Consider the following 272,651-nt stretch of genomic DNA (forward strand, 5'->3'; position numbering starts at 1 on the left):
CAAGTGTTGGATCCTTAGATGACCCCATATTGTTTTGATGCCGATCGATAGAGTTGATCCTTGTGTGTCCTTTGAAAATGCGGCCTGAAATGCCCGAGATATAACCTATTTTCAATAAAGGACATTTGTTTTTTAGACATTACTCTGCGAAATCCTTCAGGATCTTGTAAGGACATCTTGTTTTGTAATCAGAATAAAGTGTACAATCGATTGGCATTGATGGATATTTATGTTATTACAAAAAAATATGACTGAAATTTTTTCAAGGGGTAGGTATAGAAAAAATGTCAAATTTTCTGAATATCCGCCGTATCTCAGCCATTTGAAGGACGATCGTGATATCCTAACAGCCAAGTTACAAGGACATTTTGAAATACAGAAAATAGCTTATATCTCGGCCATATCCTGTCCGATCCTTGCGAGTCCTGTGTCAAACGAGAAATATTGATGAGGCCTATCACCCCACCAAAGGACATTCCAATCGTCCTTGTAGTTCTCGAGATATCCTGCAATTGGCAAATTTTTCGTTTTTCTCATAAGCCCGCGGACCAAAAAATTACAAGTGTTGGATCCTTAGATGACCCCATATTTTTCGGATGCCAATCGGTAGAGCTGGTCCTTGCGATTCCAGCAATATGTGTCCTTTGAAAATCCGGCAGGATATGCCCGAGATATAGCTTGTTTTCGAAAAAAGACCCTTGGCGCGACCTTAAAGTATGCTATACAACATTATTTTGTTTGAGCGCCAATTTCAAAATTTAAAATGCAAAATAAAACAAAAATGCACATTGTAAGGATGATCGTGATGTTCTTTGCCACAAAGAATAAATACAAACCGTTTGACATACTAGCAAGGACAAATATCCTGTGAGAAGCCACATTAAAAGGCTTTTTGTATTCAACAAATAGCTTATAAATATATCGCCCATATCATGGGTTTTCACATGATTCATGTTTAATTATGTGGGTATATTATGTTTTTCAGTCATCAACGTTTATGTATTTGCATTTCTGCAATTGCAATTTAATTAAAACAATCATACAAAATGTTTTCAGGTGCATACTTTTGAATGCATTAAGAACCAAAAACAATGGAATACTTTTAGGCAGACTCAAAAAAACCTTCTATTAGCGTTTCCTACCAACACAGGCTAAGGCATACTTTTAGGACGTATATAATAATGGAAACTTAGCGGAGACACAAACTTTTTCATAAACAAAATTGTAAAAATTTCCTCAGCATACTTTTATGCTGTTAATTTTTCCTCATTAAATGTTGGGGCCTGCCAAAATATTACAAGTGTTGGATCCTTAGATGACCCCATATTGTTTTGATGCCGATCGATAGAGTTGATCCTTGTGATCCTAGCAATATGTGTCCTTTGAAAATGCGGCCTGAAATGCCCGAGATATAGCCTATTTTCGAAAAGGACATTTGTTTTTTAGACATTAGTCTGCGAAATATTTAAGGATATGACAAGGACATCTTCTTTTATAGTCAGAGAAAAACGTACAATCGATTGGCATTCAAGGATCTTTGTGTTATTACAAAAAAAATTGATCGAAATTTTTTCAAGGGGTAGGTATAGAAAAAATGCCCAATTTTCAAAATATCCGCCGTATCTTAGCCATTTGAAGGACGATCGCGATGTCCTTTGGCACAAGGATAGCTCATATCAATACAAATCGATTGACATACTAAAAAGGACGAATGTCCTGCAAGCAGCCAAGTTAAAAGGACATTTTTAAATACAGAAAATAGCTTATATCTCGGCCATATCCTGTCTGATCCTTGCGAGTCCTGTGTCAAACGAAAATTATTCATGAGGCCTATCATCCCACCAAAGGACATTCCAATCGTCCTTGTAGTTCTCGAGATATCCTGCACTTGGCAAATTTTTCGTTTTTCTCATGAGCCGCGGGCCAAAAAATTTCAAGTGTTGGATCCTTAGACGACCCCATATTTTTCAGATGCCAATCGGTAGAGCTGATACTTGTGATCCTAGCAATATGGGTCCTTTGAAAATCCGGCAGGATATGGCCGAGATAAAGCTTGTTTTCGTACAAAATACCCTTGGCGCAACCTTAAAGTATGCTGTAAAAAATTATTTTTTTGAGCGGCAATTTCAAACTCGAAATAAAATTAAAAATTTTAAAAAATCCGTCATAAATCTACCATTTTTAAGATGACCGTGATGTCCTTTGGCACAAGGATAGCTCTAATAAATACAAACCGACTATACTTACCATTATAAGGACATAACGTATCCTTTTTGATACTTACCACAGCAAAAAGGTTTCTGATTTTAGATTGGTAGGTTTTAAATTTATTTTATTGTTCTAACATTCTTTAATTTTTTTCTCTCTCTCTCTCTCTCTCTCTATTTTCTCTGTTTTATCATGACTTGACATTGCAATTATTACACGTAATTAATTTGTCTATAACAAATGCACAGAATATTGTTGTTATTATTAGTTGTGAATATTGGCTGTTGTTTTGTTTATGATTTATCACTAAATACTCAAATAAAATGAATTACAATTATTGTATTCTTATATTATAAATATATCTGAACACAATCACAATAATGTATTTATTTTAAAATTATTGGAATGCAAAATAGAATGAAGCCATTTCTGAGGTGGCCGATATCGAAAAGAGTTCTTTCGCTAGCCGCTCAGATGTTGGCTATTTCTCTGCCGCTCTTGCAAAAGCCGAAGAGAGCGCAATCACAACAACAGAATCCGGTAAAAGAGGGCGAGGGCCAGGCTACCTGGCACACTCACTCTGCAGTAGAGGCTTCTTCTTCAGTCTCGATGACTACACGAGTGCGAGATAATCGAGTCGCGGCGTGTGCGCATCAATGAAAACGACCTGCTACAAGTTAATTGCAACAAATAAGTGGAAATTTGATTCAATTTGAATGATTTCAAAGTTAAACTATGCTTTTTGTTAAGTGAACAAATCGGCTGTGTTGAGTTAAAAACCAAGATATCTTTGCAAAGTGCTAGGTAATTATTTTCCAGACTCTTTTTTTTAGTTTGTGGCGTGGGTTTTTGTGTGTTGGCTCAGCATTTTCAGCAGAAACCGGTTCTGCGCTCTTTGGCCACGCTCCCAAAACGAAACGATTCGATCTGAGCGGAACGTGGAAGTGAAAACATAAACAAAACAGAGAAAAATATTTGCACACATTCACTTGAAACAAAATAAACAAAACCAAACGAAGCTGAAAAAGATACTCGTACAACAACAATGAGTACACGTGCACCACACAGTGATCCAGCTTTGGCTGGACTTCCTCAACTAATTGAGGACCTGCAACGATTGTGCGAAGATCAGGACAGTGCCGATGTCGTTTTTATATGTGGCCGTGATGATGAGAAAATCTACGCACACCGAAGCATCCTTATGGCACGGTAAGTTAATTATCCCAAAACCCGATTGGACCTCTTGTCCATTTATGGTGTCAACTCGCACCTGCCGTTGGCATTTGTGGCATCAGCACGTGCTGCTCATTTGTTGCGATTGAGCACTTAATTAGAGATTGATTTAATTCTAGTTGCAAGAGCTTTAAGACTGCTAAACGTGGTGAAGTCTGTCGGATACCCATTCCCGGCTGCACAGTTTCACCTGCAGCACCTGGAACTGGGACACCTACTGCGATTCGTTTGCCACATGTTAATGCTGAACTATTTCGCCAATTCATACTATATGTCTATACCGCAAAAGTAAGTTAATAACATTGATAAATTGCGTATAGAGTGTTATTCATTAATTTGTACATTTACAGCTGATGTTGCAAGATTTTCGAGTTTTCGAGATGTTAACACTAGCTCAAGATATGGGTGTTTTTGAATTGCGCGCCGCTTGTGAAGATCATGTTATTTCCACGTTATCTGTGGATAATGCTTGCACATTTTTGACAGCTGTTATGGATATTCATGAAAAAGCTGGTAAGTTAATTCAAGAACCATTGCACGTATTCGTTTTAACAATAAAAATTAAGAAATATTAAGTTAAGTTGAATTCTATATTTATGTGAATTTTAAGCAATCAATTTAAATTTCGCGCCTTTTCGATATATTTATAGCAATACTTTTGCCATTCAGCTGTTCGCGAGACAGCGCGTGCGATATTATAACTATCGATAGAGTTGCCACTCGGGATTTTTAATATCACGTACCATTTTTGGTATTTTAAACTACACATTGAACGAAATCGTTTTGGTATATTTTAATCTGCAATAACATTGTTATCGGTAGATTATTTATCGTTTTTGCACGTTTTTATCAAGCAAAACGACAATTATGTATGAAAAATTTGTTTTAAATGATTTATTTTTTAACAAGTAGAACTAAGTAGTACTAACTACAACGATTAGTCAAAATACGCCACTTTCAGCCTAATTCACAAGTGGCAGTGTAGAATGTAGCTCACATTTTCGATTGTTCGCGTTGCAACCTCTGGCCATAGGTTCTGGAGATAAGATTCCACGAATCCATAAAACGATCCATGCACAAGGATACGCATTTCTATCCACGAAAAGCAAGTGTTTATCATATATTAAACTTCCGAAATGCACTAGACAGTTGTTGATTAAGCTCACCTGCTCTGAGGCATCCAGTGAAGTTCCGGGTTTGCCAACACACTTTTTAAAACATTTTGTGGTCATTTGTGTGAGCAATTCCTGGGCGTTTGCAACAGCAATCTGCTGCTTCACCTGGTCCATCAATTCACCTTTATCAACGGTGCCGTGCGACATGATGATTTGTTTATGTTGAGAAGGAAATGTAAATTCTCGTACTTCTGACGCAACCGGTCGGTAGTGAACTTTCGATAACGACGAATATAATCGATAGCATTGTTAGCTATCAGCGTGACCAGGCTAGTTTTAGTATATTTTACAATGTAAAATAGTTTATTTTTAAAAAACAGTCTGCGGTCACATTAGAGGCGGCCGGCGTCAGAAAAAAACAGAAACGTTTTCGCAAATTAAAAATAAAATCAACGAAAGACAAATTCAATTGAAAAAAGACCAGCAAAATGTCTTTCAAGGGCAACCCTAAGGTGCAAAAGGTGATGGTACAGCCCATCAACCTGATCTTCCGTTACCTGCAAAGTCGCTCCCGCGTTCAAGTCTGGCTATATGAGAACATCTCGCTGCGCATCGAGGGCCACATTGTGGGGTTCGACGAGTACATGAACCTGGTGCTGGATGATGCTGAGGAAGTGTATGTGAAGACGCGTCAACGCAAGAATCTAGGCCGCATCATGCTTAAGGGCGACAACATCACACTCATACAGAATGTCAGCCCCTCCAAGGATTAAAAACAACACTCCACAGCAAACTGCCTCTACTTATTATTAAGGGATTACTTGTAAATCGTACCGAAAGCTTATCCACAATAAAATGCAACAAATTTTATATGAAACCATCGACTTTCAATGGGCACAGTGCAATGCAGCTTTTACTCTTGGTAAATTCCCTCTCTTGTTATTGCAGGTGCCAAGTGCGCGGCTTCGTTTATGGAACGCTGCATCATCTATATCGGCGAGAATGCTGGGGAATGTGTAAAAACTAACTCATTTCTTACGCTCACCAAGGATGCATTGATTAAGATCATATCATCGGATTATGTAAAGCATTCATAACAGTAATTCCGTCTAGTATTTCTTATAATCTTTGTTTTGTGTCAACTCAGTTCTGCTTGGAGGAGGAAGAAGTCTGGCGTTGTGTTTTAGCCTGGGCCAAGTACCAGGCGGGAGTCACCCAGCCAACCGCTCACTGGACGGAGGAGGAGCGTGCAAGGGTCTGTCAGCACTTAAGTGGAGTCATGGGTCATGTGCGCTTGCTGCTTATCGATAGCCAAGTGTTCGCCGAGGAGGTAGAGCCAACTGGGGCTGTGCCCATGGAGCTATCCTTGGAACGCTATCGCTATGCTGCCCTGCATCCCAATAAGCTGGTGGACAACGACAAGCGACTGCAACCACGACTCACCGTCAATATGTTTCCGGGCTCACAAATCCTGCGCAACGATAAGCTCGCTTTGCAAAGCGTGCTCAATGGCTGGTTTGGTGTGCCCAAGCAGAGCTGGCGTCTCGTCTACCGAGCCTCAACACATGGCCATGGATCGAGCTCATTTCATCGCTATTGCGATGGTGTGGCACCCTGCATGGTAATCGGTGTGGGAGCACATGGAGAGATCAGCGGCGGCTACACAGATGTGGCCTGGGCAAAGACCAGTCGCAAGGGTGGCTATTTGCACTCGGAGCGTGCGTTTCTCTTCATGCTGAATCCCCCAAATGGCGAGCAACCGGTCAAATTTGATATTGTTAAGAAGCCTTATGCGATTTGTTATCATCCAGAGTAAGTATAGAAACAATGTTTGTCAAAGCCCATATTAATCACAATTTGCATATCTAACGACAGCTGCGGTCCCATATTTGGTGCTGGCGCCGATCTGCTGATATCGAGCAACTGTAATGTGAACACGGACTCGTACTCGAACTTGCCGCACTCCTACGATGGCCCCAGTGCCGCACATCTGACGCTCTTTGGCGATTACAACTTTACGATCAGTGATTACGAGGTGTACACTCTGGCAGCCACCCACAGTCACAATCAAAGCCAAAGCCTGGCCGGAAATGGAAATGGACAACCACCGGGTGTGCCCAGCAAGACAAAGTATGATAGATACTAAGATACCCGTTAAACTTCTAAGATAGCATTTAGAGATACTCACACTCGTATTCCAATTAAAATCACTTCCTTAAACACAACGCACATTGTAATCCCTGTTCTTAGAACGCCACGAATGGAATTGAGCGTCGACATCTCACACCAAGGTAATACAACACAACCTGAAATGGAAAGGTAATTAATGATCGCTATAGAAATGAAAATTTTGGTTGGCAAGAACCAAAATAATTAACTCGTTGCCATGTTTCTCAGTAAAGCTGCGAGAGTGTATTGGGCGGTGACTTCCCAGGGTTGCTTCAATAGTTGCTCGACACACATCGGAAACTATTTGTAGAATATAAATATAGATCATGAATATTTTTGTAGTTTATTCCTCATTGATCGCATCATAGCATACGATATTCGAAATCTTAGATTTATTTGGAAATACTTGAGAGTTCAATAGTTTTTTGTTAAACTTCTCTTTGAACTATTCTCACTTGAACTGCCTTATATAGTAGTTGTGATTGTAAATAAGGAACAATGCGAGTGGTGTGTGCACTTGAACCTGGGTGTTGGGTTCCACACCTCGTATAATGGACCACAGACAATTGACAAAGAAAAACAAATGCGTAAAAGGCAATTTGAATTGAGTTCGGTTCGCGGTTCAGCAACAACAATAACAACAGCAACAACGACAACAGCAATAATAGGTCCGTAATAATAATGACAATAGCTGAGTTATAGTGGAGTAAAAAGGCCAGAGCAGCAACCGCACCCCTCTCTCAACACCTGTGACTCCCCCGTCTATACTCTATCCGTCTGTCTGTTTGTGCACATGGCGCTGAAGTTGATCTCAACTGGTTTTCAACTACTTTTCAAAATGCTTCTGATAAATTGGTCCACGCTCTAAATTGGTTCTAATTAAAGCGATTTTTTTTTTCTTATGCTGATCGAATCGATCAACGACTATGGCATCCATGAGCTGATCGTATTGAAGTATATTAGAGTATTATTTCACTACTTAGTATTGTCATTTCAGTTCAGGAATCTGAATTTGTTAAGGAATTGAAATGCGAGCTATGTGATGTTGTGTATAGAGAGACAATGGCATCAAACAACAAACACTTGATGTTTGGCGTTTTACTTTACTCGTATTTAATTTGATTTGATTTTATATTTTATTGTGACTGCACAAAAGATTGGCAGTTAAATTTTGTTAACGACTTAAGGCCAATGCTTGAGAGCACATTTCGATAAAGCAGATTTATTTGTTGTGTTTATTGTTTTTGTACTTGTATTTAAATTTTTTGACAGGCGACGTTTTTTCATTTTTTTTTCCCCCTCTGTGTTTTTGCCAATGTTGATCAGTTGAACTGTCAGCCCGTCTGTCCGTCCATCTGCCAGTCTGTCGATCAGTCCAATCGATCGATCGATCGATCGCTTGTTTGTTTGTTGAGCAAGCTGCAAAGGCCTGAGGGCGCCCAAGTCGCGGCAGGCGCTAGAAGAATGTCATTTAAAGATTATTTGTGTGTGATATTCGTCCGTTGATTTCGTTAATTGTCGAGTGGATTAGATAAGTTCAGACAATTGCCAAGAAGTGTTTCATAAAAAGTAAAAGGCAAATAAAAAAAAAAAAATCCAAAGACCAACCACTTGATTGGCGCTTGTTGCTTTTGTCACTTTTGTGTTCTCGCTCTTGATCTTGATCTGTGGACGTGGATATAGATTTCGATGTTGTTGTTGTTGTTGCTGTTGTTGGGGTAAACTATGTGTTCGAGTAGCCGCAGCTAAACTAGTTCTTGTGATTCGACTGTATGCAAAAATTAAAAAAACATAAGTACAACACACTGCATAGAAGTAGTATTGTAGGGTTGCAGAATAACAAACAATCAGCAGTTTAGTCATCCGACTCCTTAATAGCCATGAAACTATAAAAAACTAAAATGCGAAATAAAAAACGACAACTTGTACTTCACGAATGATGAGTAAGCTGAAGTTCGGAATGCGATCATAAAAAGATGCTTCAAAACGAATTAAATGAATTGAATTAATTGTTATAAGCCACACAGCAAATGGCTGGCAGCTGGCGACTGGCGACTGCTGACCATTGAAATGGATCATGAACCAACCCTGGTTGCAACAAATGTGCGATATTTGTTGGGCTTGGTCAGCAGCGTTGTCCGTCCGTCCGTCCGTCTGTCTGTCTGTCATAAAACAAAAGCCTGCTCGCTATATATCGATGTGGCGATATGGCCATGGCGTGGTCTGGTCAACTGGACAGCTGGCCAACCCATTTGCTACAGTTTAGGTTATTTACATATATATGTTATATATGTATATATAGTAGTTGGCATACCCTTGTAGGTGGCATGCAGATACCTTTCTAAACGGAAAGCGCTGACATTCCAACACTGTGTTGTACATATTGTTGAAATCAATCAACACATATTAAATGAGCAGATTTTCCGACTTGCATAAATCATGGCGAGTGAATCACAAAACAGGAGCTATAGGGCGTATTTCCCTGACACATTCATGTGCAAAGATCTCAATCACCATCAGAAGCACGTCGTCAGCTGTTGCAATATCCGTTTCCGTAAACGACTGAAATCGAATGCGAATGCGAATGCGAATACGCACGAAACTGTCTCGATTCGCAACAAGTTGAGCTCGCCCCGACAGCTAGAGCTGCAAATGGGAAGGGGTAACAGGGGAACAGGGGAGGGGGAGCAATGATCCAGTTAAGAGGTGCTAATATGCAAAGTGAACCCAAAACGAGCTGCTTTTAGCTGCTTGTGACGTAGATAGCGACGCAATCGCAATCGTAGCGCATTCGCAGCATCAGTCTACGCCCTCATCTAGAGATGATCATCATCATTATTATCAGCGAAGCGATCATCATTAGCGACACAATAGCTCATCGCCAAATGCACTCGGCATTACAGCGACATTACTGTGAAATCACAGCAGCATCCCCTCCATCCCCTCCACAGCACCCCTCTGAAGAATGTGTAATGACTAGCACCCAACTTTAAAGTTCTCAAAAGAGAGCAGCGGAAAAAAGAGCATGCCTGGTACAACGCTCTCGCTTACTCTCTGTTTTGTCTCTTAAGCGGATCGCAAGTGTAACTCAGACTGCTCTTCACAACCTGTTTTTAAAGCCCACTTTAAAAATACTTTTGCTTTTCATTGCCTTCAAGACGACGACGACGATTTTGTTTGGTGATTAATATGCGCTTTTCGAAAATGAAACAAACAAGTCGCCAAATGGAACAGAAACTGCAGCGTCGAGTCGACCCATCCATTGACCTAGGTCATAAATGCTCTCTTTAAGCAAGAGCAGCCCTTAAACTTGTCCAAACTTCAGTTGAAGAGAATAAATTCTAATTGAAATTTATTACTAACTATAGAATCATTTTCAGTTGTTGAATAACAAGTTTAAGAACTCAATTTAAATAATTAACTTTAAGAACATTTTAACTGGAAGAGCATGCAAAGTTCGTATTGATTAATGTGCATATTTTTCCGGTTTTGTTTTATTTTTCGATTTACCATTCAAAAAAACTTACGCTGAACTGAACTTAACTGAGTGCCGCTCACTCTTTGAGCGTCAGCAGCAGCAGCAGCAGCAGCTGGGAGCAACAGCAACTGTTGTTTTATTTTTTTTGTGTTTTATATACTCGCATGTGTTTTTTTTTTACTCAAGTCAGTTTTGAGTATTGAGGCTTGTTGAAACATTTTTCCCATTAAGTTTTTTAAAGGCGCACGCCGAGAACGGCTCAGTCTCGATTGTCAGCTTGTCGTGAATGGTTTTTTAGCACAAGAGTCGCGGAGTCCGAGTTGTGCCAACTGCCGTGCAAAGTTATTAACACGATACAGCACACGGCACTCTCAACTACATACGACTAAAGGCAGCAACAACCACAACAACCACAACAACAACAACAGCAGTGAAGATAACTTTATAATAACAACAACATTTGCACATATTTATTGTATACTACATAACTCGCAAGAGACGTTCGATTTGATTTCGTGTCGTGTGTGTGTGCTAAAGTGTGTGTGCGAGTGCGAGTGTGTGCGATTGAAATTGTGCTATTGTCGCCGTCGCCGTCGTCGTCGTCGTCGCTGCTACTAATTTGCTTTTGCATAAATCATTTTAAGCGCGCGCGCTCCACAAAACGCCTCAAAATCACGTAAACTCATCAGCTCAGACTCAGACTCCGACTCCGGTTCTAGTTCTAAAATCAATACCAATTCTAGTTCTAATTCTGGTTCTAGTTCAAGTTCTTGTTCTAATTTGTTGTCGATTTATGGCAGCTTCGAAAAATTGCTGTTCAATATTGATATGCAGCAAGTTTGTTGCCTAAGTCTTTTGTATCATGCACTGACGAAATACTTCAATTAACTTTACGTAATCAAACTCGACTCTGGTCTCACCTCGTCGCATCTCGTCACTTGACTCACATTTCCGTTCACACATTCGGGCATGGCTTTGGCCAACTTCTCGCTTCCGTTTGGAGCCCTCGCCCAGCCATGGGGCGCCACTCTGGCCCCGTTGCATCCGATCCATCAGCTGGCCAGTAATACGAATAACTTGCTCTACTCACCCGCGGATCATCAGCAGCCGCAATCGCCCGCTGATGCGGCGCCCGACTACTACAAGAACAATCCCTACGCTGCCCCAGCACTGCATCAGCAACAGCAACAGCAGCAGCAGCAGGAACAACAGCAACAGTCACAGCAGGGTTATCCTTATGGCAGACGCAAGCAGAACAACGCTTACTTGCCACCAAGTGGCGCCACTCGCAACTCCGTGTATCACATTCAGCAGCAGCAGACGCAGCAGAGCCAACAGCAGCACACACAGCAGACGCAGGTGGAGACCAACGAGAATACGGTTTCGTTTCACAGCTCCAGTGCCAGCAGCAGTTCTGGCCAGACGCAGAGCACGCTACAGCTGACACAATCGGCTGGACGGGGTCCTGCCGAGGGCTCCTACACTCGATATCCTGGCCAGGCGCCAGCGCTTCCGGTGAAGCAGCAGAAGCAATACTACAATGCCCACGGCACGGCGAGTGCCACAGCAACCACAACGTTCACCAAGAACAGCGGCAGCTTTAGTATTACGGGCTATGGCAGCAGACAGCAGCAGCCATCGCATCCACAACAGCAACCAGCACAGCTGCAGCCACCGCATCAGCAACAGCAGCCGCCGCCTCTGCCACCGCAACGTGGCAGGCAAGCAGGCGGAGCTGGAGCTGGAGCTGGAGCAGGAAGTAAGACGGAGACGCCAGCCTCCACTTATGGCGTTGCTCCTCCCGACAATTATCCAGAGCGTGCTCCTGGCTTCACCCGCGTTCAGGCGGGTCAAGGCTCCAGGACTCAAGTGCACGCCGTGCTCGACTACGATGTGGAAGAGGGCGAGGAGGAGGACGAAGAGGATGACGGCGAGTACTACGATGCCGAGGGTCACAATAAAGGTAAGCATGAATAACTTATTTTGGCATAGTGTTGAATAAAATTCGAAACTGAAAAGTTGACTTTAATTAGCTGTATTTAAAGGAGTTAGAAAAATTAGCAGCTTGTTTTTAAAGGGCAATAAAATATAAGATTGTCTTTTGATTTAATTTTTATAGTATTTATTTAATGTGCAAACTAATTTAAAGTAAAACTTTGAAGCTCTTGATTTATAATACATACTCAGAGTAACTTTCGGTTCAAATAAAACAATTAGCAATATTGCTTAAACTTGTTAAATTTCTAGAGAACTTCAATAAAATGGAATGCAGCTTTAAATATACTAACAAAGATATAAAAATTATCATTATTCTTGACAAAGTTATCTACAAATAAATAGATTCGATTTATATTAAAAGCCAATGGTATTTAGCATGGTCAAGTTCAAATACTCTAAGAGGAAATTGTGTTTCAGTTAAGCCAATTTTCTAAATTTTTAAATAAATACTTTAACACTGACCTAATGATAAATAATGATAGATTAACTACGAATATATAAAAGAAAAACAATAGAAGATATCTAGCTTATTAGCTCAACTAATAGTAATACGTATACGTATTCTGCGTATACGCAATATTGCGATACTCACTCTATCATCAATTCCTATTTGAAATCCCAAAGTCATGGTATAACTGATTGTTGTCGATGTTGTAGTTGTTGTTGTTGCCGTTGTTATGGCACCTTCCTCTTGCTATTGCTTGTGTGTTGTTTGCATGTTGTTTACTGCGTGTTTTCTGTGTATCTTTCCAATTGAGAGCAACTTCTGCACATTGCTGTTTAGCGCCAACAACAACAACTGCAACAACAATGGTAACAACAGTGAGAGCGATAGTATAGAAATAACTACAAATACTACTACTAGAGACGGAGCAAGGTCAAAGGTCTACAAACCTGGCGACAAGGTCGCCTATGGCCAGTAGAGACAGTAATGGCCAGTGTTTGACTTTTATAGCTGTCTCTGACTAACACGCAACACGATTTATGTATCAGTTGTTGCTGCTGTTGTTGTTGTTGTTGTCGCTGTCGTTCCTCGTCTTCTAATAAACAGCAACAACAACATCAACAGCAATAGCAACTCGAAAAGTAACACAAGCCACGAAACGTTAGCGATAGCGACAGTTCCTGCCCTCGTCCAAGACACAAAACTGTCAGCGCATTTGATAATTCACTTTTTGGCTCTGTGGCTCGACTTTGGCTTTGGCTTTGTTCGTTTCGCGTGGCGCCTCTTTGTTTCACTTCATCTCCAACTCATCTTAACTCATCTCAGCGGCGCTCATCTCATCGCATCTCATCTCAATTGTAGCAACCTGCCAAGTCCGACTTCAAGTCTCAAGTGCTAGCACAAGGGGTTGGGGGCGATTGCAGGGGCGTAGGACTAGAGGAGTACTTGGACAGCAAGGGGGAGGTGTTGTGTTGGTGTGTGTGTGCGTGTATGTGTGTGGGTTTATATATACATATAGTAAGCAAGCTACATATAGTATTATGCAAGAAGTCGGGCCCCATTCAACCACTTGCGTTTAAATGCCGCCGAAGTCGCAGCCACAGACGAAGTCGAAGAAGACGTGCACCACACTGAGAGCACACGCACACACACACACACACACACATACGAACAGTAATATATATAAGATCAAGTACATATGATCGCATTGTTCAAGTCTTTTGGTTTCACCTCTGTGTGCATGTGTGAGCACAACACCAAGTGAAGACGTGAGCTTAAAACGAGTCCATCATGTAATGTAACTGAAACAGTTACGAAGTGCGCAGTCTCGTTCAACGCGGACAGACAGAAGACAGACACGAACTCAGACTCAGACTCAAACTTAAACTTAACGAAACTTAACTGAACGATGTAACTCAATAAACAAAACTGAACGACTCTCACAAATTCTATGCAACTGTTCCCATTGACAAATCCTGTCGCATTTCAATTGCATTCCGCAAAAAAGGGAAAGGGAAAGTTGACAAGATCATCTCAGACCTCTTTACATGCAAATCCAGTTCAGTTCAGTTCCGTTAAGTTCAGATCCGGGCATTACAAATGCCAAGCATGCATTTCATTTCATGAAATTGATATGTCAACTGCACTTCGATTTTGTATGCAGAATTGCAATTTTTGCATTTTATTTATTTCTTTTGAGTTTGCTTGGGTTTAACCCAATTGATTAATGCCCACACTAATCAGACTCTGCACGTTATCCTGTCCTTGTCTCGCCATGAATCATTCACATACATAGCTCCAGTTTTCAATTTGCATATTTTGCTTATCTTGTTTCTGTTTCTGTTTTTTTTTTTTCATTTTGCAGACAAGTCAAAGAGTCCGATGCCCACTGTAACTCCAATACAGGGTCCCATCTATCTGAAGAACGGCAGTGTGCCGGTGGTGCCTTTGTTTTCCTATCCAAAATCGAATAATGGCTCGTTCTTGCAGATTCCGGTAAGTACTCCCCCGACTCACTCGGGCACGCGTGTGTTTACTTTAACTCCGCCTCCCCCCTCCACTTCACGTCATAAGCGATTACGGGTATATCGAGTATATCGATCGAGCGATCGATCGAGTTTGCTCATTTGCGGAAATAACTTTGACGATCTCTTCTGTCTGTGTGTGTGTGTGTGTGCGTGTTTGTGTTGTGCGTGTGTTTCTCTTCTTGCGGCTGTGGTTGTTGTTGTTGACTTTTTGGCTGGCTCACGAAGGTCGTGCGAGTTCGTTTCGTTAAGAGGTGTGATGATGATCATCATCATACTCAGCTGCTAAGAGACTACAACGCAAAGCATACCAACCAGCTCAAGGGGGAGGGAGGTGTAGAACAGTGTGCTGGTCGTCGCTCCGTTGCGAGTTGTTTTGGTTTTTTCTTCTTCTCCATTTTATGTCTTACTTTGAGTCATTTTCACACCCTGCTATAAATTGTTATGGGCGCCATTCCAATGCTAATACCAATTATCTCTCCCACTCTATCTCTTTCCCTGTTTCTCTCTCTTTCTCTCTCTCTCACTTCTTCAGATCTGGTGGACGGCGCTGTCGGTGGCTCTCGGCCTGGACGTGAGAGGCGATGTGATCAAGGGCGTGCCCTGCATCAAGCGATATCATCAGCTGTTCTGTCCCACGGCCGGCAATAGTTATCCCATGTGAGTATCGTATTCATTTTATGAATCCCCTTAGCTAGTTGGCTGTCAGCTGTCCTTCGTGTTTAGAAGCGGTAGTTTGTGGGATTTCTGAAAAGCCATAACATTTTATGGTGAAATCTGATTCATATGTGGGCAAAGTGGAGTTTCGCAATTTCACAACTGGAACAAAATGACTTGCTTATTCTTAATTAGAGCGGAATGTTTTAATAACTTAATTCGCGATAATAAATTTACAGCTGATTGCCTCAGTGATAACCGCAGCATTAGTCAGATATATGTATGTTACTTTGAAAGAGAGAACAAAAAACTCTGTCTAGTTTATGATACATATAATTATATTGGAATGCAAATTATATTAGTTGATATTGGTTATTGATAAATCTGAGATTTTTCTATCTAGTTTAAACGTGCTTCTCTATTATGTGTTTATTAGTTATTAGAAATCAATTTAAATGTGTATCTACATTGATGAATAATTTAAACAAAATTGAAGAATGGCAGTTGACATTTGTAGAAATTTGAAAATGGATAATAATAATCAATTTAACTGAGGGACAAAATTTAAATTAAATTTATGAGTAAATGAGAATTGAAGATTTTAAAATTAAGGGAAAAAGTATTTAAGAAAGAAGTGTTTATATAATAATTTTAAAATCCAATAAAGAAAAATATTTAAGATTTAAAAACTTAATTGCTGATTTGGTAAACCCAATTAAATTTATAAAATAATAATATGAGTATTACTTACATGTGTACAAATGTTTATAACGAACATCTCATTTTCTATTTGCAGTGACAAGATCGAAAGATTCATAGACGACAATAAGGCGCTGATGCGACGCATGTATGGAGACTTTGAGATGAACATGGAAGGCGGCGGTGGCGGAGGAGGAGGAGGAGGAGGTGGCGGACAGGCGAAGGTGCGAAAGCGTCGCTTTATTGACGAGCCGGACATCTTCATACCACCCGGAGCGTATGCAGCCACAGCGGGCGAAGCAGGGGACAGTTACTTCGGGGAGCTGCGAAAGAAGCGTCAGGCAGCCGCCGGTGGGGCAAGCAATCGGAATAGGGGCAGCGTCAGAGGTGGCGGCACAAGCAGAGCAAGCAATAATGCCCCGCCGGGTAATGCGAATGCCAATTCTGGCACAGGACGACTCGATGCTTGTGAGTCGAAAATCGAAATTGTAACTCCCTACTGGGCATCGAATTCAGCTGGCAAGATCCGGGCGATTGTCAACACGCAGCACTTTGAGCAGGCAATTCATCAGGAGGTTTGCAGGTGAGTAAATCTTCTCCAATTGATTGTCAGATAATAATTGATGAAATTCCGCCTTTTAGCAATACTCAAACTTCACGCTGCGAGGGCGAATGTGGCTGCGAACAGAAGTATAAATGGCATCGATTACTCGCCTATGATCCCGATAACGATTGCAAAGGCATTTTCATGGATTGGTTCCTGTTTCCTTCGTGCTGTGTTTGTAGATGTAATCCCTAGGCATTTGGCCAATGATTGACCCGAATGCGAATGCGAACATAAGGGAGGAGAAAAAGAATTCGAATTAAAAACGATATTGATAGCGATAACGATAACGATAAAGATTTCTAGCGAAAAGTACGTTGAATGCCACTGAATGTATTTTAGTTGTTCTTAAGGTAGACATAACCATTAACCATTACTCATAGCTCGTAGCTCAGCTCTAGTTAAGCCCCAAATTTAAGTTGTAACTTTTATGCGAGCCATATCCCATCTACCCACATCGTATGCTATATTTTCAACCTTCATTTGTTGTTGTATTGTAATTGTATTCGTATTTGTAACTGTAATTGTAATTGTAAAGCGATTCAACTGAATAAAGATTATAATAAAAATGTGCAAAACAAAGTCATTTCGATAATAACTCGTCAAGGTTAATTGCTAAAGCTAAGTTAACGACTTAATTGACACGCCCATAACTTTATTATGGACTTGCATAAGCCATCAAAATTTTGGCAAGATCCATGAGAGCTACATTCTATAACTTTGTTTATGGCACCTAATTTTGTGCTTGACGAATAATAATGAAAGCAACATATTTAAATTATATAGTATTTATGAAAGTCAAGTGTAAGATCAATTAATACAATTAATTGCTTACCTGATTTAATTTACATCCCATTGAGAAGACAATTTATAATTTATCCGGGAAACGAACCTCGAACAAGCACTGCAGTGCTTCAATGCAAAACTCACCGTTTACCTTGGATTCAGCAAGCTTCAGCAAACCTTTGTAGCAGCGAGCTTTTGTTGGGCAAACAGACAGCTTCCGTCTTCAACTGAAAGCTTTCGCGCGCAATGAGATGAAGTTATCTCGCTACGGCTGCGTCGCATCCTAATTCGTTGGTTTTGCACTGAGGGAAAAATCAAAAAAGTTTAAAATGTATTCATATTATTAATTCACAGTGTTGCAATAAGTTTCGATAGATTAATTAGGGCAATAGGTACGCTGATTTAGTAGCAATCGATAATGTGATCTACTGCTAGTAATCTAATCTGAAAGTATCGATAAGTTCCTTGTAATTCTGAGCTTTCTTCGGAACTGCGCAGTTAGCGTGCAACAGGAATAGTTGGGATCCCCTTAGAAACTTGTTTGCCATTAAAAAATGAATAATCCTGAAGGTGTGAATACCAGTCACTTGGCTGAAAGTGATTTTTTTGATTCGGCTTCTGGTCCGTCGGACAAGTTAGAGCTTACTGATATCCATCGTCAGATTGTGCAAAGCCTCTCGAACTTTACCACCACAATCACCGAGCAACAAAAACTGCTGAAGGAAAACCTCGACAATGCCACAGCCACCATACTTTCTATAGAAGACAAGGCGAATAAGTTGTGCCTCGTGGAGCGCAGTTTTTTGTACTATGAGCGCCTGCAGGAGATGGTCATTACGGAGCTAAGGAACTGGCGTCGTCAACAGGCGCTGGCGGCAAATGGAGCACAGTTCAATGAAGATAATCTGGATGAGATACAACGTTGCTTCGAGTTGCTGGAAAACTTCATCAATCAATTACTGGCTGCTATTGAGGGCATTCCAAAAGAAGATGAAGAAGTCGCTGAGCTTCGCGAGCGAATGCAGCTGGCACAAAAGTATTTGCTAGGATCAGCATTGATTGTGGTCAAACAGCCGCCACAAGTGATGATGACAAACACACGCTTTGCAGTCTCAGTGCGATGGCTTCTGGGCTCCCAACCGGCTATGAGCCTGAATCCGCTCACAATCGAGTGTAATATTTTTTCTGAGTGGCAGGCAAAACATTTTGTGGACTGTCAAGACCCCCAGTTAGATGTGATCGAGTGGCGTTTAAGCCAATTGGGGTCAGGAGAGCTGCAGAACAGTTCAAGCATCATGGAATATCAACCGACAAAGCAAATATTCTGCGCCAACTTTAATAATATGCTGCTCAAGAAGATCAGGCGATCAAAGGTCGATAAGAAGATCACCAACAGTGTTATGGACGAAAAGTTCACGCTGTTCTTCTATGCAACGTATAAATTGAATGGCAACTATGTTTGCACCTGGGCATACTCACTGCCCGTGGTGGTGATTGTGCATAGCAGTCAGGAGCCAAAATCTTGGGCTACCATCATATGGGACAATGCATTTGCGAATGTTGTGCGCGATCCCTTTGTGGTCAGCCACTATGCCACCTGGTTGGAGTTATCTGCTGTGCTCAACATGAAATTTACAGCCTGCACACAGCGTCATTTAACCGCAGACAACTTGACGTTTCTACATGAAAAACTCATGGGTCGACGCTTCGCATACATAACATGGAATGAGTTCTGCAAGAATCCGTTGCCGGAACGCCCATTCACCTTCTGGGAGTGGTTCTACTCTGCTATGAAACTCATCAAGGACCATCTGATGCCCTTGTGGAAGGCAAATCTTATCACGGGCTTCATCACCAAGCACAGGACTGAGTTTGAGTTGCTTTGCGCTGAACCTGGAACATTCCTGTTGCGCTTCTCCGAGAGCAAATTAGGTGGCATCTCCATTGCCTATGTGAATGAGCAGCAATCCGTAACGATGCTCTCGCCATGGACTGCCCACGATTTGCGCATCATCAAACTCGCCGATCGCATACGTGATCTGCCAATGCTACGCTTCCTGTTTCGGATCGACAGCAAGGGAAAGAGTTTGGATCGTGATGATGCCTTTGGTCAGTTTTATTCGAAGACAGCTAAGACATCAGCTCGCACAAACGGTTATGTGCCCAGCACAATCCATGTGGACGTGCCTGGCAATAAGAAAAATCTTCCTCCTAAAACAGACGAACAGGATCTGTTCGATGCGATCTTGAAAATTTAGATAAGTCAGAAATCTTTAAGCTTAACTTAATATAAAATACTAATTTACAAATAACAATGAAAGAAATAATATTAAGTTCTTTAGACCTCGTTAAACACATGGTTACAGATATATAAATAACGTGAACTTTCTTTCAACTAGTGGAAGAAATTGTTTTTATGAACATAACTCGACACTTCCCACTTTGACAACGAAGTGAAGATTTTTTTTTGTAAAGATTTGAGTTGAAGAATATGTTACAAGAATTATGACAAGATAAAACTATGGATAATAATGTTAATATATAAAAATATTAAAGGAAGAAAAATGTTGAGTTAATTGATAAAAAAAAACTTAACTGAAAACGCTCAAAACTTGCGATCAAGTATTTTTGAAATTTAATTGAAGTGAATTTTAATTTTAATTTGTATACATAATTGCTACTACTTTTGAACATTCGTATTTGATTTAGAATTTGACAAGAATATTGTTAATTTAATTTGTTTAAGACCTGCATTTAATGAATTTTTGAAGTATGCGTTTGATTTACATTTTCTTTAATTACACAATCCGTAATTATGTTAAACAGCTGTTTTTTTTTATTTCCATATCGACTAACTAATGAATGTACTCCAGAGAAATAAGAATAAAGCATCTTATCATATCTTATGATATCTTGTGAAGGTGAAGCTTTCGCGCGCAATGAGATGAAGTTGTCTCGCTACGGCTGCGTCGCATCCTAATTAGTTGGTTTTGCACTGAGGGAAAAATAAAAAAAAGTTTAAAATGTATTCATATTATACCTATTGCCCTAATTAATCTATCGAAATAAGTTTCGATAGGTACACTGATTTAGTAGCAATCGATATTGTGATCTACTGCTAGTAATCTAAACTGAAAGTATCGATAAGTTCCTTGTAATTCTTGAGCTTTCTTCGGAACTGCGCAGTTAGCGTGCAAAAGAAATATTTGGATCTCCGTAGAAACTTGTTTGCTATTAAAAAATGAATAATTCTGAAGGTGTGAATACCAGTCACATGGCTGAAAGTGATTTTTTTTATTCGGCTTCTGGTCCGTGGGACAAGTTAGAGCTTACTGATATCCATCGTCAGATTGTGCAAAGCCTCTCGAACTTTACCACCACAATCACCGACCAACAAAAATTGCTGAAGGAAAACCTCGACAATGCCACAGCCACCACACTTTCTATAGAAGACAAGGCGAATAAGTTGTGCCTCGTGGAGCGCAGTTTTTTGTACTATGAGCGCCTGCAGGAGATGGTCATCACGGAGCTAAGGAACTGGCGTCGTCAACAGGCGCTGGCGGCAAATGGAGCACAGTTCAATGAAGATAATCTGGATGAGATACAACGTTGCTTCGAGTTGCTGGAAAACTTCATCAATCAATTACTGGCTGCTATTGAGCGCATTCCAAAAGAAGATGAAGTAGTCGCTGAGCTTCGCGAGCGAATGCAGCTGGCACAAAAGTATTTGCTAGGATCAGCATTGATTGTGGTCAAACAGCCGCCACAAGTGATGATGACAAACACACGCTTTGCAGTCTCAGTGCGATGGCTTCTAGGCTCCCAACTGGCCATGAGCCTGTATCCGCCCACAATCGAGTGTAATATTTTTTCTGAGTGGCAGGCAAAACGTTTTGTGGACTGTCAAAATCCCCACTTGGATGTGATCAAGTGCCGTTTAAGCCAAATGGGGTCGGGAGAGCTGCAGAACAGTTCAAGCATCATGGAATATCAACCGACAACGCAAATATTCTGCGCCAACTTTAATAATATGCTGCTCAAGAAGATCAGGCGATCGAAGGTCGATAAGAAGATCACCAACAGTGTTATGGACGAAAAGTTTACGCTGTTCTTCTATGCAACGTATAAATTGAATGGCAACTATGTTTGCACCTGGGCATACTCACTGCCCGTGGTGGTGATTGTGCATAGCAGTCAGGAGCCAAAATCTTGGGCTACCATCATATGGGACAATGCATTTGCGAATGTTGTGCGCGATCCCTTTGTGGTCAGCCACTATGCCACCTGGTTGGAGTTATCTGCTGTGCTCAACATGAAATTTACAGCCTGCACACAGCGTCATTTAACCGCAGACAACTTGACGTTTCTAAATGAAAAACTCATGGGTCGACGCTTGGCATACATAACATGGAATGAGTTCTGCAAAAACCCGTTGCCGGAACGCTCATTCACCTTCTGGGAGTGGTTCTACTCTGCTATGAAACTCATCAAGGACCATCTGATGCCCTTGTGGAAGGCAAATCTTATCACGGGCTTCATCACCAAGCACAGGACTGAGTTTGAGTTGCTTTGCGCTGAACCTGGAACATTCCTGTTGCGCTTCTCCGAGAGCAAATTAGGTGGCATCTCCATTGCCTATGTGAATGAGCAGCAATCCGTAACGATGCTCTCGCCATGGACTGCCCACGATTTGCGCATCATCAAACTCGCCGATCGCATACGTGATCTGCCAATGCTACGCTTCCTGTTTCGGATCGACAGCAAGGGAGAGAGTTTGGATCGTGATGATGCCTTTGGTCAGTTTTATTCGAAGTCAGCTAAGACATCAGCTCGCACAAACGGTTATGTGCCCAGCACAATCCATGTGGACGTGCCTGGCAATAAGAACCTGCGCTCTACTAAAAATCGTCCTAAAACAGACGAACAGGAACTGTTTGATGCGATCTTGAAAATCTAGATAACTCAGAAAACTTTAAGCTTAACTTAATATAAAATACTAATTTACAAATAACAATGAAAGAAATAATATTAAGTTCTTTAGACTTCGTTAAACACATGGTTACAGATATATAAATAACGTGAACTTTCTTTCAACTAGTGGAAGAAATTGTTTTTATGAACATAACTCGACACTTCCCACTTTGACAACGAAGTAAAGATTTGAGTTAAAGAATATGTTACAAGAATTATGACAAGATAAAACTATGGATAATAATGTTAATATATAAAAATATTAAAGGAAGAAAAATGTTGAGTTAATTGATAAAAAAAAAACTTAACTGAAAACGCTCAAAACTTGCGATCAAGTATTTTTGAAATTTAATTGAAGTGAATTTTAATTTTAATTTGTATGCATAATTGCTACTACTTTTGAACATTCGTATTTGATTTAGAATTTGACAAGAATATTGTTAATTTAATTTGTTTAAGAGCTGCATTTAATGAATTTTTGAAGTATGCGTTTGATTTACATTTTCTTTAATTACACAATTAATCCGTACATAATTATAATACTATATGTTATACAACTATTTTTTTTATTTCCATAGCTATCGACTAACTAATGAATGTACTCCAGAGAAATAAGAATAAAGCAGCGCAAGGACATACTTAATATTTCTGTATCTTATGATATCTTGTGAAGGTTTATGGCTTTGTTTTGAAGCTGCTTCATAAAGCGTTTATTCGACTGCGCTTTGAAATGAATTCATTCGTACGCATAACCCAGATGCTTACACATCTCCGACTCCAACTTTGTCTATGACTCTTGTCTCAGTATCTGTCTCTATATCAGTCTCAGTCGCAGTCTCTATCTCGTATCAATGTTTCTGTTTCTGGGTTCGATGTGCGACTGTCAGTCGTATATGGTTATAAAAAAACCCTTGACTTGGAGTTGCTATGCACGACACGTATTCAATCACAGCAATGGCCACACAAAAGTGCGCTATATCAAAAATTTGGGGGCTTTTGGTCGTGCGCGGTATACAAATGGTTCCATTTGCAGGCAACAAACATGGGAAGAGCGTAAAGACATGAGAGCCAGCAGCTTGTTGGCCAGTTGGTTAGTTAGTGAACTGGAACTAGAGATACATTATTGACGCCCGGCAATGTCAACAACTTGTGCAGCCATGACGACAACGACAACGAGAACGAGAGTGTTACCAACAACAACAACAACAACAGCAAGAAGAACAAGAACATGAACAAGCTACTAAAAGTTAACCATGAAATTTGCTAAGCGAAAACATTTCACCAGATTCTATTGGGGCGTGCCAGAATGACGCCCACAGCACAGACAACACACACACGCACACACACTCGCATACTCACTTTTATACACTCGAAGAATGTGTGTTAGTATTATGACAATGATATGGCAGTTGTTGTGGTTATTGTTGTTGCTGTTGCTGTTGCTTTCGGTTTTGCTGTTGTCGCCTCTGCGCGCGCATAATGTGAAATGTGAAGGAATTCTTTGGGGCATTGCCGACTGCTCCAGCCTCAAGGCTGAGTAAAGACTGATACGTAGAGCATCTGCTGGACGTCATATGGCCAGCCCTCTCATCTCTCCTCTACATATATCCTTTGCTCTGTACTATGTGTTCTGTGTTCTGTGTCATCACGGCCAAAGTGCCACTAAAATCTCGACCGATGCTTTGGCTTTTTGGCTATAAATACAAATGTCTGCACGCAGCTTTGCTTAAAGCTACATTGTTATCCTGGTCCAGCACATCGCACCAGCTCAGCTCGGCGCACACAAAAAAAATAAAATAAAATAAAAACAGCAAGCAAGAAAAAAAGTGCAAAATAATACAACGAAAAAAATTAGATAATAATAAGTGGAGAGAATCGTGACGCAGTTAAAAGCTAAAACCCAACCCAATTCAGCGACTACAACTAATTCCGTGTACACTCCGTTTTTATTGCCAGTGAGTGAGTCAGCATCCGTGTGAAAGAGGCTGGAGGCAGGATTGCAACACCAACACACAGCAAACTGACCCCCGCCTCTGTCCCCCCTTAAAAAAGTCGCGTCAACACGTAATCCTCAGTTGTAAAACCACTTTGCATTAATATTGTTTATGTGCCATTAGCAAATTACTAATTAATTGAATTACCTTTTCCAACTATTTACGAGTTTTAAAGCTAAGCCACCTCTTCAGGCAGAACTCTTTCTATCACAGTCTATATGCGCTATAGTGAAAATTGTTTAGTATTATGCAGATTTGTGATTCATATTAGATAGTGGGATGATAATATGTTTGGGAGGAGTTCTTGTTACGTGATGGTGAAATATTTTAGAATGTGCTTTAAAGAAGTTTTTCTTGAAATTTGTTAATGTCTTTTAGAGTTCAAATCATTAATTTAAGAAATATATTCAATATATTAATAATACAATATTTAATTTTATATAATAAAGTTTATCAGTTTACATTATATATTATATTATATATTAGTAGTCATTATAAATTCTATTCAAAACTTCAAGTTTTATTTAAAAATAACAAAAATAATAAAGGGTTATATACTAAGTAACATAATAAAGATTTTCGCTATTAAAAATGGATAGTAAAAGTAGAACTAAGTCTCTTCAATATATTCTAAAAGTTGATAATAGTAATAATAAATATAATAATTCCAAAAGTTGTAAAAGAACATGAATAGCTTAAAAAGATACTTCATTTTTATATAATATTCCAAACCCAAAATATTAAATTGACCGTGTTTAATAATGAGCAGTCTTAACAATACCTTTTAGTCGGGTTGTACTGTACTTTTCTCGACACACTCGTGATGGCGTACTTGCAGTTCTCTTAAGTCATTTAAAAGTTCACACACTTTCTTATATGATTGCAGGCAATAAAAAGCCGCCAGCAGCACCTGTGACCCAAGCAAGCAGCAGCAGCAGCGCAACGTCACACCACAGCAACCACAACAGCAAACAAAAACAACAACAACACCAACAACTAAAGGCAGAATGACAAGCAGCAGGAATCAGAGTTTGGCTCAGAGCACAGAAACGCAGGCAAGACACAGGTTGCAGTTGCCCCAGACGCTGCAGTTGCCGCTGCCAATGCTGTTGCTGCTGCTGATGGTGCTGCTCCTGGTGGCGACGCCGCTGCAGCCTTGCGAGAGTCGATACCTGCCCACAAGGTCGCATGGCGATGAATTGGATAAGTTGCGTGAGCTCATGCTGCAGGTAAGTCGAAGAAGAAGTCGAAGATGTAGTCGAAGATGAAGTCGAAGACGAAGTCAATGGGGTCTTCTCCCAACCCTCCTCACGACTTCCCCTCGACGTTCTTCAGTAAGTGGATAGCCTGTTGAAAGACCATTACCCACATATCATATCTCGAAGTCTGTAGATGTCGATGTGTGTGTGCCCTCAACGTTTTTGGTGCGTTATTTTTGCGATATAATTAACTAAATGAAAAGAGGCAAAGCGTGGTATTAAGTTGCAATTATGTCGCCAATTATTGAGGTTTTATTTTTCAACGTGTTTTTGTTTTGCTCACTCAGTTGTTGTTGTTGTTGTCGACGTTTTGCCGAGAGTTACGTCATGGTCCATCAATGGCAGGCCAATGAGCATTGCTATGGCTATATGGCTATAGGGTTACTTACTCCAATACCTGACCAATATCAAGACAAGTCTTCCTTAGTCTTCTGACCACATTACTTGCAATTGTTGCTGTTGTCGCTTTGTTGCTGTTGAGGTTGCGCGTCTGCAACCGTTTCAAAAATATTTTACATATTTCGCAAGTTTTGGTTTTTTTTTTTGCTTGCTTGCACTTTTGCCTTCTTTTCTGGCCGGTCTTAACGGTCGCATCGGCGTCATCCGAGGTCTGCACAACATGGAATTTGCAACCTGCAACCTGTAAACTGCAACTGCAACCACGCTGCTGCTGCTGCTGCTGCTCAGAGCCTGCTCGGCTACAATCCAATCCATTGCAATGACCAACCTGCTGCCAAGCTTCAAGCTCTCATCTTTGCACAATTTTATTATGCTCATACTTATACTTACTTCTTTTTTTGGTACGTATTATTATGTTTTTTTTTCCCCTCTTCTTCTTTTTTTGTTGCACTATGCGGTGTTTCCTGTTCTTTTTCGCAACTAAAAGACAAAAATGCTGCTTAACCAGGGGGGCAATTTAATGGATGTTGGATGTGGATGTTCAATGTGGATGTTGGATGTGGATATTTCGATGGTGCCGCGCTTCATATTATTTTGCCACTCGATTTTAGACGCAGCTGCAACTGCAACTGCAATCGCAATTGCAACTGCCACCATTTGCTACACACTGTTATGAGTTGCACACAGTCTGAAGCCTTGTCTCTGGTCTCTGAATCTACAACTACAAAAACTAAACAAATATTGTCATTAATTTGTTGCCAAGTCTGCTAAATCCAAATCTACGTCTACATCTAACAGTTAAAGTCTGCTTCTGCTTCTGGTTCGATGAATCTTTCAGCGAGATTGTCTTTTTGAGTTGGACACTCAGTTTGTCCTTGGTTCTGACGCTGCTTCTATAACTAGTTCTATGACAAGTTGCGGAGTATCTTTCACTTTGTCGTTGGCTACCTCAATTTCAAATGTTGTGAGACAGCTCTAGGTCTTCTTTCCACGATTGTAGAACGTATTTCTATGGTTCAAATAATGAAGAAAATTTAAACTAAAATGCTCCTGAATTTATTGTTTAATTACCGTGTCTAAGTCGACCTCTTCTTCAGCGTATAACTTAATGTATTCGCTGACCTTTGCCTTAACCTTTAGTTCAGACTCTTTGTCTCTTGCTTCTCATAGTCTGTCGCTGTCTCTGCACATTTTACAATTGCATTTACATACTATATACTTTTTTACCTTCATCTCTGATTCAATCTTTACTTATAACTATCTGCATCTCAACCTCTGATTTTTTGCCATCTCTCGCACTTCGCTTGAGTCCAAGTTGAAGTCTAAATTTGAATCTGAGTCATGTTATGGCACTTGGAAATCGATAAACCTCTGACGTGCGACTTGCGACGTCCACAAAAGATGCTTTTGGCCAAAAGAGAGACAACACAGGCAACAGCGACGCAAGTGGCATTGGCAGAAAAAGAAAAAGAAAAGAAGCGGATAAAAAAGAAAGGAAAAGAAAAACGAAAAGCAATATCAAACAAATGTGCTGCATAGGGGGAGGGAAAATCAAATGTCAAAATAGCAAACGATGACGGCGAAGTTGCTGCTGTTGTTTCTGCTGTTGTTGCTGCTGTTGTTGTTGTTACTGCTGCTGCGGTGAACGTTGTTCGCGTTGAAGTTGACTTCGACGTCGACGTTGGCGTTGGCGTTGCTGCTGATGCTGATGCTGACGTCGACGTCGACCGCTGACGAAGGTTGACTTTGACTTGGCGACGTCACGCAGAAAAATAATACGAAAATTCCACTTGTCAGTTTGATAGTAATAATGCATTGAACCTGAGATCATGACTCGGCAAACAGCACAGCTTATTGTTAATTAGCCAGGGGATGTCACATGACTTCACTTCACTTCACTTCGTTTAGTGACGGGGAAAACAATTTTCCCGGCGCCAGTCACGAAGCGCCAAAGTAGGATGAGAACTTTCCGCCGGGGAAATGCTTTCGAGTAAGGTCACAGGTTTCTATAAATACAAAATTTAATAACTTAATTGAAAAGTTTGTGCAAAAGAAAAAATATAAATAATAAATAAATACATTTGCTAATGATAATTATAAAAAAAATTTAATTTCTCAATTCAAAGTCAGTTTTTTCTAAAGACAAAAATAATAATCAATTAAACGAAATTAAAATTACAAAAAAATATAATTTCTTAATACCAATTTTATATTTGCAAAATAAAAATAAATAATTGAGAAATAATTCACAGCAAAATTAATTTCTTTAAATATTATAATTAATGCGAAATTGAATACGTCGATTCAAAGCGTTTCTCCCAGATAACAATCAATTGTGAATAATAAAAAATTGAATTTGTTAATTCAAAGTCAGTGTTTGTAGATGAAAATTGATAATTCAGATAAAAAATAAATAAATACATCTAAATTTGATGTAGGCCCAATTGCAATGATCATAATTTGGGCAAAAATGCTCATGGTAGCAATCAAAAATCAAATTAACATGGCTAAAAATAACTCCACAAGCTCAACAAACATAAGCCAGACAAAAAAGTAATACAAATCTGAGGTCAGACAGTTAGCGAAAAAAATGAGAAAAAAAAAATGAAACTACTATACGCTTAATTTTCCCAAATTGTGCCACGATGATTCGATGGAATTTCATACAGCTTCACGGTGAATTTATTAATAAATTGAATAAAGCATTTCGCACACATACACTCAACGATATTCATTGGTGTCTGACCTTAGCATTACAATATTATTATTATTGATGGCATCCCAGCCGATTAGCCGGAGTCAATGATGCCCTTATACAATATTGATACGTAATTGTTTATGCGCACATAGTTGAGAGAGTGTTTATGGCCAGACGTGTGGCAAGTGGCAAGTGGCAAGTGTGGCAAGTGCGGCAAGCAACCCTCGTTAAATCATTCACTACCCCCCAAACGTCCGTTGCCCATCCACAAAACAATTCACACAAATAATAAAAAGACCCTTCCTTGTACAATCACATAACTTTGCACTTAGCGCCAACTCTCAAATTAAACTGTCCAAATTTGTGAGGACGCTTGCCACATCGCTGTCTCGGGGTGGCAGTGGCAGTGGCAGCAACAGCCAGAGGGGGAAGTGCGGCAAGAAGGGAGACATTTAGCCCTCCTAACCAGATGTCATGCGATAACAGCATCGCTTGTTTCCTTGTGTCTGAACGTTTAAATGCAATCCAAAATATCTGCAGTCTGCAGTAAAAAAAGTTATTAATAACTAAACAACTGGAGATGACAACGAGCTGAAGCGAGATGGATAGCTGGATAAATAAACAAAGCAAACGAAAAGCAAAGCAAGGCAAAGCAAAGCAACAATCTTTTAAATTAGCAATAATATAATTACTTGGCGCGAAATTGTTTTAGGTTTTTCTTGCGTTCACACATCGTTCGCCAAAAAACAAAAGAGTCCGAGAGGGAGTAGACCTCCCCAAAAGGGAGAGACAGAGTGGGAGACCAACAGGGGAAGGGGATGGGGGGACAGGCGACTAGCGTCTGATAATTACACGACAATACCCCCCATTAACACATTTTCAGTCATCATCAACACACAGCTCACAGCAGCAACTAGTTTCATATGCGATGCGATGCGATGTATGAAGACAGCCTCCAACAACAGCAACAGCAACTTCAACTCCAAGACGAAGTCGAGGTTTAGCTTGAGCCTCAGACAACGTTACAGATCTGAGAGCTCTGAGAGTAAAGTTCATTCGATTTAATGATCCGCCAAAAAAAGCTGTGACCAAACTTCCCACACGTCGCAGTTGTTGCTGCTGCTGCTGATGGTGATGGTGTTAATGTTGCTGGCGTTGGTTGCTGGTGTTGGGGGCGTCTGGTTGCGCTGTATAAATATACGAGTCAAGATTTCAACAGATTTTTGAAATAACTAACAAACTCACAATCTCAGAGATCCGTTACGCTTGATGTAAACAACAATAATAACGCTGTGATGATAATAATAATAACAACCATAACAACAATAACAATTGCAAGTTTAACTCTCTTCTTTTTTTTTTTTTTTGTTGTTTGTTTGCAGATTTTGGAGTTGAGCAATGAGGATCCACAAAACCAACAACAGCAGCAGCAACAGCAGCAACCGCTACAGCAACACCAAATGCGTCTGCACAACGAGGCCAACAATCCGTTGAACGGTCAGCAGCGTGCCTCAAATGCCGCCTGGCTCCAGAAATTGGGGGCAATGGGCGCTCTAGATACCGAGGGTGCCTACGGACGCTACTAAAGACCCCCAACAACGGAACCAAACGAAACGAAACGAAACGGAACCCGAACCCAAACTACGTGACGACCCCCAAACAAGAAAGCCAAAGACAGGAATGCTGAAAACCCATTTCGATATGCAGTCACATTCATTCATAAACTCGGGTTGCTTACTAATCCGAACTTTTAAAGATGCTAACAACTTTAAAGTATTCCTCAATTTTGAATGGATTTGCTTGCATTTCTTCAAGAACGATATAGAACTCAACGGTTTTTAATGCGCTTTGCAACACTGAACTTAAAGGACTTAACGGTTCCTATATTAGAACAATAATTTTTAACTTTTACGATTATATTCGAACAAAAAGTAGAACAAAAAAAACAAACAAAAAAATCAAAAAGAAAATGCAAAAAATTGAATCAAATTATGATATATGTATGTAGCTCCCAGTTTATTCCTATTAACGATGTAAAATAATCGAGATATCTTTTCTTTTTTTTTGTTGATACCCTGTACCCAAATTTAAGTATGTGAAAGAGTAAACAAATGAAAAGCTAAGCAAATATTTATATAGTAAACGAAAAGGGAGATCTAGGAATACAATTGAAATTGAACTTGAACTTGGACTGTAAGGACTTGGGTACAGGGTTACACAGGGTCGCGTAGACTCGGTCGCAATGTTCTGACTTCCCTTGTGTTGTTGTCAACTTTTTGTTGCACTTTGTTGTACTATATGAAGTATATATATAAATGTGGTAGTCTTTCGTGTTATGGTCTCTGTGTATTGTGGCTGCCGTGCTTCTTGTGTTGCCATGGTTTAAAACAAAAAGTCAATTGTAAATATGTAAACCCCGTCCCTGAAAGCATAAAACTGGAGTTTTAATGGGCCCCAAGGCTGGGCAAATAAATATAAATTACGAGTATATTACTTACTCACCAACTACCACAAATTAAAATGCCGACCGACGGCGGCGCTTCTGCTGCTGCTGCTTCTTCTTCTTCCGCTACAAGTACAACAACAACAAGTACAACTACAACTACAAACTACAACCACAACAACAACATGAGGCTGGAGGGAAGAAGCAGTGGAACAATATAATTTGGTTTTGGCCTCCACGCAGCGCAAGTTTTGTCTGTTTTTCATTTAGCTATATACGATATATACACACAAATATATATACACATACCTATAGATATATATAGAGAGATATATACATTTTTGGGATAACGATGCAGCCCCGTTTATATTCGCGATACAACTACAAAATGTACATTTAATTGTTGTTAACTTACGTTATCTTTATCGTTATTACTTCTGATCAAAAACAATAAAAAATCATTTTCAATGCAATGCCAACAATTGTATATACTACTTACCTTTATTTATTTTTTTTTTGGCTTTTTTTCGGGTCTCCTCTTGTTAATTAGATCTTCGGCTCTTGATACGCCTGAAAGAAAGAAAGAGAGAGAGAGAGTGAGAGAGAGGGGAGTTACAAAAAGCAACGGGGAGGAAAAGTCTTATGTAATGCACACATGTAATGGCATTTTACATCATCATCATCACACACACACACACATCTACACAGAGAGATATAAATGCGAGCATGTGTATCTGTGAGATACGCAGCTACAATGCTGAGTAGAAGCAGATACAGGTCACAATGCTTCCCAAGACTCAATTTACTTTCTTCACTCCACACGGCGACGTCTTCAAGTGCAACTCTTGACAAATTAAAACTAACAAGTGGCGATTGCCAACGCACCCACCTCACAACCGACATCAGACGAGACAAGACGAGACGAGCCCATTAGCATCCAGATACAGATACAGATACAGATACAGTATCTGTATCTGCAGCTCAGCTCGGCTGTCACTGTATCTGAATTTACTTACACAAGTACCTTCCACTCTCTTCAACGGTCCCAAAACTCCAAAAGTTCCGTTGCCTTCGGCCGCTTCTTCATTATTTTTGTTTTTTTTTTTGTTGTGTGTAAACGCATTTTAATTGTTTTTTATTTTTTATGTAAATACGATATTATTTAAATGGTTTCGCGGCTCTGTTGCTGTTGCTTTTGGTGTTGCTGTTGCTTTTGCTGTTTGTTACATAAAGCCCATGAAAGATACTTAATAATAATTAGTATCTGCGCTTGCCAAGGTGTCGAACCAAATGATGTTGCTTCTGCAATGGGAGAAAGCAGAAAGATTCAACGCCATGAAAAAGATGAGAAATGGTTTTCGGGAACGCGTCGCGACGCAAGCTGAGGATTACTTTGAGTGAATCAAAAGATAATTGCTAAATACTTAAATGAAATGTGATTAAAGATATGATTAAAATGAATATGTGGTTATAAATTAATTATCGATTATGTTATTATGAAAATACTATAGTTATCACTCAATTAATAAACATATTTTTAATAGCCATTTATTAATTTTTCATATGTAATGACTTTATTTATACCGTATTTAAAAATATTGTCAATAAAATAGGAATAATTTAACTATCTATTTATTTTATTTATATTTCTTGATCAGTTTATTATATTTGCTATACTTGAGTCTCTATTAATTCATCAAATAAATGTGTATAATTGAAGTATCTTTTTGTTTATGTTTTGATATGCATGTAATTATGATGTCTTTATTTTTATCTACATCTAAAAATATACTTATGTGTCTCCATTAATGTTTAACCATGTTCGGATGCTCGTACTAATATTTCAATAACCATATCCGTCTCATCAATTATGTTAGCTTGCAGCTTGCAACGTGTTTGTGGCACTTGCGGCTTGCGGGTTGTGGCAGCAGAGCCTGCAGCTGCTTGGGAGTATTCAAGAGGCGGGGGAATTGCCCCGCCTGACCTAGGAACAATCAACATATTTTATACCTATACCTAACCAAAGCATCTTCATTCGCTATGCTGCTGTTGCTGATGTTGTGGCTGCTGCTGCTGATGATGATGATGATGAGGATTTCGAGAGTTGGAAATTGAGGAAATGCGAAACGCGCGCGCGCCGCAGATGAACAACAAAATCAACAAGCAACATCACAACTGAAATAAACATGGCCAAAACACTTGCCATTTGGCTAACGGCATTATAAATGATGCCATCGAGGAAAAGTGACGGTTGCCACTTGCTGTTGCATGTGGCAACCTGCACGTTACCACAGTTGCAAGTTGCAAGTTGCAAGTTCCAGTTGCAGTGTCGTCCTCGTTTCCCGCCTCAAGCCAAAATGCAAAATGCTGATTTCATTAAATTCCGGCTGGCAACCGCCTTTTGTCCCCCTCCCAATTTCAGGAGTGGCTACCAAATCGATCGATTGCATTTTATCGATTATGTGCATATCGAAATGGATAACGCCTTGGGGGCGAAAGACGTCTGCCAAAATCCAAGGTAGTTCCCATGCAGTCAATAGACCGATCGTGACAGCAAACAAAAATACAACAACTAACTACTACTAACAACAAAAAAAGAAAAAAATGAGTGAGAGAAAGAAAAGCCACTCAACGACAAAAAGCAAATAAACAAAAGTTACTTTTGGCCAATCATATTTTTTGAAAGGAGGGGAAGCAGGAAGGGAGTACGAGTCGAAATAATGTCATTGCCGGGCTCCAAATTATTGAATAAGCCAAACAATAACAACAACAAAGCAAGGCATACAAAACTAAATTAAAGAAATTCATAGCCAACTATTGCATTATGTCAAAAAATGGAAATGAAGATGGAAATGACGATGACGATGACGATGGCGATGGTATCCCAACAAGACCGTGAAGCTCATTATTAGCTAGCTTGCACAAACCAAAGCGAGTGAAAGAGTGACAGGGGGAGAGAGAGAGAGTGACAGAAAGAGAGGGAATAACAAAAGATTGGAGTGCATGAAGAAATGAAATAATAGCAACAACAGTCCAGTTACAGTCGAGACGAGTCGAGTCGAGTCCAGTTGCCCCCCTTTCCAGAGTGTGAATCCACAATAAAGAGCAACACCAACATCCACATGAACAAGTAAAGATACAAAACGACTCCGACGTCCACATTCATTGAAATTGAAAGTGAATCGTGCCACACGATCCGAACAGTCAGTCCGACGATGATGCGATCCTCCAAAAACCAAATGATCAAAATACTTGCTCGTAATAATACTATATAACAAATACAAATACAATACCACAAGTAAAATCAAAACAAAGACAGAAACCAAAGAGCGAGAAGTACATCTAAATGGTGTAATCATCAAGCAGCTTTCAAGATACTCTTGAATTTTGCAAGACAACTTGGGATGAACACTTCCTGGTGAATGTAAAAAATACTTGCACTTGTAACAACTCTTTTTACATTACTCAGTAACTCAGTAAAATATTATATGAAAGCATGCCAATAAAAATTCGCAGTTAACAAATTGATCTACTAAACTATTGACCCACATAAAGCAAGGCTTAGTTTATATTGAAGTGTAATTAATATATGTATATCGAAGATGCCTCTTTCTAATCACAATTGAGTCTATGACGAGTAGAGCAAGGGTATCGAATCAGTTAAAATTGAAAAGGAAAAAACAAAACGAAGAAGAAACGGTCAGTTGATGTTGCTGTCGCAGTCGCAGTCGACGTCTCTGTCACTGCTGCTGCTGCTGCAGCTGTTGGCGTCGCAGTCGCAGCTAGGAGCAGCGCCAACGTGATCTTCAGCTTCAGTTTCGGCTTCGTCTTTTGCTGTGACTTCGTCTTCGTATTCGTCTTCAGCTTCGTCTTCGGCTTGAGCTTCAGTTTCCCCCAAGACCCAGATGACTTGCCAGCTGCTCTTTTGCGTGTGTTTTTGTTATTGTTATTGTTGCGGTGGCTGAGCTGCTGCCGCGGTTGCTGTTGCTGCTGTTTTGTTGTTGTTTGCTGCTGTTGCTGCTGCTTTTGCTGCTTGTGCTCTTGTTGTTTTACGCTGTTTGTTATTGTTGCAGAGTTGGGCTTGTTGTTATTGCTGCTGCCGTTTTATACATTTCAATTTCTTCATGGTTATGCGCTCTTTACCAACTGCTTGCTGCGCTGCTTCGTCGTCTGCTTGCGCTGCGGCTGTCGCCGGCGTCGCTGCTGAATTTTACTTAATTTTTATTTCTCGCCACAGAGCGGCGGCGCGTATAAAAGAAACTGCAACAATCGTTGTGGCATGCAGTAAGAGTAAGAGGTTCCGCGTCGAACGAACGAACTCCCAACATTAAACGGATATACAATATATAGATATATATACTTATACTCGATCTATCACTAAGCATTATGCAGTCCAGTTGTGTGGTATGTTCTGTGTGTTTTGTGCTTCTCCCTCGTGACTCTGTGATATATAGTATGATGTTATATTGTTCTGTTCTTGTCTGTTCTGATGCAGATCGTGCTCGTCTTGGCCAGCGCAGCGTTGGTTGCCGCTCGCCCCGAACCACCCCGTGACACTTACAGCGCTCCTCCCTCGAGCAGCTATCAGCCAAGTGGACCAAGCGGCGGCTACGGTGCCCCAGCACCCCAATATGGACCGCCTCAGCAGCCGCCAGTGGTGCACAAGCACGTCTATGTGCATGTGCCACCACCAGAGCCAGAGTACCAGGCTCCCAGGTGAGACAAGCGATCCCAATTAACCTCGAGTGTAGCTCGAAACTATCGTAGAAGCGATCTTTGCACAATTATATAACATTTTGGGAGTTTTTTTTAATTATAACCACTATTTATATAATCCTCATTTAGACACAGTTTTTGGGGAATTTAGATTTCTCACTTAAAACATTTTGCAAAGTAAATTCTTTATATCCCATTCAAAGATTCGACTTAAAAAATGTTGAAATTCCATAACATTTATTAAACTTGCTTTTATAATAATTTTTCAAAAGAAGCGAAGGATAAATATTCAATTTTTATTTAAAAACTCGCCAGTCTTTAAAATTCTTTGACTTATATGGAACATTCCATAGTATTTTTAAATACAACCTCTTTAAAAGAAGCGAATATTTTTGGCAAACTATTTTTTCAAATTCCAATGCAAATATTTTATTTTATCTTGCAACATCTCTAGAGCATCATTTACCTCATCAATTTCAATAATCCTTCATTATCTGCAATTTATTTTTTAATTTCCTATATATTACCTCACAACATTTATGAAGTCTTAAATTTATGCAATTCATCCATAGAATGAAAAGAGTTTTTTGTTTATAATTTCTCACCTTTGGCAAGTCTTTAATTATGTTTGTGCCATTTTAATAATAGATGTACCGCTTCTGCATAATGATAATCTGCAAGATAACTAGTTATCCAAATAATCCACTTCGCTTTAATAACGATGCCACTCATTTCGCTTGGTTTACCATTATATAGTATGTTATTCCAAAATGAGTTGTCGTGTTGCGAAAATCCCACAATTCATGGGGTTCGTTGCTGTGACACAGATGGAGTTTTTTTCTGTTTTTTGTGTGTTTGAATACATACATAAGTAGTTAGTACTTTGTTAATATCTCAGTTGCAAAACACCCAACTTTAATCATCTAATCTGGCTCAGGGCCCCATCCACAACCAGATGATTGCCACATTGCGTTTTTTGCATTATCATTTGCGGACAGACAAACTTCCAGTGAAGGGGTTTTACTATTTGAATTTCAATTTCAATTACAAATGTAATTTCCATTTCGATTCCAAATTTAATGTGCGGTATTTGTCAGGCGGGCACTTCGTAAATTATTTAATACCCCGCAGTTGTCTCTGTTGCACTCACGTGTTTAACGCTGTATTTAATAGTAGTCACTTGCTTAGTTTTGTCATTTGTGTAGCGTCTTCGTCTTTCTTTTTCTTCTTCAGCAAGGGAGAGTCGGGTGAGTGAGAGTCGGGTAATCTTAATTACCAGTGGAAAGATATGGTGATGAAGACAGCTAAAGCGTGACTACAATGTTACCTAAGTTTACTTTACTTTACTTTACTTTACTTTATTCGAGGCATTTCCAAAGCTAATTATTGCACTCGTGCACTGTGCAGGCGGCTTTAACTTTAGCTTCGCTTCGGGGACAGGAACACACAATTACCATAGAGAGTACACACCACTTTATATAAGAGTCTAGAGGGATTTTTGCGCTTGTGGTAATCGTTGTTAGAGCGCTGTGGGCGGTAATTGTGACAGGTCGTTATTAGCCAGCCGATAAACAAGTTTTCTATGGGTCGGGCCTTTGGTCTTGGCCATAAGCACTTTGTTTTTTTTTGCATATGTTATATAAAACCCTTCTCCTTTCTCTCTATCCCCGATTATGATGATAGGAAACCTCTGTATGTGCCGCCACCACAGAAGCATTACAAGATTGTGTTCATCAAGGCGCCGTCGCCACCTGCACCAACTGCACCCATAATTCCTCAGTTCCCCCAGAACGAGGAGAAGACTTTGGTCTATGTGCTGGTCAAGAAACCAGAGGAGCAGCCCGAGATTGTCATCCCAACGCCAGCGCCCACGCAGCCCAGCAAACCGGAGGTCTACTTCATTCGCTACAAGACCCAGAAGGAGGAGACTGGCCCATATCCCAACAGCATTGCTCCTCCCTCGGAATACGGTGCTCCTGCCGCTCCGCCAGCTCCCTCGGCGCCCAGCAGCTCGTATGGTGCGCCTTCCCACTAAGTTGGGCGTTGGACTTGTGGAATCCTCCTCAGCCAGTCCATATATCATGGTTATTCCCATTGAAAAACAAGCTACACATCATGGTTTTTGTTCATCTCTTTTATTTTTGTTTTTGGTTTCATTTCAACAAGTAGAAAGAAAAAAAAACGATTTAACGTGTGACAAAGTTTACGATCTACGAACATTATCCCCCCAAACATTACTCCCCACAAAACACCCCTCATTATTGTTGTTGTTTCTTATGTAATTTTTACCTCTAAACATTCTCCAATAGGCTGTTTGTTTCAATTTGTTTGTGTAATCTTAAGTACATAGTTGTTTAAGCACATGCGTTATATACCAAGATTTATCGACTATATATCTCACATATTCGACTATATATATATATATATGATACTATATATACTCGTACACACGATACATTCATCGCAAATGCATTTCAACTAGGCAAATACCTAACGAACTACTTTCAGTACATTTTTGTTGTTGTTGAGCACGAGGATAATTGTGTGCAAATAATGCAAACACACGAAAAACAAACAAAAAAATTTACAAAACGAAACAAAAAAGAAGAATGATACTCAAGTATATATTGTATATGTGTATAAAATGAATGGAAAAAGTGAAATAAAAAGTTTAACAACTTAACATAAATATTAGCTGTCTGACTGTCCTTACATAACCTCAAATACTTTCAAAATTCAAAGCGTTGCCATACGGTGTACAAAAATAACGGAATTTCCTACAGTTAACAGTGCTTGCCAAACTGTGAAATACGCAATACGAAGCTATCATAAAATATTTGATGATGTGGTGAGATTATCAAATATAAGCATAATAAAATTGTAATGATGATGATGTATTTAAAAGCAGTTTATAGGACACAGACATTTAAGTGTTTTGCAGAGTTTTGGACATTTAGGAAAAACACTTTGAAGTGCAGTTAAGAGCAGGCTTCAGTTGCGCAACTTTAATTGAGACATATTGTCAGACTCGGCAGCAATAACAACACTTTTAACTGCTTTAGGACTCCCCTTATTGCTTCCTGTTCAAAGCCCACCCTAATCCCCGCCGTCCCTTCTCCCCCCCCTTCGACCATTTCTATCCACTCGCAGATAGATGCTTTTAAATACACACACTCAACGGACTCTACTCGGCTGTCAAATGTAAGCGAACTTAAAACACGTCGTTTGCATTTTGGGGCCTCTGCCTCCCGCTACCCGTTGCCCATGCGGCACTTAAGTGACGCTTCAGCTTCTCAACTATCGTCAGTGAGTGTCTGTGTGCGTGCTTTTTGCTCCTCTTTCCCCAATGTGTGTGTGAGTCGGTGTGTGTGTGTTTTTTTTAGCATTTTGATGTCTACAATATAAACATCATTTGCGTTGTTCCTTTTGTTTTAGCCTCGCTGATTTTGTTTACCTGCGCTTTCTAACGGCACTAGGCAGTATGGAAGAGAGCGCACAGCGGCCGTCTGTTCTGGCTTGCACTTGCTCCGTCTGCTCTCTTAGCAGCCCAAAAGCGAAAGTCCAACCCCAACAATGCCACAGCACTGCCAGCATAAACTAAAGCAAGTGGGCGCTCTCACTCTTTCGTTCTCTCACTTTGAGTTGCGCATGCGACGTGTGTGACAGCAAAGAGCAAATGTTCAACGTTCTCTTTCGAATGGGAAGTTTGGTGTTGGGCGCCGCGCTGCGTTTCAGTTGCGATTGTAATGCCAACGTTGACGGCACGCGTCGAATGGCGTTCGGCGTTCGCGTCGCGAGTTGTTGTGCTTTGAGAACAAAATGAAATTGTGTGTGTTTTTTGTCGTTCAAGCGCAGGCTGAATTTTGAAGAATCGTAAATCGAGCACACTGAATGAAATATATAAATCATGAATAAGCAAATCGAAGAAGAAGCCAAAGCGTCGCAGCCAAAGATGAAATCAACAACAACCAGAAATTGCCAGTCATAAAAAAAGGGTTTGTTGTGTGTCTTACGCTCTCTATACAAGTGTGTGTCTGTGTGTGTGTATGTTCGTTCTTGTGTTGTGCTAATATTGTTGCCCATACAATGCCATGGCATTCTCCCCCCCCAACCACCTCTTCCTTTCCCTTCCCCACCCTTGCACACACCACATCATTCAGTTCGCCATCGTTGTTGTTGCCGTTGCGTACAATTAGAAGGCATTGCCAATCGATTTGTGTGAAAAGCCAAAGCTCAAAAGGTGGACGCCAAGGAAGTTGGTGGCATGTGGCATGTGGCAGGTGCGCGCAGTCTGAAAAATGAAGTTCAACTTAAGCCTGAAGTTGCCAGTCATGCAGTGTCGTTGTCGTCCTAGACGTGCCACCCAAAAAAAGGGACAATATTAATGAAAAGACGTTGCAAAAAATGTCACGTTCCCCCATTTGAATGATGATCAAGTCGCAAGGTCCCCCAAGAAGACCCGAGAAGAAAGAAAGGTCTCCATTCCCCACATAAATAATAAATTTCTCATCTCTCACTTAAAACTAATTGGCAAATAAAGCATTAAAATATAATCTTCAAAATATACTCAACAAACAACTTGAAAATTACGCCAATATGCTGAATTGAAATTCTAACTAAAATTTATCTCAAACATAAATAATAAATTTGTCATCTCTTACTTAAAACTAATTGGTCAATAAACCATCTTCAAATAAACTCAACGATATGTTGAAGCTAACTCAAAAGTGCGAAATTGAAATTCGTATTTATTTCTTTCCTATATTAATAACACATTTGTCAACTGTCACTTAAAACTAACTGGAAAATAAACCTTTTAAAAAGAACTGAAAAATAATTTAAAATCATCTCGAAAATAACTCAAATATGCGAAAATGAAACACAAACTAAAGAAAACTGAACTGAAAGCAAATTGCCGCATTTAATGGACGATGCTACAAGTGAATAAAAGTACTCAGACTCAGTGAATCATATGAGTGTGTGATGATAGTGAATGGTGAATGGTGAATAGTGCATGGCTGAAGCATATGCCCAATAAACAGATGGTAATAACCATAAAGAGAAAGTGTTATAGCCCCTCCTTGGCTTGCCAACAGCTTCGTCCTTTTGCATCCTTTTGCCTTGCCGTCCTTTTGCCAAAAATCACAATTTATGACAGCCACTGCGAATGCTGACCATAAAATCCTTGGCAAACGAGCATAAAACATACAAAGTGGAGAAGATGTTTATGTTCTTCTCATAAGGATTGAGGATTTATACTCACTCTGTCTTTGTCTTCTGTCATCTCGCCAGGATAGTAAAGGAACCCAAAGTGCTTCCATCATAGAAACAAACTCCATAACCATGGACACCGATAACCGCGGACGACATCCAGCCATGAACACCAACATCAACAACAGCAGCAGTGGCGCCACCAACAGCATACCTCGTAATGGAGGCTTCTGTGGTGCACTGCAGCGTACCCCTCCCCCAATGCCCCCTGGCCTGGCCCGACGCCTCGCCAGTCGCGAATGCTACGGCGTGGGCAAAGTGAAAGTCATGCTACGGGTCGCGGACAAGGCGTCCTCCATCTCCAACTCCATCACGAACTCGGGGGGAACCCCATTTTATGGCCCTGGACAAGAAGAAGCGCCAGGTGACCCTCACAGATCCCAAGAACGTCTGCGTTCCACAAGCCCAGGAAAGGGCTCCCATGGTTGCCGCACCCAAGATGTTTGCATTCGATAATTTGTTCAGTGCAGAGGATAAACAGGTAAGAGCGAGCTGCAAGCATAGAAAGAAGAGAGTTAGATAGGAAATATTTATAGGAATACAAAACAGTAGAGCTTCTAAAATATTCCTAACGATAATATGGGGTAGTTGAAATTACTATTACGGAACAATACAGTTTAACAGATTCCAATGAAAGTTAAGAAATAAATTAATATTGTGAGTCGAGATGAAAATATAAGAAATTGGATATTAGGTGGTTAAGATTATTAAGACTTTTCCCAATTTGATGAAGTTGGGTAGTAAAAAAATCTAAAAGAAAATAATTTAAATGCCTTGTTAGATCTCTTTATGAAACTACGTTGCTCAGAAAACCTTCTCCAAATTAGACGTCATGATTGATCGACAAAAATTAAGCCTAAACTCTTATAACAGGAATATAATAGCCTATTTCCACTGCTTTCAGTTTTTTTACGTTTCGAACCAACTTTTTTTCTTATGGGTTTTTACATAGGGCGAAATTAAAATTCGACATGAACGGAAAAAAAACCGAAAAACCCGAGGTTTTTTGGTGCAGTGGAAATGGGTTATAATACATCATAAGTTACATTTGATCTTTAGTAAAAAACGAAAATCAAGCTTCTCTATAAGCACTATATATCCTATGTATATACAATTTCTTTCCCTACAGTCGGACGTGTGTGCGGCAGCTTTGAGCGAGGTTATACCTGCGGTACTCGAGGGCTCCGATGGCTGTCTGCTGGCCATGGGCTACCCGGGGGACTGGGCAACCGCAGACGGTGCTGGGCGATCTGGGATCTTCATCTTCGGGGATGTGCGCTTTAGGGGCAGCGCCGTGTGCCATCGCCTGGCTGTACAAGGGCATCCAGGAGCGACGACAGAAGAGCGGAGCACGCTTCTCGGTGCGTGTGAGTGCCGTTGGCGTTAGCGCGACCAAACCGGATGCTCTCTCCACGGATTTGCTCATCTCGCATGCCGCTGGTAAGCATTAAGGAAGCAAGCGCCACCTGTTTGCTGCCTGAGGGGCAAGTAGAGCGAGGGGGCGTTGCCAGGGTTATAAAAATGTGGGCGTGGGTCCCGTGTAATGTTGCCCCTGGGCCAGCTGATGATGGCGCTGCACAGCGATGTTGATGATGATGATGAGCATGGCGATGAGGCTGATGATAGTCAGGGGCTGCGACCCCCAATTTGAATAAAGTTAACCTGCTGGCTCCATGCTCCAAGGCTGAATGTTGCCCGCTGCCTTCTGCTTGCTGCCTGCTCCAATGGCTGCTAACTACATAGAGTGGCATTTATTCGCACATAAAACCTAATGCCCTTTTCATTCACTCCATGACGCCGACACAGAATCTGACGACTCCCCGGGGATTTATTTGCGTGACGACTTCCTTGGTGGCCCAACGGAACTACGTGCACCCACCGCCGAGCGTGCGGCCCTCTTCCTCGACTCGGCCCTCGCCGGACGCTTAAAAAAGTTCCGGCAACTCCGCTGCCACTGCCGCTGCCTCCAGCTCCAACTCTACAACCAATTCCAACTCCGCAACGAGCTCGAGCTCATCGACGGCGCTGGAGTCCGCCCTCATCTTTACGCTGCACGTCTACCAATACAGCTTGTCCCGCAAGGGGGGTGGTAAGTCATAGCTTCCTTTACTCCTGCTCCTTTCTCTCTATTCTACATCACGTCTCACTCCCTTTAACAATGTCAATTGCACACAGAGAGAAAAAAAGTATATACAATTTAATGATTTTCTTTGTTTAGATTTTACTTTAATATATTTCCCCGATTTGTTTTCAAAAGAAGATAAATTAGTCATTATTAAAATGAATAACGTATCTCACATTTATTTTTCTATTGATATAACTTTTGAATTATTTTGTTTTTCTTTTAAATGAAATATATGAAATTGTATCGGACGTAATCTCATGCTATCCTACTATTAATAAAGAAATTCGATCTGAATTTTACATTTGAAATTTAAGCAACACAAAATTCTTCTATTTATTCTTATTAAGTTTTGTTTGTCAGTTTGCTTTTTAGCCCTTTTAATTTTCATTCCCAACTTTTCTCTCAGTGTAATCATAGTCGCAGTTCTGTACATTGTTGTTGCCACTCAAGTGGCACGCTAAATGTTTCACTAGACGCCAGGCCATTAAAGTGTCGCATTTCTCTCCCCTTTCTCCCATTTTACTTCCCCCTCACACACTCTTGACACTCTCGACACTCACTCCCCACTCACTCCACTCACACACTCTTGTAGTTGCTGGCGGTCGCAGCCGTTTACATATCATCGACTTGGGCGGCTGTGCCAATCGCAACGGGGGTCTGCCGCTCTCGGGAATTGGCAACATACTGCTGGCCATATTGAGTGGCCAGAGGCATCCGCCACACAAGGACCACCCGCTGACGCCGTTGCTGAAGGATTGCCTGGCGCCCATTACCTGCCATGTGGCAATTGTCGCACATGTGCTGCACGCGCAAAGCTATCAGGATGCACTCTCCACCATCCAGATTGCCTCGCGCATCCATCGCCTACGGCGTCGCAAACATCGTGTTCCCATGCCCCTTGCTGTGGGTCTCGCTCAGGGCATGAATCCGGGAGCGGGTGGCTCGTCAGCCGGTTCAGGGGCGGATCCATCAAGCTCGGAGATCTCAGCAGACACAGTCATATACATGGGACCCCATGACGATGCCACCGACGGCGAACATCCGCCTGTCTATTTGCCATCGTTGAGTGCCGGCGACAATCGCGGATTGCTGAGCAAGGCGCTCAAGGGCAGCGGGGCAGAGAAGCCACCAGTTCAGGCACAACCCAAATCCAACTGTGCCAGTCCATTGATGAAGAAGGCTGCCCTCGAAAAGGGTAAGTACAACCAACAACAACAACAACATCATCAACGCACTCCCCCCAATTCATTAACCCGAGACTCAGCACAGCACAGCAGAGGAAAAAACGCAAAAGACAAAAGAAAAGGACAACGGAAAAGACAGAAAACAGTGAAGCTGGCAAGATGAAAAGCAGAACATGCGATTGATGGGAATTGCTTATGAGATTTTAATTGAAATTCCTGAACTCATTAGGTCTATGCACCGCAGGGTATTCTTCACACAGTCCTTGCCAGCTGCACAAGGACAACAACATGCGAATGCGATCGATTCATTGAGGAATACGCTTCACAGCTCGCTTGCCTTGTCTTTAACCAGACATTGTCTACGCTTCACTAGTCTATCGAACACCCAAGTTGCAAAGGCTTTTTGTTGAATGAGTGGAAGCCAACGTGGTTTCAGAGCAGTACAATACACTATCAAAGACATAGCTATTATTTACACTTCTCTTAACTATCTCAATTTTCTTACAAATTATTGTATGCAATAGTTATCCAATTTGTTTGGCTTTGACACATTTATTGCCTTTATCAAAAGAACATAATTTATAACAAATTTCATCAAGATAACTTCAAGGCTGTGGAAATGGTAATAATAGAGTAGCAGGACACACAGTTAGCCTAGATTGTTCATACTTTATGGGTTATTTTTATAAGGGTATGCTTGAAAACTATCTGATGAGTTATTCTTTTCAATGAGGAATATAATAACATTAAGTACAGCCTCCCTTGCACCTTAAGGACTAACTACACTAATAAAAACCCTTTTAAAACGATATAATAATAATCGACTTCCGCCTAGACTGAACTTCCACCCTTCTTCCTAAGGGTTTAGTTTTCATCACATTGCTGACTAAACGAACTGACTAAAACCTTCTAGAGGAATCATACAATAATCATAACTAAACATATTTCTACCCACATTTCACCCCAATCATAGGTACATTCTCTTACCTGCCTTCGCATTCCTCTCCAGCCAAAAAACAACAAGCCACGCTGAGCTCCACTGGCAGCCTAAAGCGACATAATAATTCTGGCAATGCTGCCACCAGCTCCGCCATGGCAGCACACAGTAGTTTGGTACATGAACAGGTGCCACCAGGTTCGCCTCTGCCACGTCACATGTGCTCCAAGTCATCCAATATGCCCACGCCAAAGGGATCGCCACTGCGGCGTCCACACGGCTCGACGCCAGGTGCAGCACTGGAACAGCTCGAGGCGGGCATGCGAAAGATTACCGAGGAACAGTGGATCGATGGACCGCGTGTCTCGCGCGCCAAGGTGGCGGAAGCGAGACATCTGATGCGTGAGGTGAACCACGTGAAGCAGTGTGAGACCTGGGTGGATGGCCCGAAGTCATCTCAGTCGTGTCGTTCACTCACTGCGGGCAATCTGCCGACGGCCAACCAGACACAGGGCTATGGCTTCATGGATGCGCACAAGAAGACCATGATACGTCAGTGGGTGGAGAATCAGACCACGCAAGTCTTCCAGAACACAGCGTCCGCCAGCAATTCGCCAACGGCACTGCACTTGAAGCTATCGCAACTAAAGCAAAAATCACTCGATTTGCCAGCGGAGCGAACTGCTTTTCAAGCGGAAGCGGAGTTTGATAGTCTGCCGCTGCTCATGGGTAGCCAGGATGTGCCACAGGATGGCGATGATCAGGATAGCGGACCGTCAGAAGTGCCGCCAGCGTTGCCGTTGCTCGATGATCCATTGGTGGGCTCCAGGGACATTTCCCACGACAGTCTGCATCGCATGCTGTCGCGTCATGTGTCGCGTGAACAGCTGCAGGAGGCGGAGTTGGCTGCTAGTCGGAGCAGCTCGCAGCATCCGTCGCAACGCAGCATTGACTGTGGACTGCAGGTGACGGAGGAGGAAATTGCACGCACAATGGCTAGGGAAAGGGAGCGGGACAAGGAGAAGGAACAAGCGCATCCCTTGGCGACGTTGAGTCACTGCGACAACTTGAGCTTTGTGTCCAGCTTCAACATGGCCTGTGAGTCCTTCAGCGAGTGTGGCGAACGCGCGAGGTAAGCAACCAAATAAGTGCCTAAATAAAGAACGAACGTACTCTGATTGCAAACCACTAAGGGAATAATTCAGCCAAACACACTTTATTTAATATTTCTAAAAGTAGAAGTATTCTATGGGGTAGAATGGTATTATAACTTTGTGCCGGCAGGAAATGTATGTAACAGGTAGAACGAGGCATCTCCGACCCTATAAAGTATATATATTCTTGATCAGCGTCAACAGCCTAGACGATCTAGCCATGTCCGTCTGTCTGTCTACCCGTCTGTGTGTATGTCCGTCTGTCCGTATGAAACACTGGATCTCAGAGACTATAAGAGATAGAGCTATCATTTTTTATATATTATATTTATTTATATTTTTTGACAGCATTTGTTATGTTTGCACGCAGATCAAGTTTGTTTCAATTTTTTGCCACGCCCACTTCCGCCCCCGCAAATCAAAAAAAATCGATTAACAAGCGTAATTTTGGTATATACAATAATTGTTATAATAGTTATGATTCCTGAAAATTTGGTTGCGATCAAATAATAATTGTAGAAGTTATTAAAGAAATATGGGCAAAAACGCCTACTTACTAGGGGTCTGAGTTGCTTTGGCCGACAATCTGGTACATTGTGGCGTCTATCGTATATTTTGAATGCGGTACTATATCAACATACCAAATATTCCATTTGGTATATTTTTAGTATTTTTGCACTGTATTCGGTATATTGTATCAAAGCTGAAATATTGTTTCTAGAATTTGGTAAAGAAACTTAAAAATCTAAATTGTTTCTTAAAATTAATTTTTCTGGAAACTAACGTTATCTGTATGTTTTTCCTCTCTTCTCTTTGGCAGACATCAATTCGATCAGCTGGCGCGTCTACACGAGATCTTCACCTCCCAGCTGGCCATGGCCGAGGTGACGCCCTCGGCGGCACTCTATCGCACCGATGTCGGGAGCGTGTTCAGTGAGCCCGCCTTTCGCTTCAACGTCGGACAGAGCAGCGTCTGCAGTGAGCCCGCCTATCGCCTCACGCCCAGTCCGCCCAAGCAGCCGTCGCACAGTCCCAGTCAGGGATCGCTGCCCAGCTTGAATGGCATTATGGAGATTGCGGGCATGGATGACTATGCGTTGCTGCGTCAACCGGACGGTGCCTCGGATCCCAGTTTGCCCAAGAGCGAGAAACGCTTTGCGCCGCAGCACGATGACATCAGTGAGCTGGAGGAGAAGTCGATGGCAACGGCGGGCGGTAGACGTAACTCCCTCGAGGATGCACAGCACAAGCTCAACGAGATCACCAACATCTTGCCACTATCGGCACAATCGCGACTGCCGCTGCTGCCGTTGAACACTAGCTCCGAGGCCTATGACAGTGGCCACGATTCTTCGACGCCGCGCACCTCGAAGCATTCGGGGATCTCGAGGCGAGCGGAGAGCGGTTATCACAGTGTGGCGACAGTGCGCGACTCGGATGAGAGCAGCTTTGCCTCGGGCATGTCGAAGAATCAGCGACATCGCATCACCATATCGGGTGGCAGCCAAGGTGGCAACTATCAGAGGCAGGGCAAGAAGCGAACGCGTCACGATGGCAGCGGCGGTGGCAACAAAGGACTCTGCAATTGGCTGCTCAATCCCTTCTCCTGCACGTATCCCGAGACTGAGGGCGAGATCAGTGATTTCTAAGTTTGGCAGCGAGATGACGAAGTTCGCACCCACCAAAAGATAGAGAGAGGAAGAGTAACTAGAGCTAGTCCAGCATTCAAATGGCCAAAGAGATTTACAAACACAAACACACACAGACACACATCATGATGACATATGGAGAACACACTTGCTTTGGTGGATCTCAACTATACACATACATATATATTGACAGCGACTGATTAACTTTTACTTGGCGCCGGCAGCCACAAAAACAAAAATCAATTTTAAATCGATTCGCAAAAGGCGAAGAATCGGTAATCGAATCTAATCTAACCCAACTACCTAATTATACCTTATATACATACCTATGCTATCAATGAGACGCCATTCACAACACTCATTCACTCAATCACTCAATCACTCACTCATTCACTCACTAATACACGCATAAGTTCAAACGGGGCTTTAAGCATCTTAAGTTGCCAGCTAGCATAATGAGAAATACAATTTTATGAGGGGGGCACTCAAGTGACGAACTCAAGTTTTTAACACTGATATCAATTCGTAACAATTAAGAGCGGCAGAATTTAATGATGCACACGAGTGCCCCCATTGTATCTATATACATATATATACATAAATATTTAAATCATATTCCAACTTAATCAGGCCACAATCACTATGTCTTTACAAGCGAGAAAATATGATAAACAAAATGGAAGTTAAAAGGAGAAGAGATGCATTATATACATATATATATCATATATACATACATACATCTATATATACATGCATATATATACATTAATATTACAACAACAACAGCAAAAAAGAAGCTATTTATTGTTTATTTTGGGTTATTCGAGAAAGAGAACGAAAACGAAATCAAGAGAATAGGAGAAGATGGAAAATTGTATGCTAAATGTTAAATGTTTGCTTATTCAAACACTTTATTGCCAATTATAAGTTACAAAATGTTTAAATTAATTGTTAGTTAGCTAAAGTTATACATCTACTAAAACAAACACACAAATACACACACAAACACAAAAAACGAAGGGACAACTGCAAGAAGAGCATGAAGAACAAGAACCACTGACTATAAACGGTTTTTTCGATGTAGACAAATGTTAAACATACAATTTTGTTGCCATTTTTGCCTAATAAAACTATGTTACCAAAACAAACGAACGAAACGTAAAAAATTCAACAAAAAAATACAAAAAAAACAAAAACAACAAGAAAACGATATATATATTATATGTATATTTATCAGAGAGATATTGTCTAAGGAGCAGATGCAAATTTTATGAAGCTAAACTAAACTAATGAATAAACTAATACACACGCATTACGAGTACTTATATATATATATACATATACATATATTAAATACATACGCATTATGTATTCTTATTATTATGCATACATACAGCAAATACAAATACAAATTATGCATACGCCGCGTATTGCCAGACGACAGACGCCTCAAGGTATGCAACAGTTTTTTGCGCGTTTCTCTCATACAATAATAGCTAAATTTTTGCATCAATCAGCGAGTTATCATTATTATTATTATTATCATTGCCATTTTCAATTGTTTTCTCATTTAATAATAATAATAATAATACATTCCTTCATTGCCTTTTTAGTCGCATTCATCACACATAAGAAAACAAAACATAAAACATAAATGAATATTAAATTAAACCACAATGAAAATGAAAAAAAAAAATGAAATGAAAAAGCGAAAGCAACAAAAAAAAAAAAAAGATGAGAATGAAAAATCAACACTAATTGTATTGCATTATTATGTATTTCGTATTATTCCAATTATCAAGCGTAGTAATCACCAAGGCTATACTTTAATCACAAACCGCTACCCGCTACCCCCTCTCTACACCCAGCCCCCCGTTTACGCCCTCAATTCTTTCAACAACAAAGATACAACATAACAACACACACACACACACACACTCATATACATACATACATACAATATCATATATGTGTATGATGATGATGATTCGTCGACTTCGACGCTGAAATACAGACTAATTATTTTTTATAATATAAACAAATTGACAGCTGGTTTTATTGCAACATTCTCTGTATGTGTGTGTGTGTGCTCTAGGTGTGGGAGTTGCGCATGTGTGCGTGTGTGTGTAAGGAGTGTGCATCAGTTGGCCAAATAAAGTTGACGTTTTATAGATAGAGACATGTGCGATGCCAGGACATATATCTCAAAGTGCCTACAACCCCCTGGACTGCTCGTAAGTGGAAGTGGAACAACAGTGGGAGGAGAAGACGAAAGTTCAACAATAAAACAGGCTAGAAAAACTGCCAGCTTCTTTTTGTGTTGAAACATCGAAGCACCAAATACTCTAGAGTCAAGTTTTAATCGAGTTGATTTTATGACTTGAAGGTGAATTACTTTTATGACTGCAATCCGACTTAAAAAGGATAAGTATTCAAAACAAACCAAACTTAACTTATAAACAGTTTTTATAGAAATGGACATAACGAAACTACAAAGATTTTCTTTTTTAATGCTCAACTTTGCTTATAATCACATAAACAGAAATAAGATTGTACAAAATTTGAATAATTCTTGAGACGAAATGGTAAAAAGTGTGATTGCAAATCTTGATTTAAGATTTAAGCGATATTAAAAAATAAAAAATATAAATATGTATGAGTATATTGATATTTTATTTTTAAAGAGTGCAAACATCGAGATTTGCAATCTACTTTTTAATCTAGAATGAAACATACTTGAATCAAGATTTCAATCTAAAAATAAAAGTTTTGTATTCTTAAAAATCAAAATTAAGCATAAAAATCTTGATTTAAGATTTCTTTAACATAAAAATCTTATTTCAAGATTGTAATTTTAAAGATAGAAAAAAATCTTAATTCGATTTTCTAAAATTTTTCTCTCTGTGTGAGAGAAATATTTACCCAATAAATACAAAACACATTTAAAATTGTTGCTCGTTAACAGTTTGCAATATAAACAAATAATTCGTAAACATAAATTTTCGCAGCAATTAAATAAAATCAGATCGGATTTCATAGTTATTTTTGGCTTAATCAGCACGAGTAATTGTAAGTCACTTAAAACAGCAGCAGCAGCAGCAGCTTTCATTTAGTAATGAACACTAACAATAAATATTGTCAGCATTTAATTTATGGCTAAGTAGTTAATCCAATTGCAACGCCCTTCCAATTCCAATTGCGTCTAGTCAAACGCGATGCGATAGTTGTGTTGGCCACGTGGTGAGAGTATGGAGCAATAAAATGTGTTGGCACCTTCTGGCGAATGCCGCGCTATGGTATAGTACAATGCGAATACTCGTATAAGTAGAGCTTACTCCCACCCTCCTCCTAGGCACACCCCTTCCTTCCATGCCCAGGCTCGCCACCCCGCAGCGATTTTTCTTGTTTGCTGGCTTCGTCTTTTGTCTGCCGCCCTTTTCGTGTACTACGTGAAAAGAAAAACGTCGTCGTCGCCGTCGTCGTCGTCGTTGCTGTCGTTTCTTTTTGTGCTTTTACAACCCTCTTATCAGGAAAACTTTAAATTTTCGCATTTTCGCAATTCGCAGTTGCCAGTTGGCAGTTGGCAGTCACAAATGCAAATGCTGCCCCGCCCCTACGCCCCCAAACGTCGACGACGACGACAAAGTAAAGACTTCTTGCCTTCATTTTCTGTTCAGCTACGGCAGCGTCGCCATATGTTGCCAATTGAGGCGAAAATCGAAAACGCGTCTAAGCGGATTGTTTATGACCCTTTTCCCGTTCCTCCCTTCCCCTCCCCTTCCTCTTCTTACCCATTACTTTCTCAGCCCGGATAACTGGGAGTAGGATAACGCTAGAAAGGATAACTGTTTCGAGGCACGAGGACAGCACTGTCACCTTTTAATTATGGCTCGCAAATTATTTTCGAATTTTTCATCAAGTTGCGGAAATAAATGCTGACTGCAATTTCCCTCAAAACAGGATGGCAAAAGGATTCGAACCATATTTCTTTTGCACCCGCCCAACTTCTCGCTCGCTCGCTTAATTTTCCCATTTTTTCTTCGTTTTTTCCCCCATTTGTGTTTGTTTTCGTTTTTGGTTTTTTTTTATCCATTTTCATTCACCAGGTACCGTCCAGCTTTGGCATGACCTAAAAAAAAAAATATTCACACTCACTTCACTTGTCAAGTTGAATAAAGCAAACGACAAGGGGGAAGGGGGTAGAGGGGGGCACCCTGCAGCGTCGGGAACGTGTCACAAAATATTATATATGCACATACATAAATGTATATAGGTTGCAGCACATATCTACCACATACATATATACACATATCTATGTGTGTACTCATTAAAATATATGTTCCACTTGCAATTAGAGTTTGTCATTTGACAGCGGCGGTTAATTCAAACATATATTGTTAACAAGCCCGCATTCCCGAGATATATAACTACAACTATATATATTTGTCTACTTCACATTTGTCTATACCTTTTCCAGCCAGACGCTGCTTTAATTAGTGCAACACACAAATTGACACTTTTGGGCAGCATCCTTTTGCGGACTCCAATTGCCACTTCACTCCTTTCACATGTAAATGTTGTTTACTCGAAAATACCCTAGACCCAGAAAAGCTTCTTATAACCGACATTTGAATATATTATTTACATTGCAAGTGCACTCTTCATAGACATTTCTTCCAGGGTATTTTATTTGCTCAGAGCATGCACTGGAGAGAAATACAAAACTGTCAATAATTAGTTAAACATTGCAAGTTTAATTTACGGTCTTGAGCCACTTAAAGTGAAGTTCAGAGTTGCCCGGGTTTATGTAGATTTTGAAAATACATTGATAGCAATAAGTTGAGCAGTTTGTTAAACTGAAAAGCGAAATAAATTGCCTCTACTTTAGCATAGTTAAGCACAACTTATTTGCCACAGATAAATTGAATACACACGATATATAATAAATCATTCGAGAGAATATATTTTAAATTTGATATATGTTTCCTATGTTTCTCAATATGCGCAAAATTTAAGGAACAGAACTAATTGATAATATTATTAAAATAAGTTTTTCTACTCGCAACTCATTGAGTAGAAGACTATTTGGTATAGTTTGCACTTTATAGTATATTTTAGTACAATATCACCACACCTAAAATAGTTGTTGGTATATTTTAAATATTATACTGCACTATTTTGATTTTATTCAAAATGTGTAGCGCGTATCTCAAAGACGAACTTTCTCAATGCTTCACTTGTACAATTTGAATCATAATTTATATATTTATGTGCTTAAACTTAACGTCCAAATATGAAAACTATAAAAACTTGAATCTTTTATTAATAATGCTTCACTTCTTTATTCAATTCGAATCATAATTTCTATACTTATAACCATAAATGTAGCTTCCAAATAATTAAAAAGACTCGATAATTTGTAAAAGAATTTTGGAATTAATTTGGAATTTGTCTCCCTAAAAAAACACGCAAATTGTTTCAAAATTAGCTGGAATTGCAGCTGAAATTTCTGCTATGGTAATCACTATGACACACCAGCCAGAAAGCCAAACAAGTGCAGCAAGGGGACCAGAAACCAGGGACCAGGTCAAGGACTGGAGAGTGAGAAGAGGAGCGAAGTTGGCAGCTGATTAAGGGCGATGGCAATTACGAAAACATGAACAGCAATTGACTTGCAAGGCGTCTAATGAAACCCAATACGAAACCGGTGAGTTCGGGGAATTGAAATGACTGGTCGAAGCCTTAAAGCCACCTTTTGAAGTAGGAGTAGAAGTAGGAGTAGGAGGCGGGTTAACCACAAGACATGAGCACGATTTAATCGGCAGTCAAGACGTCTGCACGGCCAAGAAAATAGAAGAACAATGCACTGCCATAGACCAGCATATCCTCGCCCGTATTGTCATGGATGTTGTCAAGCACAACTGGCGTATACTTGATCACCACCATGGTGAAGGCCATGCGCATGTAGAGCGAACTCGACTCTCTCACAGCCAGATAGCCGAGTGACACAATGTTGCCCAGCAGCAGCAGATCACGCAGCGTCTCGGCGAGCCAACAATTCTTGCGTTCCTTCACCACGGAGCAGTGCAGATCGATCAGCAGCGGGAGCACAAAGATGCCATGACCGATGACCAAAGGTCCCACGCCCAGTCGTATTGTATACAACTCCATGTTGACCAACGGCAGCGGCACCAGCTCCAGAACACCGTGACTCACGTCGCGCAGCATTTGGAACTGTTCCGGATCACGATCGTTGCCATAGAAGCCACGCAGCAGGCCGAGCACAGCGACTGCTCCACCCACAACACAGGCACCAAAGGCAAAGGGATGCTTCAGCATCGACAGCTTTCTGGCCGTCAATCCCGAAGTGAGCAACAGCAGACTGTTGTAGATGATGCGAAGTCCAGAGCTTGACAACGGTTCGCTCATAACGAAGCCGTTTCACGAATTTTGACTTTTCGAATTGATTAAGTTCTAAAAGTAAGTCAGATTTAACAGTATTCAAAGCATTTCAAATAGAGCTAAACTTTTCTCCTACTTTGCCCATTAAATAATACTCATAAATCAAGGCAAAAGCTATATGCATATTAGCTAAAGTTTTAGCGTGAAACTGCAATTCGTTTTGCATTTGTAAATTAGTGTTGTTAAAAGTTCAGTTTTATCTTAAGTGTTATTTTGTATGAAACGTTTACAATACTTTTTCTAATGTATAAATAACTTTAAGTCGGTAAAAGAAAGTATGAATAACTTTAAAATAGATCTAAAATATTTGACGACTACTTTTATAGCCGTTAAATCATTCATAATTGCTATTGATCTTAAGGAATAAGCACATATAATAAATCCTCAGATTGTTTATTATATTTTAAAGAAATTCAATAAGTAATTTTATTCATTATTATAATCAAATAATAATAATAACTTCAAGAAAATTGTATTAAACCTATAATTTAAATTAATATCTTCATCAAAAAATGCCCAACTTGCTTGAATATTTCGGAAAAGAAATTATTGTGCACAGCAAAACAAAGAACACGAAACTTAAAATTAAATTAAAGAAACAAGGGTCAAATTAAATTACAGCAGTTAAAGATTTTCACGTTCAACTACAATTATGAATCTCATAAATCTCATAAGAAATTCAGAGATTGGCACAGCTTAAAAATTGAGAAAAGAATTGTTGAGTAACAAAGTTGAAAATGAAAAGTAAATCCCAAAGTTTAACACCTTTATAAGGTCGCCAGACTAATAAGCTGTTAAAGCCCTTAAGACCCGCTCAACCCTTTAACAAAGCCAACGCAAAAAAAAAAGATGCGTTGTTTGTATTTGCTTTCCCTAAATAATTCCTTGGAAATTGCAGTGCTCGCTTTAAATAAAAACATAAAAGTAAGTGAACCTTTTCTAATCCTTGAATAACCCACACACACACACACACACACACACACACACACAAACTTCTCCTCACTCTCACTTTTTGCTTGCCGCTTTGCTGTAAATATTAAGGAATTCATAAAAGAAAAAATGGTGAAGCACCTTTGTAAATAGTATTGGCATTTAGTGAACAGAGTTGGGGAAGCGTCTTTCTTTTTTTTTGAATTGGACAGAATTGGGGTTTAGGTTGGGTGCGTTTAATCGAAAACCTAGATTCCTTAAGAGCTTTTCGTGTCATTCCAGTGGCTGGCGTGGAATGGCGCTTCCATGGATAACGATGCGGATATGCAATGGATGTGGCTGAAGCTCTGGCAATGGCAACACTTGAGCATGCCGAGCACGCACTTCCATCCACCCCACACTCTGGGCATAAAGAAAAATAATAATTCAACTTTATTTGTGCCACATACCTAGGCAAGCATGTGTGTGTGTCTTGGTGTGTGTGTATGGAAGGAAGGAGGGGATGTGGCAAGTCAGCAGACATCGCAGCAGCAGCAGCTACGGGCAGCTGTTCCTTGTCAACACCCAAGAAGAACAACAAACAGCCATGGCAAATTTAATCGAAAGCGTGTAATTGACCTCAGCAAATGGCGTCGATGTTAGCGAGAGATGAGCAAAAAGGAAGAGGGCTTTGTCGAAAGCTTAGCCAGCTGCCATCAAATCATTATCAGTTAAATAAACGACAGCGCCAAGTTAAAAAGATAACGAAGTCGTTGCTGTTGTTGTTGTTGTTGCTGCTGCTGTTGTTGGTGTCGCCACACGGCAGCAGCCACAGAAGCAGCAATAGAAACTGTAGTTGTAACTCTGTAGCAGCAACAGATGATATCTGGGCAAAGCAATGCGGCAGTTGACTCCACGCTCAATCCCCCGCGCACAATAGACAGACGTAAGCCGCCTCGTTTTATGCTAATTCAAATGGAAATGGAGCCAGTCAGCAGCTGCCACTGGCGAGGCAAGTAAAGAGGAAGGAGAGGCGACATCAGAATCAGAGAACGAGGCAAATGGAGATGTAGTCTCAGCATTGTGGAAGAGGAGGAGAAGGGAAATGTGAAGCTGGCAGCTGGGTGCGAACTGTGCGAACATTCGTTTCATTATATGCTGCGACTTGGCGGTGGCGGTGGCGGTGTGGCATGGGCGTGGCATCCTCGCCCAGCCCTGTGACTGTGTCGCCTTGATCGGGCCGCACAGATAGCGAAATACTCGTAGCCTGTAGCCTGGCATAAGTTTAAGTCGCAGTCGCAGTTATACACGAGAGTCGAGTATGCAGATATGTAGTGTACAACTCTGTGTGTGAAAGGACCTCGCCATCCTTATTCCTTATTCCTTGTCGTTGTCGTTGTCCTCGTCCATGTCCTGGCTGGCATTCCTTCGCTTGCAAGAGAGGCAAATTCGCCATGATTTTCATATAATTTCCGCATCATAAAGCTGCGAAAGTAATTTTCCACTTGAAAGCACAGCCACAGAGGCCCACGAATAACACCCAACACACACACACACATACACATATACAGTGCATGGCACACACACACACAGACAGGACACACACACACAAGCGAAGGCGGCCAGAGCTTGAGCTCAAGCCTCAGCCAAAAGTGTGAAGCGAGCATTGGCTGCAATTTGGCTTGGGCAAATAAAAAGGGGGCGGGGCTGGAGGCAATGGACCACGCGAGCAGCCAAAAGTCTCAACTTTGTGCTGTTGCCACATTGAACATTTTGTGTTGTCACCTTTTAGGCGCAGCGCATGCAAATAAGACAAGACAAGACGAGAGGGCGGAAGCTGAGATTTCTCAGCACATTAAATCGACACGGGGCATCATCATCTCTTTAAGGCGGCCACACATAAGATTAAGCTAAGCAGCTGGGCACACACACACACACACACACACACACACACATACAGAGAATTGGGAGTGGCCGTCAGAGCAAATTTCATTATGCTGCTCACGTGCGAGACAACCAAATTCACTGCGAAATAAAGAAAAACGACAACGAAAGCAACGAACAAACGGACGAATGGGGAACAAAAAACGTGAACCAAAAAAAAAAAGAAAATGTTGTAAAGGAAAAGCGAGAGGCATGCAACAACAGCAACAGCAGCAACAATACAAAGAATATCGGAAGGAAGCGGCAATAGAAAACGTACAAAAGCGAAACACGCACAAAACTGCTCCGACGGAGGCGCCACATCCACATGCCACATCCAGTGGCACATCCACAGCGACAGTGCCACTGCCACTGCCACTGCCACATCCACATTGCCATCCAGCGGAAGGAAGTCAGTCAATGCCCGCAGCAAAAAGGCCAACAACAAACGACAAAGTAAACACAAAAACAAAACAAGCCCAAAACTCTCGACTCGATTCTCGACTCGCCTCTCGAAGCTCGAAGCTCTCCCTGGCACTACCAACAATAGAGGCTAGAGATAGAGACAGCGGCAGACAGAGAGCGAGAGCGAGAGAGAGAGAGAGAGGGAATTTACAAATGCCCTGCTGCCCAAATCTCAGCTAATTTAACAGGTGAAAAAAACAAAACGAAAACACAAAAATGAAATCAAAAGAAATCAAACTACAAATGAGCAAAGCATTGTGATAAGAAAAAGAAAAGCCTTGCACTACATTATCTCAATCTTCGAGACACTGCACTTCTTAACTGAAAGCTATCTTTGCAGTCCCTCCTCCGCTTTGAAGTACTTAATAAACTCTAATTAATTAATGAATTAGCTACTTAAATTGTTGCCTTAAAGTTGCCAAACTTTGTTGTTAGCTAATGAATTAACCGAATGAATATGATACATTTAAAAGTCAACGCAAAGCGTTGGAAATTCTTAAAGATATTTCGCAATTTCTTCAAAGCTCCACATAATATTATCTTACAATTGGTTTCGGCTGCTCATAATCTTATCAATTCTATCCAAATTAGCACATTCATTGCAGTATCTCAAAAAGATAAAATGGTTTATCTGCTGTAGTAAAATAATGGGCAAGATATTGTGCAAGCAAACCCCAAAATTAGTAAATTGTTTTCGTTTTAAATATGTTAACTTTTTTGAGAATTAACTCTGTAATAATTGGATAGAGTTTTAAGACTTCTCTTTTACAAAAAATATATAAGTAACTACTTTTTATCACATGTAGTGTTCATTTAAATTTGTCAACTTCTCTTAAAAATAAACGTCAGAGCAACTCGCTAAATTTTAAAGGGACATTCCTATCTCGCGCCCTGATTAAAATACCTTTCCAAATACCTCAGACATTTAACAGGAGTTTTAATGAGTTCAAATAATCTCTGCCATCGTCGCAGTGGTTACACACAAAGTCGGGCAGCTGATGTGCCTCGTTAGCTACTCTGCTTGCAGAGCATAGCTGGAGGGTATGTGGCTGAAAAAGAATTTAAATATATCGAAGATACGAGTAGAAGGAGCCAAAAAAAAAGTCCCTGAGACAGTGCACAATTCGTTGGGGATTTATAAGTATAAAAAATAAAGTAGAAGAAAAAGAATGAGAACGAGAACGAGAACGAGAAGGAGGAGAAAAACAAAAATAAATAAAAGCAGAGGCCCAAAAAAACTTTCTTTATGCACGTTGTACGATGCCAAGTTGAGTTAACTCCTGAGCAACTTGGGTATTTAGCGTCAATCGATTTTTGTTGATTTGGCATCCATGCCCAACTCCATGCTCCGTACTCCGTCCGTAGCTCAAACCCAATTCTGTGCCCAAGCTCAAACCGAAACCCAAACCCAAACCCAAAAAGCACAATTCGTCTAAGGAAGATGCTTGCTGTGTGTCGTGCCTGACCTTTCAACCTTTTGCACAGGCGGCACGTGGCGCTGGCTTTCAGTGTTCAGCGTTCAGGCATCATCATCAGGCTGAATCTCTTCTGGTTTGGCAGACAAGCGACGAGGCAACTCATCATCATCATCATTGTAGTCTGCAAAGTTTATTTAGGCAAGGAGCAGAGCAGCGGCTACACTCTTCAATTTTATAGCAACAAATTTGCATCGTAAAAGATACTTGCAGGCGGGCCAAATACGTTCCCCACACTCCCATGCACTACTTGCTTCCCCCGCGCTGCTCCCCGATCCCAGCCCAAATGCTGTCATATCATACGGTGTGGAACCCGAAACCCCCGCAAAACGAGACGATAAAAATACAAAACGTTTGTTTAGGCAGGCCTCAATGACTGCCCCCTCAGTTGCCTCGCCCCGGTCCGCCCCGCCCCTCGCTCAGCTCTATCCCATGCCATCACATCCATCCACATCCCAGAGTCATAAACTAAGGACAAAATCGTAAAAAGTGAGCAGTTCATTTAAATTTTTAATATTTCGGCTCCGGAACCGACATCGTCGTCTCTCACTTTTGGTTTTTTATGCTCCCCCCAACTCCCCCAACACATCTCATCTATGGAAGGGAGGGAGCATTTGAATTTATGCCTTTAATTAAATACAATCTACCTAGCAAACTTGGAATATGCACTTAATAATGCCCATCAAATAGAGCTCTACTTATTTCTAGCCAATAATTCTGAATTTTTTTTTCGTCCCGTATCTTGTTGTTATTATTATTGTTGTGACTGCTGCTGCTATTTATTCAGCATCCTTCACTGAGCATCCGAACACGCACTCAGGATTTATTTTCACATTTATATGTATGCGGGCGGTAGGCAACCAAGTCGAGGGGGCGGGGTGGGGAACAGTTGCGGGAGCTCGCGGGTATGTAAATTTTTCAGTAAAAATTCACTTCGTGATAATGGATTTTCCATGTCGCATACGTCGCATCGCAGTTGCTGTCGCCGACGACGACGACGTCGCTGCCAACACGACAACGATTCCCCAACATTCCTCCCTGCCCCCTCCCCATCCCCTCAATCATGTACCCCCAAAAACACAGCAGCCCCCAACCTCCCTCCGACAGCGACAATTACCTCCCCGAGTCCATAAGCTTGGGGCCATGATAGATGGCAAGTCTCAGTAGGTGTAGCTTTCAAGTTTTTCCGGGGGGGAAAAGGGCTCCCAACATGTTTTCAAATGTAAATTTTGCTCCCCAACAAAAAAACATTTTCAACCTACATACCTCAAAAGTGTGTGCCCATATGTGTGTGTGTCCTTAGGTGTATCAAACTGTGTGTGTGTATGTGTGTGCGCTCAAGTGTCAAAAATTTTGACAAATACTTGTACTCAGATTTCAGATTTATTTTAGCCAGCTTTGACTTTTGGCTTCTACTGCTAGAGCAAGTCCTAGGTCTCAATTAAGGACGCCTTAGCTCCTTCAGGTTGAGCTGTGTGCGCTCTCACGCTCGCCCACTCACTGGCAATCCCTTCAGGCGCTCTCTGAACTCTTGCAGCATTGCCAACATCGAATATGAGGCACTTTCGCAGAGAGCGCGCAACAATCGCCAGCTCTCTTAAGGGCCGCGCTCTCTTTAAGCCATGTTCTCTTCGTCTGCAAGTTTTTATCGTTTGTTGTTGCTGTCGCTGTCGTTGTCTTTTGTCATTTGCCAGCTTCCTGTTTACACGCATTCACCGTTGTTTGTGTTTGTTTTTTTTTCCTTTTTATTATTATTAAAGTTACATATGAACTTAATTTATAATCAGGGCTGTGCCTGTATTCACTTTCACCTCGAAATTTAAAAAATGTGAACTTTGTTTGTTAAATGGTTGTTTTCTTTTCATCGTTTTTTTTTTAATTACGTTTGCAAAAAGCATTCATATGAAATTTGATGGTTTGAAAGCAAAAGTGAAGACAGGAACATTCTCTGAATGAATTTACTTTTTTTTTGTTTTGTTTTCTTTTTTTTGTATAATTTTTTAAATAATTTTTTTTTTTTTAATTGTAATCAGTAATATTAAATTTCTTTTTGTTTGTATTCCTTAATAATTTTTTTTATTTTATTTGAATCGCTGAACCCGCCCAGCTGTCCCCGCTATCATCTCCTTCTCTCTGTTCTCCGTTCTGTTTCTGTTCCGCTCTGTCCCCCGCGATGTTTGCTTTGATGTTCTTGTCCTCCTACTAAAGTCCTCTGTCTGTCCATTGTACGTCAATGACAAAAAAACGTGTGCCTAACCCACATCCCGGCTTGGCTCGGCTCCGTTGCTGGACTCGACTCCATTCGGTTGGGTTCCGTGTTTCGTTCTATACTCCATTCCAATTCTATTTATTCCACCATCCTTCCATATCCATCCATCATATTTTTCTGGCTTTTGCTGCTCGCGACGCTTAGTTCGTTATTTTATAAATTAACAAATTTAGCTAAGTAGTTGTAGTTGGTTGTTGTGTTTTGTTGTTGCTTGCTTGGTTGGTTGGTTGGTAGGTTTGATTGGATTGTATTATCCGCCCCGCTCTTCTCCCTCTGCTGCTGCTCTTCTGCTTCTGCCTGCTACTGCTGCTCCTTCTAATCCCGCTTCTGCTCTTCACACTCGGCACCCCCCGTTGCGCGTCTTTCGACCCACGTTCAACAACATTCAATGCATTTACAATTTTCGCGCAGAAGAATTTTGTTATCTTTTTTCATTCATATTTCTGTTTCTGTTTTTTGTTTAGTTTTGTTTTTTTCTTTGTGGCAACTGCAGCTGCTTCTCAATTGTACAACACAAAATGCATCGAAATTGTTACAGGTTATTGTTTTTTTTTTGTTTTTTTTTTATGTATTTTTTTGCTGTTTTGCGTTTTGTTTATATTTTTTCTGTTGTTGTTATAATGCGATGTAATATGTGTGTGTATAAATGTTTAAGCTGCACGTGTGCCGAGAGCAAACAGCTTAAAGGAAATAATCTGGTGTTCTTCGCGTGACGTGGGGCTCTCCGCGTCGCGGTGCTGGGTCAAATTGTAGGCTGCAAGTGGCACAGATAGCAAAAAGTGCAAGAGAGAGAGAATGCATTGATTAGCATTGTTATCAATAAAATACAATGAGTGTGAATCATTGCATATGGAATACTTACAATGAAAATTTAAGTGAATCATCCAGTTCCATGAGAGCCGCTTGATTACCACATCTGTAGCAATAATTTGGCGCTGAGAATATTGTGACAACATTGCGATCATGACACCAGTTGTAGCCTTCCATCACCAGCTGATGTGCACGCGAGACCAAAGTCAAGCCGTTTGTGTTGTTAAACGTTTCTGATATATCCTGTCAAACAAAATGCATTGCATATTAGAACTGGGCATTATAAATTCGAAATGTCAGCTTACCTGTCCAAAGGTGTAGCCAGCTCCGCGTGGGGAAATGCCCCAGCCACCCCTGTCATCAGGATCGGACCACAGCAGATCGCACATGGGTCCCTCGTGGGGCACCTCCTGCAAGCGATCCAATGCACGTATATGATCCAAGCTATCAATCGAAGGACTCAATCCTCCGTGTAGGCAAAAGATTTGGCCATCCACCAGCGCCGTTAACGGCAAGTAGTCAAACAAATCGGTAAAATACTTCCACACATTCGCGTTGCCATACTTTCGCAGGCACTCATCATAGAACCCATAGACCTGTGTGATCTGACGGGATTCGTGATTGCCACGCAGGATGGTGATGCGCTCCCGATAGCGCACTTTGAGCGACACCAGCAGCGTGACCGTCTCCACCGAATAGTAGCCACGATCAACATAATCGCCCATGAACAAATAATTTGTATCGGGCGACTTGCCGCCTATCCGGAACAGTTCCATCAAATCGTGAAACTGGCCGTGCACATCGCCGCAAACTGTGACGGGGCATTTCACCTCCTGCACATTGGATTCCTTCGAGAGAATTTCCTTTGCCTAAAATGAAGAAAATTTACGAAATATATGCATTAATTTATTTTGTAAACAAACCACATAAATCTGCTCGATAAATCGATTATGCTAATTATCGAACCTAAAGTAGCGAAGTATCGAGAAAGAAAAAACACAATAGATGGCGGCACTAAAACAAGAGATTTTTTCTGGTTTTTGCAAAATACATATTTAGAAAACTAATTCACAATTATCGTTTATAGCATAATTGTATGAAGGCGACATGACAGACGGACAAACAAACTTCCGGGTCCGGATTGAAGACAACAACGATTTATATGAGCCAATTTAATTTTTTTTTTGTTTTCAACTTTTACCTTGTCTCGATGGCGTCTGCGGCCGTTTCCGCCAGACAATCCTATATAGCTATAGTTTTTGGCATCAAGAAGAAATTTCTCCCCCTTTTTTCCCGTCACCCTTGGGTTTCATTAAGGCAGACGGAATAGAACTTATTGGGCACAACAAAATATTTGGGTGACGCAAACATAACCCCACTTCTATATAGGCACCGCAATCAATGAGCAAAAAAGCGGCCACAATAACGGCGAAATCAGCAAATTGAAAATAATTGATATCGATGCGCTTTGGTGTGAAATATCTATACGCGTGAGCTTTTCGTTAATTTGTTTAATTGAATCCAATATTGTTGGAAAGAAGAAAAAACACAAACACACGCACACACATACATATGCACTCCTCTCCGACATACACACACAAACACATACGCACAAGTGTATTTGGGCACGGTGCATACATAGATACATATTCTAAGCACACACCAACACACAAAACCATTAAGTAATATTTACTTAGCAAAGAAAATACGACGTATGACGCAGGGTGGGACAGACGAGACATAGCAAGGTTGTTGCAATTTTGATTTCAACGAGAACAACAATGCACGTTTGCCATTATCAATAAACAAACAAAACTCTATAGAAAATAAAATTTACACATAAAAAAACGAAACGAAAATTATCTTTTGCCTAGGCATCGAGCGCAAGCATCCAGTAGTTGTCTCATTCACGCGCTCACGCAATGCTTATTGGCATCTCACTTGCACAGACGGCGGGCATAGCGGCGCTTGGCTGTTGGAATTTACCAATATTCCAATATGGCGACGCCATAGCCGCTACTGCGAGTAAGCAAAAGCAGCGCATCATGATTCATGAGCTAAAGCTGAGGCCTAATGAGAGTGAGCGAGAGCATATAGCACGCAACCATTTGCAAAATTATAGTGCCCAAGCAGAGCCGAGAGACACACACAAGCGCGATGATGATGGAAATTATTTTTAAATCTTATTTTATGGGGAATAGGGCGAAGCTGGCGACTCCTTACCTTATCGCAGAGGGTGCGAACTTGTGTTTCTGTCAATTGATTGCATTCGTTCAACTGCTCAATCCATTGATCTAGATCTTTTGTTGTTGCTTTATCCTCCATAGCAGTTGTGGAAGGAAAAGTCTCGTCAATCTTTGTCGACTCAATTTTGACGGCTTTTGTATACGACGGGGGTACAAAAAAATAAGTTGCAGTGAGTTGCTAGCTATGTGTTGCACTATTTTCTTGAAATTTTGCTCAAAATACTGAAGCAAAATCTCGTTGCTTTTACAACTTTTCTCGTATTTTTTTGTTCACAAAAGCGACGACGACACGAAGTAAAATACGAAGGAAAGACTAAAATGTAGAGATGGGTACAGTGTGACCGTAAGTCGATTTTTAAAATATTCCACTACATGACAAAAATACGCGATGTATACTATATCCACACAAATACGAAATAACTGGTCAGATTTTATTACTAATAGGAAATTTTCCAAAATACAAAGCCATTTTATTTTGTGTTGTTTGTTTTTAATTTGAGTCACCTTAGACAATAATTTTAATCATGGGAGGGAATAACCTGCTATTTGTAAAATAACCTACCTAACTTCTTTCCGCGAATATAGAAATAACATGAAATGGTCACAACGTTTCTTTCCCTACGCAAATTAGTATTGATTCTATAAAATATGAATAATAAATAATCGCGTTAATATTTGTAATAGCATAATGAGCAGGCATATTTAAATAGCGGCAATATTTTTATTGGGGCAACCCTACCCAATACATCGTTGAACAACTATCAATATTACCTATGGTTGAATTGACGAAAAATCGAAAAGTATCAAAAATCTATCGCCCAACCGCCACAGTAAGCCGTGAGACAGCTACAGCTAGAAATTTAATCAAGTCATCCTAACAACCAGCAAAAGTAAAATAAATAAAACTATTTGAAAATGGAAACTCTTCTTGGTATTAAGGGACCTGATTTTGTTATGCTAGCAGCAGACACAACTCACGCAAATTCTGTAATAGTGATGAAAGAAGGTAAATGTGTGAAATCTGACTTAGACCGGGTTCAACAGAGTAACTTAGCATTTTTCCTCTAACTGTTTTAGATGAGAACAAGATCCATAAGGTTGCGGATAACTTGTTGATTTCAACAGTTGGCGAATCCGGCGACACTGAACAATTCACCGAGTTCATTGCCAAGAACATTGCACTGTACAAGATGCGCAATGGTTACGACCTAAGTCCTCGTTCTGCGGCACATTTTACGCGCAAGAATTTGGCCGAAAGTCTTCGCAGTCGCACAAGATACCAAGTGTTTATGTTTGTCGCTGGGTAAGTAATTATAACCACAAGTCGCAAAAGACAATTGTTTTGATTTATACACCTCTAGTTACGATCCTGTCGAAGGCCCCGAGCTGACTTTCATTGATTATCTGGCGTCTGCTCAGTCCCTAAATTATGCCGGTCATGGTTACGGCAGCATGTTCTGCTCCAGCATATTCGATCGCTATTGGCATCCGAATATCTCACAGGAGGAGGCATATGATGTGCTGAAGAAGTGTGTTTTGGAAATTCAGAAGCGCTTGATTGTAAACTTGAAGAACTTCAGTGTTGCGGTCGTCGATAGCTCCGGCGTGCGCCAATTGGATCCAATCAGCGCCAAGAGTTTGGCTGATTATAATGCCGCTAGTTAAGTGTTTAACCATGGATCTAATTTTATAGCATTTTAAATGCAGCATTGCGATGAAATAAAACTAAATATATGGATTTTTGGTATAACAAAATATTGAAATAATTATTTCAAATTGTGCTGGTGTATTTAAAGTACTAATTTTGGGTAGAACTATTGATGCAGTAACAATCGACTCTTATATGGTTTTTAAGGTCAAATGCGAAGAATATTGAATAAGTTGTTAAACCAAATGAGTTTTGTATTAGCAATAAACTTCTGTTGCATGTGACCGTAAGCATAATTTTGAAAAGATACATTTTAACGCCTAAGCACATTTTTGATTGGAATATTTTAAATACGGTTGTGAAAATGCGCGTAATTTTAAACAGTAAAATATTGTTTTTTACAAAATGTGACGCTCCCAAAAATTTTTATTATTTGCAAAGAATGTAGAGCCACATACAAATTTTTGCAAATACGTTCATTAAAGGAATTGAATTAAAATGATTTTCATAATCGATATTTGCGATAGATAATCGATCAATGTCTCCGAATGCCAGTCGAGTGCCATTCACTAAATACTCTGACGCATATCGGACGTCTTATCAGCGCAATTGTTGATTTGCACTTATTGTTTTGGATTTCACAACGTGAATTTAAAATACACAAAATAAACATGGAAGCGCCACCACCAGAGCACTGTCCCGGTGTGGAGAGCGAACAGGCCGGTCGGGTCAGCGCCTGCGCTGGCTGCCCCAACCAGAGTATATGCAGTGATCCGAACAAGAAACTCGAGGATCCAGGCAAAGCTTTGGTTGCAGCCGCCATGAAGGATGTAAAGCACAAGCTGCTGATACTGTCCGGCAAGGGAGGTGTAGGCAAGAGCACAGTGACCACGCTGTTGACACGCTACCTGGCCCGTAGTTGTCCAGACAACAATTTCGGTGTGCTGGACATTGATATTTGTGGACCATCGCAACCACGTCTGCTGGGCGCGCTAGGCGAAAATGTACATCAATCGGGCTCCGGTTGGTCGCCGGTGGGTATCGATGACAACGTCTGCCTTATGTCCATTGGCTTTCTGCTTGGCTCTGTGGACGATGCCATCATTTGGCGTGGTCCCAAAAAGAATGGCATGATTCGTCAATTCCTGAGTGAGGTGGACTGGGGTAACTTGGATCTGCTGCTCCTGGACACTCCCCCAGGTACATCGGATGAGCATTTGTCCGTGGTCAGCTATCTACGAGATGATGATGCTCCGGAATCGCTGAGTGCCATCATTGTAACGACGCCACAAGAGGTTGCATTGCTGGATGTGCGCAAAGAGATAAATTTCTGCAAGAAGCAACGTATTCCCATTCTGGGTGTGGTCGAGAATATGGCTAGCTTTCGCTGTGGCCACTGTGGCAACAGCTCCGACATCTTTCCGGCTAAAACTGGAGGCGCTGCAGCGATGTGCGCTGAGATGGAGGTGCCACTTCTGGGCTCATTGCCTCTAGATCCAATGGTGACGCGAGCTTGCGACTCAGGCGAGGATATCACGGCCATGCGTAATGAGACGACGGAGGCATTGGCTAACATTTGCAGTAAAATCATGTCTAGCTTTTAGGTTTTATTATTATTATTATTATTGTTAAAGTTTATTATGGAATTTTGTACTATTAAAAGTAAATTTGTATTTCAATGACGATCGAGAGTCGCTTTAAGACGAGACATTCATAGCTGGCGAGCGAGGCGGACTCTGCAAACTGGCTCTGTTGGTCGCATCGTTGCCGGCTGCATTTAAAATTTGAGAGAACACCGTGCTCTCGAGTGCCGGGGCGAATGTTGTCTCTCTGCCGCACAGTCTCGAGATCTCTGTGAGCAATTCCTGCCGCACTAGCGTTTGATTCTCTCCTCCGTTGATGGTAATGCGCACAGTGTCTTCATGCTGTGGCTGTGTTATCTGCGATGCTGGCGGCAGCGGTTTGGGTGGACGATTCTTCAGGGTAACCGAATCCGTGCAGTCATCCACCTTGTAGATGCCCACCAAATAGTTGGATAACTCAAACATGTTGACACGCAGCGACACAATAATAAACTGAGCGTTCTTGGTGCGTTCCTGCAAAGAAAAGTCAAAGGTTGAAGCATGTTTTAGTTTATATTCATTTAAGAGCGCAAAGTCGTCTCTTACCTTGATGTAATGGCCGACAATGGATACGTTCTTAAAGTCCAGCGCCGCATCAATCTCATCCATAAAGTACAAAGGCGATGGCTTGTAATAATGCAAGGCAAAGACCAAAGCCAGCGACGAGAGAGTCTTCTCGCCGCCCGACAAATTCGAGATGTATTTCCAGCTCTTCTTCGGCGGACGCACTGTGAACTGCACGCCCTCGGTGAAGGGATCCATAGAGTCCACAAGCTCAAGATCTGCATCGCCGCCCAATGTAATCATGCGATACATTTCCTTCAGCTTGCGTGTGATGATGTTGAATCCCTCCATGAATTCAGTGTAGCGACGTTTGCGCACCTCTTCGTACTTGTCACGCATCTCGTTACGCTTCGATGTGATGTCCTCGAGGACACGCACGCGATCCAAGTACACCAGACGCTTGTCCGTGAACTCCTTGATAAAGCCCAAATTCGGTTTCTTCTTCAGCTGCTCCTCGAGCAGAGTTTGCTTATACTGCATATCCTCCAAGCTCTCTGCCTCCAACTCCTCCTCGCTCAGTGTTTTGAGCGGTGCCGGCGGCTCTGTGTCGCCTGGAATCTCGTTGAGCTTGAGCGGTTTCAGCTGCTGCTGCCAACGCGGTATATCGGACTTGACTTCGTTCATTTTGGCTGCGGCTGCCTGCATTTTGGTATCCAATTCGATGCGCTCCATGTTGCGTTGATTCTCCTGCTTGTTCAACTGATCGATCTCCTTTTTAATGTCGGACGATTGAGACTTGGCACTGCCAATGGCCTCCTCGGCTTCGGCCACCTGCTTCTCGAGCTCCTCCTTGCGCTCCTGCCATTGTGTACGCTCCTCGCTCAGTGAACGCAACTTATCCTCGGCCTGTTTGATATTCTCCTGCAGATTGCCATTGTTCTTCTCCAGCCGCTCGATACTGCGCTGAGCCGTGGTCAAGGCTACAGTTAGCGTACGTATGTTGGCTGCCAGCTTCTCATACTGATTCTTTGTCTTCTTGAGCTGTGCCTCCAGTGGTTTCACATTATCCGAACGCAACGCATCGTATTCGTCCTGTACTTTCTTAATCTTGTCACTCATTGCCTTCTCCTTCTCCTCGGATTCACTCAGCTCTTGCTTCGCCTGTTCAATGTGGGACTCATGTTCCTTGACAGCGGCTTCATCGGTTGTGGTGGCCAGCATCTTCTTGCGCTGCGCCTCCACTTGCTTTACGTTGCTGGCCATTTGTTGTTCCAGCGATTTGATGCTCACAGCAAGACGCTTTTGCTCCGACTCGCCACGTTCTAGATTCTTTTGCAGCATTTGCTGCTCGCGCTCCAAGCGTCCCTGCTGCTCCTGGCAATAGTTAATGCGAGACTGAAGCTCCTCCGCCTGCTGTTGCATATCCTCCAAATCCTTTTGTGAGCAGTGTGAATTGTCTGCAGATTGAGCTGTCTTAGTGCGCACTTCGGTGCCCATTTTGCCGCGTATCGGACGATTGCCACCGCCCGACATTGTGCCCGTCTGTTCAATGATTTCGCCACGCAGCGTCACGACACGAAAGCGTTCTCGGCCATAGGCAATGCGAGTGCCCTGCTCCAGATCGTCGGCAACCAGCGTGTTGCGCAAGGCCATATAGAAAGCGGTCTTCACGCGCTCATCCTCCACGCGGACCAAGTCATAAAGACGCGGCACGTTGCCAGGACTGCAAGAGAACCATAATTGATTAATTGATTACTTTTAAAAGCAGCAATCGTTGCTTACGTTTGTATGGGATACGCCTTGTTGCGCCAGTGCTCCATGCGATTCAAGGGTATAAAGTTGGCGCGTCCCACATTGTGCTGCTTCAGCGCTTTGATGGCTGCTGTTGCCGTATCGTAGTTGTCGGTCACAATGTTGTCGAGGCGACCACATGCTGTCGAAATGGCAATGTCATACTTAGCATCAATGCCACCCAAGTCACCCAGGCGTCCCAGGATACCCGGTATTTTGCCCTCTGCCTTCATACGCATCAGAAAATTGAGCACAGCATCATTGGAGCGTTGTGCTTGCATATTGGAGGAGCGTTCATTGATCTACCACAGAAATTAAGTATAAATACATGTGCTTCTTTAGGGGGTTAAGTTGATTACCTCATCACGTAGTTTGCGACACTGCAGCGCCATGTTGCGCTCCTCTTTGCAGAGCTTATCGATCTCACCCGCCTTGGTCGCCATCTCCTTCTGTATCTCCGGCATATTGACTTGCAATTCTTCTAATTTGCCGCGCATATCCGCAAGATTTCTCTCAGATTCCTCGAATGAGCTCTTAAGCGTCTCAAATTTACGCGCCTCTGTCGTCTCCACCTGCTTGAGTATCTTCAGCTGCGATTCATGCAGCGTCAGCTTCTCCTTGGCCACATTGACCGCCTCTTTAAGGCCAATCAGCTCATCGCTGTACTTCAGACGCTGCTCTGTTAAAGGCTCTGAGAGCTCTTTGAGTTCGGCCAACTTCTGTTCCAGCTGCTCGCTGGCCTTCTGTTTATCCTGATCCAAACGTTCCATTTTACGTTCCGAGTCTTTGATCTCCTGCTGATTCTTCTCTGGCAGTTTGTGCAGCTCGTCAAGCTCCTGTTGATTCTTCTCGATTTGTGTTTTATCCTTTTTGCGCTGCTTGTTCGTATTCTCCATGGCGCTCTGGACTTCGGTGTAGCTGCGCTCCGAGGCCACCAGTTGCTTCTTGATGTCTTCACGCTGTTTCACGAGTGCTTCATAAGCTCTGAAACAAATTGTTAGCCAGAGCAAAGAGATAATCTATTGCGTACTTACTCAATCTCCTTGCGTATTATCAACTCTTTCTCGCCACGTTCCTTTTTGAGTGCTTCGGTGCCTTCATCGTGCACCTTTAGCTCCTCGGAGCAGGTCTCGTGCTCCTTGGTGTACTGCTCCAGCTTCTGTTTCTTAATGCTAATGTATTTCTGGGTCACCCAGTTCTTGGTGCGCATCAAATCGTTCTCCTTGCGCAAATACTCTACGGCTTCGTTGTACGGCTGCTCTAGATCCTTCATCTCTCGCTCGGCGAGCTTGCAACGATTGTGCTTCTCAGTACGATCATCGGTCAACTGATCCACACGCTGATTGATCTGCTGCAGCGGACGGATGTAGCGTTGTGTGCCAATAATGTCCTCCAGATACTCGAGCATCCCAGTTTCGTTTTCGGTCAGTCCTTTAGGCTTCATCATGGCAATGGACTCCACCTCGCCTTGGAGTATAAGGAAACGATTGTGTTCGAGGTCGACGTGATGCTTCTTCAGCAACTTGGCCACATCTTTCAGTTGTGCCCGCTGTTTATCAATCTGATAGTATGAAGAGTTATCCGACATCGCTGTGCGCTGCACAATAAACTGCGAGTTTGGCACAACTACGGCGGAACCATCAGACTTGTCCTCGACCAGTTCAAAGTGTACAGCAACCGCGCAGCTGTTGAGATTGGGATGATTCTTGGAATTGTGAATGAGCGTCGAGAGTTTCTTGCAACGAATGCGATTCGCACGACAGCCAAAGACGAACATCATGGAGTCGATGACATTGCTCTTGCCGCTGCCATTGGGTCCAATGATGGCGGTGAACGAGTGATGAAATGGACCTAAATCCACTTCGCCAGCATAGCTCTTGAAATTGTAGTTGACAATACGTTTGATAATCAGCCGCGGACCAACGCTCTCCATGGAGCAGTGCGGTGGCACGGGGGGCGGTATGTAGATGTCGCCAATGCGTGTGCCGCCCTCCTCATCGTCGAAAATCAGAGCCTCGTCCAAGGCATCCAAAGCGGCGGCGTCGGCGGCCTCTTGTTGAGCCTTTTGCATCTGGAGCTGTGTCATTTGACCGCCGGGCACTTTGCGTGCAACGCCACGCGATTGTGGTGTTCCCAGACTGGGGCGCATCTCCACAACAAGATGGAAACTGCTATTTCACAAGTGTATATTTAAAATCCTTAAAACAGCTCTTGGTTTCCTGGCGCTAAAATAAAATATGACGCTTGTGCACGGTTGCATGCGCTGGTACGCGCTACTGGCGGAGCGCGTTGGTACTAAAACTCGCCTAGTTTTCAACAAGTTGGCAGCGCTAATTTATGAAAAACCGTTGCAGGTCTCAAATTTAAAAGCTAAATTCAAATATACAGCAGAGCATTGAAGTCATTCAACGAGTCAAAAAATAATACTAAACATATTATTTGTTGTTTGCTGGTAACTTTGTTTTTAAACGTAAATATGAAATTACGTTGCCTATTTTGTGAAAATACTATATTAATTGCTTGAGTCGGTGCGAGGGGCAATCTAAAAGTTTGGAAATGTATTGAAATATTTGGTAAGGTTCTGAATAATAATTTGTGTTATTTATTAAATATATGTATGTATTATATTAAATATACTAATTAAAAATTGTTAAATTTAAAATTATTTTTGACGTATGTATTAGTATTGCAAATAATAATATTTTATATTCAACAAAATTATAATTGCATTGAAATGTACATATATAATTTATGGCGAGGTACCATGTTAATTTAGATAATTATTTATTTTTGAATAAATGAAATTATTAAATAAATACATACATCATTTGAAATGCATGTGTCTTGCTCGTTATTCTTCAAATTTATCGAAACTTTGAAGTTTTTGTTTTTATTAATAATATGTCTTAAGGTAATCACGGTTATTTTCAATATTATTATGCTACATGAATAGTAAACATTGTCTTTAAAGCATATATATAAATATATATATAAATTAAATACATATGTAAATTTAATGCACACGTTGTAGGTACTTAACATCAGGGGTTTTATTAATTTTTTATTTGAACGCAACTAGAAAATATAACAACTATATTTCAAAAATAGTAATATTATTAAAACCAATACATTACGTTTTATTTTAAATACTGTCATTGAGCTAAATGCAAAAGTTTTTATCTAATTAGCTACTCATTAATCAGAAATAAGAACACGTTTAATGCTTATTTATTTTTTGTTTATTAGTTGAAAGCAACTATTAAAAAAGAGCAATAAATGCAACAGTTTAGTCTGCTCTCATTGAGAGAGCTTTCTCCCTCGCTTGCCGGGCACAAGATATTCGCTTTATATTGCAGTATAAATGTCCAAGTCGGACGCTCCATTGACTTTAGTCTGGCTCCGTCTTCGGCAACGATCACTGCAAAAGTGCCACAACAAAACAAAACAAAAAAGAAGTAAAAAATCGTGTTCGCGCCGGTTATTTTTACAAGCAAACTGGAAATCAGTTGAAAATGTTTGGCTCCAGGGAAAATTCAAATGGCCAAACTAGTTTCACAGTCAAGGTCGTCGCTTCCGCCGCTGCCAGTGTTGCTGCAGAGGATTACAAACAATACCGTTATAGAGGCAGCTGCCACACATGGCTAAAGGCAATAGAGGCTAGTAGAAGACGCCCCCCATTGGCCCTGTTTGTTGTTGTTGCCATGTTGGCGACGCTAGTGATTATGTCGTCGTCGCTGTCAGATGCCACAAGCATTGGTAATTTCTCCTCGCTTTTGTTTGACACCCAATTTTACTACCTGACTTTTTTCGATTCGCTACGATCAAGTGTGTGTGTGGGTATGTGTGTGTGCGTGTCTTTGGTGTGCGCTTTGGGTGTGAAAGTTGTTGATCTGTTTGTTATATAATACCAAAAAACTAGCAAGGGGCCAAGCGACTGTGCATTGAACCCCAAACGACAGTTGCTGAAATTTTCCTGACCTCCCTTCAACACAGCTCCACAACATGCCACAAAGTTACTTTCTAAACGCTGCAGCTGCCACTCCAAATACACACACACAAACAAACAAACAAAAACACAGACGAGTGCAATGAAAAATCTTCGAGATCTCGATCGCATCTTGCATTTTACACGCACGCATTCGCTTGCCCAATCCAGAGAGTTACGAGTTTGATCTGCTCTAGAGTTTGCTACTACGACTGCGAAATCGTGTTGCAAACGCAATTGACTTGTCTGCCAGCCAAAGTGGCATGCCACCCAGAGGCGTAGACAGCATTTTCTGGGAGCAGCTTAAATGATATTTAAAAACTAATAGCGCGCGCCTGTCAATAGCTTCCCCCTTGAGGTGGCGTGGCGCCACTGCCACTGCCACTTGGACTGCGTGATCGAGGCAGGTGTTGCAACATCGAGCAGCCCAAAAAGTCAGCTTAGCTCAGACCAGTCCAGTGCTTGAACGTGAGCAGTCGTCGTCGTCATTTTTGGGTCAACGTATTAATTAGTATTGCCAGCAAATTACAGACATATGAATAAATGAACAAAACTGTCTCACGACCTGCATTGCAGACAATGCCACCAGGCAACAACAGTTGCAGGCGATCACAACTAGCAATCACACACACAGTCATCATCGTCAGCGTCGCTCCAGCTCAACGTCGGTGAATTGCATGCAAGACGCCCGCTTCTATCGCAATGCCCAACGTCCGGTGCACAAGATTTGGACAAACAGCGAGTGTGCCAAGTATTTCCTCTGCCTCGATGGCGAAGTCTTTGAATTCAAGTGCTCTGAGGGTTTGCTCTTCGATGTTGTGCGTCAGATTTGCGATTTCAAAAACAACGTGGACAATTGTGACATTACAGCCGAGACGCCAGCACCTAAGCCCCTGCTTGAAATGGCCGATTGTGCGGATCACACGCAGCTGGGTTGCGCCGATGGGACTTGTCTGCCACAGGATTACTTTTGCGATGGCTCTGTGGATTGCCCTGATGGCTCCGATGAGGGCTGGTGTGATATGCAGCATGATCCCAATGCAGCGGGCTCGTGTGATCCTCGCAAGTGCCAGTTGCCGCATTGCCACTGCTCCAAGGATGGCACGCAGATACCGGGCAATCTCCAGGCCCACACTGTGCCGCAGATGATACTTCTGACGTTCGATGATGCCATCAATCATGACAACTGGGAGCTGTTTTCCAAGGTGCTCTTCACGCCAAATCGTCGCAATCCCAATGGTTGTCCTATCAGGAGCACCTTCTATGTGTCGCATCCATTCACTAACTATCAATATGTGCAGAAATTGTGGAACGATGGTCATGAGATTGCCGTGCACTCGGTGACGTAGGTTTTACCCTCACAACTCTCATTGTATATTAAAATTGTTGACTTATTTTTATTAGACATCGCGGTCCGGAATTGTGGTGGTCAAAGAATGCCACCATTGAAGATTGGTTCGATGAGATGGTGGGCCAGGCGAACATAATCAACAAGTTTGCAGGCGTGCGGATGGAGGAGATACGTGGCATACGCGTTCCCTTCCTGCGCGTCGGTTGGAATCGCCAGTTTCTGATGATGAAGGAGTTTGGTTTTGTCTACGATGCTTCCATGGTGGCGCCACACTCGAATCCACCGCTATGGCCATACACCCTCGACTATAAGATGCCCCACAGTTGCCTGGGTGCCAATCAAAATTGCCCAACACGCAGTTATCCTGGCATCTGGGAGCTTGTCATGAATCAATTGGAGGCTGGGGAATACACTTGCAACATGGTTGACAGCTGTCCACCGCATTTAACGGGCGAGGACATCTATCGTATGCTGACATACAATTTCAAGCGTCATTATCTCAGCAATCGTGCACCATTTGGATTGTATTTCCACTCCACGTGGTTCAAGAAGACGGACTATCTGAATGCCTTTCTGGTGAGCAAAGAACGACAATTCTTCCGAGCTTGTGTATTAAATACTGCGTCTTTAGCGATTCTTGGATGACATGCAGAAGTTGCCGGATGTGTACTTTGTGACCAATCAACAGGCGATTCAATGGATGCGTCAACCGACACCCAGTAATCAGCTTCATCAATTCGAGCCGTGGCGTTGTCTGCCCAAGCAACTGGAGCCGCATGAACAGGTGTGTCAAATGCCTAATGTGTGCAAAGTGCGCAGTCGTGTGCTGCAGGAGGATCGCTATTTCTACACGTGTATGGAGTGCCCGGCACAGTATCCTTGGATACGCAATGAGTTTGGTCTAGAATAGCTACATAGTTTAGTTTTGTAAGTTCTATTTATATATTGTATTGTATTTTAATTAATATGCAAACCGAGTTCTCGAAATCTTTGTACCTTAACATAGGCGGGGGGCATCTCCACTTCCAACTCTATTGCGTTATAAACGGATTCGCAATGCTTTCGACGCCGTCCTGCGGACAAATTAATACCAAGGCAGTGCCGCGGCAAACAACAAGTCCCAGACTACGCGTCGAGTCTTCTGTCAGCTTGTAGGGTTCATCAGAGTCTCGCAAGTACTCCACAGTATTGTCCAGCACCAGATTAAGCAGCGCATCGTACCCTTTCAATATTCCAGATGCCTCGCGACCGCCTGCGAATTTGACGCGGATTTGTTTTTCCAGATATTTGGACAGATCCAGAATGGACTCTTTGCGGCGTTTCTCCTTGTTTCCATCATTGTTGCCACCTGTCTAGTTGAGGTTTTATAAGTGAACATGCGCCTAAATGAATTTAATATTCTTAAATTTACCTTTTTATCAGCCATTTTCACAATAACGATTTGCCGGTTTCACAAAACGACACACTGCACAATGCTTGATTATCGATAAGTCATGAAACTCTTTGCAGATAGTATCGCTTCGTAGTATCGTCTGCTCGCTGCCAAACGATAGGCTATCGATGACATGATAGATTGCATTCAGTGTGGCCGTTTGTCGCAATTATGGTATCTTTTTTCGGAATTTGACTTGTGGTCACGCTGCACACTCCATTTTGTTTTCTCACGATACCGACACGACGCTTGGAGAACTGTGTGTTATTTTTTTTTGCAAAAGAAAAGTTGTATTTTTATAGTTTTATATTGTACGCCCCGCTAAGTGCGTGTGCTTAAAACAAAGTTCAGACAATGGGTCGCAAAAAGAAGAAGGCATCGAAACCCTGGTGCTGGTATCCTTTTTAAACAAAACAAATGAAAAAACAAAAAAATTCTTTGCAGGCGCCGCCGCCGTCACCTTTGCGTGCGAGACTCATTACAATTTGTATCTACTCACGTTCACATAGTCACACACACATTTAAACACACCTACACACTTGTGCATTTATATAACGTTGAGTTTATGTGTGTGTGCGTGTATTTGTCGCATCTTTTGGTTCTTTCCTTAACCCAAAACGCAACTATTTAGGTACTGCAATCGAGAGTTCGATGATGAGAAAATTCTGGTGCAACATCAGAAGGCGAAACACTTCAAATGTCATATATGCCACAAGAAACTGTACACGGGACCCGGACTCTCTATTCATTGCATGCAGGTGCACAAAGAGACGGTGGACAAGGTGCCAAATTCGCTGCCCAACCGCTCCAACATTGAGATCGAAATCTTTGGCATGGATGGCATTCCAGCGGAGGACTTGCGAGATCATGAGCGGCAAAAGAATGGCGGCAAGTCCGATTCAGATGACGATGAGCCAGCGGCGAAGAAGAAAGTGGAATGTGAGCAACAAATTTCTCAAGTATTAGTGCAGCTTACTTATAATGCTTCCCATACAGATCCCATGTCAGTGCCGCCGCCCATGATGATGCCTCCCAACATGATGCCACCACACATGCTGGGTCAGTATGGCATGGGCATGATGCAGCATATGCCGCCCTTACCTCCATACCCAATGCCAATGATGCCTCACATGATGCCACCGCGTCCCATATTCCCAGCCATGGCCACCACATCAGCGGCCGCAGCTGCAGCCGCGGTGCATCAACATCAGCAACAACAGCAGCATGCCGCAGCCATGGCTCATCAGAAACCCACGTTTCCGGCTTATAGGTATGAAGATAATATACTTTACTATGAATGATTGTAATTAAATTTGTTTGCTTTGCAGCAACGCCACCATAAGTGCTCCACCCACAACCAATAATGCTGGTGTTGGCGGCGGTGCAACGTCAAATGCGACGCCGCTGTCTGCACCAGATCCTCATCAACAGGGACGGCTATCAAGTGCGGCGAATGCGAGCGGGAATTCGGCTGGCGGCAGCGGCGTAGTGGCAGCCGTTAGCACAAAGATTATGCATCCGGCCGAGGACGCAAGTTTAGAGGAATTGCGTGCCCGTCAACCCAAGTACCAAGCGCGTCTAGCGATCGCATTGGCAACGATCGCTGCAGGGCCCAAAACGAACAGTCCGCGGAGTAATAATGGTGGTGGAAATAATAATGCTGGTGGTGGTGGATCAGGCGGAGGAGGCAGTGCTGCCTCATCGATGCCATCGACACCGCCGCCGCCGTCGTTGTCGGGCATCTCGCCAACAGGCAGCGCTGCGGCCGCCGCTGCGAACGCAATCGCTGTGAGCACAGCGATCTCCAAGGCACAGGAAGTGAGTTCTTATCATAGTTATAGAAACCATAGTCAATATAAATGAGCAGACACATGACGACGCCAACGCACAGACACAGACACAGCAACTAACAACTGGACTTTTGACTTTCGACTTGTACAAAAAGACAAAAAAAAAACCTTACTCAATTGCACATACATAAATCTTATTATTCAGAATACAGACAAACACAACAACAATAACAAATACGCTGTTGCAGTTGCAAGAGCAGTAGTTGCTTGCAACTGCAAATTTATTATGATAACAATTCAGATTCAGAGATCTGCCAATTTTTTATACAGAGACTGTGTCGTGGTTTGCAACGCGCTGTTGTTTCGCATTTTTATGAATTCCATTTTTATCCACGCAATCAAAAAAAAGCTGGACATACTGTAGTTTTTATTTTTGAATATTACATTTTGTACCGAAGAGACTTTTGGTTCAATTATTTTTGCAATTTCGAAGAATGCGTGCACGCGACCACAAAACGGCCGACAAAATGGATTATTACGGAGTTATACAAAAAAAAAACAAAACAAAACAAAAAAAGAGATAATGAAAAACATATAAAACAAAAACATAAAAAAGATAAACCTTAGCATATAGTATGATATATGTCTGTACAATTTTTTAATTAAACAAACAAATTAATGGCAACAAAAACTGAACGACGGCTTTCAATTTATCACAAAACCATAAACTCTCACGAGTCATTTATGATTTTCAACAAACAGCAAAAACACAAAAGGTCACTTTGCTGCAGTTGCTTCGGCGAGTGCGCATTTCGAATTTGCAAAGATATTACAAACTGAATAGACTCCGTTTCACTTTTGTTTAAAAGTGAAGGGTCTACAATAAATGAGAGAGAGAGAGTGAGAGACTGCAACTACAGTCGACATTCCACATTCCTTCGAGAACCTTTTGTTTATATTTGCTATAAAGACAAAACACTACCCCAAACAATCAATCTATTTACAGACCGCCGCTCTGGTGGCCGTGGCGCAGGCGCACGCACAGGCTGCACAGGTGGCTCAAGTCCAAGCCGCGCATGCTCAACACATGCAGGCTCAAGTGCAGGCGGCTCAGGTGGCGCAAGTTGTTGCCGCCCAGCAGCAGCAGCAGGCACAAGTGCAGGCGGCACAGCAGCAGCAACAACAACAGCACCAGCAGCAACAACAGCAACAGCATGTGCAGCAGCAACAACAGCAGCAAGTGCAGCAGCAACAAGCCAAGCAACTGGAGGAGCTGAATCGTGCCGTGATGCTGCAACGCCTGCAGGCGGTGCGTCAGCCAGGCAATCCTGGTGCAGCTGCAGCGGCGGCTGCTGCCGCTGCCGCTGGCCTGGGCATGGTAAGTGTCTAACAGTGGCCACAGTGCTGCACAGCGTTCGCTGCCAACAACTCCCAACTACAACAACAACGACAACGACAATTTGTCTAAAATTCCTCAATGCTGAATCTCAATCAGAGTTTATCGAAATCGTTGGGTCAACACGTTAATGTGATAACGTGCCCAACTTTTATTATCAAAAAACCAAATCATTCAGAATGTTTTTGGGGCTAAATTTTAGGGGCTAGCATCCACATTAGTTATCTTTTTATATCCATAATCCCAGTGTAGATCTCATCTGTCTTAATTCATTCAATGATCATAAGCAAAAAAAATGTCATTCATTTGTAGATATCTAAACTTAGCTTAGAGCTTCTTTATCATCAATGAACGCGACTTAACAGCTGAGCGACAACAAAAAATAGTTGTAAATGTATTATATAGGGGGTAGATATATTTTCGGGGGCATCATTCATTAATTCACACTCCATAGTTTAATCTTAATTCCCATTTTACTTTCATTAACTATTTTGGGATCAATATTCGCAGCTGTTATCGGTCAGTTGTTTTTTTTTTTTTATCGTATGCAAACCATTTTAGGTACTTGGGGCTATTCTTTATTTTTGCCATCATTAAGGTTTTTAACTTCTTATTATCCATACACCATAAAAGATATAGACCAGCTCTAGCACAATGTCCCATCTACTATTTAATGTATATTCTAAGCAAAACAACAAAAAAATGAAACCAAATTGAATTGAATCTAATTTGTTGCAGTAACAAAATTAAAAGTTAACATTACAATTGCAGTGCAGTACAGTTGAGTGTTGATAAACAAGTTGCCAGTTGCAGGGCCGAGAAAACAGTTAAATACTACAGTATGTATTTTTGTACACTTCACTTTCCATATATCTATATAAAAAAAAAGACAACAACAAAACTAAAAAACCAAAAGTAGCCCAAATATGCAAGCGCAAATTACGAAAGATAAGTAAATGCCAAAATTTCATTATAATATTGATATGTATACAATACTCGTAATCGTAATCGTACTCGTACTACGTACAATTTACTGTACTCTTCTTACTATGCAAGTATTATTCGTAGTAGTCTAAGCAAGTTCCTCAAAACAAAACAAAAACAAAAAAAAGCCAACCACCAACAACACCACCCACCAAAAAACCATCCACAACATGCATTCTTATAATACATTTTACTAACCCAATTCATCCCATAATTCACCAGTCCCAATTTTTCCCATATCCCGTATTTCGTATCCCTCTGATCGCTGTGATCGATAATTGAATATATGCCATATATGAATAATAGTGATAATGGTAATGCAAACAACACACAAGAAAAACCAAAAAAAAAGAAAAGTTGCCATAGTTCGTACTTTGCCTTGCAAGCGCATTCACGCTTACGTCAAACGTAAGCGCGTTGACGTAACGTAATGTCGAGAGTTGTTAACTAATGCAAGCCATGTAAGTACATTTTGTATAATTAATTCTATTAAAATTACTTTGAACTTGTCGTAATGGTTGCTGCGTTGGTTGGTTAATGATTGATTGATTGATTGATTGGTTGGTTGATTGATTAATTCATATCCACACACGAAAACTACACCACTACAAAGCATTGACTACATACATATATAATAAATTTATATATATATATATCTCTATTTGTATATGACTATTAATATCTCTTAAAACCCACACACACACCCACATACAACAGAGACACCAACACACACATACACAAACTCAAATCTATCTTATCTAAATGTTCTCTACTATATCTGTAAATTGTACATCGTATTCCACAAATTACCTCAACTATAACTTATCATTTTATAAATACAAATTATATGTTTCATCCGAAGTTTCTGTGCTCGAGCATCCCTCTCTCGCTATACATACCATATCATACCTAACTATATAATACAACTACTTACGTGTTCTACTACCTCTATGGAAAGTCTTGACTAACATCTTAAGTTATTTTCTCTGAATATAACACATACAAACACACACATACACTCACACTTAATATCGATCTGGTATCATTACCAAGCAACAATGAAAAACACTAAAATTCCATTTGGTGGCGTGAGCTTTAGTCTATGGTACTTTACATACATATATTTGGGAATTATTAGCTCCATTCTTAGCGTGTTCGCCTCTTTCTAACTGTCGATAAATATAGAGCTGAAATACAATTGATTTCGATTGTCTTTTTTAGCTCTATTCTAATAGCACTACTAACCTTACCTCACAGCAATATATCTATCTATAATTATGATTAATATACGCACGCCTCTTGGCGACCACGCCCATCTTAATATAGCTAAGTATGAACCAAAAATTAAGTGATTCGAAATTTTGTGAAAGAATAATTGGAACTTTGCCTGCCCGGTTAGTAAACACATTTTTTTCCCCGAATTTTTGCCAAACTCAAGACAAGTAATAAGTATGTATTGAATTTCAATCTATCATTAATTAATAATTTGTTTTAAGTTGACTTTAATGAATTGCGCAAAATGCAAAACAAACACTTTAAGAACTTTTTTGCAAATAGTGTTTTAGAGGTCGAGATCGTGTATATTTTATCGATCTCCTCCGCAACTCTCCCCCATCCGTCGTCAGTTCAGTTTTCGAATTGTAAGTACGTTTCTTTTTAAACCAACAACAATTTAATTTCTCTACATAATATCTACATTTATTTACAATATTTATATTTATTTATTTCTTATGATAGTTTTGTAATTTAAATACCAAAAACCAAAAAAAAAAGCAAAATAAAAGAGATAAGTTGCTCTCTTTATACTATATGTCTCTCTATATATACTATATATATATTATATATACCTCTCTCATTGTAACATTGTAATGCGATGCAAAAGTTTCGACAACAATTAAACACAGACACACACACACACACACAAAACAGACACAACCAACAAGAACACAGTACATCAATTTATCCATTTAATGAAATAAGTACGCAAAACCAACTTATTATTAATATTCTTAATACCAACAAAGAAAAACCAAAAACAAAAAGATAAACATAATAACATATTAGCTAATTTTGTGTACAATGGCTTCGATATACACATTTGATATGATCTCCCTAAGTGCTACTAAAACGATTAATCCTTTGCTCTCTTCCATGCTCTCTCTTCTACATTTCTTTCTGAACGCCAATCCTCGATGCAGATGCCACTGCCCACGCCCATGCAGCTGATGCAACCCATGCAACCCATGCAACCGATGCAGCTGCGAACTGGCGCCGTAGCCATTGGACCACATGGCGCCCTCATCGGCAGCAACATGTTGCGTCCTGGCCCATTGCCCGGCATGCCGGCAGGTGAGTATTTCAAATTGAGTTGCAAGGAAACTTGTAATAATAAACTGGTATTTTACAGGCTTGCTGCCCATGCAGGCGATTGGACTGCCGGGATTGCATGCTGGAGCGATGCCAATGCCGGGGATGGGTGTGATGTTGCCTGGGCATCCGAATATGCTGCAGATGATGCAGCCGCGCTTCAGATGATGCCTGCCTGCCGCGCCGGGACTATTGCAGGCGCCCCCGCAGCAGACGCATCCACAGCCGCAACCACGAGCCACGTTTCAGCGGGCCACATTGACGGCACTGCCTCATCCGCATCCGCATCCTCAGACGCAGCCTTCGCTGGTGGGTCTGCCGTTGCCGCTGCTCTTTCACGATTGATAAAGAGAAAGAGAGTGAGAGACCACAGGCTGCTGCAATAAGCGTCGACAAATCAACACCAATCTAAATAAGAAAGGAAACTACTATAACAACAAGAACAACAGCATCCATTTGCAAGCAAAATGCAATCACAACAACAACTGCAAGCAAGTTTTCATACTCAAGCTACGCAATTCTCTAAAAGCTATTCTTTCAATGTATAACAGTTTTTGAGACACACACACACACACACACACACCAACCCACACTCACCGATCACACACACACACACAGGTCACACTCACTAACAGCGATGCGTAGTTATGTTAATCGAGTATATTTAAAGTTCATTTCAATATGCACCCAATCTTTGCTTTTGGTTTTATTTGACAGACAAAATCTTTACACTCTCCTCCTCCATCTTTCCCTTCGCGCTTTCTATAAATCTATATGTCTTTTATGTGTTTTGACTAACTTCAATCGACTCTCTTTTTTATACTTGTGTGTATTGTGCATTCTCTGCCTTCTTGCATAACACAGACACTGCTCTAATCATTACAATAACAAAGCATACGTACATCCTGTATGTATTGCTGCTAAGCGTCTCCCCCTCTTCCCCTCGCATCGCTTCTCATCTGGCGTTCTCTTTGCTCTGTAGCGTCTTATCTCGCCTTTTTCACTCCCTCTTTATCTATCTCAATACTATATACATATATATAAATATATTCCTAGATATATATCAGTAATTGTACAAAACTAGTAAAAATAATTCATAACTAACTAATATATACCGCAAATAATATTGTATTTTTGTTTACATTCTTTTTTCCATTACAATTTTTTGTTCATTATGTTTTTTTTTTTATTTTTTTAATTTTATTTAGAGCTCTGGGGCCAATCACTCACATTAAAGTACGCCCTGTCCATTTTCTAACCAAAGCAAAGCAAAACAACAACACGTACGTACGTTGTTCTACTCTCTCTCTCTCTCTATACCTTTCTACTCTTTCTCCAATTCGTCTTCAGTGTCAGAAAGAAATGATTACTATACGCTTTGGGTAAGAATCGGGCAACCACATATAAATATATATTAACTATATAGCATACATATATTGTATTATTATGTGAATTCGTATTTTATCTGTGCGTAGCTTTTTAGTCTTTCTTTTGTGTCCATTTTGCAATGCTCCACAAATTGTTAAACTGTTATACAATATACAATATGCATATATGTAGTCTATATAACAGCATCTATGTATGTGCGTTTTTCTCTCCTCCCAATGTTCTCCCTCAACGAATCAAAAAAACAAAAAAAAAAAGCGTCATATTTCACTTACTCGTTAATCGCTACTCGTTACTCGTTCGATCGTTGCCTACTCGTTCGTTCGTTATCAGCCCGACAAAAAAGCACACTCGTAAGTTAACTCAACATTTTATAAAATACAATTCTTTTGGTGTACGTTTTATTATCATTTTGATCAGCATCTGTCAATGCGAACACCCCGCAGTATCAGTATCAGGTATCTACATCATTTTCTTTTATTATTATACAAATCACATGTACTACATAATATTCAATTATTATTATTATTACTGTTAACTATCAATTTGGTTATGGTATTTCGTACTAAACTGAAAAGTAACTAGTTACACATAATAGACCTTTATAAATGAACGCTTTCAGTTGAGAGTATCGCACATGTTAGTAAGTACATAATTCCTTCTGATTGATACTTAAATATAAATTCATATATAGTTGATTCCTCCGTTAATGTAGCGCTCTTCCATTGGTTAACAAACTCAAAACAATCAGCTTCCTAGCAACAAAAATATAGAAAATCAAAAACAAAGTCTAACACAATTAGGCTCAGGCTTTGTTTGTTATTGGCTAATAGCTAGCCTACATACTTACATAGAACATATTTACCTAAAAATCTGTAGCTTAAGTTGTTTCACACCATAGTTTTGTTTGTATTGTAACCTGGCGAGGGTCTGAAGAGGACAAACCCAGTGTAGCCTATAGACTAGTCGAATTGTAGCACAACCCAAGCAACCAACGAACGATTTTCCGACCCAATTAACAAATCTAACAAAGCAACCACACACATACATATGTACATCACATACTTAACATACATATATATTGTCTTATATATATATATTTGTCTATCTACTCGTATCTATATGCCTAATACCTATCATGTATATTATATATAGTATTAATCGCAAGCAATGACAAGTGAAAGAACTGTGCCAGGTGTGAAGCCAAAGTTCAACGGCATCTCCTGCTCGGTTTAGCGCAAAATTGATGTTGGACTCTCGAGTCTGGCATATTCGCCGCATCCGTTCTTCGTCTGCGCCCTCGGCTCTGCTGATGGGCGTAATGGGATGTTATAACGGCGTGCTTCAGACGAGAGTACCTCAATGCAGGACAGACAGAACTTCGCTCATTTTTGTTTTTCTTTTGGTGGCTATAAACAATTTATACACGCATATAATACGTACTCATAATTCTACTAGTTAAGTGCGATTTTAACAATCGAATTGTGAAAGCTAACTGTAAATATATTCTACATTTCAATGGACACCATTTTGGTTTGCCTTCTTTTAGTACTCGTAGTTTAAATATACTTACTATATATAAATATTTAGTTAATTGACTTTCGATACACACACTCACAAAGTTCTTTGATCTACTATTCTTGGTGACGGTCCACACTTCATGCTGTATTGATTTGATTTTTGATCTATAACTGTTAAATTGTACCATACTTAACAATACAATATACAATAACTAATTAGTAAGTTGCACGCGTTGTTTTTGCAGAACGTAACGTATCGAAAGCCTAAATGGTTTCCATAGGTGTATTTTGATTTATTTATTTTATTTTTATATCTGTCGACTTGTCAAATAGCCACCAAAGTCTGTCCTTGCGCTGGGCGACACGCGAGTAGCTGGATCATGTGCGGATCTTGAACACTCATATGACACTCACACACACTCACACAACTGATACTCACAATTAGATTCATTGTATTCGTAAATGTCTGTCTCGTCCAGGCGAAAGCGTGTCACATTAATTTTGCTGAGCGAAAAGTTCCCTGCGTCCTGTCTTTCCCTCTCTCTCTCTATCTCTCAATACACCAATGTCGAATCGATGTGTATTTTACTCTACTTTGCATGTCCTTCTCTCCACCCGTTTCTTCCTGTCCCATCTTACGACGCAGGCGATGTGCTTACCCCAACCACCCCCCTTTAAGACATCACAACCCTCTGGCCAACCCCCGCTGCGAACGCCAACAAAAAAACAATAAGCACATCACAGTTGCCAACAACAACTGTTGGACTTTTCGGTCCTTGTCTTGCGCCCAATACAATAATTAACTCGTATCTATCGTATATCGACATACACACACAAACACACACACATGTCTATCTCTTTCTGTCTGATACACACACACACACACATATGTACACCCATTAACACATTACATTCATAGTTGCCGCACTGCAGGATTCGAAGAAGGCGACCACGCCCACAACAAAGTTAAGCATCGAAGACGCCTAAATCAAGAAGTTTGTTTTTTCCATTAATTTCCCTTCGAGTTGTGTTTAGTGTTAATTGTGAATTAAAACATTACATTTTTCGAATTTGTTTTGGTTTTTATCCCAGACATAATATTCGAAAAATATATATATTATAAATGCTTTAAGAGTCGACGGAGTGAGGTGAGTTCAATCAATCAATAAGTTTAGTATATCCTTTGCCAAAGATGATTATTGAACCCTCTCTTCAGTCGGACTCAAGGAATCGCTTTATTATAATACAAAAAGAAAAAAAATGAAATTAAGATAAATTTAATTGCTTTGATAGTTTTTCTCTATTTCTTTTGCGTTGCATTTACTAACTAAGAACTTTTCGAATTGTTTTATTCTTTCTTACTTTTTTTGCTAATACAATTAATTACACAAATACTTAGCTAATGCAAATTAATATTTAGTGCAAATGCATAAAATCAAAAACAAAACTTTAAGAAATGCATATGTTAAAAGTTTTTAATGTTGTAAAGTATATGAAAACCAAAATACTACAATTAGTGTTTATACAAGAAATGTTTCTACTGAAAAACCAAAAAAAAAAAATACATATAGAATTGAAAGCAAAGGAAATTATACACAAGACAACACACACACATAACACATTTTAAACCTAAACTACAAACAAACAAGTTATATAAGCAATTGTTTAAAATTCTTTTAAACGTAAAAAAAAAACAAAACCAAATCACATACTGATAATATTTCTAGTTTAATGTTTTGATTGTTCTCTTCATTTTAAATTAATTTATTGAATTTAAATAAATAAAATATACTATATAGAAATGTGTCAACGTGTTTAAGTTTATTTCTAAAGGAACAATCTAGCATCATATCTAGTCATTGAAGCTCTCTTTTAATAGATTTTACGCTCAGAATGACTGGCAGACTGGAATTCATAAATGAAATAAAATAACAAAAAACCCAAAACTTGATTGTTTATGACGCATGGGCTAGTCCGAAGAGTGAGTTGCCGCTACGTCAGAGAGTCTTTTCAATAGGCCTTTTTGCAGAGTGGAGTGTGGGTCTAAATTCAGGGGCTTGTCGATTGCAGGGCCGATATCTTTCAGCTTTCAACGACCCACCGCAGATACTATTACCATTAGTCTTTAAAACTGTGAGTTGGCGTGGGAGAACTATTACAAATTGCGATTTTAATGTGCGCTAAACCAGGTCTGTAATTCCCGGCGTTAAAAGAGAGCGGGGACGCTTTACAGCAATTATGATGGACTGACTAATTCAAGTTCAGTGGAATTATAAAGACAACGCTAACGCTCACGCTCCCCGCTCAATGCTCAGTGACATGCTCGAGCCACTGGAACTAGATTCAAAGATCGGTTTCGGGTACGTTCGGCTTTTAATGGTGAGCAATTTGCTGTGTTGACTTTTAGTTTCGTTTTGAGCCTCGCTGGCGACGGTTGTGTTTTGTTATTTTATTCGTGTTTTAAAGGTGCGTATCGACTTGAAAAGTGCTGACCAAGAAAACGAGTTAAGCAACAGTTCAATTTTTTGAAGTGAAGCAAATTCATAGCAAAATATTTGCTAGCAAAACAAAAGACTTAAGACACAAACTCGCCTACGTTTGCATAACATTCGAACTCGAACTCTGCCACGCCCCAAAATAACTGTAACTGTGCCGCAACTCTTGCGACGCCTTCACTTTCAATTGTCACCGTCACTAGCCAATGAACAGTTTTGCGCCGTTGAGCAGCAGCAGCCAATAAGGCCAACGAAATTGGTTAGGTAATTGGCCAAAAAAGTCGCCTGTGACTAATTGAAAGACAATCTAAAATGGATTCGCACAGCAACAACAGCAAAAAGCGAAAAGAACTTGGCCCATTACAAATAAATAAAAGCGGCTATCAACTTAATTAAAAGTAAAAGCCCAAAAGCAAAAACTTGAAATGTTCCCAGTAATAAATGAATACATTACCAAACAAACAAAAAAGGCCTGAAAAGGCGAAACACACCATAAAACAAGCGCAAAAACAGGCCTGTAATAAATTTGAAATGAAAGACGAAATAAAAATGTGTCCAGAACGTGCGGACGATAAATAAAAGAAATATTACGACGAGCAAATTGAAGTGCGGGCTTCATTTTGAGTTGAGTTGAGTTGAGTTGTTAATTCAAATACCCGCTGCCAGACACACTATATAACATATATATAACTTATTTCGATGCCAATGGCCCTGGCAATAGATGTGAGACAAGCGTTGAGATTTTTGAGTGACCTAACTGAAACAAAAAAACACACGTCTATATATTATACTTAGCCTACATTACGTGCAAAAGACCTTAGACGTCCACTATAGCTTAGCTATAGCTAAACTAATTGTGATACAGATCGTGATGGTGGCGACGATGATGATGATGATAAAAGACACTTAAGCATGTTATAATGTTTTATGGCCGGTAATTGTTAAAGCTGACAAGCTATTGAATAACTCACACACTATTCGCAATGCAGTGAATTAATAATCTATTTATATGAGTCGCTCACTCTTGTTTTTCGAGTGCTTTGTATTTGGCCAGCAGCCAGACAACTTTCAAAATGGAGGCGCGGTTTAAATTCGATTTGGTTTTATAGTTGAATCTTCAGTATCAAAATAGATTTTGTGTTTAGGATTGATCTATAGCTTGGCTTGTTTATGGTCATGTCAAGGTCGCAGCTCAACGGAAGCAGCTTACAGCCCACAGCTATTGCAAGACTAATCTTCTCATTTATTTGCAGCTAGACAAGAGAATTATAATGACAGCTGGCTGGGCTTTGGCTGCAGCACTTGTGCTCTGTGTGGGCCTCGTTGCCGGCAAAGATAATCTGCGTGTTGCCTACGGATGGCGGGAAATGGATTTCAAATACGATAGTCCCGAGCAGCGCTGGTCTGCCATTGAGAAAGGAGCTTTTAAGCCGGCCAATGTGCTGCCATTTGGCCTGGAGATTCATCGCAATCGAATGTTCGTAACGCTGCCCAGATGGCGCGAAGGTGTTCCCGCCTCATTGGCCTACTTTGATTTGAATGGTAAGTTGCATTCACAGTTAACCTTGGTGGCACGATTGCAATTTGAATATAATTGCAGTTTTGTTTATGCTGCGAACTCGACAGTTGCATTGTCATGTTTTGCACGTGGAATATGTCTATGTTGAATTCTCGTAGTCAGCTAGCTAGCGGGGTATCTAATAGCTTTGTGTATATGAATCTTAAATCCAAACAATTCAGTTTGGTTTCGTTCGCACTTGGCCGCTATTAATGCTAATATTTCCGCTCGCTTGCGTCATTAACAAGCTAAAGAACCAACCTCAAGAACATAATAAACAAACTGTGCACATTTCACACACAAGTTAAAGATTTATCGACAGATATATAGAGAAAGATACTAAGTAAGTCTAGTAGATATGCCCAGATTTCTGAGAATGTATCTAATACTTTTATTTTCTATGTTTTTAAATTGAATAACTAATTAAAATAAAAATGTTTACCTGGACTTGCATTTAATGACAGCTGTCTGGTTACAACACTTATAAAGTTGCAAGCTGATTGAACTCCAAATTTGTCAAACTTGTCCTATGATTCATCCAAAGCACCCAAGATTGAGATTCGTTTTGCCAATTAGCATCAGCTAATTAAGCGTTTGATTTAGCAGAGCACTCACCTTGATAGTCATTAAATTGTTTACACTTTTATCGTTCAATCCACAGACAACTCCACAACGATGCCCGTGTTGACGCCATTCCCCAGCTGGGTGGCCCACAGTCTGACTGAAGCGGATCCCGAGCTCGTCTCTCCCTTCCGAGTGCGTGGCGATCGCTGTGGCCGCCTTTGGGTGCTCGATTCACGCATTTCAGGTGTGCTGGAGAAGACCAAACTCTATGGTCCGGCTCAGCTGTCGGTCTACGATCTGCATAATGATAATCTGTTGCGTCGTCATGTGCTGCCTGAGGGGCAGACCAAGCAGAGCTCGTTCTTTGCCAATCTGGCTGTGGATGATGGTGATTGTGAGAATACGTTTGCCTACTTGGCTGATCTGGGAGCTCCTGGCCTAGTGGTCTATTCGTGGAAGGAGCGGGAATCTTGGCGTGTGCAACATCATTTCTTCCATCCGGATCCGATGTCGGGCAACTTTAGCATTCAAGGCATTGAGTTCCAGTGGGACGATGGCTTGTACGGACTCGCATTGTCTAAGCCACAAGCTAATGGCTTTGCCACTCTCTACTTCCATCCGCTTAGCTCTACGATGGAGTTCTCTGTCAGCACCTCGGTGCTGCGCAACAAGACGCTGGCCACTTCATCCGACATTTATCGTGAGTTTAAGGTGTTGGGTTCGCGTGGCCTCAATGCTCAGGCTGGTGCTCAGTGCTTGGACGCAGAGACGGGAGTTTTATTCTATGCACTGCCCAATCAAAATTCTGTCGGCTGCTGGCAAACATCGAACAGCTACAAGTCCCAAGATCGCGTTTATACGAGCAGCAATGACTTGGTCTTCCCTAGCGATGTCAAGGTGGACGATGAACGTCGTCTCTGGGTGTTGTCCAATCAGCTGCAGGTCTTCATCTACGATGAGTTGTATCCCGGCAGCATTAATTTCCGCATCCTGACGGCCAGCGTCAAAGATGCCATCGCTGGAACTTCCTGCAATGTAGTGGCCAGTAAACTGCCAGAGATCATCAGCCGAATAGATGACATCCTCAAGCCACTTCCTGGCCGGAAGGCATCCAAAAGCAGTGCGGGAGCTACAACATACAGTCTGGGTGTCATGCTGCTATCTTGCTGTCTTCTCTTGCGATCCAGGCTGCTCTAAGATCCGTCTCCACTCCATCTATTATTTAACTTAGTATTAGTTGCATAAGATCAACGCAAGAACTTTGACAAAATGCGGTTGAAGGGCGATAACCGATCGATTTATTTTCGCCGATCGATCTTGAGCTGTCGATAAGGTAACAGTCGACAGTTAATTGAAGAATTTGACAACACTTAATCAGCAGCTTTAATTAATGCGCAGTTTTGGCGGTTTCGTATCGTGCTGTGTTGAAAATTGGTTTTATTTTGTGTGCTTTTCATTTCGTGCCCGTAAATAATTAGTTATAGTTGCATAGTGCGTAATATTGAATAAATATAAGCAATTTATTTAGACACAGTGCGGCATTTCAATTTATTACTAATTGGCAAACCCAGCCAGCTGGCTGTCAATATTTGTTCAGCGTCTCCTTGTCCACAATATACACAGAATCTACGTCTAGCGTCTCATCACTGGACTGTGAATGCGCATCTTCAGAATTTTCAGCTTGGGCGCGTTTCTCGTTCTTCTGCTGCAGACGCTTGATGCAGTCGCCACAGAAGAACAGCATCAGCTGCAAAGATAAAAGTAATCGCAATGAAGAAGAGGAACAGATGTGTGAGTACTCGAAATCTCAGACTGTATTATAATTAGTCTATAAGTTAGCCCCTTTCCCGCAATATACTTACATGCTCCAATATGCCAATTAATCCCAGCACGGAGAGTCCCAGGAGAAAGCCCAATGAACCGCCAACATCGGCTATAAACTGTGTGGTATCATAGCTGGGACGTTCCTCAATCATCTGCTAGAACAGTGAAGGAAAAAAGTTGAGCAGTTAACTCCTTTTAGCATCTCTCTCTATAGGCATACCGATATCAACTTGGTTGTATAGTAAATGTAGATAAGGGTGCGTGGTTCAGGTTGGTCAAACGTCTTTCGACTTTGTATATAGGTCGTATAGATGCGAGACTCGCAGGGCTGCAAGCAATTGCAGTTATAATCATCGTCGCCTTCATAGACTCTGTAGATATAAAAAGCTAGACACTATACAATCGCGAGATTATTTGAAAAGCTCTTACGCTCTGTAATCCGAGATAAGAGTGCGCATGGAATCGCTGTTGTTGCAAGGTTCTTGCTCTATATCATGCATCCAAGGACCTGAGCAATTTACCTCATCTGTCAGATCTTTCCAAATGCAAATTTCGCCACACTGTAGATACATTTATTCACTATATGCTCTCACTACTGAAGAATACTTACCTTAAGATCACTGTAACCATCTTGCGTTGAACAGGCTTCATCGCGTTTCTCCACATTCGAGAAGATTTGACTCTGCAGCTTGACTTCGATCTCTTCTCTGATATTCACAAACACGTATTCCACACGTCCCGAGCCCTTCATATTGATCTCTATGAAAGTGTATACTTTATAATTGAACTAAGTTTTAGCGATTTTTTACACACCCGTAAAATTCTCTCGTTTGTCATGTATGAAAACGTGCCAGCCTGCACCGGAGATCAAATCTACGTCACTCAGCGATTGGAATAGATTGTGCTCCAGCACTATGGAGTATCCCACCTGCTTGCTGACCCTTTTCATGGCTATCTTTGGTCGCAAAGTGTAACATCTGCCCATGTAAAAGTGCAAGCTGCTATCGATATCCACATCTAAGTTTAAGGGATTAAAGTTTTTATACACTTGCTGTCAATTTCAGGAGTTAGGCTTACTAATTGGATCACCGTTTAGTCCATATGAATAGAAGGTTTGATCCTGTTCGAAGGTGCTGTTCATGAAAAATTCTTCAAGCGGCAGCTCATCATATGGATAATTCATCCAGCAGGTTGCATATTTAGGATGTGGACAGCCACCTTTCGACAAATTCTATAAACATTCACATATAACTTAGATCACAATTGAGAAATCACATTGAAACACACAACTCACAGTCAAAGTATCCTCCTTATAGGGCGGTTCACGACAGATCGTAATCGCAGGCATTTCAATAGTCTCATTTACATTGTAGTAGGAATGCGTTGATATGGGTGGATCCGATAGCTTGGAGAAGCATTCGTAGAGCTGCACAATAACCACAATGCTGCACACAAAGAGCACAAGGTAGCGTATTAATTTGGCAGGATCTCGCAGGACCCAGGATTTGAGTTCCCCCCAATAGCCCATCGTTAATCGCTGACAAGTGATATCCAAATGAATGTCAGTGACATTTTTGGACTAGCCAAAACCCTCTGGACACAATGGCAATATCTTTGGGGTCTGCACAAATTCCCACACTTGCTAACGATAAGCTAATATTGATTTATGTCCCGTGTTACGAGTAGAACGACAAACTCGATAAAGTTCCGGGTATCAAAGCAGAAAGAGTAAACGAGTCAGATATAGAAACAATTACAGATACAGATACATGTTGTTTACAACCAGATACTCGTAGTATACTCATGGAGTGTAACTGCAACTGTACAAATCGGCGTATCAAAACAGGTGTATGGGTGCTCTCTGAATTATGACTTTGTTTGCGATACGTTTAGCCGTTTATCCAACTGAGTTTACCACACATTGAAGCGTTAAATTATCACTTCACTTTTATACATACTTATAATTGTTTATGGACACGCTTATATGTATGTATAATTGATATCCGATTTGCGATTGCAAGCTCGTTATAGCCTGTAGATCTCAAATCTGCGATTTTAGTAGACATTTTATGGCTTTATGTGTTTACTGAGCGTCTGCATGCGCGAAAAACTTTAGTAAAGTTTCATTGTGTCATTGAAGATATTTAAATATTTCCCTTTGGACGAAATTATGGTTCATATAACATTAATGTTGGTAGATTTCAGCTAGGATTTTTTATTATTTCTGCACATTGCGAAATATTTAGTCAATGATAAGAATTTAGTCAATGATAAACCGAAGGCCTTTGCAGCCAGTGATTTAGTAATAATGTTAATTTAAAATAAATAAATAGTCAATGATATTTAGAATTGACTTTGGATTTCAGTAAGTTACTTAAAATACTAAATCTTATTAAAATTCCGGGACATAGATTAATCGTTCAATGCTTTATTAGTAACTTGTACTTAAACCTTTTCCAATTATATTAACTTGTGAAAATGTCATGAAATTATTCTCATTCATTTGTATTTTAGCTAAGCTACAATTATAAATTCTTAGTAATCGTTGTCGATTTTTCATTTTCTTATTTTTTTGATGTTGCTTATGGTATTTATAGTTCATAATTATTTTGTGTTCTTCCTGCTTTATTCTGGACTGTTTTCTTCAAAACATTCTTCAATGAAAAAACGATATTTCATGTAGATACTATTTGAAATATTTTTTTTTTATCAATTCTAGAATATTCGTTTAGAATTTTGAATTATCTATAATCATATAGCTTAAACTCATATAATATCTATGGCTGCTTAGCTTACGTAAAGGCACACAGTCAATAAGTTATGACACGGCTATAGATACAGATGTATTGACCTTATATCTGTTAAGCTGCTCGAATGCTAAGTAGATGTTAGATAAATGCCACAGATACGGCTATATACACACACGTTATGTATATGAACGTATCAGAATAGAAGAGTACGAGGAAGTAGAGGTGGAGGTGGAGGCGGAGGTGAGTGCTGTATGTATCTACCTTGAGCTTTGCAGCAATAACAATTTGTGCGAAAAACAAATGAAAGACAAGCCAAACAATGCGTGCGCATTCACAGATATATCCAGTCGAAGAAGAAGCCCTATGGCCAAGGCATTCCATAGTTGTGACGTTAAATCAGAGCAGAGCAGAGCAGAGTAGAGCAAAAGTAGAGAGCAGAAACATCAGTCGGATCGACTCGACTCGACTCGACTCGATTGCGACCCACTAGCTATACAAAAAAATTTTACAAACATGTACATGAATACTTCGCTATATAGTATTGTCTATATATGATACAGTCCACACACACATAGATAGATAGAGAGCCAGAAGGCACAAAACTAATAAACAAAAAGAAACTTGTGACTAAAAATAGACAAATTGAAACGTTTTCGAGATGAAAAATCCAACAACAGACAACATTAACGGGACGAGGATGTGGACGTGGCTGTGGACATGGATGCTGCTGCTTCTGCCTCTGCCTCTACTTTGGCTTCTGCTTCTGCTTCAGCTGCTGATGCTATAGATGTCGATGTAGTTGTGGCTGATGTGCTGACTATTACGACAAGCGAGCGGGAGCAAGAGTTTGCTTTACTTTTTGTATACAGCTGCAGCATGCGAGATACATTGTCGGACCTCGTCGCTGTGCTGTGCTGTGTTGTACCACACGGCGTATGCGTGCTGTGCTCAGGATACAGCCAACGAATTCGTGTGTCTACCTATTTCTCTGTCATTCTGTGTGTGTGTCTAGTAAATTTAAGATTTAGTTTTTTTTTCTTCTTTCTGTATAGATAGACGAGAGTATTTTGAAATAGCCACAGGCCACAACATCGTCAGTCCGTTTGGCGTTTGGCTGCTGCACAGCGAAAAATTTCATTTGTGTGAAGTTCTTCGCTTCTTCGCAACTAAATAGCTTTTGTTTTAAATTTAGACCAAAGCAGCGGCTATATTAAACGCATATGAATGTTTTTTTAGATTTAGTAGCTCTAGCCTGCATATACTTATGTATGCATATATTATTGCCAAAGTATATGGCCTCATACGCCTTTCCCTCTCTCTCTCTCTCTTGCTCTTTCTGTCTTTCTCTCACTCTCTTTTTCTATATATCTCATGGTCTATGTACTTGTCGATGTTGTGTTGTTGTTTATTATTCCTCGACTGGGGCAGTTTCACACATGGCCAGCTTCTGATGTTAGCGAAGCGAACTAAATCGAATCGATTCGAATCGAATTGAATTGAATCGGCTCAGTTCCCAAAAATATGACCCATATAGTGTCTATTATGTTCGCCTATGTCCGACCGTATCGGGTCTGCCTTTTTACCTGTTTGGAGTCTGAAAAATGTTTTGCGTATATTTTTAGCATGTCACTAATAAATTTGGTAAAATATTTTTTACAATTTTTCAGGCATATAGACGTACATCATCGTGTACAACAGAGCCCACACACACACACTAATGGTTGCTCTATGTCTATGTGCGCTGTACTGAGTCATTTCAATGCTGTCTATAGCATTTCGCATATGATTAATCAATTGCGCCCAGAGGCGTCGCCAACGGGGGGCTCTGTGGCATAAGGATGCCAAATGGGGTGGTAATTAGGAGGCTGCAACTGTGGCAAGTTGAGAAACATTTCCATTTTGCATTTTCACTCATCATTAATAAAAGTCTGGGCGTCTGAATAAAGTACTTCTATACGCAAGTCTACATTGATTATTGCATTTGGATGCACTTGAGTTATACGTTTTTACATATTTACATTGCATATATTTCATCTGTTTGTATTTTGTGTTAGTGGATGAGTTGCCTGGTGACTGGGCTGAATGCAGTCAATTTAATTGGGTGACAAATGCTTACCAAAATATTGTTAATGCTCTACACATCAATGACTAAGTCGAAATGATTCGCTTTTATTGGCTAATTAAGAAGCTATGTGCCTATGGAAATATTTTTGAATTACGCGTGTGCGATTCCCAATTGAGCCAAGGCAATTAATCAATACATTATCAAATGCATAAGAGCCTTATGCAATTGTAATAGCTACTTATGAGCCACATTTTACATCAATAAAATTGATGAGTAATTTCATTTTTTTGGTAGTGTAATGATAGTCCAATTTTGCAAGGCATTACAACACGATTTTGAGTCTGCTTTATTAGGTTATATGTATTTATTTTAATTAAGCGAGTATAGTTTTTAATAAATTTGATTTCAAATTTAAATAAAATATTTTTCCTGAATTGTTTTATTTAAAAAAGGCCAATTAGTTATGCGATTCGACCCTAAGAATCTTTTTAAGAAAATAAACTATTAAAAATGAATTTATTATTATGGGAATTTTTGCTATAAATAAATATGTTAAAAATATGTGAAAACAATACTTTTTTTCTGCAATTTATATTTGCAGAAAATGAATTGTGAGCTGATTCTAATTCTAACTTTTATTTTATTCTTACTTTTATTTTACATTTTCAATAGATATTGAGGATATAATTTATAGAAACATGGTCTATTACATTAATTTCTTTTATTGGTAAAAAAGGATATATTTTGGTTTTTTTTCGGTAAATATTTGTATTTAACGAAAATATGTAAATTATTAAATATTCATAAGGGCACAACTTTAGAATCCTAGAGTTATCAAGCAAAAGGGAAACATTACCTTTTGAAAAAAAAACTGATTATTATGATGATATTTAATCGCTATACATTTTTTAAATATTAAAAAAAACAAAAAAATAATATAAATTAGCGTTTTTATTATCAACAGTGTATTAAGTGTATTCCAAATTTCGAATGATTATTGATGATTTTTTAATTTATTTCACAATTGAACTTGCAGATCAAGCCATTGTTTTCGAAACTTAATATAAAATATTAAATAGGGTAATTTAATTTTTATAACTGGGTGCCGGCAGGAAATCTAAGTAACAGACAGGAGGGCTACCCCATAAAGTATTTATTCTTGGTCAGCGTCAAAGCCAAAACGATATAGCCATGTCAGCCTGTCCGTCTGTCCGTATGAACACCTAGAACTCAGAGACTATAAGAGATCGAATTATAATTCATTTCGGCAGCAATAGTAATGTTTGTCCGCAATCGGAAAAACGGGTACTAACTACGGGCTATGTCTGACAATCTGGTATATTTTGCATATATGGTATATTTATACCCGCTACCCATAGGGTAGCCTAATTTTAAAGCTATTATACAATAAATACTATAGTAGTTATGATTCCTGAAAATTTGGTTGCGATCAGATAAAAGTTATTAAAGAAATACTTTTGTATGGGCAAAAACGCCTACTTACTAGGGGTCTGAGTTGCTTTGGCTGACAATCTGGTATATTGAGCCGTCTATGGTATATTTTGAATGGTGTACTATATCGATGTACCAAATATACCATTTGGTATATTTTTAGTATTTTTGCGCTATATTCGGTATATTTTGAAAATGATACCGCAATATTTTGCCTTTATTAAAAATGGGTACATGGGTCGAGCACACTCGACTGTAGCTTTCTTACTTGTTTTAAAGTAGAATATACTTTAACGATATACCAAACATATAATTTAGCATAGTTGTAGGTATTTTTGCGGTATATTCATTTTGTATATTTTAAAAATAATACCGCAGTATTATGCTTTTATTCAAAATGGGTAGCAGGTATCTCAGAGTCGAGCCCGCTTGACTGTAGCTTTCTTATTTGTTTTGCTATACATTTTTGAAATATTTAAAAAATACATATTTTATTTAGTTACTTTTTTTCTGAACACTTTATTTCCTGTATTGCAAATTTTTAAGTGACTATTTAAGATTTTAAATTTTATCTTCTTCGTATCCAATTTTGTTGCTATTATATTAACTTTACTCTGCAAAAATGAGTGGAAAAATCAAAGAAATGAATACAGTTCTTTATCTTTGGATTCTTAGTGCTATAATAGACTTAGGTCTACAACATTGTATTTATGAAACTGGATCATTGCCATAAATTGTCAGAGCAAAAGTGATTGATATGCATCTGGTTGATTGACAGTTGCAAGTGCAAATTTGAGGTCTCCATTTGGATGGATTACTGCAAGGCGAATTCTCCCAAAGAATTTAAAAGATGCGCGCAGTCGTATCTGTCATGTTGACAATACCAGATCTTATATAATAATGCCATGCCGTAATTCAGGAAGTGTTCATTCATTTGTCACACTTAAAGGTATTTACGCGAGCCGAGGAGCAAGACATCGGCTACCTGGTAACGAATCTGCCTCGAAGCGAAGGCACAAAGCTTGATGATGGGGAATTTGCGTTGCGGATGGCGCTGAGAGGAGGGGTGGAGGGACAACACTGGCTATGCACACGGGAGGCGCACGAGAGATGCAGATGTGGCCGAGTGCACGACGTGAACGAACGACGACAACAACAACAACAACAACGAAGACATCGACGACAACGATGGCGATGGCGACAACAACATCGTGCCTGACGATGGATATTTTTATATCGACAATTTGGATAAGTTCCAATGCATTTAGACGAGAGTTATCTATAGAATATGTATGTATTTTGGTCACGGTTGCTGTTCATCTCAAATATTTTCTGCACCAATTGCTGGCTGAACTGCAGAATAAGCTAAAAACCAGAGCTCTAGCATTACTTGTGATTGAGCCCAACACCGCGATCTGATCTGCGATCTGGCATTCCATTCAAAGTCATCTTTCATCGCTCTATTCTCTGTTGATCTCTCCCTTTAATTTGTCTTGATTCTCTCGTTGGCACTGCACTGCAGGTGCGGTCATTTGATGGACTGCCGTTCACTCAGCATCACTCAGTTCGCTGTTAGACGCTGAAATAGCCCATTGCTTGCAATAATTGTTGCTGTCTCGCATGTGCCACCGTTCCCGCATCTCAGCCCCCTCTTTTGTGGCTGTCCCGCCCCATTTGTGATGCGCATGCCAAAATATCTTGACACTAAAATGCAAAAATTGCTTTGCGTCAATGACTCAAAACCACAAATGTTGTCTCTCTCTCTTTTACAGAACAATAACAATAAGCAGCAAGACAATTGGGGACAGGCGAATCCATTTGTTCGCTTTTGTGGGATCTGCTTTCCTATCTAGCGCAGCTAAAATAGCGTTTAACCAACACAATTCCCATGCTCATAATTTAGTTGTCCCAACTATGTATGCTTAATTTATTCTCCTTTATAAATCGATTACAATAAGGTCTAAATTCAAGGGCAGACAGCTTTGATCTATGTTTAATTGATTTGTGTAAATATTCAACTTAAATTTACAGCTAATATATGATATGCTTTAGAATAGTTCAGTCCACGGGTGGTATGCGTAATTTGTTTTTCATTTGTATAGCTATTAAGATGAATATTGTGTATACGGCATGTGTACCCGTAAATTTATTATTATTATTTTAGATATCTACTTGGATAAAATCGTGTGTCAAAACTCATAAAATGTTTTTTTCTTTTTTTTATGTAGCAAAAAGATTATCGTTCTGATTTAAAAATCTTTGCAAATTTTATTTGAAATTGTGTTGATGTTCCCAATAGTCGATGTTGACGTTCTTCTTCAGCGTTTTGTTGTTGTTTTGTATTTTTCTTGCTCTTGTCTCTTGCTGTTTGATTTGTTTTTGTGAAAATTGCGTAAAATTATTTCTGACAATGTCGCAGATTGTGTTTCAACAAACACAACTAGAAATGCTAAGAAAACAAATACAAAAAAATTACCGAAAAAATATACATATAATATAAATATCTATATATGTGTGTACGTGTGTATAAAAAAAACGAGAAATTATGATCATTTTATCTTATGTGCGATGTGCGAAAAAAACACCACACGCAAAAGCATATTATGTGGATGGCCGATCCGCTGGCCTCTTGAATATGTTTTGCCTTTTCGTTTATAATGATTTTTTTTTTAAGATTCCATCCAAGAAGCGTTGGCGGCGGTGGCGGACCAGTGGCGTCCTATAAAGGGGCATTCTACTATGATCTTTTTGGGGTACCATATGAGAGTAATAGAAGAACCAATGAAGCCCCTTTTTCTCTCAAACGCATGATGAGCCAACACAAATATAATGAAAGAAGGCTTTTAGGCACGTTGTGGCGAAAGCGAATCAAAATTTATAACTATAAATAAGCTAGAAAATTTGAAAATTGTTTGTCTTGGCATTTGATTTTGTTGAGAATTTTCTCGTCGTTGATTTCTTTTCGATTTGTTTTTTGTATTTGCTTAAATTTTATTTTTGTTGATTTTTTTGTTGTTGCATTTTCTTTGTTAATTTTAATATTCAAATCATTTATGAAAAGTATTTTGAGTCATTTTGGTGGGCGACTCAAGAATCTGACACATTGTCGGCGCGTTGAAAGGACTCGAATTCTTATGAACAATGTCGAGCAGTGCAGTACACGACGAATGCTCTTCGGGTACTATGTACATACTGCATTCTATGAGATATTTGTGCATTCTCGCTTAGCATTGAATAAAATGCATTGAATTGCTCTGAAGGACGCCGACAGCATTTATTTGATTTCGACTCTTCTACTTAGTATCTTAGTTCATGTAGACAATTGTATCTATAAGTATTTGCATCTGTATCTGTATCTGCGATAGCATTTGCGATTGCGATTGATGTGGCGTCTGTGGCCATTTATGCTGCATGTGTGTGTGTGTGTGTGTGTGCGTGTGTGTGTCTATCAGGGCGATCAATGTTTCTGAAGTTCACAAGATTCTCGACTTTTATTTTTGTGTGATTTGTAAAAATGCCAGCAGAAAGTTGACGCCAAACAAGATTGTATCATTTCTCTCATTAAATGAACTTGATTTGAAATGATCCTAGAATAGATTCCTATTGCAACTATTTATGTTTTGGATAATTTTGATCATTTATGAAACAATTTACGTCGAGAGCTGTGTGATCAATGCTACACCTGATCCCTGCTCTCGATAGAGACACCTCCGAACCGGTGGCAGATCAAATTGGCATTGAGGTGACCAGAAAAGAATACAATAAAACAAAAGAGGCGAAAAATGATCAGTGAACACACAAGAACAAACAAATACCGACTCGCATGTGTAGAGAAAAGAATTGGTGAAAGCTCGATCTTGATGAAAAAGGAGACAGGGAAAGGGAACAAGCGCAAAGAGAGCACGGATAGGGAGAGAATGAGCAGTAGTCGAAATACTACACAATAAAATATACACAAGGATTTTCACAAATGCAAAATTTGTCATTGAAATGAATTTGACTCACACACAAACACACACGCAACTACCGCTGATCAGCTGTGTGTGAGTGTGTTTGTGTTGGTGGTGAGAGAGCGCATTGCTCACGCATTCATCGTGCAAAGAGCTTTCGCTCTCTCTCTTGTTTGCTCATATACGATCCTGGTCGCAATGCTGCTGCCACGATTGCATCATAGCTTACTCACTCACACACAGACACAAGGCATATATTGCCCACTTGCTAGAAGAAACAACAACAGCAACAAACACGAGGAGGCTGCGACGGACCAACCCCAACCGCTGTCTGATAGACCGAAAAAGGGAGCAAGAAAAACCGAGACGTAGCGAAAAACAGCAATAGATGATGCCCAGCACATGCCGAACACTAGCCCCTCACGCACACACACTCACACACATTCGATGATACGCACACACATACACGACGGACGATCGGAATTGAGAGCTTTTTTCACGATCGTGCGGCACAGATTATGGGTATCAAATTGCCACGTATAAAAGGCAAGTTTACCGGTTGCACGGTTCAGAACGGCTTTCGAGCGCGTAAGTGCAACACCTTTGCTGTGCTATCTAATTTTTTGGATATTCCTCAAGCGGCATCAGCAGCAACAGCGAACAGCAGCAGCAACATCGAATCAGCATCGAATAGCATTAGCAACAGTGTAAAAGAGACAGTACAACTATTTGACCTTTTTGTTGAGCAAAAGGCAAAGAAATAATTTATATATATATTTGAAACATTTGAAACAATTACCCAATTCAAATCGTTCTCGATAAGAAATCATATATGTGTATGTGTGTGTGAATTTACTATATGTCCTAAGGCTTATCCTGTCAAAGGATCTCAGCCCAATTGCAAAACTATAATCGGGAAAAAGTGCATAAATGAAAAGTGAACCGCGATATTCTACTGCTAAATAATAATACGCTTGTCTACTTTGGATTAATGACAACTGATACGAAACGCCTTCAACTGGATTATAATTAACTCATTCCTATGCCGACTCTTAACTCTCGAACTCCAAAGATTCCTCTGCATTACTTCATCTAACCTATGAGAAATCCTTTCGAATTGAGAAAACGCATAATACACGTCTTGTATAATATGTTATTCCTTCTTTATAGATCCCAATTAGGAACCATAATCAAGTTACTATTAAAAGAGGGATAAAGTAAAAAGAAAATTTAAGTAATATTAATTCCTATAATGCTAGTAGAAAATATAAGAACCTTAATTGAATATTGATATACAGATCTTCACGATCAATCGAAGATGATATACGTGAAATTTATTATCACAGTATTGTATATATTTCCTAGAAAGAGATAACAACATGCCAAATTACTTGATCAACTTTTAGCATTTCCATAGACGGTATTTCGAATTACTATTTAGATGACTTCATACATGAATACCTGTGCCTCAGATATGCGTGTGCCCAAAGAGCACAGACAAGTCGCAACGATTTCTTCACAGATTACAGATACATATAGCCAAATATTTCGAATATGTTTTAAAAATAACCCATACCCATTAGAAGGAGAGAGACGGAGAACACGAAAATGAAAATGTATTAGAAACGGCATGCGGCAGTCAGTATATATATTATGTAGGAAAACGAAAAAGCTTCTCATCAACAATCCAATACCGAATACATATATACAACATATATACGATATCTGCCTCCTATGCATACATATACATGTTCAGACGTGTGTTTAAATTCGAAATAATTTCGAGAATTTTAAAAATAACGCATTCGTCGAAAGTTCGTGTAGTGTCCGTTGTTTTCTTTTTCTACCGACCGATTCCATTTGCCGATTGTCGACACAAAAAATATCGTATCGCCTTTAGAATCGTGTCAAATGCGATCATTGCAATCTTGCAACTCGTGTCTTTTGGTACATCGATCGCTCGTCTTCAAGTTTTGAAAGCGTGGGAAGAAGTTCCAAGCCGACAGAACGAAATCGAAACCGAAATCGAAATCGCTTTACGAAGTGATTGTGTGAGTGATTTTTATTCATAAATAATAGAGGGAGTGCAAAAATCATTCAAAATTCGAAAATCGGAATTAATTTAGCGGCATTATTCCCGTTTTTCGTACGTTATGTAATCCAATTAACTTGCCTTCTTCTTCTTAAAAAAAATATCACTTGGTATTTCAAATAAATAAAATACGAAAGAAAATAGGAAAAGCTGAGGAAAAATCGAAATTACGTAATAATAGCAACGCCCCACATACACGTTCGTATATATATTCGGACACGCAAGATCTATATATGTGAGGCGCGATATATGTGCGAGTCTATGGCACTGATCTATATTTAGGCGACAACCCACACAAGTCACTTGTTGTTGTTCATGTTGTGTGTTTATAGGAACACAACAACAAGGCCTAATTAATTAACTGAATCGGGGAGCTGCTCGAAATTCGGAATATCCGGTTACGTGTTTTCGAAGTTCACATGGAATTTCCAATTTATGCTCATATTTGGAAAGAAAATAATCGGGAAAAAGATGAAAACACACACACATTCATACACAAATACAACGATGTGAATGCTTCTGCTGTGGCTGTTGCTGCTGTTGCTGTTGATCTCGAAAATGGGTCAAAATCATAAAATCTAAAACCAAAAAACAAAAATAAATAAAAAGAAAGCAAACGAGAATATCCAAAAGTTTTAGTGGCCTCTTCTCAACGAAATCAATATACTGATCAATATTATTTCTTTTCTTTAATTACAGGGAAGTTTTGGGCTCACGACGCGATTAACAAAGAATTTTAAAAGTCCCAAATTTATTTCTCGAGTTTTTAAGTTTAAAAGCGAAATTTAATCAAGATGCCGAAGCCAGCCGCTAGCCAGGAGGATGAGGATCCCACCCCATACCTGTTCGTGTCTTTGGAACAAAGACGTATCGATCAATCGAAACCCTATGATTCGAAGAAGAACTGTTGGGTGCCCGACGAGAAGGAGGGTTATCTCCTTGGTGACATCAAGGCTACCAAGGGTGATATCGTCTCCGTCGGTCTGCCTGGTGGAGAGGTAATGCAACGTCGCCAAACACAACAACGAATACCACCAAACAGAATATTCATACCTAGCTAGAACATTTCAAAACGAAACCCGTGATGGCAACTATAAAATGATCAACATTAGCTACCCTTTGCTGATGAATTTTTGGTACTACAAATTGCAATCAACAATGCGATAGTTGATGGTGTTTGCATTTTGTAGCTTCCAATGGGGGAAACTTTGAAATGTTGATGCACTTTTATAGAGTTCAAGAAAAAACAAGAAAAAAAAAGAAACACGATCAAACTTCACATACATACTCTATATGACTAGGTAAAAGATTTCAAATCCGAGAAGGTGGAGAAAGTGAATCCACCAAAATTCGAAAAAATTGAAGATATGGCCGACATGACCGTGCTGAACACACCTTGCGTGCTGCACAATTTGCGCCAACGTTATTATGCTAAGCTCATCTATGTAAGTGTACTCAGTCAACAACTCACTAATGTATGGGTTCTCTTCTCTTTCGGTCTCTTTTCTCTCAAAAACAAATCAAAAACTCTAACGTCTAACCAACAATAATAAAAACGACAAAATGGGTTACGATAAAAAAAAACGATATTGATAAATGGGTCAACTGAAAACGAACTGAAAAATGACACACAACAAAAACAAAAAATAGACCAAAGACTTCAAGAAAGATCAGCTCCAGCAGGTGAACCCTCCGAAATACGAAAAAGCTGAGGATATGTCTAACTTGACATACCTTAACGATGCCTCTGTGCTCCATAACTTGAGGCAGAGATACTACAACAAGCTCATCTATGTAAGTAATTGCCGTACCGGTATGGCAATGGCATTCCCCCGTTTTGCAACCAACGTTCTATGTTTCTAAAACTCGCTTACCCCAACTCATCTAAAAACACTTTAAGAATATTTTCAAAATTAAATTCGAGTAAAAACAAAATGGCTTTACACACATCTAATGCATATTTATTGTTGAGTAGTCCAGCTAACATTTATCATAATGAAACTTTGGAAACTACAAATCCAAATTGCACAAAAAAGAAACACGAATTCAGCTCTTACTTTTAACCATGGCTAACACACACATCAAATGTATTTTGTACGCACTAATACAAGCTTCTACTGAACAAAAGAAAACACAACTTTTGGCCGTCCAGTCAGATGAACGTGACACTGGAAAGAAAACGGTTTTTATTGCAAACACACCGCACACACAACAACACACACACAAAGGATGCCACAAAGATCATCATCATCTCCCCCTCTCCAGCAACAAAATACAACTTGAAACAAGTACAAAAACATTGTAGTTAGTTGTTACCCACATCAGAAACGAACACCAAAAACTGGTTGACCCACAAGAAAAACAAAACAAAAAAAAAAAAGAAATATTGACAAGAAAAACAAACAAAACTGTTACTAAACTGTCTTATGGTGATGTCTCTAAAGCAACGATCTATGCAACTCGCTGAAACTACTGACAAAGTAAACAGCGTTAAGATCAACAAATTTGAATACCAAATGTTTTAGAGACAATCTCCACTAATTGTAGAACTAACAAATTCGAATCACCAACTGGAAAAATGTTATTAACTTTTCAACTGTATTTTCTTCTACTCCCAACGCTGAACATGGCAGACCTACTCCGGTCTTTTCTGCGTTGCCATCAATCCTTACAAGCGCTACCCCGTCTATACCAACCGTTGCGCTAAGATGTACCGTGGCAAGCGCCGTAATGAGGTGCCACCCCATATTTTCGCCATCTCTGACGGTGCCTACGTCGACATGTTGACCAACCACGTGAATCAATCCATGTTGATTACCGGTGAGTCTGGTGCTGGTAAGACTGAGAACACGAAGAAGGTCATTGCGTACTTCGCCACTGTCGGCGCTTCGACCAAGAAGGATGAGTCCCAGAAGAACAAGGGCTCCCTTGAGGATCAGGTTGTGCAAACTAACCCTGTGCTTGAGGCCTTCGGTAACGCCAAGACCGTGCGTAACGATAACTCCTCTCGTTTCGTAAGTATTACACTTGTTCTCTCATTCAAAGATTCTTGATACTAAATCGATTCTCTCATTCTCTCTCTGAATAGGGTAAATTCATCCGTATTCACTTCGGCCCCACTGGTAAACTGGCTGGTGCTGATATTGAGACCTGTAAGTTTCCCTAACCCATCCACTCTTGAAACATTTGCTAGATACTTATGAAATGCTCTCTTCTAACAGATCTGTTGGAGAAGGCTCGTGTCATCTCTCAGCAATCTCTGGAGCGCTCCTACCACATCTTCTACCAGATCATGTCTGGTGCCGTCGCTGGTGTTAAAGGTATACGATCGCCAGCATTATCATCCAATCCATCGATCACCTCTCTCTCTCTCTCTCTTTCCCCGAGCGAGTTTCAACACTTGTCTCGATCTACAAATATTTTTCTAGCAGTGGTTTAGGTTCAACATCTGAATACACTCAATTCACACTCAATCACATACACTTTTACTCACATACACACACACATAGACACATTCGAAGAAAAGGCTTAACAATATAAATTGTATTCATATCTATATAATTTACTTTTTCAACAAATCCGTTTAGAAATCTGTGGTTTGACCGATAACATCTACGATTACCACATTGTCTCCCAGGGCAAGGTTACTGTGCCCAGCATCGACGATTCTGAGGAATTCATCCTCACTGATGTAATTGCCCCTTATCACTTATTTGATCTAAAACTGTGTTTCTTGTTCATTGTATTTGTTGAACTTACCACTAGACTTTCGTAATATCTAAATTTTAAAATGAGTAATTTTATATATTATAGTTGGTTAACTCTATTTTTTTTGCTAGCTTATAGCTGCCGTATAGCTGTAGCCGTTGATCGTAATCGTTATCGTTATCGTAATTATTCACACGTATATCGTAGCGTTTACGTAGGCCAGCCTATACATACAACATCACAATCAATCAACAATCGCTTTCAATGGCTAGCTGTGTAGCTGACAATCATTCCAAATTGCCAACAAAACCATCCCAAGATACGGATTATTGGAATTTGTCGAAGGCTTCTCATAATTCCCCCCTCCCCTCGTCAGTTCCCCCACCCCCTTCTCATGTTCCTGTTTAACTCATACCATTCCAAATTAACAAACCTATTGCCAACCCATATTAAATTTTGAAATTCTTTACCCTCTCAATATATGTACTCCCCACAATCGTCAACTGTTGTTCGATTAATCGATATGCACTATATATATTTGTACTTGATATACGTATATATAGACTATTGTCTGCTATCGAACAACATTTACGATTATCGCATTGTATCACAAGGCAAAACGACCATACCAAGTGTTAATGATGCCGAAGAATGGGTCGCCGTGGATGTAAGGCCATACAAGACATGGTTACTTATCTATCTATGTGTGCTCATGCAACAACAACATCTGTGTCCTAACCTCAATCTAAATAATGTTAACTCTTTCGAAGCAAACACTGCTTCAACTATCATTTTAATGTGTCGTGTCTTCAATGTTGTAGATACTTTTATACCGCGTCCTCTATCAAACATACATTCGATCTATCAATGTGTTAACTTGTCACGTCCGTCTCGTAATATCTATATCAATAAATATGTCTTTCTCTCTTCCCAAAATTCATAATGCTTCAAAAATGCCGAAAGCCAATATCAAAAGCTAATCGCAAATTAAAACCCTAACCCTAACCCGGATTAACAACTAAAAAACTTATAAAATGTATTTAGTTAGCAAGTGATGATAGGCAGGTCCTTACTCATTCTACCCAAAAAAAAAATTGAATTATTGGAGTATTACGAATATAACTTAATGCAAAACTCCATCAATAAATAGAGATGGTATTTCTTACCCAACATATTGGTGATTATCCTGGCATTTGTCAGGGTAAAACACGGATACCCGGTGTCAACGATGGTGAAGAATTTGAGTTAACCGATGTAAGTTGTGCTGCAGGTGATCCAAAATCTGTTCACAATAAACCGAAATTCCCTCCAAACTATATCTCAACTATTGTAAAATATTTATGAAAATCTTTTTATATATATTCTACTTTTTTATGTACACCATTATTTGAAGTTGTTTATTGATCCAAACACTCTCTGACTTCCGATTTAAAAAAAAAACACCAAAATAAGTAAACGTAGATCTGAATATTGTATATATGTAATTACAGTGTGTTAATTTTCAAACTGTGTTATTCCGGAATTATCTTGAGTTACTCTACGCTTTCTATATCTCGCACTCTCTCTTTGCGTTTCTCAATTTCTCTTTTTGTAATTCTATTTCTCTCTCTCTTTCTCTCAAACTATTGTGATCTTTTGTAATTTTGCACCTTCACCTCGTTAACTTAACCGTACCTTGCAACAATCCCAAACCGCTGGGAGCAGGAGGTCTCTGTAGACCTAGCTTACCGAAATTATCGAATCGTATTCATACTTGACACCGGGTAGTTGCAACACGAGTATGTTTTGAGTATTGAAATGCCATAGGTTCTTGAGAGAAGCCCGCTCCTGGCTCCAAAATAAATACAGTCAAATTTTATCTATACTCTTTTCTCGTATATTGCACAAATCGACAATTAGACACTCTCACACACATACACACACACAAATCTATACCGAGCACTCACATGGCACACCACAGCACACGGCACACGCACACACCCAGACCAAATGAAAACAAAAACACACAAGCAAAAGAAGAAGAACAAACACATCGTATCCCTCTCCGTCCACAAAACCACATCAGACTTTAGTCGATAAGTTTGTTTCGTGATTTTTTTTGCGCTAAACCGAAAAAAACCTTCTCTCCGACTATATGTAGACATGTGCTTCCTCTCTGATAACATTTACGACTACTTTAACGTATCCCAGGGCAAGGTTACTGTGCCCAGTATTGATGACTCTGAGGAATTCCAGCTTGCAGATGTAAGTGACAGACAGCTTAGCTGCTGTAGCGGCGACGTATACGTTATTTATGTTTCCGGTTCCTGTCTGAACGACAATTACAACAAAAAAAAAGAAACCGTATCAAACACCGCTCTACTTTTAAATCACACCAACACGCCCACAGATACTATATTATATATATATGTGTTTTTGGTTACCCAGTTTCCAGTTCCAGTTCCAAGTTCTAGACCAAGTACTTCGTCTTTCTTTATCGCCAGTACTTAGTCTCTCTTATAAATAATTGTTTATTTTTTAATGGAATGCCCAAAAGTTTAACGTAAGATGTGTATGACGAATGACGATATTTTCCCAAAATGTGTGTGAATCCCGGTTTTGTTTCATTGAAAGCATCGATCAAGTGAGACAAAACCAAAAACTAGTCGTACTATTATACGTAGCAGATCTATATACCTATCTGTAACTGTATTTAATACGAATGCCTGCAATGCCGGTCGACGACTTTAAAACGACGTCACGATGTTGTGGATTTTTCTTCGAATGGACTGATCTAATCGAATTGTGTTTAGCTTGCTGGAATGTGTATGCAATTTAGTCTATATACTTTATATCTTAGTTGTAACTACGATATGATAATTGTGTGTGTTTATCTATAATTCTCCCGGTTTAGCTCGATTTGTACCAGAAAGCCAATTACGTGAGACTTGTGTACAAATCGCTCAAACAATTTTTTGTTTTTTTTTTTAGAGATATATATACTCTTTTTCTCTCTATTCCCTTTGTATGTAGTTCTTCTATAAGTTTGTACAGCACTTTTATATCAACGGCCCCATACCGACTTGAATGCCGTTCAGGTTAAGAAATCCCCCCACAAAAACAAAAAAAGAAACCACAGCACGCATTATTTTTACCCCACCATCTACTGGTCTTGTTAAAATATAAGTCAACGCTGTCTATCGATTCCGGAATAGTTAAGCTACCCGACAACCGAAAATCCTCCGAAAAAAACTGATTCATTATCATGTTATATATTTGGTAAATTCTTGTAGGTTTACTAATTAAGCGCTTCTATACTGATGCTGCAAGTAATATTTTTGGATATGCTTAAACTAGTTGCATTTTTTTGTTACCACAGCATGCTGCATGATTCTTAGACTTTTAAGCTACACTCAACAAAAAAAACTAGAAAGTAAAAAAACGCTGTAATACCCACAAAAATAATGCTAAAAAAAACCTTCCATTAACCGCAACAAAAGAACGAGTATATGCAGCACATATTAATTTGTCATCATTTTCTTAATCGATTCACGCAAATTGTAGCAAGCCTTCGACATCTTGGGCTTCACCAAGCAGGAGAAGGAGGATGTGTACCGCATCACCGCCGCTGTCATGCACATGGGTGGCATGAAGTTCAAGCAACGTGGTCGCGAGGAGCAGGCTGAGCAGGACGGTGAAGAGGAGGGTGGCCGTGTGTCTAAGCTGTTCGGCTGCGACACCGCTGAGCTGTACAAGAACTTGCTCAAGCCCCGCATCAAGGTCGGTAACGAGTTCGTCACCCAGGGCCGTAACGTCCAGCAGGTCACCAACTCCATCGGTGCTCTGTGCAAGGGTGTCTTCGATCGTCTCTTCAAATGGCTGGTCAAGAAGTGTAACGAGACTCTGGATACCAAGCAGAAGCGTCAGCATTTCATTGGTGTGCTGGATATTGCTGGTTTTGAAATCTTCGACGTGAGTATGCCGCGAACTGAACACGGGCTTGGGCGGCTCATCAGCTGTGCATCAAGAGTGAGGAGTGATCTCTTCTCCTCTTGCTGTCTGGCTGTTGAGCAGTGCTGTGGCCAAACAATGCACAGTTTAGCTTCTGGTTAGGCTGATGCATTGTGGTCGACTTTGCTAACACAACTCTCTCAACAGTTAGGAAAAGGGATAACTTGGGGTTTTTTTTTTGAATATCTGATTTCTCAGATACATTCTACGTGCACTTACTCTTCGCACATACATTCCACACACCCACGCACACACGAATTGATATTGAAACTTCTGTATAATATGTAAATACTTCACCCCAAAAAAAAAAATCTATAGTACAACGGCTTCGAACAATTGTGTATTAACTTCACCAATGAGAAATTGCAACAATTCTTTAACCATGTCATGTTCGTCTTGGAACAAGAAGAATACACCAGGGAGGGTATTCATTGGGACTTTATCGATTTCGGTATGGACTTGCTGGCCTGTATCGAATTGATTGAAAAGGTGCTTAAGCCGTTTTCATTTTTTTTGTGTAAATCTCTCTTTGTTCAATGTACAAAACTGCACCGTATTTTGATTGTTTGTTGTGTGTGTTTCTAGCACCGATCTATATACAGTATAGGATATAATGTGAACCAGGTGACAGGTAAAAATATATTCCTTTCGCACCCCCATGCACTATATGTACCATATGTGTACATGAGAAATAGGTACAAAAATGACCCCAGCACCATCACTGCACAACTTGTATTTGTTACGTGGCACAATGTTTAACCTCTCCTTCACGTCCTCCCCTCGTTTACTTGAACAATGATTAGTACAACGGTTTCGAGCAACTGTGTATTAACTTCACCAACGAGAAGTTGCAACAATTCTTCAACCATCACATGTTCGTTTTGGAGCAAGAAGAATACAAGAAGGAAGGTATTGAGTGGGCCTTCATCGATTTCGGTATGGACTTGTTGGCCTGTATTGATTTGATTGAAAAGGTTCGTCAACGGTTTTCCAATCCAACGCTCCAACGTCTATTTGCACTTTGCTCCTTTAAATGTTTAAGTTGTTGTTCCGACTCCTTTGGTAACTCATCTAGAACTGATGACACCATTCGAGTCCATATACTTAAGACTATTATATCATATACAATATATATATTTTACAGCCTTTTCCTCGAGGTCAAGTGCGCCCAGAAGCGTAACTACCTCTCACCTTCTATACACCACACCCACAAAGAAAAAAAAATCAATTTATATGTGTCGACAAGCACCTGAGAAAACGTGTTAAACTGCACACGTCCAAAAGGGGGTAACTAACACGACAAAACATATATACACACACATCTGATTCTCATCCAAATCTATTGACTAACCCATCTATTTTATGTTAAACATTGTTCCGTTTCCTAAAAAAAAAAAATCTAGTACAACGGTTTCGAGCAATTGTGCATCAATTTCACTAACGAAAAATTGCAACAATTCTTCAACCATCACATGTTTGTTTTGGAACAAGAAGAATATCAACGCGAGGGCATCGAATGGACCTTCATTGATTTCGGCATGGATCTGCAATTGTGTATTGATTTGATTGAAAAGGTACAGGGCCACAACTATCTCAGAGAACAGATAGCCAACTGACCGCCAATACAATAATAATAACTATAATACACAATTGCTGCATAGATCTTCACAAATCAGTATTCTATAAAATACTTTTATTTTTTTGCACTTTTAACCTAGTCATAAGATCGCCTCTCTAAAAGCAACAAAACAGCATATTTTAATCGATCTAATGCCATAAATCAACTAACGTGCCGGGTAAGTTATACGTAGTACTAATGTGTCTAGTAATGTTTTCTTTCTTGTTTAGTCTTAGTGTTATGGCGTTATGTTTCGCTTATCTCGACTGGTTCTACAGTCTAATGCGTGCTTTTTACTACCACGTTGTTTCTTGGCAGCTCTCGACGTAAGACGAGCGATACTAACTTGTGATATTTGTGTTATTCTAGCCTATGGGTATCTTGTCCATCCTGGAAGAAGAGTCTATGTTCCCCAAGGCCACCGATCAGACCTTCTCGGAGAAGTTGACCAACACCCATTTGGGCAAGTCAGCTCCATTCCAGAAGCCCAAGCCACCAAAGCCCGGCCAGCAGGCTGCTCACTTTGCCATTGGCCATTATGCTGGTGTTGTCGCCTATAACATCACCGGTTGGTTGGAGAAGAACAAGGATCCTCTGAACGACACTGTTGTCGACCAGTTCAAGAAGTCGCAGAACAAGCTGCTCATCGAAATCTTCGCTGATCATCCTGGTCAGTCCGGTGGCGGTGAACAGGCTAAGGGCGGTCGTGGCAAGAAGGGTGGTGGCTTCGCTACCGTCTCGTCGGCCTACAAGGAGCAGTTGAACAGCTTGATGACCACTCTGCGTTCGACACAGCCTCACTTCGTCCGTTGCATCATTCCCAACGAGATGAAACAACCTGGCGTGGTTGATGCCCACTTGGTCATGCACCAGCTGACTTGTAACGGTGTGCTTGAAGGTATCCGTATTTGCCGTAAAGGTTTCCCCAACAGAATGATCTACCCCGATTTCAAGATGCGGTAAGTACACAACATGAGCCAACACTTGTACAAATTTACTACAAACTCTAGCACATATATATACTATAGATACTATATATACTTAGACATAACTATACTATACTATAAACTCTTTAGATCTTAGCATAGCACAAAAGTCTGTACATACACAAAATGGAGAAAGCAACAATAACTCAATTATTTAGTGAATATTTCTTTGTAGTACAACAATAATTAACAATTCTATTGCAATTAATACTACTCTAGTTATATGATTCTGGCACCAGCTGTCATGGCAGCCGAAAAACTGCCAAAGAACGCTGCCACCAAATGTTTGGAAGCCGTTGGACTGGACGCAGACTTGTATCGCATTGGTAACACCAAGGCACGCATACTTCCAACTCATCTTTAGTGTAGTCACTTTCCAAAAACTCCAAATGTTGTATTATTGTATTCAGTACGCATTCCTCACTTGTTTGTATTCTCCAACTCCATTGAACCAGTTCCAGAACCAGAACCAGAACCAGAACCAGTGCTGTCTTCAACTGTCTGTCTCTCTCTCTCTCTCAGTGTTTAGTGTAGCATGATGATGATGATGATGATGATGATAATGATGTTGATTATGTGTGGCAATATGCATCAGGAATACATGTTTTTGTGTTTTACATCTTATGTAACAGGTACCAGATTCTGAACCCTCGAGGCATTAAGGGTCTTGATGATCCCAAGAAAGCATCCAAGATTCTGATTGAGACAACCGAATTGAATGAGGATCTCTACCGTCTGGGTCATACCAAGGCATGATTAAATTCTCTAATTCTTCTATATGCAAATATTTATTTCGCTTATTCGGCTATTTCAATTTCGAAATTCTTCATTGAGTGGATGGCTCAATTTATACATATGAGAATTATATTTTGATTTATTTTTTCTGTGTAGTCAATAATCCAAATACGCAAAACGAGAGGTGCCCACAACTACGCCAAAGCGAAAGGCAACCTTCAGTTTCACACCCACAAAACACAACCAATATACACACAAAACAAGAACAACAAAACATTCAACAAAAAACTAAATACGATTTTTAACAAAATCGAAATGTGGTCGCAAGTGTACACACACTATAAAGTTTTGATGATCGATCGATGTGTAAATGAACATTTTGAACATTTGCAGCTATCAAATTCTGAACCCAGGTGGTATTGTTGGCGTTGAGGATCCCAAGAAGTGTGGCTCACTCATATTGGAATCCACCACATTGGATCCCGATATGTATCGTATAGGACACACTAAGGCATAGTCGCGTTCCACAAAACGAATATATATTCCATAGTTCTCCATTCCCAACAAATATTTATTGAATTATGCACTTTGCGTACCTCTTTCTACTCCTCCAAGTAGTATTTTGCCGACTCTTTCTCTCTCTCTATATATCTATCTCCCGTACACTTGACGGATTCCACACAGAACTCGTATCCGTATACAGTATATATTTTTCTCTTTCTATTTCTCTCTCTATCTATCTCTCTTATTATATTTTTATACAATACATTTTGAGAATTCTGCCAACTGAACGCAGAAGTTCATTTCGGGCGCCCTTCAGAAAAAGAGAAACAAAACTTTGTCAGGGGCGCTATTCAGCACAATTATTAATTGATTGTTTCCCCCCGAACCCCCCTCACTCCAATATGAGATGCAATTTCCCTCAACCTCTCACTCTCTCTCTCACACACACACTCTCACACATCCACACAAGCACACGTACAAGAAACCCCGTAAATAAAGATAAATAATGATCGTATTTATCTGGTAGTCAATAAACCCGTATTCTTAAGCATGGGTTCGAGTTTATCGTAGTTATTTTTGGTATTTGAATTTCAAGGTCAACTGTATGTAACCCTAGATGTAAGATAGTTATACTAACATAATATACATACTTTATATAAATCACATATTGTCTCGTATATTGGCAAATTGTAGTTAAACACATCGTTACGTTTTTTTCCATATTTACTTTTATTGAATATATATACACAATATATGTTAAATGTGACCGACAACATATAGCTACCAAATCCTGAACCCTAAGGGTATCAAGGGTATTGAGGATCCCAAGAAATGCACGAAAATCCTCATCGAATCGACCGAGTTAGATGAAGATCAGTACCGTTTGGGTAACACAAAGGCACGAAACATTTCTTTCCCTATATACAACATACATTTACGCTCTCTTTACAAAAACTTCAACAAAAACACTCTCGTCTATGGCTCCAACACAGATGTCCAGACAAACATTACTTTTTTTACAAAACACACACAACACACACACACAGAAAACATAAAACAGATCTGGGACCTTAAAAAACTGGGCAGAAAGCTCATGGTTCATGATCTGTGTGTTCCGTGCGCATGACTGAATCTACTTCTCTACTCTTTTTCTCTCTTTTTTTTGGAGTTGGTAAAACATACGTACCACAACCAACATATCCATAAAAAAAGAGGTGCACCATGCTATGAAACCTTTACAGAAAAGGTCGAAGCAACCAAACACAAGCACACGCACATCTCTCCCCCCATAAATCCACAATTCCCCCCTGAGATTGGTATACTATTATGATTTGTAGTATTAACTTACATAGACGTAACTATAATACTATATTACATTACCTACTAGTCGTAGTTGAATACTAATCCTTATCTAGATATGCACTAAACTAAACCAAAAAACAACCAAGTTCTGTAACACTTGACAATTAATACAAAAACCATTCAAACTACCATTCAAACCCAAACAGCTACAAAATCATGTGCCCCAAGCAATTGGTTGGCGTTGACAAAGACAAAAAGGCCACTGAAATTATCATTAAGTTTATCGATCTGCCCGAAGATCAATACCGTTTGGGTAACACAAAGGTATATCAGAGACAATATACTTAACTATTTATCCATTCAACATCTCAAGCATGCCAAAATCATCAAATGCACTTTGCCTAAACTGGCAAGCTCTTTTGACATCCAAGTGAACCTTTAGCTATTAGTACATGGCTCAGGATCACTGGATGTCCAGAGGCTTGCCACAAAAGGCAGCTCGCACACTCACACTTACACACATCACACTCAATGTTAGTTATAAGATCAGTATGTGTCTCATCTTTGACCGAATCCATCATGCATCTATATGTTGTTTGTCTTGTTACGTTAAATGATTTTTTTATGTTTTTCTTTTTGTTTGTACCAAAATCCATCCTTTATTCTATCCCAGTTCAACCTGTCGAAAAGTGTTTTTGAAGAATCGCTGTTGCTTAAGCAAAAAAGAAAAATAATAAAAAAATATGATATAATGGATTGTCTTACTGGACAAAATCCGATTGCTTGCTGCACGCGATATTTTTACGAGACTCGAAAATTAACCTATTTTTTCCCCAACATTTGCCTACCCACAACTTTGCACTTGCCGCGTAAATAGGTGTTCTTCCGTGCCGGTGTCCTGGGTCAGATGGAAGAGTTCCGTGATGAGCGTTTGGGCAAGATCATGTCCTGGATGCAAGCCTGGGCTCGTGGTTACCTGGCCCGTAAGGGCTTCAAGAAGCTGCAGGAGCAGCGTGTCGCCCTCAAGGTCGTCCAGCGCAATCTGCGCAAATACCTGCAGCTGCGTACCTGGCCCTGGTACAAACTGTGGCAGAAGATCAAGCCTCTGCTCAACGTCAGCCGTATTGAGGATGAGATTGCCGTGAGTATACATACATTGTTAATGCGAACTGCTGGTCTGATGTTTGAACTTGGCGATGCTCAAAACAAGAACAGAACAGTTGTTGCTGGCAAATCACGCGTAGCCCTGGGACCACACTATTGTAGACGTAGACGTGCATAATTGGATAGGCGAAAGCAGCTGCTGCTGCATTTTGACAATAATTTTGTACAGCTAACGCGACAAGCAACAAAATTCTTTAGGCTTAATTAAGCCCCCACAAATACTTAATACCTCAGCGCATTGGCTGATCATTGCGATCAAAAATAGCCACGCCCACGATTACAGCACGAATGCTTTAACACTTACGCATTCTCTTCTCTATCGATCTTAACGATCATCATTCATGATCGCAATTGCGAGCTACCAAAAATAGATGCTGTGTTAATCGAATTTCGTCGGTTGCGCTCTAAAAAAAAGGAGATACATAGCATAGGCATTTAACTGGAAAACATAAGCACTTCGGCAATTGCGCACTTGCGCCTAGAAAAATCTCAAACGTATCCATAAATACATATTGTAAAAGTGCGTATACTACATGTATGCCGTATGTATATTGGGTACTGTATCTATAGCTCCATCTCGATGGCTATTCTCGGCACAATGTAGCTGCGCTCGCTCTGTGAGTGTGTGTGGAGCAGTTGCCAATTAGCTTTGCTAATTAAATAATAAAAAGGCAGGCGGCGCCTTAAGTGTAGCAATGAGAGGTGTACAGCAGGGCGTATGATTAATACGCATACGCCGCATTGGTTCAGCTCAATTCGAATGATGAGTAATAATAACCAGCAGCTAACGCAACACATCCACATCCATAGAGATTATCGAGTGTATTTGTTTGAGTGTGTGTTAATTGAAATGCTTGACGTGTGCAAGCGAGAGCGCAAATAGATGTGTACTTATAGAGTACACCTGCTGCTGACCGCACAAGTGCGAAATGATAGCAACCAATGCGAATTCTAAATTACACATTATGAATTATGAAGGCAAAGCAAATCAAAAAAAAGAAACCAAAAAAACGAATCACGAAGAATGTGAAGCAATTACATATGCCAGGGCAGCAAACAGCTGCCTGCCACTTTGGGGCGTTGTGCTGTGTGCTGCTAATTTCATAGCCAAAAGGCAAACGATCGTGCACAGTGCATTCGCAGCAGCCATTCCAGTTGTGTTTGACCAATCGTCTGGTCTGCCGCGTGTTTATCCAATCTTAACGAATAATACGAACAATCGAAATCACAATTCAAATTGCAAATCGAATTATTTTGCTTGCTGCAAGCAAAAGCATTTTGTCCAATTATTAATTCAATCGAGTTCGAGTTCAAGTTTTGTGATTAGAATTTAAATAAAATGGCTGACGAGAAGAAAGCCAAAAAAACGAAAAAGGCTGCCGAGGCAACAACGCCCAGCGAGCCAGCAGCTGCTGCTGAAGAGGCAGCTTCTCCGGCTGCAGAGCCACCAGCAGCAGCAGAAGCTCCAGCAGCAGAACCAAGTGTCGAAACAGCAGCACCGCAATCACAGCCAGTGGAGAGCGGTAGTGCAGTTAGTAATCCTACGAATGTTTCTAATGACTTACAGCGTCTGGAAGAGAAGGCCAAGAAGGCTGAGGAACTGCATGCCGCTGAAGTGAAAGTGCGCAAGGAATTGGAGGCTCTGAACGCCAAGCTGTTGGCTGAGAAGACCGCTCTGTTGGACTCTCTGTCCGGCGAGAAGGGTCAGCTGCAGGACTTCCAGGAACGCAACGCTAAGTTGCAGGCCCAGAAGAACGACCTCGAGAACCAGCTGCGCGTAAGTATTCCCAACCCACATACATACATATTAAATCACCAACTATTCATGTGAGCGCACGGCGAAAAAAATATGTATCATGTGCAATCAAGTGGATCAATTGCTCGGCTATTTCGAGAATATCCGCGAGCTAATGATGTGCCTAGCTAAAATTAGCTGAATGATTGATCAACACCCACTTGAGCTCATCGAAACATCGAAATATATATGCATATATTCCATATTTTTACATCCAATCAAATTTTGTTTGCATCTTTTGCATTTGTAGGACATCCAAGAGCGCCTGACTCAGGAGGAAGATGCCCGCAACCAGCTGTTCCAGCAGAAGAAGAAGGCCGACCAGGAGATCTCTGGCCTGAAGAAGGACATCGAGGATCTGGAGCTGAACATCCAGAAGGCCGAGCAAGATAAGGCCACCAAGGATCACCAGATCCGCAACTTGAACGACGAGATCGCCCACCAGGATGAGCTCATCAACAAGTTGAACAAGGAGAAGAAGATGCAGGGCGAGAGCAACCAGAAGACTGGTGAGGAACTGCAGGCCGCCGAGGACAAGATCAACCACTTGAACAAGGTTAAGGCTAAGCTCGAGCAGACCCTCGACGAACTCGAGGATTCTCTGGAGCGTGAGAAGAAGGTGCGCGGTGATGTTGAGAAGTCCAAGCGCAAGGTTGAGGGTGACCTCAAGCTGACCCAGGAGGCTGTTGCCGATCTGGAGCGCAACAAGAAGGAGTTGGAGCAGACCATCCAGCGCAAGGACAAGGAACTGTCCTCCATCACCGCCAAGCTCGAAGACGAGCAGGTCGTTGTTGGCAAGCACCAGCGCCAGATCAAGGAACTGCAGGCCCGCATCGAGGAGCTCGAGGAGGAGGTCGAGGCCGAGCGTCAAGCCCGCGCCAAGGCCGAGAAGCAGCGCGCCGATTTGGCTCGTGAGCTCGAGGAATTGGGTGAGCGTCTGGAAGAGGCTGGCGGTGCCACCTCTGCCCAGATTGAGCTCAACAAGAAGCGTGAGGCTGAGCTGAGCAAGCTGCGTCGCGATCTTGAGGAGGCCAACATCCAGCACGAATCTACCCTGGCTAACCTGCGCAAGAAGCACAACGATGCCGTCGCCGAGATGGCTGAGCAGGTTGATCAGCTCAACAAGCTGAAGGCCAAGTAAGTATCTCAGTCTATTCGAATTTTCGTAGTTTTTTGCCAGCTTTTTACAGGAGCCAAATTTGCCACGTCAATCAAGAGCGTCAAACGAAATAATATTTAATTTATTTTTTGCCATCTAGGGCTGAGCACGATCGTCAGACTTGCCACAACGAGTTGAATCAAACTCGTACCGCCTGCGATCAGATGGCACGCGATAAGGTAATATGTCGGCCACATATGCGGCGTGTAGTTGGGATCCCCGACTAGTCGCACATATGGGTCACACATAGACACCTCACAACGCATGTACCACAAAACTTACAACAATCAAACACACACACACTTGAAACTCTTGCTCACACGTCACACACACCACAACAAGAGTACAAATTGTGTGCGTGTCTCACTCTATCTCTCTCTGTGTCTGTCTTTTTCTACTGATGGTACCCCAATATTAAAATAATATTCGAATAGAAATATCTCTAGCAGAAGAGGAAACATCTGTGGACTTGGACTCGATCGCTCGCCCAGCTCTCGCTTCTCGCCTTTTTGCCAATAAAGCTAGTCACAATTGCTGTTCTCCCCATACAGACTGTAACCCCCTTTAACTAACCACACACGTATCTCTACTCTACTCTCTATCTAAACCAGGGCTGAGAAGGAGAAGAACGAGTACTACGGCCAGCTGAACGATCTGCGCGCCGGCGTTGACCACATTACCAACGAGAAGGTATACAATACAATATATGATTTTCTACTTCGTTCATCTGCGATCTGCTGCTGTAAATTATATTTGCTGAATCGTTTATTATTATCTCCGCCGATTTGTTTGTATATAGTATTCTCTTTTGGTAGTAAAAACGAAAAAAAAAGAATAAGAAATCCACACCGCTAAAACGACCCACAATTTTTGAGTATGCTTTTAATGTGCCCACTCCTTGTCAATTTACTAATTCTGTACAGCTTTTACACAAAACAAAATGCCACACAACCCAAAATAGATAATCATGCAGTCGAGTGTTTGCTAATCCGAATTCCTCTATTAATAAAAACAGGCCGCCCAGGAGAAGATCGCCAAGCAGCTGCAGCACACCCTCAACGAGGTCCAATCGAAATTGGATGAGACCAACAGGACTCTGAACGATTTCGATGCCAGCAAGAAGAAGCTGTCCATTGAGAACTCCGACCTGCTCCGCCAATTGGAGGAAGCCGAGTCCCAGGTGTCTCAGCTGTCCAAGATCAAGATCTCCTTGACCACTCAGCTGGAGGATACCAAGCGTCTGGCCGACGAAGAGTCGCGCGAGCGTGCCACCCTTTTGGGCAAGTTCCGCAACTTGGAGCACGACCTCGACAACTTGCGCGAGCAGGTTGAGGAGGAGGCTGAGGGCAAGGCTGATTTGCAGCGTCAACTCAGCAAGGCCAACGCCGAGGCTCAGGTCTGGCGCAGCAAGTACGAATCCGATGGTGTTGCCCGCTCTGAGGAGTTGGAGGAAGCCAAGAGGAAGCTGCAGGCCCGCCTTGCTGAGGCTGAGGAGACCATTGAGTCGCTCAACCAGAAGTGCATTGGCCTGGAGAAGACCAAGCAGCGTCTGTCCACCGAAGTCGAGGACTTGCAGCTGGAGGTCGACCGTGCCAACGCCATTGCCAACGCCGCCGAGAAGAAGCAGAAGGCATTCGACAAGATCATTGGCGAATGGAAGCTCAAGGTCGACGATTTGGCTGCTGAGCTCGATGCCTCCCAGAAGGAGTGCCGCAACTACTCCACCGAGTTGTTCCGTCTTAAGGGCGCCTACGAGGAAGGCCAGGAGCAGCTGGAGGCTGTCCGTCGTGAGAACAAGAACTTGGCTGATGAAGTCAAGGATCTGCTCGACCAGATCGGTGAGGGTGGCCGCAACATCCATGAGATCGAGAAGGCCCGCAAGCGCCTGGAAGCCGAAAAGGACGAGCTCCAGGCTGCTCTTGAGGAAGCTGAGGCTGCTCTTGAACAGGAGGAGAACAAGGTGCTCCGCGCCCAGCTGGAGCTGTCCCAGGTGCGCCAGGAAATCGACCGCCGCATCCAGGAGAAGGAAGAGGAATTCGAGAACACCCGCAAGAACCACCAGCGCGCTCTCGACTCCATGCAAGCCTCCCTTGAGGCTGAGGCCAAGGGTAAGGCTGAGGCCCTCCGCATGAAGAAGAAGTTGGAAGCCGACATCAACGAATTGGAGATTGCTCTGGATCATGCCAACAAGGTAGGCTCCCCTATTGAAACTGCTATTATGGCCGGCAACTAATTGAAACTCTTTTATTTATATAATAGGCTAACGCCGAGGCCCAGAAGAACATCAAGCGCTACCAACAGCAGCTCAAGGACATCCAGACCGCCCTTGAGGAAGAACAGAGAGCCCGTGACGATGCCCGTGAACAGCTGGGTATCTCTGAGCGTCGTGCCAACGCTCTGCAGAACGAACTCGAGGAGTCCCGCACTCTGCTGGAGCAGGCCGACCGCGGCCGTCGCCAGGCCGAGCAGGAACTGGCCGATGCCCACGAACAGTTGAACGAAGTTTCCGCCCAGAACGCTTCCATCTCCGCTGCCAAGAGGAAGTTGGAGTCTGAGCTCCAGACTCTGCACTCTGACCTGGATGAGCTCCTCAACGAAGCCAAGAACTCCGAGGAGAAGGCCAAGAAGGCTATGGTTGATGCCGCCCGCCTGGCTGATGAGCTCCGCGCTGAGCAGGATCATGCCCAGACCCAGGAGAAATTGAGGAAGGCCCTTGAGCAACAGATCAAGGAACTGCAGGTCCGTCTGGATGAGGCTGAGGCCAACGCTCTTAAGGGTGGCAAGAAGGCTATCCAGAAGTTGGAGCAGCGCGTCCGCGAGCTCGAGAACGAGCTGGATGGTGAGCAGAGGAGACACGCCGATGCCCAGAAGAACTTGCGCAAGTCCGAGCGTCGCATCAAGGAGTTGAGCTTCCAGTCTGAGGAGGACCGCAAGAACCACGAGCGCATGCAGGATCTGGTTGACAAGCTGCAACAGAAGATCAAGACATACAAGAGGCAGATTGAGGAGGCTGAGGAAATCGCTGCCCTCAACTTGGCCAAATTCCGCAAGGCCCAGCAGGAGCTCGAGGAAGCTGAGGAGCGTGCCGATCTGGCTGAACAGGCCATTAGCAAATTCCGCGCCAAGGGACGTGCCGGTTCTGTCGGTCGTGGTGCCAGCCCAGCGGTAAGTGTCTAAACTCCTTCTATTCCCATCCCATACCTAGCCCCATCTATATCTCTCTCTCTCTCTCGTCTGCACTACTCATGCAGCAGTAAAACACAATGCTACCATTATTTAGTATTCCGATATCTCTCCAGATTAGAGTTTAATAATTGAGATGTATATACAAATATATATATTCTTCCCTTTCATATTGCGGGTCGCGTTCTGCTTCTTCACTATTAAATCATCTCTACAAAAACAACAAACAACAACAGAATTAAATCTAAAAGTTGAGGCACATCCGAATCAAACCAAAACCAAAAAACAAAAAAAGCTGAAAAAATCTGAAAATGGTTTCAATTATATTTGTAATAATAATGAGAGAACAAAAACATGCAAAGAGAATTATAGCTTATAAGAATTAATATACAATTATAATAATATAGATGCATCATACGACATTCGGTAGAACAGAGAATTGTAATTAGAGGCGACCCAACAACAACAACTTATCCCCATTTACGCACATGGGCGAAGTAAACCGATTAAAAATAAAAAATATTAAACATCATATGAAATTCAAGAAGAAAGAATGAAAGAAAGAAAGAAGAAAGAATCATCGATCATCGTTCAGCGATATCAAGTACCAACCAAAAATGCGTTCATTTTTACAATTTTGTAATAACTTTTGAAGATCACAACAGTAAGCACAATCAAAAAAAAGAAAATGATCAATCAAATCAAATCAATCGACTTTGCTTTCTCTACAACCATTCTGCATACAATATAGAAAACTATTCTTCCACTATATTATTGATATATGTATTTGTACATGTGTACTGCAGCCTGCAGCGTCGCGAGGTGGCCGCAAGAGCGCGCTGGAGCAGTAGAAACTTTCTTGATAACATTTGTAAGTGGCGATAACCATGATGTAATCGTTATCGATAACGTTCTCGTTTACGTTTACGCTCCCGTTGTCTTGTTGTCTTGTTGTGTTGTTGTGTCACACATACACAGACATTCCCCAAATCGTACAGTCGTTCAACTAGTTGCGTTCTCTCTTTTTTTTGTCGCTCTCTCATACATTCCCCTTCGTGAGCAAACACTTACGTTACGCCATTTGTTGCTCTCTCGCTCACTCGTATATTATTTCCCCTCCGGCAATGTGTGCACCACAAAACGTGCGACTATATTCGCTCTTTCCCCTCTCATTCTCAGTTGTTGTCTTGAGCAAAGAAAAAAATCAATCGTCCATCGTCTCAACGCATGGTTATGGTCAATCATTATCATCGTCAATCATCACATAGATCATTTAGAATCACATTTATTAAATAAGATTAATGCAATATACTTATCTGAAACTTTTCTATTCTCTTCCACAGCCCCGTGCGACATCCGTTAGGCCACAATTCGACGGATTGGCTTTCCCACCAAGATTCGACCTTGCTCCTGAAAACGAATTCTAAATGCCATTTCATTTTTTAATTTATTTTAAATGATATTTCATAATGATTATGTTTATGATTTTAAATTAATTTCTTAATTTAAACAAAATAATAAAACTATAACAAAATATATATCGAAACGACGGGAGACGCACTATGCACTTAGGCAAAAAGAACATCATGAAAAAATACTTACTACTTGTATGATAATTCTTTTTATCGGAAGCCAATCAAAACAATGTTGGTGTTATGCCCGATAGCAATAAGATCAAGAAACATCGACAAGAATACTACAACGATCGACATACATAAGTTTCTTGTGAGGGAGTTGGTGGCAGCTTTGTAAGCGCGACATTTGCTTTGGGACACTTCTCACGTCCTGTTATTGTATTTATATATTTTTATACAACTTTCTAAACAAACACACAAAAAACGCATTCAACAATGAAAAACCATGCATTACAACATCAACAAATATGAGCCCCGTCAAATAGGTCCACTGTGAAGTGTCCGGGAGGAAATGTCGCACCTGAATATAATCTAGTTATCGAATTGTGTGTCTTATATAAACTATTGTATATCCGAACACCAGTACGAATAGATCGAATATATAGACCTACAGACAGACAGCATACACACTCGCATCACATGGCGCTTATGCTTATGTTAATATTTTTTATTTTATCAACACATTATAAGAAAAGATCAAAACTACATTAAAAAAGTATACAAAAAAGGAACAAAATAAATGTAAATCAATTTAAAAAAGAAATTGTGTTTTATTACAATAATGTTTTGCTAAAAATGAAATATTTATGTATTTCTGTTATATACAAAAGTTTGCTATAATATAGAGCTGTAGTTTTAAAGCTAAATTATTTGCCCTCACCCGGAGCTCTGGGATTGGAATGTATGCGCAGAAGTTGCTTGTGCTGGCCGATCATGTGTTCGATGTGATTGCATTCGCGCAGCTCACCCTTGAATTGATCCAGCGTCTCGTAGAGCACCGGATAGAGAGCAGGGAGCAGGCCATGATCGAGTGTGGGGAACAAATGATGCAGCACATGATCACCAAAGTGTGTGAGCACCAAAAACTGTGACCACTTTAAGTCACCGCGATCGATAATGGTGTCCACCTGGAACAAGCCCCAATCGCGATCCTCACGATTCTTGTCGCCCTCGTGATAGATCTCTGGGTCATGATGAGCGGCATTCAAGCCGATTACACAAAACGAAAAGCTGGCAATCGACGTCATCGCCAGCCACTGGCGCACACAGAACAACAAGCCCGCCGATCCAGAAGATCCCAAATACATGACTAGCGGTATTGTCAGGGGCAAGAGATCGTGCCAATACATAATATTCGTGTGACGCAACGAGTAGTAGATGCTAAACGAATACATATTTGTTTTGATTGTGTGAGTTTTGATTGACTGATCAAGATTATTCGGCTGCTGTTCAGCTACTTACCGCGTGAGCACTTGTATGAAGAAGGCAACGGCATAGGCCAATGGCTCTGTGATCAACGATATATAGCGCAATGCTTTGCTCTTGATGTGTGGATTGGGCACCCAGCAGAGCAACGGTTCAAACATGCTCAGTTCCAGATCGTAGTAGGAATTGGGATAGATGTGATGTGACATGGCGTGTGAGATGCGCCATGCGCAGAAGTTCATCAGGCCCAGATTGAAGGTGTACATCTGCCAGTTGTCGCGACGATGGAAATAGTTGTGGGACACAATCACCGTCCAGCAGAGCGCCACGCCAGCCAGAACCAAAGCCAACAGACTGTGGTACTTAACGCTGGCCACAGCGAAGAGGTAAGTGGACAGCAAGATGCCCAGATGGATTAGCTAACAATTCAGTTAGTCAGTTAATCAGTTTCGATTTTATTTGTATTTTACTCACATCGCTCTTGCGCTTTGGGCGCTTGTCAATAGTCTTGAGCTGCTGCTTCACACGTTCCTTCAGCGTCTTGTAGAAGCCATCCTCGTGCAGCGTTAGCGTGTAGATCCTTGGCTTTGCAGCATCCCGCACCTTGTACTTGCTGATCATCTTCTCTGGAGTGGAGGTCAAATGGTGAGCCTCAAACGCCTCGGTGATGTCCGTGCCCTTGGTTTCACGTATCCAAAAGGGACCACCGGGATGTTTATCAATGAACTCCGTGAAGTCATAGATGCCATCGTGTATGCGCCACAATCCTTCGGCCTCGTCATCCTGTCGCTTGCCCTTCTGCCAGCTGTGCACCGTTACCAGCGGCGAGTTGCGGTAAGTGGGAAATTTGGTGGCAATGCCACACTCCTTCCACTTTTCAATCACCATCCTTCCAAACTATGTATAGAGCAAGAGAAAAACTAAGCGATCCTAACTGGAGCTAACTCCGAGTCGAACTGACCTGCAAATCGCGCAGTCTCAACTATTTTAATAAATCTGAAATCTCATATAATATTCACATAAATAAATAAAAACATTTCCACGTTGATAACAAAGACGAGCCGCCCTATCAGCTCAGTCTGTCCAGCCAGTCGCATCTGTCCACTTGGTCCCAGTGGCAGCAACCCAGCAAAGTGGATCGATCCCAGACAAAGTTATATTATCGCACGTGTCTCGCGTTCTCGTGGTATCGTATCACTTCGACTACCAGAAACAGAGACGCCCACTACGCTGCTTACAAGGGGGGTGTGTGGCTGATAAGCAGCTACCAAAAAGTTTCCGAGGGTCAAGCCTTGGCGGTCAACAATGAACACTTGTCACAAAAACCAATGATATAGGGTAGTGATGCGAAGGCAGCTATTTATATTCTAGTATTTAATTTCATGATTATAAAAAGTGATTACCTCAAGTGAAATTGGTTTATGGATTATCAACACTCATTAGATTTATTCAAATAGTGGTAGTGTATTCAAAAAATGTGTATACGACTCGTTGGTCGATTTGTAATGGGTTAATCTAAAAGAACTTTTCTTTTTAATAGTCATGCAAAATAATTATTATGATTAAATCTCCAAATAAATGTAATCATCATAATAATAAACAAATATTAAGTAAATTCGTAATATAAATATTCAAAAAAACATTTATTAAAATGGAACCTCATTTATTCCATATTATCAGGAACTTGAAAGGGTATTAAGGAGCTTGTTAGATTAGCTTGTCTTGACAAGATAACATTTGCTGTCTGACCATGTTGTATGGTGGCATAGACTGTTATCATATTTATGTTTATAAGTGTGACCACAAAAGGGGACTTTTTAGAACAGCTTTGGGATCCATTTACTGAAGGTTATTTGAAGACCATTTGCCTGCTCAATTTTGATACAGCTGTGCTACTGTTGGGCACCCATTTGCTTGTGAATTCTCTTCAATGAGTTTGAATGTGATAAGACTCATTTGAATTGCAATTGTGACCCCTGCCACGCTGTAGTTTTAATAGAGCTCTAAAGTCTATTTAATGCGTAACAATTACGAGCAGTAATAGTTCAGATTTTGAGGTCAGAAGATGAAAGCTTTTCCTGTCTGATGAAAACTAGTTTGTTTTATTTACGCATCCATAAAAGATTCGTCTCGTGTTTTAAGTGCATTTCATCTGTGGTTTCACTGTGGCCCATTTTCAGTTTGTTCACTACATGCCTGGGGTGTCGGGGCATGATAAAGGCACGATTGAGTACTGAAATGCGATCACAATGAAAAGCTCGAAAGCTTACAGTGTTTTGATACGAACATGAAAAGCTTTCACGCTCGTAATTAATCGCATTTAAAACAACAATGCACAAGCGAAGTGTCGCTTCAGCTGTGACTTTAGTGCGCCATACGTAAACAAAGCAGCCGGGCCAACGGATTTGGGCTCCACAAATCTCTCAAGTGGTCGACAGTGTCTATTTTCGGATTTGGCTTTGGACTTCGGATGTACACAGCTTATGGGCAATTAAAGCTCAGCGATTAATAGGGTTAATTGATAGCAATTTTATTAACGATGGCACCCAATGTGGAGTTGGAAGCGTGGCAAGTGTCGGGCATATCGCGAACTTATCCAACCTATCGCCGGAGCATACTCATTAGCAATGAGAGGTCAGTTAAGAGCAGCCAACTCGCAAATATTTTTAAACATTTGTGTACGCTTTCAGCTGGCTGGAGGGTAAACATGAAGACGATGAGGCCGAGGGACTGTGGCGCATCAAAGATAAACTTTACGATTTGTCGGACTTTGCCAAACGGCATCCGGGCGGCGCCTTTTGGATTGAATCCACCAAGGGCACCGATATCACCGAGCCCTTTGAGTCGCATCACATTGAGGAGCATGCCGCACGCATGCTAAGCAAATTCGAGGTGCGTCCGGCTTCGAAGCCTAGAAACTACAAGTTCACGCTGCACGAAGATGGTTTCTATAAGGTGCTGAAGCGGCGAGTGAGGCAGAAGCTGCACTCCCTAAACTATCAACCATCGCGGAAGACCGATGTAAGTATTTACATTAGCGATGATATGGATTAAGGTGATACAGATGTATAGATGAAATCAAGCTATGCTAAATTCTTTAAATTATTTGAGATTGCATTTTATTGAGACTTTTGATTAGCATTGAAAAAGTACTAATTTCTTGAATACAGGTTATTAGATTACCCAAGCTTAGATAAATTTTCAGTTACTCTCTTAACACTCACTGTTAATGAGAGAATTAAGTCAGAACTACGAACTTTGTTCTATTTTCAATTCAATTCAATAGTTCAATAATATATGCTAGCTCAACTTAGACCTTAAGCTTGTACTACTAAATTTTTATAGTCGACAAGAAAATTGAAATTTACATTGCAAAAATTGAATTACATATATTTTCTTCTAGCTGCTTCATACTGGTATTTTGTTCGCTGTTTTCCTGTTCAGCTGGGCGGCTGCAGTACTGGATTCGCTGGTGTTAAGCGCCTTTGCTGGATTATCGCTTTGCTGGCTGGCGACCTCGTCTCACAATTACTTCCATCAACGTGACAACTGGCGCATGTATTTCTTTAATCTTTCGTTGATGAACTTCAACAGTTGGCGCGTCTCACATGCGCTCTCCCATCATGTTTATCCCAATTCGCTGCATGATCTCGAGATGTCGCTCTTTGAGCCCCTCCTCTGCTTTGTGCCCAGCAAAGAATATGCCAGCAAACTGCATCGCGTCATCTCCATTTTGATCTCTCCCATTGTTTATACGGCGCTTTGTTTCGTGCAGCTTATACAGCGGTTAGTAGTTTATGTTATTATGTATATTTTCTATTCTAATTCATATTTCTTCATACCACAGATTGATCATCTCGCTGTGCAAACGCAATGTGATGTACTGGCATGATCTCTTGGCTTTCGTTTTGCCCAGTTTCCTCTTTTTGTCCACAAACTTGAGCCTGGGAGCTGTGCTCGCTAGATGGCTCACTATTGTGGCCATGTGCAGCTTCCTGTTTGGCTTCATTGGTCTAACAGCGGCGCATCATGATCCACGCATCTACCACGATGGCGACGCTACTCGTCCTGATCGCGATTGGGGACTCTTTCAGCTGGACACGATCATCGATCGCGGGGATATCAAGTGGTCAGATCTTTTGGTGCTCACGCACTTTGGCGAGCATGCGCTGCATCATATGTTCCCCACTTTGGATCACGGTGTGCTTAAGCAACTCTATCCGGAGCTACAACAGACCCTCAGCGAGTTCAAGTGTGAGCTGAGGGAAATTAATCACTGGGGTCACATCAAGGGTCAAAATCAACAGCTGCTACGCACTGAAGTAAACCCCATTGCTCCAGGCAGCAACAAGATTCTTTAATTAAACAGGGTTTATGATTGGTCATTGGGCTCTTAAGTGTTTATAAATACAGTGTGTGTATACAAATTTATAACCAGATTAATGCTACACAATCTCTCTTTTATTTGCTATCAACAAAAAAATGCTTACTCTTTATGCATGATAAGAGGCACGAGTTTTGCACTCAGTTTACGCTGCTCTGGAAGCTTCTCTTCGCATGTTATTTGAACAAACAAAATGTACTAAATTGTTGCATCATACAACCGATGAATGATTCACAAAGAGAGAGCTAAACAACAAAAAACATAATTAAGGAAACTTGCTTTCGGAGAGAGAATGAAGTTTTGTGCTGCATCATTGTGACGCGACACAAATGAGTACTTGTTAGTGTGTAATTCAATATACCCTAGAATTTGAACATACCTAATCAATAAAAATAATTTCATAATCTCAAAAACGGATTTTAGTTCAGCGTTGACATCACAAGTCCCCCAGCGACATACCAACTAAAAATGTGAAATTTTTAACATCTGGACACTTGTATAACAGTTTCGTGATTACGCGGTAGCAGACAGTCGGATATATGGCTGATAAGCGAGTGCCCATACCGATCGATAAGAGAACGGTTATATAAATAGATTCGCTGCTTTCGCATATTGATCATAAACGTTCGAGCAGTTGGCAATTAAACGTCGCGAGAAACAGTCGTTAACTAGCCAAACAACATGGGTGGCTTTCGTTTTCTATTCGTGTTACTCTTGGCCGTCACACCCGCCGCTTACGGTGCTAATATTCTGGGTTTGTTTAGCAGTCACAGTCAATCGCATTTAATACTGCACATGTCCATGATGAAGGCACTTGCCGAGCAGGGACACAACATCACCGTCGTGTCGATGATGAAACCCAAAGTGATGCACAAATCGATCCATTTGATTGTGGTGCCACCTTCGGATGAAAAAGAGGCCATGATAGAGAATCAATTGAATGAGATGGCTAACCAAAAGAACTCCATATACGACACCATGATCCGTCTGCTGAACGGCATGAGTGCAATGGTTGAGTCACAGGTTGATTTAATTACGGATCCCCGTTTCCAACGCATTTACGAAACCAAATTCGATTTGATGTTCATGGGATTCTTTATGAACGACTTCCAACTGGGCGTGGCCCATAAACTGCAGGTGCCGGTAATTGTTGCCTGGATGTCGGCGCCCATGTTTGTCATCGATGATTATGTCGGCAATCCCAGTGAGATTTCATATGTGCCCATCTTAGGCACCGTTATGAAACGTGGCGAGAAGGTAGCATTCGGTAAACGTCTGGAGAATTTTGTGAAGAATACATTTTTCCGTGTTATCGCCGTTATCTTCAATTATCGCTCTGAACGTTATTATAAGCAGCTCTTTGGCAATGAACTCAACTTGCCGTCCATTGAACAATTAAGACGCAACATCTCGATGGTCTTCACCAACTGTCATCTGATCAGCGAAGGACCAATCCGTCCACTTGTGCCAGCACATGCAGAAATTGGCGGCATCCAGATTAAGGAGAAGCCTGATCCCTTGCCCGAGGATATTGCTCAGTTTTTGGATGGCGCTGAGCATGGCGGTGTTTTACTCTCTCTTGGCTCGAACATCAAGAGTTCGGCAGTGAAACCCGAGCTAGTGCAATCCATGTTCAAGGTGCTTTCCTCGTTGAAGCAACGTGTGGTCTGGAAGTGGGAGGATTTGGACAACACACCGGGCAAATCTGCAAATATCCTCTACAAGAAGTGGCTGCCACAGGACGATATTCTCGCCCATCCCAAGATAAAGCTGTTTATCACCCACGCCGGCAAAGGAGGCATCACTGAGGCGCAATACCATGGCGTGCCAATGGTGGCTCTGCCCATCTTTGGGGATCAGCCAGCCAATGCGGATAACATGCAAAAGTCTGGCTATGGCATTGCCCAAGATTTGCTGCAGCTCACCGAGGAGAACTTCGGCGCAAGCATCAATGAAGTGCTTGGCAATGAGAAGTACAAAAAGGCAATTGGAGGATTCTCACAATTGTATCGGGACAGACCACTCAGTGCCCGCCAGACGGTGCTCTACTGGACCAATTATGTGCTGAGGCATCACGGTGCTCCCCACTTGCAGAGTCCATCGGTGCACTTGAATTGGGTGGAATACTTAAATATAGATATCTATATTCTGGTGGCGACAGTATTAACTCTTGTTCTTCTTCTCAATTTCGTCATTGTTCGCTTTATCGTCCGCAAGCTAGCTGGCAAATCGAAGAAATCGAGCAAGAAGGTGAAGAAACAATAGATAAGCTTATCTATAAAAAAGAAATTAAGTTGTAAGCCAACTCGTAATGTTATTTAATGCCATATTTAGATAAGTTCATTGTTGTTCATTTTAAACTTGTTACCAAAAATTTAAAAAAAAAAAACAAACCAAAAATTAAATCAACTAATTAAATTAACTAATTTGAATACAGTATTTAATTTTAGGCGAACACGCTGCTTTAAGGAGTATTTATTGAATAAATAAAAATACAATATAATAAGAAAATGACGTTTGATTTTTGTCATTCAACCTAAAGAAAAAGGTGAGTGATGGATAAAATAATATAATAATTATTCAAGTATTCCAAGAGCATTCAAATCGTGTTTGTAACTATCGTGTTATACTGTAATGTGAAATTTTCCCATATTTCACATAAATCCAGAAGATGTTTTTTCGATCTCAATCGATAGAGTTGGTCCTCGATATTGGCAAACTATGACTAATTTTCATTTAGTTTTTATAATTTGCACGCATGCCCCTAAAAGTATGCAATCGAATATTGCGGTGGAGTATTAGGCACGTTTTTAATATAAATTTAAAAATACGTTAATACATTACACTTCAATATGAAAGCTCATTGCTTAGATAGTTGTTCTTGGACAATTTTAGTCGTTGCGGACAGATAAAAAGTGTTAAATCATTAAGCAAAATACCAGGAGAACATAAATCACCAGCTAGCAATAATGCTGGAAGCCAATTGCATAATAAGATTCCAATAAGAAAATATCCTAGTGTTCTGATCTTCTGCAGGGAGAATCCATTTACTAATTTATTATGATCGCCTGGTATTACAAGTAGCAATTCCAAGAGAGTATCATGAAAATTTCTTGACACTTTTTGGATTAAGAGGCGACATTTGTTGATAGATGTCTCGTCATCTTCACGTTCATGTTGAGGGGCATTGTGGGACCTCATTGACACAGGCTGTCTAGCATTCTATGATTGGTCAGGTGAGTTGCAATTTTCCTCTGATTTGGAATGGTGTCCTCTTATAAAGCTTTTGTGATACGCTTTAAATTGCATCAAACTACTAACACAATTTCATCAGGTTTGCTTCTCATTTTCGGTAAATCATTATGATGCAGATTTCTCAATAGTACATTTATCTTCAAGTATACGTCACAATATTATGAAGCTAAATGATTGCAGGTATTCAATGACCTCTGCAAATCGTGTCTAGCCAGTGCTATCAGCTTATCACAAGGCCTATTTTAAGTTTACTTAGTGCTTGTTAATGATAGAAAAGGGTATATTGACAATATTGCCGTGCTTGAAACAGATGGAAAAAAACGGCATCAATACTAAGAGTAAAAAACTTCTACAGCATATACTCGTTTTGTATTACAACACTTAATAGTGATGCGATAACATCAAAGTGACTATTAAACTGTATAGTTTAAAAGGTTCGGATGAATAATTACCAACATGTGCTTGGGTATATTTAAGGCGATCATTTCAAAGCAAGAGGTTATCTTGGCATAGTATTGCTTATCAATCGCGTGGCAAAGAAATTATAAGTTCTACAAGTTGTATGATCAAAATTGCGGCGTCATCTCGCCACAGCAACTTTGTTTATACAGAGAGGCTATCGCACTCATATCTGCTCTCTCAGAGACAATAAATTCAGTTGCTCCATCGCATCGAAGCTCAGTTGATTGTCGTGAAATTAACCGTTCACATTCAATTGTAATTGAAATGGTGAACAGATCGCTAACGTTGCTGTTTGTGCTCGCTTTTGTGGCGACGCCGGTTTGGAGTGCCAATATTCTAGCATTGTTCAGCACCTTCAGTCCTTCGCATTTGATTGTGCACATGTCAATGATGAAGACGCTGGCAGACCAAGGACACAACTTAACCATTGTGACAACATTGAAACCGAAAATAGCGCCGCACGAGAATATGACATTTATTCATGCGCCGGCGTCTGAAGAGCGTCTTAAGGGCATGAACGAGTATCTGGAGAAATCATCAAAGGAGAAACTCCACATGGTTCAAGCCATGATAAATTCTCTGACAAATGCAGGTGCCATGTTGGGCATTGGATATGACTTCGTGGTCGACCCTAAAGTGAAGGCCATCTATGAGAATCCGCAGGTCAAGTATGATCTGCTAATTCTTGGCTACCTGATGAACGAATTCCAGTTGGGCATTGCTGCCAAATTAGATGTGCCAGCAATCCTAAGCTGGGTTGGAGTGCCCTTCTCATTTGTTGACGACAGCGTTGGAAACATCTACGATCCTACCTATGTGCCAACCATATCCATGGCGGCCGACCCAGAAAATCCAACACACAGCTTCGCATGGCGTATACGTAACTTTGGCAGCTGGCTTGTATTCAAAGCGTTAGGCTTGGGATTGGAGTACAAAATGAATGCCTTCTACGAGTACGTAATTTACACAGTAAATAAAATCTCTACAAATTAATCTGATTTCCCTATCTTGAATTTTAGGCAGGCCTTTGGCAATGACTCCAGCATGCCCAGTTACGATGAGGTGAAACAGCGAGTCTCCTTGCTCTTCTACAATTACCATTCACATAGTGAAGGTCCTGTGCGACCCACAGTGCCGCAGTCCATTGAGATTGGAGGAATACAAATCAAGGAAACGCCTGATCCTTTGCCAGTAGATCTTGCCGGGTTCCTCAACAACGCAACTGATGGAGTCATCTTCTTCAGCCTGGGCACCAATGTCAAGCTCAAGTACTTTGATTCCCAAATCATTGAAACGATCTACCAAGTGCTCTCTCGTCAGCCATTGAGAGTCATCTGGAAGTGGGATGACCAGGAACCCAAGCCAGGCAACGCATCTAACATATACTTTCACAACTGGCTGCCCCAGGATGACATACTCGCGCATCCCAATACCAAGCTTTTTATCACACACGCTGGCAAAGGAGGCGTCGCTGAGGCCCAGTACCACGCTGTGCCAATGCTGGCGTTACCTGTCTTTGGAGATCAACCCGGCAACGCTCAGCTAATGGTGGCATCAGGCTTTGGCATCAGCATGGATCTTCTCACGCTCACCGAGGAGAGCTTGGAGAAGGGCATCCAAGAAGTGCTGCAAAATCCCGTGTATCGGAATAATGTCCGCAAGTTCTCGGATCTTTATCGCGATCGACCGCTGACAGCTCGCCAATCTGTGATCTATTGGACGGAGTATGTGATGCGTCATAAAGGAGCTTACCATCTGCGAAGTCCTATTGTAAAACTTGGCTTTGTTGCACGTTACAATCTCGATGTTTATGCCATTATTCTACTGATTTTGTTGAGCGCTTTTATAATTTTCCTAATAGTGCTACGATTGGTGATCAAAACTCTTCGAGCACGTCAAACCAAAGCCAAGGTCAAGCGAAATTAATTGGTTAGGTAATTACGTAATCCAATTGCTATACACAATATTACGCATGCGATACGTTGGGTATTCCACAGGTTTAGTAGAGTATTTGGATGATTACAATTCGAGATATATTATATATATATATAGAATGATGACAAGACACAAATTTTATATAAGTATATGTATAAACAAGTTTTTAAAACACCGACTGACTCTTTCTATCTGCCTGTCATTATCTCTGTATAGTATCTATTGTCTAGCCATAATAAACAATTGAGGCTACAAAAAACACGAAGAATTTAAATAAATATATGACGATATTAGTATAATAAACACGTATACAAATGTACAGTTATATATTTACTAGTATATATAGAATTATTATCATAACAACTCATAACAACAGCTGTATTTTTAGGTTTTTTTAAACCTACCCCAATCCACGAACAAAATGACTGGTCTTTAATCATGTTCCGTTAATTTCATTTCCTATCATGATTCTAATAGTAATTATTACCTTTGATATTTTTCATAATACTTGTGATCTGCATCACTCACATACCATATTATTAGTTATGAGATTGTCTCGCCTTTGTTAGGCCTGCTATCCATTATACAAAGAGAGCTTACATGATCTTCAACATTTCAAAGTATTTTAGTTTACAGAGCGAAAAGCTTACATGAATATTTTGTTAGTGTAATTATCTTTCAATCGCGAGTTCGCTCAATGAGCAATGCAATATGAATAGAATCCATTGAATAGCATTTAGAATATTATTGACATTGTGATCTTGACAAGTTTAACAATAATTGAAGCATAAACTGATGCGTGTGCATACTAAAAATCCACTTTGAACTCTGCCTATCATAATTGACATTGAAATGCGTAAGTTGACACTTAAAATTGTATTAAGTAATTTGAATACATTTTATAAGTACGAGAGGCCAATGCACTAAACTTTTCGCTCTCGACGCCACTCATTGAGCTTACCTATGTGAATTTGTAGTTCAGTTGAGTATTGCGCGACTTTTGAAATGGTGAATAAATTGCTGCTGTCACTTTCTGTGTTCGTCTTCTTGTCTCCCGTTTGGGGAGCCAATATTCTGGGATTATTCAGCACCTTTAGTCCATCGCATCTGCTAGTACACATGTCGATCATGAAATCACTGGCAGATCAAGGACATAATGTAACAATAGTGACAAATTTTAAACCCAAACTAGCGCCACATGACAACATTACATTAATCTTAGCGCCAGCAAGTGAAGAACGCATGAGAGGAGTGAATCAGTTTGTAGAGAACTCAATGAAAAGGAAGCCACACTTCATCCAAGCCATCTTCAATACATTAACATTGATCTACAGTATCATGGGCATACAGTATGACTTTGTGCTGCATCCTCAAGTAAAAGATATTTATGAAAATCCCCATGTTAAATATGATCTCTTGGTGCTTGGCTATTTATTCAATGACTTTCAATTGGGCATTGCTGCGAAGCTGCAAGTACCGGCAATCCTTAGTTGGGTTGGCTTACCTCTGGCATTTGTCGACGATACCGTTGGCAACGTCTACGATCCTTCCTATGTGCCCATCGCCAGCTTTGTAACAGAAACAACAACGCAATCAACAGGGCTATGGTGGCGTATGCACAACCTTTTTAGCTGGACAATGTTGAAGATTTTTAGCGTAGGCAACGACTTTGTTATGGCGTTCTTGTACAAGTGAGAAATATTAATTATCAAAATGATTTCATCTAAAATTTTGAATTTTCATATTAGACACACTTTTGGCAATGATTCAAGTATGATCACCTATGATGAGGCAAAGGAAAAAGTCTCCCTGCTCTTCTACAATTATCATTCGCAAAGCGAAGGTCCTGTGCGTCCCACAGTGCCGCAGTCCATTGAGATTGGAGGAATACAGATCAAGGAACAGCGTGATTCCTTGCCCCAAGAGCTTGCATACTTTCTGGGTAACGCTACTGACGGTGCGATCTTCTTTAGCCTAGGCACCAATATCAAGCTCACATTCTTCGAGCCCCAACTCCTAGAAACCATCTACCAAGTGCTATCCCACCAGCAACTTCGTGTCATCTGGAAGTGGGATGACCAGGTGCCCAAACCAGGCAACGCATCCAACATAAACTTTCACAACTGGCTGCCCCAGGATGACATTCTCGCTCATCCCAACACCAAGCTCTTTATCACACACGCTGGCAAAGGAGGCGTGGCTGAGGCCCAGTACCATGGAGTACCAATGCTGGCATTGCCTGTCTTTACTGATCAGCCTGGCAACGCACAGCTAATGGTGGCGTCAGGCTTTGGAATCAGCATGGATCTGCTTACGCTCACCAAAGAGAGTCTGGAGAAGAGCATTCAAGAGGTTCTCAATAATCCCGTGTATCGCAATAATGTCCGCAAGTTCTCAGATCTCTATCGCGATCGTCCTTTGACAGCTCGCCAATCTGTGATCTACTGGACGGAGTATGTGATGCGTCATAAAGGAGCTTACCATCTGAGGAGTCCTATTGTAAAACTGGGCTTTGTGGCACGATACAATCTCGATGTTTATGCCATTCTTCTGCTCATCTTCGTCTGTTCGATAATCATATTCGTATTTCTGCTACGATTTCTAGTCAACACAACTCTATTGAAAACGCAATCCAAGGCCAAAATTAACTAATTGTCAATTTGGCACGCGTTACGCATTCGACGTGTTGGGGAGTGTAAATGTCATTAAACACTAAACGATTTGTATGATTACAAATTCAAGTTGAACAAGCCCACATATATACAACGACGATTATACATACATATATGTAAAACATCAACAAGTTTCCAATTCTCGCGCTGACTATAAATAAAATGTTTGTGCTGATTGTTACTCTCAGTCCCCGCTCTCTGCAATGTGCAACACTGAGCCAAAATTACGTAATCTTTAAATTAATTTAAGCAGAAAAATGTTTAAAACAATCTGTAGTAATTATTTATAACATGTTTTTTAACAATTCATTACTAAAGAACCCAAATATTTTATTTAATAATTTAACTACTCTACCCCATCATCCAATTAACTTGACCTACCTTTGATATCAGAGTAATCGGTCATAGGAATTTCAGTCTGATAACGGCAATGAATGAGATTTTCATCCTAGTGTTTTTGCCCAGCATTTCTTTCAGTGTATTTCTCTCATTGCTGTCACGCTCGCATCTTTTGTCGTTCAATTCTCTAATATATTTAAAGCCCAGTATCTCGCTGCCTTTGGAATTGCGTGTGTCGAACGCCAATTGGTTCTGGTTTGTTTTTTAGTTTTGTTTTGTTTTCCAAAGTGTTTTCATAGTATTTAATATGAATTCTTAATGTCTCCATTGTTGTTGTTCCTTAAAAAAAAACATTGAAATACATATATGGCCGGGTGAGCTAATCGGGTATCTGCTGAATATACGAATATACAAACTATCGTAATCGTAATTGTTCTAAAAACCGATCAACTCAATAGTTGCAGGCAAAGTCCATTGCATTACGTGTAAATATTTCGTTGACATTTCGACCTTATGTGCGAAGCGTTTGCATATCTAGCACCTTGTCATTGATCAGTTGGCATAGAGAATTTCACCAGACTTTAAGTACATTCAATAATGTTGAACACAAATGACTGCACTAATCCATTCCTTTCGAAATACAACTTGCCTAACAACCCAAAATGTTTGTTACCTTACTATCTATGAATTTAATAGTATCAATAACATTTGCAGTGCGTACAACCAGTTCTATCGACAATCCGCGTGTATGCCTTCGGTTGGACGCCTCTTATCACTGCGTATCAGGGCTTATCTTTCATACCAGGCATTGCTGATGAAACCGGCAACTGATAACTGCAACAAATATATATAAACTGTTGGGCTACCAGCAAACAACTCAGTTTTACTTTGCACTCGACGCAACATGGTTAACATGATGAAACAAGGTCGCTCCCTCATTTCCTGCTCGGCTGTCGGCGTGCTGCTCGTTGCGTTGATGACAACGCTGCATGCACCGACAGTGGATGGTGCCAACATCTTGGGCGTGTTTACAAGTCACAGTCCATCGCATCTTATTATTCACATGTCTGTGATGAAGGCACTGGCCGAGGAGGGACACAATGTGACGGTGGTATCTTCAATGCCAGCAAAGGTCACCCACAAAAGCATCAAACACATTCTGATACCTCTAAGCGAAAGTGAAGAGAAGACGCTTAATGATGGCATGGCCGTTATGGCCAAGGAGAAACCATCGATGTTCACCACCTTGAAGACAATGTTCGGTTCGCTTAGTATGCTTATCAATAAGCAGGTGGATGTCCTGGAAGATGAAAGTTTCACTGAGCTATACAAAAATAAGGGCAACAAATTCGATGCTGTATTTGTGGGCTTCTTTTTCAACATGTACCAGGTTGGTCTGGGTGCCAAATTCAACTGCCCCCTCATTGTGAGCTGGTCTGGGCCACCAATGGAGCAAATTGATAATGTGATTGGCAATCCAATTCTAACTTCATCGGTGCCCACTATGAATGTTGCTGTCACGCCTGGTCAGCCTATGAACTTCAAACAGCGTTTGACCAACTTATTGTCCACACTTGGTTTCCGTGTCTTTGCAACGTTCCTCGAGTACAAAAATTCCGGATTCTACACGTAAGTTACAAAGTTAAGTTGCGAACATTTTTGGTATAATGAATTATTTACTTTACAGTCGTCTATTCGGAAACGATCCAACGATGCCTAGCTATGCGGATGCCAGGAAGAACGTGTCTTTGATATTCTGCAATAGTCATGGCATCAGCGAAGGTCCCATTAGACCAAATGTGCCCGGCGTTGTAGAGATTGGTGGAATTCAAATTAAGGAAAAGCCAGATGCTTTGCCACAAGATATTAAGGAATTCCTAGACAATTCCAAACATGGTGCAATACTCTTCAGTCTGGGCAGCAACCTTAAAGGCGACCACATTAAGCAGTCGACCATTCAGAAGATTTTCAAGGTGTTGTCGGGCCTTAAGCAGAACGTTATTTGGAAGTGGGATGATTTGAAGAATACGCCCGGCAAGTCTGCCAACATACTCTACAAAAAGTGGCTGCCCCAAGACGATATTCTTGCCCATCCAAAGATCAAGCTCTTCATTACGCACGCTGGCAAAGGAGGCGTGGCGGAGGCACAGTATCACGCAGTACCAATGCTGGCATTGCCCGTGTTTGCCGATCAGCCTGGTAATGCTGAAAAGCTAGTTCGGTCGGGTTACGGACTTCGTGTGGATTTGCTTTCACTCGAACCAGCTGAGTTTAAGGCCGCCCTCGAGGAGGTGCTACAAAATCCAAGCTTCGCTAAGAAACTGCAGCAGTTCTCCAAGCTCTATCGCGACCGTCCCATGACTGCGCGGGAATCGGTTATCTACTGGACAAACTACGTTCTGCGTCATCATGGTGCCGCCCATATGCAGAGTCCTGTGGTCAAAATGAACGCCATTGAGAGCAACAACCTGGATCTCTATGTGCTACTTGGGTTGGCTCTTGGCATTGTTATCGCCATAAACATTGCTCTGTTCAAGTGCGTTTGTCGGAAATGCTTTGGTAAGCGCTGCGCTAAGAAGAATGCGCAAAAATCGAAAGTCAAGAAGAATTAAATTTAGTTGTTAAATATTTACGAATAGCAATAAAGACGATGTAAAATTAGTCAATAAATAAATTTGTATACGGATCGAATACTTATTTTATATGTTTGCCAGCCCTGGCAACCGTTAGCAAAAGTCATCATAGGTTCAAGCCCGTACTAAGTGGTTTGTGCAATTGCTATTATTATTGCCATTAACACAAAAACGTCGACGTTTCAACAAAAGACTAGGAAAGAAAATTTTATAAGACAAAGATATTTAAAAAAAAGGAATGCAAACAAAAGCATATTTAATGTGTATTTATATTATTTATTAATTTACTACCCCATGGAATCTAAGACCGTATCTGCTCCTCGGATTCTGCAGTCCGAGCTGTTGTGGGTGGTGTCGTTGATTTGTCTGCAGTCAAAATCTTTTGTAAATGTTCCAGACTAACTAGATCATTTTCATCTGCATACTGCATAAGACCACAAATAATGGGCGATTCCACTACCAAAATATAATGACATGTCTTTGGCTCCATCAGATACATAGACACTGCCGTTCCGCTGGACGTAACTGGAGTGCAGGTGAGTTTAACGTTTACTTCACGCGGCAATCCAGTCTGATCACAGTGTGTACCCTTTGAGTAGTGATGCCACAATGACGAAGAGGTCGCTTGTCGGGCCCCCTTCTCAGGTTGGGTAGCATACCAAGCTCGATGTAGTTCTTCTGAATAGTAGCCCAGAAACAGTTCGACTTCGCTGTTTTTGTCCTTATGGAATTGACGTACATGTCGACCATAACAGAATTCATATTTCCACCAACCAGTGCCCTGTAAATGCCAATTAATAATTAATTAGTTAGGTACCAGACAGAGTATATAATTATTTACTTACGCCAGTTAGACAGTTTTTGCCGGATATGAATTCAATAAGCGGTGTCATATCATTTAAAGGTGCTGGTGTTGTTCCTTGTGTATGTCGAGATAAAACAAGCTGTTGATATGCGGTTTGACTATCAATTTCGTCATTGGCCATCATCTCTAAGATAATATTCTCTACATCCGACTTTGTCCACAATTTGGATGGCATTTTGTTCTCCTTTGAAATGAGTAAATCACTTTCACTATCTGTCCATTCCTTGAGCTCTTGACGCAGCATACTCAAAGGTTTGTGAGTCTCCGTTGGTGAATTGAAGCATTTAATTGAAATCTCCTTAGTTTCCTCGGCATGAAAGGCAGGAATACTGCACAACGACGATGTCAGAATGATGGCTTCATAATTGCATGACGAAGTCTCTTTAAACGAATAAATATCATCCTTGCCGTGTGGGTAGCACACATAACGCACCATTGTTGTGCGCGGTGCCTCAATAATGTCGCACATGGTGCCATCGTTGAATTCCATTTCGAAATACGGATAACGAGTATTGTCAATTTTCAACGTCTTGTACTTGGGCTTGCCACCGCCAGCCTTGCGTTCGGCCTCCCATTCTTTTTTTGCCAGCTCAGTCTTTTCCTCGCTCCATTTGCCCAAATAATACTCTTGGAATTTCACATTTTTACCCTCACGCTCCTCATGATACTGCCGCACATGATGGCCATGGCATATCTCATATGACCAATAAGCTTCGATGCGATATGAGCAGGTGGGTCCCGAGAATATCGGCTGTAGAATGCCAATTGGTGCTGTGGCAGATAGAAAAGTCATTAGCAGCGTCATTTATGATAGTGATACAAAAACTTACACAGCTCTGGCTGATTGGATTTCTCCTCCTCTTTGGGCGTCTCCAAAGTGGGAATCAAACATTCATACTTCTCTTTGTCCAGTGTGTAGAACGACCGCAGCTGATTATTTAGCTCCTGCAGCAGGCATATATTATTGCAATTAAGATAAAGTAGCTAATGTAAATGCCTTTACTCACCGGTTGGCCCAACAAATCGGGTATTTCGAAATCAATTTTGTAAAGCACCGAATCGTCAAAGTCTTTGGCTTCGTGCGCCGTCACCACGAACATTAAGCCAAATATCAGCATTAAGCACCTCATTTTGTTCGTTATTTGTGCAGTGAAATTGCAGGTAAATTCGTGTAGAAGTATTTTTCACTAATTTATTTCAATAACAAATGCAAAATACACGTCGTCTAAAAAATAATAAACAGCTGTCAAATCAGCTGCTGAATTGCTGTGAATGGCACCAATGCACGCGTTATATGCTGAATGACAATCATTGAGTTCAGTTCGTTTGAAATTTCTAATTTATTTGGACTTATGTTTTAATTTATTAGTAATAATTTGATTTAAAAGAAAATTAATAATATATTGCGTGAATTGGTTAAGCTTGTACTTCTAAATAAAGTTAAGCAATAAGCTTAACTAAATAAATTTATTAATTAATAAACAAATAAGAAAACTAGAGTCAAGTTATGACTACAATACACCCATCATTTTTGGTCTGCAAAATATCGAGATCCAATCTACTTCTAATATTTAAGTTAATCTTGGAAAATATAGACGAAACTTATTACTATTGTAGATTTGGAGGGCAAAATAAAAATTCTATAAACAATTTGTGTAGATAGCGACCGATTTACAATAGTTGCTGATCCAGTACTAGACTCTTATTCGGCTATTTCATAAATGAAGGGTCTAAGAACACTATCAAAAATTGCTCAGATTAAACTTTAAGCTAATCGAGAGCACGTGCGTCTTCTATATGGAGGTAAATATTCATAATTCATAAATTTAATCAACAAAATCTTTGCTAATGATAAATGTAATGCCATCACATTTCCTACTTACAGTTTGTAGACATTGACATAGCTGTGCCTTGGGGTCAAGTAAGCTGTAATTCCTATATTCTCTTTTGATCAACCAACATCATGAGATTTTTATGACCCTCAGCTATCTTGCCGTTGGTATGGCAATCGTCAAGTTCGGCCCCTGCTTGCCGTTCACGGTCTTCTGGATAACCTGGGCACCTTTGCCCGCCTGCTGCCGCTGTTGCCCCAGCATTTAGGCGTGCTTTGCGTTGATCAACCCGGTCATGGACGTTCCTCACCTTATCCGGACGGCATGCAGTATTCTCTTGAGGATTGGGTCAGCGTCATACGTCGTGTAGTATTGCATTTTAAATGGAAGCGTGTTTCGCTAATGGGTCACTCATTAGGCAGCGTCGTTTGTAATTTATATGCTGCCTTACATCCACGAGATCATGTGGATATGCTGATTGCTATTGATATGCTAAAAATACGGTTGAAGTCAAATGAGTATTATATCGAAGCTTTGGTCAAGTCAGTGGAGAGGATGTTAAGACCACCGCGAGCTGTCCAATTGTTTACGGCAGAGCAACTGCAAAAAATGCGCTGGCCAACAGCTCCTTTGGTCAGTGAGGCGGATGCCCAAGATCTACTTGATCGATGCCTGCTGCCTGCTGCACAAGAATCCAACAAGTTTTACTTATCGAGAGACTTTCGACCATCACACATTACTGTTTATACAATTGAGGATAATATTACTTTAGAGCTGTACAAACGCATTAAGAAAGTTCCTTACCTGGTGATCAAGGCGGATGGTTCGAATTTTCTGAATGACGAAAACATTCCAGTTATTGACATTTTGCGCGCTAATAATCCCAATTTTGAATACCATTTGGCCAAGGGATCACATCATGCACATATCGAGAACCCAGAGCAGCTGGCTGCTTGGATAGTACCATTTATAAACAAGTATAGACCATCCAGTAGATGGGAAGATCCTGGTCATACAACTACTTGTAAGCTCTAAAAATATCTCTTACTAGTTAATTTAAAATGTATGATTTCAATTGCAAATACAATTTTAACTAAATAAATATATCATATATTAATTGCAAAATATGAAACTACGACAATTCAGTTGCTGTTTTGACTTTTCCAACGTAAATATTAGTATTTAACGCAATGTTATAAAACTTTTAGATTTTCCTCATAATAAAAAAGTTCAGCAATCGGATTTTGTTTCACGAAATTTTATTTTCATAAATATTTAAAATTAGTTATCCCCTGTTGACTCTACTGACGACACAGTCTCATCGCTGCTCCCCGTTGACCAACCCTTCTCCGTTTTTTGGTCATGATCTAATGGTATTTTATCAATGGCATCTAAAATAAACTTCAGAGAATGCGTTGTGCGTGGTATCCAGTCCATGATACGAGATGTGGGTGAAGTTGCCTGGACTGGAGTATCACTGTCGTCGACAAAATCATCATCGCCGCCAGTCATCGAACGACCAGCGCCCAGGTAATCCTGGTAATCGTAATCACTGGTCAATGGATTCACCTTGGAGTAGTAGATGGCAGCGAAAGTCGAGTAGATGATCAACAGCGCAGTGCCAACCTGAGAACAAAGATGATAATGCAGTTATTATCAATAGAAAACGTAGCTAAATAAGCCTAGTTTACCTGGAAGACGGCCCAGAACTTATAGGAGCCCTCGGTGATGACGAAATCGTAGTAGCCCTTGAGCGGATCACCCTTGATATAACGTCCCTCGCCCACATCTGTGCTCTCCTCTTGCGGTTCACGTTTCTGTCGCAATCCACGCACCGAATTCTCAGCGGTATCGTCTCCCTTAGCACCCTTTGCTGGCTCGGACTTGGCAGGTGCTGCTGTTGCCTCCTCTTCGGATTCGTCAGACTTTGTTGTCGTGGATGTGCTTGTGGTTGTTGTTGTAGATGTAGATGTAGTTGTTTTAGGCTTCTTGTTCTTATCGCCCTCGTTGCGTGCCGGTTTCTTAGAGTTGGCCTTCAACTTTTGCTGCTGCTGTTGTCGCAGTCGCTGCTTTTCCAAGCGCTCCTTCTTCAGCTTCTCGCTATTGTCTTGATGACGCTGCGATACAGCACCCCAAGCACTCGTCAATGCCTGATACAGATCCCAGATTTGCTTCAAACTCTTCAAGAAGACAACCAACGTTGATTCCGTAGATACTGGTGCCTGAGTCATTGCAGTGTTTTGCGAAGCGACTGCTTGCTTCGAAGCTCCCTGAGCTAGTGGACGAGGCTGGTAGCCCATAGGATAGTCATATACATCGTCTTCGTAGGATGAATATGGAGAACTGTAAATAAGAAATTATTAGTTGTCTTTACAGATATTTTCTTCATACCATTTCTTACCGATTGGAAGTTGGCGGCAACTTTCGATTGTTGTAGACACTTGAGGCTGCAGCTGCAGTAGCTGGAGCTGGTGTCTTGGAGTTGTAGCCCCATTGGCCGTAGTACGAGTCATAGGGACGTGCCTGGGATGCTCTGCCCTCATCGGGCGTCTGTTCATAATCCTCAGCAGTATCGTAAACCGGGTCCGCCTCATATGAATCCAATCTGCTTTCTGGCGGACCAAATGCGTCCTGTCGTTGAGCAAGTATGGGTTGTGCACTCTCTGAATTGACCACAACAGCATTTTGCTCCTCGTAGTAGTTATTGCTGTGTGTGGCATTAGTTGTTTCTCTTGCTATGCGCTCTACTGTGGCTGACACCACATCGTCTGTTTCATTGACCGGTGTTGTAAAGTGCGACCACAGGCGACTTACAAGAAACACATTCGCGACACTGGGTTCATGTTCCATCTGGGAATGTGTACGTCCAGCTTCCAGAATGGCAACGCCAACGAGTGTGAATGCGAAGAGCAGCAGGGCCAAGACAAATGCCCAGATGCCAGTTAGACGCTTTCGTTGCGGTTTTGTCGACATATCGGAGTATGCTAACATGGTTGCTGAGTATCCTTTTAGTTGCACGTTATCGGTATTGCTATCCTATTTTTCGCAATGAGCAAAGCTGCCGTTCGGCTGGGCATCCACTTCCAAACTGAGCATAGAACCGCATGTGATCGTCCAGAAAAAGTCAGTTGAAATGCTATCGATTGATTGGTGCTAAACACAAGAGAAATGTATCTTCTCAGGGCCAAAAGATACAGTATCTAGAACATCTACGTCTCGACTCGAGCAAGCGCCAAAAGGTGCTAATCTATGGACAGCGCATAGACTTCGATATTGGGCCACTGCTCCAGTTTCAATTTAACGGTTCATTCGACACCGAATGCACTACCAATTAACAAGTATCTCCATCTCTATCTCCATCTCGTTTACTCGCATCGATCCATTCATTCCATTTCTTAAAAATTCACCATGTGCCTTCACTTGTTTATCTCAAATTCTTTTTTATTTTTCGCGGTGAAAGTGAGCAACATGATCTCCTTCAGAGAGGGAAAGAGATAGAGAGAGAGGGAAAAAAATAGAATATTAATATCAATCTGCCGAGCATTTAGCGGAAGCCCTCATATCAATGAGCCTAGCCGTGCGCCAAGCCCAACCCTAATCTCGGGGCATGGCGTGTGCCATGCACATTGTCACGATACATGTCATATTTATATACAACACCTAGAAAAACTAGAAGCGTGGGCATTTCATTAGGGCGGGAGAAAGAAATCTGCCATCAGAAAAAATAGTGGAATATCAAGATGTTAGCTTTTGGTGTCAACACAATACTGCAAGTGATCCAAAGCCACCCACAACGATCAATTGTTTGCCTAAGGGAAAGTAATAAAAGGTTTCTTCACTGATTTAGAGAATATGAAATTCTCTGAAATTGTAGAAAACAGATGAATGAGAAGTTATAATTATTTAGATATTTAAATGGTAGATCATTTAAATAATACTAAATTTTACACTTGGTAATCTACTACTATTCGTTCATTCCTACTACCAATTAACACAGTAGCAGCATTAAAAACGTATGTATTAGCTATTAAGTTGTAAGGTTTAACAAGAAGGTGTAAATAAAAGCTATAAATTCGTATTAGCGAAATGTTAGTAATAAATTGATAAATAATAAATCTAAATAAATATAAGTAAATTGTAGGGAATTTCGTATTGTGAAATTGGCATAAAGCATTCAACTTTTATTTAAGCATCTGAAATGCAACACATTAAATGTAGAATGTTGTTAATGATAATAATTATTAATGCATAGACAAAACACCTGATCAACTGCTCATTCATTGTTTACCAAATATAAACATCCACATAATAGAAAGCAATTGAAAAAAGACTGCAAGTATTAGGGTGAACCTGTTTTCTATTAAATATTCTACACATTTAAAAGAGTACTCTAAAATTATAGACTGCTGCAGATTGTAGTTTAACAGGTAGGTTTCTTAATGTATAGAGGATTAAGTAACCAAATTGATGATCTCCGCTACAAAACAAAATATTATCTTTTCACTATATTTGAGGTATACAAATTATTATTGAATTTCTTTTTATTTTTAAATACAATATCTACAAATAGTTACTAAATTGGTTTAAAGTAATACATGTACTTTCTGTTACTTTTCACTTTTCATTCATCAACATGTAATTTTTGGAAGCTTTTTTTGTTGTTGTTGGTGTTTATCAGCTTAGTTAAAATCTTTCTAGAATGACCCGAGGGATCAAAATGATTTGTATGAACGCTGGCTTCTTTCTTCGATCGCTGCTTGCCGCTGTGAGCCGAGAATATGTGCTTGTCATGATCGAAATTATAGTGTTCATATTCGTCAAAATGCGCCTCAGACATTGTAGATACAGTTCTTCGGATGTTCCCAAAAAAATGCTTTAACTTTGTGAATTCTACGTCTCTACGACTCGATGTCTGACACAATAATGACTGTGACTTCGTTGCAGCGTGTGAGAGGAAAGCTCCTACAGCAATCACATTCATCAAGTAGCTGTGTTTCTCTCTGCACTCTCAATAACAAGTGCTCAGCTGCGTAATTTTATTTCGATTTGCAAGTAGAGCATTAATTAGTTCGACAATTCTTAGTCAAATGATCAAGTCCATGAAAATCTTCAATGGTTACTAACAGTTTTCCTTATTAGTCAACAGTTTCCTTTGGCAGCAGTGTCTTTAGACGTTTAACAATCGATGCCGGCTTCACTTCAGCTGCGACTTTGCGTGATCTTTTCTTCGTCTCTTTGCCATTGACAATTGTCGCCGTATCCACCATCAGTGGCAAATCAAAGTCATCTGGCATTTTGTTCTCAAATGAGCTGTCTACAGTCTCCGACAGTTCCAATTGCACAGCCTTCTCAGTGTGAACGCGCTGCACATGCTCCTTCATCTTGTCTGAGCGATGGCTGCTGAAGCCACACAACTGACACTTATAGCGATTTAAGCCGCCCTCCGTGTGCTTCAGTGCATGTCGCTTGAGATTCTTACTCTGGCTGAATTTGCAGCCACATATTTCTCAAATGAAATCACGACCCTGCTTGTGCGTTTCAATGTGCAGCTTCATGTTCTCCTTGCGATTTGCTCGATGTTTACAGCCGGGCACAGTGCAGACAAAGAATTCTCCGGTGTGCAACAGCTTGTGACTCTTGAGCGCCTTCATGTGTGTGGTACTGTAGCCACACACGTCGCAGAGCATCTGCTTCTCAGGATTGTGCACCAACATATGATTGTTCAAGCCCTGCTTCCATTTGAACGACTTACCACAGTGTGTGCAGGCATGAGGAGTTTCCGTCGAGTGCTTTGGCTGATGGATGAGTAAAGCTGCTCGAGTGCTGAAGCGATTATCGCACTGCAGGCAGAAGAAAGGTTTGCGCAGATCTGAGCCATGTCGACGCAAATGTGCATCGTATTCCCGAAAGTCCAAGAATCCAACTTCACAGAGGGAGCAAGTGAGATGCGATGGCTCGCAGCTGGTCATGTGATCGATCATCTTTTGCACCTGATAGCATTTAAAATCACAGCCAATGCAGTAATTGATCTTACTGCTGGACTTAACAGCACGTGGATTCTTCAACTGCAAGGAAGAGTCAATATTTAATGGGATGAATGAATGAAATACATGTTACTAAAGGTATCTTACCTTAAAGTAGCTTTGTTGGTTTTCGAAGACAACATCCGCCTTTTGAGCTGATTCCACATTATTCTCGACATCCCCAACTCCAGCTGTATTTGGCTCAATGCAAGTACTAACTTCGCTAAACTCTTCCATTTGATACAAGTTTAACAGCTCCGTCACTTCAAGAATTTTGGCCAACTCACGAAAGTGGGATTCATGTTCCTTGGACACAGATACGATGTCCTCATAGAAGAAATCCACGATGGTGTGCAAGCAAATGGTGCAATTAAAGTTCCGTATGGTAACCTTTAATGGATTGTGTATTGAAAATTGTTGTTGTTTCTGCTGTTTCAGTCCGATCAACTGACTTTGGGCAGCCACAACACAAAAGTGAACACTGCAAGTGCAGTTCGCATCATCCGAATCCAGTTCGAGCAAAAGATCACAAAATTGACCCGTGCGACGTTGATTGTTTAAATAATTTGACACTTTTGAGTGGAGTGGTTGATGCAGCGTGGGCTGCACAATAGGTGATTGCAGCATTGCAGTCATTTCGCGTTAATAAACAACAATAACAAAAGATACAAATGTAAGAAGCCGACAAGTTGTTTGTATACACAACAGCTGATGAAACAGTGTGACCACAGCTTGAATTTACCATTCGCGTGTGAACGGCTATTAATGCGCGCCACATTCAAACAGTTTAAATGATTTAATCGTTTTTCTTAATTTATTGTAGTTAAAGATTACATCAAATTTAAAGAAGTTTTTTTTTAAATATATATATAATTATTTAAATTATAAAATTTAAATCTCCATCCTTCTGCAATTTCATCTTTCTAGCGACAGGAGCACTATAATCAAAGTGCTGATAAGAGAATTTGCAACTTCATCAAAGCTTTGGCGAGCTGAAAGATCAGTCGTGTTTAGTACACAGAATCGAACGGGCGTGCCAAGTGATAGACAAAAGTGAAATACGAATGTGAACTTATATACGCAAAAACATATATAGAACATATAATAATAAACAGCAAATATAGTATCAATCATGGAAAGGTATCAAAGATCTCCAGCAAACCGGAATAATGCACATACGTACATAATATAAATATTAATAGTGAATACTTTGCAGTATTTGGCAAGAGTTTTTGTCATTCCTGAAGACATTGGCGTGCTTCATTGTGGCACTGATGCTGTTGCCATTGTTGCTGCTGTCATTTATGTGTAAGTCAAATCGATCCTACCATCCCATTCCATCCCATCCCAGATACGATGCTATTGATAGGTCAATAAATGATACAGATCAAAGAGGCCGACTATAAATAAACGAGGCATGGGTTGACTAACCGCGCAGTCAGCCACAGCCAAAGCCAAAGGATGCATTCGCACTCATTATACGATTCGCTTGAGAGGCTTTATGTGTACACATACGCACACACAATTATGCCCATTGATAAGCATTGTTTATAAAAAGAAAATAATAACAATACTATATGATGCGTTTACTGATTACCTGTTGCACCTTTGCGGAACCCAGACCCAGACGAGCTACCAAAACTGAACCTTGACCAAGTGAATTACTCATAAAAACGTTGCCATTGATAAGGCCGCTCCGTGGGTTTCGATTAATGTCCATTGAAATTGTCGTAGTGTCAAGTGCTTATCAGTATCAGTATTTGTTGTGGTATCATCATCATTTTCGACTTTTTTCGTTGCAGGCGCACACTTTGCCAACGAACTGGCCAATTATGTGCTTAGTATCAAGTATCCCAATCTAACCATATCAAAGTCAAAGAAGATTCGCACCCTTATCGATACCCCCAAGAATGCGGGCATTTTTCACTTTCTACTCCAGGTGGAGGGAAGCTGCGACTTTGAACGGATCAAGCGTGCTTATGCTCAGCAGTTAATTGATCTAAAGGATAAGGCGGGCATGCTGAAGTTCCCGAAACTGCGACAGAAGCTGGTCACGTGCTGGGGTCAGTACGCCTGGGTCAATGACAGCAGGTGAGTAAATGTTGCCAAGCAATGAGGGTAGTGATACTTCTTATTGTAATAATATGAATTAGCCTGATTATACTATTTCTTTAAATTATGCTAAAAGCTTTTTCTTTGAATTAACTCTCCTATTAAATTATGATTTTGTACGGTCTTGGTTAGAGTCTTTGTTACTCATTTTTTCATATCATAATCAAAATCAAAAATAAAAATAATTGGTTTTTTTAGTTGTCTAAACATTATGATTATGGCCTGAAATTGATTAATCCACTTGAAATTAATCATAAGCGTTAAAAACAAGACCATAAAAAAACAAGTTACAAATTTTAAAATTTCCAAGTAATTTCCTTTATTTAACCAGTCCAACTCCTCCATTTTAGTGGCTTCAACATCAATAACCATGTACTGCTTGGCACAGACAAGTATCGAGGTCGCCCCGTCCACGAATCCAACATCCAGGACTATGTCAGCGAACTGGCTGCCAAGTATATTCCCTCGGATTTGCCCCAATGGCAAGTGACTGTCATACCCAACTCAGAGGCCACGCAACCCTACTATATACTTGTGAAGGTGCATCACTTGATCATTGCCGAGGAGGAGGATTTGCATGTGAGCGAAATGCTGCTGCTGCAGGACACCAAACGCAAGTCCATCTTGAATCTACAGGATGGTCTAACCACGCCCAGCAATCAGTTGTCGCACTTTGTACGCCAGCCAGAGCACATCAGTAAGCTGCTGCAACATGTGCTCCACTTGATCAGTTGTCGCTGGCAGGAGTTTATCTATGAATTCGAATCGCTGGACACACCTGATGATGTGAAGGCGCATCCAGATGCACGTAATCTCAGTCAGCTGCTGTCTCTGGCGCTCATTGTCTTGGTCAATGTAAGTTTAAACTATTGGCGCACTCGCTCCATGCGTCGCAAGCTCAATCGTCGTTCGCCTGGATATCGAAATAAGGTCGGACAACTACAGACAATATATTTGCTGCTGTTGCGTGAACTGGAGCAACGTAATCTCAACTGGACGGTGGCACGAGCCGCTCTCGGGCACAGTCTTCAACCGATGAATATGGCAAAGGCCTGGACACGATTTGTGTGGCAAATGCTGTTGCACCATGTGATCCTTGTGCCATACAATTGCTATTGCGAGCTGCTGGCATTCCGCGATGTTGTGCTTCGTGGTCAGACCTCATTCAGCAGCACCTACTGTGCTCGGTTGCATCTCTATGTGCCGCTCTTGATCTACGCTCAGCTTGAGCTGGTCAAGATCTGCTATGAGCTGTTCAAGGCGCCGCGCAATATCTTTGAGGTGCTCTTTGTGCAGCCCACAAAGGAACTAAATATTCTGCACAAGAAGTCCTATGCTGGACGCAAGATTGTCTCGTTTAGTCGCTCCATCGATGGCGCCTTGCTGCGCGAACGTCATCAGCATATGTTTGGCCAAAAACTGCGTGAGTCTGACTTTAGCTTGGCCTGCCTGGCGGGTGCAGTCCACGATTACTTCGAGACATTCGCCGATACGGCTGCTGTGCCAGCTCTATTGAATACCACTTGCCGCACCATCTCTAAGGGCTACTTTACGGATCGCAGTGGCGACAAATCGGATCACATTGGTGGCGTCGTCTTTCTGCAGCTCCCACTCGGCGCACCAGACTCACTGAAGGCGCATCAACTGCATGAGATTGTGGAGCGCATAAGGCGACAACAAATCATGATCTATTTGGCCTCCATTGGCCAGACCAAGTACAGTTTGCTGACGGCGCTGTTGCCACATGTGCTCACAAAGATTTTCATCAACTTTTTCTCGTACAATTTCCCTGTGACCATCACAGAGATTTACGGTGCGGCAGACACACAGTTTAAGGCTGCCTGGGGGCAACAGGTGCAGGATGTGCTTCTCTTTAGACCGCCGCAATCAAAGACTTGCTTGTCATTGAATCTCCATCGCTTTGGCGACAAATATCGACTGGCTGTAATGGCAGACACGCATCTGGCTCCAGATCACACATTGCTCACACAATCCTTTGAACGCTACATGGAAACAGTAACACTATAAACCATTTATGTATATTTGTATAATATGTTCACAATAAAAGTTTATAAAGAATTTCAACAATATGCGGTGGGAAAAGTCCAATTAGTTTATACAAAAAATCACTCAATATAATATTATTAAAAGTGGTTTAAACGCTCTTTGATTCTTTTTTCTAGTTCCTTAAATTCTAATATTGTTTTTAAGGATAGATTTGTTGGTTTGTACTTTGAACCCGGATTTTCCCAAAGGAAATGCCATTTACGGAGATTAATATCGATGGCTGTGTCCATTAGAGTTGTGCCGCGTATAAAGTCCGCAGCCACAATATTGGCAATTTCACCCAATTCACCTCGATAGAGTTGCGAGATGTGGCAATTAACATTGTCAGCCATCTGACGCAGGCCTCCAAGTGTGTCAAACAACATTGTTAAGTAACTGCTAGGCGTAAGTTCGGCCATATCAGCCACTGGAACTTCTAAAATGCGACTGCGAAATAAGAAGCATTAGTTATTAAAATATTATTATAGCTATTTCATCTATATTTTCTCACTCACTAAGTGGAATTCAAATAGTCTTCCAACTTTTCCCAGGTCTGTACATTGCCCCAATACTGCTTAACGGCTTGGAAGACGAACTGTGTATAATTGTTCACTATTTCGTCTTCATCGTAGGCGAGTATAACATTCTGCTGCTGCTTCCAGATGCCATTCAACGTAGAATTCCAGGTGAGAGGATGTCTCACAATCACATCACCAAAGTGTTTCTTTAAATAGTCGACAAACAATTCATGCACGGCCAGATCCCAGCCGAAGCCTGTAAACGCAACGGATTATCCTGGGAATGCAGCTTCAAATTCCTTTTGTCAACTTACCAACTGGAAACTCTTTGAGACCAAAGATCACAATCTCATTAGTTTTCTTCACAAAATTCTTAACCTAGTCAATCACCTCCTGCAATGGTCGCTGTTGCGTTATGTCGTGATATATGAAAAATGGGTTTTTCTCTAACCAATCGTAGCCCACGCGAATGTCCAGATAACGTGCTCCATGCACTGACTGGCCATGTATGTCGTCGTCTTGGGTAAGCTCGTATTTTTTATACTTAAGGAAAAAAAACAAACTATCTTCAGTTTCCGGATCGTAATTGGGACGATACGATCCGGAATTATGTGTGCCAGGTATGAATAGATCTCGTAGACGCAGCTCACCCAGCTTGTCGCGCATCTCAGTCATCCAGCGGGGATAGGCACGCACACAGGTCTTGGCGAGAATTTTTCCCGTGGCATCGATATAGCTGGCCCAGTAGCCATAGCAAGAAGTCCACGTTGACAAATTGCGGAATCGCTCGTAATCGAATTTCACTCCCGTCGTGTTCCATTGTGCCTTCTTTCTAGGCTTGATGTGACCCATAGTAGGCGTGGCACCGCCATTGGCTACCCATGAGAGAGTAGACTGTGAGCTAGAAACAGTGCTTGGAGAGGTTGTATAACCATCGTCAGAATAACTGCTATGATTGGCATGCTGTTCAAAGCTAAGTGGATTTTCTTTAGTCAAGAGAACAATGTCGCCTTCGCGTAATGGCGCATTCTTCCATGAGACTTCCAGGAAACGTTTGCGTGCGCTAATTGTGAGCCAAAGTTTGAGTTGTTGACCATCTTGCTGTTGAGAAATATGCACAGCATCCTCCTCCGCCAGAGCATGGCCTGAGGTGTTGAGTAGAGCCAGGAGGATGAAGGCGAATTACAACATTTTTGATAAAATGTCTTTTTGGGTTAATTTGCTCTGATGAAGTTAAAGTTTGATAAGCGCGACGTAGCACGTGTAGAGGCTAAACAACCAGCAAAGTCTGGCAGCTGAGTTCAACTGTTTGCCATAAGCGTGTTCTGCGCACATGGCGTATGCGTAACATGCGCGTCGTAATCAGAACAACACTTCAACTTTCCGGTCTCGATTTATGCTCAAGTTCAATAGCAAAAACCAAGAACTGTGTAAATTACATTTATCGTTCAATTTGATATTTCTGCAAATGAAGTAGAATCTTATAGTGTAACCTAAATTTCGTAACCAAAACAATAATTGGGCTAGTACTCAATTATAAAATCAGAAATCCTGTTATATCATTTTTATTATTATTTTAGTTTATACTTATATACATAGAAATAAATACATGTTAAACCCATACTATTCATAAAAAAAAATCATTTGAACGCCCGCCAAGATTAGGCTTTTTTGTCATTCACACAAAATTAAAACATTTTAGCATTGCCAACTGTCGAAAAGTTTGCTTTACCAACTGCCACAGTAATTGTTCGTTCAAATTCGTTATTTTTCAAAATTGTTCCCAAGCATAGGTCATATCAAAGAGGTAAATAAATAGATGACAACTAATAATAGTTACATACTACAATAATTTACATCATTTCAAGCTTGATTTCACATATCAACGCTAAAAGCAAACAGAAAGTTATTGCCCCATCGCACAGCAAGCCATGAAACCATTGCTCAGCTAAACTTTGATTCAGTCGCAGAACAAAGCCGGGTCTTGAACGTTGGACACGCGAGTTGCCCGCTTATTAGTCATCAGAAATATTAAACAATACAAAAAAGAGATAACAAAAAAAGCTGCAAAAGTGATAAATATATCAAAAAGTGAGAATTAATACTGCGTAGTGAACTTGTTATACACTTATTTAATTAGCACATTCGAATAGGAGAATTTAATTAGCACAATTCACAAGAATTGGCACAATTGCCTATCAATATTTATGATCAAATGCAAAACAATCAAACAATTACAACGTCAATTTGTTGTTTATCTGATTGTATTTAGTTTGCGTACACACAACTAAATTATAGGAATTCGTGTGAGACTTTGATGTCTGTGTTTGTTCTGCCCGTTTTGTTCTCATGCCATATCAGCCTGAACATCGACATCAGCATCATTATCATCGGTAGTAGTGCTAACTAGTATATCATCTAATCGACAAAACTTGTTACAATTCCGTTGTTATTTCTAAGCTTGAACTAATTGAGTATTGGCAACGTTGCAACGCGTTTAAACTTCCGCTGTATTTATTTAAAATATAACGAATAAATAAATTCAAAATTTAAGCATAATAGGAAATTACGCATTTCTAGTTTTGTGTGAGTAACGAGAGGCATTCAACTTGAGCATAAATCGAGACGGGAAAGTTGATTTGTTCTATTGTTTACGAAGCTATTGTTACGCATACGACATGATCGGCAGCACTTGGAGGTGGCAGGCACACTAAAATACATGCATACATATACATATGTATGTATGTATATACTTAGATACTTAGAAGTCGCCTCTTTTCGAAATAAGTAATCGCAGCATAGAGCTTGTGGCAAACAGTTGATCTCAGTTGTCAGGCGCTGCCGGGTTGTGTTGCACACAATTGCTCGTCGTCTCGTCTCAACAAGTGTTAAAGTGACGACGCGCTGATTAACCTTAAACGCAATCATAGCAAATTAGCATTAATTCAACGAAAAAGACATTTTGTCTGAAATGTTGCAATTCGCCTTCATCCTCCTGGCACTACTAAGCATCTCTGGCCATGCTCTGGCAGAGGCGGATGATGCAGTTCATATTGTAGGCTCATCACAACCTCCAACAGATGCTCAACAACTCAAACTCTGGCTCACAATTAGCGCACGCAAACGTTTTCTGGAGGTCTCGTGGAAGAATGCACCATCACGCGAAGGTGACAATGTCCTCTTGACTGCAGAAGATCCACTTAGCTTTGAACAGCGTGCCGCGACACTTGGTACACCTTTGGCTTCGTTTCAAGCCAACAGCGAAGAAGGCAGCGGCTCTGACGAAGAAGAGAATGTGGCCTATGTGCCCATCAATGGCTATACAACACCTGCAAGCTCTTTTTCTAGTCCAGAGCCTAGCAAGAGCAACGTCTTCTGGGTAGCCAATGGCGGCGACACGCCCATTGTGGCTGCCATTAAGCCTAGTCTGGCGGCGCAATGGTTCACCACGGGAGTTCCCTTCGATTACGCGCTCTCCCGAAATGTGACGACACAGAGCTCTTGCTATGGCTACTGGGCTAGTTATATCGATGCCTCTGGGAGTATTCTCGCCAAGACTTGTGTGCGTGCCTACCCACGCTGGATGACTGAGATGCGCGACAAGCTGGGTGAGCTGCGTCTACGAGATCTATTCATACCTGGCACACATGACTCTGGCTCTTATCGTCCCAATTTCGATCCGTTGCTGCGCGAAAGTATCGTCACAAAATACGCGCTCACCCAAGACGATGATATACGTGGCCAGTTGATGCATGGAGCACGTTATCTGGACATTCGCGTGGGCTACTATCGTCCGTCGGAGGAGAAGTTTTTCATCTACCATGGTATAACGAAACAGCGACCATTGCAGGAGGTTATTCAACAGGTCAAGGAATTTGTGCTGGAAACCAATGAAATTGTGATCTTTGGCCTCAAAGAGTTTCCAGTGGGTAAGTTGATAAAAGCCATTGAAGCTGCATTCCCAGGCTAATCCATTGCTTTTGCAGGCTTTGGCAAGAATCTGGGCGTGCATCGGCTGCTGGTCAGCTACTTAAGGGATCAGTTCGGTGATGTAGTTGTGCATCCATCTCTCACCTGGCGTTCTACTTTGAACGAGATCTGGAAGCGGCAGCAAAATGTTATACTCGCCTACGAGAAGGATCAAATGGTGCAAGAATTTCCACAGCTGCTGTTCGGCGGCGTAGAACAACGTTGGGGTAATGTCCAGACCTGGTCAAGCCTCGAAACCCATTTGCGTTTCATCAACAGCTACGACATATCGTGAGTAGATTAGTAGACGAAAATACTCTATACTCCAGTAATCAATTATTCGTTTTTGCAGTCGCTTTTCAAGTCGTCCTGTAGTTGATATGGCCGAGCTTACGCCAGAGACTTGGGGTGTTATCCTGGACAAACATGGCGGACTGCGTAAGATGTCCGACAATGTTAACTGGCGCATTTCACAGCTGTATCGTGATGAACTGGGCAACAATGCCAATATTGTTGCAGCTGACTTTATACGCGGCACAACGCTGATGGAGACTGCCATCGATGTCAATAGACGCAAGATTGTCTACTAGAGACAAATTTGATTCTTTGACAAGCCAATCGGACGCTAACATCAATGAAAGTTGAAGTTATGACTCACACAATTCATAAATTGGTTTTGCATTTAATAACATTTATAAATTCATCTGAATAAGCTCCATACAACATTTATATGTAGATTGTGTTCATCAGAACTTGGATAAAGATACTTTCATTTGTAGCTTACAACTAGGTTTTGCTTATGCTTTATTTTCCCTAAAAGTGTCACAACTGAGACAAGTCGATGCGTACATATATACTTTTTGTGTATATGAAAAACTCAAAAAACTGCATCAAATTAGCAACAACTTAAGAGCTAGGCTAGCGACTGCTGATCGCTTCAATAAATACCATGATAATACAAAATATAAACTACGTTTCCATTGTGGATTTGAGAAATGCTATCTATCTTATCGCAAAATATCATACAAAAACATGCTCGGCAAAGAATATCTAATTTGAGTGATCCAACCAACTAAATGCTGCTGCTTCGAGTTTACATTTACTTAAGCGATTCATTCGACTCGATGATGGTTGTATTGAAGATGGCACGACACAGATTCACCATGCCATTCGAGAGGCGACCATAGCAATGAGGCTTATTCTTCCAGGCGATGCACACATAATAAAATGGAATGCCGGCGAGTGTGATGGCAATGCCAACGAACAGATTGAAGGGCTCCTCGAAATTGGGCAATAGCACCAAGGTGACGCAACAGGTCATAAAGATGATGGGCAATGCCAAATGCACTTTGATGGGTCGTGGAAGCTTTGGTCTGCAAAAGAATTGGACATATATCTACATATCTAGAAGAAGTAGAAATATATCTATGCTACTCACTTCTTGTGCCGCAGCCACAACATGCCCGCTATGCTGGCGACCACCGAGAGCCAGAGCACCGAGCTAAAGTAGTTGATCAACTCGTAGACATTATCCGTCAAGAGCATGAATAATGACATCAGGCACTGCAATAAACAGTTGACTTTAGCAAGCATTTAAGCAATTAATTCGACTGACAACTCACTGTAAATATAAGTGATGGAATGGGCGTCTGTTGCTTGACATGGAACAACTGGAAGAACTTGGGCAAATGACCCTCCTGAGCACCAGTAGCAAAAAGACGAGCCGAAGTGAAGAGCACGCCGTTGACACCGCCGAAGGTGCTCAATGCCACGAATATGGGCACCATGAAAGCGAGTGGTCCAAATACCTTATTGCCAAAGGTAACTGCGACGGCCAACGAACTGAGCATCTCGGGCTTGGATACCACAGCAAAGTAGGCGAGATTGACGAGCACATAGATGCCCGTAACCAGGGGCATAGCAATCCAAATGGCGCGTGGCAGGTTTCTAGACAGGAAAAGAAAGCGAAAAAATATGTAAAACATTAGACACGTTTTTGTACGCTTTGGGATAGAAATTAAAGCAGCGTCGGCACTTAAATTGATTGCTGCATCTGATGTGTAAATTGAATTCATTAGGGGGCGAAAGCAAACTCAGCATTCGCCTCCACAGTCACACCAGGCCAGTCACCCACTCGCTTCAAGGACGCTCAACAAGTGGGCGACTCGCAACTTGTTGCTGTCGCCTGCGCATGACGCAAAACGCTTTCAGCAAAACTTCAACCAGCTATTTGTCTTCTTGACAGGCTTCTTTTTTATATACGCTTTTCCCCTATATACGCATTCACCCATTCAATCTGATTCATGCCACTTTGTATTAAGCTCACTTGTAGGGATCCTGAAGCTCTTCAGTGACAAAGTTCAAGTAATTCCATCCGCCAAAGGCAAATAGGCCAGAGTAGAAAGCATAGCCAATATTGCGGGCACTGTAGTTACCCTCCCATGGATTGGAAAAGTTGTCCAGCTTGCCAGTGGCCATATAATAGACGCCAGCGAGTATTATCATGACCAAGGCCAGCAGTTTTCCCACTGTAAAAATATCCTGCACCTTCATCGACACCTTAACCGACAAGCAATTAATTGCCGTTAGTAAACCTATAAAATATACAATTAAAAGAGTTACTAGTTTATCATTATACTAAGTTTAAAATAGTTTACTTACAGAGGCAAACAGCTGCCAGCAACTTTACAGCATTCTGGGGCGGATCGCAATCCTCGAAGAAGGGCTTGGCCGCATAATGTGCGAAGGTTAGCGCCACAATTGTCTGGAAATGGAAAATAATTCATTATTATATTTACTTTGAAATGCTATTTTGAGCACGTCTGTTCAATAAACAAATTTCCAAGCAATTAAATGTGTTTTCATTGATTTGTGGGAGAATCAAATCGCTATCGGAAATAAACTTGAGATGCAAATGCTAAATTGAGAACCCGCATATTTTGTATGCTTGAGTAAGTTTACTTATAAACGGAGTGTATTGCTCTTTTCTCACGAAAGATACAGTATTTAAAAAAGAATTTAACTAATTAATATCACAACAGCAAACAGGTAGAGCAATAAATGTGCGTCACGACTGCTTTCTTGCTTAGCAACTTAGTTGATTACTAGAATTCTGGATTCCAGTTGAATGCATCCGACTTTACTTTCGGTAGAGAAAGTTGAGCTTGAGCTCAACAAATTGAATTAAATTGTGATTGAAAACTATACTTTAGTCAATTGTTTTGCAATCTTCAAATTGTCGATATAAAGAAAGTTGAACCAATTGAAATTCAAAATGTATTTAATTAAATTTGCTTTGAGTTTTGCACTTCATCAATTGATTTACAGCACTAAAACTATATTCTTTGCGACATAAATACATTTACTTTCAGCAAATTGAATTAAATTCTGACAGAATAGAGAACTTTAATCAATTGATTTGCAGCACTAAAACAATCAATAAACAGCATATGCTTGTTGTTTATACCAATAAAACAATAAAACATGTGGTTAATAGATATAAACTATAGTTGGCTCACCTGAGTAGTGGGTCTGATAATTAGCAATGCAATCCATAGGCGTAAAAATCCAACAAGTGGCCCAAATGCCACCAACAAGTAGGCATAATCGCCACCGGATCTGGTGATGCTTGTGCCCAATTCAGCGTAGCAGAGAGCACCAATAGTCGAAAGAATACCGCAGGCCGACCAAACAAAGAGAGAACTTCCGACAGATCTACAGAAAAGAAAGAGCGTCAGAAGGAGGGGGGCAAGAAGAGACGGACGATGTGTGTTAGGGAATGCGGTACAACTAAATAAGCAAGTGGTTGGACAATGGGCAGAGTAGCGGTCACTTTGTGGCTCCAAGTGGCTCAAGTGGAGACACTCCCATAGTGTGAATGATTGTGATTTTGTGTGTGTCTATCGATGAGAATTGTTTATTTTCGGATGGTTTTCTGCTGTAATTGTATCTGGCGACTTAAAAAGCTGATGCAATTATTGCCGGCAATTTCTTCACATCATCATCATCAAGGGCGCCCAATTGGCAGCAGGCTTTATTTTCTTATTACTCATCCGGCAGAACAAGTTGAGAAAGATTGTTTTTCGCAATTCGCATCAATTAGTGTGTTGTTCAATTTACTATTAATTATAGTGATATTGACCCATTCAGTGGGTGGGTCACCCGCTCTGTTTATTGAACCAAAAGAAATATATAACTATATAGTATGATATTGAACTCGTTAATTTCTCGTCATCTCAAACGTTTCACAATCAATTGATGATAAATTATTAATACTGGTTTTGAATGCAGTTTCAAAACCTGTTTCGTGACATCCAAAAACTTCTGTACTCACTCGGTGTAGAAGAAAACTCCGGTGGGCGCTATAAAAATGCCCGATCCGATAATTGTGCCAACGATAATGGCAACTCCATTGATAAGCGTAAGCTTCCGTTTTAGCACAATCTTGTCATTATCGTCCTGCTCGACAGCGTCTCGATCAGCTCCATTGGCAACAGGGGGCTCGACCAAGCTGTTGGTCACACCATTAGCATAGCGATCGGGCATTGTTAAGCGATATTATATTATTTGTGACTTCTTCGAATACTTCTTGGTTGTTTTATTTAATTATGCGACGCTGACATTGCCACTTTAAAGAAGAGGAAATCCATAAATTAAACAATTTATATAGAGGTACTTTTTTACTATCAATATAGACAAGATTCGACAGACAAACCCATTATCATCTCGTTAAAGAAGGTTGAGCGATAGTAGAAACCAAGTATAACTGATAAGTAGTTGAAGTTAATTGAAAAACTGCACACAAGCTAAGAAAACTAACTAGCAGCAAGTTAAATTGAAGTTAGCCTTGTCTACGTAGCACTTCAATTATGCTTTTCTATAGTTTAAGCTAAAATCAGTTTGGTTAACTCAAAAACACACACACATATGCATACTCATAAATTCCCGCACTGGTTTTTGTATGTGTGTGTGTGTGGAACACATGTAAAATAATCGCGCAATTTTGATGTAATGTGAAACCTGTGTCAGAAGTGTCGCGTGCCACTTTTGTTTTTCTTGGTAATTTATTTATCCACATAAGCACTGTACATTTATGCTTTTGTAGCCAACCAATATTATGGTTAGCCCCCAAAAAATATTGTTTATTTTGTTGTAAGTTGCTGTTTATTTGCCAATGTTCGCACGTTGTTGAACTTTAGCTTTTGTGCCAGTTGGAGCGATGATTGTTAAGGCCATTGTGCACATAATTTTAATATAGATATGTTAAATGTAGACTTTTCACATTAAATTACTGCCTCCACGCGCCTTTTTTCACTCTCTTTATGCGTATCCTACAATGTCGTCACTATTCCATAGAAATTTTTCGATTTATTTAGTTTACTTTACCAGCATAAATTGAAAGTTGACTCCGCGACACACACAACCGACTCGAGGAACGCGTTGAGACTGTTTTCGGCGGAGACCACCACAAGTTGCCACAGCAGAGAGAACGCGACCGGCGTTTTTGCCATGCAAGCCAAACAACCCCCAGTTCTCCCCACACAACATTTATTGTATGAGAATCGTAGTAGTGATGGGCGAACGTGAAGCACGAGCACGAAAACATTCACGAAGCATAAAGCAGCTGAATATTATTTTTATAAAATAAAATAGTATAGAAAAAAAACGATACATGTAATTCTTATGTTGTCTAATTTACGACAACCTTGATTAATGATAAGCCTGACAACAAGTTATCAATCTTGATTATTTAATGGCATTAATTTACGCACTGCGTTCGTGTCACGTAGATAAGACTGCTGCGTGTCTCTTCCACTGAGAGCGGGAACTACCTTATCAAAATGAGTAAATGACAAATTGCCAGTGCGCACAACCGGAAATTGTTCCGCATTTCAAATCAATGCCAAAACTATTTTCGGCCATTGGTGGAGATCAATTTAAATTTAAACAAAATGTGCAGACACCTGATTGCAAAAATAAACATGTCATTCAATTTGGCTCTACTTCCTTTCTTTCCTCTTTCACTCCAACATTCACCTACTTTCTTCTGAAAAAGAGCTTTTCTACTAGGCTGGGTGGCGTGTGACCAAAATAATAATTTTCTAAATCTACATATGAGGGCCACAATGTAAAAATCCCAAGAATTATCATCTGGTAACATTTAATTTGGTATATTGATATATTTATAGAACTCTTGCAAAAAGGCGCGTAAATGTTACCAGTTTGTTGTAGACCAATAAAATTTGTGCATAGATATTAGTTTTTTCATATTTTTATAATCCACAAGTAAATTAACGCTAAGAAACCAAAATAAAAGTTTGAATAAACCGCAAAATTTGATATTTATTATTGACTTTCGATTAGTCGATAACAGCGACGCAGCTGTTGGTGTTGAAAGCGAGTTGGCAGCCCTTTAGTTTTTGTTTTGATTGTGTTTGCACGTGTTCCGCGTTTTCATTTCGAAAAAACAACTATTTAATCACAATGTCTGACAAGTAAGTGCACAAAAACTACTAAATCACAAGAGAAAGCTTACTAATTTAATGCTTTACTGTACAGATATGCAGTGTCCAATAAATTGCCTGGAAAAACAGTCTCAGTGCTCAAGCACCGCAAGCGTCGCATTCAACAGGACAAATCTGTGCTAGACCAAAAGCGCAATGATCGCATCAAACGCATTGTAAAAACCAAGGCACACCACAAGTTTCGCCGAGCTGAATCCTTTGTCATGGGTTACTTGAAAGCGGAACGCACATCCAACCGCATCCGCCGGACAATTCTACGCACAAATGTCACCGAACAGAGCGCCGAAGCGGCAGCAGAAACAAATCCCAGACTGCTGTTGGTTATGCGTCATGCGGGCAAGATGATTTACGACAAAACTACCGCAAACATCTTTCGCACCTTGCGTATGCCAAGGCGTCACAACGCCGTCTTCTTAGAGAACAACAAAGAGAATCAGCTGCTGTTGCGCGTCATCGAACCTTTTGTTGTCTTTGGTCATCCATCATTGAGCACTATTCGAGAGTTGCTATTTAAGAAGGGTTTTGCTAGCATTGATGGTAAAAAGACGGCCATACAGTCGAACACCATGGTAGAGGAGCAACTGGGCGAGAAGGGCATCATTTGCCTGGAAGATATCATTCATGAAATCTGCACAGTTGGACCAAATTTCGCGGCAGTCAATGATTTTCTGTGTGCCTTTTCTGTAAGTTAACTAAATGCTATATTTAAAATATGTAGAGCTCATTTTAAACTTTAACTTTTTAGCTATCAAGTCCTCGCGATGGTTGGAAGAAAAAGGTTTCCGTCTCCTTCAAACGTGGCGGCGAATATGGAGATCGCGGCAATGGCATCAACGATGTCATTGCGCGTTGCCTGTAAAAATTTCAACCCTAGTAGACTTTAATTTTCCTAAAAAACTTAAATAAATAGTTGTATGTATAAACTCAAAAAAAGACACATCACTGATCATTATGTCGGGCATCTATTTTGCCAGCGGCGACAGCAATGCCAACGTCGAATACCAAACCATCTCCTCCACTGCTACCAACGAAATTAGCCCTGAGCAAACAGAGCGTTTGCATGATTTGATTTCAAAGGCACAACTCGAGAAATTGCACGAATGCTTTAATGCATGTCCAAATCAAGTTGTGGGCTTCACCGAATTGCGACGATTGCTTGAGGATGTGGACGTCACGTTTAGTGATTACACCTATAATCGTTTATTTCTCAAGATCAATCAGAATCGGGATTTCATGATTGATTGGAATGAGTTTGTTTCGTATTTGATCTTTGGTTTCCAGGAGGAGGATCCCAGTAGTCAAAAGGAAGCACTAATTATGCCTATTTCAACGGCGCCATCGGTACGAAAAACCGAACACAGATCCGCAGTGTGTTGTCTGGCATTGCTCAAGGTGAAGTCCGATCAGACGCCGCTTGAGGAGATTACAGAGACCACGAACTATTCGTTTGGTGGCGAAGATTCGCCTGAGAATTCTGGCATGTGGGTGACGGCCAGTCATGAGGGACAGCTGCGCTTCTGGAGCGCACACATGGAACCGCTGCGCAGTGCGGTCTCCGAGAGCAGTAAGTAAATGAATAGGAGCAACTATAACGCTCAAACTCCTGCTGTTACAGTTCACTTGAAGATGCCCACTTGGATATTGGCACTTCAAGCGCTGTCCGACGTCAGCATCGTTTGCACCTCGTCCACCGAACGTGAGTTGAGGTTCCATGAGACAATTGCCTCCACGTTCACGCTGCGCATGGTAATTCGTAGTCTACCCTATGCCGTCTACTGCATGAGCTATGCCTTCTATAACAATGGCAAAGTGCACTCCAAGTTGGTACTGGGTGATTATGCGGGCAATGTGCGCATCTTGTCCTATTCTCCTTATTTGCGTGGTCCATTCCAAGCCAAACCGGGCGCTGCTTTGATCGAGCTCGTCTGGGCAGATGTGTTACGTGGTCGCATTCCGTTGTTGGTGCCGCGGGAATACATTAATCTGCACAATGAGCTCATCTCATGTGTCTACTACTCGCTGCACATGAACACGCTGTTCGCCTCGGCGGAGTATCGCAACACGAAGAAGTATCGCGGTCGTTGTCCTGGCCTCATCATGGTCAGCAACGATGATCGCAACAACTTTCGCATTCCTTTGGGTGTCACCGTCTTCTATGTGTCGGAAATTAAGAATATTCTAGTCACTGGTGGCCCAGATACCTTTGTACGCATCTGGGATGTTTATGTTTCATCGGAACCATCGGCTATACTTACTGGCCACAATGGTGGCATCGTGGCAGTCTTTGTGCAGCCGGAAGAGAACAAAGTATACAGTGTTGACTATCACAAGATCATCAAGGTGTGGGATTTGCAAGAGCACACATTGCTTCAAACCTATGGCGATCTGGTGCGCATCATTCACCACAGCGAAATGGACATCAAGTACTATTATCATTCGCATCTGCGGGAATTGATGGTTGCGGGTCGCAAGCTCATCTCGATCAAGTGCTGTCCGCGGGTTCGTGTCGATCTCACCGATGGCAATACGCATGCTGCTCCCGTCTCGGTGGTGCTTTATAATCGTCTGTTTCGGAACATTGTCACTTGTGGTTTGGATAGCTATATTATTGTCTGGGATCCGTGGAGTGGCAGGCGCAAGATCATCATGAAGAATTGTCATACGAAGATGATCTACGGTGAGACTATTGATATTGAGATCACGGCCGCCTGCTTTGATCCGCTGGAACAGTTTCTGTTGACGGGTGCTCGGGATGGTTCGCTTAAGATTTGGAACTACAACAATTCGGTGGTGATACGTAACATGAGCATACAGCCGGATCAGGAGGTCACAGCGGTTATTTGGGTTGTAGATCGGTGCGTGAACTTTGTAAAAGTAGTGAAACGCATCTTTTTCCTTATTTATTTGTACCTATTTCCCTAGCATACTCGCGATGGGCTGGGATCGACAGGTTACCGAGTTCAACGATGTTGTGGGTCGTGAGTATGGCGATCCGAAGAAGTGGTCCAAGTTTCACACAGACGACATCACTTGCGCCGATGTTAAGTTGGGCGAGGGTGTTGTTACGGCCACCTATTCGGGTGAGATTATCTTCTGGAAACTGGAGACAGGTCAGCCATATCGACGCTACAATGTCATGGATCCCAAGCGCTTCATTGAGCTAAAACTCAGTCGGGATGAGGAGAAGCATGAGCGACGCAGCAAACGCATGTCCTCGTTGTCGGCAATCGCGCGTATGTCGCGCAACACGACGCTTGGTAGCTTAAACAAACCCGATGAGATTAAAGATTACGGCAGCAATATACCTGTCTCTGTGCAGGCGGTGCTCTTTCTGCAGAAGCGTCCCATGACCAAGGATCACGGTAGATCTGGTTCTTTATCATTTTAGTTTCCTTTATTCATTCAACTGTTTGCAGGGAGTGTCTTTATCTCGTTGGATACGGGTATTATTCAGGTGTATTCGCATCATCAGCATGGCGGCATCCTCAGTCAGTTCTATGCGGTGCACAAGTTGGGCGATTGCGTGCTCACCATGGCTACGGATCGCAAGAATCGTTTTTTATATACTGGTACAGCCTTCGGATACATCAAGGTCTGGCACATTGTCAATTATTGGTGAGTAGCGAGGTATTATTATTATTGGTCCTTATAGGGTATAATACATTTGTCATGTATCAGACGGAAGTAAAAGTTAACTTATTCATTTGTCTATCAGTATGTCTAACTTCTTCAGGGATTTGTAAACTTGAGGACTCTTTAATTTCTGCAACTTCGTTAGCGGTAGTTCACTGTAAGGTCACACGCTTCAATGGCAGGCATAAAGAAACCACAGAAATTGGTTTTAACGACACGACTCATTATCATACATGTGTATATTAGCTTGTATACGTGTCATCCATCCGCCTACACAACAAACCAACAACCCTTAAGGCCGACAGGCACTTTGCGTGTCTAGCCGAATTTCCGAGCTCAGCAAATTTTGCCAAAAACTATAATAATAAATAACTCATAACTAGAACACAAAGCAGACTGAGTTGAGGCAGGAGAGACTTAATAAAGACAGACATTCAGACATCATTCTGCGACTTCTCTGCAGTGTACCAGAGGCAGAGAAGATTCACGTGTGCATGCCTAGACTGCGACTGGAGTTCATTTTTCTGCGCAAGGAAGTCTTTCTGCCCAGAGCCAAGCGCATAGTGAGAAATCAACCGGAGCCGATGCTGGTCAGTTCCTATAAGGGACATTTGAAGGCCATCAATTCCATTGGTTTCATCAATTTGCCCAAGATAATATTCACGTAAGCGAAGATGTCACTATAAATGTGTTTCTCTTTCAATTTTTAATCCTCTCCATAGTGGCAGTCACGACTACTCGTGTCGCTTGTGGACCCAAGGCGGTCGTTACCTTGGCACCTTGGGCACAGTGCTGCCGTGGTCGAAGCTGTCGCCCTTCGAGCGCGCCGGTGAGGATAATCGCGCCTATCGTCTACCACCCGACATCAAGAAGGTTGCCAGCTCCACAACGCTTAAGGTCATTACGGGCGTACAGTACCACACGCCGGTAAAACGCGCCCGAGTCAGTGAGAAGCGCGAGGATGATCGTGAGATGGAGGAGAGCACTGCCAACGATTTAAAGAGCATGTTCGACAAGCCGCTCAGAGAACCCATTCTGGGCAATCACTTTACACTGCCCGGTCGCAGTGCCATCGAGCAGCGCATCGAACTGGACACAACGCAGCTTTATATTCCAGTCTACACGCATCTGCGTGTGCATCCCTCGACGATGATGGACAATCTGCCCACGCCACCTATTATTGGGCAGGTGAAGGCGGAGAATTATTTGAATCATTACATGCCCGTTGAGGGAAAAGTCGATCCCAATACGTCGGCAATAAATATAAGAGAACCGCAACCGTTGCAGCCACAGCAGCCACAAGTGCGCTACAAAGCTGGAGCTGCCTCCTCCTCCAGTCAGCAGAAGCCACGCAAATCCAAAACCAAACCGTCCTAATACTAAAACTTGTTTATTATTTCTTTGTGTGTCGCGTGCAATTATAAAGTGAATCCTTTCTAGGAGTGCAGCATGCGCACCGCATTGTACATCTGGGCGGCGGTGATCAGTAATCTGCTCTCACGCTTCGACAGACATTTGTAGGCATGGGCAAGCAGCTTGTCCAGTGCAGCGATATCAATTTCATCGGGGCTGTTGGCATTGATAGCTATGCTCTCGTCTGTCAACGGCTCCTTCTGCAGTTACAACAAATGATGATGTGGTTGATGATGGATGATGATGATGGGTTGTGTTTGCATTGTGCTGTTGAATCAGTTTTGTGGATAGTAAACGCTGCAGGCACTTACCAGGTTATCCAAATAGGCGAGCAGCTGATGACCCACCGAGGCAATCTTGAGGAATGCTGTCTGCGAACCATCGGCAAACAGATTAAGACGTCGACCGGCAATCTCCAGCAGAAGGCGTCCCAGCTCCTCATCCTCGCTGATATCATGCAGCAGCACTTGCGCCTCTGCATCGTAACCAAAGGCATACAGCTCAACCACCTTAGATCATCAATTATCAATCGACCGTCTGTTTATGTAGCTTGAAAGTTCTAACTCACCTGTTTGCGTAGTATGGGCAGCTTGTCGAGCTTCCAGCTGTCGGCCAATTCACATATCTTGGCCATGTAAAACACATGATCGAGTATGTACAATTGCTCCAGATCCTCGCGTATCAGATCCATTGTGGCTGCCACAGCGTTGCACAAGAATTGCGTGCGCTTCTCCTGCAACACCAAATCAGGTGGCGGCAGCACATAAGGCAGCTCCTTGTTAATGTCCGCAAGCAGCGCCTGATTGGACAGTGCATCGAACAACGTGGTGACTGGACGCGGAAAACGCAGCTGAAACGTGGCTATGAAATGCAACACACCGCACAGTTGTATATGCAGTTGCAGCAGCTCGGGCAGCGCATTGTGCTGTTGCAGCGCCAGAAACTGCACTGGCAGCTGACCCTCACTTAGCGCTTGCTCGAAGCGTAGATCTCTTTTTCCATGTTCCAACGAGGTGGTAAAATGCTGCAAGAACTCCAGACATAACTCCAGAAAATCCGGCACCAGTCCAGCAGACATGTCCAGGTCCTGCTGGCACATTTTATCCACCGGCAGTCGGCCCACCTTTTGCATTAACTTTGCTGCTGCTTGTAGCGGATACTTGAGCGTTGCCTGCCACAACATGCAGCAGATGCCATGCTTGAGAGCCCAATCTGCTTGACGGAATTGTGCCAGGCAGAGCAGCGCTGCACGCATGCGTTCCAGCGAGGCCAACTGTTTGCTCCAGTGCACCATGTGCTGCCAGGCCATCACGCTGAGCAGCACACCCGACTCCAGGCTGAAGGGAAAGTGAGCACGCAGCAGTGCCAAGCGTTCCAAGACTGGTTCGAGGGGCTCGCAAGGTTTGCCGGGTTCTGGTTCGATTTCCTCGCTTTCCTCTGGCTCCTCTGCTGGCGGCTGTTCCTTTTTCTTGGCCTTTTCTTTTGATTTTGATTTCGGCTTTGTGCCGTCCTCTGGTTGCTCATCATCCGTTTCATTCTCTGGCGGCGTAAACTCCACAATAAGCGATGGGTGTATGCGACTGTAGTTCAGCCACTTGGCCGTGAGTTCCGTCACAATGCCTTTGCCACCACTGAGTATGTTCTTGAGGCTGCAATCGGGAGGCTCGTAAGTCAACTCTGCGCCCACAGGTGCGCGGCAAATCTTTGGTTGTCTGAAAATAAACAGCTCTTAAATAAACAAACTACAAAGAAAGGTATAGAATGCCTTACGATAATATGGCTCCCAAAACAGACACATCTTCCAGTTTGCCGATGAGCAGTCCCCACTGTGCCTCATCGTGTGATATGGTTTCCCAGCGTTCCTCGTCCTCCGCTGCGCTCTCTTCGCAGGATCCATCTCTGCGACCGCGCCATAATTGTATGGCAACCGTCTTGCACACAATTGCCACCAGCAGCCCAGCAAATTGTTTGCTCTCCAGCAGCAGCTCACGCACCTGTTGCCACCAGGGCGAGATGGCATTGTAGGCATAGTCATTGATGTGCTCGCCGGCCAGTTCGCAAATAATGCGAAGCATAGCCGCAATTCGGGACATATCCTCCACAACTTCATCACAGTTGGTGTACTCGAAGGGCTTGTCTAGCCAGAAGTAGATGACTAGTGTCAGCAGATCCTTGCTGGGAATGCAGGCATCTGTGGCCCACTGCTTGAACTGCTCTAGGCACATGCCATGCGCAAAGAATCTACCAAAGAGATCGTTGCTCACGTTGCCATATTTGTCCAGCTTGTCCGCTTGCAATGTGACGCAATCTGGGGCATCGATGTTAAAGATGCTCAAATACGCGATAAACTCTTCGATGTTGTGACTCCCCTGCAGCTGAAAGCTGACTTCGCGAGGCGGCGCTGGCTTCTCGCTGCCTGCGTCGAGCAAGATGACCAACTGATTGATAGTCACCAGATCCGCGTCAGAAAGCTCCAGGAGCTCAAAGGGCGTGATGTTATCACTGCTTGGCTGCTGATAGTTGCTCAGTGTCAGGTAGAGATCGGTCAAGCGTTTGTAGTTGCCAATTTGATGCTGAAACTCTTGTGATGCTTCATCAACAGGTTTGCTCTCAGCAAAGGCATTCACAATACTTTGGAACAGCTCCGGTTGCAGGCGTTTACTCTTCAACAGCATTTCCAGGCACTGCTGCCGCACCTCCAACGTTTCCAGCTTGCCAGCCAGCCGTGCAATGGCAGCAAACTGCTGCAAACGATCCTCGCCAGAAGAATGCGCCAAAGCACGCAACTGGTTGCGGAGCTGTCGCAGCATTTCAATGTCCCGCGATGTCTGCGAATTGGTTTCACTTAGTGCATAATGAAAGGGTATAATGACTTCTTTAAGGCTTCCATTGCTGGGATCGAGAAATAGGCAATGATTAATAGCTGGCGCTTTCCGCGATTGGTTACCCGGCGTGCCCAACGGGCTGTGATTGTTGTAGATCAGTTGACCACTTTTGCACACAGTAAACGCAGCTACTTTGGGTCCATTCTGGAGTGCCCAAATGTCTAGGCAACCGAGACGCGGCGCATAGATGACCAGAAATAGCGCCTTGCGATGATGTGACTTTATGCCGCGCACCGAACGCTCCTTGATAGGCACAAAAGCGCACTGTGCATCTCGATAGCCCTTCCATACACGCAATATAATTGCTTGTTGAGTGTCCACCAGCATTACACGATCCAGATTATCTGTGACAGCAGCTAGCTTGGCACCTGGTGCTATGATCATGCTGAGCCCATCACGTTTGCCATCGTAGAGACGACACCGGGTGCGCATCGGCGCCTCCTTTCTGGGCATGGGTGGCACCTGCTCCGACGGTGCTTCTTCCGGCGAGCGTCGAAATAAACCGCCTAGCAGATTCTTGTAGGCCATGCCTATCACATCTTTGGCCACTTCGCCAATAGAGACCGTCTTGTAGCCCTCCTCGGCATCAAAGAAACCAAGGTAAGGTTCAGCGCCCGCTGCCAACACTTGGGAGCTGCGCACTGGTATCGATTGCACCTTGGCAAAGTATCCATGGGAGATGCTTTGTTGTACAATGAAATCGTAGCTGGGCGTCCGTTGATTTGTCACTATGGCAGCATCGTTGATAATGCTCTCGCGCTGCCGCTTAAACTTGTATTTGTGGAATGCGACAACGTCGGCAATTTGAACTCCAGAACACTCTAAGGCGCCACGTTGCATATTGTGGCGACAATTGGCCAGTATGGGCAATATATCCTGCCCATTGATGAAGCACATACAGCTGCTGTAGATGAAGTAGAGCAAAGCATCTGCCTCTGAGTGACGTGGCGGCGACAACAGTTTGATGCCCAGCACAGCGTCCTCCTGACAACTGCCGGGATTAACAAATGTGTAATTTAATCGTTATCTTCATTAAGAATTAATGTTACCATTGAGAGAACAGCTTAACGCCAGTATCCGTATAGAAGAGCACCATTCCAGAGGTAAGTCCAACGGCGACACAAGTCCAATCCACGTCTGAAGAGCGCACCAAGTGCGTCATGGGCAAACACAGTAAACTGGTCACAATCTGATTCGTGTTCTCAAGTTCACCGCACCAGGTGAGCGCATATGTGTTCTCCTGGGCATTGCTGTCCCAATAGGTAGAGAGAAACGCCAATTTTTCGCCCTGGGCCAGCGCAATTGTTTCGCCAGTGGGCGACATTGCATAGTTGACGGCATTAAGCCAGTTATCATCTGTATTGGTATGGGAGTTTTTAGGAAATACCTTTATTGGACTTTTATTTTCTCTATTTTACCATGACCAAGTCCGAAGTATTCTTGCACCTTCCGAAAATCTAAAATATTTCCAAAACTTTTCACTTCGCAAGCCATTTTTCTTTGTTGTCATCACACAGCTGTGAGCTTGCGGCGTTGCCAGACTGTCGCAAGTTACTAAAGCAACATGTAAACAAGTGTGTGGCCAGCTTTTATCCCAAGTTTATCGAAAGCTATTTCGATAAATTAAAACTGTGCGCGGATTTGAATCAACACGCGCGAACATAATATCAATTTAAATTACGACACAGCGAGTTTATTAACTCCTTTTGCGACCAATAATAACTTTAATATTCCATAATTTACGATACAAATTTACACTTACACATTCATTCACAACTTGAATAGAAATATACTATATGCAAATTAAATCAAATCGGACTCCACACCGCTACCAATATAGTCTTTAAGCATAATGCCACATTTTCTAGGCAGCAGCCGACCCCAGTTGTTAATGTATAGCAGCGTTCTGGGAATGGTTACTTCCGGGCAATCGGCACGATGCGCTGCCACAATCTGTTTGGCCACTTCCTTTGGATCCAAAAGGCCCAACAGCGATGGAAACTTGACTTTGGGATTCTTGCAGAGACCCGTGTTTGTCATGTAGGGAAAAATTGTGGTTGTTTTTATCTGCAAAAGAAAATTGTTAAATATGCATTCGACGGGTGAATTTAAAATTTTGTACCAGATCCTTGTATGGCCCCTCGCGTATCTCTTCGGCCAGCGCCTCCATCAAGCCACGCACTGCATATTTGGTGGCACAATACGGCACCAGATTGGACGATCCAATCAGTCCGGCAATGGAGGCCAGACAAACAATGTGGCCACGTCCCAGCTCCTGCATCTGACTCAGAAATGCCTGGATAGTCCAGAACTGCGAGAAGACATTCACATCGAAGACACGCTGAATTTCCTCAGCCGATTGCTGAGGCAGCGGATGCGTTGGCATAATGCCCACATTGTTGACCAACACGGACACAGGACCCACCTCGGCCAGAACGCGATCCGCTAGAGCAAAAACCTGCTCTCGCTTCGACACATCGCAGCTGTGAAAAATAGTTTTCATTAGTTTTGCTTGTAATTTAATCTTTGAGGCTTACCTGAAATTGTGCACTGCACCACGATTTAAATTCTTGATCTGCTGCACAGTTTCCAGATTGTTCTGCTCGTTGATATCCACGCAGACCACTGTGCAGCCACAGCTGGCATAAAGCAAGGCCAGCTCCCGGCCAATGCCATGACCAGTGCCAGTTATCTGGGCGAGAAGATAAGTCAGATAAAGAAGAGTGAATGGAAATACAGTGCAAGCTCTTATGATAACTGATAGTCTGTGTAATTCATTAAACGCCTTCTAATCTGTTTGCTTGTTTTTCCATCTGTCTTTTGTTCTTGTTCAACTGATTGCCTATCTTTTATTCCATTTAAGCATATAGAATTTCCCCACTATAAAAGCTAAGGACATAAAACTTTCTGATATTTAAACTTACATTAAGCTGATCTTTAAAGTCTATTAAATCGAATCTTCTCTTTCCATTTAAATCTATTGTTTTTGCTCACAGCGGGTTTATTAGAGCTGCCTCAAATCAATTTTCATGTGATCTGAGATTAGAGGCTGAAATGCTGCGCGAATCGGTGATTAGCTGTTTCATAAGCAGTATTCAATAAAATTCGTACAACTGATTAAAACAAATGCTAATAATAATAATAGTAAAATGGGCAGACTTCACATATTCAATAAAATGAAAAAGAAAATAAAATTCAATTTGTAAAATACATTAGGGTATTTTAGTTCCAGGATTTTACATATTATATATTAACACTGATTCGGGCTTCATTAAGTGTATTTTTTCAATATATGTTTTTCTGTCTACCTTCATGCTATTCTGTCCTACATTCATTGTGTATAAATAACCTTACAGAACATGAGATTTTATCCAACACTTTTAGTTCACCGTATGAAGAGTGCACTGTATTGGAAATGTATTTTCTTACCAGCACAACCTCACCGCTGATATCCTTTTGCTTCTTGGGCAAAAACGTTTGAGCCAGCAGCAGCAGCAGCTCCAACAGCACACGAGCGAAGAGCACAACGAATTGCAAAAGATCTTGGACCACAGCAAAGATGCGCTTGGAGGCAGTTGTGGTGCTGAAAATAACGAAAAGGAATCACTTATGAGCAAAAACAATTCCCTTGAATGAAGTCAAGCAAATATGGTTAATGCACAAGTTTAATTTATCTATTTGTATGCGCAGTGTTCAAGTGGTGAGCGGACTTTGCATCAGCATACCGAGCATAACGACAATGAAAACAATGTTAATGATAATGCAATCAACATGCAGCACAACTCAAGCTGCATCTCCAAGCGCCAAGCTGCGGCCTTTGGCGACAACTCTTGGCCCAGTTTTGGGTCGCTGCTAGAACTTTGACTAATGAAGCACTTCGTAGTCTTTAATCTAAACACGTATTAAGTATTATTACAAGTATTGAATACTTACTGTATAATTTCACGTTCAATCATGATGACAGCAATTTATAAGGGGCTCCTTTGTTTGTGTACTTCAATGAATCGAATGACTCCACTTGGCCTTAAGTTCAACCAAAGTCGGCACGCTGCAAAAGTGTTTAATGGAAAATCTTTTATTTTGATTGTAATCAAATTGTTTTTAGTGTCTTGCTTGCTGTCACGACAAATACAAAAAGTATTAGCTGCTTGTGCCGTAACTTTGTAGTAACAATATTTTCTTCCGTATTTGCGTCGTTTTCTTTGCATTTTCTTTTGCTTTTCAGCCAATTTTTCGAGTGTAGTTTGCAATCGCTTTTCGGTTTTACAACCCGCAGAAAACATAGAGAGAGTGAGAGAGAGGAGGCGACGGCAGCCGCAGCTGAAATGCAACTTTTCTACTTTCATTTTCGCTGCACTTCAATGTGGCGCACACACACACAGCACACACTCATATTCACACAATGGGGCAACTATTACGCTATGCCAAAAAAAAAGCACACACAGTGAGATCTTTTTGCTGTTAGACAATCAATGAGCCAGGCCAGACGAGACGTCGGAAGACCCATAAACGACTGCGGCACGCGGCATGTGGCATGTTGCAAGCAGACATTGTCGTCTCTCTTTGCGTTTGCACTGCTCTGCTTTGGCGATTCTCTTGTGTTGCAATAGATATTTGCAGCCAATTGGTATTAGCGAGGTGCGTTTCAATTCTTTTCGCTGAACACACGCGGCGTATGTTTATTAAGTATACCACACGGTGGCTAAACAATTACTTTTTTGTTGTTGCAATCTCTGCTGTTGCACTGCGCTTTCAGCTGAATATACTTCGAAATTTAGGAGACGCTGTGCAACCGCAACGCTTCGCTGCTCGCCAACAACTAAGTTGAGCTGCGTGCGCCGCAAACCGACGAAGTCTCTGTGCCAAGCGCAGGCAAAAACACAGACAGAGAGAGAGAGAGAGAGAGTGATAAAAAGAGCATGTGAGAGAGACAAAGAGCCAGAGTGAGTCTTAAGCTTGTTGCTTGATCCTTGTGAAGGACGCCAGAGTTCAAAAGAAATGCAAAACCAGCAAAACGACCTTCAAGCTCGACACAAAAAAAAGAGAAGAAAAACAAAACAACAGACAGACAGACAGAGAGACAGCTTGTCGTCGCATCATTAACACCTTATTGTCTTTGTGACCGCATGATTTACCGTTTCAGTCTACAAAGGCAAAGCTTGGACCAATTGCCGATGACTCAGCAAACAGATTTGCGTCCAAGTTCAAGTTCAGCAAATGACAAACATAATGAGCAGCCAAACAACTCTGCGTTCAACTTATAAAGCAGGGTAAAAAGTTAAAAATAATAAATCAAATTGATTACAACGATTGAACACTGTCTCTTATTTTGTTTGAGTGTTGTTGTATCTCAATGGTATTTCGCATCTATTCAAGAGTTCACTTTAGCCAGGCTTCACTGTTTATCAACATCTTGCTAATGAGCTGCATTCCCTTTGTTGTTTCTCAGTTGCAGCTCTGGTTCTGTGGCATGTGTCCTTCACTTTATCTCGCTCTCTTTCACAGCCTTTCGCTCATAAAAGACTAAAACAAAAGCCACTTCAAGTGTTTATAGTATGTTTTATCGGTTCGCTCTGTTGGAGAAGGTCAGTAAAGGGCTGTCCGTCGTCAATGTTCGCCAATTTCGAGTACGTGCATATACCCGATCGACGACCCGTTCACAGCCGACATAATTGGTGTCAATTTGGATGATGTTTGCCTGCTTCAGTCGCCGTTGCTATTGCTGTTTGCTCTCGAGCTGATCATCAGCTGTTGGAGGCACAAATTTGCAGATTGTTAATTAAGTGACGTGACAAAAGTAATAAGTGCAAGTGCACAAGTACTCAAGTGAGAGTAAACAGTGAAAGAGACGAGCTGATACCCTGTAGATAAATCTACAAAAAACAATCAAATTTATACTTGCTAAGACGTTGAAAAAGAGACGTTAAAAATATATTAAGATTTTAATAAGCAAATTCAAAATTCAATGACTTCTTCATCCGTTTAATTTCACTTTCACTCACCTCTTAAAAATATTATATTAAAAATTTAAAGTATAATAAAATATAAAGAAGTAATAACTAAGTTGTGATAGTAATAATCTGTATTAAGTCAAAAGTAAATGTTAAGCAAAAAAACTATGTTTGTTGAGAAGCGGATATACGAGTATTCTATAATATTTAAAAGAAAAAAAAATAGAAAATTGATCTATTGCATTTAATCTTTAACGAGCTTTCAATCCATATTTTTAACATGTTATTTTTAACCCCCCTGAAATAATTCGCAACATAACATATCACTGTTAATCAGGGTTGCCAACGCAAATTTATACATTTCCCCAAAAATCGGGATAAAATTCCCCAAATTTGGGGACAAAAATCCGCTGATTCCTCACAAATTCCCCACATAGGGTTTTTTAAATGAAACAATAAAAAGTATAACTCATATTAGTATTCTTAATTAATTAAAATAAAAACTCGAACAATTAACGTTCATATTCTTTTCCATATTTTTGTGGATAGCATTTTGTTTGACGGGTTGAACTTGACGCTGCCGCCTAGTTTTTTAATTCCTTAAGAGAATTCTCTTGCAACCATAAATGATACAACAGTATCTGTATTCAGTCGAATACGGTTTCCAGTTTTCAATTACTTAAGAACACTAATTTTGCGCTCGATATATGCATTTAAAAAAGGCAGTATCAGCAACAACGAAATAACCATTTTTATATTTGGAAACAGGTATTCTCCCGCAGCAAACTTATCGAACTCAGCTATGAAAATGGCGAAGACAGCGCGCATAACATGTAGGCGTTTAAGAAAGAGAAAAACGAGAATCCCCTGATCATAAACAAAACAACTGTCAATCTACTTGTAGTTTGAAATTAGAGATGTGCTATACATAATATTTTTAAAAAAGGTCGATGTCGTGTCGATGATGAAAGATGAAATATTTACCGACAAGAATAAGATGTCAAAAAATAATGCCAATCCCCAATAAATCCCCAATCAACTTAAAATTCCGCGCACTTTGGGGAATTCCCCACAAATTGGCAACGCTGCTGTTAATATACGAGTATAGCTAAAAATATATTATGGATTTTCTATTTCAATGGCTTTAAGATCTGCCATCAGTACAACAATAATCAACAGTTCAGCATGTATAGCAATTATAACAAATCTATTCATATAAATCAGAATATGGCATTTATGTAAATTGTCAAGTCAACGTTGCTTTCAGTTTTTGTTAGTCACAAATCAAAGCAAACACTGTCTGTCTCTGTCTGTTGCTATTGTTTTTTTTCTCTTTTTGGTTAATTTGTCTTGAATCAATCAGAACTGAACCGGAAATACAAATCTCCCCTTTCTCGCTGACTTTGACTACGTAATGGAAACATTCGTATTCCCCAAATGGGATTTATAACGCAACTACTGAATTAATGCTCAGTCTTTATTGCTAGCACGCCCCGTTCTTATCGCTATTGTACATCCATATACATGCATATATATCCTGTGACTGTGACAGGACTCTATTATTTGCGTGCATTAACAATCAATAATGACAAAAGCAAACTCAATTATGAATGCGAGTTTGGGGCTCCAATGGAGTTACGAATTTTGGGGGTAGATTGACTTCGGGAATTATCATGCACAAAAATAACTGATAAGCATTGGAGATGGTTGATAAGTAGACATAATGAGAGCACTTCGATCCGAAATGGATTGAATCTAAAGGAAGAGTACGATGAACTTAATAAAAATAATAAATATGGTATAATAACTTTAATAGACATATAAATATAAAATTTGTAAATAGCACAATAAAGTATAATAAATGTTATAGAAATAAATATAATAAACAAAATCAATACTACTTAACAAATAAACCGAAATAATACACCTTTTATAATCTTTTCGATTTTTACTATTATTTGTCACAAATTATGATTTCTTGTGATTTTTGATGAATTTACTAAAAATTATTTATTAATGAAGAAAATCATAATAATCAATATATAAACATAATTTTTTTTTTGTAAAATTAAAAAAAATTAAAATTATTACGGTCGCTGATATTATAGTTTTTTTTATTTACTTATTGTAAAAAAATTAAAGTATTTTTTTCTTAAATATATTTAGAATCCTTATTAAAAGTTGAATAAAATTAGTTTTTTTTGTATTTTCGCTTTGGTATTTATATTCATTAACTTCAACTTCATTTATTTATGGAATTTTAATTATTATAGTTTAAGCTTAAATAAAAAATTCCATTTTTATTTTCCATGCATAGAGTATTTGAGTAGCACGCTTTCTAAGCCTTCTGCCGACCTTGAATTCATGTGTGCATTAACACATTAAGTATTTCCAACTCCACTGACTAAATGCTGTCAACTGTCCTTTTACGTTATTAATGTACACACACATTTCGACACACACACACACACATAGACTCACATTTACGTGCCCATCAAAATGTATGCAAATGTATGTGTGTTAATTGTCAAACGTCTGCCGGCAATGCGGGGCATGCAACAAACAAACAAGCAACAACTAACAACCAATAATGAAAATGCAAATGAAAAAACACAAAACACAAAATCAGCAGCAGCAACAACAACAACAGCACTAAAAGCAGTCGCCGCATTCGAAACGTGCACGTTACGTTTTATCTTACGTTACGTTGTGCGCTACGTTAACGTAAGTTGTGAGCTGTGTGAGGAGCGCAGCCTAAAAGTCGGCTTCAGTTGTCATTGGTGAGTCGAGCGACGAGCAACTTCGTAAGCGGCGCAAACAAGAATTTCGAACGTCAAATATGAAAACGTGAGTGCGAATGTGTGTGTGTATGTATGTGTGTGTGTGGCCTTTGTGTTTGTGTTGAGCTAGTGATTTGTTTACCTGTCAAAATAATAAATAAAACTTTCGTGTTGCCAGTGCCGCATCAAATACATTTATTATTATTGTTGCTGTTGTTGTTGCTGTTGCCGTTGTTGTGGCATTGGTTGATGCGGAAGCGTTGTCCTCCCCATCCGAACATCAACTTACTTCGCCTTGGCTGCCTTTGGCGCCAGTCTGCAGTTGCCACATGCCTCGAACCTCCGGCCCAAGTGCAGTGTCAAAAGTCAGAGGATAGTAAAAATAATGTGTGGAGTCAGTCGGTTGCAATGTCGAAACAGCGTCAAGTTCACAATTCAGACATTCTATGACACGAAAATTGCATCAAGCAATTTGATTGAATTCGAATTCAATTGCCTTGCGGGGAGCAGAGCGAGAATGCAGTACACGAATCGCACGTACAATTTACAATCGAATTAAGACATGTGCAACAGTTTTTCAATAGCAGTTTCGATTTCATTTAACCTTTAGGGCCAGCCCATAAATTGTGTGCAATTGTGTCATTAAGTTGGCAGCACCTCGTTAGCGAGGTGTCAGTCTTGCCACTGACATTTAATTATTATTACTTAATCAATCAATTTGGTAAACTAAAATGAAATTATTCAAGAAAAAACTAAATAAAATAACTAAAGAATATTCAAGATTCAAGTTTAAATTGTCATGTCATTGTGTCATTAAGTTGGCAGCACCACATTAACGAGTTGTCAGTCTCCTCAGTGATTTAAAACTAGCTTTGGAGAATCAATCAATAAATAAATGTATTAAATATATTACGAATTTCCATCTCTTACCAAAACATTTCGCCTAAGCGAAAACTGTCAGTTAATAACGCTTATACTTATATTTCCCAAATAATAACAGATTCTATGATTCACTGGTCACATCAGCATGTCGTTGTCAACGGCATTGATACCACAACAGTGTCAACCATGTAATCGCCAGACAGCAAAAATCTTTGCCCGAATCTTTGAGCAGCGTAATGGTCACTGGAGTTTCATGAAAAACCGCAGCATCAGTGGCAACAGCACGTCCATTGTGGAGCGTCCAGCTGCGTCCAAAGGTATTGTGAAATGTGGCAGCAGCACCTTGCAGACGTTGCAAAAGTCACCCAGCTTCCTGCAGTTGCAACAAAGGCAAAAACCGTTTGCCTTGACAAACGAGGAATATCGCATCTATCCGCAAAGTGTCGATTTGGACGCCTTCTTTGGCGCCGAACAAAAGTGCGAAAAGGTGTCGGATGTGTGTCTGCTCAACGATCACTTCATACTCGTCAAGATGCCTCACGAGGAGCAGCAGAGTCAGGTGCCCAAAACGCCTCCAAAGCCGCCCGATGTGCAGAACAAGTTCGGTGCCAAGTTGCCGCGTTGCTTCAAATGCAATCGAGGCAGTCGCGTTTCGCCCATACTCGAGGAACTGGAGGCGGAGCAACCCAACAGCACTTGGCACTCGAGTGATGATCACGATGTGGAGATCTTTGACTCGCAAACTCGCATCATTTCCGCACAGCATCAGCAGCAATTGCAGGCAATAGCTAGTCCATTAACTAGACCTTTGCCTGAGTCTGTGATCGTGGAGCAGCCGCAACCTTTGAGACAACTTCCGGCCGCATCCTTGCAGCTGCAGCTGGACACGTTCCAATCTCCGCCGCCTCCTCTTCCTGTTGTTGCTGATGCTCTCCAAGTAAGTCGCGGACCCTTGCACTGGTTCCTTTGGCCCTTCCGGCGACGTTCCTCGAGCAGACCTAAAGCTCAACTGGCGGCTGTGCACAAAACCTACTTTGTCAGGTGGAACAAACCGCCGGATACTTTGTGGCATGGTTATGGCGTGGAGCGCACTGAGGTGGATAAAGTGGGATTGCGTCGATGTCGCTCTGCAATCTTCTGAAGTGCTTCAGACTAAGCTTGTGTATATTTTGTATATATCTGAAATATTGATAAACTATGCTAAAACGAAATAAATGAATTAATTTTTTGCATTAATAAAAGGTACGATTACAATACAATGATTTATTTTGAAAGCAATTAGTTAAAGTTTTAAAAAACATTTAACTCTGAATTATTCCATATACAAATTTAAGAATAAATATTTAATTTTGAAAGAATTCTTTCTGTTTTAAGAAAGATTACAATTAAGGTTATTTCAAATTTTCAATTAATATTTTTATTTAATTAAAAAACAAAACTTTCATTTCCAAATATTGACAATATTTTAAATTCTTCAATTTTGTATATAAATATTCTATTTATTTATTATACATTTAATAAGTATCAAGGATACACATCTTTCAAGTCCTTAACTGTAAGTACTTCGTGTCACTTTTCAGCACACAAGTCCAACTTTATTTCCGCATACAAAACACACATGTAAATACAACATGAAATATATTACCAAAACGTTTTGCACGCAATATGAGTTTGGGTAAAAAAAAAAATGGAAACTTTAACTAAATAAATTGCAGCTGGAGTGCAGATAAAGTAAAAAGTTTAACTCCGTTTTTCAATGGAATTTTTCACGCGTCCGTGAAGTGAACTCCAAGACTGAGGCTAAATTGTGGTTAGTTGTAATTGGGGTAAAGGGGTTCTTGCTACCGTTATTAGTTAGTTAGGGGTCTGCTTTCAAGGAATGTCGAGCAATGCCGTTCGTTAAACTCTACTCGTCGCCAGGTGGCGCTGACGTGCGACTAATTACGAGGGCAAACATAAAAACCAAGTTGGCCAAGCAACTCGTAATGCAAATTTCAGCCCACCAACATATTCTCAAATTCCTCAAGCATCGACAGTTGTTTCCACCAACTTTTTCCACCAACTTCCCTAACAACTACTGCTTTTCTTTCACTCTCCTAACGACTCATTTGTTGCAGGGTCGTGTGCCGCAATATACATAATAATAAAACAGCTAAGTAAGCTGTAGTTAATAAAGGTTTGACTAAAAGATATCTCTAGAATAAAAATATAAAAATAAATTTTCAAAAATGTAAACTCTTATATTTATCTATTTTTGTAAATTCTTGTACTTTCTTTGAAACAGAATATTTAACATTTAAGATACAATAGTTGAAATAGTTCACTCTTCACAATTTATGATTCCAGGGTATTCAAGAATTGAAATCGTCACGCCAGGCATCAGTGCAGTGAAGCAATCACGGCGTGAACAAAGTTACGGCAAAACCCTAAAGCAACTACTGAATGTGTATTATATACGAACTGCAGATTGTCCAGTTTATAGCTACTAAGGCACCGGGTCATAATAATAAACCATTAATATTAATATGCAGCAGCAAAGTTGAGAAGCACAGTCTTAAATCTATGCAACTAAAATGCTTTTGCTTTTACTAGTAGAGTAACGAAAGTCGAAACAGAATGAGAATTACTATAGTATATAAACATATAATGCAATGCTCAAATGCCCATTGTTCTTTCTTGATGGGCTTTCATCGGTCCGCTACACTTGGACTAGAAGTTCATTAATTATAATGTCAACTGCGCACCGTTGAGCACATTAGCATTATGAATATATTTTACTAGCTACATAGCAGAATTTCCAATTTCCATTTTAGGCAACCAATGTCGCATTATTATGCTAAACGTGATGTCTAGTGTTTATTTACTTGCTAACTAGAACAATATTTTATATATTTAAATAATACTTCTTATTACCAGTATTACAATTTTTTTTAAATATATAAATAAATATTTATTTAAAGCAGCCTAAACGTTAATTGCTTTTCCAAATTTAAAAATAAATATTAAACGCGCCGTTAAAAGAAATAAGCAGAACTGCGTGCGGCGAATTCGCAGCTGCTGTTATTAAGCTCGTCGATTGTGCGTGTAAATTTTCGCCTGATCTATTTTCGATTGTCGCCTGTCGCGGCGAATTGATTCAGTATTGTGCAGAGTTTTGCAGCGTGCGCGTGTAAATTTTTATTTCTGCATTTCGCGGTGTATATTTTAATAAAATTGGCTTTAATTGCTAAAAAAAAGTGTGAGAGTAATTAAAAATGCCATTGGCGTGTTGTCGCAGCGACAATAAATAACAATTTGCATGCATTACTGAAGTGCGATGCTTTCTATTTATTTTTTCATTCGCTAAGCGCGCGTAAAGTTCTTTTAAGCGCGAGTGCATACTTCATTTGTGTGTGTGTGTGTAAGTGAATTGAAATGTTGCTAAAGTGGCGCTTCAACACTTGGAGTCTCACGCATACAAGCTTATGCATTTTTTGTTTGTTTTTGTTTTGTGCTTGTGAAGTAAAATGTTTAGTTGTGCGTTTGTTTAAGATAATTAAACAATAGAACAGATGGTGCTCTATGACCAAAGTAAGTATCTATACAAATACTAGATTATTTATGTTAATTAAAAGCCTTTACTCAATTGAATAAAAAATCATTGATAAATATTGTTCGTCGGAATTGATTTCAATTAAAAGTTGACGCCGTTGGCAAGCGCGTATAAATATATACTGCTTGCAAGCAGTCGAATTCGAAAACGAGATTTGACTTGGAGTCTTAGAGATAAACCAATTATTTATTAATTGCTACACGAATTTTTCTATACTATTATTTTTAAAAGCATTTTTATTACTATTCGAATACTTTAAAAATGTGAATTAACAAACGTAAGGTTGAGAGTGCAGTTTAGAGTGCAAAAATTGTTTTTTAATGCCGATTATTAGCGACATCTAATGGTCATCTTACCTATCACACTGGCGCCATCTGGTGACCCAGCAGAGCAGACAATACTAACTAACTAACTAAGATGCTCTGCGGCGAATTGAATGCGCAGCGTAATTCGTTGTTTGAGAATTGCGGTCACACTGCACAACAGCTGTGTGTGCTTGCTTGCGTCTCTATTGTTGTGTTTGCATTATTTTCAATTTAAAAATCACAAGCGTCAGACGTGTGTTTACACGTTGTATATATTCAAAAAATACCAAAAGGCAGTGAAGTAGAATGGGCAATGCAAGTGGCAAAAAAGGAATCGGACAATGTGTATACATCGGAAGAGTTGCGCTTTCTAGAGACAGCATATCGCAATGCCTCCGGCGGTGCATTGGAGAAATTAACCTCGGATCGTTTGGTGGTACGTAGTAAGCTTTAGTTGGGTCAATGCACTTGTCACAACACAACAAAAATCAATGCAGCAGACTGCATTGCGACTCCCTCCCGGTCACAAGTTCAAGGCTGCAGCAGCGTGAAAGGTTTTCAGTGTCATGCGACTTGATGTATTTCGAGCACTATCTCGAACTATACCTGAGGTGAAAGTTACACATGACATGTCATCGTCATACTATTTGTAGTATGTCTTATCAGCATTATCACAAACGAAAAACCAAAGTTTGCATTGATTGTCAACGAATGTGTTATTCTGGTGTGGTCGCTGTCTAATTTGTTTGCTTTGCGCATTTGCGACTGTTTTGCGTTGGTTTGGTTTGGTTGTTTTGTTTGTTTTTGGTTCCGTTTTAATTTGCTTGCTAACGAATTAGTCGTGATTTCCAAGGGTGCTTGGCTTTGCTCATAATTATGGAAACGAAATGAATTAAAATTGAATTGATAATAAACAATACAAGTCAGTACGAAGAATTTTTGCAAACGATCGCATAATTATTTCACTGTGCTTTTATAATACCCTTAACTTCAGTGAAAAGGGGTCTACTAGGTTTGTTGAAATCGCAGAAGACATTTTCGACGTATTTAGACTTTTATATACCTAGTATACAATTATATTCTAAATTATTTCAGAAACTCTAAACCGGAATTTATAGAAACCTGAATTTTTGAATTTTTTGTGTAGTTTTTAATTTATAAATTTCATAGTAACACCCGAAGCCCATATTTTGAAAGATATTATCTTATATAAGCAGTGTTCGATAAAATTGTGGCATTTCAATTTAATTTTCTAAATTTCATAAAAATCGGAAAACAAAATATTGAAGATATTGAAGATTAAGATATAAACTATAAAGCTTAAATTTTATACCAGTAAAAAAGGGTCTATTACAGTCAAAGTTTGTTTGTGACATTCTAACTTGTTTTGATTTGTTTTTAACAGGAATCATGGTCGCAAACCATCGAACGCTCGTTGGCGGAAAGCACGGCTCAGTTTCTGTTTATACCGCAGAAGCCGGGCCAGCAATGCATCAATATACCCTTAAAGAAGTTCGGTGAACCTTACTATATCATGGAGCGTGGCAGCATTGAAACGAAAATGCAATTTCTGCTCTCATCGCTGAATCGCAATGCCAGCGACAATTTCAATATCAAGCAGCTGGAGCAGGTGAGTTTTCAAATAACTGATTAGCTAATTTCATTAACTCTTATTGTATACTTTGGCAGTATATACACTCGGTTATTAAGAGCTATGTGCATCTGGAGACCACATCGAAGGGTTCGAGCATTAAGGAGTGGCAAGATCTGGGCTTTATAACCACAGAACGTTCGGCCTGCACCTTTGCCAAGGGTTTGATGCGTAATTTGAGCAAAGATTTGGAGCACACTATGCCCAATGAGACGCTCGAGCGTTGGCTGCATGTCACCCCACAATTTCTGCAGCTGTGGCGCGAGGTATTCGTTCAACTTTATACACGTCACGGTGGCAGCAGCAGCAAGCGTTCGCTGGTTAAGGAAATTGAGATTTGCATTCTGCCACAGCTGTGCGGTATGTTTGATTATTAATCTCTTAGTCAAAACAATCGTAAATCTCTATTTATTAAACAAACATACGCTACGTATCTTGCAGATGCACCGCAGAACAGTCACTATAGGCCCATCATTGAGCTGCCACATGTGCTCTATATCAACGCACAGCTGCCGCGTGAAATGCGTCACAAATGGCGTTTCTTATTCTCATCGAAAATCCATGGCGAAAGCTTCTCCACAATGCTGGGCAAAATGTTGGACAAGGGTCCCACGCTCTTCTTCATCGAGGATGAGGATCAATACATATTTGGTGGCTATGCTCCCGAATCTTGGGCATTGCGACCCCAATTTGCTGGCAATGATAGCTCATTGCTATACACACTGAGTCCAGCCATGCGCTGCTTTAGTTCCACGGGTTACAACGATCATTATCAGTATCTGAATTTGAATCAACAGACCATGCCCAATGGCCTGGTGAGTACTATCCACTTACCATATACTCAATATATGTATTGATTAATGCTATAATTATCCAATTTATTTGCAGGGCATGGGCGGCCAATTTGAGTATTGGGGTAAGTGACATTGCTTAGCATTTAGTATGGCATTTGCTCAAAGTATTTCGTTTATTAAAGGTCTATGGTTGGACTGCATGTTCGGCGAGGGACAGAGTGTGGAAAGCTGTACCACATATGGCGACTATGTGCAGCTAAGGTGCGTGACAGCTGCGAAAGTTTTCCTTTTAATATAATTAGCTTTTTATTATCAAGCTATCGATAGAAGCAATGGATTTAATTTTATATTGAATCCGATTACAATCAACTTCCTTACTACAATTAGAAAATGATTTAATTTACGCTATGAATGTGTAAACTCGAAAAAGTTTTTGTTAAATGAAATTGCTATTGAAATGAAGCAATGTTTGGCAGTGATTACAGTACAATTTTATTGGACTTTCAAGATGATTGCATAAAATTGTATGACAATCACAAATTGAAATTTATGTGCTCTTAGTGAATTAACTTAAATGCATTGTATATAGTTGAACATTTAAAATTGCTTCGGAATGCGCCTTTTGTTGGCTTAACAAAAAGCATTGTACGTTTGTTTTTCTTTTTTTAATGAAAAATCACAACAAAGTTGCGGTATTCATCATTCATTCAATTCTATATTAAACCCTAGAACCATTCTTTGCGTCAGTCAGGGGTTTGCAATTATTGCCATTATACTATTAATACCCCTTCAAATGTAATCTATTATATGAATTTTGTATTTATTTTATTAACTTGCATCTAATATATATTCTCTCATTGTTTATATTTATAGCAAACGCAAACAATTCAAAATACGCAACATGGAGGTCTGGGCTGTGGGCGATTTGCCAGTCAAGGACGATGAGGAAGGCGGTGGTGAGGGTCAGGTGAGTGCGCTTTGCTTTTCATTTCAACACTTGACACATTACAAATACCTGACGGGAATTAAAAGACAAACTTTAAGCTGCACTACTCTATTATTTGCTCTACAAATTATAATTTTATTTCACTGCACGTTCAAATTGCACTTCACTCTTTTTCACACTTTCATCTGCACATTGAAATTACACTTTGGTATTTGTTTATTTCACTATGTAGTTAGCTTAGGCAGCTTTGTTTGGTTAATTTGTTTACTCTACTGATTGTATTCACTTCAAAAACTTTAGAAACGCTCTGTGCTGGATGCCAATTTGGAGGATCGCGCCATGCTCGAGATAGCTGGCAAGCAAATGCACTCGGATGGACTTCGTGAGCCTGGAATGGATGATTGATGGCGGATGCTAAAGTTGTGGATGGGCTTGGTTTTATCATGTTCAAGAATTTATAGTACTATGTCTCTATTGGGTGTGATGTTAAAAGAAACCTTTACAACATATATCTACTTTAGCCTTAGAATCCTATTTCTTCTTGTTCGTTGTCGAAGCAACTATGATGATGATTATTATGTTATTCTACTATTATTACACACACACAAAGGTCCTGTGAGGAAACACATCAGTGTTTCTCTATGCCATTCCTACAAATTTTTGGGTAGCTATTAAAGTTTATACATATACAAACAAAAAAGAAAAATACATATTATAACATATGTATATATACATATATATATATATATGAATGCGTATCGTATATATGTATATAGATCCATAAGTATTATGCATAGTGTCTATGTAATACAGAGAGTATTGTTGTTGCGTTTTAGGACTACAAACAAAAAGTGAATGAAACAAACCGAACATCTTTTCCAAAAGCAATTTAATGTAAACTGTATTACTCGTAAATTTTCACTTTACTTTCTCCGCGTCTTAAATAAATCGCATCTATTGTTTATTGCTGAACTCAAATTTATTACGCTACAATTGTTAAGCTAATTGATTATGTATGATTAAATTACTTAGTGTTTAAGGCACTTTAATGATGTGGTGGGATCCGCAACAAATAACAATTCGATTTTATCGATGTGGCACATTAAATGTCCACAGCATAACCGGAGAGTGTGACGCCAGGTGCAATTTCCTCCTCCACATAGGAGCCAGCCTCCTCGAAGGAACGTGCATTGCTGTTATCCTCAAAGCTGCGTCCCACGCTCGCCGGCATCTGATGCAATGGCGGTGCCCGCTGGCCAAAGTTGCGTGCCACACCATAGTTGCCACCACTGCCACCGTTTTGCTGATCATCATCGTCGAAGCGACGCCCCGTGGAACGCAACTTCGGCGCCTGGAATGTGTGCTGATGCTGATCGTGGTCCGCGTCGTGGCGATTGTGGAAATCATAAGTGCTCGTCTCGGAGCCGCGTGGATAGTTTGTCTTACGTAGCATGGCCTTGAAATTGAATGGAGCATCCTCCGAACTCTGTCGAGGAAATAGGATTTACTTGAGAATGGATTGAATGAATAAAATTGATCTCACTTACATCGCCTTCATGTCGCGCCATGTTTTGCAGTTCACGCACCGGATCGCTGGGTGGATACGAGGAGCGTTGTTGATAGTTGCGCTGCTGCTGACTGGGATTATTGCGATTGTAATAGTTCGATGAGGGCATTGGCGGTGGTGGCGGCGGTGGCGCCGCGTAGCCCTTAAGCGAGTTGCGACGTGATCCGGAACGATGCACTCCCCAATTGTTGTTGTTGCTCTGATAGTTGCTATTGTAGCTGTTGTAAGCATTGTTGTACGCATTCATATTGCGTTGCATTTGATTTCTGTCGAAGTATGAAGGCAAAGATTTTAGAGATTTAGATTAAAAGCAATTCTTAAACCGAATTGACAATCCACTAAGTGATACGAAGGCTTTTTTTCTATTCTTTTTACGCATTTTCTCTAGATGTATAGTAATAGTTGGAAGTAGGTGCTAAGTAAGGTAAGCGATATTTACTCGATGTGATCGCTAAGTGAAAAATGTGTGCACTATTACAAACTCACCTTCTCAGCTGCTGTGGATCGCGAAAGAAGCTTTGATTGTAGATGTTATCGCTTTCACCCATACGATCCCAGTTGGTCTGACAAGCCTGCTCCTTCTTATACGCATTGTAGGTGAGCAGACACGACGTCATCGAGGGATTACGTTGTAATGGACTGTCCCAGGGTTCGTCCTCCTCGAATTGCTGCTGCAGCAAATGATTGGGGAATGTTTGACGCGATATAGAGTTAGCTGGATCAACCATATATTGTGTATCGTAGAAGGGAATTTGATCCAGGCGGAAGGGCATCTTCTTGATGGGCACGGGCAGCGGTCCCAGCTGAGAGGAGTTCACCTCACGCATATTGATGCGCTCAAAGGGCACGGCCCGAGTGCACTTGTTGAGGCCAGCGACCATGCGTTGATTGTAGATGTGAACCTGACAAGAGATAGTAAAGAAATTGCCTAAAGTTGGAGTTGAAGTTGATAAATATTCGTTTACCTGTTGCGAGAGATTGACGAAATCCTGAAAGCGTGCGGCACGATAGTGCAGAAGCACCTGGAAGATGGACTTCTCACGCCACTTCTTGGCAAAGGGACGTATAAAGTCCGCGGTGTTCTCGTTCAGCTGACCGGATTTCTCATTCACCAGCGGGGGCAAGCGTACGCGTTCACGGAAGCCACGAAAAGCTAGAGAAGGAGATAGATAGAGAAAGAGATAGGGAGCGGGTTAGAATTGCGGTCAGTATGACGGGGGAGGAGTCACCTTAATTTAATTAAATTTTCATTTATTTTCTATGCAGCACTTATAATTCATCTCGCTGTGGAAGGGGGGAGGGACGACAGGGGGGAGGCGGTTCTGTCAAGTCGATTGTCTCAGGTGTTGTTAAGCTGATTGATTGGTTGCAGCAAAAGGGGGCGGACAAGGGGGTTGTAGTTGCCCCATTTAAGCGGCTTAAGTTGTACAGAAGAAGACCCTAAACCACATGAATGTAGACTTGTGGCTCGGTTACTTGCGATATATTTTATTGATAGTTGTTGTAGTAGTATTAGTAGTAGTAGTAGTAGTAGTAGTATTAAGGGGGCGTTGTCTAAGCCTCCGTATATAGTGTGATTATTAAAAGGGTACTATTCATCATTGGAGGCCTCTTCGATTTTTGAGATGCGCACAGCAGCAAGTGCTTCGTCCATGCGCGCCTCCAGAAACATTTCGTCCGCTTCCGAGGGTGTTTCACTAATGTCGATGTGCTCCTCATCGTATTCCCTAAGTCTATCGACTTGAGTTTTTTTACCTTTTTGTATTTTACAAGCGGCCTCGTCATGTTGTCCTGCTGCCTGTCCTTTTTTGCCCACTAAAAAAGGAAAAAAGAGAAAGAGGACGAAGGTTAGTTTGGGTTAGTGGTCCTTAGGTGATAGCTAATGCCACTTACGTTTGAACACTTTGCCACCCTTGACGCGTTTGCGGGCGAGCAGCGCCCGCATCATGGACTGCACCTTGATGACCTTCTTCACCTGCAGCTCATATTGCCTGTAATGAATCGTAAAGTTTTATCGATAATTAAAGAGGAGTCTTCTGAACTTACCTAGCTAGATATTCATCGTTGTAGTAGCGTAGAAAGACCTTGTTCTTGCCCAACGCCCAACCTTCCATTTTTAAGCGCAAGAAGAGCAGTCGGCAATTGTCCTTAGTCATCTCGACAGGTTCATCGAAGTCAAAGGCTAAGAACTGATATCTAAAAGAGGAATTTATTGGTTCAAGGAATAATCGGTTATATTTTAATGAGAAAGGAATTAAGCCTACCGCTTCAGGAACTCCTCGAAGGGAAGCCGTGTTGAGTAGCCACGTTGCCGTGCGATGACCGTGTCCAGCACACCCAGCGCTTTCATCTGCTGCTGCACAACATCGGAGTGGAAGGCACGCGGCTTGTACTCCAGATCAGCGCGAATGCAGCGTACAAAATGCACGCCAAGATTTGCATTCTGGCTAAGCATTTTGAGCAGCGAAAGGCAGGTGTAACGGAAATTGGCGGCCATGGTGCGGAGATTATTCACCTGCGAGATGCAGCCAGCACTCAGTGTATTCAAGTTCTGTAATGGCGTCAAAGAAAATTAAGGGAGAACCAGATAAATGAGTCAATGAAATGCGGAACTCACGTAGGATTTGCGTTCAGTTTCGTCCTTGTGTTGAACGGCCTCGAAGGGCATGGTTAGATTGCCAGCCTTGGTCAGTTGATTGGTAAACATGAGCATGATGCTCTCGTCCAGCGAGGAGCGGAACGTTTCGATCATCTCGGGCGGCACAAAGTCGCGATTGATGTCGGTGAAGGCGCGCGTATCATAGATGATGCGGCCCGTATAATGGGCCACCGATATCTCCGTGGCAGTGTGCTTCTTCACAAACTGGCTGTGCTTTTCCGACACGCGATCTAGTACAGAAGATCAACTTTAGTAGCCCCATTCTTTTATAATCTTAAATATTTAGCTAATTATCTTCTCGGACAGACAGACAGACAGACGGAGAAAATTTCCTTTTCGCCTTATTCTTTTGATTTGGTATAAAAAAATGTACATTCTAGGTGTGTATGCATTTCACAATCATTAACATAACCTTAGAATAAACTTAAATCTTGGACAATACCCTGAATAATCCCTTGAAGAAACTTACCCATAATCAAGTCCTGATCCTGGCAGGAACGCGACGCATCGTCAATAATGTAAAAGAGCCCATCGGGCTTGGTCAGCAGATTGTCGAGCGCCGTCTTGTTGTCGTAAAAATTGAGATTGATGGTATCAATATCCTCCGCTTCCATTTCAAGCATTTCGCTGATGAAGATGCGTTGATTATAATGATACTGCATCTGTTCATTCAGCGTATTGATGATCAACTGCTCGAGCCCATTGCGATGGAAGCACTCGAAGCCATACATGTCATGGACAATAATGGCATTGGTGTCGCCACTAAAAAAAGAGATTGTTTGGAATTACAAAAAGAGAGTATTAAAAGGAGTTGGACTTACAAGACGGCGCGTGGGAAGGACATGTTCATGTTGATGCGATTGATGATAAAGTCAACGAGACGCGAATAAATGGTCGACGCCACCGCATCGCGAGCATCTCTAGCCTCCTCGGTGGTGTACTGACGTCGCTCGGCAATGCCGCCCTTGACCATGATGAAGTTGGTCAGTGACCACATGAATTTCTTTTCATCCACGCGCAACAAATCCGCAATACGCGATACAATATCCGTGTTCTCGACCTCGGCATATTTGCCTGATTGACGGAAGCGAATGTTGCCAATATTGAGAATGGCCGAGAGAACTTTGCGGACCGTTTCTAATTGCTTGTGATTAAAGTCCAGATCGCGTAATATGTTCTCAAACTCCCTGAAACGCTCCACATTGCCTTCGGGATCATCGCGACGATACTTGAGTTTGGATGGTGGCACATCTGGAGGAATACGCAGATAGCGATAATTGCGATCCGTCTTCAGATTGTATTCCTTCAGTTGATTCTGCTGATTGATGAAGTCATAGAAGTAGTAAAAAATGTGGAAATTATGCTGACTGCCATCGGTGGTGGCCACGCGCAGCTTTTCCAGCATGTACATATTGAAGACGGCGCCGCTCATCTTGCCCGTCTTGCCAAAGGTCAGACAATACTGCAGCACACAGCGTGTGGAGTCGTTGTTGACTGGTGTGCCGGCGTTTACCAACATCAGGATGGCCTTAATGGAGCTCTCGACTCGTCCGGTGGCGCCACGATTGCCATCGCCCAGATAGCACAGATGCTTGATCAGTAATCGGGCATTGGTCGATTTGCCAGCATAGCTCTCGCCGGAGAAGACGACATGCTGTGGCTCGCGATGATGCAGCATGTCCTGGTAGGCAATGTCTGCCACTGAAAAGATGTGCGGCTGGTTCTCTGAACGCGATTTGAATCTGTACTTGTCATGAAACTGTGAAGTAAATGCAGATTGTATTAGATTTCTGTCTATAAATTCGGTAAAAGATGCAGTTGGTTATTTCGGAGAACACAAATTAGTTATGACTCATTACGATCGTATATTAAACTGGGAAGTTATTTAATAAACATTATGAAATATGAAACATAATATCGAACTAGCTACTCGGACTTAGAATGTTTCAGATTGGATGACAATGGCAACAAAAAAGCCTCAAGGTCTCCGTTCCTTTAACCCACCTCAGAGCTAAACTCCTCCTTGATCTCGTTGGAGTTGAGCGAGAGCAAAATGTCACCAATAAAGCTATACGATTCGCCCATCTCCATGCGATTGCGCAGCGAGTCGAGCACACTCTCATCGACTGGATTCTCCAGCGCTGCCAAATCCTCGGGATACATGCGTTCCGGTTTCTCCTCGAAGCGTTTAATGTAGCCGCGATCCACAAACAATTCGGGCTCCTTGTACAGCGTCTTCACATCCCGAGCCAACTCCAGCATTTCAGACAAATCCGAACGCATTTCGTCTTCGTTCTCAATGAGTTCGGTGAGGAAGGGATGTTCCACCATTTCCACCATCATCGGACGATTCTCGGCATTCTTCTCCAGGCACTCGGAAATAAAGTCATTGATCTGCTGCGACCAGTTTGTGGGGCGTGTCAAAGTGGGCGGCGGATTGCGCACAATGGCGAACATGGCTCTTGTCGGATGCATGTCCGCAAACGGGGGTTTGCCATCGGCCAGCTCAATGGTGGTTATACCTAAGGCCCAGACATCGGCGCGCACCGTAATGTCCGGTTCACGGGACTCCATGGCGGCCACCACCTCGGGTGCCATCCAACAGGGTGAACCAATGCAGGTGCCTCGCTTGCCCAGCGTCGAGTCCACCTGCCGTGAGAGTCCAAAGTCGCAGAGCTTGACGCGTCCATTCTTAGTCAGCAGTATGTTATCGCCGCGTATGTCACGATGCAGCACATGATTGCGATTCAACTCAATGGCAGCACGACAAATCTCGCGAATAATGTAGGCGATGTGCTCCTCTCGCATGCGCCGATCTAGCTTTAATAGTCGATTGACCATGTCCACGGCAGTGCCGCCAGAGCAGTACTGCAAAAAGATACAAGATATGGAGTTGAGAGAATTGATAGACAGTTGACTTTGGTTACTGACCTCCATGACAAACCAGATCTCGTCGGGTCCATTGGGCTTCGATAGCTTGTAGACGCCATAGAATTCGGGCAGATTGGGATGTGCGCAATAGTCGCGCAACGTGCGATACTCCTCCTCGATGGACACCTGATGATCTTCATCGTAATGCTGTATTTTCAATGCTACAATGCGATCATTGTCCAGCTCTTTGGCTCGAAAGACCTTGGCATTGACACCCTGTGCAATCTCCTCGTAGATCTCGAATTTATCCGTCGGATCCGGCAATTGCGAGTACGGCAAATACATATTGATTCACTCCGTAGGACACTCACAGGATATTATAGTCTATCAGCTATTGTATTTTATTGTTTTTAATGTAATACAATTATTTTATTTTGCACTGTAGTTGCTGCAAATCGCATTAGCAAAGCAAGAATTGCACAACATAGCTGTCAAGTGCTTTGCAATGGCTTCACCCAATTAGGTTCAACACTAGAAGGTTGAGGGGCTAATGGTTTGTGAATATATTAAAATTATGGGACCGTGAAAGACTTTAGTTTTCTTGTTCTCTTCTTATTCCACCCGAAGTCTAAAGTGTCAGTATTTGACACCTAAAAATAGACCTTTAAATTTGTAGCATGCAGATTATAGTTTTGAAAATGTACATATAGTGTATAAAGAAATTGGCTTCTAGAAACTTATTTTGATTGAAAGAGATTCTTGAGTGTATACTGTAAAGCAATTATTGATTTGACAATCTTAAATTAAATCTTGTTATCCTAGTTTAAGAAAGCTTTGAACCCTATCAACTCTTTGCTCTTTAAAAATCTTCGTATTAATTGTTATTTATTTCCATGTTTTTGATTTAATTTTTTTGTATTTCTTTTTCTCTATTATCAGTAAATATTTTAAACTTTTTGGGGTGCGAACATTGTTTTGATTGTTTTATTAAACAAACCTTATTACAGCCAAAAATGATCCGTTACCTTAATAATAACACACTTGGATTCTGCGTTTTTGATATCCATCTATAATAATTCATAATTTCTATTTTGATTTGACGATTATAAACTTGACTACACTCAACCAAGGATATTATGCATCACCCTCTATAGCAAGAGTTTATGAAGAGTTCGGTATTTTATTAGTGCTTTTTGCAGCAACAACTTAGTATTATCCTTTTCGTACCGACCTTTGCTCTGTAAGAATTGTAAATCCACAAAACAGTTCTTGGTTATCCTTTTAATCCCTTCTCCGTTGCCTGAATGTTGTTATACCGAACCGACCGCACGCTTGCAGCACGAATCGCTGCAGAAAGCCAACTGAAAGTTGTGCAAATGGGCTCGTGGACTTTTTACTAGACTGCAGAAGCCCCGCAAGGTCGCCGAGTCATGTCTAGACCTTCTCTCCAGAGAGGGGTATGCTAAAATAGACACCTTGGGCAACTATTTAGCCTAGCTAATTGAATTAGTGGCATTCACGTGCCCAGCGAGTCCAAAACAAACTGGGGGATCATGAGGGAAAAATGAAATAAAAGTCAGCTGATTGACAGACCAATTGTTTTTCTTATTTATTCGTATTTACAAGTATTCGAAAATTGGGAATCGATTGCTAAACTAAACATATATATAATGTACACACTCACACATCATGAATCAATCGATCAATAAGCTGTTGACAAGTTATTTGTAGTCCTATTCAATATGAAATATTTGTTTAAACTATATAATTTCTTTTGTTTTTGTTGTTAATTAATTATATTTTAATACTGTTGTTTAATTTTAAATTGTAACTGCCGCTGTTGTTAATTTGAAGAGAAGAAGTCTTTAATCCAGTTCTCAGTTGCTCAATTGCACACACTTATCCATTCCTCCACATGGCATTCGTCGCATTCCACACTACAGCACCATTGAAATTTACAGCGACAGCGTTCCGCTCGTCGTTCCTTAACTTGGCTGTGACCACGCCCACAGCATAATGAGGCGCAGCCATCGCTGGTTGTTGTATTTCGATTGCACTTCCGACCCACAGTGCCTGCAATGAAATTTGTTTAAAGTTTAAAGTGTTGGTTAGCTGCACATTAAAGCGATACAATGTTGCCAAATTTCAATTTGCGCGTCATTGTCAAATTTCATATTTTAAATACTAAGCAGATGAATCTTGAAGTTCTATGTTCAGTTTTGCAACCAATTTATTACCCACTATCTCAAAAATAATCATATTTCAAAAAGTTTATACAACTCACTCTTCTTTTCTTAGCTTTAAAAGTCTTTGTCTCATTCAAATGCATTGAAGCGTTGACATTGAATAATAGCCCGAAGCAAGCAATTAATCAATCGATAGTTCAAATATTCCTTAATTAAATTAAAATGTCTGTGTTGTGTGTGTTGGCTATCGATAGTAAGCGGTCTCACGTCGTGAAGCGAGGCGAGAGAACTCACGTTGCGGCCATTAAAAAACCATAAATAAACAATTAAGTGCAACTATAAGCAAAGTATCATAATTGTTAGATGTTAATTGCCAACGTTAATTGCCATCATTTGCCTAGACACGGCGCATGAATCAAGCGCCTGTTGAATGGGGGCACGGTCTAGAGGAAGGCGGCAAAAAGAGGTGGATGTGCTGTGTGGGGTAGTGGGCAGGGACCGAACGAACGACAACAGCAGCAACAATCATCCGCCCGGTAGCCCGCGTCAACGATTAATTATAAATTTGCGTCGTAATTAACACTTTAAACTGGCCCGCAGTCGCAGCGGCTTTTGATAATTTGCAAATGTGTCAACAGCGGCAGCCACAACAACAACAACAACAACAGCAACGGACAACAACGAGCAACCATAACATCGAGCAGCAGTAACAACAACATCGTCGAGTAGTCGCCACAAAATGGCTAACGAAAATTGCAAGTGGCAGTTAGACGTTCATGTTGCCGGTTTGCTACGTTGTTGTTGTTGCTGTGACTGCTGGTTGTTGTTGTTGTTTCTGGTTACTGGTGTGTTGCTGTTGAGTACGTGCCGTGCGCATGCGCAACTCTCGACTTTTGTCGTCGCGCATTTTGAGTTATGTGGCATGTTTGGTAGCTCCGTTAATAAATGGCTTTTTTTTTGCAGTTTTTGTGGTTGTTGTTGCTGTTATCGCTGTTGTTGTAATCGTCGTTTGTTGTTTTTGTTGCTACCTGGCTGCTGTTAATTTGCATTTGTGATTTATTTATTAGAGGCAAATCAAATTTATCGCTTAGCCCCATGCCAATAAATCATTTTTAATTAGTTCGACTCTTGTTACAGTGTGACCGAATTCTTGCAATTTTTCATAATTAGCCAAATTATTTACGGTATTTCCTTTTGCAGTTCTGATAAATATTAATTCGATTTATATCTTAGTTTGATATATATTGACGGCATCTATAAGAATACCAAAACAGTTTTGTAAATTGTGATATGTTGGCAGAATTTTGATCATGTTCGTTTGCTTATAATTCTAATTATGGAATACATTTTGTTTTGAAGTATTAATTTGATTGAAATTTGGCAGGTCAAGTCATTATATTCTTTTTTATTATTATTATTATTATTATTATTATTATTATTATTATTATTATTATTATTATTATTATTATTATTATTATTATTATTATTATTATTATTATTATTATTATTATTATTATTATTATTATTATTATTATTATTATTATTATTATTATTATTATTATTATTATTTTTTTTTTTTTTTGAGGACTTTGCTTTTATTTATTGAATCTTCTCTAGATTTTGAGACTAACAATAAGTTTACGAATCTTAACATTAAAATTTAGCTAACAGTGTGTTAAAACTGCATTCTGGTTGCGCGTCCCTCAGGTCGGTCGCTGGGTGGGTAAGTCATTACGACGAAGACGTGATTGGTTGCTCAACCTTGTTAGACCTCTCGCCAGGTGGTTAGGGTGCAACAGTAGCTTGGTAAAGTACTTTTCCTTCTGTTCTGCGATCACTTCTTTGACTGGTAGGATGTTTAAGTCGCGTTGTATGTTTTCGTTGCGAACGTACCACGGTGCCCCGGTGATGGTTCTCAAGATCTTCGACTGAGCTCGCTGGACTATGTCAATATTACTATTGCTGGCACTCCCCCATAATTGGGAGCCGTACATCCATATAGGTTTTAGTACCGAGTTATATAGCAGGACTTTATATTCAAGGCTAAGGGGAGACCGAGCGTTGATAAGCCAATGAAGGCTGCTGGCTTTTAGCTTTAGGTGTGTTCTTTTGGCTTCAATGTGCCGGCGCCATGTGAGTCTTCTGTCGAGGTGTACTCCTAGATATGTCACTTCGTTTGCTTGCGGGAGTGGAGTGTTGTTTAACGTTAGCGGCGGGCAGTTTTGTCTGTTCAGGGTGAATGTAACGTGCTTGCATTTTTGTTCGTTCACTCTAATTCGCCAATCTGATAGCCATTTTTCAACATCGACCATATGAAGAGCTAGCTGCGCAGTTGCTTGCCTCGGGCATTTCGAGCGGCTAAGAATAGCTGTATCATCAGCAAACGTAGATGTTGTTATTCGTGTGCTTGTCGGGATGTCTGCTGTGTAGAGGACGTATAGTGTTGGCCCTAGCACACTACCTTGAGGAACTCCAGCTCCAACAGTGAAAACATCAGATATAGCAGAGTTGCATCTCACAACAAATTTTCTGTCGTAAAGGTAAGACTCTAAAAGCTTATGGGTGTTGCTGGGGAGCATTGTCTTGATCTTGTACATTAGACCTTCTAGCCAGACTCTATCAAATGCTTGAGAGACATCTAAAAATATGGCAGTACAGTACTCTCGTTTTTCGAACGCGTTCCGAATTTCTGATGTTATCCGGTTGACCTGCTCAATTGTTCCGTGCTTTTCACGAAACCCAAATTGATGTGACGGGATTCCTTCCTGGAGTCTTAGGTACGTGTTTATCCGAATCAAAACGCATTTTTCAAAGAGTTTAGATAAGCATGAGAGTAGGCTTATAGGTCTATACGACGTGGGGACTGTGTGGTCTTTTCCCGGCTTTGCTATCATTATTATAATTGACTTCTTCCATCTCATTGGATAGTAGCCAAGTTTTGCGATGGTGTTGAAAAGCTGGGTGATAGTGCAAACGGCGCAATATGGGAGCTCGATGATCATTTTGGGATTTATGAGGGCGCATCCCGGGGATTTTTCGGATTCAGTTGATTTTTGATGATGCTAACGATTTCATTTGGGCGAAATTCGATTGGCTCACGTTGAAGCTGAGGCTCATTTGATAAAGTCGGCAGAGTAAACGCACTCGTGGCAGGATTTGGTTGGAATACATTTTTAAGGTGGTTGGCAAACGTGCTGGCTCTGTCTGCATCGCTACGCGCCCAGCCTCCTGTGGGATTTCTTATAGGCATCACGGCTTCTTTCGGTGAGCTCAGAGTAGGGTGAGCTCTCCATAGTGAGTTTTTCGTACTAGAAGTACACAATTGCTCTATGTAGTGGCGTTGGACATATGCTTCTTCTTGCTGTAGAGCTTTAGTAAGTTCACGTGAGGCATGTCTTAAACGTTGCTTAGAAGATGGCGATCTGTGGAATTGCCACTCTCGACGTAAGCGTCGCTTTTCGAGGACGAGCTGCTCGATTTGTAGATTTGTCTTCTTTTGATTGCTTTGTGTATTTATGGTTTGAGGTGTTGAAGCTTGGGCTGCAGAGACAAGTACAGACTCCAGTGAATTAACAAAGCTGTCTACGTCGGCTTCATTATTGAGATGGGGACTTAGCTCAATGTGTGAGCTTATATACTTTCTGTACTTAATCCAATTAGTTTTCTGTGAGGTCAATTTTAGTGATTGTTCCAATGTTCCTGGATGCCGGAGTAGAATAAACAGTATAGGCGAGTGGTCAGATGAAAGATCCGAAAGGCATTCGGCGCTTATCAGATTTTTGGAATGTTTTTGGTAATCGCAAAGTCTATTAAATCGGGCAGTTTCTTTGGGTCTGCCGGCCAGTATGTTGGTGTGCCAGGAGAAGCATAGTCGAGCTTGTTCTTGGCGTTGATAATGGCATTGTAGAGCTGCTTTCCTTTTGGAGTCACGAGACGAGATCCCCAGTGTGTGTGCTTGGCATTGTAGTCTCCTGCTGCTATGAAGTGGTCTCCTAGTGAGTTGAAAAACTGCATAAACTCATCTTCAGCTATAGTGAAGCGAGGGGGCAGTATACGGCGGCTAGTGTAAGTTCGTTGCCGGTATTTAGTTTTATATTTATAGATGTGGCCTGTAGGTAGTTTTTAGCAAATTTGTTATGATAGTAGTGCTTAATACGGCTTCTGATTAGAATTCCAGTCCCACCATGTGCTTTACCGTCTGGATGATTTGTTCCGTAGAAAGTATATCCTCGAAGATGAAAATTGTATTTGTTTGTAAGGTGTGTTTCTGAAAGCAGCATTACGTCGATTTGATTGTCGAGTAGGAATTGAGCTAACTCAAGTTTATGCTGTGAAACGCCGTTAGCGTTCCACGTAGAGATCCGTAGGGGAGTCATTATTTGGATTGTTGTGAAACCAGCATTTCAATCAATAGATTTTGGTTTCGCATTAAATCTTGCATAGTTGTGCGCATAAATGACATAAATTCTGTAAGGCTTTGTTGTAAGCTGCATATCATAGCTTCGAAGTTGCTTTTTGACTGCTCCGGCGATTGATGTTGCTGAGCCATGTTCGGTTCTTGGTATGCTGATTGCAGAAATGAACTTTTTGAGGCAGGGATAGCCGGTCCTGATTTTAAAGCGCTTGCGTATGTCACACTTTTGTCAGAGTTAATAGGTCCTAGTGAGGATCTGGCTGCAGTCGAGAAGAAGACTTCAGGGTTTGATCTGGAGACTTTCAACGTTTTATTTTGGGTTCGGGCGGTAATTCCTTTTTGATGAATGCGGCTTTTCAGATCCTTATATTATTATTATTATTATTATTATTATTATTATTATTATTATTATTATTATATTATCCGCTATTATTATAATTTTCTGTTCGCTAACATTTCGCTCATGATCTAATTAAACCTTAAACTTACCCTGTATATCGGCACCCAGATCCCGTTCGCAAAAGTTCGGCGATCGCTGATAGTAGAAGAGCGACGTCTCCAATTTTCGTGCCATGCGGGCGGCATTCTTATCAGAGCTTGTCTGTCGCGTGCCTCGCTCGGCATCCAGATCACGTTGCGTCTCTCGACCCTCCAGAATGCCCGAAGCATCGGCGGCCACCAAATCCGAGCTGACACCAGCTCCATTGCCACCATTTGATTTCTTATTGCGTGATCGCTTCAAGACCACAACTGGCTCGCCATTGCCCAGATTCGATTGATCCACTAGAATGGCCTTGCGGAACTGATGCTTCAGCACTTTGCCGACAATGTGAAAATCTGGTGCTGATTTCCAGCAGGTCTTCAGCTGGCAACTGCCAGACATGCCGTGGCATTTACAACGAAACTCCATGTTGTTGGAGACGGCCTGGTAAGCAAAAATAAAAGCCAATTAGGGAGAAATAATTGACAATCATTCGATAAATCGAATATAATTTAAAGAAGAAATTAATTAAAATTACGATGAGAAAAATATTAAAATCTCTAAGTTTATTTTTTGGACACAACAAACATCTCCTATTTAAGTTCAAAATTGCTTTTATTTTATGAACAAAAATCTTTTTTTGAATAAGTCAATTCATTTAAGCCTTCTCCATTTTAAATTGCTGGTAAATAATTATCAAAATGAATTCTTAGGCGATGAAACCAATCAATTTTCTTTCCTTTGATTGCTGCCATCAATTTAATTTTATTAAATTTGAAATTTATGTACACAACTCTTTTAAAACATTCGCTTAGATAAATTTCAATTATGTGGATTAACTAAATGATATTTAGGGAAATGTTTTCTTTAGTGCATAATGTACAGTTTCTGCTAAAAATTTTTTACTTTTTTAAATAGAATAATTTAAGTTGCATTCCTTTTATTTACTCACCACTCTGCCGGCATGATTGTTGTGTAGATTGATTTTCGATTGAATGTCGCCAGCTTTTTCGCGGCAGTCAAGAAAGAGTTTCGAGTACTCGACACCAAAGTCCATGTTGTGGGAGCAACCGCCCCATTTCCAGCGACTGGCGATCTTTGAGCGTTCATATTTCTTTTCTTCCTCGGGTGTCAGAATCTGATTCGTTTCTAGATATTGCAGAAACTGTTTCTTCTCCTTGTCCAGCGACTGGCGAAGGTTCTTGTTGAGCGTTTTGCGATTAATTGTGGGATCACAACCGCAGGACATCAAGCGTCCTTGACTGCAGGCTCGTGCCACACTGTGTGCCACACCAGCCGCCGAGATGGCAAAGGCAAAAGCGCTCTCTCGATACCCTAAAGGAGCACAAAATCGAATTAGAGTTGTGAAACTATATACTATAGTGTATGTATGTGTGTGTGATTGTGCTACCCCAAGGGAGGCGTAAAGCTCTATGGCTATTGGCAAAAGTTATGCGGCGTTATTTTTAACACTGAATGCCCAAGCGAATTGCCCTTGGGGAATTGTGCGGCACATTCTGCCGGCTTTGACATGAGCCTGGACAAGCCGCCGCCGCCGCCAAGCCCCAAAAGTGGGCAGACCACTCAGCAGCTTTTGCAGCAGTGGATAATCGATCGAACGACTGATCGAGCGATCGAATCGATTGAATTGATCGAACGTTCAGACAAGTTTTAATGATGCAAAATTCGAGAGAGGTTGAAGGAGAGACCACACCCACCCAGGTGGGTTAGTTGACGACTTATGCAATAGCTGTCAAACGGCTGTCAAAATTGACGTTAATCATGATCGACATGGAACGTCATTGAGCGTTGCCAAAGTTGGCAACATTTGTCAATCGATTGACATGCAAATTGTCAGCGCCACTTTGCATAAGACAAAAGCAAAAAAAAAACAAATAAAGAAAAACGAGAAGCTAAATCGCATAGCCAAGGCAAATGCAATGCGGCGGCGACAGTACATATGTCAATGTGACAGGTTTGCATCACGGGAGGAGGATCGTTGATCGTTGGATGGCGATGGGGTTGAGATGTAGCTGTAGCTGTTGCTGTTGCTGTTGCTCGATGTTTGTGTGTGCGGAGCTGTCAAACAATCAGTCAGATGGTCAACCCGTTCGTAGTCTGTCACTCAGGATGCGCACGAATGCAAATGTCAATGTTGTGACAAGTTGTCGTTGTCGTCTTACAAAAGCCAATCGATCGTTTTCAATGTGATGCGATGCAATGCAAAAGTGTAGCGCACATTTGATTGACGATTAAGACGCCATCAATCAATGCATCAATGCGCACAGTAGCAATGCCATGCCACGCCAAGTCACCACGCTCCACTCCACTCCACTCCAGTCGCAAGTCTCTCTCCCCTTTACAGTGTTCTCCACAGTCTCGAGTCGCATTTTCAAGTCTCAGTCTCAGTCACAGTCACAGCCTTGCAGCAATCTCATGCCATTCGCATTCGCGATCTGTGGCGAGATCTCTGTGATCTGTGATCGTTCGATTGGAGTCTTGATTTATGCACGCTTTGTGTTTCCCCCCCCACAGGCCATTTGCAAATCCAAATCACATCATTGCCAGAGAGTTACATTTGACAATGCCTTGGGGCCAAGTGACGTGCTTCTTACTGCGCATAAATTGGCAACCGATCGACTCAAAGCGATCGCTCTACTGGCCCCATACAATACATAACAACAACGACCTGTCTCTGTTTTCCTCTGTCCCATTCCCATTCCCCATTCCCATTTCGATTCCCTGACTCTCTCCCTATCCCTCTTCCTGCTGTCTGCTGTCTTGTGTGTTGCAATCCCAAGTAATTGTTTGCGACATACGTCGCTCGCTTGTTGTCACATGCATTTGCTTGAACCGAGACTAAGATAAAGGTCGATCGCTGACGACGATCGTACGTAATCCTTTTTACTACTTTTTGTACATGGCTGCCGCCTGACTCTTCCATCGCCCGCTTCCATCGACCCAGTTGATTGACAATAATGCATGGCGAAGTAGCGAGAAGAGAGCGGCGCACCAGACCGATCAACGGACGATCTCGGAGAGATCTGCGACCAGTTCCATAAGTTATAGTAGATGTATGCAAAATAGTTGACCTGTCCGTGCGCCGATTCGATTGTCAGTCAGTTGTTGCTCTCTGACTTGATTTGTTTCGTTTCACTTGGCCGATCATTGATCTCCTCCTCCCTCGCTCCTACTTCCCCTTCGTTTGCGTTTTTGGGGGCTGCTGTTGGTTGCTCAGGTTGCCTCTGCCCTTATATGTCGCCCCAAGTCGACCAAAACGTTGCACGCGTTGCTGCCGCTGCTGCTGCTGCCTGTTGCCTGTCAATATTGACTCTCGTTATGTGCAGAGTTCAGTTCGCTGTTTCCTTCCTTATTTAATGGACACACGAACGGGCGGGTTGACAAAACAGACAGACAGACAGCCAAACAGACGGACGGACGGGCGGACGGACGGGCGGACAGATCAGCAGACATGTCACTGACATAAGCTTGGGTTTACCATATTGGTTAGGCCTGAAGGCTAGTCGAGACCTGAGAGCCAAGAGTCGAGAGACGAGCGACGACAGCAGGAGAGAAGTTACTTGGAAGTGCTACGGCTGCTGTTGCTGCTGCTGCTGGTGTGGCATGCATTTGGAGATTTATGGTTTGGCATTGTTATATTGGCCAATGTTGTTAACTTTAGCTGTGGCTTTAACTTTAACCTGGCTCATTTTGTGTACGCGCATTTGGACCGATCAAGTTTATTCCGCACTTGATGGCAGCAACAAGATTATGGCCAAATGCAAATTATGTGTAGATATGCTGTAATGACATTGTATTTTTTTTTCGCCATTTGCATGCATTTCCACAAACCGACGATTGCTCTATAGAGAAGTTTTAAAGTTCCCCTAAGTATGTCTTAAATTTGTGTTATGATAGATTACAAAAGCTCGAAATATTATAGATACTAGAATGGCACACTTTTAAAAGCAGTCAAATAAATTATCAAAGTATACAATTTATATAATATTGTTTATAGCTTTAAAACAATTATATTTTATTTAGTTTTATCACTTTTTCTAGCATAAGAAAAAAGGTTTCTTATTAAATGATATTTTATCCTGATACTCGTGCTTTCTAAGTAAAACTCAATCAAAGCTTCGATTCATAATCGATTAAACAGATTACTTTATATATCGCGCAAAATATTATTTTACTAAAGTAGTTTTTTCTAATCTCGTTACTGAAAACTCGGACTTTATAAAATTTAATAGAAATTCAGTTTAAAATAAATTTATCTTAAGTTTCTTCCGAAAAACTGGGCTAATCTATTAAAACACCCATCCTTTTAAAGGTCTTCACTTAGAGTTCCTTTAAGGAATTAGTATAATCTTGAGCTTCAATTATCTATAACTCTGTGTTGCGTCTATGCATTCCCTTGTTTCTGTTGTTGCCAATTTAATTCTGTTTTTGTTATGTTGCATTATTGCTGGCTATGGGCAAGGTTTCCCAGCATATCTACTGGTCCGCATCCTTGTCCAACTCAGCTTTGTCTGCTGCAGCCACTGAGAAGCTATGTCGGCTCTCAAGTGATTCGGTTGTGTTTTTGTTTGTCTCTTGAAAATGTCTCGCTGTCGTTTTGCAGTACGTTGTCAGTGGCCGCGGCAGCATCCGTCAAGAGAGATAACAATTTTTTAAATTGAAATTGAATGAAGTGGTTTGCTTACAATATAATTTATACGATGAATGCAAATAAATTACGCCGGACTCGAGTCAACTTGACTTGGACTTGACTTGACTTGAGGTTAGCCTTTCCCTTTTACTCGTCGGTCTCCCAGGCAACTCTTCTTCTTCTTCATCGTCATCGACTTCTCCTCTTGTTTGCCTGTCTCTTTGCGTTTCTTTCTTCAGCTCTCTCTTTGTTATTGCAGTCGCATTGAAATTTGTGAGAAATCTTTTCAACATTGCCACTGTGGACAGATATCGTTTGCATCTGAATTGCATGCCGCCATTTTGATCATTGGACTCTTTTGACTCGTCGTCGTCGTCGTCGTCGACCATTCGCCCCATTGTTTTGGCATTTTTACAGCAATTGGATGACGCATAATTTAACTAATGAAGCGCTTGGGAACGCGCCCCAAACATGCCAGACTTGAGCCCCAAAGGCAAACGCTTGATTGCCACCTGAGCAATTGCTTTAGTTATATGCTAAAGACACTGCTGTCCTGCTTCACTTTGAATGCATGAATACCTGGAATATCACTTTGAAGTGCCTTCAGGAATTTCGGGTATATAGAAGACTTGGGATGGGATGGCTTTCATTCGTACAGAGTAAAGTTTCTGATTGCGGTCAACTTGGTGGCCGCCAGTGCGATCTCTGTCTACGAATGATTGCAAGTTGACACACAGCCTCCTCGTGGCACCTCCTGGGTAGCTATCTTAGCATCCGCTAGATAGCGAGCTAATGTGTGCAGCGAGTCATCCGGACGGTAAATGGTTGAGCGCAGGGTTTGGAACCCGCCTCGGAAAAAAGAAGCCCAAGGAAAACCAAAGCGAAAGCCTCGGAAAGGATCCCCCCTTATGTTGACGGCCACCGCAAAATGAAAAAGGACTACGATTTAAGGATATGCACCTGGAATGTCCGAACCCTTAATTGGGAAGGTGCCTCTATCCAACTGGCGGATGCCCTCGAGAAATTAAAGGCTGACATTACCGCCATCCAGGAAATGAGATGGACAGGACAAGGTTGTTCCAAGCGAGCAAACTGTGATATTTATTACAGCTGCCATGCGGAGAGGCGCGAATTTGGATGCGGATTTGTAGTAAGCCGGAGACTTCGCCACCACGTCTCCAATTTCACCCCAGTGAGTGAACGGCTGGCTACAATCCGCGTCAAAGCTAGATTTTTTAATCTTAGCATAATTTGTGCGCACGCCCCGACGGAGGAGAAGGATGATGCTGCTAAGGATGCATTCTACGCGAGACTCGAGGACACATACGACCGCTGCCCAAACCACGACGTGAAGATCATCCTCGGGGACTTCAACGCAAAGGTTGGGCGCGAACGCATCTTTGACCGCACCGTCGGTAAATTCAGCCTCCACGAGACCACCTCGAACAACGGTTTCAGGCTGATTGACTTCGCCGCGGCGCGAAACATGGTAGTGAGTAGCACCAGATTTCGGCACCTCGACATCCACAAGGCCACATGGCTGTCCCCTGATCAGAAAACGCGCAACCAGATTGATCATGTTGTGATAGACGGAAGGCATGCCTCAAGCGTGATGGACGTGCGTACGTTCCGTGGAGTCAACATAGACTCGGACCACTATCTTGTCGCAGCCAAGATACGCATGCGGCTAAGCCGAGCGAAAACGTACGCCCCATCACGCAACGAAAGCTTGACGTCACTAGGCTGCGATCACAACGGACAGCAACAGCCTACTCCACTCACCTCTCGGAACTGCTCCACCAACCAACCCCTCTTCCTGTTGACGCCGGCGGACTCTGGGCGCACATATCCCACTCCATGCGAGCTGCCGCTGAAACAGCCATTGGGTTCAAGCGCCCACCCACACGGAACCAATGGTATGACGAGGAGTGTCGCGTCGCAGCTGCGGCAAAAAACGCCGCCTACAGAAGAACGCTGCAGTCTGGCGCAACGCGAGCTACGTGTGAACGTTACAGGGAGAAAAGGACGGAAGAGAGGCGGCTTTTTAGACGGAAAAAACGGGAGAAAGAAAAGCGAGAGTGCGAGGAACTCGAGGTGTTGCAGGACAGAAATGATGCTCGAAAATTTTACCAACAAGTCAACCGTCTGACACATGGTTTCAAGACCGGAGCATCTAACTGTCGAGATGAAAACGGGATTCTGGTTACAGATACGCAGTGCACGCTGAGGTTATGGAGGGCGCATTTCTCCAAGCTGCTAGCAGGCGATGACGGCACCAATTCCGCCATTGGAGGAAGCAACCCGATACCACCAATCAACGACAATGTGGATATACCACTACCTAGCCATGACGAGGTCCGAGTTGCTATTATGCGACTCAAAAACAACAAAGCAGCCGGTGCTGATGGACTGCCTGCAGAGTTGTTTAAGGCCGGCGGCGAAGAGCTGATAAGGTGCATGCATCAGCTCTTCTGCAGAATATGGCTAGAGGAAAGCATGCCCAACGATTGGAATCTCAGCGTCCTTTGTCCTGTGCTGAAGAAAGGCGACCCGACGATATGCACCAACTACCGGGGAATTAGCCTGATTGCCATCTCATATAAGGTCCTATCGAGCGTAATATGTGAACGACTGAAGCCGTATACCAGCACACTGATCGGACCTTATCAGTGCGGCTTCAGACCTGGCAAATCCACCATAGACCAGATCTTCACATTGCGCCAAATCCTGAGAAAACCCAAGAAAATGGAATTGACACACATCATCTCTTTGTCGATTACAAAGCTGCATTCGATAGTCCGACACGAGAACGCCTATATGCCACCATGTCTGAGTTCGGTATTCCTGCAAAGCTGATACGTCTTTGCAGGATGACATTGAGCAGCACCATCAGCTCTGTCAAGGTAGGAACGAACCTCTCCGAACCTTTCAATACCGTTCGAGGTTTCAGACAAGGCGACCCCCTGTCGTGCAACCTCTTCAACTTTGTGATGGAAGGGGTCTTGCGGAAAGCCGGTGTGCATCGTGCTGGTACTATATTTTATAAAAGTGTCCAGCTCCTTGCTTACGCGGATGATATTGACATCATTGGCCGCAGCAAGCGTGATGTCACTGCTGCATTTTCCGCTATCGAAAAGAGTCAGCAAAAGTGGGTTTGGCGGTAAACGAGGGCAAGACGAAGTATAAGCTGTCGACAAGCAGGGAGGAGCGGCGACTAGACTCCCAGGTGGTAGCAGACAACTATATGTTCGAAGTGGTCAAGGAGTTCACATACCTTGGCACTGCCATCAACACCAAAAATGACGTCAGCCTGGAGATCAAGCGAAGAATCACACTTGCCAATAGGTGCTACTTTGGTCTGAGTAGGCAAATGTGCAATAGAGACCTCTCTCGCCGAACAAAATTAGCACTCTACAAGACACTCATACTACCCGTGCTCTTATATGGCGCAGAAGCATGGGTAGTGTCAATGACAGATGCAGCAGCGCTTGGAGTGTTCGAGAGGAAAATTCTTCGCAAGATCTTCGGTCCCGTTCGGATTGGGGACGACTTTCGCATTCGGATGAACCACGAGCTGTACGAGTTGTACGACGACGTGGACGTGGTCCGGCGCATCACGATACAACGTCTGCGCTGGCTCGGACACGTTGTGCGTATGGATGAAGAATCTCCAGCTCAGAAGGTATTCGAAGCGAGAGTCGACTACGGGCGACGACGAAGGGGACGACCAAATCTTCGTTGGAAGGACCAAGTAGAGCAGGACCTTAATCTGCTGGGAATTTCCAATTGGAGGAGGCGCGCGAAGAGCAGAGGCGCCTGGAGGGAGACGCTGAGGTCGGCCAAAACCCGAAATGGGTTGTAGTGCCACCTAATAATAATAAAAGAAGACTTGGCTTACTCTCTTGTATTTCATATACGGGATATCAATAACTTGAACTATAACTGAACTACATAACAGTAGTCGCTTGATACAGTTGTTAGTCCTACGATCGGCGCCTGTGATCACTGAGTTACCGCTACTTGCTACCTGGCTAACAAAAGCGGCTAACAAAGCGGCAACTCTTTGTTGGCGCTCAGCTGGAACAGCATCATAAGGCACACGCCTAGATGTCGGGAATCGTCGTGTGTAATATAATGCCTTGACAACAGATTAAGATATCAAAGTCAAAGTTCGCGCTGCCGCACTGACGAACTGTGCTGGACTGATGGACTGCTGAACAGACTAGAGATGCACTAGGCTGTGACAAAGGTGCGTCCAGTACAAGTCCCCCAAAGCAACACTCTTACTAGCTGCAACGACTTAGAAACATGATCTCTAGCCACCACGTCAACTGGACCGGGGCATTAGAGAGTCAGTCATCTACATTGTACATGGTGCAGCACAGCTTCGTCTCCATTGAGACGCTGCTGTGGTTTTGTTTCCATGGCGTGTCTAATAATGCGACGGCTAATAGCTTCGGACACTGTCCGGCAGATCGAAGAGGGAAAGAGGGGAAGAGGAGAGTACTGCGCACTTTTAATTAGATATTTTTTGAATACCCTTGCCAAAGGGTGTAGGAAATATGCGATGAGTATGCAGGAAAAAGAGGCAGGCCATTTTGTAATAGTACAGTCACATAAATTATTTATTTAAAATTAGATTTTAAATAAATAATTTTTGTTTTTCTTTGGTGTTATTATTAATTTGTTTAAAAAATATCATATTTAAATCTTGAAAAATATAAATATTCAAAAAAAGTGTCCTAAAATATCAAAATTATTAAAAGATCATAAAAAAATTTACTATGATTTATTAAAATTATATTTTATTTATGATCTGAGCTATTAAATATTAAGTTGCATATACCCCTTAAATTTTATTTGCAAAATTCTTTTATTTATGCTTTCTTTCCCAATTGCACTGATTGACCCGATTCCTTAAACAGTTATGTCTAGAACATGATGAGAACCTCCTGAGTTTATAATGTGGAAAGAGTAATTTAACTGCGGCAAGTCGTTAGATCGTTTATCTTTAAGGTTTTTACTTTTTTGCCTAGCGGTTTGCGTGTGGGCCGTTTGCCGTTGCTCTACGAATAACCGCAAACTCGTTGACAGTTTGTTGCTGTTGCTGTTGTTGTCGTTAGTTGGTCATAAAGCGATTTTGTTTTGCGTGAAAGCTGAGCCACACTTACTGCACATTTTAGTGTCAGCTTAATGGCTTTCGGCCAGGCTACTTGGGAACTTGCAACTTGGTGTGGGGAACTCACCTTTCTTGAGCAGATTCGATGCATGCGGATTGCGACTCTTGGTGCTCAGCGATGAGCAATTCCAGCGATGCCACTGAAACTACATCAGCATAAAAAGACGTCAACAGAAAATAGTAAAAGAAGCGAAGAAGAAATGATTAGTTAGTGATGCAAAACAAATCTGGAAATTCTACAATTACACGTATTTCATTGACTGACGAACCAGAAATGCCACTCAACAACAACATCGCATCAATTTGGCGACTGTTTGATGGCAATTTCAGATCGTTTTGCTTCTTAATGGCAAAAACAAAGGCCATTTCAGATAAAGTCTTAGAAGAGTAATTAACAAAAGTAAACAAAATAAAAACAGCAACAAATGTTGCAAATCTGGTAATGCTACTCGCAGTAGAATGTAGAATGTAAATTGGTATAAAACATGCACTTAATTGATAACAATATAGAAATTTATCGACTCTACTGTTCGCTTGCTTATATATACCTGTATCTGGCATTCTCGGATAGCCATGTCGAGACCTTCCAGTGCCGCGGCAGTCACATCACTTGCCTTGTAGCACAGCTCCACCTGATCCTTGGTTAGACCAGGCACTGAGCGGCATGTGGCACGTCCATCGGGCAAGCCATACAACCTGTGAAACAAAATGGACATTTATTAAAGAGATGTAATTGAGGTTGTAAATTATTTAATCAATTTCCTATATTTTCTTAGAGATGTATGAGAAAAGAGAAGAGCTAAGAATACAAAAAAAGTAGAGATCTTCTTCGCTGATTTTTACTACATAATATATATAATATTTAATGGATGGGAGAGATTTTGTTAAAAAAATAAGATAAAAATAAAAAGTATTATAATTTTTCTATCTATATAGATTTTTCCTGAATAAGGTTTATTAAATCGGAAAATTCACTAATAAAATAAGTCTTTGTGATAAAAGTTTTCATCCTTTAAAGATTCAACTGATCAATTACATTTATAAGATAACAAAAGACTGTCATAAAATTAGAGCTATATTTTTCTGCTTACATTTTATAAATGATTAACTATACTTATATTATAGACAAGGTGTCTTCTCTTAAAGTAGTTATTCATAAACTACAAAAATCTTAAACACAAACAAATATTGATTCGTAATTGTGATTAAGTCATCCAAAAAAATATAATAAATATAAATATAAATAATATGGTGCGAATTCCATTCGATACTATCAAAATATTAGCTTTAAATCTGCAGCTCAGCTCTTCAGCTAGCGCTATGATTACAGTGACCGCAGCTAATAACTAAATTCGAATACGTATACGAAACCGAATTCCCATTTTCAATTTCAATTCCGACTGTATCCAAGCGAGTTGCCCCACACACAGCGAACAGCAAACAGAAATAGCAACAACAATGACAACTTCGCCATTAACCTTGAGCGCCAAAAAACCGCAGACAAAACACATAACACAAAAAAAAAAAAAAAATTAAATTAAAAAAAAGTAGAAAACAAAATGCTTGGCAACAAATTTAATTTAATTTCATTTTATTTGTTTATGTGAAATTTAATTTGAGTTTTGCGGCTGATTTAATCAGCAAGCGCGAAGACAAAGCTCCTAAACAAATAGACAGACGGACAGTAGCTAAATTAAATTCCAGCAATGTCATAAATCTCGTCTCAAATCTTTGGTCTATGACTCACAAGAGAACAACAAATTTGCCAAGCTAGCGACGATTGCTGTCAAAGAACTCACAGAGTGGCTCAGTATGGTTTCAGTGTGGCTCATTGTGGTTCAGTGTGGTTCATTGTGGCTCTCATTGAACTTATTTAGAGCGCACCACTCGCAGTCAAGGTCAGCGTAGAGGTGTTCTGATCTTGCGCCACAGATACAGATACCGAGCAGAGCTGAGCTGAGCTGAGAGTGTTGCTGCGAGTGGCAGTTGACGTTGACGTTGAACAACTTCATCCACACACACATACACACACAGTTGCACATCCACAATCGCATCGCATCGCTTCGCACATCGCATCGCGTTGATCTATGACACGCAGATCGCAGCCTGGCATACCGCGCGTATACGTGATGCGCTCCACGATGGCGTCTGCAATGTATTCTTTCTTAATGTTAAATCCCTGTTGCGTGTTTGTCGACTGTTGCGAAGTGTTGTGTGGAGAGGAGAGGGTTGTTAATTGGGGCACGTAGCGCATGTAAAAAATACTCAAATGTAGAAACGTGCCATTTTCACACACGTCCTCAACTGCAACTCCAACGACAGACACATCTGAGGATCTCTCATCAACATCTTCAGCTGTGTAGATGTAGCTGTAGTTGTAGCTTCAGCCCATCATTTGGTATGCCATTCACGCAGCATTCACTCCATAGAGCCTGCCCTGGCTGCACGCTGATCAACTGATCACTCAGCTCACAACCTGCTCCCAAACTCCTATCACAACAGCTGCAGTTTGTTGATGGAGCTGCCGATGTTGCGACACTCTTTAGCCATGTTAATGAGGTGCAAGTTGCGACTGAGTTTTTGCCCAGTTTATGCCGACAATATTAACGGCTTTCATAAATCTTTTGATCTAAGTAGCTAAATGAATTTTCGAGTACAAATGCAAGCAAATAATGTGAGTTTAAAGTACTTACACTCTTGGGATACATAAACGAAGTTTAATGTCTCTTATTTGAAACACAGTGCAACTAAATACAATTAAAAAACTAACTTTAGCAATGACAGATAATATTAATTAAAATCCCTAAGATCTGTGAATATCAGTTTTTGATTTTCTCTTCGATATTATATTATTTTAAGAATTCAGTTTTGTAGAATAGAACTATAAAATTAATCATGATTTTTAAGAATTACTTTCGATTGGAAAAACCCATAAAAAATAATTTTTTCGTTATACGAGTATCCATTTCATTTATTTTGAAATTAAAACTGCATTGCTTTGCTTTTATTCAAAACGGGTAGAGAGTATCTTACAGTCGAGCACACTCTACTATATTTTTTTTTACTTTTGTTGAATTTTAAATAATAAACGTTGGAAACTTTTATTAGATGCTCGTTCCATAATCGAGTAACATTGAATTTTAATAGAATTATGGTGAATCCTTCCTATTCGTGAACTTTTCATTAAGAACTTATTGCCTTCAGTTTATCAAATCAGTTGAAGAAATATTAAATTATAAGCTTTTACTTTTAAATAAACTTACTAACTTCATGACTCATTTAGCTACTTTACTTATTTTTCTAATATTGTATGTTTGCTTAAGCAATTGCGGATTCGGCAGAATTTTTAGTAAAGCGATAAGTGAAAGCTATTAAATGAGAGACGAATAGTTGTTGTTGTTGTAGTGGTAGCAATTAAATGATAAATGCTCATGAGATGAAGCTTAAAGCTGAACGCTTGAATTGTTTGCTGAATGCGCTTGGCCAAGTTTTAGGCATTTCCTTTCCATGTGAATCACAACACAACATTTGCGCATTTTATTGCGAGTATTATTTAAAGCGTACGCAAAAAAATAAAAAGCAGCACCAACAGCAAAAAGAGAATGTGATAAATTCATTTAATTACAGTGAGCTATGGAAATTGAATGCTACAATAGTATACAGTGGGCACCCTGTATACATCTACATATATATATTTTGAATGGTCGCCACAGATCAAAAGCATTCCTAGCTGTTGCCGTGGCTCCGGGCCAGCCTGGCATGGAATGTATCTCGTCTCGTCTCGTCTCGTCGACCGTAGCCCAAAGTTATCCAACTGACTCTCTAAGTATGTGTGTGTGTGTGCATGCATGTATGTGTATGTGTGTGGGAAACAATGTTTATGCCTAACTGGCTTAGATAGCTAACTGATTTGATATAGTTTGTGGACTTGGACGGGGGCATAAACCGACAAAAATCCTTGATTTATGCACGGGCTACCGTTTGACAGCCCCAAAGAGTCAGAATTGGAGTCTGACTTGAGAGCGACTTTTGGCGGCGCCTCTTAAAGCCTAAAGTCTAAAGCCTTTTTGCCACACATTTCAATCTTTTTATGGCATTTCAATAGAACTCTCCGAGCGTGAGAAACTGAAATTATGAAAATTAAATTGAAATTTTTTTTTGCAGACATCGCACATATGTATATACTTTTGATTTCTGCATTTATCGTGCCAACACTTTTGTGTGGCTGATAAGCCAACATCCTTGGTGTGTTGGCCACATTTTAAGCCATGGCTAACAGATCGATAAATTTTATAAGCGAATCAATTGCGTCTGCTATCGCATCGCGTGAAATACGCACAGCTTCGACATCGCATCCAAGGATCCGATCGAAGACTTGATCTCATGTTCAAGTTGCTCTACTGCATGACTCAGCGTCGTCGCCGTCGCCGTCATCGTCGTCGGTTCCTTGACTTTGTTGCCTTATCAGTTTTATTGAATTCACTGGCAAACAGCAACAACTATAACAGCGAGCGAGAAGGCAACTAAAAGCCATACGCTTTATAAAGCTGTTAACAAAATGTGCATCAGTTTAAATTCTTTATCTGAAAGACGTCTGGCAGATGGCTCTCGATGCGATGCGATGCGATGCCCTGCATTGCATATCTTTCGACCAATTAAAATGCATTTTGCCAAGAAGTTTGTTTTACCCTCTTTTCGATTTTTTCTTCCTTTTTTTTTTTAATTCACAAGTTTTGCGGCTCTTTAAATTGCAGTTTTGTTTGCTTGATTTGTTGCTTGCGATAGAGCTGCGACTTTGTGATATCGATTGCCAAAGGGAATTGAAACCACTTTGCGAAGTTGAGAAATTTTCAAAAGAAATTTAGTGTTTGCTTGTGATACTAAATATATTTAATTAGTTTAATTCAAACGAAAGATAAAGAATGCTTATTTCACTGTAATTGTTCATTATTATTTATTAAAATTATTTTTTTTTTAAATCCATAGATATTAAGTGGAATGTATTTAGTTTCATATATAGTATAATATTTAAATACCCGCCAACGCAAATTTAAGCAAAATTATAGTATTTTATTAAATACAATAATTATAGTATTTATGGTTCCGGGATTACAATCGGATAAAAATTGATTAAGTTATTTAAAAAATTCTTTTGTATTGCAAATTACGAATTTGGAATGTAGTACTTCATCGATATACCACATATATCCCTCGGTATATTTGAGTATCTATGCGGTATATTATTTTGGTACGTTTTAATAATAATATCGCACTGGTTTTTCCTTTATTTAAAAGAATGTAATGTATATGAAAAAATAATGTTAAAAACGGAAATGATTTTTTATTTATTACGTTTAAAATCTTCTTACTTTGTTATCTCAACTTCTCTAATATATCAAAGTGGTAATTCTATAAAATTTCCTTATATTAATTTAAGTTTCAAAATTTCTTATTAATCGTTTTTGGCTACTAAAATTTATGTGAACTTCCTCTAAACTCATTCGGTTTTTCATTAACAATTAAAGCGCATATTATGCTTTCTTGATTATTATCTGAAATTATTCTGGATATCTGTGGAATTTCCACTCAAATTGCATTTATTACCAACTCCTGATTGCTAATCTACACTTCTATCGACGCTTATCTAAGATATTACAGCTGTTAAGCGAAGAATCAAAGTGCTTGGCAAGGAGGCAACTTTCTCGCCGATCGCCGATTGCGGATCGTCGATCGTTGATTGCCGATCGAGTTGAGTTTATTGCCGTTGTCTGGCGTGCGATAAGGAAATGCAACAAATTTAACAAGTAATTAAATGAGCTGCCAGAGGTAAATGTGGCTGCATATTGCGATGGTGTGCTTAAGAGATGCTGAAGCAGGCAGCTAAAGTAGCAGCAGCAGTAAAGTGAAGTCAAGTCGTTGCGCATACGCCATGTGTTGCAGTGGCGAAACGACACTTCAACTGTGTGTGTTGCTGCACCCAATTAGGATTTGGCTGCTGCACATTATGCACTGCACTTGCCACACCAGCCTCATTTGAGGGGCGTGGCAGGTGTGTCACATGTGTGTGTGTGTGTGTGCGTGCTTCATTTGCATTTCAAACGAAAAATTGTGGCAAGCTGCAGTTGCAGTTGCCTCATTATGCGCTGCAATTATGACGTTGCAACAACGAGGAAGACAACGACGACAACGAATTGCAGGCTGCTCTTCAACTTGCATTGCTGCAGTCTCGAGTTGACTGCATCGCTCTCCTTGTTGTTGCAGCTTGGGGTTGTCAACATACTTTTTTGCTTGTTGACAACAGCAACAGCAACAACAACAACGACAACAACAACTACGACAAGAACAGCAACGAGATTAACAAGCTGCAACTACTACTAGGCAGGGCAAAAGCGAGCAACCAACAAACCAACGAACCAACCAACCAACCAGGCAGTCAGGCAGTCAGTCAGCCGCACCTGGAACTTGGACCTGGACAGACAGCTCTCTCGTCCGCCTGACTGCGCACAGACTACGCTGTAGTTGGAGACGGAGATGGAGACGGAGATGGAGGCCGGATTGACAGCGCCAGGCGCATTATAAGGCCTCAGTGCCAGGGACCACCCTGCAATTGAAATCAACTCAATTGTGTAGGCTGCTCTGCAGTTGCAACTTGCCACAAAAGTGAGGCAAAGACGAAGGCGATGGCGATGCAGATGCAGAGGATGTGCCCAGTGAACAACAACACAGCAGCCAAAAGGGAGCTGGCAAACTATGCAAGCGAAGCTGTTGCAACTTGCCAGTCGGCAGGCAGTTGGAAGTTAGCTCTGGTTGGATACTCCAACCAGCTCAGCAATGTGGCCATGAACTGTTCAAAATGGCGTTGTCAGTTGCCCTGTTGTTTGCCAGCCAGGTAATTCGCAATTTGGTCTAAAGCCAGCCAGTTGAGTTGCCATTTTTTTGTATTTGCTGGCAAACGCATAGAAATTGGTAGTACATTGTTGTCTGCACAAAACTATTTTAAGAAATTGCTGGCAAACTTTGATGTATTTCAAAAATGCAGGTGATTGAAGTCAACAGTCAAGGCAATCGACAGGCAATAGATGTTCGGGCTTAGGATTTTAATAACAGACTATAAAATAAGTGTTAATTTCGGTATTCAATAATATCTAAAAGTATTAATATGACAAACAAAAAAATTAAATAAATAAAAAAATATTAAAGTTTATATTGATTACTATTTTATTTAAAACAATTTATTTAAAATAAATTAAAATTTATGAAAATTGTAAAAGTTACTTAAAAAATACTTTTGTAGGAGAAATAGGGTCTTAGGTGCTTTGACTAACAATCTGGAATCTTTAGTACTCTATGGTATATTTTGATTGTAGTACTATATAAATATATCAAATGAAGCTATCGATATATTTTTGTATTTCCGTTGTATATTTTATAGTATATTTATAGAATAGGATTTTGTTAGAGATGGGTAGTGATTATCTCACAGTCGAGTACACTCGATCTTAACTTTCTTACTTGTTTGTATAATGGAAATATATTTCCTTATTATTTTGATTATTAATATATATTTCAATAATGTTTTAATTCTGTTTTAATTTTACCTTAAGTAAATAATGCAATTTTAAAAGTAAATACGCTTCTTTATAAACATTTTTTTCCGAAAAGAGATGGAAGATCTATTTACTTATATTACCAAGTATAAATAGTTCAAAAATTTTTCGAATTTCGAAATTCATCGAGAAATTCAGCTGTATAAAACCGAAATATATATTACTAAGCCACATTTTATATTTATTGTTTTCTAAATAAATTCTCAAATTAAAAATGATTTTACACAATTGTTAAATGAACTTTCTGAAAGCGAAACAACAACTAATTGCGAGGTGAACAGGCAGACTGAGAAGTTCGCTAGGTTAAAACTGATCAATCTTAATGCTAGATCAATATTAATTATGCCAACACCTTTGGCTGACAGTTTTCCGGAGTTGAGACGACGTGTAAGTCTTGGAATTGATTAATCTGTTGACTCAACAGCATGAAGTGCTGTTGTTGTCGTTGTTATTGCTGCTGTGTGTTGCTGCTGCTCAACGATTGTTGTTGTTGTTGTAGTTGTTGTGGTTTGTCGTTTAATTAATTAACTTGCCACTGACAACAGCAGCAACAACAGCGAGCACATCAACAAAAGGCGACGCTTGAGTTAATTTGTTGACAGGCGATTTACACCTTTTGAATTTTGCTTTACATACGCCGGAGAGCGTGTTGATGGATACACCTGGTTCGTAGTAGTAGATACATTGGATGTATCTATAAGATACACACAAGACTACAACACTTACCAGCGTGTGCAGCAGGCCAAGATAATCACAACAATTAAATGCAAATGGCAATGACGCGACGGTGGTTGTGTGGCAACAATGTTGTTTCCTCCACTGTTGTTGCTGTTGCTGTTGTTGTTGTTGTGGTTGCTGCTGCTGTTGCACGTCTGTGTTGTTGTTGTTGTTGTTGCTTGCCACGCAGCCATCGCTCGTCTTTGATTTGCATAAATTTTCATACAATTGAAGCCTAATTTTTAATTGTTGCTCATTGCTGTTGTCGGTTGTTTTTTGCTTGTTACAAATTAGTTGGCAAGTTCTTTTGTTGTTGGCTTGCTGAGGCCAAGCAACAGCAAACATTTTGTAGTACACATTGAGAAGAGACTTTCGCAAAACACTTTTCGCACCGCACTTTACATTTTCTCATTTAAGCTGAATTTATTTAATTTGTTAATTTTTTTTAGTTGCTAAATTTTTGCACACATTTTGCACAATTTTCTTTATTGCAATTGTCGATCTGTTTTTTTTGTTTGCCTTTCTCTGAGCTACATTCTCAGCTCAACTGGCGATTCGATCGTGACCAAAGCGCCAATAAACATTGATCGTTCAGCTTTGGGCTTTAGCTCTCTGGCTACTGGCCGGTTGAAACTCCCTTTTTTTGTTTTGTGTGTGCCTGCTTCTTGTAATATTTGTTTGTTACCTTCTTTTTGTTTACTTTTTGTTGTTGTGCTTTTTATTTACAATCGTTTTTACTGCGATTGCTGGCCCAGAGTCTGGTCTGATTGGTCCACACACAGTTGGCAAGTTGGCTGCCTTTTTTTTGTTTTTTCTCTTTCATATAACTTTTTTTTTTTTATTTTTTTTTTTTTTATGGCATAAGTCGTTTACTTCTGGGTGGCTTTTCTTGCTCGCTGTAGACTTTTGTTATATTCTTCGTAGTCACTTTCTAGATGAATGGAAACTTGTAGCCCTATAACTAAATTTCACGTTGAACATTTATTGCCAACAGAGATTTGATAAGCTTCTATCTTTTGCATGTTTTCTAAATTATTTTTATATTTTGTATGAAATTATAACAATTCAATTATTGTGTTAAGTTTTTCAAATGGTTTCTTGCCTAGCATCCTTGTGTATATTTAATATTTTATTTGTCGTATTATTTCATTTTTAACATACTTAACATATTTGTTGTATTTTATATTTTTTATTTTTGAATGCTTAATATAATTTATTTAATTTAAAAACTGATGTTATGTTCCACATTTTCATACATTTTATTTGTTTGTTTTCTTTTGAATTTTGTATTATTGAAATGTATTCAAAATATTGTCTTCCATCCTTGTGTATTGTAATTTATTAATTGTTTTATTTAATATATTTTCATAAATTTTAGAATATCTTTAACTATTTTTTGTATTTCCTTTTTATTTGTTTAAAATTATTTTCATCAATATTATTTCTTTGTTCTTTTTTTAATTTAATTAAAAATATTTAGTACATATAATTGTTTAATTCATTTTTAATATTTTTAAAATTAGTTTTTTTGTTGCCATTTTTGAGTAGTTTGTTTTTCTGTTTATATATTTTACATGATAAGTTTATTATTGAATTTAAATTATTTAATTAAATTTACTGGATTTTGAGGACTATTTTTAAACTGACTTTTTATGTTATATATTTTTGGTATATTGAATATATTAATTTGTATTCATATTTTATTGGCATTCTATTATATTTCACTCTTTTTTTTATATATAATTGCAAATATAAATATATTTTTATATAAATTTTATAATGTTTTAAAAACTTTACATTTTTACTGCTTTTAGTATGTTTTGTGGAATTTTCAATTCATAATTTGAAAGTAAACTAGTTGATTTAATTAAAATACTTTTTTTTTTTAATTATTTCGCATTTTATAAGTTGTTTTATTAGCTTGCTGCAAATCAAATTAATTTCACCGAATTGACGGAAGACACAGTGGCTAGACACAGGACACGAGACGTCCTGTCACCGAAACGCGTCGAATGACTATGAAGCGAAAGCCGAGTGCGACAGCCTCTAAATGCAAATTAAAATCACAAAATTGAAACAGAAGCTGCTGAAAACGCTTGAAGCCAGAGTCCTGTGTACGTGTATGTGTGTGTGTGTGTGTGTGCCTTGTTATCCTTGCAGCGACCAGCATCAGGATGATGATGACGATGAACGATGATGAGGATGATGACAACAATGTTGTTGATGGAGATGAAGATGATGCCGTTATGCGCGTGCCTTGACTGACGTACGCCCGTCCTTGGGGTGGCTGCGTGTCCTGTGAGTGTGTGTGCGTGTGTGTGTGTGTGTGCTCCTGCGGGCTGCGCAGCGACTGGCTGGCGAAAGTACAATACATCAAAGGGCACACACAGCCAGCCACATTGAGGCAGGGCTAGCCGAAGCAATTTCGTGTGCATTTATCGCATGCGATACAACGAAGGGATCTCTCAGGTCTCTCGCTCCCATTGACTTTTGTTGCACTTGCGGCCTAATTATCACAAAATGCATTTGTGAATGATTAAGGTTTTAGTGACCCCTTCGACACCTGATGTTCCCCAAAAATGTTTGTTTAAAGGCGCTTTAAAGAAGAGCTTTGACGAAGGGCGAAATAAAAATGAAAACTGATTAAGTGGCATTGTTGTTGTTGCTGCTGTTGCTGCAGGGGGGCAAGGACACAAGGACACGCGACCGAGTGCCACTTCTGTTGAACATCAAAGGATTTAAGCGGCTGCAACAACAACAGGAACAAGAGCCAGAAGCATAGAAGTGAAACTGGCGCAACTCAAGGACTCCAATTATTGCATTCGTTGTCTTTGTTTTTGTCGCTGTTGCTATTGTTTTTGTTGTTGTTGTTGTCTTTGAAATATGCTAATTTACATAGCGGCGGCAGCATCCTTGCAACAACAAAGTGAGAAGGATAAAGCAATTGATTCGCGTCTACTTCCTAGTTTCTTAGAAGACAAACGACCTCGAATGTGGGTCGTGTATGTGCGAGTGTGTGTGTGTATATGTGTGTGAATGCTGAACTTAACCCTCTTTGACTTTTCACTTGCGCTACACTTGTTACACTTCAAAGGACTCCGACAGCGACAACACTTGTTGCCAGCTGCAGTTGCTACAAATTGTGGCAACATATGTGCCACTGTGGCAACATACGGCAAATGGGGCTAAGTGCAACTAGTTTGAATTGTGCAAATTTGTGGCATCACTTTAGCATTATCTGAAAATAAGGTTAGTTTATTAAATATTACGAAATTACAATATTTATTTGAACCTTTTTAAAAATTATGTTATACTTATGTATCTAGACTTTACAAAGATTCAGCAAGTCTTTTTCCTTTATTAGAAAATAAACTATCCAAGGGAACTTTTTATTTAAAGTTTGCTTACAAAAGTATAATACAGTATTCTTATATTACGTTAAACATTCAATAAGAAGCATTATTTTTATCACATTAATACCAAAATTTAAAATATTTATGAGAATTCTTTCAAATCGAACAAAACTTTTTTATATATCAATCATTGTGGGTATATTTCTGAATTCGGAAATATTTTATATTTCTTTTAGAATATTTAAATATGTATTTTTGAAACATGATACTTAATTCTTTATTAAAAAACATGGTATCCTATACAAACTTTCATTTACACTAATTAATTATTACATTCCTGCTTAAATTGTCTGTCTCAGAGTTAGTAAATATTCTGTTATTTACTTTTTCAACTTTTTTATTATTGTTTATTTATATTATGAATACAATAATTGTGGGAGTTTCTTTAAATTAAATTAAAATTAATTAAATTGTACATTTCGCTGTCGTTTGCTTCTGTTAGCTGCTATTTTTATTAGCACTTGCATTAACCAGTTTTGGCATTGTATTTTTAACCAAACAAACCACCATTGAGTAGGAGCAACAACAACAAGAACGACAATAATAACAACCACAACAAATTTGAGCATCTCTTTACCGCATGCAATTGCCATGAATCACCATCACCTGGCTGTGGCTCTTGGTAGACTGCTTCTCATTCTGAGCTGTGCTCTGATCTCCGTCTCTGGGCCTGTCTCTGCCTGTGACTGTGGCTCTGGCGGCACATTCATCAATGTGCCGTTGACATTTGCTGCGCTGTTGACAAGAATTGTCACAATAAACAATACAACCACGACGACAAGCAGCAGCCGAAGAAGCAATAATGATAGCGGATGAGGAACAGAGAGAGAGAAAGAGAGAAAGAGAGAGAGCAGACGGACACGTGACATGGCGGGGCAGGGGCAGCAGCAGCATCATGATGTTGATGATTAGTTTGGTAAGTGGAAGCAAGAGGAGTGCGCATAAATTACCAAAAGGATTAACCAACCAGACGGAGCCGAAGACCCAGAGCACAGAGATGGGATTCAGGCTCTCAGACAGCTGAAAATGTAACTGGAACTGCAACTGCAATCGCTAAAGGGTTGTGGTTGTTGTTGTTGTTGTTGTTGATGTTGAGCATGAAAAATGTGCAGTGAACTGTAAGGGATTCCCAGCTCGTTTAGCATAGCAGCCACAACAGCCCAAGGGTTGCCCAACGGGGCGGAGACGGGGGAGATGCCATTGAAATTAAAATCAGATCAATTGCACAGATATTAACATATTTTGTTGAACCGGGGCAAGTGTTGATGTTGATATCTCTGTTTGTTGAAGGGGTTGCTATTGTCTAAGCAATGATTACAGGGTACTCAAAGAGGGATATTAGCTTAGCATAACAAAATAGTATATCATTAATTATAATGGAGAAAATGCCATTTAATTGGTAAGCTATTCATCTATTTTTATAGTTCTCGATTGTTCGGAAAAGAATATCCCTTATTCAAAATGGTCGTCAAATTTACAAGACGACGAATGGTAAATATATTTAATCTATAATGAGACTGATGATAATAAAAATATTGCTTACATTAAAATCAATTTGTTTCTTAATAAGAATTGAATAAAAAATAAATAATTGTGCTATTTTACCTAATTTTATTTAAAAGAAAATTCCCATGAAATAATTGCTTACAATAAACTGAATATGTCACCTTATGAGAATTATATAAAAAATAAATAATTGAGAAAATATAAATATAAAATATAAATAAATTAAGTATTGCATAAATCTCTTTGGGAAACAGAATTGGCTTAATCTCAAGAAATGACTCTCACATTTAAAGATATGTTTAACTTCGCATTCAAGAGAATTGTAGGGTATGTGCATAGTGGACTCCTCTCGCTATTCAAATCAAAAATTGTGCCCTTAATTAGTGCAGGGGTTGAGGGTTGTCACAGGCATGTTGTAATGGATATCACAATAGATTAATCTAAATGATTTGCATAAGATGACAATTCCCACGCCTCACCGCTGAAACATTTTCGTGGCTTTTCTTTTGCTTTGCATAGAGTTTTCCAAAAGTTTTTCAAGAGCTCCATTGCCATTTTGCAGGTGTGCCTTAAAGTCCAAAACAATTTGTGCTCATTAAAATGAACAAAAAAAAATGACGAAAAACAAGCATTTTGATGGCGTTGCCCAGGGTTACAGAAACGACAGAGACTTATTAAGAGATGAAGAGAGATAGAAAGCAAGTGTGTGTGTGAGAGAGCGAAAGAGAGAGGTAGACGTAATTTAGTTAATTTTCGGTTTTGTTGTTGCTGAATTTAATTAACTCAACGACGACGTTCATAAATCCCGACAAACATTTCAAAATGACGCAAATTTTGCACAGCAAATATTTGCGAAAAGTAAGAAATAAAAATAAAAATTAAGCGAAAATTAATCAAAGTGCAAGGCGAGCCAAGCTAACTAAAAGGAGGAGCAGCAGCAGCCAGAGAAGATGGGAGGGCAAGGTGGAGGCCAACCTGACGACATAGCAAACATAACTCGACGCATTCCGCTGGGCCAAAGTGGCACAAGGTAAACCCAAGCCCAAGTCCAAGTCCAAGCCCCAAAAACCCCGAACCCAAAGGGCTACCAATTCGATGCGTTTCAGGTGGAGTGAAGTGAAGTCGCAACTCGGCTTCAGCTTCGGCAGTATGGGAAAAATTCCGTTGGCCTCCAATCAGTGGACGCAGTTTGCATTGCTCTGACATGAAAAAGAAATCAGTGCAAGAGCTCTCGAACTCTGGAGTTTTCGCTTCGGTTTTGGTTTTTTTGATTTTTTTTGGATGGGTTTTGCAATCGGTTTGCTGCTCATGCTCATGCTGCTTGTCCTTATCGTTCAGTCGGGGTTCAGTTGACCAAATGTGTGGGAAAATTTTTCATTTTTAATTGCACTTCGACCAGGGCTAAAACAAAAAAAAACCACAACGACAGGGCGTCGCAGCAACTCAGCGACAGACTCAGCGATGAAATTTAAAGAAGCCTCAAAAAGCTGCACATTAAAGAGGCATCGCTTCATCGCTGTTGGTTGTTTTCGTTGTTGACTGTTTTCCGTTGCCTGTTTGCTGTTGGTTGTTGGCAGCTTGGCAGTTTGGCAGCTTGGGCAGCTTGGCAATTGCCAGCTCTTTGGCCCACCTACAAATCTCGCCCAGCTGTTGGCACAAAGCGTCTGCATGCCGGACGCGCCATTCTATGAAAATTCCTGGCAACGTCGCAGCCGCGGCTGGCATCCCAGCAATGCCTCCGTCTAAACTATGCAACTTCACTCCACTCCACTACACTCCACTCAGCTAGCTATCTTCTGCCCTCTAGGGGGCGTTGCTTTGCGCAAATTACAATTAAAAATTGTTTCAAGTGGTTTACAAACCGCAGCACACACACAGCGTGCACAACCAGACCAAGCTAAACTCAACAGCAAGCCGGAACATTTGAGGGCTGGGCGAAGTTCGAGTACTTGCGAAAACTCTTAAGCTCGAAAGGACAGACGAGAAAGTTGCCAGGTTTTAAAGAATTTGGTTCTTTAGTCAAATATCTGTAGCTTTACTTGTTTTAATTGTTGAATTTTAAGTAATGTGAGAAAACAATTGCTCTTCTTGTTTAGAAGAGTATGTTTATTTGATTAAAATATTGAAAATGGAGTAATGAAAGCTTTGCTGCACACAAAATACCTAGTTCTTAAGACACAAAAGAATGATATACTTTTTAAATTGTTGAGCTTTAATACGAATACGATTGCAGAGCTTTCAAGTTTATTAAAATACCAATATACTGAATTTTTTAATATTCAATAGGTAATGGGAAAAGCTACTTGTATATGACTAAGCTTTTAAAAACAATCGACAACGTCTTTCTTTTTGCGGGAATGAAAATAAGCCTCTAATTGGTTTGAGGATTGACGATATTATTAATTCATATTTAATAACATCAATTAAAATATTTAAATTAGAATTAAAACTGAATATTTTAAACTTTACTCTTTTATTCTTTACTCTAGTTAAATAGTTCAATGAGTACGATTTTCAGCTTAGTAGCAAATAATTTTAGCTTGCATAAATTAAGCAAATTTTTATTCATCAATGAATCAGACAAAAATTCTGTATAAATAGGATATTAGATCATAGTTTGATTAAAATTCATCGATTTCACATAAGCATAAGCGAAAGCTTTAGCTAAGCTTGTACAATCATCTAGGCAAACATTCAATATTTGTATGAGTCAGTGTAGCTTTTACTCAAATAACTAGGCAAATATATGTTTGCTGATGAGTGTTTCAGCTTTTATTATGGAAACACTTAAAGTGTTGCTTAATAGAAGCTTCAAACTGGAAATTTTAAATCTAATTTAACACGTTGATAAATTTCTAAAATCTAAACTACTCATGTATGTTAACCCTTTGGTTAAATATCTATTTATACTTTTAATGTTTAGCTGGTTGAAATTACGAATCCAATATAATGTGTTCTTAAATATTAAAAGTCCACTCATACAGAACACAATCAATCAAGCTGTGAAAAATCGCAGGCTCATAAAGCTGCAACCCTTCTGCCATGTGGAGATCATCAAGAGTTGCCCAACAGTCGCTCGTTGTTCGTTGGCTCTGGCGGCCATCTTGAGTTTGCAGTGGCTGTCAGCCAACCAGAAGAAGCACTCGAAGTGGAGCTCGGAGTGGAGCTGTCTGCCTGTCTGTTGCATCTGTTGCAGTTGAAGTAGAAGTTGAAGTTGAAGATGGAGTTGCAGTTGTTGTTGCTTTTGCTTTTGCTTTTGCTCTTGCTCTTGCTCTTGCTTTTATTGTTGTTTATGACGTTGATGTGGCGCTGTGGTAAATGACGAATGCAGCCCAACAAGTTGCAGTTGACGGGCAACAGTTGGCGTACCTTTTTGGCATGCCATTGCCTTTCGGTTGTGGCAGCATGGGAGACAAGGAGCTGTGTGGCACATTCTCATTGGGGCAAAAAGGCGCAAGCTGCTGGTTGCAACACAGCATATGGCGCTCACAGCGACTTGAGCTTTGATTTGCTGTCAAGTTGCAATCAGTTTGCTACGACACAAACACACACACACACACGCACGCAGGCAGACACATTTTTTGGTTCCTTGCAACTTCATTTTGTTGGCATCCCCCTTTGGGGCATGACGCATGCGCCGACACACAAAATGAATGCTTTTTGTGTGTGGGTGGAGCCAACGTACAGAGAATGAAAATTAAGAGAGGCGCACAATGAGAACAACAGCAAAAGAGCGTGAAAAGCTCAAAGCTCAAAGCTTCAACAAGACAGTGCGGAGCTTAAGCTTTTGTGTGCAGCTTTCAGGATGCCACACAACCTTGCCAGATGGCGCCATAAATCATTGTAAAAATGCCCCACAGTCCCAGGTTCAAATTCAGGTCCAGGCCCAAAGTTTCCCCCCGGGGCTCTTTGGCTGCGCACGCGCACAGCTTAAGAAAATTATGAAAGATTTACATTAATAATTCTTACAAAAGCCACACATAAATAGCCGTTGCAATCTCCGCACACCACATGCCCCACACACCTCGTCACTATCTTGTACTCCTCCTTTTCCTTTTCCTCTTGCGCTTCCTGCCCAAGCCGGGCAGAAACACAATAACCATTTTTATTAAGCGACAATCAGCGCGCGCTGCGCGATGCCTCCGCTTGGGGCTCCAGCAACAGCGCTGTGAGTAAGTTGTTGGCCTGGGTCCAGCTCCAGCTTTAGCTCTTTCTCCTCCTCCTCCTCTATGTCCAGCTGCAACTCCTGGAGGGACTGCCCGCTGAGCATGCGTGCGGGGCTCTTGCATGCAAATGGAATCACTTTATTAAACAGCTTACATAATTCATGTGCTGCACATTTAATTTAAGGTCATCAGGCCGGCCTGGAGTGGACTGGACTGAACTGATCTGAACGGGAAGAGGTCTGAGACTGACTCGGAATCTGAGACTGACTCTTCGACTGGACTTGGTCTTGGAGTCTGCGTCGCTTGTTTGGTCTCTTGTGGTCTCGCGCTGGTCGCTTTCGTAGCATAATGAAAAAGTCAGTGTAATAATTTTTAAATGTTTGTAAAAATAGGTGTAGACAAGTTGAAATTTATTATGGGCAACGTTCTGGGAACGTGGAACGTGGGCAGAGTGAGCAAGCGCGGAAGTATTCGATAGTTTTGGACAAGAGATGAGCAGCCGGAATGCCAGCGTGGGTTGCCTTCATGCAAAAGACATTACAGTTAATAATTCTGGACTTTTGTAGATATGACGGAACGCATAGCCAAAAGAATTATGACTAATAATAACGATAATAATGCTAATCATAATTATATCAACAGTAAATTGACAATATTAATGATCCTATTCAAACCAAGTGGATCGAGTTCTAAGGTATTAATTAAAGTCTTTATTTCAAGTGGGTTTAGCGATTAAAAAAATGTTATATATTTTATATATTAACAATATTACTAATAATTATTTTTCAAACAAAACGTAGAGAAATTGATAATCCCCAAACAAAGAAAGAATTTACTTATTGGATATTTGGAAACATTTTAAGAACTGAGAAAATGTTTATTTTTAATGATAAATTTCATAAGTACATTGAAGTAAATTTCAACTAATTTATAAATTTAAATGAAATTGAAATAAATATATATAAATTCTTAATTATCTTATTAAAACTGAATTCCAACTACAAAAACAAAAGATATTTCTTTGGATAAATTAAAAAGTCGAGTACATTTAACCGTCTCAGTTGTGGAATCAATGAAAATACCAAAAATTTTGGTGCCGTTGAGCCTTCGGAATGAAACCACCTTGCTGGCTACCCACCATGACTGCATTAAAAATCAACTTAATTTCACTGCCCATGGGGTCATTTTTATGAGAACACAAAAAACACACACTCACATGCACACAGCAGAGTTGGCAGAGAGGAAAGGCAAAAAATGATGAAGACCTCCAAAGTGGCAAAACACGAAATGGCAACAAAAATCATATTTTCACAGGCGCTTGACGTTTGCGCAGAACTTCGCACTTGAGCACGCGGCGAGCAGAGGATGCTGAACCTGGAGGAGATGAAGTTGGAGTTGGAGATGGAGTTGAAGCTGAAGCTGAAGATGAAGTTCGGCAGTTGTGGAGTGTGGGCAGTAACGGGGCCTAAAAAGCGGTACCTGCGACTTCAAGTTGGCACGGAACTCATATGTGCCTGGTCCAAACATACGCAATTATGTGTTTTTTATTAACTTCTCTGCTCTCTTGGTCTTGGTCTGATCTGATCTGTCCATCCTTGTGGGTCTGTTGGCTCCTCCATTCGGGGGGTCTGTTGAGCACACGCACTCTCTATATAATTTTAACACATGCTGCGTTTTGGGCTTTTTCTTCTTTTCGTTTCATTTTGTGCTTTTATCTCATGCTCTTTTTGGCAAAACATTTCCCTTTTGGCCCTTGACTGCTTAATAACTTTATTTAGCTTAGAACACTGTTGTTGTTTTTGTTGTTGTAGGTATTGTTGATGTTTGTTTGTGTGGCTGCAACACGAAACTGTTTTGGGCCCATCAGTCAGATCAGGGCGGCAGTATTAATTAGTGTGGTAGTCCTTTATGGCAGATTGCTTTTTCTTTTGGCGGCTGTGGCTGTGTGTGTATTATTTAGACATCAGGACGTTGATTGATGAGCCCAGAGATCGCATTGTGTATGTGTATCCATTTATATTGGTATTTGTATGGGTGTTAATGCGAAACTAATAACATTTCAAGCTGAGCTTAAAAGCTTTTCCATCAGTGTGGTCACACTTCTTGGCGACCAGCGCTGCCCACCAGCTGTTTTACTACATTGACAATTAGAATATTTTAAATGCATAAATAATGCATGCTCACACATTAATACATTCAAGTACGTCACTTCTTTAAATAAGAATATTAAACAGTTTATTATGATTATTATGATTATTTTCAGCTAATAAGTAATCGACTTTCAATAATCGATACCTTTATGCTATCGACTATTCTGATTATTAGTTTCACTGGTAACACCTCGATGCATTTGTAAGCGGGGTCCGCGAGTCTAATTAGAAAATTATTTTCTTTTTAAATGTGCAATATAAATAATTAATATATGCATTTGCTTATAGCTAAACAATACAACTATCACGTTTAGTCGTTAATTGTTGAAATTCAATTCGTTTACTACGTGTAATACCAAAGTGAAAGAATTGCAAGCAGCAGAAAAAAAATTTGAGACTTGAAAGTCGACACTCGCTATTGTCGTGCAAAGTAAGCGGGAGAGTTCAGTGAATGTGGAGAATTGTCTATGCACAAGTTGTTGTTGCATAGGATGATAGTGTGTGTGCTTGCGAAAAAGATAAAGTGTTAGTGTATGTGGGGGGCTTTTTTGCTGAGCGTCTCTCCAAATTTTTTTTCTTCTTTTTTTGCAAGTGACGAGCAGTGAAATTTAATTGCGCAGTGCATAAAAAATGTGCTAAAGCTCAAAAGTGCAGTGAAAGTGAAGTGTCAAAGTTGAAAGTGCAGTGAATGTTGTGTGCAAATTTAAGAAGCGATATTCTTTAGTAAAAATTTCCCATAAAATTGTATAAGTAAGGTAAGTGAAAAGAGTAATATACACATACACACTCACTATAATTTATATGTCCATATATTTATGTGTTTTATGCGTATAATTTGTTTATAACCCTTTTCGCAGTCACTTTACAAGGTAAATTAGCAGTTCCCCACAATAAAAATGAACGCCACATGCAACAATTAAACAATTCATTTATCTTAATTTGTCTGCAATTTCCTTTTTTCCTTGTCTCATTCTGTTTGCCATCTCACTCATACACTTGCCCAGCTGTCTGCGTTGTTGTTTCTGCTTTGCCTTCGGTTGCTGTTTCGTTTGTTTCGTCTTGTTCATTCGTGTGCATTGTGAAGAGATGTTAAAAATTTGAAATTAATTGCTGCGCCTGCTGCTCCTTTGACTCGTCTCCACCTCCTTCGCTTACTCTCTCTCTGTCTTGTTCACGCTACTCTCTTTTCTCTCTTTTGAGTTGGTGTTTTATTTTGTGCTGTGTCATAATCTTCACACCCAAATCGCCAAGCAAGGATCTCTCTCTGTCTGTGGTGCTGAGAGATCGCCGTGCATGTTCGGCGTTGATGATCTTTGGCTGTAATCTTTTAATAATTTAAGCCAATTCGGCGTAAACCGTTAACGGCACAGACACGCATACAGACAGACATACATAGCATGACCATTTGGCCATTTGTTGTTTAGTTCTCTGGTTTTGTGGCTGCCCATCGCGATTGCGCCTTTGGTCTTTGCGCTGTGTTAATATTTGCTCATGATGATCGGCTTTTAAGGATGGTTCAACAACTCGAGACGGGACGACGGGGCATGATCAGGGTGTTACTGCTGTCTGGCTTAATGCTGAGAAAACCCTAATTACCGCATTAAGGTGTCAAAATGATGCCCATCTCTCTACCATCTCTCTGTATCTCACTGTCTGTCGTTGCTGCTGCTGCTGTTGCAACAATGTGGCAAATTTAATGAATATGTCAAGTAGTCAGCGCTCCACGCTCAGTGCCCAGTGATAAATCTCTTGTCAGCCTAGAATGGGCTGGGAACTAACTGCACGCGGCATCTCACAGCACAAAAGTTTCGTTCCTCCCTTACTGTGTATATATGAAGCGTTGTATAGTATTTCACTTTGTATTCATATATTTGAAAAACTGCAGTTTCAGATGTCTTTACTTAGTAATAAAATTTGCAAAAAATTAAAGAACTAAATTAGTCATGACACAGATATAGTTAAAAGTAAAGACAATAATAGAATAACATTATTACATTGTTTAATGTTATACGAAATATGAAATCCAAAAGACACTATAGAGAGTTAGTTACTCAAAATAAATTTTTTTTTCAATTAAAAAAATTTTAATTAAATAAAATAAAATATCTAAAAAAGGAATAAAGTAATCTAAAAAAATTACATTTAATAGGCGTTTAAAATGATAAATAGTATGAAGGAATCACCCTACAAATTTTTACAACTCTTAAAAATTCCGAAGGTTGGAGCTCTGATATAATTAAAGTTGTGTGTTTTTAATGGACTCTTAACAGTCTCCATTCATAGGGAATAAAGCAATTACTTATGGCGAGCACAGCACTCTGTATAATAAACTAAGAAATTACAGCTCATTTGAAGAGTGGCCAGCCCAAGATGCAACAACACTTTTTGGCCACTTTCCAATCACTTTTACCAAGCGTTTAGTCCAGGCCAAGCCCCAAATGAAGACAACAGGCCATTTCCCATTGCCATTTGCCCATTCCAATTCGGCTTTTCGACCGGAACGTGCATGGCCAAAGCGATTGAGGAGTGAGTCCAGCCAGCCAAACCAAGCCAAGTCAGGCCGGCCAAGTCAAACCAGCCCAAAAACGAACCGATCAAGCGGACCCCAGCTCCGACCCTTTTTCCCTTTTGCCACATTCTTCTTCTGTCTCTATGTGCAAGTGTGAGTGTGTGTCTGCCTTCTTTATTTTTTTGCGCCTGGACCTGCTGCAGCAGTGTCCAATGGATCTCAGTCGCAAGTTGAAAAAGACGCAGGTCGCGGGGTTCGGTTTTAGTTTGAGTTTGAGTTTGAGGTCCAGGTCCAATCGTTGGTCCGTCGGTCGTTCGTTCCATTTTAATAACATTAATTAAGGTGTTGCCTTCGTTGGTGTTCTTCACGCCTTTCCTTACAAATTACGCAGGAATTTCATGTTTCAGGTTTTGTTCTCGGCCCAAACCGAACACTGAAAGACGACGCGTCGGTCGAGCGGTTTTAATAGTTGTTCTTTTAGCGCCCCGTCTGTGTTTCACTCTCTCGCTCGCTCTCGCTTGGTATGAGTCTTACTAGCTCTTGCTCTTTCTTTCCTTTTTCTGTTTGATGTACGGACTTTGACTTGCAATTTGGCTAAAATTGTTTGCAGTGATCAAGCGTTCTGATATCTGGGATAGGAAGGTTCTGCAAAGTCAATGCAGTAGGAGTAACAGTCTGCAAATTAAGCCATTAGTTTTGCCGAAAATCGCATGGGAAAGTTCTTTCGCACTTATCAATATATCTTGTATATAGAAGCATCGAGTATCTGGCGCCATTTTAAGCGCCACTTGAAAGAAAATACCGCTGAAAAGAACTTTGATCTAGAAACGGCATAAAAATGCATTTTTATTAACATAAAATGCACATTTATAAGGCAGCTGTGAAGGCAGCCAGGAACTGGCGCACACACTCACACACAGACAGACAGCCAGACAGACACAGAGTCAGAAATGCCCAACTGGCCAAGGTCAGTTTGGGGTCAATGGCATAACACTAGGAGAGTTGATACAGCGATACTTATGTTGAGAGATAGTGAGATTTTCAGAGCGCCAGCTTCAGCGCCAGTGCCCAGAGTTTAGTTTGTTAGATGGATGACTAATAAGCGTCGCCACAATTAATTGAAACCCACTGATATGCATCTACCGAATGGCTCCAGATACAAGCAAATCTCATTAACGCGCCCAAGATAAAGCCACTGAATCTGAATCTGAATGCCCCACCGAGACGAGTATCTCACCATACTATACATTTTGTTCAGTCAAGTGTACGAAGTGAATACCATGCCGATGCCGATGCGATGCGATGCGATCGTTCGATGCGATCGACGACGCGTCGATCTGTTGTCCACATCGGTGGCTGAGAGCTGCGATCTGAGAGCTCTGAACACTCAACTTGACTGTGGAACACAGAAATCCAGCAAGCCAAGGGAGAGAAGACGACACATTCGAGCCTTTATATAAATGCATGCAGATACAGTTTTGGAAGTCAAGCGGTTTGCATTTGTACGATAAATAAAATGAATGCGATTGTTAATTAGTTGTTGCTGTAGAGCTAAAGATGCTGCTGATGTTTCTGCTGCCGTTGCTGTTGTATCTTATCGTCGCATGGGCTTGCCTCTCTTGTTGGTCTCTCTCTCTCTCTCTCTCTTTCTGTCTCTCTCTGAGATTGACCTGGCCCAGTCAGTAGACAGAGTAGGTAATGGAATGGAATTTGGGCATGTTGGGCATCTGCTTGAGGCATTTCATTGCGTTCCTCGAATATCAAAGCTAAGCTGAGATTGTTGCCGAGAATGCTAAGCTCAGATAATCCAATTGAAATTGTTTTGAAGTCGATAGAGTTGAAGACTTTGCATATGCATGAGTTGTAGAGTTTCTTATCAATAGCAGTCTAATTAGTTGCTCTACTTAAAAATCGCTTTAGTTTGAGATTGAATTATGGTTTGGCTATTAATTGTAACACTATTAAGCTGAACAACAACTCGACTAAATACACTTGAAGTTGCGATGGTTTAACAGCATTAACTATTGTTAATACAAAATGAAAATTCATTAACTACTCTTTGATAGAAGTCATTCAAATCACTCAAATCGTGAATTTATTAAAAGTTGTTTACGTTTTGAATACGAGTCATTGGCTTCTGTTGGGGATTATTTCATAAAATCGTTGTATGATAGTTTTAATTACATGCATTTAGCGACATCTATTTGATTTTTTAATTTATGCATTCAAATCAACGATCTACAATCGGCAGTCGACTGTCGACTGTCGACAGTCTACAATCGATGATAATTTATGCACAAAGGCAAATCAATTTTCAGTTTTGTTCGAATGCGATTTTCGGTTTCAGTTTTGTTGCTGTTTAGGCAAATTTCTGTAGATTTTTATCTCGTGTCGACAACAATAAAATTGTGTTAATTTATGGGAAAGTCATTGAGCTCCACTCTAGCTGTATTTGCCAGATACAGATACAGCTACAGCTACAGATACGCGCCACTTATAGTTGACAATACTTACTCGTGAATGGCTGCAGGCACAGATAGAGATACAGCTACACAGCTATAGTTATGGTTGCTGGCTGAACTTGTTTCTCAATCGGTTTTTGCTGTTGTCTTCATTAAATTACGTTTAATCATTTATGCAGATTTCAATCAATGGGCAAAGCGATTGAGATACATTTCCGTTTAGCATAAAGTCAAAGATTATTTAATTTCATTTTACCTGTTTGATATTCAATTTGTTGCAATTAATTGAAAACATACAAACTAACTGCTATATCAAGCTGTCTATCGGTAGCTGTGGAAACAATAAAAAGTTTCGAGTGTTCTTTTTCTTCTTTTTATTACAACTATTTACAAGCTTACATGGTTCATACTACGGATGATACTTATTTACAACTAGAACGACCTAAAGCCGGGCTAAAATCAACTTGATTTTTGTATTTTTGTTTTGTGTATGTATGTGTATGTGTTTTACCCTGTTTTACTAGTGTTAGTTAATACTTAAAAAATGGACTGCAGCAAAACGTTGTGTGTTTTTAAACTGTTGTTTATCACGCGAAATGGAAAGCTTTTAAATAATGTTCATGACTATGCCGAACCCAAACCCAACGACCCCGCACCTCATCTAGAGACAGGTGTTAACCGCACGATGCTCCTTGCACTTCTTACACGTCACCTCACAGCACCATTTAAAGACACAATTGCAGTTGGTCCATTCGGTGACCACACGATGCTTATACCCTCGACTGCAGCACAAATGATCGCAACCATCTGGACCCGTCGACGTGGCATTGCATTCCCTGTCCTGTGTGCCCAATGCCCCAGTCTTTGGGTTCGCCGTGCAAAAGTCTGCCGAATCATCCGCATAGACCAGTTGATATTTGTTTGCAGGCTTCGTGTGCGGCGTCTCGGGCATGAAACTGTTGCCATCATTACGTAGCGCCACCTTGCGTGCCCCATCGTATCTGTCGAGCAGTCGTGCCGATATCTCACGAAATGGCGGCATCTTTAGCCAACAGGTTTTCACCGTGCACGATCCGGACAAGCCATGACATTTGCACTCCAATCGCATTGAATCGCGTATAGCCTAAGAACGTATAATTGTGTATTGAAAGTGAGGCTTGACTTAGCTGTTAAATGCTGCTGCTGCTTACCAATCGTCCGGCATTATTGTTGTGCAGTTTGACCAAGGTGCCGAGATCGCTGCGACGCTGTCGTTGCTTGGCATCGAGAAAGGCACGCGAATGTCGCAGCCCAAAGTTAACATTGTCACTGCAGCCACCCCACTCCCATTCGCCCTGTGGGAACTTGATGTTGTCCCAGAACTTGCGTCGCCCTCGCCGACCACCTGGCCTATTTCTATTGCGTTGCCTGCCCAGCATGATGTCCGTCATGTTGCTGTTATTTTGGCTGTTCTCGTTGTCAGCACGTTGCGGTGGCAACTGTTGGCGCAGCTGTTGTCGCTCCAACGCCTCCTCGGCGGTTGCCGCATTCACCATTTGGGGTTGTCCGCCATTGCGGCGCATGTGCGATTTATCGCAGGAGCACTCGACTAACTGCCCCATGTTGCAAGCCTTGGTTACCGCATAGGTGACGCCCGCTGCTGTGATGGCATTCACAAAGCCCGCTTCTCTGGAGTCTGAGGAAGTTAGAAAAGAGATTTAATTAGAGAAAATAAATACATAAATACAATACTTTAATATTGTAATGGATAATTCAGGAATTGAAATACACATTTTAATATATCGTCCAATTGTTGCAAAGTGATCGAATGAAGAACGTTAAGTTTAGTTCAGTTTCAAATGCAAAGTTGTTCTCATCTGGTAAAATAATAGTTTATCGTAAATGAGTCGATATGTTTTCTATTAATATTCTTCTACATAGTTAAAATGGAATCAGTTTTTGACAAACACTTCGATAAAAATTAAAATTTTCAAGTTTTGCACCAACTCTGAGATTACAGAAACTTTTTGCAAGCAATTAACTCTGGGATTTAACTTGAGCTTAAGTATTTACAGTCCATTTAGCTGTTAATTATCACGTAAACCAGTTTGTAAACTTAAGTGATATTTACATTTACAGCTATTGGCCTGTAAGTAGTCCATAAAGCATGGCCATTAATTGACAATTGACTTAGAGTAGGGTTTTAAAATGAGCGGATTATCTGTCCGGAGATGGCGATGGCGATGCTGATGCCGATGGCAATATCGATATCGATTTATGTATAATCGATGGTGATTAGCTGTTGTCAACACGCGTCGTCGCATGATTGATGTCAATTTGCCAGCTTAGGTGACAAAATGATTTATTATTGCCACGATAAACGATCGCTGATTGTGCTCGAACTCTATGCAAATCAGTAACGAATGACTCCAAGTTTGCCCTGTCATCGACATCGACATCGACACTGCACTCTGCAGTCACGTTTTAATGAAATCGAAAATCGCACTTGTAATCGCAACGATTTGCATGCGCTCGTAATGCGAGCGAGTTGTGTCCAATGTTCAGAATGGTGAGAACTGAATGGTGAGAAGGAAGTGTAGATTGAGCTGGGACAGGTGATTCGTCTTTTTTGGTTTTGTGGACAGTCACCACCCCAAAAATGGAAGGGCATCATTACATGGCCAGCACAGCCTTGCCTTGGAGACGAAAGACAGCTGTTGGAAGTCTCTCCTTCCCTCTTCCACCCGCTCTCTCTCTTTCTCTCTCACTCTCTCTTTGCCAGATCTTCCTCAATAACTGACAGCTTGACAAGTGACAGGGCCGCACTTTTAATCCACAAAAGTGTGTGTGAAGTGTGCACCATGTGTGTGTGGAATTTATTGCACATAATTTGGTATGTGTTTTGTTTGCGCATTGTTGTCATTAAGTGCAGATTGAGGGGCAAACACAACAGCAGCAAGGAGCTGAGCACTGGGGCTATACCTTTGACCATTTCGGGCAATAATTTATTAAAATTGACAGCTTTGTAGGCTCATTTCAGGCGCTATTCATCAGCGGGCGCAACATTTTTATTATGCAATTTGATGGATGATGCGGTCGCCTGCCGCCTGACAGTTTGCCTTTGGGCTTGGACTTGGGCCTTTGCCATTGGGGTTTTTATATTTTTTTTGCCAGCCACGAAGACGCTGCAACTTTAGCTGTAATTAGGCAGCAGTGCAAGGCAGTTCCAGCTGGTGTTCATTTGCGAGTCCCTCTCAGAGTTGTTCAAGTTTTGCTGGTGTTTGTTCTCACCAGGATTTCTGGCAATTTTTCAAATCCTAAGCCAAATACGTTTCTCTTGTAAGGTCCACATCAAAATAATAGGACAGTATGGAGTTTAAAGAATATGTATAATCTTATATAAAATAATCAATGAGAGCAAATAATTCGCTAAAATTGTTAAAATGGTCAAACAAATAATGAACTTATTAATTTTATTTGTACTTCCAAATTTAGTGTAATATTTAAATGCGATTTCCATAACTAAAATACAAATTCGGTGTTAAGCCAAACTATTTTTCGATTTTATATTATCTTAATTTGAACTTTTTATCGCTAAAGTGACAACACTGATCGCAGTTGCCTCTCGGTCTGAGTCAGCAAAGTGTTGACAGGCTGCCAAGTTGAGCTGCATAATAAAGCAGCGCCGTTTGGCCTTTGTCGTCAGTTAATGTAGTTGTTGCTGTCGTTGTCACTGTCGTTGTTGGTGGTGTTGTAGTTGTTGTTGGTTAATGTGAAGCATATGCATATATAGTAGTAAGTAGGTAGAGCAGGTATCTGTTTCTACTTGCAGTAGATACATTTGGTCTTTAGTCGCACTTACCGCGCATTAAAATTTTCCTCATGCTCTTGCGCAGCACTGTGCAGTTCCAGCGGCGATTACGAAATTGAAATTCGCATTCGCGGAATCCCAGATTAATCCCATTGATGATCTCTTTGAGCAGCGCCGAATCGTGGCGGCAGATTTCGGCCAGTTTGCCACGTAGACGACGTGTCTTTTTGCACATTAGATTTGGATCGAGTAATATATTTGTGCCCTCGGCCCTAGAATTAAATGCAAGAATTTGATTAAAGTCGTGAGTCTGCAAATATTCTATAAATAAAAAAAATCTTAAAAATACATTTGATTTCCTTAATTGCTGCAACGCTTAACACCATTGATTTATTTATTATGCTTGTCGTATTGACATAGCGTGTTGTTTAGCAGCTGCTTGGCGCCCGAAATGTGGAAGTAGACGCTTCACTCAGCGGATAAGTGCATTCAAAATAGTTGCATTTATTTATGCTGTGGTGCAGCCAAGTCAAAGAGCAGCAAACAGTGTTTCGTTTATTTGCATTGAAAAAGGAAAACACGGCGTCTAAATGGTTCTCGGCAGTTGAACTAAATATTCTCAGTTGGCGCAGCCGATGCGGCGTATACGCAATATGGCGCAGCGCTTAATGTGGCATGCATCGACACACATTGTACTCTCTTTTCAAACACACATACTTCCAGCAGAGACACTCACACAATGCCACAGAGTTGCCAATTGTTTTGTTTATTATTAAAAGCAAAAGCAACGCGGCGGAGCTCAATAAAATTTGCCACTACGTAAATACACACAGCACACACACACTCACACACACACACGCTTGCAGAGAGACTGTTGCTTGCAACACCCACTTGACTTTTTAGCAATTTTCTCAATCGATGCAATTTTCGTTTTCATTTCAGCTGCAGCGTTAAAATTTAATTTAGCTGGAAAATTAATAATTATTATTGCCAGCGTACAATGTGGGTGCAGCAACAGCAGCAGCGACAGCAGCAACTGCAACTGCAACTGCAACATCAGCCGTTGAGCATGCGTTGCTCCAGGGCAAATTATCGATTGCCCAGGGGTTCGGGTTCGGATTTAAGTTGACCCCCACTTCCCCACCACTACATCTCTATATATTGTATATAGTATTTGAGAGTGTGTGTGTGTGTGTCGAGCCACTGGGCGGTGGCGGCGGCGTTTAAATTGTTTTTGTGTGCGCGCCTTTGGCGCTGATTTATGTTTTTCCATTTCAGATTTATGACTTTTTAATAGCTCAATTGTTTTTCGTTCGCATTTTTGTTGTTATTGTTATACTTTATGTACATACATCTCCATATGTATTTCTTTACATTTTTCGCTTGCTCTGCTCGCTCTTCACATTGCACATTCGCGTGAAATTTGCTTCGCTCGTGAACTTTGCACAATTCTCTGTTAAAGTACGTACTACGAGTGTGTTTAGTGCAAGTTTATGATTTTCGGGGACGGAGAGTGCGAGGTAAATAATGGCATCCCTGGCATTTTATTGGGCCCCAATGTGGCTACTGCCACACTGAGCAAAGTCTCAGGTTTTTGTGATTGATGTGCGGCCATAGTTTTACTTGATTTGTGTCAGTCTGACCATCTCCGCTTCCACCTCACACTTCTCATGTCTATGGGTATTTACATGGAATTTGTGTTATTTTTAGCAATTCGCAACGCTCTATAACAGCTGACTCAGTCAACTAGCTGACTTCGAAATCACAGTCAAGTCGTTATTCATCGATTACAAAAAACTGTTAACTGATAAGAAACAAGCCAATCCCATAAAATTGGTCATCGAGTTTGCATTGGATATCACGGCGCTTATCTACCTTTGGTTAAAGAACAATATCTTGATATTGGGCAAGCCTATTAACCTTTTTCTTATGGGGTTCTCAAGTGTCTCTGATAATATTAACTATTATTAAACACTCAGTACACTGTGATTCTATAAAAATATTCTATCTCTTTTATACAAAATTTTTATGAAAATCCACTTTTAAGAGTTGATTCTAATAAATTTGATAGATCGAAATCATTATGTGCAATTGTCAATCATTGGTTTGGCTGGATCAGCTTTGCTGCAGTCTTCGAACTAAAATTAAGATATTCTGTGCTTGGACTATTTTACATTCCATAATTTTTTTCGGTGGCTTTGGGTATTCAGCATGTAAGTCATTAGAATTGGTCCACAGGAAAAGACATATTTATTTAAAAATCTAGTTACAGAATGCAAATACGATGAACCTTGCAAAGCTAATCTGTATAAGGGCTTTTGCTTTCTGTTATCTGTAATCCATGTGGCTGCCGGGATTATTATGCTATTAAGTTTTCTGTCAGTAAGTGTTGAATCACATCACGTTATCAAATGCTTCGGTTCTTCTTATTCGCAGCAATATCTCGGAACAGAATTTAAAGAATCAATTTTTGTTTAGTGTCGCTCTGAGTACATTATTTCCTCTGGGAGCTCTACATAATTATCCGTTGGTGTATTTGATTAGTATGTTGATTTGAAATTGAATATCACACTGATTATTATGGACTTTTTTATTGTTTTCAGTCTGTCAAGTTGTCTTCATAGTATTCGCAGTGAGATATAGTGCTACAATGAAACGAAATCAAAACGCCGTAGACCCTGCATAAATTTTTGAAAATTTGACAAATTTTTGCTAAATAATAATACATAAACTTTTTATAAGTAACTTATCAAACCTAGTGTAATTTTCACGATTGCTTCATAAATGGAAATTCCACTTGGTCTGATTATTTTGCATTTGCAATTAAATTGTATTAGACAGTACCTTTTTTTTGTATTTTTGAGTCTAAAAACATTCAATATATTTAAAATTAAATTTGGTATATGATGATTTTAATAATCAATCTTAGAAAGTAAACATGACATACACGATCGCAAGTTTCTACGTAATAAAAATTATCTGATTAATTTAGAACAGTTGAGTTTTTTTATTGCTTCGTTATAAATCAGAAAAAGATTCGCTTAGTTCAGCTCATTAACTACAATATTGAACTAGTTTAGATCCATCAAAAACTAAATATCTATAAAACTTGGCAACATTTTCGTATATCATTCGTCCCAAAATCGATATTGGTGCGATTGAATTGATTAAAAAGAAAATGAAATTATAGTCCGTGTAAATCGAGAATGAAATTAATATTGTACTGTCAGAAATTTATTCCTGACCTACTTCGTTATCTAAACTTAACATGGAATGCGCCGGTTTTACGCTGCGACGTCAGGCTATATTCTTTAGTATTTGGACAATTGTCCATGGTGTGGTTCTGCTAATTATCCTGGGTACACTAAGTAGTAAGTAAAATATGTGATAAATTTGTTTGCTTTGATCTTTAATTTTTATCCCAGTTATTCAATGGGATATAGAAAAATTGAAATACAAACGTATCTATCACTTGATGCTTGTTGGTTTGTCAATGGTACATTTTATGTCGGGTATCTTGATGCTAATAGGTGTCTTAAAAGTAAGTTTTGAATACTGTTTCTAACTATGAAAAGTTTCCTTATATTCTAATTTTTCTGACTAGAGTTTAAAGTATATATATATACCTGGATTTATATTAAGCTTTGTAATGCCAATTGTGACTGTGAATTCCGTTCTAGTGTATATGATAAGTAAGAGTGATTTATAAGAGTTTTATTTTTAATGAAATATTCGTATTAAATTAGTTTTTATTCTATTTTTCAGTACTTCAATTTCTCTTTACGGTGCTCGCTTGCAGATATCTGTGTTTTGTGTGAGGCGTGAGTACCAAAATTTGCAATATTTTCGAAATCTACTAACGAATTGTTGAGTGTCATATGAAGACAAGCAAGATTGTGAAATTATGTAATTATTTTGCATTTATATGAAATATTCTAGTAAAAATTTCAGTGAAATTTGTCTCAATGCTAATACATTTGAAACCAACAATAATTGAATCCATTTTTTTTTTATTATACCATCCCATTTCCAATTCAAAATATTTCTCGATGCTCCAATTTGCCCACCTGGATCGCACTCTGGCCACCTGGTGGCCATGCCCTTGCTTCGGTGCCTCTCTATCTCTCTCTCTGTCATGGTCTCTTTCAGTGTTGGTTTGTTACTTTGGTTGTTGTGGCCCTGTGGCGATCACTCGATCTCGATGCGAGCTAAGAGATTATGACAACTTAATAGCTACGAAATCTTTAGAAAACAAATAGAGCAAACATACACACACACAACACACAAACTCGCACTCGCACTCGCACACCTCAGCAACAACTCAACCAATATGTGAGACCGCCAAAAGTCAAACAGCAAGAGCATAAATGATAGACGCGCTTGTAAACAGCAACAACGAAAGCAACAACAATAAGGCGAACTAAAAAACAATTGAAGTTCACTGGCGAACGATGATGGTGATGGTGATGATGATGATTAAGATGATGATGATGAGATCGCAATGATTCGGATCTCGAAGTCGATGCGCAGATGACTGGAGAGATCTAAAGAACTCCAACTCAAACACCTTTCAAGCGTGCAGAGCGCGTAACCACACAAGTTGCCAGCAGCCAGCAACAACAACAACAACAGCAACAACAACAAGAGCAACAACAGCAAACACGGGGAGTTTTTGGTTAAGCGGAAAATAGCCGAGGCCGATGATATGACGATGATGCTGCCGATGCCAAGATGTGGCGGACTCTCGCAGTCGTCGCCGTCGTCGTCCGTTCCCCGTCCGTTCGACACTTTTTGGTTTTTGAAGTTGAAGTTTGCTTGGCAGCAACAACAGCAGCAGCAGAAGTCGAGGCAGCAACTGAGGCAGCAGCAGCGACGCCAGCAGCGCTGCTGTCGGCAACTTGAAACGGCAAAAAACAACTTCAGTCTGCCAGTCCCAGGTCCCAGTCCAGGCAACTGGCAAACTGGCAACTGGCAACTGGCAACACTTGGCCGCGACGTATCTTTATTTTGCTTTCACACAAACGAAAGAAAAGAAGCGACTCCAACATCAACATCCAAGAGTGTGCCCTATTGCAGTTGTTGGTGTTAGTGTTGATGTTGTTGCTGTTGCTGTGTTGCTGTGTTGCTTTTGTTGTTCGGGTGTCGTTATAGGCCTCAATGGATTTTCAGTGATTTTTTTCTTTGATCAAAGTGCCCGGTTTGGTGGTAGCCACTGACAAGTGGTTGAAATTTCCCATACCCAACCCATGCCACGCCAATCTGATCACAGTCCAGTGCTCTCAGCTGTGTGCTATACCCTAATGCCACAAGGGCGTCTCGACTGGTCGATTAAGTGTGGCAAAGACTACATTAAATTTGCTGTAAGAGATTACTTAATACACATCTTATTGATGGCATAATTAAGAGGTTTATTGTAAGAGTAGAGTATGTTTAAGTCGTTGTCCTATTAACGTTTTTACTTTCCGCCTTGTTTTCTATGTAAATAGACAGTCACAATGGATGCAACTTCGATTGATTGACTCATTTTCGTGAGTTGCTGTCGACGTTGCCAGTTGCCCGTTGCCAGTTGCCAGTTGGCATCCCTGCCACACATACCCCCGTGTCAGCTGCCACTGCGCCACTGAGTGCATTGCAGTGTAAACAAATCAACGACTTAAACCACTTGTCAACATGCGAGTGGCAAACTATTTAAACAAAGCGGTGACAAGTGAATGAATGGCTGGCTGGCTCTCCGACTTCGACTTCGACTCCGACTACGGCTCCGATCTGCAGTTGGCCGCCTGGCCGCCGATCCGCCGTTTGGGCCAAGACAAGTCAAGTGCTGTTGTGGCTGGTCAGTTTTCAATTTACGCGCACAAATATTTGTCCACAGAATGCCTCAGCGCAAGTGCTGATCTCTTGTGCACACACACACAGACTCAGACATACACAGAGAACTGGACAAAGCAACGAAGGAGTGGGAGTAGGGAGACGGGGAATAGAAGGGAACGTTAAGGAGAACGCGAACGCGGTAGGCTGGCGTTTGATGTGGGCGGCAGCGTTGACAATTGATTAGCCAGCTAACAGCAGCAGCTTGCACCTAAAAGGTGTTGACATGACTTAGAGCCAGACCAGGTTTTCATTTTTTTTTTGCTTTGATGATGGGTGTGGCAGCCACATCGTGTGTGGGCGTTCAGCGTGCGACACGCTGCTTTTTGGCACCTTCGCTCCACTCCGCTCCAAAGTGTTTGTCATTTGGCAATTAGCAAATTAACATGTTAGCGCCGCCATCAAGCCAAAAAAAAAAGAACAGAAAAGTTCATTTTTAAGCCAGCTTAACTTATGATGATAATGATGGTAATAATGATAATGTGCATCCTGTTTGACACTTGTGGAATGCAGCGCGTATGTTCCCAGGCTCTGGGGCATGTGCATGTCCAATTGCCGGCTGGCTAGCTAATAATTCAGGCATATTTACTATTTGGCCTTTGTCTTTGTTGTCAGGTCTTTTAACAAGCTGCAAACCTGAAGATGGGCGACACATCTGACATCCAGCCGACAATTTCAGGACCCCAAAGTCCAAGGCAAAGCCATGGATGTGGACGAAGACAAAGACGACATCAATCTTTTGGTGGCTGGCGCGCAAATTGCGACAACGTTTAACTTAATTATAGCTCAAATAGGCGTTGCCACACCGTTGCAACGTTGACGTGGACATGACCATGTCCAGTTTTGTTGCAAGTCTTGGGCTGTGAAGCTCTGTGAGAAATCTGGGCTTCCTTTGAGCTATGCCACAAATTTATGTGACATTAGATAAATGTGTGCTGAAAGCGTTGAAAGCAGGGAGTGAGATTTTATATATGAAATATTTATGACAGCGGAGAGAATCTGTGTGGTTTTTTAATGGTCATAGGATTCCCCAAGTTTAAGTCGCTTCAATCTTTCTCTAAAAGTTCAATCACTTCCTTGAATTGTCTTTGATTATCTGTGTTTATATTTAACCCCTTTCTCTCTGCTCACTTGTGAGTCACTCTCACACTCTTTCGCTCGATGACAAGAAGAATTGTTAGGGCCTACACCTAGACCTAGACCCTTCTGTTGGCTTGTCAGATGGCAGTCCTTCAACTTGACCCATGTCTCAATTGTTCTTGGTCATGCGTTTTAATTATGATGCAGCGAGTGAGACACGCAACTGACAATGTGACAAGAGGCGCAAAGACAAATTAACAAAATAAACAAATCGCATGACTTTTAATTAAAAATGTTGTTGGTTGCGAGGTAAAAGCGACTAGAAACCCGTGCCAAATGCAGCCCAGCTGCAACTTTCGTTGGGTAACTACAAACGTAATAATAGTAGCTACTATTGTTGAGAGCCATCCGTTTCTCAGTTCTGCGTTTGCCAAGTGACGAAAGTTGTCGATGCCCCTCGCTGGTGGTTTGGCTGTCAGTCTCTCTTCACGGCATCATAATCAAGTCGTCTGCATTAAATTTTGGCAATTAGCCGAGTTTTGTACGCTTGTTAGCCCCATGTAGTATGGCTAACCTAATCATATTGGGGGTGTATTTTTTTTTGTGGCTCATAAACTGTGCCAATTTTGTGGATGGCTTTGCTCTACTGACACACACACACGCATTGGCAGAGAGAGCGAGAGAGAGAGGGAGAAAATGAGAACAAGAACGAGCACGCGGCGTATGCGCAATGTTGTTGATCTTGCCTCCCAGAGCGAGTCGATGTTGGAACAACAAACGCATCCAACACACAGCTTGAGACTAAGTGCCACTGACACACTGTGTCTCTCAGTGTGTATGTGTGTGTGCTGCTTAACCCATTAAAGCCTGGCGGGTTTTAATTGCCATTTCACATGCTGTGAGTGCCAAAAACAAAAATACTATGAATGAACCCTCTGAATGAATGAGAACCTCCCAATCAAAGTGTCGAATGAATGAATGAATGAAAAACAGGAAACGGCTATCAAAATAGATGCAGATCAGAGCATTGCTGCAAATGTCAAATGATTCGTTGACGGAAATGAGCTCATTTAATTTGAAATCAAATTGTAAGGAATAGATCATAATTTTGCGATTTTCATCATTATGACACAACCGAACGATGTGGGGATGTTTCTGTTTTTAATTAAATTCCAGACTCATCAGCAAAGCGCATTTGCAGCAATTTGTTGTAAGTTCTCTGTAATTGGTTTCGACTGCTGCTGGCCAATGGAATTTCCATTCATTTAACGGCACATCGAGCGTCTGCTCAAAAAAATTCATTGATTAGCATCGCAATATAATCATTTGATGAACTGCATTCGGCTGGAAAACAACAACACACATACTGAAATATTGAGTTGATTATTGGTCTATTTTCCAAAACCCCAGAGAATGAGAAAAAAATACAAATATAAATTTTTGAATTTAAAATATAACAAATAAATATTCTTAAATTTTATCATAAATATTTATACCCACTACCCATAGGGTATTATAACTTTGTACCCGCAGGAAATATGTGTAACAGGCAGAAAGATGCATCCGAATATAGTATATATAACATATTCTTGATTAAAATCAATAGCCGAATCGATATAGGCATGTCCATATGAACACCTAGATCTCAAAGGCCATAAGAGATAGAGATAACGTTTTTATCGACAGTACTAGAGTCTTGAAATTTTGTACAGACAATAAGAATTATAGTTTTTATGATTCCTGAAAATGGCAATCGGATTAATTAATTACGGTATGTTTAGTACTCTATGATAAATTTTGAATTACTACTATTACTATTTCAAAATACCAAATAAGTAGTCGGTATATTTATGTTGTGAGGAATATTTTTGGTATATTTGTAGAATATGTTTTTTATTGAAAATGGGTATCGAATACACTCGACTGCATCTTTTTTTTGTAAATTATTTTACATCCTATGATAAACGGCTGATCAATAAGTAAACTCTATTATGCAAACAACTTTATAGTCTATCTGGGTGATTTATCGTTGGCCCCTTTAATTGATTCCCCCAACATCTCTAACACCCTTTTAATTTTGCTTTGGCCAGTCCGTCACTCTGTCGTCACGGACCGCTTGTTGTCAGCGCATTCGCTGGTTTAGTCTGGCGCCCTTGAACGGCACAGATGAAGCGTAAAAATGGCGCATTCGTTCGATTGCGATTTTTTTTGTTTGTGTGTCTGTTTGTGTATTTGGTGGCAACGAGATGATTGTCATCATCATTATCATCATGATTGGGGGCGACATCAAACGCGTCGACAGCCCGCGAAACTGAACTTGAGCTCTAATTATTTAATTAATTTATTGCAAAAGCTTTCAATTGAATTTAATGCGCTCCCCAGTCGATAGAGGCAACTCTTTCTCTCGTTTTCCGCCCCTCCTCTGATCTTTAATGTTGCAGGTGGCCTCTTTTGGTGGCGACTGCGACTGCGAAAGCGACTGCGGCTGCCTCGCCCAGTTGCACAAAACTCAAATAAAATTAATGCAAAACTGTTTGCTTTTGCTTGCTGCTTTAGCTGGCTTGCTGGGGGACCCGTCATGCAGTCTACGCCACGCGACGCCTACGCCACCCTGCCACGCCACGCCCCCTAATAAACGAAAGCATCTGCCCCCAACGAAATGCTCCTCCGTTCATCCTCCTCCTCCTCCTTCTGCTCATGCTTTGTCGTGAGGGAAAACGGATGACAAATGCGCCTGGCAAAAGTCAAGACATTGCAAATTTCGTTGGCGCTGACAGCGACAATTTTTCTACCTCGCTGTTTGCTGTTTGCTGTTTCAGTTGCAGCAGATTCATTGATGCCACTTTGCTGCTGGCAAATACTTTTGGCAGCGTGTATAACTTATGTATGCGCCTCTGCTCCCCTGTCTGCGTTTGCATCGTTTGCGACACTTTTCATTCTATTTGATGTCGGTTCCCAAACATGCGCTTTTTTTATTTTATTTTATTTATCTTGGCCTGTAATTTCGCGCATAAATTCAAATGCAGCGCCTCCCGTGGTGGTGGTGGAGGGGTGTCTCTTCAATTTCTTTATTTATTTTGGCTGCACTTTTTCGCATTTTGGGTTTTTGCGTATTTTTGGCCACGTTTTGCACGTCCCCTACAAAAATTGCCATGTAATTAAATCTAAATCAAACGTCACATTTTGAAGGTCCCTCGCAGACGACATCGTCCGCTCGATTGGCTCTGCCCGAATTTTGTTGTTGGCTTTGGCTTTGACTCACCTCAAAACCTCTGTAGAACTTATGTCGCTTGCAATTTTCCACTTATTGCATTGCAACGTTTTTCTATGTATGCTTTTCTCGTTCGATTTTGCTTTTTTGTTGTCGTCAGCGACCCATACCCCAAACCGGAAACGGTTACGCCAATCTCTCAAGCTCATATATTGATGAGATCTGACACACTGTAGAGCAGCGTTTGTAATGGGTTTTTTGGCATTGAAATCAACGCAAACGCAACACAACGCAACGATAAACGCACAGCAACATAAATTTTACTTGAACGGGTTTGTCGCTTGCCAATCTATATAAATAAGACTGATCTCAAGTCGTTGGGACCTGGGAAAGTGGCTTCAAGTATAATCAGAGAGTACTTTTGCCATTGTTTTGGTCGAGTATCGTAATATAAATATTTATTAGATCATTTACTAAATTCATATAGCCAAGTTTACTTATTTTGTGCTCCTAATCGTTAAATAATTAAACTGCTTGTGGGTTTCATTCATACTTGCTAAACAAATAATTTGTGATGTATGATATTGTGTGTGGTGAATCATTCAGAAATAACCATTTTATCTTTTATTAGCTCATCTTCCCTTTTACAAATATTAGAACAAATACAAGTCCGCTAAGACAATGAATCCAATTCTGGACTGTTGTTAGGGGCATTCAAATTTATATTTGTGCAGCATAAATATAATGATTTGGAAGAATAAAAAAATAATAAAATCATTTTAGACAAAAATATCAATAAGCAAAAAAATTAAATATTTTTGGATTCTATTTATAATTTTTTAAGTGCTAAACACGTAAAAAAGTTAGGAATTTGTTAAGAATATATATATTTAAGGTTATTGATCTTACACTACATTTTTCTTGTGATTGTATGATTAAGACTCAAATTGTTAACTCACCAGCCGAATCCCGTCATTGGCATTGCAAATATTAAAATTGCAATTACCATGAATAACCGCATATCGGTCCGAAGCCGCGAATAGCGGCAACAAACAATTGTGTCCCAGTCTCTCGAATGTTGTTGTTGTTGGTTTTACGTTTTAGTTGGCGTTTTGCAGCTGCTGCTATTGTTGTTGTTGTTATATTATTTCAGTATTTGGGCAGGTAGTTAAAGGCTTTTTATTGCGGCCACGATGAGAGTGCGCGAGCACGAGATTTGCTTATTTGAATATTTCGCAAAACGAAATTAAAGTAAAATAAAAAAAAAGCCCCACAAACCCCACCGACGAAATCAACCAACAAAAGTTTCAGTTTCTGACGCGCGAATTAATCAAGCGTTGAGTTGAATTTGAGTTTGAGTTAAGTTAACTTTCAGTTCGATGTGGCGTGAAGTGAGCATAAAGTGAAGCTGGAGGTGAGACAGGCGCACTTGACGTATTCAGGCGACAACACACACATCGCGAAGACGACGATCCACCGCGATCAACAATCAACATGAGACGATCACAAAGATCACAACGAGTTAATGGCGACGACGACGATGAAGATGATGATCTCTCGCGGATTCTTTCACTTTTATAATTTATTTCTTTTTTATATTATAATTATTATTATTATTTATTTATTTTATAAGTACGTTGCTGCTGCGTGATCTCGTACGCACACGGAGAAAGCTGGCGGCGTACTGAGCAGCGCCCAAGGAGCCGAGTCGAGGCAGCCACGACGACGTTGTTGCCGTTGTTGTGTTGTCCAGGCCAAAAAAAAAGAGCGAATCGGCCACAGTTAGCCAGCCAGGGCCCAAAATGTGAAACAGCGAATCAAAGCGCAAAATGTTGAAAAATAGTTGGAAGGGTGGAGCCCCATCCAAAAAATATATACATATATATATATATATTCGTATGTACGATCAGACGTGGACGACGCGGTGATCGGCGATCGGCGACGGAGGGTAGCACGAGGGAGGGAGGTATATTTTTTTGCACAGAGGGAGAGACGTGTGGGGTACCAAGTTCTTCTTCTTGGAGTAGCGTAAAAAATGAAATTAAACGCGCGCCTTAATCAAAGCGCAGTCTCTGGCTAAAAAGATGAAGCTCAGCTTCCAGTTTCACATTCAGACTGTTTTAGTGTGTGTTTCTTTCCTTTTTTGTTTTTTTTTTGTATTTTATTTTTCGTACTTTGTGGTTCTTGTTCTTTTTGCTGGTTTTAGCGTATCCTTAGCCAGTTTTTCCCATGCTCCTCGGCCCTGGGAACCCGACAAAAATGCACAAAAGCAGCAAAAAGCGACGCACTCGCGATGTTGGACGAACTCACGGGGAACACACACTCGCGATCTTGTTGTTGTCGTTGTTGTTGTTATTGTTGTTGCTGGTGTTGCTTGACTGTTGTTGCACTGTTTGCTGTGAATTTCGGGTTTTTTGTTAAGTATTTTGTTGTTGTTGTTGTTGTTGCTGTGTTGTGTTGCTTGGTGTATTGAAACTCTCGTGTTCTGTTCCGTTGCCGGCCACAGCTCGCGACGCTCTGCGGGATTTGAAAATAGTGGCGCACACTTTTCGTGTTTGTTTGGCGAAAAACGCTTCGCAATAATCATCTAATACAGTGTGTGTGTGTTTGTGTGTCTTCCGTCTCCGTTCTGCGATCAGCGATCTTCGGTCTCCCGACTACGTCAACGTCTCCGTCCGGACTGCGACTGCGACTACAACGACGACGACGACGTCGACGACGATCGACGCTTCTGGCTCTGCTCCGACTCTTGACTGATCTGCGTCTGCGTTTGGCATCGGGAGCACAACACAACACAACACAAAAAATAAAATGCCGGCTATAGGCTATGAATGGACTCGGACGCGGACGCGTTTCGTTCTGTTGATGTTGCTCTGATTATTGTTGTTGTTGTTATTGTTGTTGTTGTTGTCGCAGTCAAAAAGTCTCTTTAGCTGCCGCCGACGCTGCTGCTGCTGCGGTTGCTTTTGCTTTTGCTCTTGTTCTTCTCGCCGCTCTGTTTAGAAGCGTGAAAATTTATTTCACTCATGCGCGTACTGTGCGCTCTACAACAACAACCGCAACAAAACATTGGCAGCAAAACCAACAACAACAGCAACAACAACAATAATGACGACGTCGCTGTCGCCGTCGACGTCTCTGTTATTTTGTTGATTTTTTGAGATATTTTCTAATGTATCTGTAGATATGTGTAGATGTCTTGCGTTTGTCTGTGTGTTCTGCCCACTGGGCATACAGTTGCCGCCAATTGTATGCGTACCAAATACAAAATTGCACATTAGCAATGAGATAATGTTTAATTTATTAGGATGCAGATATCGCGAATAGCGAGTCATGCTTAAACTTGTAAATTTACTGGTGATTTCTAAGCAAAGATTATAATTTTAATTATTAGCATAAGTGCCTACCTCAACACTTGCTACGTTCCAATACTATTGGCACTCACTGTTAACTCCTACACCGCCTACCTACCAACCTACCAAAGGCATTATTAGATCTCTTGATATCCGTCTCACTGATATCGCTCTTCCCCCACTTCTTGTTGCTCTTTCTCTCTCTGTCTCTCTCTCACGCTCGCACGCTGCTGCACCACCGCCACCCGCACCGCCTTTTTCGGGCAGCCGCAAATTGTTTACACGCGACAAACTTGTCATCTGTGTTGTGTTTTTTTATGTGTGTATTTCTCTGGCCCGGCGATAAAACCCCCAAAAAAGGTTAGCGACTTTGTCTCTGGCCATGTTGTGTCTGTCTGTCTGATGATGTCTCCGACTTTGCTCTCTGTTGTATTGTGTGGCGTTGTGCTGTGTTGGGCTAGGCCAGCCGGGGCAACGAGCAGCAGGTAACAAATTGTCGACCCAAAAGTCGCAGGCTCGTAAAAACTGTGCCACTTTGTACTCTTTTGTGTATTATACTTCACAGTTGCCTCTGCTCTACTCTGCTCTACTCTGCTTTGCTTACAGTCAGTCCATTCCATTCCACAATGGTTCACATCGGCATCGCCCCATCAACATCGCCATCTCTCGATCTTCATATCCAACTGGGCACACACACGTTCGCGTAATAACGCCTCGCTTTCGTATCTGGCCGGGCTAATCATTCTCAAATACAATAAAACAGATTTCATTTCGCCGAGCTCGCTCCGACTCTCGACTCTTAAGTCTCAGGCGTCTGCGTCAGCAGCAAAAGTCGAAGCTGGAGGCAGCAGCAGAAGCAGCAGCAACAACAGCAGAAGCAGCAGCATTTTGCTACCAAAAGCTTAGTCAGTCAACAGACAGCAGAATTTAGAGCATGGCGTGTTAATCTCGTGCTGCTGACGGGCGGACGGCGCCTCAGTCACATAACAAAACGCCCTCACCTCCTCCATTTGCCCTTATACTACCGCTGTTATATACCAAACGCATCTCAACATGTGACATGAATGAATGTTTCTCGAATAATGAGTGCTCTTCTATTTCAGTTTTCAAAGTGAGGAAACTAAATTAGTTTCTAGTTTTCAAAGAATGATTGCTGCTATTTCAATGATGTGCTCCTTTTTTGCATTTTATGTGAGTTCTTTATTTGAGTTAATTTAACTTCTTATGATACAAATATAAGGAAATATATTTTTAATTTTATAATCTATTTTATTTCCTAATAATTACAAATATTTCGTTATGCGAAATCACTGGAATGTATTTCTAATCCAAAGTTATTCATCTTGATTTACATTTAAACCAAATTAAGTCTTCAGTTTGGATTCGATTTAATTTAATTAGACAATTAAAACGATTTACTCTTGATCATTAAATTAACGATAAAATATTATACATATTTGGTATTGAAAAAACACTTAATTGGAAAGCTATTGTTAAAAACAAGAGAAATAAATTGGAGTTCAGTGACTTAAGAAATTAAAGAACTTAACTATTAATTCAATGATCGATTATGACGAAGTTATTTCAAGTTTGTATCGATTTAATGAAGCTTATTTCCTTTAATTTCCAATCCTTTTTCATATTTATGAACTTCTTTTATGCCTGCCCATTCTTATGGATAACTTTTTGAGCAACCCACTTGCTGACTCGCCGCATAGGCCTTGGCTCGATGATCTCGATTAGCTTTATAGACACTCCAGCTTTCCAGCTCTCTGGCATTACGTATATGGGCTAATCGGTGCTTGTTAGACGCTTGATGCCTTGGCGAGCTTTTTTTTATATTTTGTTTGTTTATAGAACATTTCAAAGTTATTTTTCGTTGAATTTTGTGAGTGGCTAAGAGATTTCAGCATCATTTTGTGTGATTGCCGTTGATGTGTTTTGTTATTGTTGTTGCTGTTGTTGTTGCTGCTGCTTATTTTTATTTAGTGTGTGGTATTTATGGTTTATTAGGCTACACTTGTACCACTGTGCGTATGCAAACGATATTACTTTTTTTTTGGGGCTGGCGTTCTAAAGTTCACAAGTTGTCAAAATGTTTGTGCTTGCGAGTTATCTGCTCTGTTAACACATTACCAACACTGACATAAATGTGAACGTTTGTGTGTGTGTGTAAATGTGTAGCTGTTAGTATTGTTGTTATGGGTTTGACGGCGCTGATTCAACAAATAAACAAAGCGCAAAACTTTCCGAGGCAAGCAAATATGTCTATTAAATGAAAATAGACACTGACGAACCTGGAAAAGCGCTGAAAATGTTGCCCACCACCGTATCGCTTCGTGCCGTCTTGGTTGCTGCTTGCTTAAAAAACAATAAAAATCCGAAAGGCATCGAAAGGCATCGCAGTTTCTGGTCATGATTAATGGATGCCAAACGCAACGCTTGTGAAATGCCATAAACAATGTAGATACTCTATCTCTTTCTCTGTGTCTCTCTCTCTCTCTTTCGTACTCAGACTACCCCTCGATCGGTCGAACAATTGCACTTGGCTTCAATCAAATTCAAAATCAACTGTCAAACTTGCTTCACCTGTCTCAAGCAGCAAAGTGGGCGGCCAAAAGGGTAACCAGGTATCGCTTGCAGATCGACACAATGTGAGTGGGAGGTGGAAGGTGGAAAGTGGAAGGGGGATTTTGGTTTGTAGATTTGTTCGCACTATCAATGGGTCATAAAATTTTTATGGACCAGACCATACGCGCAGCATACGTAGCAACAATTCATTTAAGTGCCTTCCTCGTAATTCTTCATAAACTTAAAGTCAGCTAAAATAAACCACAAGCGATCCACATCATTTCTCTATGGATATCTGCATCTATCAGAGTGTGCGTGTGTGTGTGTGTGTGAGTGTGAGGGGGTGCTCTGGTTGTGTTTGTATTTCGGGGAAACGATTTCATATTGTGCCACACAGCTCCTCACAAAACCCAAAGAAGAACAACAAACAAAAACGTCATGTTATGAGCAATTAACGTAATTGGAAAATGGCATTGGAAGAAGTGGAGCGCATTCGATGTGCTGCCCTACTTCAAATCTACTTCTGAGGCACTTTGCGATCTAATACAAAATAACAGTTAGAAATGAGAGTGTTTACTCTCCGCTATAGCAAACTACTGTGGGGATAATATCTTATCCGCATTGTGGTGTGCCATATTTATGAAGAATAATAAAACTAAGTAGCTGTATAATTTAATTTAATTGTAAAATAAAAATACGAAAAAAATACATGAAGCTAGTCGAGCAATGAATACACTTTCTTTAATATTTTTAATTTAAAGCAAGATAATTTATAATTCGCAAAAATAATTAAGCAAAAAAGTTTTTTAAGTGTAATTTCTTTGATCCAAAAATTCAAATGAAGTAAACTTGAAAGTTTCAATATAAAAAATATGTAAAATATTATAATATCATTATTTTCTTTTTAACTGAACGTTTTCTGTTTCTAAAAAATTACCCGTACTATGATGTTTCTTTACAGTCGGCCATGCATATTCCTTTGATCTCTCTAGGTAAATACCTTAGTTATAAAGAATCAATCTCTAAAAACTTCGATCATTGCGAATGATATTTTTCTGCGAATTTTAGGAGATCACACAGAATTTCGCTATCATGTTTTCCGTTATTTAGATATTGAACATTTTCCTTCTGAAAGTTGAGTTGAAATTAAAACTCTTTGATCACAATTAGTCTGAAATCTCAATTTTTAAAGCTGACTGAATTTACGATTCGCTAAAATAATTAAACAAAAAGGTTTTTTATGTGCAATTTACTTGAAAGTTTCGTTTAATCCAAAAATTCGAATGAAGATCAATTTTAAGTTTATACTATGAAAGAGACTTTTCATCGCATGTTTATTAAGAATAATAAAATAATATAATTAATCTAATATTCTCTATAAAGAACAATTTATTTAGTATAATGATCTATAACAGCCCGGAAATATGCAACACTTCTTGTTGCAAGTTTGACAATGAGTTGGAGGCGTCTCTCACGCCAAGTTTGCCAGTAGAACTTTCTCAGCAATTTTTTTGATTGTAATTAAAAACGCATAAAAGTTAATACATACAAAGTAACAACCACTGCAGCAGCAGAAATACACAACATTGTTAATTTCTCGCCACAATTTAATTATTTACGCAATGTTCTCTCTTCATAATTCAATTGCTTTTTATTGTGTATTGTGCGCAGCGTCGGCAGCTATAAAATCTTATTAAATTAATTGGATTTTTAGTTATGTTTCTTGTAGAAAGTGCGCAGGAAATGATTCTCGAAAAAAAAAACAAACACAAAAAAAGGGAAGAATAAAAACTTAGTTTATATATTATTCGGGCTTTTATTATTATTTATTTATCTGCTTTAGCACCCATTGTTGCTTAAACAATTAAAAATAAAATACAGAGCAACAAAATACAAAAGCCACAAAAACAACATTCAAAACAACTGCGCGACTTTTTACGAGCGATTCAGTTGATTTACTAGTCAGCAGCTCGCCGTCTTCTCAAGCTCAGCATTTGCGCATGTGTGTAAGAGTGGTATGTGTGTGTGTGTGTGTGTGTGTGATGACAGGCGTGTTGAAACGGACAGTCAACGGCGGCGTGCTAAAAGAGATTTATGCTCATTTTGTCAGCTGCGCGGCTGCTCACTCACACAGACAGTCGGAATGGGGGGAAGAAGATGCTGCTGTTGCTGATGGTGATGGTGATGGTGATGCTGCTGAATGGTGGACTTCAAGTTCAAGCTTTAACTCTATGAATTTCAGCATAATTTTTTAGTGGCCACAATAAATTAACGCAGCCAAAAGAAAGCTAAACTGGCTGACTGAAAAGTGCCAAAGTTTAATTAAGCCAAGCAGCAAACCAATTCCGAGCATGGACAAAAATTCTTTCTGCGCAGCTCATCATAAATTGGCCTTAGTGCTGCCTGCGACTGTCGGACGAGTCAGCAAAAAGACAAAAAAACAAAAACAAAAAACCGATCAAAAACAAAAGGCCGCACGTTGCTGCCTGCCTCACAGCCTCAAAGCCTCGCTGGCTGCCCGAGACTGCCTTGGATCAGGACCACCAGAGATTCTCCCCCCATTCGTATCGATCGTCTGCTGGGGGGCTTCTTCATTTAATTTGCTGAACAGGTTTGTGCACGCTCTTCACCCCTTTCAACTTCCAACTCCGACTCCGGAGTTGCCTCCCTCCTTTAGTTTTGTGCCTTGGTCATTGGCAACGTCTTGGCCCGGATTAAGCGATTAAACAAATTAAAACAAATTACTTTTTTGCACCCACCACAGCGTCGATTGGCATAAAATTAATAAAAATTTGCCTGATCTGGCGTTAACTTTAAATATGTCACAGGCATTCGGGATAAAGACGCTATAAATTGGTTGAATGCATCGCGAAATATGCAACTAAAATTAATAATAAATTCATTTTTATGAGGATTTTTTGTAAGCTAAAGTGAAAAGCGATAAATGTCATGCATTGAAGGGAATCTACTTGATATGAATGGCTTTGATCTGATTGAGAATCTTTTCCCCCATTCAACTGTCTCTCTTCCCATTTCGTCATCCCTTCTGCTTGATATTTCAGACACCCTCTTCTGCGGCGTGTGCTGCTTGCTCTGTTATACTCTGTTTATATTTTGTCAGCTCATAATTTGTTTTTAGTTGGAGGCAGCGCTTTTCCTGCCTGGCGCCCACAAATTATGAGGCCCAAATGGCAATTATAATTATTGTTAACGATTTGTTTATGCAGCATTAGTTGGCGCGTTTAGTTGTAGTATTGGCAATGCCGAAAAATTTATTTTAATATTTATGCAGCGAAGTTCATTAAAACGCAAATTTACGATACGCCTCGAGGCTGAGGTTGCAATTCGATTTGGTATTTTTCGGGCATTTCAAAAGCAAAACTTACAAATTTATAGCAACTTTGGCTGCTTGGCAATTGTTAACAAATTTATGTGTACCTCAACAAAAGTTGATATTGCGTATGCGCCATGTGAGTTGTGGTGGGTGTGGATTGTATATACTTTATATAAATATTGCGCATACGACGCGGTGTTGTTGCCAGGCACGAGTATCAAGCATCACCTGCTGCATTGATCTAATCACTTAAATGAATTACGAGAATTCACAAGATTCGACATCAAGGCGAAAGTTGTCGAGTTCATTCATGTGATATTTTGGGTGACTTTTTATTGCAATGCTAATTGATTGAGGGTTTGACAGTCATCAATCTGAGTCTGAATGGATTTGATTTTCTTCTGTTTCTTCTACGTTTATAACAGTACTAATTAATGGATTTTCTTGTGATGTGTCACGTGCTTAAAATGGGTCATCCCCATGTAATTAACTCACTTTGAGTTGTTAAGTGCTTAAATTGTTGATTGATTAGTTTCTACAACGAAATTAACAAGTCCCTAATTGAACCACACACTCGACTGCAAATTGAAAGGCAAACAAGAATTCTTTTGGGCCAAAAATAAATGCCGGAAGTGCCGCATTCTATTCCGAATAGTCATAGAAAAGGGGCAAATTTCTTTGTCACTATTTCTAATAAAAATTTATTTCCCTTGAACATTATCCATCACTTATATCTCCACTATATAAATTTTCTTTATCACGCTGTTGCCATTCATGTTTACTTGAATTTTAATTTGTCTTTGCTGTCAACACTAATTTGCACTCCATGGCCAGATTGTTATTATTACTCACCAGCTGGTCACCCATGGTCGCTTATTGTTTCCTTTTTTGTTTTTGGTTGTATACTTTTCCATGGTCATACTATTCTCCAGAGACTTGATTGTTTTGTGAATTAATTGTAGCATCTACTTTGCATATAGTTCAAGTTAAGTTTGCATTTTTTTCTTAGCTCTTTGTGATATTTTTTTTTGTAGTAGGATGTTTCGACATTAACAACAATTTAAGCAATGTTCATCCGCTGCATTAAGCTTACCTCTTGTGTTGCATAGTTGTTAATTAATTGAATTAATTTTCTAGTAATTAAGTGACCTGATTTAACACCACAATGACTAAAAACTGACTTAAGGCAGTTTGCGGCCACTTTAAGTGACTTTCTGTTGTTGTTATTTATTTTTGTTTTAGTTGTTTTTGTTTTTGTTGCTGTTGCCTGTCAATGGCACTCAGTCGCTGAATGCAGGGCATGTGCTGCATGCATTTAACTTTAACATGACAAACCGCAAACTCATAATACAACATTGGCGACATACACAACAACAACAACAGCAACAACAATGAGAGCAACAGGTTTCAAGTTAAGCAACCACAAAGTCACAGGCCACAAGCTGAGGGCTCGCTTCAGTTGATGAAGCTTTTGCGACTTGGAAGATGGAGCCGCCACAGCACTACACAGCACCGCACAGCACCACAACAACCGCAGCAGCCGCAGGCTGTGTTTTGAGGTAACCCTCCCGCGTACACATCGGGAAACTGTCGCCAGCTGGCCCAGCGATTCATAATATCATATTTCACTTCCTTCAGGATATCATAAAACTTGGCGCATTGCATTTGCCCGTTGCCGTTGCTGTTGCCGCCGCCGTTGTCAACATTTATTGAAAAGTCGTGCCGATTTTATAGCCATTTTCACTGGCCAATGTGCAACACAGCAACAACGAGCAATGCAATGCAATGCAATGCACTGGATTGGAATGGAATGGAATGGAGCGCCACAGACTCAATCCAGTCTCTGTTGAACTGGACTCTCTTTTAGTTTTGTGCTTAGTTTTATGGATTCTTATTTCGCAGCTATTTATCTCGCTTAGTTGGTATTTTGGCGTAGATTAAGTGCACTAAATACCCATTGCCAGCAGCAGCAGCAGCCAAAGCAGCAACCACAACAGCAGCGCACTAGAGCAAAAGTCTGTGCTGTGGCAAACAGACACAGACTCACACAGACGTGCCACAGACAGCGGCGATTGGAACTGGACCTCTCTACAAGACTGCAAAACGAACTGCTACGCAAATACTCGTAGCATATTCGAGTTGCATTCGTTTATTTATGAGTTAATATACATGAATTATGACATCAAAGGCCCCACAGCAGACTGAAATCGAAAACGAAATCGACTTGTGCCGCTTGCCCCATGCCCCATCATGCCTCATGCTTCCCATTTGGAGATCAACAACATTTTTACTGAAACCCACCACTTGGGATTGAACTGTTTTTTTTTTGTGTGTTTGGGATTGCTTTGACTTTTGGGCTTGCGCCTGGGCTTTGAGTTCATTCTGTTGTTGTTGTTGTTGCTGTTATTTTTCTGCTTCTTCGTTTTGTGATATTTGGCAAAACGTTTGTTTTGACACGCCGCGTGTCTAACGGGGCGACTTAATTGAGTTTCTGGCCGGGAGCTGTTCACTGGGGAGGGACCACACGCAAAACTCCGAGTTGCTCCCCAAAAAATAACACAAAACTCTTTGTGCCGGAAACTCGGCGCAGCTTCAATCCTCAGGTTGAGCTTCAGCTGAAGGTTGTGTGAAAATCATCGCTGCGATGACCCACAAGTTGATGCTTGGGATTTTGGGGAGTCTTCTTCTGAGGCTGCTGCTGTTGCTGCTGCTGTGTCGAGGCATTTATTTTCAAATAAAATGGAATATTTTATGACTAAACGTCAGCATGCGGAGGCAACAATAGCGTACAACAACAACAGCAGCAACAACAAACTATTACCAAAAATTTTCGAGCTTCTGTTGCGGCTTTGCGGTCGGTCTTCAAGCGAAGATCAGAGCTGAGCTGAACTGAGTTGAGTTGATCGCACGGCGGCCTTTGCCTTTTTTTAGGAGCGCGTCTCGACTTGATCTCGAATTGGACTTGAATTTAAAGACACACAGTTGATGCTGTTGCTGTTGTTGCTGCTGTTGTTGTTGTTGTTGTTGTTCTCCTGGTGCGTGTGGCATGTTGCCATTTGAGTTGTACATGTGTTTGCGGCTCTTTTGAAAGCTACAAACTTAGCTGCTTCTTTTCGTAGCTTTTGTTTTTCTCATCTTTTTTTTTTGGCTTTTTTGAGGGTTTGCTCTACTTCGTGGGGCAATTAGTTACAGCTGCGAGCAACGGAAGGAAGTATTAGTCAGAAGTCTGTGGCAACATTCAAGGGCAGCGGCACGTGGAATGCTTATGAGTATTTCGTGAATCTTTGAAATCATATCGAAATGAGTCAGCGTCTTGGCTGCCGCGATGACGTAGTTACTTTTGGGCATAGTGACGCATGCGCAGGGGGGCAAAGGATTGAACTTTGATTTGGAGAAGAGTCCAAGGAGTTTATACGTAAGCAATTGAAAATTGAAAATAAAGAACAGATTCAGGATTCAACTTTGATATAAAGAAAAGTTAAAAGTTAAGTAGTTTATTCATAAGCAATTGAAAATGTAAAATAAAGTCTGAAAAGTTGAATCTTAAAAAATGTTATACAATTTTAAATCACCTTTTATAAATAGCAAATATCTTTAAAAATTCGATTTCATCATTTCTTTACATAATTTACTGTTCCTGCTTTTTACTTTTAACCTATATAATTACTGATGTGTTTTGTGGAATGTGCAACCGAAGGGACAAAAACAAGTTCGCTTTCATCATCGATTTCACGTTTTATCGATTGCATTTGTCAGTCTAGATTTGGGCTGAAATGCGCATATTGTGAAAAACCGCAGAAAGCGTCAACGTTAGGACAAAATGCAATGCGAGGTTTCTGTGGTCGTCGCTTTGGCCGCGCAGATTGGGTTACAATTTCCCCATAAAAATGTCGAAAAAATGCGCAGATGAACCCTTTGCTGCGGACTTGGACAAAGATTAGATCTGCCATGCGCAAAAATATTATGATGCGGCGACCGCAAACAAACAAATGCCAAAGTCGACATATCACAAAAGGGCACAAACACACACAACACACTCATGATTATAAGCGAACCCAAGCGAAATGAAACTGGATGGATGGCTACCAAAAATCTGGCTGCTGAATCATAGAAACATAAGCGATTATAAGCGATCGCCGAGATAGCCCATAAACTCCACATGAATTTAATCATAAAATACAAAATACAAAAAAGAAATAAGAATGTGCTGAAAAGCTTGAAGCGGCAGTTGGATAACTTTTTTTTAGTTTTTTTGCTAATTTGTGCAGGGCGACTGCCAGTGGGCATTAATGTCGCTCAACTGTCGGTTGCCTGGAGAAGGCTGGCAAACGAAAAGCGAGAGCGAGAGCGATCGAGGGCCCGATCGGTCTAGGGCGATCCTTCGTTCGATCCAATGTCGGCTTAGGCCTCGAACTACATACGAAATCGGTTGACAAAGCGTTTTGCAACTGGAACTTGAACTCGAGCCGAATAGGGGAGAGCGAGCGGAAGGGAGAAGGGGTTTGATCTGTCTGGCAGATGACTTCATTCGCATTTTGTTCGCAGTGCCAATTTATCGATCAACACGCTTAAGCGCATTTCTCGGGCAGTCGACAACAACGCTGACAATCGCGACATTGAGGGCTTTAATTTGCCTCTTCTGCTGCTCCACGGTTGCTGAGCTTGATAAGCTTTATTGATGCGATTAGCGAAATGAGCTTTGCCAGCCCCATTCACAGGGAGAATTCAGCCCTTCCGTACAGAAAAAAACAAAACCTAAAAACCTAAAACCGACAACTGACATTTCTCATTAACAGTTTCCCTGGTTCTGCTTATTTTTTTGGGCTATTGGCTTGTTGCACTTTGTCAATCGTCAGCGAATGAAGTCAGCTATAGATTTAGTTTGACAAGGGCTTTGATTATGGTAGTCTCAAATTTTGTTAAAGAACTGCATGAGCTGATATCGGGTGATCATTTTAAGAGCATTACCAATCAAGCTGCTTTCGAAATTAATACGAATCAATTGATGACAGAACAATCGAATTAAATATGAGAATATAATGAGGGAAATAAGTATGCTACGAAGAGTGATTAAGGAATGTAATTTACAGAATTATATAAGCATAAGTTATCTGAATAATTGTTAGATTTATAATAATATAAATTTGTGCTTTAATTCCAATTATATTCTCATCGCCCAAATAAAAAAAATTACGGAACACTCGAATGAAATGATAAGAAAATAGGGATGCAAGAAATGTACTTAGAGATCTAAGCATAGGAAATGTTCATTCTTAATATAATATTTTTGTGTAATTCCAATAAGATCTTACTAAGCAAGTAATAGCAAAGAATTGATAACAGAACAATCGAATTTAGTGTAAAATATGATGAGGAAAGAACATTTCTTTGATAGACTCTATCTTAGAACTTATTTAATTAGAAATATTTAAGAAAATGTTATTAGAAATATTGTTATATTTAAAAAAAAAAAAAATATTGAATTACCTTTTTATTTAGTTATTATTCTTATTACTAAATTTAAAAGTGTAGCATTAATTTCAATATTTGCTGCAATTTGCAAAGTGTCACTAATAAACATTAGTGCTGCTCATCCTCGAAAGCTGCATCGGCTTAAGACACAAGCCAACAACAAAGGCCAGCGCCAGATTACTTAATTCCCAAATTGGCCTTAATTCACGCGCCAAAGTGTGTTAAATTGGCATTGGAACTGAGACTGAAACGGAGATGGAGATGCAAGACTTGGATTGGGATTGAGACTGGAACTGAGACTGAGACTGAGACTCAGACGGTGGACGTTGCGGGGGCGACTGAGCTTCAGTTTTTTGCTGTTGTTGTTGTTGTGTTTGTGTGTTGGCTTCAACTACAGGTTTAGCATATGCCACCCGTGACTGGCCGTGAGTGCCCGTGGACTACCTGGAGCCGAGGCCCGAGACTGTTTCAGCTTCTTTTGCATGGCCAATCAACGCCCAGGGCGCTGTATCTGTATCTTTTACTCGCTGGCCAACTAACTGAGTGTTGTGTGTGTTAGTGTGTGTGTGTGTGCTTTGATGACTACTATCTGGATGGGGCTGGCAGACGCATCCGGAGGTCTGCCATGGCCAGCGAATGAAGACGTTTCGTGACTGTGTCGGCTTTTGCTTGGTTTGGTGTCCAGTTCAGTTCAGTTCTGTTCAGCTCCTGAGACTCTCCAACTTTGAGAATCTGTTGCTCTTCATGCTTATTATTGAACTCAATTTTGTTGGCGCGTGTAATTTGCCATTGCCTTGAATTTGGCATACGAATTTGTTGCGCCGCCGCCAAACAAATATTTGTAGAAACTGAAAGAGTAAGAAAGAGAGAGAGAGAGACAGAGAGTGAGCTTTCAACTCTCAGCGCATTGTTGCATGTAGCAGGGCACTTCCTTCCTTTCAGCTGGCTGCATTCAACTTGAACTTCATGTGCGTTCCTTCAACGAGTATCGAATAACACAACACACACACATGCGCACACACAACATAATTAATAAATACCATCAACATTGATTAACTCAACTAAGCTAATAAAATCATTTGTCATACGACTGAACCCCGGACTCGACTAGTTAACTGCTTGCCTCTCCTTCTTACTCCCCCCTTACTTCCCCCGCCAGCCCCTTGGTGCTGTTGTTACTCGTGCCTATTTCCAAGCTGAACGCCTCCTTATGGAGTACATAAAAATCGCGTGACTAATTTTGAAAATTAAAGCCAGCACAGAGTGTGGAGCAGAGCAACTGAAGCTGCCCAACGAGCGTGTAAATAGCGCAAAAATTAATCAGTCGAATGAAGCGGGGAGGCGGGGGATTGGGGCGGGGGCAAATGTGAAGTGAAGAGTTGGAGACAGGAGTCTAGAGAGTGCACTGAAGCAGCGACTTGAAATGAAAAATCTGAAAACCCGCACTAACAAAGCAACAAATTGAAACTAAATACTTGCAGCTTGCAGTTTGCAACTTGCTGCATCTGTGGCTGCAACAGGATGATGCCACAATCCAGGTCCGAGTCTGAGCCTGGCTAGCAAGATAGCTGATCGTTTGCCTCTGTTCATTTAGCTTGAAATTGTTGCAATCAGTGCTGCGGCTGCTTTTAATTGCTTGAAAGAGACTTACTGCGAGAAAGAGAAAGAGAGAGAGGGAGATACATAGAGACGCAGAGAGAGAGAGAGGGAATCAGCACAGCTGCGACAAAAAAAAAAACGACTTGCCAAATGCCAGAGATGCCGCGCTCTTGAGCCAAACAGTTGAGCGGGAGACAAGGCGACGACTTTTGTCTCATGCGGAAATCGCAACTCGATGTCCGTGTCCCATTGTCTCCGTAGTCTCTGCGTTGTCTCCGCGTTGTCCCATTGCCAATGGCAACCCAAATGCATTGGACTAGCGTTGGTCGAGGCAGCAAAGGAAATGCCTTAAATCAATTAGTTGAGCACTAATTGCCCCAATACCTTGTGGCATAGTTTGCCATTTGCTCAGCACCTGTTCATGCCTCGCCTTCGGCTCTCTTCGCCGTTCACCTTCCTCTCTCCTTGTCTTCGCCATAACTGGCTTAATCTCAGCGCGCAAATTCCTGCGGCCTTCTCATTGTTTGACGTTGCTGTTGCTATAGTTGTTGTTGTTGTTGTCTCCTCGCGTTGTTGTTATCTTTCTCACAATCAAGGTGCACCAAGCCGAAGAATATCCGAACACCGCCACAAACTCTGCCGCCACCGCAGTCTCTACCTTCCCATATGCATGTGTGTGTGTGTGTGCAGCCAACAAGTGCAAAAAACTGTCTCAAGTGCCTCGCAGTGGAGTGCCCCAAGCGAAAGGAAAGGAAGTTGTCGAATGGATCTTCGGGCAAGTGCCTGATATGAGAGAGCTTTTTGTTTGAGATATGTAAAACTTCCTGTAGTCAAGTTTTTTTCTTTTATGATTATTATTTTTTCGGGGCGTGTCCCCAGCACAAGATCATTATCGGTTCTGTCAAGTTAAGTTAAGATATGCTGAAATCATTCCCATAAGTAAAATATAAGAGAGTTAATTAGTTAATGTTTCACAACGAAATATATGAAGGTTTTTTATTTTATGAGAAAATTCTCCTAGAATAGATTTCAGGTTTATCTAAATTCAGTTTCATTTCTTATAACTATATAAATTAATTACCTGCTAAAGGGAACAAAGGATACATTTAAATTTAATATTAACCACAAATTGTTGTTTATTTTAGAAAT

The 272,651-nt window shown here is 40.7% G+C and overlaps 47 protein-coding genes across 92 annotated transcripts; 29 read left to right on the plus strand and 18 right to left on the minus strand.

Annotated features, from left to right (window-relative positions):
* Positions 1-2,807: 2,807 nt before the first annotated feature.
* On the plus strand, positions 2,808-6,781 carry LOC133839970 (uncharacterized). The gene is made up of 6 exons (XM_062271627.1): positions 2,808-3,417; positions 3,561-3,729; positions 3,792-3,954; positions 5,505-5,638; positions 5,704-6,368; positions 6,432-6,781. Exons 1-6 carry the CDS (start codon positions 3,254-3,256, stop codon positions 6,700-6,702), a joined length of 1,566 nt encoding a protein of 521 aa, XP_062127611.1. The 5' UTR covers positions 2,808-3,253; the 3' UTR covers positions 6,703-6,781.
* On the minus strand, positions 4,321-4,853 carry LOC133839991 (mitochondrial import inner membrane translocase subunit Tim13). Its single transcript, XM_062271646.1, has 2 exons — positions 4,608-4,853; positions 4,321-4,533 (listed from the first exon to the last, which is right to left on the minus strand). The coding sequence occupies exons 1-2, from the start codon at positions 4,761-4,763 to the stop codon at positions 4,435-4,437; spliced, it is 255 nt and encodes an 84-aa protein (XP_062127630.1). The 5' UTR covers positions 4,764-4,853; the 3' UTR covers positions 4,321-4,434.
* Positions 4,932-5,433, plus strand: LOC133839979 (probable small nuclear ribonucleoprotein E). Its single transcript, XM_062271636.1, has one exon. It carries the CDS (start codon positions 5,045-5,047, stop codon positions 5,327-5,329), a length of 285 nt encoding a protein of 94 aa, XP_062127620.1. The 5' UTR covers positions 4,932-5,044; the 3' UTR covers positions 5,330-5,433.
* Positions 6,782-10,444: 3,663 nt separating the features above from the next.
* LOC133839954 (protein spaetzle 3) lies at positions 10,445-17,215 on the plus strand. 2 transcript variants are annotated; one of them, XM_062271612.1, is made up of 5 exons: positions 10,450-12,166; positions 14,511-14,641; positions 15,206-15,330; positions 16,124-16,609; positions 16,669-17,215. In XM_062271612.1, exons 1-5 carry the CDS (start codon positions 11,173-11,175, stop codon positions 16,823-16,825), a joined length of 1,893 nt encoding a protein of 630 aa, XP_062127596.1. In that variant the 5' UTR covers positions 10,450-11,172; the 3' UTR covers positions 16,826-17,215. The 2 variants fall into 2 exon arrangements, with proteins under 2 accessions (XP_062127601.1, XP_062127596.1); XM_062271617.1 differs by lacking the exons at positions 15,206-15,330; positions 16,669-17,215 and having other exon boundaries at positions 10,445-12,166; positions 16,124-16,202.
* Positions 17,216-17,883: 668 nt separating this feature from the next.
* LOC133847936 (signal transducer and transcription activator-like) lies at positions 17,884-19,674 on the plus strand. Its single transcript, XM_062283268.1, has one exon. The coding sequence runs from the start codon at positions 17,971-17,973 to the stop codon at positions 19,672-19,674; it is 1,704 nt and encodes a 567-aa protein (XP_062139252.1). The 5' UTR covers positions 17,884-17,970.
* Positions 19,675-20,559: 885 nt separating this feature from the next.
* LOC133848835 (signal transducer and transcription activator-like) lies at positions 20,560-22,553 on the plus strand. Its single transcript, XM_062284534.1, has one exon. It carries the CDS (start codon positions 20,658-20,660, stop codon positions 22,371-22,373), a length of 1,716 nt encoding a protein of 571 aa, XP_062140518.1. The 5' UTR covers positions 20,560-20,657; the 3' UTR covers positions 22,374-22,553.
* Positions 22,554-24,106: 1,553 nt separating this feature from the next.
* LOC133850058 (uncharacterized) lies at positions 24,107-31,674 on the plus strand. 2 transcript variants are annotated; one of them, XM_062286020.1, is made up of 3 exons: positions 24,107-24,346; positions 25,268-25,610; positions 30,120-31,674. In XM_062286020.1, the coding sequence occupies exons 2-3, from the start codon at positions 25,389-25,391 to the stop codon at positions 30,321-30,323; spliced, it is 426 nt and encodes a 141-aa protein (XP_062142004.1). In that variant the 5' UTR covers positions 24,107-24,346; positions 25,268-25,388; the 3' UTR covers positions 30,324-31,674. The 2 variants fall into 2 exon arrangements, with proteins under 2 accessions (XP_062142004.1, XP_062142003.1); XM_062286019.1 differs by having other exon boundaries at positions 24,107-24,342.
* A 3,779-nt stretch (positions 31,675-35,453) lies between these two features.
* Positions 35,454-38,585, plus strand: LOC133840000 (uncharacterized). Its single transcript, XM_062271656.1, has 3 exons — positions 35,454-35,584; positions 35,676-35,896; positions 37,580-38,585. Exons 1-3 carry the CDS (start codon positions 35,567-35,569, stop codon positions 37,929-37,931), a joined length of 591 nt encoding a protein of 196 aa, XP_062127640.1. The 5' UTR covers positions 35,454-35,566; the 3' UTR covers positions 37,932-38,585.
* A 1,331-nt stretch (positions 38,586-39,916) lies between these two features.
* Positions 39,917-49,468, plus strand: LOC133840011 (kinesin-like protein CG14535). The gene is given in 10 exon segments (XM_062271667.1): positions 39,917-40,941; positions 41,189-41,493; positions 41,495-41,648; positions 42,297-42,383; positions 42,385-42,607; positions 42,974-43,100; positions 43,138-43,256; positions 43,885-44,487; positions 45,486-46,545; positions 47,388-49,468. Coding segments are annotated over 10 exon segments (3,552 nt in total). The 5' UTR covers positions 39,917-40,896; the 3' UTR covers positions 48,217-49,468.
* A 4,067-nt stretch (positions 49,469-53,535) lies between these two features.
* LOC133850302 (uncharacterized) lies at positions 53,536-54,728 on the minus strand. The gene has a single exon (XM_062286357.1). The coding sequence runs from the start codon at positions 54,643-54,645 to the stop codon at positions 54,031-54,033; it is 615 nt and encodes a 204-aa protein (XP_062142341.1). The 5' UTR covers positions 54,646-54,728; the 3' UTR covers positions 53,536-54,030.
* Positions 54,729-62,258: 7,530 nt separating this feature from the next.
* On the minus strand, positions 62,259-65,096 carry LOC133850868 (serine/threonine-protein phosphatase PP2A). Its single transcript, XM_062287111.1, has 4 exons — positions 64,753-65,096; positions 62,835-63,398; positions 62,582-62,772; positions 62,259-62,473 (listed from the first exon to the last, which is right to left on the minus strand). Exons 1-4 carry the CDS (start codon positions 64,852-64,854, stop codon positions 62,401-62,403), a joined length of 930 nt encoding a protein of 309 aa, XP_062143095.1. The 5' UTR covers positions 64,855-65,096; the 3' UTR covers positions 62,259-62,400.
* A 501-nt stretch (positions 65,097-65,597) lies between these two features.
* On the plus strand, positions 65,598-66,551 carry LOC133850869 (probable proteasome subunit beta type-2). Its single transcript, XM_062287112.1, has 3 exons — positions 65,598-65,781; positions 65,853-66,078; positions 66,137-66,551. Exons 1-3 carry the CDS (start codon positions 65,691-65,693, stop codon positions 66,438-66,440), a joined length of 621 nt encoding a protein of 206 aa, XP_062143096.1. The 5' UTR covers positions 65,598-65,690; the 3' UTR covers positions 66,441-66,551.
* A 427-nt stretch (positions 66,552-66,978) lies between these two features.
* LOC133850867 (cytosolic Fe-S cluster assembly factor Nubp1 homolog) lies at positions 66,979-68,108 on the plus strand. The gene has a single exon (XM_062287110.1). It carries the CDS (start codon positions 67,095-67,097, stop codon positions 68,025-68,027), a length of 933 nt encoding a protein of 310 aa, XP_062143094.1. The 5' UTR covers positions 66,979-67,094; the 3' UTR covers positions 68,028-68,108.
* On the minus strand, positions 68,033-72,760 carry LOC133850866 (structural maintenance of chromosomes protein 4). Its single transcript, XM_062287109.1, has 5 exons — positions 71,375-72,760; positions 70,700-71,324; positions 70,332-70,642; positions 68,592-70,272; positions 68,033-68,519 (listed from the first exon to the last, which is right to left on the minus strand). Exons 1-5 carry the CDS (start codon positions 72,487-72,489, stop codon positions 68,121-68,123), a joined length of 4,131 nt encoding a protein of 1,376 aa, XP_062143093.1. The 5' UTR covers positions 72,490-72,760; the 3' UTR covers positions 68,033-68,120.
* Positions 72,761-73,710: 950 nt separating this feature from the next.
* LOC133835139 (chitin deacetylase 1) lies at positions 73,711-76,663 on the plus strand. The gene is made up of 4 exons (XM_062265030.1): positions 73,711-74,096; positions 74,902-75,670; positions 75,730-76,252; positions 76,308-76,663. Exons 1-4 carry the CDS (start codon positions 73,853-73,855, stop codon positions 76,584-76,586), a joined length of 1,815 nt encoding a protein of 604 aa, XP_062121014.1. The 5' UTR covers positions 73,711-73,852; the 3' UTR covers positions 76,587-76,663.
* LOC133835144 (U6 snRNA-associated Sm-like protein LSm7) lies at positions 76,595-77,218 on the minus strand. Its single transcript, XM_062265039.1, has 2 exons — positions 77,088-77,218; positions 76,595-77,028 (listed from the first exon to the last, which is right to left on the minus strand). Exons 1-2 carry the CDS (start codon positions 77,100-77,102, stop codon positions 76,708-76,710), a joined length of 336 nt encoding a protein of 111 aa, XP_062121023.1. The 5' UTR covers positions 77,103-77,218; the 3' UTR covers positions 76,595-76,707.
* A 108-nt stretch (positions 77,219-77,326) lies between these two features.
* LOC133835141 (BUB3-interacting and GLEBS motif-containing protein ZNF207) lies at positions 77,327-83,955 on the plus strand. Of its 4 annotated transcripts, XM_062265031.1 has the most exons (7): positions 77,327-77,503; positions 77,740-78,047; positions 78,105-78,378; positions 78,437-78,926; positions 79,905-80,276; positions 83,477-83,627; positions 83,686-83,955. In XM_062265031.1, exons 1-7 carry the CDS (start codon positions 77,463-77,465, stop codon positions 83,811-83,813), a joined length of 1,764 nt encoding a protein of 587 aa, XP_062121015.1. In that variant the 5' UTR covers positions 77,327-77,462; the 3' UTR covers positions 83,814-83,955. The 4 variants fall into 4 exon arrangements, with proteins under 4 accessions (XP_062121015.1, XP_062121016.1, XP_062121017.1 ...); XM_062265032.1 differs by lacking the exons at positions 83,477-83,627; positions 83,686-83,955 and adding an exon at positions 82,605-82,894; XM_062265033.1 differs by lacking the exons at positions 83,477-83,627; positions 83,686-83,955 and adding an exon at positions 81,501-81,912.
* A 4,958-nt stretch (positions 83,956-88,913) lies between these two features.
* Positions 88,914-92,704, plus strand: LOC133835142 (protein yellow). 2 transcript variants are annotated; one of them, XM_062265036.1, is made up of 3 exons: positions 88,914-89,017; positions 90,300-90,588; positions 91,266-92,704. In XM_062265036.1, the coding sequence occupies exons 2-3, from the start codon at positions 90,318-90,320 to the stop codon at positions 92,363-92,365; spliced, it is 1,371 nt and encodes a 456-aa protein (XP_062121020.1). In that variant the 5' UTR covers positions 88,914-89,017; positions 90,300-90,317; the 3' UTR covers positions 92,366-92,704. The 2 variants fall into 2 exon arrangements, with proteins under 2 accessions (XP_062121020.1, XP_062121021.1); XM_062265037.1 differs by having other exon boundaries at positions 88,959-89,017; positions 90,304-90,588.
* Positions 92,705-92,714: 10 nt separating this feature from the next.
* On the minus strand, positions 92,715-94,862 carry LOC133835143 (degenerin del-1). Its single transcript, XM_062265038.1, has 8 exons — positions 94,287-94,862; positions 94,070-94,223; positions 93,806-94,009; positions 93,603-93,751; positions 93,422-93,552; positions 93,213-93,363; positions 93,031-93,144; positions 92,715-92,915 (listed from the first exon to the last, which is right to left on the minus strand). Exons 1-8 carry the CDS (start codon positions 94,518-94,520, stop codon positions 92,751-92,753), a joined length of 1,302 nt encoding a protein of 433 aa, XP_062121022.1. The 5' UTR covers positions 94,521-94,862; the 3' UTR covers positions 92,715-92,750.
* Positions 94,863-105,241: 10,379 nt separating this feature from the next.
* On the plus strand, positions 105,242-126,991 carry LOC133850180 (myosin heavy chain, muscle). 34 transcript variants are annotated; one of them, XR_009895594.1, is made up of 19 exons: positions 105,244-105,260; positions 106,001-106,299; positions 106,952-107,095; positions 107,935-108,315; positions 108,390-108,453; positions 108,523-108,621; positions 111,150-111,253; positions 112,553-112,960; positions 113,803-113,973; positions 114,987-115,576; positions 115,823-115,940; positions 119,022-119,285; positions 120,876-121,085; positions 121,354-122,240; positions 122,363-122,441; positions 123,278-124,453; positions 124,522-125,427; positions 125,682-126,109; positions 126,789-126,983. XR_009895594.1 is itself a non-coding variant. In XM_062286207.1 (19 exons), the coding sequence occupies exons 2-18, from the start codon at positions 106,096-106,098 to the stop codon at positions 126,294-126,296; spliced, it is 5,850 nt and encodes a 1,949-aa protein (XP_062142191.1). In that variant the 5' UTR covers positions 105,244-105,260; positions 106,001-106,095; the 3' UTR covers positions 126,297-126,316; positions 126,789-126,983. The 34 variants fall into 34 exon arrangements, 33 of the variants coding, with proteins under 33 accessions (XP_062142197.1, XP_062142196.1, XP_062142188.1 ...); XM_062286207.1 differs by lacking the exons at positions 111,150-111,253; positions 115,823-115,940; positions 122,363-122,441; positions 125,682-126,109 and adding exons at positions 108,889-108,992; positions 117,623-117,740; positions 122,874-122,952; positions 126,252-126,316; XM_062286210.1 differs by lacking the exons at positions 111,150-111,253; positions 115,823-115,940; positions 122,363-122,441; positions 125,682-126,109 and adding exons at positions 108,889-108,992; positions 118,351-118,468; positions 122,874-122,952; positions 126,252-126,316.
* An 87-nt stretch (positions 126,992-127,078) lies between these two features.
* On the minus strand, positions 127,079-129,251 carry LOC133850184 (cytochrome b5-related protein). The gene is made up of 3 exons (XM_062286216.1): positions 128,760-129,251; positions 128,322-128,704; positions 127,079-128,240 (listed from the first exon to the last, which is right to left on the minus strand). Exons 1-3 carry the CDS (start codon positions 129,171-129,173, stop codon positions 127,727-127,729), a joined length of 1,311 nt encoding a protein of 436 aa, XP_062142200.1. The 5' UTR covers positions 129,174-129,251; the 3' UTR covers positions 127,079-127,726.
* Positions 129,252-130,525: 1,274 nt separating this feature from the next.
* Positions 130,526-132,919, plus strand: LOC133850183 (cytochrome b5-related protein). Its single transcript, XM_062286215.1, has 4 exons — positions 130,526-130,919; positions 130,976-131,306; positions 131,689-132,071; positions 132,133-132,919. Exons 1-4 carry the CDS (start codon positions 130,825-130,827, stop codon positions 132,644-132,646), a joined length of 1,323 nt encoding a protein of 440 aa, XP_062142199.1. The 5' UTR covers positions 130,526-130,824; the 3' UTR covers positions 132,647-132,919.
* A 348-nt stretch (positions 132,920-133,267) lies between these two features.
* On the plus strand, positions 133,268-135,061 carry LOC133850182 (UDP-glucosyltransferase 2). The gene has a single exon (XM_062286214.1). It carries the CDS (start codon positions 133,351-133,353, stop codon positions 134,932-134,934), a length of 1,584 nt encoding a protein of 527 aa, XP_062142198.1. The 5' UTR covers positions 133,268-133,350; the 3' UTR covers positions 134,935-135,061.
* Positions 135,062-136,593: 1,532 nt separating this feature from the next.
* Positions 136,594-138,512, plus strand: LOC133849924 (UDP-glycosyltransferase UGT5-like). Its single transcript, XM_062285936.1, has 2 exons — positions 136,594-137,339; positions 137,406-138,512. Exons 1-2 carry the CDS (start codon positions 136,651-136,653, stop codon positions 138,310-138,312), a joined length of 1,596 nt encoding a protein of 531 aa, XP_062141920.1. The 5' UTR covers positions 136,594-136,650; the 3' UTR covers positions 138,313-138,512.
* A 462-nt stretch (positions 138,513-138,974) lies between these two features.
* On the plus strand, positions 138,975-141,453 carry LOC133835828 (UDP-glycosyltransferase UGT5-like). The gene is made up of 2 exons (XM_062265945.1): positions 138,975-140,012; positions 140,070-141,453. The coding sequence occupies exons 1-2, from the start codon at positions 139,327-139,329 to the stop codon at positions 140,971-140,973; spliced, it is 1,590 nt and encodes a 529-aa protein (XP_062121929.1). The 5' UTR covers positions 138,975-139,326; the 3' UTR covers positions 140,974-141,453.
* Positions 141,454-142,222: 769 nt separating this feature from the next.
* On the plus strand, positions 142,223-144,018 carry LOC133835818 (UDP-glycosyltransferase UGT5). The gene is made up of 2 exons (XM_062265933.1): positions 142,223-142,961; positions 143,020-144,018. Exons 1-2 carry the CDS (start codon positions 142,237-142,239, stop codon positions 143,942-143,944), a joined length of 1,650 nt encoding a protein of 549 aa, XP_062121917.1. The 5' UTR covers positions 142,223-142,236; the 3' UTR covers positions 143,945-144,018.
* Positions 144,019-144,213: 195 nt separating this feature from the next.
* Positions 144,214-146,086, minus strand: LOC133835837 (endoplasmic reticulum lectin 1). Its single transcript, XM_062265958.1, has 4 exons — positions 145,838-146,086; positions 145,661-145,775; positions 144,811-145,601; positions 144,214-144,746 (listed from the first exon to the last, which is right to left on the minus strand). The coding sequence occupies exons 1-4, from the start codon at positions 145,958-145,960 to the stop codon at positions 144,267-144,269; spliced, it is 1,509 nt and encodes a 502-aa protein (XP_062121942.1). The 5' UTR covers positions 145,961-146,086; the 3' UTR covers positions 144,214-144,266.
* Positions 146,087-146,132: 46 nt separating this feature from the next.
* LOC133835843 (probable serine hydrolase) lies at positions 146,133-147,797 on the plus strand. 2 transcript variants are annotated; one of them, XM_062265968.1, is made up of 4 exons: positions 146,133-146,485; positions 146,558-146,633; positions 146,716-146,751; positions 146,816-147,797. In XM_062265968.1, the coding sequence occupies exons 2-4, from the start codon at positions 146,628-146,630 to the stop codon at positions 147,695-147,697; spliced, it is 924 nt and encodes a 307-aa protein (XP_062121952.1). In that variant the 5' UTR covers positions 146,133-146,485; positions 146,558-146,627; the 3' UTR covers positions 147,698-147,797. The 2 variants fall into 2 exon arrangements, with proteins under 2 accessions (XP_062121952.1, XP_062121961.1); XM_062265977.1 differs by having other exon boundaries at positions 146,133-146,329; positions 146,490-146,633.
* A 116-nt stretch (positions 147,798-147,913) lies between these two features.
* Positions 147,914-150,708, minus strand: LOC133835852 (uncharacterized). Its single transcript, XM_062265991.1, has 3 exons — positions 149,064-150,708; positions 148,354-149,005; positions 147,914-148,288 (listed from the first exon to the last, which is right to left on the minus strand). The coding sequence occupies exons 1-3, from the start codon at positions 149,651-149,653 to the stop codon at positions 147,944-147,946; spliced, it is 1,587 nt and encodes a 528-aa protein (XP_062121975.1). The 5' UTR covers positions 149,654-150,708; the 3' UTR covers positions 147,914-147,943.
* A 430-nt stretch (positions 150,709-151,138) lies between these two features.
* On the minus strand, positions 151,139-152,137 carry LOC133835868 (uncharacterized). Its single transcript, XM_062266011.1, has one exon. It carries the CDS (start codon positions 151,641-151,643, stop codon positions 151,284-151,286), a length of 360 nt encoding a protein of 119 aa, XP_062121995.1. The 5' UTR covers positions 151,644-152,137; the 3' UTR covers positions 151,139-151,283.
* On the minus strand, positions 151,798-153,399 carry LOC133835861 (zinc finger protein 729). The gene is given in 2 exon segments (XM_062266000.1): positions 151,798-152,727; positions 152,794-153,399. Coding segments are annotated over 2 exon segments (1,458 nt in total). The 5' UTR covers positions 153,322-153,399.
* A 286-nt stretch (positions 153,400-153,685) lies between these two features.
* Positions 153,686-156,876, plus strand: LOC133849792 (uncharacterized). Its single transcript, XM_062285882.1, has 4 exons — positions 153,686-153,825; positions 153,902-153,993; positions 154,488-154,776; positions 155,148-156,876. Exons 1-4 carry the CDS (start codon positions 153,818-153,820, stop codon positions 156,823-156,825), a joined length of 2,067 nt encoding a protein of 688 aa, XP_062141866.1. The 5' UTR covers positions 153,686-153,817; the 3' UTR covers positions 156,826-156,876.
* A 65-nt stretch (positions 156,877-156,941) lies between these two features.
* On the minus strand, positions 156,942-159,935 carry LOC133847941 (PI-PLC X domain-containing protein 1-like). The gene is given in 4 exon segments (XM_062283281.1): positions 156,942-157,290; positions 157,359-157,617; positions 157,676-158,506; positions 159,932-159,935. Coding segments are annotated over 4 exon segments (1,443 nt in total).
* On the plus strand, positions 159,315-161,934 carry LOC133850283 (PI-PLC X domain-containing protein 1-like). Its single transcript, XM_062286332.1, has 3 exons — positions 159,315-161,290; positions 161,348-161,621; positions 161,683-161,934. Exons 1-3 carry the CDS (start codon positions 160,333-160,335, stop codon positions 161,918-161,920), a joined length of 1,470 nt encoding a protein of 489 aa, XP_062142316.1. The 5' UTR covers positions 159,315-160,332; the 3' UTR covers positions 161,921-161,934.
* Positions 161,935-161,992: 58 nt separating this feature from the next.
* Positions 161,993-166,875, minus strand: LOC133850282 (large neutral amino acids transporter small subunit 1). The gene is made up of 8 exons (XM_062286331.1): positions 166,716-166,875; positions 165,664-165,957; positions 164,849-165,044; positions 163,992-164,094; positions 163,657-163,924; positions 162,953-163,277; positions 162,769-162,893; positions 161,993-162,703 (listed from the first exon to the last, which is right to left on the minus strand). Exons 2-8 carry the CDS (start codon positions 165,873-165,875, stop codon positions 162,430-162,432), a joined length of 1,503 nt encoding a protein of 500 aa, XP_062142315.1. The 5' UTR covers positions 165,876-165,957; positions 166,716-166,875; the 3' UTR covers positions 161,993-162,429.
* Positions 166,876-167,666: 791 nt separating this feature from the next.
* LOC133850287 (large ribosomal subunit protein uL30) lies at positions 167,667-168,787 on the plus strand. Its single transcript, XM_062286336.1, has 3 exons — positions 167,667-167,824; positions 167,889-168,537; positions 168,600-168,787. Exons 1-3 carry the CDS (start codon positions 167,814-167,816, stop codon positions 168,711-168,713), a joined length of 774 nt encoding a protein of 257 aa, XP_062142320.1. The 5' UTR covers positions 167,667-167,813; the 3' UTR covers positions 168,714-168,787.
* LOC133850281 (WD repeat-containing protein on Y chromosome) lies at positions 168,747-172,937 on the plus strand. Its single transcript, XM_062286330.1, has 6 exons — positions 168,747-169,418; positions 169,470-170,709; positions 170,777-171,216; positions 171,271-171,469; positions 171,951-172,151; positions 172,210-172,937. The coding sequence occupies exons 1-6, from the start codon at positions 168,806-168,808 to the stop codon at positions 172,862-172,864; spliced, it is 3,348 nt and encodes a 1,115-aa protein (XP_062142314.1). The 5' UTR covers positions 168,747-168,805; the 3' UTR covers positions 172,865-172,937.
* Positions 172,859-177,365, minus strand: LOC133850280 (rab3 GTPase-activating protein non-catalytic subunit). The gene is made up of 6 exons (XM_062286328.1): positions 177,204-177,365; positions 176,835-177,141; positions 174,671-176,776; positions 173,469-174,612; positions 173,212-173,409; positions 172,859-173,100 (listed from the first exon to the last, which is right to left on the minus strand). Exons 1-6 carry the CDS (start codon positions 177,277-177,279, stop codon positions 172,924-172,926), a joined length of 4,008 nt encoding a protein of 1,335 aa, XP_062142312.1. The 5' UTR covers positions 177,280-177,365; the 3' UTR covers positions 172,859-172,923.
* Positions 177,366-177,477: 112 nt separating this feature from the next.
* On the minus strand, positions 177,478-179,833 carry LOC133850286 (epidermal retinol dehydrogenase 2). Its single transcript, XM_062286335.1, has 5 exons — positions 179,719-179,833; positions 179,215-179,368; positions 178,323-178,477; positions 177,908-178,268; positions 177,478-177,852 (listed from the first exon to the last, which is right to left on the minus strand). The coding sequence occupies exons 1-5, from the start codon at positions 179,739-179,741 to the stop codon at positions 177,589-177,591; spliced, it is 957 nt and encodes a 318-aa protein (XP_062142319.1). The 5' UTR covers positions 179,742-179,833; the 3' UTR covers positions 177,478-177,588.
* Positions 179,834-185,451: 5,618 nt separating this feature from the next.
* On the plus strand, positions 185,452-186,633 carry LOC133850402 (uncharacterized). Its single transcript, XM_062286491.1, has one exon. The coding sequence runs from the start codon at positions 185,544-185,546 to the stop codon at positions 186,537-186,539; it is 996 nt and encodes a 331-aa protein (XP_062142475.1). The 5' UTR covers positions 185,452-185,543; the 3' UTR covers positions 186,540-186,633.
* Positions 186,634-189,476: 2,843 nt separating this feature from the next.
* On the plus strand, positions 189,477-194,232 carry LOC133850285 (MTOR-associated protein MEAK7). The gene is given in 9 exon segments (XM_062286334.1): positions 189,477-189,619; positions 189,621-189,731; positions 190,701-190,925; positions 190,985-191,306; positions 191,388-191,761; positions 191,835-191,862; positions 191,923-192,001; positions 192,614-192,707; positions 192,987-194,232. Coding segments are annotated over 9 exon segments (1,356 nt in total). The 5' UTR covers positions 189,477-189,601; the 3' UTR covers positions 193,092-194,232.
* LOC133850279 (neither inactivation nor afterpotential protein C) lies at positions 193,559-201,149 on the minus strand. Of its 2 annotated transcripts, XM_062286326.1 has the most exons (14): positions 201,015-201,149; positions 199,844-200,174; positions 198,917-199,780; positions 197,734-198,671; positions 197,382-197,674; positions 196,871-197,142; positions 196,518-196,804; positions 196,300-196,449; positions 196,147-196,244; positions 196,009-196,068; positions 195,219-195,406; positions 194,740-195,155; positions 194,234-194,519; positions 193,559-194,172 (listed from the first exon to the last, which is right to left on the minus strand). In XM_062286326.1, the coding sequence occupies exons 2-14, from the start codon at positions 200,126-200,128 to the stop codon at positions 193,789-193,791; spliced, it is 4,521 nt and encodes a 1,506-aa protein (XP_062142310.1). In that variant the 5' UTR covers positions 200,129-200,174; positions 201,015-201,149; the 3' UTR covers positions 193,559-193,788. The 2 variants fall into 2 exon arrangements, with proteins under 2 accessions (XP_062142310.1, XP_062142311.1); XM_062286327.1 differs by lacking the exon at positions 201,015-201,149 and having other exon boundaries at positions 199,844-200,192.
* A 218-nt stretch (positions 201,150-201,367) lies between these two features.
* LOC133850284 (protein Wnt-10b) lies at positions 201,368-226,079 on the minus strand. The gene is made up of 6 exons (XM_062286333.1): positions 225,028-226,079; positions 217,243-217,390; positions 216,762-216,840; positions 207,817-208,199; positions 206,873-207,308; positions 201,368-201,856 (listed from the first exon to the last, which is right to left on the minus strand). Exons 1-6 carry the CDS (start codon positions 225,240-225,242, stop codon positions 201,669-201,671), a joined length of 1,449 nt encoding a protein of 482 aa, XP_062142317.1. The 5' UTR covers positions 225,243-226,079; the 3' UTR covers positions 201,368-201,668.
* Positions 214,731-215,377, plus strand: LOC133850333 (uncharacterized). The gene is made up of 2 exons (XM_062286392.1): positions 214,731-215,119; positions 215,261-215,377. The coding sequence occupies exons 1-2, from the start codon at positions 214,760-214,762 to the stop codon at positions 215,375-215,377; spliced, it is 477 nt and encodes a 158-aa protein (XP_062142376.1). The 5' UTR covers positions 214,731-214,759.
* A 15,510-nt stretch (positions 226,080-241,589) lies between the features above and the next one.
* LOC133848451 (protein Wnt-6) lies at positions 241,590-257,871 on the minus strand. The gene is made up of 4 exons (XM_062284017.1): positions 256,133-257,871; positions 245,066-245,286; positions 242,415-242,899; positions 241,590-242,347 (listed from the first exon to the last, which is right to left on the minus strand). The coding sequence occupies exons 1-4, from the start codon at positions 256,192-256,194 to the stop codon at positions 241,886-241,888; spliced, it is 1,230 nt and encodes a 409-aa protein (XP_062140001.1). The 5' UTR covers positions 256,195-257,871; the 3' UTR covers positions 241,590-241,885.
* On the plus strand, positions 246,983-247,857 carry LOC133850566 (uncharacterized). 4 transcript variants are annotated; one of them, XR_009895661.1, is made up of 4 exons: positions 246,983-247,227; positions 247,287-247,396; positions 247,467-247,557; positions 247,618-247,857. XR_009895661.1 is itself a non-coding variant. In XM_062286689.1 (4 exons), exons 1-4 carry the CDS (start codon positions 247,098-247,100, stop codon positions 247,698-247,700), a joined length of 420 nt encoding a protein of 139 aa, XP_062142673.1. In that variant the 5' UTR covers positions 246,985-247,097; the 3' UTR covers positions 247,701-247,857. The 4 variants fall into 4 exon arrangements, 1 of the variants encoding a protein (XP_062142673.1); XR_009895660.1 differs by having other exon boundaries at positions 246,984-247,227; positions 247,451-247,557; XR_009895659.1 differs by having other exon boundaries at positions 246,985-247,227; positions 247,281-247,396; positions 247,451-247,557.
* On the plus strand, positions 248,155-248,997 carry LOC133850565 (uncharacterized). Of its 2 annotated transcripts, none has more exons than XM_062286687.1 (4): positions 248,155-248,385; positions 248,440-248,555; positions 248,619-248,706; positions 248,761-248,997. In XM_062286687.1, exons 1-4 carry the CDS (start codon positions 248,283-248,285, stop codon positions 248,883-248,885), a joined length of 432 nt encoding a protein of 143 aa, XP_062142671.1. In that variant the 5' UTR covers positions 248,155-248,282; the 3' UTR covers positions 248,886-248,997. The 2 variants fall into 2 exon arrangements, with proteins under 2 accessions (XP_062142671.1, XP_062142672.1); XM_062286688.1 differs by having other exon boundaries at positions 248,780-248,997.
* Positions 257,872-272,651: the final 14,780 nt, after the last annotated feature.

Source organism: Drosophila sulfurigaster, chromosome 2L (genome assembly GCF_023558435.1).
Source record: "Drosophila sulfurigaster albostrigata strain 15112-1811.04 chromosome 2L, ASM2355843v2, whole genome shotgun sequence".
NCBI lineage: Eukaryota > Metazoa > Arthropoda > Insecta > Diptera > Drosophilidae > Drosophila > Drosophila sulfurigaster.

What these genes read in the sequence shown, in the direction of transcription:
- LOC133835868 (XM_062266011.1), bottom strand. Translation starts at nt 151,643, where the DNA reads ATGAATGTGATTGCTGTAGGAGCTTTCCTCTCACACGCTGCAACGAAG.
- LOC133849792 (XM_062285882.1), top strand. An exon ending in GTTGCTGCTGTCATTTATGT is followed by an intron (nt 153,994 to 154,487) that starts GTAAGTCAAATC and finishes TTTTCGTTGCAG; the next exon opens with GCGCACACTTTGCCAACGAA. An exon ending in GCCTGGGTCAATGACAGCAG is followed by an intron (nt 154,777 to 155,147) that starts GTGAGTAAATGT and finishes CCTCCATTTTAG; the next exon opens with TGGCTTCAACATCAATAACC.
- LOC133850183 (XM_062286215.1), top strand. Translation starts at nt 130,825, where the DNA reads ATGGCACCCAATGTGGAGTTGGAAGCGTGGCAAGTGTCGGGCATATCG. An exon ending in AACCATCGCGGAAGACCGAT is followed by an intron (nt 131,307 to 131,688) that starts GTAAGTATTTAC and finishes ATTTTCTTCTAG; the next exon opens with CTGCTTCATACTGGTATTTT. An exon ending in TTCGTGCAGCTTATACAGCG is followed by an intron (nt 132,072 to 132,132) that starts GTTAGTAGTTTA and finishes TTCATACCACAG; the next exon opens with ATTGATCATCTCGCTGTGCA.
- LOC133835828 (XM_062265945.1), top strand. Translation starts at nt 139,327, where the DNA reads ATGGTGAATAAATTGCTGCTGTCACTTTCTGTGTTCGTCTTCTTGTCT. An exon ending in GTTATGGCGTTCTTGTACAA is followed by an intron (nt 140,013 to 140,069) that starts GTGAGAAATATT and finishes TTTTCATATTAG; the next exon opens with ACACACTTTTGGCAATGATT.
- LOC133849924 (XM_062285936.1), top strand. Translation starts at nt 136,651, where the DNA reads ATGGTGAACAGATCGCTAACGTTGCTGTTTGTGCTCGCTTTTGTGGCG. An exon ending in AAAATGAATGCCTTCTACGA is followed by an intron (nt 137,340 to 137,405) that starts GTACGTAATTTA and finishes CTTGAATTTTAG; the next exon opens with GCAGGCCTTTGGCAATGACT.
- LOC133835843 (XM_062265968.1), top strand. An exon ending in TAGCTGTGCCTTGGGGTCAA is followed by an intron (nt 146,752 to 146,815) that starts GTAAGCTGTAAT and finishes TATGACCCTCAG; the next exon opens with CTATCTTGCCGTTGGTATGG.
- LOC133835143 (XM_062265038.1), bottom strand. Translation starts at nt 94,520, where the DNA reads ATGGGCTATTGGGGGGAACTCAAATCCTGGGTCCTGCGAGATCCTGCC. An exon ending in CAAACGAGAGAATTTTACGG is followed by an intron (nt 93,752 to 93,805) that starts GTGTGTAAAAAA and finishes ACACTTTCATAG; the next exon opens with AGATCAATATGAAGGGCTCG. An exon ending in ATACAACCAAGTTGATATCG is followed by an intron (nt 93,145 to 93,212) that starts GTATGCCTATAG and finishes CTGTTCTAGCAG; the next exon opens with ATGATTGAGGAACGTCCCAG.
- LOC133850182 (XM_062286214.1), top strand. Translation starts at nt 133,351, where the DNA reads ATGGGTGGCTTTCGTTTTCTATTCGTGTTACTCTTGGCCGTCACACCC.
- LOC133850279 (XM_062286326.1), bottom strand. Translation starts at nt 200,128, where the DNA reads ATGTATTTGCCGTACTCGCAATTGCCGGATCCGACGGATAAATTCGAG. An exon ending in GATCCACAGCAGCTGAGAAG is followed by an intron (nt 194,520 to 194,739) that starts GTGAGTTTGTAA and finishes ATACTTCGACAG; the next exon opens with AAATCAAATGCAACGCAATA. An exon ending in TGGCGCGACATGAAGGCGAT is followed by an intron (nt 194,173 to 194,233) that starts GTAAGTGAGATC and finishes TTTCCTCGACAG; the next exon opens with AGTTCGGAGGATGCTCCATT.
- LOC133835142 (XM_062265036.1), top strand. Translation starts at nt 90,318, where the DNA reads ATGACAGCTGGCTGGGCTTTGGCTGCAGCACTTGTGCTCTGTGTGGGC. An exon ending in GGCCTACTTTGATTTGAATG is followed by an intron (nt 90,589 to 91,265) that starts GTAAGTTGCATT and finishes TTCAATCCACAG; the next exon opens with ACAACTCCACAACGATGCCC.
- LOC133839954 (XM_062271612.1), top strand. Translation starts at nt 11,173, where the DNA reads ATGGCTTTGGCCAACTTCTCGCTTCCGTTTGGAGCCCTCGCCCAGCCA. An exon ending in GCTCGTTCTTGCAGATTCCG is followed by an intron (nt 14,642 to 15,205) that starts GTAAGTACTCCC and finishes TCACTTCTTCAG; the next exon opens with ATCTGGTGGACGGCGCTGTC. An exon ending in ATTCATCAGGAGGTTTGCAG is followed by an intron (nt 16,610 to 16,668) that starts GTGAGTAAATCT and finishes TCCGCCTTTTAG; the next exon opens with CAATACTCAAACTTCACGCT.
- LOC133850402 (XM_062286491.1), top strand. Translation starts at nt 185,544, where the DNA reads ATGTCGTTGTCAACGGCATTGATACCACAACAGTGTCAACCATGTAAT.
- LOC133848835 (XM_062284534.1), top strand. Translation starts at nt 20,658, where the DNA reads ATGAATAATTCTGAAGGTGTGAATACCAGTCACATGGCTGAAAGTGAT.
- LOC133850283 (XM_062286332.1), top strand. Translation starts at nt 160,333, where the DNA reads ATGTTGCAATTCGCCTTCATCCTCCTGGCACTACTAAGCATCTCTGGC. An exon ending in CCTCAAAGAGTTTCCAGTGG is followed by an intron (nt 161,291 to 161,347) that starts GTAAGTTGATAA and finishes TTGCTTTTGCAG; the next exon opens with GCTTTGGCAAGAATCTGGGC. An exon ending in ATCAACAGCTACGACATATC is followed by an intron (nt 161,622 to 161,682) that starts GTGAGTAGATTA and finishes TCGTTTTTGCAG; the next exon opens with TCGCTTTTCAAGTCGTCCTG.
- LOC133847936 (XM_062283268.1), top strand. Translation starts at nt 17,971, where the DNA reads ATGAATAATCCTGAAGGTGTGAATACCAGTCACTTGGCTGAAAGTGAT.
- LOC133835852 (XM_062265991.1), bottom strand. Translation starts at nt 149,653, where the DNA reads ATGTTAGCATACTCCGATATGTCGACAAAACCGCAACGAAAGCGTCTA. An exon ending in TTGCCGCCAACTTCCAATCG is followed by an intron (nt 149,006 to 149,063) that starts GTAAGAAATGGT and finishes TCTTATTTACAG; the next exon opens with TTCTCCATATTCATCCTACG. An exon ending in AGTTCTGGGCCGTCTTCCAG is followed by an intron (nt 148,289 to 148,353) that starts GTAAACTAGGCT and finishes CTTTGTTCTCAG; the next exon opens with GTTGGCACTGCGCTGTTGAT.
- LOC133850282 (XM_062286331.1), bottom strand. Translation starts at nt 165,875, where the DNA reads ATGCCCGATCGCTATGCTAATGGTGTGACCAACAGCTTGGTCGAGCCC. An exon ending in GCTGGCAGCTGTTTGCCTCT is followed by an intron (nt 163,925 to 163,991) that starts GTAAGTAAACTA and finishes TATATTTTATAG; the next exon opens with GTTTACTAACGGCAATTAAT. An exon ending in TTGTGGCTGCGGCACAAGAA is followed by an intron (nt 162,704 to 162,768) that starts GTGAGTAGCATA and finishes ATTCTTTTGCAG; the next exon opens with ACCAAAGCTTCCACGACCCA.
- LOC133850869 (XM_062287112.1), top strand. Translation starts at nt 65,691, where the DNA reads ATGGAAACTCTTCTTGGTATTAAGGGACCTGATTTTGTTATGCTAGCA. An exon ending in TGTAATAGTGATGAAAGAAG is followed by an intron (nt 65,782 to 65,852) that starts GTAAATGTGTGA and finishes TAACTGTTTTAG; the next exon opens with ATGAGAACAAGATCCATAAG. An exon ending in GTGTTTATGTTTGTCGCTGG is followed by an intron (nt 66,079 to 66,136) that starts GTAAGTAATTAT and finishes ATACACCTCTAG; the next exon opens with TTACGATCCTGTCGAAGGCC.
- LOC133850180 (XM_062286204.1), top strand. Translation starts at nt 106,096, where the DNA reads ATGCCGAAGCCAGCCGCTAGCCAGGAGGATGAGGATCCCACCCCATAC. An exon ending in ACGATAACTCCTCTCGTTTC is followed by an intron (nt 108,316 to 108,389) that starts GTAAGTATTACA and finishes CTCTCTGAATAG; the next exon opens with GGTAAATTCATCCGTATTCA. An exon ending in TGCCGTCGCTGGTGTTAAAG is followed by an intron (nt 108,622 to 108,888) that starts GTATACGATCGC and finishes AAATCCGTTTAG; the next exon opens with AAATCTGTGGTTTGACCGAT.
- LOC133839991 (XM_062271646.1), bottom strand. Translation starts at nt 4,763, where the DNA reads ATGTCGCACGGCACCGTTGATAAAGGTGAATTGATGGACCAGGTGAAG. An exon ending in CACTGGATGCCTCAGAGCAG is followed by an intron (nt 4,534 to 4,607) that starts GTGAGCTTAATC and finishes TTTCGTGGATAG; the next exon opens with AAATGCGTATCCTTGTGCAT.
- LOC133835818 (XM_062265933.1), top strand. Translation starts at nt 142,237, where the DNA reads ATGGTTAACATGATGAAACAAGGTCGCTCCCTCATTTCCTGCTCGGCT. An exon ending in AAAAATTCCGGATTCTACAC is followed by an intron (nt 142,962 to 143,019) that starts GTAAGTTACAAA and finishes TTTACTTTACAG; the next exon opens with TCGTCTATTCGGAAACGATC.
- LOC133850867 (XM_062287110.1), top strand. Translation starts at nt 67,095, where the DNA reads ATGGAAGCGCCACCACCAGAGCACTGTCCCGGTGTGGAGAGCGAACAG.
- LOC133850280 (XM_062286328.1), bottom strand. Translation starts at nt 177,279, where the DNA reads ATGGCTTGCGAAGTGAAAAGTTTTGGAAATATTTTAGATTTTCGGAAG. An exon ending in ATACTTCGGACTTGGTCATG is followed by an intron (nt 177,142 to 177,203) that starts GTAAAATAGAGA and finishes ATACCAATACAG; the next exon opens with ATGATAACTGGCTTAATGCC. An exon ending in TCGCCTATTTGGATAACCTG is followed by an intron (nt 173,101 to 173,211) that starts GTAAGTGCCTGC and finishes TTGTAACTGCAG; the next exon opens with AAGGAGCCGTTGACAGACGA.
- LOC133840000 (XM_062271656.1), top strand. An exon ending in CCAGAGTACCAGGCTCCCAG is followed by an intron (nt 35,897 to 37,579) that starts GTGAGACAAGCG and finishes TTATGATGATAG; the next exon opens with GAAACCTCTGTATGTGCCGC.
- LOC133850184 (XM_062286216.1), bottom strand. Translation starts at nt 129,173, where the DNA reads ATGGTGATTGAAAAGTGGAAGGAGTGTGGCATTGCCACCAAATTTCCC. An exon ending in GCCCAAAGCGCAAGAGCGAT is followed by an intron (nt 128,705 to 128,759) that starts GTGAGTAAAATA and finishes CTGAATTGTTAG; the next exon opens with CTAATCCATCTGGGCATCTT. An exon ending in TTCATACAAGTGCTCACGCG is followed by an intron (nt 128,241 to 128,321) that starts GTAAGTAGCTGA and finishes GTATTCGTTTAG; the next exon opens with CATCTACTACTCGTTGCGTC.
- LOC133850287 (XM_062286336.1), top strand. An exon ending in ATTTTCTGTGTGCCTTTTCT is followed by an intron (nt 168,538 to 168,599) that starts GTAAGTTAACTA and finishes TTAACTTTTTAG; the next exon opens with CTATCAAGTCCTCGCGATGG.
- LOC133835139 (XM_062265030.1), top strand. Translation starts at nt 73,853, where the DNA reads ATGTTTGGCTCCAGGGAAAATTCAAATGGCCAAACTAGTTTCACAGTC. An exon ending in ATTGCCGTGCACTCGGTGAC is followed by an intron (nt 75,671 to 75,729) that starts GTAGGTTTTACC and finishes TATTTTTATTAG; the next exon opens with ACATCGCGGTCCGGAATTGT. An exon ending in ACTATCTGAATGCCTTTCTG is followed by an intron (nt 76,253 to 76,307) that starts GTGAGCAAAGAA and finishes CTGCGTCTTTAG; the next exon opens with CGATTCTTGGATGACATGCA.
- LOC133850868 (XM_062287111.1), bottom strand. Translation starts at nt 64,854, where the DNA reads ATGGAGGATAAAGCAACAACAAAAGATCTAGATCAATGGATTGAGCAG. An exon ending in TTCGCACCCTCTGCGATAAG is followed by an intron (nt 63,399 to 64,752) that starts GTAAGGAGTCGC and finishes TCTTCATTTTAG; the next exon opens with GCAAAGGAAATTCTCTCGAA. An exon ending in GATTCACTTAAATTTTCATT is followed by an intron (nt 62,474 to 62,581) that starts GTAAGTATTCCA and finishes TGCCACTTGCAG; the next exon opens with CCTACAATTTGACCCAGCAC.
- LOC133850866 (XM_062287109.1), bottom strand. Translation starts at nt 72,489, where the DNA reads ATGCGCCCCAGTCTGGGAACACCACAATCGCGTGGCGTTGCACGCAAA. An exon ending in ATAATACGCAAGGAGATTGA is followed by an intron (nt 71,325 to 71,374) that starts GTAAGTACGCAA and finishes AATTTGTTTCAG; the next exon opens with AGCTTATGAAGCACTCGTGA. An exon ending in TTGTCGGCCATTACATCAAG is followed by an intron (nt 68,520 to 68,591) that starts GTAAGAGACGAC and finishes TTTTCTTTGCAG; the next exon opens with GAACGCACCAAGAACGCTCA.
- LOC133850286 (XM_062286335.1), bottom strand. Translation starts at nt 179,741, where the DNA reads ATGATTGAACGTGAAATTATACA. An exon ending in TCAGCGGTGAGGTTGTGCTG is followed by an intron (nt 178,478 to 179,214) that starts GTAAGAAAATAC and finishes CTTCTCGCCCAG; the next exon opens with ATAACTGGCACTGGTCATGG. An exon ending in AGGGGCCATACAAGGATCTG is followed by an intron (nt 177,853 to 177,907) that starts GTACAAAATTTT and finishes TTTCTTTTGCAG; the next exon opens with ATAAAAACAACCACAATTTT.
- LOC133850302 (XM_062286357.1), bottom strand. Translation starts at nt 54,645, where the DNA reads ATGAGCGAACCGTTGTCAAGCTCTGGACTTCGCATCATCTACAACAGT.
- LOC133835141 (XM_062265031.1), top strand. Translation starts at nt 77,463, where the DNA reads ATGGGTCGCAAAAAGAAGAAGGCATCGAAACCCTGGTGCTG. An exon ending in GCATCGAAACCCTGGTGCTG is followed by an intron (nt 77,504 to 77,739) that starts GTATCCTTTTTA and finishes GCAACTATTTAG; the next exon opens with GTACTGCAATCGAGAGTTCG. An exon ending in CGATCTCCAAGGCACAGGAA is followed by an intron (nt 78,927 to 79,904) that starts GTGAGTTCTTAT and finishes ATCTATTTACAG; the next exon opens with ACCGCCGCTCTGGTGGCCGT.
- LOC133848451 (XM_062284017.1), bottom strand. Translation starts at nt 256,194, where the DNA reads ATGCGGTTATTCATGGTAATTGCAATTTTAATATTTGCAATGCCAATG. An exon ending in GAGGAAAATTTTAATGCGCG is followed by an intron (nt 242,900 to 245,065) that starts GTAAGTGCGACT and finishes TAACTTCCTCAG; the next exon opens with ACTCCAGAGAAGCGGGCTTT. An exon ending in ACAATAATGCCGGACGATTG is followed by an intron (nt 242,348 to 242,414) that starts GTAAGCAGCAGC and finishes ATACGTTCTTAG; the next exon opens with GCTATACGCGATTCAATGCG.
- LOC133850058 (XM_062286020.1), top strand. Translation starts at nt 25,389, where the DNA reads ATGACAAGCAGCAGGAATCAGAGTTTGGCTCAGAGCACAGAAACGCAG. An exon ending in TGCGTGAGCTCATGCTGCAG is followed by an intron (nt 25,611 to 30,119) that starts GTAAGTCGAAGA and finishes GTTTGTTTGCAG; the next exon opens with ATTTTGGAGTTGAGCAATGA.
- LOC133850565 (XM_062286687.1), top strand. Translation starts at nt 248,283, where the DNA reads ATGGAATGCGCCGGTTTTACGCTGCGACGTCAGGCTATATTCTTTAGT. An exon ending in TATCCTGGGTACACTAAGTA is followed by an intron (nt 248,386 to 248,439) that starts GTAAGTAAAATA and finishes TTTTTATCCCAG; the next exon opens with TTATTCAATGGGATATAGAA. An exon ending in TGCTAATAGGTGTCTTAAAA is followed by an intron (nt 248,556 to 248,618) that starts GTAAGTTTTGAA and finishes TTTTCTGACTAG; the next exon opens with AGTTTAAAGTATATATATAT.
- LOC133850284 (XM_062286333.1), bottom strand. Translation starts at nt 225,242, where the DNA reads ATGAAAATTTATGCAAATCAAAGACGAGCGATGGCTGCGTGGCAAGCA. An exon ending in TTGGCCTGCTGCACACGCTG is followed by an intron (nt 217,391 to 225,027) that starts GTAAGTGTTGTA and finishes TTTGTTTCACAG; the next exon opens with GTTGTATGGCTTGCCCGATG. An exon ending in ATCGAATCTGCTCAAGAAAG is followed by an intron (nt 208,200 to 216,761) that starts GTGAGTTCCCCA and finishes GTGCTCCTTTAG; the next exon opens with GGTATCGAGAGAGCGCTTTT.
- LOC133850566 (XM_062286689.1), top strand. Translation starts at nt 247,098, where the DNA reads ATGTGCAATTGTCAATCATTGGTTTGGCTGGATCAGCTTTGCTGCAGT. An exon ending in TGGCTTTGGGTATTCAGCAT is followed by an intron (nt 247,228 to 247,280) that starts GTAAGTCATTAG and finishes TTAAAAATCTAG; the next exon opens with TTACAGAATGCAAATACGAT. An exon ending in TCCGTTGGTGTATTTGATTA is followed by an intron (nt 247,558 to 247,617) that starts GTATGTTGATTT and finishes TATTGTTTTCAG; the next exon opens with TCTGTCAAGTTGTCTTCATA.
- LOC133839979 (XM_062271636.1), top strand. Translation starts at nt 5,045, where the DNA reads ATGTCTTTCAAGGGCAACCCTAAGGTGCAAAAGGTGATGGTACAGCCC.
- LOC133850281 (XM_062286330.1), top strand. Translation starts at nt 168,806, where the DNA reads ATGTCGGGCATCTATTTTGCCAGCGGCGACAGCAATGCCAACGTCGAA. An exon ending in TGGCACATTGTCAATTATTG is followed by an intron (nt 171,470 to 171,950) that starts GTGAGTAGCGAG and finishes ACTTCTCTGCAG; the next exon opens with TGTACCAGAGGCAGAGAAGA. An exon ending in TTGCCCAAGATAATATTCAC is followed by an intron (nt 172,152 to 172,209) that starts GTAAGCGAAGAT and finishes TCCTCTCCATAG; the next exon opens with TGGCAGTCACGACTACTCGT.
- LOC133839970 (XM_062271627.1), top strand. Translation starts at nt 3,254, where the DNA reads ATGAGTACACGTGCACCACACAGTGATCCAGCTTTGGCTGGACTTCCT. An exon ending in AGATCATATCATCGGATTAT is followed by an intron (nt 5,639 to 5,703) that starts GTAAAGCATTCA and finishes GTGTCAACTCAG; the next exon opens with TTCTGCTTGGAGGAGGAAGA. An exon ending in GCGATTTGTTATCATCCAGA is followed by an intron (nt 6,369 to 6,431) that starts GTAAGTATAGAA and finishes ATCTAACGACAG; the next exon opens with CTGCGGTCCCATATTTGGTG.
- LOC133850333 (XM_062286392.1), top strand. Translation starts at nt 214,760, where the DNA reads ATGTTCGAAGTGGTCAAGGAGTTCACATACCTTGGCACTGCCATCAAC. An exon ending in TGTACGACGACGTGGACGTG is followed by an intron (nt 215,120 to 215,260) that starts GTCCGGCGCATC and finishes CTTCGTTGGAAG; the next exon opens with GACCAAGTAGAGCAGGACCT.
- LOC133835837 (XM_062265958.1), bottom strand. Translation starts at nt 145,960, where the DNA reads ATGAGGTGCTTAATGCTGATATTTGGCTTAATGTTCGTGGTGACGGCG. An exon ending in CCGATTTGTTGGGCCAACCG is followed by an intron (nt 145,776 to 145,837) that starts GTGAGTAAAGGC and finishes TGCCTGCTGCAG; the next exon opens with GAGCTAAATAATCAGCTGCG. An exon ending in GCAAAAACTGTCTAACTGGC is followed by an intron (nt 144,747 to 144,810) that starts GTAAGTAAATAA and finishes TGGCATTTACAG; the next exon opens with GGCACTGGTTGGTGGAAATA.